Source organism: Lacerta agilis, chromosome 8, assembly GCF_009819535.1.
Source record: "Lacerta agilis isolate rLacAgi1 chromosome 8, rLacAgi1.pri, whole genome shotgun sequence".
In the NCBI taxonomy this organism is placed as follows: Eukaryota; Metazoa; Chordata; class Lepidosauria; order Squamata; family Lacertidae; genus Lacerta; species Lacerta agilis.
Window position 1 is genome coordinate 79,006,704 of NC_046319.1, and position 263,473 is coordinate 79,270,176.

At 45.3% G+C, this 263,473-nt stretch overlaps 5 protein-coding genes and 1 non-coding gene across 10 annotated transcripts; 2 read left to right on the forward strand and 4 right to left on the reverse strand.

The window, feature by feature from the left end:
* Positions 1 to 14,793: 14,793 nt before the first annotated feature.
* Positions 14,794 to 71,466, reverse strand: LOC117051812 (sodium/calcium exchanger 2-like). The gene is made up of 2 exons (XM_033158492.1): positions 71,373 to 71,466; positions 14,794 to 16,631 (listed from the first exon to the last, which is right to left on the reverse strand). The coding sequence occupies exon 2, from the start codon at positions 16,600 to 16,602 to the stop codon at positions 14,794 to 14,796; it is 1,809 nt and encodes a 602-aa protein (XP_033014383.1). The 5' UTR covers positions 16,603 to 16,631; positions 71,373 to 71,466.
* Positions 71,467 to 79,069: 7,603 nt separating this feature from the next.
* On the reverse strand, positions 79,070 to 91,493 carry KPTN (kaptin, actin binding protein). Its single transcript, XM_033158493.1, has 13 exons — positions 91,297 to 91,493; positions 91,039 to 91,152; positions 90,701 to 90,783; positions 89,431 to 89,515; positions 88,052 to 88,106; positions 87,694 to 87,769; positions 87,533 to 87,606; positions 86,735 to 86,844; positions 86,066 to 86,179; positions 84,708 to 84,780; positions 82,628 to 82,763; positions 81,576 to 81,773; positions 79,070 to 79,539 (listed from the first exon to the last, which is right to left on the reverse strand). Exons 1-13 carry the CDS (start codon positions 91,439 to 91,441, stop codon positions 79,399 to 79,401), a joined length of 1,404 nt encoding a protein of 467 aa, XP_033014384.1. The 5' UTR covers positions 91,442 to 91,493; the 3' UTR covers positions 79,070 to 79,398.
* Positions 91,494 to 96,097: 4,604 nt separating this feature from the next.
* Positions 96,098 to 116,586, reverse strand: NAPA (NSF attachment protein alpha). Its single transcript, XM_033158495.1, has 11 exons — positions 116,411 to 116,586; positions 107,840 to 107,922; positions 106,978 to 107,094; positions 103,662 to 103,708; positions 102,830 to 102,907; positions 102,403 to 102,458; positions 101,721 to 101,805; positions 100,043 to 100,147; positions 99,033 to 99,101; positions 98,028 to 98,078; positions 96,098 to 96,548 (listed from the first exon to the last, which is right to left on the reverse strand). Exons 1-11 carry the CDS (start codon positions 116,512 to 116,514, stop codon positions 96,447 to 96,449), a joined length of 897 nt encoding a protein of 298 aa, XP_033014386.1. The 5' UTR covers positions 116,515 to 116,586; the 3' UTR covers positions 96,098 to 96,446.
* Positions 116,587 to 116,643: 57 nt separating this feature from the next.
* Positions 116,644 to 128,927, forward strand: LOC117051815 (zinc finger BED domain-containing protein 1-like). The gene is made up of 3 exons (XM_033158494.1): positions 116,644 to 116,740; positions 125,235 to 125,391; positions 126,313 to 128,927. The coding sequence occupies exons 2-3, from the start codon at positions 125,241 to 125,243 to the stop codon at positions 128,361 to 128,363; spliced, it is 2,202 nt and encodes a 733-aa protein (XP_033014385.1). The 5' UTR covers positions 116,644 to 116,740; positions 125,235 to 125,240; the 3' UTR covers positions 128,364 to 128,927.
* Positions 128,928 to 136,673: 7,746 nt separating this feature from the next.
* ZNF541 (zinc finger protein 541) lies at positions 136,674 to 172,825 on the reverse strand. 5 transcript variants are annotated; one of them, XM_033158497.1, is made up of 18 exons: positions 172,786 to 172,825; positions 170,930 to 171,070; positions 168,949 to 169,289; positions 164,811 to 165,054; positions 160,060 to 161,806; positions 158,839 to 158,897; positions 156,906 to 157,059; positions 154,321 to 154,488; positions 151,009 to 151,339; positions 150,772 to 150,835; positions 145,509 to 145,651; positions 145,252 to 145,355; positions 143,410 to 143,485; positions 142,053 to 142,141; positions 141,522 to 141,662; positions 138,649 to 138,830; positions 138,152 to 138,332; positions 136,674 to 136,869 (listed from the first exon to the last, which is right to left on the reverse strand). In XM_033158497.1, exons 3-17 carry the CDS (start codon positions 169,247 to 169,249, stop codon positions 138,173 to 138,175), a joined length of 3,963 nt encoding a protein of 1,320 aa, XP_033014388.1. In that variant the 5' UTR covers positions 169,250 to 169,289; positions 170,930 to 171,070; positions 172,786 to 172,825; the 3' UTR covers positions 136,674 to 136,869; positions 138,152 to 138,172. The 5 variants fall into 5 exon arrangements, with proteins under 5 accessions (XP_033014388.1, XP_033014387.1, XP_033014390.1 ...); XM_033158496.1 differs by having other exon boundaries at positions 156,906 to 157,062; XM_033158501.1 differs by lacking the exons at positions 136,674 to 136,869; positions 138,649 to 138,830 and having other exon boundaries at positions 138,255 to 138,332; positions 156,906 to 157,062.
* Positions 172,826 to 225,394: 52,569 nt separating this feature from the next.
* Positions 225,395 to 225,550, forward strand: LOC117052517. Its single transcript, XR_004427264.1, has one exon. It is a non-coding gene; the product is annotated as a U1 spliceosomal RNA (small nuclear RNA).
* Positions 225,551 to 263,473: the final 37,923 nt, after the last annotated feature.

A 263,473-nucleotide genomic window follows, 5' to 3' on the forward strand; every position in this document is an offset into this window, starting at 1 on the left:
GGGAAAAGACCTATAATTGCCTGGCCTTTTGTGATGGAGTTAGCATCTTCACACCTGACTTAAGAGACAGCCGAGGCGTCTGGAAACATCTCAGAATTGGGACCTAAGGAAGCTTAGGGATGGCATCCCTTTGTCATCAGGATGCCTGAAGGAAGAACTGCCTTTCTTTGAGATGTAGATGTCAGCTAAGTATTGGATCCTTGCCGTTAAGGGAGAGGGATTGTGTTGTTGTTCAGTCGTTCAGTCGTGTCCGACTCTTCGTGACCCCATGGACCAGAGCACGCCAGGCACGCCTATCCTTCACTGCCTCCCGCAGTTTGGCCAAACTCATGTTAGTAGCTTCGAGAATACTGTCCAACCATCTCATCCTTTGTCGTCCCCTTCTCCTTGTGCCCTCCATCTTTCCCAACATCAGGGTCTTTTCCAGGGAGTCTTCTCTTCTCATGAGGTGGCCAAAGTACTGGAGCCTCAACTTCAGGATCTGTCCTTCTAGTGAGCACTCAGGGCCGATTTCCTTGAGAATGGATAGGTTTGATCTTCTTGCAGTCCATGGGACTCTCAAGAGTCTCCTCCAGCACCATAATTCAAAAGCATCAATTCTTCGGCGATCAGCCTTCTTGATGGTCCAGCTCTCACTTCCGTACATTACTACTGGGAAAACCATAGCTTTAACAATACGGACCTTTGTTGGCAAGGTGATGTCTTTGCTTTTTAAGATGCTGTCTAGGTTTGTCATTGCTTTTCTCCCAAGAAGCAGGCGTCTTCTAATTTCGTGACTGCTGTCACCATCTGCAGTGATCATGGAACCCAAGAAAGTGAAATCTCTCACTGCCTCCATTTCTTCCCCTTCTATTTGCCAGGAGGTGATGGGACCAGTGGCCATGATCTTAGTTTTTTGATGTTGAGCTTCAGACCATATTTTGCGCTTTCCTCTTTCACCCTCATTAAAAGGTTCTTCAATTCCTCCTCACTTTCTGCCATCAAGGTTGTATCATCAGCATATCTGAGGTTGTTGATATTTTTTCCGGCAATCTTAATTCCGGTTTGGGATTCATCCAGCCCAGCCTTTCGCATGATGAATTCTGCATATAAGTTAAATAAGCAGGGAGACAATATACAGCCTTGTCGTACTCCTTTCCCAATTTTGAACCAATCAGTTATTCCATATCCAGTTCTAACTGTAGCTTCTTGTCCCAAATAGAGATTTCTCAGGAGACAGATGAGGTGATCCGGGAGAGGGAGAGGGATTAAGTGAGCTTTAATGCTAGCGTATTAAGAATGTTTTCTTGTTTTCTTTGCATGTAACTTGTTATTGGGAACTATACTTTATGTATCTTTTTAGTAACTTTTGAATAAATGTTTAAAGGAACTGTTGTTCTGGGGTTTTTTGTTCATCTCTGAGTTTTGCCATGTTACTTTAAGGGGACATAATTATTTGTGGCTCTGATTAGATCTTGGGAGGCTGCAAGCCAGCACAGGTGGGACTGCCCTCTTGTCCTGTCCCGGGTTTGCAGCTGGGGTGAAAATCTATAGAGGGTGGTGGCAGCGAAAAGAGCGTTTTTGGCTCAGCTTGGAACGGCTGGGTCAAAGCAGAAAGAGTAACTCATGCTCCCGGGGCGCTAGCAGTGGGAAAACTGTTGGGCAAGCGGGCACATGATTACTACAAATGGCCTGTGAGTGCTCCAATTGCAGAACAGCCTTTACCAAAGGCGTCATGGGCTTTGAAGACGCTCAAACTCAGGAGGAAAGGGAGAAATGTGCTAAGAGGAAGGCACGTTTGGCAAATCCTCTCCGTGATCAGCTCTCGCCCGGTAACCTACAGTATGTCCCCACTGTGGAAGGATGTACGGATCCAGAATTGGTCTCCACAGACACTTGCAGATATACTGTTAAGACCGTATCCATGGGAGACAATCTTACTTGACTACGAGTGATCGCAGAAGAAGAAGAAGAAGAAGAAGAAGAAGAAGAAGAAGAAGAAGAAGAAGGACTCAATGAGAGATGTGCCATCTTCATTTTGGACTCACAGCTGCCAACGGAGGCGCAGGTCAACTCTGCAGTCCAGGGCATCTGTCTACCAGCTCCATCTGATACATATACTAGGGTAATGTTACTTCTACGTCCAGAGGCTTCTCCCCCACAACTGCGACAGGCTGTGGGGCCACACCAGGCTTCCTCAAACTCGGCCCACCAGATATTTTTTGTCCTACAACTCCCATGATCCCCAGCTAGCAGGACCAGTGGTCAGGGATGATGGGAATTGTAGTCTCAAAGCATCTGGAGAGGCGAGTTTGAGGAAGCCTGTGGGACTACACACAGTACAGTACAATTCAGCACAGCCTTTCCCTATAAGCCTGCAAGACCACTGATCTTTGCCATCCCTCATGTCTTGCACCAAGGCGCCAATGCTGTCTGGAGCGGAGAGCCTGTGTCCTGCCTTGCAATCGTGACCTGCCTGATTTACTGAAATGAAATAGATTGGGGTCATTAAAGATCAACAGGCTAGACTCTCATTCATAAATATTTCTCTCTCTCTCTCTCTCTCTCTCTCTCTCTCTTTACGCAAATGCTGGATTCCAGAATCAGAATGTTTTTCTCTGCTTCGATGGGTTGGAACTGATGTCTAGTGATAGGACAGCGGGCAGGTACTTCTGTGCTTTATCGCTATCTGTGTGGAAGATGGGAAGTGAGGGCCAATTAAGGTCTCGGAGCCTCGACTCCTGGGTTCTATTCTTAGGTGTGGGAAAGAAGTGGCCATCTAGTGGTCTAAAAACATGCTGGGAGCTTTGAGCAAAAGCTTATGGGGAGCTTAGCTCTTAAACCTGCATTCCACTTAGGCTGCCATCCAAACCCCACTTGCCTGGGGTTAAACCCCCATGGAACTCGATAGGATTTACCTTTGTGTAGATAACGGTTAGGAGAGCCACTAGCTCTGGAATTTGTGGGAGAACAGCATACCGTGGCTGCGATGCAAAGCAGGGGATGGCGACCTCAATCTCAGGGACTGAATGCATACCACTCGACCGTCCCAATTTAAGCGGGACGTCCCGGAATTGCAGAAGCCATCCGAGCTTCTGAATGCATCCCAGAATGCCCCGATTTTTGGTCCTGCGCTCTGGCATGAGTCAGCTGGCTCCTGCGAGAGCTTGGAACGAAAAAAAACAAGCACCCTGATTTGAATCATCCAGTTGTTGGAGGGGATAATAATAATAATAATAATAATAATAATAATAATAATAATAATAATTTATTACTTATACACTGCCCATCTGCCTGAGCCTCCCCAGCTACTCTGGGCAGCTCCCAACAGAATATTAAAAACACAATAAAACATCACACATTAAAAACTTCCCTAAACAGAGCTGCTTTCAGATGTCTTCTAAAGGACGCTTGTTTATTTCCTTGACATCTGACGGGAGGGCGTTCCGCAGGGCGGGTGCCACCACCGAGAAGGCCCTCTGCCTGGTTCCCTGTAACTTCGCTTCTCAAAGTGAGGGAACTGCCAGAAGGCCCTCGGCGCTGGGCCTCGGTGTCCGGGCTGAGCGATGGGGGTGGAGATGCTCCTTCAGGTATACTGGGCCAAGGCCATTGAGGGCTTTAAAGGTCAGCACCAACACTTTGAATTGTGCCCAGAAACATACTGGGAGCCATTGTAGGTCTTTCAGGACTGGTGTTATGTGGTCTCGGCGGCCAATCCCAGTCACCAGTCTAGATGCCGCATTCTGGATTAGTTGTAGTTTCCAGGTCACCTTCAAAGGTAGCCCCACAGAGAGCGCATTGCAGTAGTCCAAGCAGGAGATAACTAGAGCATGCACCACTCTGGCGAGACAGTCCGCGGGCAGGTAGGGTCTCAGCCAGGTTAGATTTTGCTGAGATAGGAGTGCAGACATGCTGGGAATGTGGACTTGGGAGAGCACATCTTTTGCATGGGATTCTGTCCTGCCATGTGATGCCCCAAATCCTTCGGACAGAGTGCCTGTGGAAGGCATTGTGGGATGTAAAGCACAGGAGCAGTCAAACCCAACATTGCTAGAGTGGACACAGAAGGGGGACTCTAGGCCAGCCAGTCAGAACTTGCTGCTTCTCCTGGGCTGGGCTGGACTTCCTCTGTTTAACTGGAGATGGGTGTGGTCTCACCTGGGCAGGTTCACACAAAACCACAGGGGCGAGACTCCATCTTTCTCTTTTTTGGACCACGCTCTCAAAGAAGTGAGACCGCTAGGATGCTCTCTTGGCTTAGCCAAGAGAACACAAAGGAGCTGTTTTCCCTTATGGAACAGTCTCCTGAGTAAATGTAACTTTTACTAAGTTTAAGTCTGCCGTCTGGGATCCGATTGTGAACAGATGATTTCTCGTGAGTAAACTCTTTTTTATACTTTTATAGAGGACTGTGCAGTGTCTTATTTTGAGAGGGATTAATGGGGGAAATACCAGGACATTTATTACAGAGGTTTTAACGAACCTGAGCAAGATTTCCGCTGCGTGTGTGCTTAAAAAGGGGAATGAGAACTCTGCTAATTTCTGGGACTTGTCAACACAAGTTGGAATAGGATATCTTAAACAATATATCCTCTCCTGCATCCCGAAACATTCCCAAGGGCATTGAGGCGTCGCTCCTGATGGTTCTAAGTTGCCCACTTCCGGAAAGCAGTGGGCTCAACACACGAGTCCGGTTAAACCTTAATCTCCGATACGGATGGCACTATATGAACAACAACAACAACAACTAACAGCTAACAGCCCCTCCCCTTTGGAGTACTCATCCCCATGTGTGATCAAGACCTGGCTCCAACCGAGTCGCGAGCCGCTGCCAAGCTCTTGGCTCAGGAAGCTGGTTAGGTTGTGAGCTCAGCTGCCCTGCAGAGAAAGGCATTTTTCTGTTTCCTCCCACTCTGCAAAGCACAGAACCAATTGGGCATCATCAGAGGGGTCCTCTTGCCTGCAATTGATACAGATGGCTGAGGAGGAGGAGGAGGGAAGCCGCAGCAAAGAGCCCGTCTGGTGTAAAACTGCAGGGACAGTGCGGGCGGCTCCACTGAGGCCTTTTCCCATTCCGCAGCTGAGCCCCCACTTTTAGCGACTTGAGAATCCCAGACAACAAGGAACATAGGAAGGCAGGAGGCAGGCTGGGCGATCGGCCTGCGTAAAAGAGGATGGGGAAGAAGTCACTTCAGTGAGAAGCTCCCCAACTCATACCTCTCGGACCAAAGACACAAGCAGTTTCCCTTAATCTCTGGGTCGTGGGTTCGGGCCCCACTTGGGTAAAAGATCCCTGCACTGCAAGGGAATGGACTAGATGACTCGTGACACCTTCCAACTCTATGATGCTAAGCAGAAGATATTATTGTTATTATTACTGTGCTGAAAAATAAACTATGCAAAGGGGAACTGCAGCAATTTCATAGAATCATAGAATCCTAGAGTTGGAAGAGACCACAAGGGCCATCCAGTCCAACCCCCTGCCAAGCAGGAAACACCATCAAAGCATTCCTGACAGATGGCTGTCAAGCCTCCGCTTAAAGTCCTCCAAAGAAGGAGACTCCACCACACTCCTTGGCTGCAGATTCCACTGTCCAACAGCTCTTACTGTCAGGAAGTTCTTCCTCATGTTTAGGTGGAATCTTCTTTCCTGTAGTTTGAATCCATTGCCCCATGTCCACTTCTCTGGAGCAGCAGAAAACAACCTTTCTCCCTCCTCTATATGACATCCTTTGATATATTTGAACATGGCTATCATATCCCCCCTTAACCTTCTCTTCTCCGGGCTAAACATACCCAGCTCCCTAAGCCGTTCCTCATAAGGCATCGTTTCCAGGCCTTTGACCATTTTGGTTGCCCTCCTCTGGACACGTTCCAGCTTGTCAGTATCCTTCTTGAACTGTGGTGCCCAGGACTGGACACAGTATTTATGACACCTCTCCCTGCTGCCACCTCCGTTTCCATTCCCTTGGTTGAACTTTCGATTGGAAGGCCCTCGAGACAGGGAGGCCTCCCTTCTTGCAATTTAAGCATCATTTATACACACTCCAGCCTTTTTTTGTTTTTTTATAGAGATGGGGGCACACATAGATGTATTTGGGGGGTTTCTTTTAGCACAGAACCCACCCAGTCTTCCTCATACGTCTTTGAGCTGCCATGGCCTAAAAAGCTCTGTGGAACGTCTCCTGTTGAATCACTGATCTGCCGGGCGTAGGGTCACGGAGCGCACATCATGCACCCCTGAAACGGTACCTTCTCCACCTTCCGCCCCCTCCAATGCCCACGCGGATGTCAAACTTGCCAGGCTCTCCGCCAAGCCACGTCGCCGCCAATCACCGCAGTGGCAGCTGGCTTGTCGCTGACTGCCTTTATAAATAAATCAAATATTTTGTTTCAGAAGGAAGGGAAACTTCTCCTACCCCCCTTCAAAAAAAAAAGTATTTGAAATGTATAACCCAGCTGGCTGTTGTAAACAGTACCATAAAATTTCAAAACAATATTGATTCCAGAATGGAAATCAGGGGGAGAAAGCACAAATTTCCCACCTGCTGGCATCACCACTCTCTGCTGCCTCGGAGGTGGCAACAGCCAGAGCTCTTAGCAATTCCTGCCATGTTATCATGATGAGCCAGAGTCCTTCCTTCCGGCGCTTGGACTCCCGGCATGCGTTTTTTAAAAAAATAAGTGTGAGAGAAACCTGGAGACATGACCGAAATGTGCAGAACAGGAAGCCTAAAATTGCAGGTGGCACCTCAGCCGAGAGCAAAACATAGATTTTGAAACCCAATTAAAGCAACACACACAGAGAGAGAAAGAGAGAGAGAGGCACGCAATGTTCCACCGATGGCAAAGTAATTACGATCTCTTCGCTCTCCGGGGAATTGAGAGGCCTTTCGATCTTCCCACTTGCCCCTCCTCCCTTTGAGGATTCCCCAGGGCCTGATTGGCCCCCAGCCCAGCCTTCTAATTGGCTGTGAACTCTTGATAAACACTTCTCAGCCAAGCCAACTCCTCCTCCCACCTATTACGTAAGAATCACACACACACACACACACACACACACACACACACCTTGGACAGGTGAATGGCGCAGCTGCCTATTCCAGGCAGAAGCCAGCTAGGTTCCTCTGGAGGCTGACGACACAGAATCGTAGGATTGTACAGCCGGGAAGGGACCCCAAGAGCCAGCGTGGTGTAGTGGTTAAGAGCGGTGGATTTGTAATCTGGTGAACCGGGTTCGATTCCCCGCTCCTCCCCATGCAGCTGCTGGGTGACCTTGGGCTAGTCACACTTCTCTGAAGTCTCTCAGCCCCACTCACCTCACAGATTGAGTTTGTAGTGGGGGAGGAAGGGAAAGGAGAATGTTAGCCGCTTTGAGACTCCTTCAGGTAGTGATAAAGCGGGGTATCAAATCCAAACTCCTCCTCCTCTTCTTCTTCTTCTTCTTCTTCTTCTTCTTCTTCTTCTTCTTCTTCTTCTTCTTCTTCTTCATTCTGCCCAACCCCTTGCAGCTAAAGAAGCCATCCAACCTTTGTTCAGAAACCTCCAATGAAGGAAGGTCCACTCCAACCTTCCGAAATAGACCATTCCACTGTTGAAAAGCTCATACCACCAGGTATCTCTTCTCCTGCTCTGGAGGCGAGGGCCTGAATCAATGGCTTCCAGTTACAAGAAAAGAGATTCCGACTTTCTGACAGCTGGATCTGTTTGACAGTGGGACGGACTTCCTCTGGAGGCTGTGGACTCTCTCGCCTTCATGGGGGGCTTTAAAGCAGAGGTTAGATGGCCACCTGTAGTGGATGCTTCATTTGAGATTCCTGCATTGCAGGGGGTTGGACTAGATGACCCTTGATGGTCCCTTCCAACTCTATGATTCCATACACATTCGCACCCCTTGCCATCTAGGCAGGGAAAAGGCATTATCAGCATTCAGGGACAGTGAAACACTCGAGAACGGTGCAGAGCAGGGCCAGCCAGAGGTGTGGACTGGACTGCTCCAGATCTTGCGGATGGCTTTTGAGATTTCCCGCTGGAAAGAACGGGGAAGGGGAGGCACAATTCCCAGTGGTGGCAGGTTCCAGAGGCCTCTCGAGCTCCTCTGCCATCCACATGGCAGGCATAGCTCCGTCAGTAGAGACTCTTAATCTCTGGGTCGTGAGTTCGAGCCCCACTTGGGTAAAGGATTTCTGCATTGCAGAGGGTGGACTAGATGACTCTTGTGGTCTCTAGTCCACAGATGAGGGGTCGCTCTTTCCTCATCCCCATTACCTCCCCTTCCCCTCATGGTTGTCTGATGCTATGTCTTCTGCTTATTCTTCCGGCAAAGCGATTTGTGGGAGCTAGGCTAAGGCAGGCAGGCTCGCTGCACTTCTAAACATTTGCAGGCCAAGAAGGGATCAGTCCCCATGAGAGGAGGCTGCCATTTTCTGTGGCATCCCCATGGCAACAGGGACATTGGCTGCGGCCTACCGTCCTCGCCAAACAAAAAGATGGGGGATAAGTGCCATCCTGGAGGACTGTAATAGATTTGCCTCCAATCCTGGGACTGAAATTATTATTTTTTTTACCTTCTAAAAGTTTCTTTCTTTCTTTCTTTCTTTCTTTCTTTCTTTCTTTCTTTCTTTCCTCCCTCTAATCTAGACGCCACCAAAAAGAGAAGATGTGCCCATTTATAAAAACAACCTGTCATCACCACAGTAATACCAGGCATTAAAAATACAGGAGACCTTTCTCCTAGCCGGCTCGGCTGAGGAATGAATAATTCCTGGTCAGGATGCGAAAACAGGGCAGAAGAAATGAAAAGGGGGGAATCTGTCTCTTGGCTCTTATGCCGGGGGGACCTTCTGAGGAACGGGTGATGGGGGGGTTGGCAAAGGAGGTTTGCAAAAGACAGAGAAGGACTCAAAGCAGGGCTGTTAGTGGTTGTATGGATTCTGCCTTCTGACCTCAGGGGGTTAAGCCCTTTCTCTCCATCTTTGGCCTGTGCTCAGACTACAAAATGTGTTACTTTTGACAGCGCGTTCCATGCATTGAGTCTGAACAAGGATGACATGCAGAGGCAGGAGGAGGAAGAAGGAGGAGGAGGAGGAGGAGGAGGAGGAGGAGGAGGAGGAGGAGAAGAAGAAGAAGAAGAAGAAGAAGAAGAAGAAGAAGAAGAAGAAGAAGAAGAAGAAGAAGGAGGAGAGTTTGGATTTCATATCCCGCTTTATCACTACCCGAAGGAGTCTCAAAGCGGCTAACATTCTCCTTTCCTTTTCTCCCCCACAACAAACACTCTGTGGGGTGAGTGGGGCTGAGAGACTTCAGAGAAGTGAGACTAGCCCAAGGTCACCCAGCAGCTGCATGTGGAGGAGCGGAGACGCAAACCCGGTTCACCAGATTACGAGTCCACCACTCTTAACCACTACACCACACTGGCTCTCACAGTGATCAAATCAGAAGCCGGGAAGACTTTCGTAATTCCAGGACTGTCCCTGGAAAATCGGGACACTTGGAGGGTATGCCATTTAGCTCTTTAGGTAAAGGTAAAGGGACCCCTGACCATTAGTTCCAGTCGCGGACGACTCTGGGGTTGCGGCGCTCATCTCGCTTTACTGGCCGAGGGAGCCGGCGTACAGCTTCCGGTTCATGTGGCCAGCATGACAAAGCCACTTCTGGCGAACCAGAGCAGCGCACGGAAACGCCGTTTACCTTCCCGCCAGAGCGGTACCTATTTATCTACTTGCACTTTGATGTGCTTTCGAACTGCTAGGTTGGCAGGAGCAGGGACCGAGCAACGGGAGCAAACCCCGTTGCGGGGATTCGAACCGACAACCTTCTGATCGACAAGCCCTAGACCAGGGGTCAGCAAACTTTTTCAGTAGGGTGCTAGTCCACTGTCCTTCAGACCTTGTGGGGGGGCCAGACTATATTTTGGGGGGGGGGATGAACGAATTCCTATGCCCCACAAATAACCCAGAGATGCATTTTAAATAAAAGGACACATTCTACTCATGTAAAAACACACTGATTCCCGGACCGTCTGAAGGCCGGATTTAGAAGGCGATTGGGCCACATCCAGCCCCTGGGCCTTAGTTTTGGGACCCCTGCGCTAGGCTCTGTGGTTTAACCCACAGTGCCTCCCGCGTCCCTATTCAAAAGGTATTTTTCAGATGCATGGATTTGTGAGTCTGCTCAAGCCCAGAGGGACCAACGGCTCAGCCGCTGTGTGGGTCTGGCTGATGGGATTTGTAGTCCGAAACGGCTGGAGGGCGGCGGGTTGGCGAAGGCCGCCCTGGAACGGCTCGTTCATTTCCCCGCTCCCCTCGCCGGCTTGTCAGCACAGCCAGATTAGCGGATGAACTAGAGGGCTTGAAGCATTGTCAGGAGCGAAAAAATCAATAGCAATTTATGCCTCTTTTGAGGGTGGAGGGAAGCGACACAGCTGAAGTGCAAGCGAGAAGAGATGAGATGTTCCTGCATCAGCTGAGCTCACCTCCTCCCCAAAGTCCTCAACCTACGTTAATCAGCCGGCACAGCCTTGGCTTCGCATGCAGAAGGTTTAAACCCTGGCAAGCAGGTAGGGCTGGGAGTGTCAGGAAATGGCCTCTACTCACAGGTAGAACTCTGGCAGGGACACGTGCCCGGCTGGCATGTTCCCTTCTTCCTGGGCGATCGTTCGGGAGCTCCTTGGCTTCTTCAGCCCCCGGACATCGTAGTGATTGATGTGGGAATACATCAACACACTCTTAGGCATCTGCAGAGGTTTGCGCAGTTGCGTAACAGGCCACAGCAACCAGCATGTTGGCTAACCTACTTTATTACATATATATATACACAGACGGAGCTCTTCAGCATGGCTCCCTCTCTTTCTCTAGCTTCAGACAGCAAAGAGAAAGGACAAAGGACAAAATTCCCACTTCAGGGAACACAGTAAGACAAACATCCTGTCTTCCGTCACTTCCCACTTCCCACTCTGTGGAATCAAAACACATACCCAGTCATGTGGAATACAATAAACCCATGACTGCACACAGGGAATGAATCTTCCAACAGGGAGTGCCCCCTGCCTGAAGTTCTGGAGAGCTGCTGCCTGTCAGTGCTGACAATACTGGAGTTTGATGGAGCAATCTTCAGGCTCCTTATAAGGAAGCTTCCCTTGTCCCTAAGCTGCGTGCGAAATGATGACTGCTGCTTATCAGCAGAGCAGCCTGTTTCTGGGCTGATTCACGCCAGGGAGAGTCCCTGCCAGTCAGAGGTGGCAATACTGAGTCAGATGGGCCATACTAAGGCAGCTTCCAGTCTCCTCTGCTGCTGCTGCTGCTGGCCCACAGTGACCCCCTGTCCTGCTGGTGCAATAATGGCCCACGGTCAGTTTTCAAGACCAAGGAAGGTCGTGCACGGCAGGTGATAGGAAGCGATGGCCACTGTCATCTCAAGCCCAGAATAGCTGACCATCAACAACTCTGGACCACTGAGCCTATTCAGGTTTCTAGACCATGGTAATTAGTTAATTAAACCATAAGGAGAGAAAGAAGGGGAGTCTCAGCTTTCTTACTCAGCTAATTTGGCTCCAGTCCCAGCCTTTAAAACGATCTCTCTCTCTCTCTCTCTCTCTCTCTCTCTCACACACACACACACACACACACACACCCCTAAAATGTTTGGATAGATGCCTAGGAAAAAGGCAGTTCAAAATTATGGCTTTAATTTATGGAGTGCCAGTTTGGAGGAAAGCTTCTCAGACGAAATTTCTCTTAAATGTGTAATGAATAAAATGGCAGCCCTCCTCTCTCTCTCTCGCTTGATCTAATAAAATGTCTATACTGTATTTTTAATTATGTGGCGACGCTTGGGGCGGCGGGGGGGGGGGGGGAGTCTTGGCCAGCCCGGAGAAGGGATCGTTTTTAAATGAAAAATAAATAAATAAAACAAACCAGAGCTCTTGATCGCTTTGATAAGCTGCCCCCAGTTTAGCTTTTAGCATGGGGGGGGGGGGAGTGGAAACTATGGAGAAAGACATTGTGGGACATGTGATTCAGGGGATTCCGCACGTGGTCAATGCATGGGTAGGCAAACTAAGGCCCGGGGCCGGATCCGGCCCAATCGCCTTCTAAATCTGGCCCGCGGACGGTCCGGGAATCAGTGTGTTATTTGAGTTGTAATCTCTGGATTATTTGTGGGGCCTGCCCGGTGTTTTTACATGAGTAGAATGTGTCCTTTTATTTAAAAGGCATCTCTGGGTTATTTTTTTTTAAATAATAATTTATTTACTTTATTACATCTATACAAAAGAAAAAATAACATTGAATAAAGGAACAAAACAAACAATGACCAAAGAATAACAATCTGTTACTTCCCCTGTATCTCTGGGTTATTTGTGGGGCCTGCCTGGTGTTTTTACACAAGTAGAATGTGTGCTTTTATTTAAAATGCATCTCTGGGTTATTTGTGGTGCATAAGAATTCGTTCTTTTTTTTTCGTCAAAATACAGCCCGGCCCCCCACAAGGTGTGAGGGACAGTGGACCAGCCCCCTCCTGGAAAAGTTTGCTGAACCCTGGGTCAATGTATCCTTGTGAGAGCGAGTGGTCCAGCAGGGAAGGTGATTGAGAGGGTTGTGGTACACAAGAATCAAAAGTGCTCTTGGATGAAACTGGTTATCTCAGGCATAGGCAAACTCCGGCCCTCCAGGTGTTTTGGGACTACAACTCCCATCATCCCTGACCACTGGTCCTGTTAGCTAGGGATGATGGGAGTTGTAGTCCCAAAACATCTGGAGGGCCGAGTTTGCCTATGCTTGGGTTATCTTAACCCTTGAGATCTGGATCCAAGCCAAGACCAGCAGAAGGAAGAACACCTCTATTAAAGAAAATGAAGAAGATTGGTAAACTAAACTATTGAACTGTACAGGATAAACTAGTTAACATAGAACCCCAAACAGAAAGAGGACTTTGAATTTTTTAAAAGGGGGGGGGTTTAAAGGTTTAATGCCCATCTTTTACAAATTTTCACGTTACTATAACTTTTCAAAAATCACTTGTATTAAACTGAACAAGGTCTAAAAAAATGGATTAAGGTTTATAAGGTTACAAGGACGTGCGTGAACAAGTACCAAACGATGAAACCAAGAGGGGGAGGGGAGGGAAGTCAAGCAAAAATTACGGTTAAAAATTTTTTATGGTGGTTTTTTTTCCCTTTTTTTGTTTTTCCCATGTCTCCCCACCCCTTTTTTCTTTTTCTTTATATATTGTTGTTTTTATGTTTATTTTTGATATTATTAAATTTTTTGGAAAATTAAGAAATTGTCATTAAGAAAGAGAGAGAGAGAGAGAGATCTGGGTCCAGGATTGGTTGTGGGACTGAATCGGCTTTGGGAGAAGGAAAGCGGGAATGTGACCCTGTTTTCCTCGCTTGACCACTCGGCAGCTTTCGATACCCATTTGGCCACGGTATCCTCTTGAGCCGACTTAGTGGGGTGGGTATAGGCAGGCAAAGTTTCACGGGGATCCAGACCCTATACCCTGGGTTGGCTTCAGAGAACAGTATTGGGAGAAGGCCTTCAGGCCCCTGGAAGATGTGCTGTAGGGTACCACCTCGTCCTCAACGCTGTTTAACACCCCCAGGCATCCTCCCACTTCAGCACGGATCTGCTCCGCATAGGCCCGTGGGGTGCTGGGAAACAGCTAAATACAGTTGTACCTCTGGTTAAGTACTTAATTCGTTCCGGAGGTCCGTTCTTAACCTGAAACTGTTATTGACCTGAAGCACCACTTTAGCTAATGGGACCTCCCGCTGCCGCTGCGCTGCCAGAGCACGATTTCTGTTCTTATCCTGAAGCAAAGCTCTTAACCTGAAGCATTATTTCTGGGTTAGTGGAGTATGTAACCTGAAGCGTATGTAACCCGAGGTACCACTGTACTGTAATTCAGTTCCAACCTATCTGAATCCCAACGTATCTGAAGAAGTGTGCATGCACACCAAAGCTCATACCAAAGAACAAATTTAGTTGGTCTCTAAGGTGCTACTGGAAGGATTTATTTTATTTTATTTTATTGTTTCAATTCCAACCTGTCTGCCTCGCTTTTGCTGACCTAGGAGGAAGGAAGGAAGGAAGGAAGGAAGGAAGGAAGGAAGGAAGAAGAAAGAAAGAAAGAAAGAAGAAAGAAAGAAAGAAAGAAAGAAAAAGAAAGAAAGAAAAGCATTCTGGGGAATGATATATAATGAATTGGTGGAGGGGGATGTTTAAAATAAATTTTTATTAAAAAAACAACACAAAAAACAGAGGCTTTTCTATTAGGAATTGTAGGTGCTGAAATTCTAAGGGAGCAGAAAATACTATTTATGTACGTGACCACGGCTGCGCGGATGTTATTGTCCCAGAGATGGAAAGAAGATAAAGTCCCTACCAGAGAAGAATGGCCAACTAAGTCCATGGACTATGCCGAAATGGCAAAAATGACCAGAAAGGTTAGGAACCAGGAAGACCAAAATTTTAACAAGGAACTGGGGTGGGGGGGTGGGGATTATGACTTATCTTGAAGACGTTGAAAACTTTAGCAGGACGTTAGCAGGACTGCGAGAACACTTGTAATGTAACAAGAAGTATGGACACAATGGAATTATAAAAAAATGGATTATATATATATATATATAAGATGCAATAGAAAAGGTTTAACAACAGAACCCACGGAGGGGAAGGGGGGAAGTCCAGAGATTTGGATCTTGTAACTTGGGATGTGTTGCGATATGATTATAAATTTAAATATGTAAAACCAAATTTATTTATTTAAAAAAAAACACATTGAACAAGCAAGGAAAGAAGCGGCATCGTTTACTTACACTGTTTCGTCGTCTTTGAACTCCAGCTCCCCGCAGGTGTCTTCGTAATCCTCTCCCCCTCCTCGCGCCGTCCCTTCCACCGTCTGGTAGGGGACCATGACCGTCCCGCGGGCCCCCGAGCTGCGGATGACCTTGACCTCCAGGGTCCCTTGGCACTCGCTGACCCTCAATAGTTTATCCTGGAAGGTGAAGATGCCGGCGTGGTCGTCGTCCAAAATGGTCACGGTGGCCACCAGCGGCGCCACGAGCCTCCCCTTGGGGTGGTCGGCCGAATCGGACTCGAACATGCCCTCGGCATCCCCCACCCGCAAGTTGAGCAGCCGGACGAAGAAGTGCTCGTCCTCCTCGAAGATGTCGTCGTCGATGATGCCGATCTTCAGCTCTTTCTGCGTCTCGCCGGGCTTGAAGATCAGCGTCCCCTCGCTGAACTCGTAGTCGGAGCCCGCCTTGGCCGAGCCGTCCTCCGTCTTGTAGTCCACATAGAAGGTGTTGTAGGTGTCGCCGCCCTGCTGGCAAGCCACGGTCAACGTGACCGAGCCGCAGTTCTCCAGGCAGTGGTACATGCACGGCTCGAAGAAGATCTTGCTGTAGTTCTCTTCCGGCTCTGCCTCCGACGGCACCTCCAGCAGGTTCACGGACTTCTTGGAGAACTCGGAGACGTGCTTCTTGAGGATGTTCCCCGCCCCTGTCATCATCCGCGTGGCCTGGATGCGGTAGAAAGCCCGGCTTTTCTGCTGGTGCAACAGGGCGTAATAGTTGGCCATCTCGACCAACTGGTCCAGCTCCTTGTCCGGGTGCTTCTGCTTGAGATCTTTGAGGATCTGGATGACCTCCTTGCGGCTCTCGTCCAGCTCCTTCTCCTCCTGGGTGGTGACGGGGAGCGGGGCCACGGAGGCCGCGCTCCCGTCCACAAAGACGCTCTCCCGGTGGTCGTTGCCCACGAAGCCGCCGTCCATCTCTATCCCCTTGGGGAACTCTCCCTCGGTGCCGATGATAATGCCGCTGCGAGGATCCGCCCGATACCTCTTGTAGACGTACTTGTAGAAGAGCAGGCGCTTGTCTGCCATCCACGCAAAGACCACGCAGACCGGGAAGAAGACGAGGGTCAGCAAGGCCTCCCACACCTGCACGATCCCCGGCGAGAAGACGGCCAGGATCAGGTACAACCAGATGTAGGCAAAGATGCTCCAGGAAGCCGTGACGAAGAACACCCTCAGGTGCTTGATCTTGCGGCTCTCACCGGTGGGGATGACATAGACGCACACGGCAATGACCACAAACATGTTGAATGCCGCGCTGCCCACGATGGTGCCAGGACCCAACTCGCCGGCTTGGAAGTTGTGGCCGCAAACCTCAATCACCGAGAGGAGGATCTCCGGCGCCGACGAACCCAAAGCCATAAGGGTGAGGTTGGAGACCGTCTCGTTCCAGATCCTCACGGTTCCAATGCTGGTCTCGCCGTTGGACTTGGTGATGGTGATCTCCTTCTCCTTCGAGGTGATCACCTCGATGGATGCCATGAAGCGGTCGGCGATGATGGAGACTCCCAGGAACATGTACATCATGGCAACAAAGTAGACAATCGCCCTGGCAGCCTTGTCGCCAAAGGACGGGTTGTCCGGCTGCCAGACGGGGAGCAGCACTCCCGGCTGACATTGGGTGGATCCTTCGCAGCTGCCATTGGCCTTTGTCTCGGCATCGTAGGCTCCGGCCCAGGAGGTGTTCTCAGCAAAGACGGCCGAGGCCACCAAGACTTTGGCAAAAGTGCAAGAGGTCAACCACCACCCCCAATGCGACGGCAACATCCTCCTCAGGAAGTTCAGGCCAACAGGATCTGAAAGACAGAAAGTTATAGTCACTTTTAGATACACCCCATGACAGAACGGGAGGAAAGCCATGACAAACCTAGACAGCATCTTAAAAAGCAGAGACATCACCTTGCCGACAAAGGTCCATATAGTTAAAGCTATGGTTTTCCCAGTAGTGATATATGGAAGTGAGAGCTGGACCATAAAGAAGGCTGGTCGCCGAAGAATTGATCGACGAAGAATTACGGTGCTGGAGGAGACTCTTGAGAGTCCCATGGACTGCAAGAAGATCAAACCTATCCATTCTGAATGATATCAGCCCTGAGTGCTCACTAGAAGGACAGATCCTGAAGTTGAGGCTCCAGTACTTTGGCCACCTCATGAGAAGAGAAGACTCCCTGGAAAAGACCCTGATGTTGGGAAAGATGGAGGGCACAAGGAGAAGGGGACGACAGAGGATGAGATGGTTGGACAGTATTCTCGAAGCGACTAGCATGAGTTTGGCCAAACTGCGGAAGGCAGTGAAAGATAGGCGTGCTCTGGTCCATGGGGTCACGAAGAGTCGGACACGACTGAACGACTGAACAACAACAACATGACAGAATGAAATTCAAGAACACAGACTTTTCATATTGGGAAAAGCTATGGAGGGAGGATTTAAAATTTACAGCGTGCTGTGCGTTGAAGGAGACTTATATGAAGATGATGTATCGGTGTTACTTAACACCTGTAAAATTAGCAAAGATGCCTAGAATCACTTCAAACGTATGTTGGAAATGTGAGGAGAAGGAAGGCACGTTCTACCACATGTGGTGGGTGTGCAAGATAACAAAAGCATTCTGGGAAATGATCTATAACGAGTTGAAAAAAATGTTCAAAATAACATTTGTGGGGGAAACAGAGGCTTTTTCACTAGGCATTTTAGGTGCAGAGACTCCGAAGGAGCAGAAACGACTATTCATTTACGCGACAACAGCAGCACGGAGACTACTGGCCCAGAGATGGAAAGAAGATAAAAATCCTGACCGGAGACGAATGGTTGATGAAGATGATGAACCATGCCGAAATGGCGAAAAATCAGGATATATAATTAGGAAATGAGTTTTGGAAAAATAACAAATATGAGGTAGAGGGGAAATTCAATTTTGTGGAAATGAATTTAAAGTGCGAAATATAGATGTAAGATATAAAGAAGACATAATATGAAAGAAGGGAAGTCTATGATTTAAAGATTTAATTGGTTGTTGTGATATAACTTTGTTTTTACTTTTATTTGTAAAGTCATTGTAAAAAATTTGGGTTTGTAAATGAATAAAACCAATAAAAAATAATTTATATATTAAAAAAAACGAAATGGCGAAAATGACCGGGAAAATCAGAAACTGGGAAGAAAACTACTTTAAGAAGGAATGGGGTGATTTACAATGTATTTAAGAGAACACTAAAAACTTTGGCAGGATTTGAGTAATGCTTGTAATATACAAAGAACTATGGTAAAAATGGATTATTTGTTTTTAAAATAGAGAAAATAAGGGAGTCAGTTGGGGAGGGGAAAGATGGATAGTGGTAGCCATGGAAGGGTGGAGGGGAGTCGAAGGATTCAGAGAATCCTAAATGGCGATGTGGACGTTTAATGTTCGAATTTGTGAAACTTAATTAAAAATATATATTAAAAAAAGAAAAATAAATTCAAGAACACAGGGGGCAGAAGAAGCTGCCTTGTACCAAGTCAGAATCATTGATCCACCTGGATTATTATGGTCTACACTGATTGGCAGCTTTAAATGCAATATGTCACTCCCCGTTTTTGTTGTTGTTGTTATAAAAACAAACAAACAAACAAACAAACAAACAAACTGAGGTCTTGTGGAAAGGGTTAGAAATGACCAGACCTGGACTTTTATCTCTCTCTCCTTCTGTTCAGTGCAGCAACCACACTTCCAAGGGAAACTCAGGGAAGGGACTTTTTTTGCTCAGAGACCACTGCAGGCTTTTGTCCCAATCAACCCCCCCCCTCCCCACACCAGCTTGGAGAACATCGCTTCCCTGCCCCCTCCCCACCCCAGACTGCCTCTTCTCCTGCGTTGGACCCTTCAACAGAACAGACGGATCCTACCAACGGCAGCCCACATACAAGCCTAGTTCCATTCACCAACCTCCTGGGCGAGAAGAAAATTCTATTTCTATTTTTAATTCCCAAACAGAATGAAGGCTGAAAAACACCAGGCGCGGATTGTACAAAAGCAGGAGGGGGTGAGGGGGAGGGGGGAGGCTCCATACAGCAAAGGCTTGTTTCTTCAGCCACAGAGGGCGGGGAGGTCCGAGTTCAAATCCCGCCCTAGACATGAAGTCATTGCGTGGCCTAGACAAAGCTCGCACGCCCTCTCGGCACCTGTGCTCCCCCCCCCTTGCATTTGTGTAAAATAATGGGTCACCTGCCACCTAAAGTAAGTTACAACATGTGAGACTTAATGACACATCACAATAAAATGTGTAGTTTGCAAGTGTCCTCACTATTTTGCACACACACACACACACACACACACACATGTTAATACTGAGCCCGGGCAGAGTAGTTTTCCTCAGGAGTGCAGCACAATTCCCATGGAAGCCTCACACAAACAAACAATGTGCAGCAATTAGCTACACAATTGGGAGGGGTGGTTTCCTGGTGTAAATCACTCCCCCTACTGCCCCTCCGGATGATGCTGAACTGCAACTCCCATTTGCAGCAGCACAACCGGGCGCCTTCCTCTGGCCCCTGGCTGCAACAAAACATGTCTCTCCTGTATCGGTCTCTCCAGCCACAGCAGGAGCTGCAATTCTCCAGCGGTTTGACTTCACCCCCAAAGGCCTACTCCTCCATTATCTCCCAAGACAGACAGATGCAAAACAATATTCTGCTATATTCCACTATATTCTGCTCTGGTCAGACCTCACCTGGAATACTGTGTCCAGTTCTGGGCACCACAGTTCAAGAAGGATAGTGACAAGCTTGGAACGTGTCCAGAAGAGGGCAACCAAAATGGTCAAAGGCCTGGAAATGATGCCTTATGAGGAACAGCTTAGGGAGCTGGGTATGTTTAGCCTGGAGAAGAGAAGGTTAAGGGGTGATCTGATAGCCATGTTCAAATATATAAAAGGATGTCATATAGAGGAGGGAGAAAGGTTGTTTTCTGCTGCTCCAGAGAAGCGGACACGGAGCAATGGATTCAAACTACAAGAAAGAAGATTCCACCTAAACATTAGGAAGAACTTCCTGACAGTAAGAGCTGTTCGACAGTGGACTTTGCTGCCAAGGAGTGTGGTGGAGTCTCCTTCTTTGGAGGTCTTTAAGCGGAGGCTTGACAGCCATCTGTCAGGAATGCTTTGGTGGTGTTTCCTGTTTGGCAGGGGGTTGGACTGGATGGCCCTTGGGGTCTCTTCCAACTCTAGGATTCTATGAACTCCTATCAACCCCTGCAAGCACAGCCAATGACCAGGGATGATGGGTTTTGTAGTTCAGCAACATGCAGAGGACCAAAGTTTTTTTAAAAAATTATTATTCAATGTATCTCCCCTGCCCTCCAACAGAGGGTATTTCCATCAGGCCATCTCAGAGCCCAGGATTTGACAAGGAACAGGATGCTTGCTGAGCAGATGCAACGAGGAGGACCATGAGCTTTTCGACAGACCACCGACGCCACGCCTTCGAACCTTGATGTGGCAACACTAGCGAGCGATCGTCACCCGTGTCACAACAAGTTTCAGGCACTGATCTCTGCTCATCGTTAAAGGCAACAGGGCAGGTCAGCTGGCCACCCTGGAAGCAAAGACCACAGCCACATTATGCATTTAAAGAACATGGCTTCCCGCGCAAAAAAAACAAAAAAAACCCCACCCAAATCTTGGGAACTGTAGTTTACCCACTTGGAGAGCCACAGTTCCAATCACCCTTAGCAAACTATAGTTCCCAGGATTCTTAAGCGGGAGGAGTCATGTGCATTAAATTTATGGTGTGTTTGTGACCAAGCAAGGTGGGCCCCTGCTGAACATTTCTCCCACAAACAAGAGCCACGGTGATCACCACTGCATTTTATTCTTCTAGCTACAAAATGCACAGTTGAAATTATAATCTGGCAATTTAAGATTATAATTTCAACTGTGCATTTTGATTGCTGTGCACTTTGATTGCTCAAAATTGGAAAGGGGAGAAAATCCCAACAATTGAGGATTGGCAGATTAAATTAGTGGAATATATTAATTTAGCAAAGATGACAGCAGCGATTAGAAATGTCCCAAAACAAAAAAATCAAAAGCGAGTGGAAATATGTGGAGGATTACTTGATTAAAGAAGGTATAAAAACGGAATTGGTGATTTGTCTAGAATGAGACACATAAGGGAATATATAGATGGATAGTATATTATATGACAGATTGATGTATTTTGCTAGATGGTGCTATTGTATGGTGAGGAAAAGTAAGAAATGTTAAAACGTAAACGATGTACAAATGACGGGGAGTCATTGTTTTTATTTTTTGTTTTTATTTTTTTAATTTTTGTTGTTTTTTGGGGGGGTTATTGGTTATCTTTTTTGTGATTGTGTTTGTATTGTATGATTTGCATTTTTCTTTGTTGTATATTTGTGTGTGAATGTATTCTTTTAAAATATTTTGAAATAAAGATTATTTAAAAATTGGAAAAAAGAAAAGAAAAAAGAAATTATAATCTGGCGCACAGAAGTGCCCCCTGAAAACCTTAGTGCCTTCACAGACTAGCTGGATTAACTCTCTCTCTGTGTGTGTGTGTGTGTGTGTGTGTGTGTGTGTGTGTGTGTGTCATCTCTGTCCCCTGCTCAATTATGATGTGTGGCTGCCTCTAATTTACTCCATATATTCCACCAGAGCGGGAATGAACGAGGACTTCCAGCAGAGATTCTCCAGCTAACCCGCCGGGGTCAAGTCTCTTTGGATGCCGAAACAGAGGGCAGGTGGCTGATTCAATTATCTCTAGTTGAGCGAGGGGGGAGAGAAGCTTGCTGCGTGTAGCAGGAGCTTCTGCATAATTCTCACAGCTCCAGCCTTTCCGTGGAGGGAGTGGGTTGGAAGTGCAGAAAACGGAGAAAAAAACCTAGGCGCCTTTTCCTCCCAAGGAAAATCGCACTGCATGGACAGGCCGGCGTCAATTGCACAACTCTCAGTTGCCAACGTTTCAATCCGCCTCGGCGCTTGTGCCCTTTGTGGCAGCTTGAAGCGTTGGCAGGCATTCCTGAGGATCTCCATTGCTGTAAAAAGTTCCTGTGCGTATGCAACTCCTTAGCCAAAGAGATAAGTAACTATACAACCTTTAAAATACTTTTGAAGGCAACCCCGTATAGGGAAGTTTTTGGGAAGGTATGCAAAGGGGATGCTGGACTAGATGGGCCGTTGGCTTGATCCGGCAGAGGCTCTTACTGCGTTCTTAATCTTCCACTGCTTGGCCTTCAGCATGCTAGGCTGCTGAAAAAGACACAGGAACAGGATGACGGGCGAGGGGGGTGGGGAGAGAGAGATGGCAACCCTAGATGCAAGGAGCAGCCACACAGAGAGGTCTCTTCCCTCCTGTGGAGTCTCTGCTTGCCACACACATAAACGCACTTCCACTATCACTCCCCCCCCCTCCCCAAGCCTCTTGTCAGGCTCCTGGGCTCCACAAAAGCCGTTCCTGTATTCCTAGCAAGCCTCCGCCGCAGTCTTTGATATTCTCTTCACACGGCACTGTGGGCTGTTTCCGTTCTTGGCCTCCAGACCCCAGAGAGGGTTTTTCCTTGACTCAGCTGCTCTGCCAGCATCAAGGAAAGAAGCCCTGCCTGGGAGAATTACATCTTTCTCCAGCTCCGTTGGCTGCAGGACTTTCCAGCTGCTGGGTTTCTTTCCTTTTTTGAAATGCAATAAGGACTTGTCCTCTACATTTCTAGGCAGAGGTCTGGCCTCTCTCTCTCTCTCTCTCTCTCTATCTCTATCTCTATCTCTAATTTGCTGCTGAACCGGAGCAACGGCTATCTGCGGTAAACCCAAAATGTTGTTTGTTCTGACTCGGGGCTTACCCACCTCTCCTCTTGGGCATGCTAGGCTTGGTGGGGGAAACGGCTCTTTAGCGCTCAATCGGAGCAAACAGCCATTCGGGTTTTGTCCGGATTGCTACCATTTAGAGCTAAAGAGCAGGTTTTCCCTGGGAAAGGAGTGAGGCAAGGGCGGAAACCGCTTGGACCTGAGCCTAGAAATTGCGGATCAAGCAGGAAACAACTTGGACACTTGCTTTCTAGGGATAAGCGGAAGTGTAGACAATTCCCAAGGGTTAAAGAGTTGGGTGTTAAAGAGTGGACTTTCCTGGGGAAGTCAGCTGGGAGGAGAAGGAGGTGGACACAGACCGGGAATCATAGAATCATAGAATCATCGAGTTGGAAGAGACCACAAGGGCCATCCAGTCCAACCCCCTGTCAAGCAGGAAACACCATCAAAGCATTCCTGACAGATGGCTGTCAAGCCTCTGCTTAAAGACCTCCAAAGAAGGAGACTCCACCACACTCCTGGGCAGCAAATTCCACTGTCCAACAGCTCTCACTGTCAGGAAGTTCTTCTGAATGTTTAGGTGGAATCTTCTTTCTTTTAGTTTGAATCCATTGCTCCGCGTCCGCTTCTCTGGAGCAGCAGAAAACAACCTTTCTCCCTCCTCTATATGACATCCTTTTATATATTTGAACATGGCTATCATATCACCCCTTAACCTTCTCTTCTCCAGGCTAAACATACCCAGCTCCCTAAGCCGTTCCTCATAAGGCATCATTTCCAGGCATTTGACCATTTTGGTTGCCCGCCCTGTGCCTAGAAAGTATGGGGCAAAAGGTACCATAAGCTTCTATTACAGGCAGCCCGCAGCACTTTCTGCCCTGCCTTTCTAAGGGGCCTCTGTGGGCATCAGAGTCAAGAGGACCTGGTGCCCTCCAGAAGTTCATCTGATCCAACTCCCAGCAGCCCCAGCAAATACGGCCAACACTCGAAGCTGGCAATAGGTTTGGTCCAGAAACATATTGAAGATCCACAGTTTCCTTGCCTGGATCTGGGTGAACCCAGAAGCCCAGGTTTGATTTAGCAGTGCTGGACATATATGGTAAAGGTAAAGGGACCCCTGACCATTAAGGTCCAGTCACGGACGACTCTAGTGTTGCGGCGCTCATCTTGCTTTACTGGCCGAGGGAGCCGGCGTACAGCTTCCGGGTCATGTGGCCAGCATGACTAAGCCGCTTCTGGCGAACCAGAGCAGCGCACGGGAACAATGTTTACCTTCCCGCTGGAGTGGTACCTATTTTTCTACTTGCACTTTGATGTGCTTTCGAACTGCTAGGTTGGCAGGAGCAGGAACCGAGCAACGGGAGCTCACCCCATTGCAGGGATTTGAACCACCAACCCTCTGATCGGCAAGCCCTAGGCTTTGTGGTTTAACCCACAGCGCCACCCACGTCCCTGGACATATATGGTTGTTGTTGTTGTTGTTGTTGTTCAGTCGTTCAGTCGTGTCTGACTCTTCGTGACCCCATGGACCAGAGTACGCCAGGCACGCCTATCCTTCACTGCCTCTCGCAGTTTGGCCAAACTCAAGACATATATGGTAGTAATTTTCAAATATCTGAAGGGCTGTCACATAGAACTGTAGAGCTGGAAGGGACCACAAGAGAGTCCAACCCTCTGTAATGCAGGAATCTTTTGCCCAATGTGGGGCTCAAACCCACAACCCTGAGATTAAGAGTCTCCTGCTCTACCAACTGAGCTATCCCATCAGTCATGGGAGGTGAGACAAGTTTGTTTTCTGATGCCCCAGAGGGGAGGACCCAAACCGAGGGATCAAAGTTATAAGGAAGGTGATTCTGACTAAACAACGGGAAGGAGTTTTTGAAAGGAAGAGCCTGTTTTTGCATGCAGGGGACGTTCCTAACTCACCGAGGGTTTGAGACCCATCGGCTACCCTCACCTGGTTTAGCCAGCCAATCGAAGCCTTTCCCAGGCTGCTGTCACTTGCTGGCACCTTCCAGGAGTCACAGATGGGATCCAGGAGCAATGGCTCCACAATAGAAGCTTGCCAAGCTGCAGCCCAGCAACCTGACAGGTGACCACAGGAGGCCGAGTCGTGGGGGGGGGGCGTTCTCCCTTAGAAGGCTGGCTGGGGCAGCAAGGGTGGAGCACAGGCTATCCATTAAATGAGCTGTGGTTTTAATATGCAATCTCTCTCCCACCCACACCTTCTCCGAATCCTTGCAGGCATCTTCCTGATACCTTGAACAGGCATCAAGAGACAATGGAGTGCGCCTCTGGGGGTGAAGTCAAACCACTGTGTTAGCAGCACCGAAGTGACCTCCCCATGGCGCAAGCTTGGGCAGAGTGTATGGAGGTCCTCAGAATGAAGGGCCTCCATATGGAGTTATGCAACTCCCAAGTGTCAGGGGCTGGGCTGGATCGGACGACTGGGAAATGCAATTGCGGGGAGATCAGCTCCTAACAGAAGAGGAGGCAGAATATTCTCCCCCCCACACACACTCCAAAACCAGCATTTCCAGAAGCAGAGAGACAGGCAGACACAGAAGCTGCACAGCTGAGAGAGGAGCTACCCAGCTACGAGATAGTAGCTAAGCAACCAGAAGGGAGGGAGCAGCTGGGCGATACGTCAATCGAGAGTGGGGGGGAACCCCTTCCCTCCCCCCGAACTCAGAGGTCTGAGCGTGTCAGAGAACAAAGGAGACGCTGTGGGGGAGGAACTTTCTGCTGGCACGCTTCTTGCTGCGGAAGTGGGGAGAAGTCAGAGCAGGCAACTGATGATATCCTCGCAGAGGGTTGCCTGTTTGTGCTTGTAACGCAATGCTGAATTAAAAGGACTATAAATCCACCAAATGCTCGTTAATTCTTATCGATGAGCCATCAGAAGCGAGAGGGGAACTCCTGTACTTGACACCATGTCAAGGAGATGACAACCTTTAGAAGAAGTTTTTTTGTAATGTTTATTATGCATTTGTATGTGTCGGAAGTTGCCCAGTGTGGCTGCTGGGGCAATCCAGTCAGATGGGCAGGAGATAAATGATAAAATTGTTGTTGTTGAATAGGACATGCCTATTTTCATCAAAGAAATGGTGGAGGGTATGGGACTTGAGACTGTTGGGGCTGTGCCCTATTCACACTTCTGGATGAAAGTCTCCTAGAAGCAACATCCAGGGCTGGTGTGGAGACAGCTGGCTTCACTTCCTAAGCAACATCTCCTTCTTTCCTTCCTTCTTTCTGTGACCTCGAGGGAATCGAGAGGGGGTTTTGGAACACACTTGGTGCAGATGGAGCAACCCTCAGCAGGCAAAGCACCCATGTTTGGAGAAGATAATGTATTCTGCTGTTGTTGTTGTTGTTGTTCAGTCGTTCAGTCGTGTCCGACTCTTCGTGACCCCATGGACCAGAGCACACCAGGCACGCCTATCCTCCACTGCCTCTCGCAGTTTGGCCAAACTCATGTTAGTAGCTTCGAGAACACTGTCCAACCATCTCATCCTCTGTCGTCCCCTTCTCCTTGTGCCCTCCATCTTTCCCAACATCAGGGTCTTTTCCAGGGAGTCTTCCCTTCTCATGAGGTGGCCAAAGTACTGGAGCCTCAACTTCAGGATCTGTCCTTCTAGTGAGCACTCAGGGCTGATTTCCTTCAGAATGGATAGGTTTGATCTTCTTGCAGTCCATGGGACTCTCAAGAGTCTCCTCCAGCACCATAATTCAAAAGCATCAATTCTTCGGCGATCAGCCTTCTTGATGGTCCAGCTCTCACTTCCATACATTACTACTGGGAAAACCATAGCTTTAACTATACGGACCTTTGTCGGCAAGGTGATGTTTCTTGGCAGGGATACTGGAGTGGCTTGCCAGTTCCTACTCCAGGTGGATCACGTTTGGTCCAAACTCTCCACTATGACCTGTCCATCTTGACCTGTCCATAGCTTCCCTGAGTAATTCAAGCCCCTTCGCCATGACAAGGCAGTGATCCATGAAGGGGGTATTCTGCTGACCCCCCCCCCCGTCTAAACGAACTATGGCGTTACCTAAAGAGGTTGTTGCAGCCACAGGGGAAAGTTCTTAAATAGTGAGAGCTGGGAAATCTTGCGGCTGGGTAAACGCAAACACGCACCATGCACTCTCAGCTGATGGGCAAGATGGGATTAGTGGTGAGGGGCTTTGAGTCTAGCCGGGATGGCCGAGGTGGGGCATGGCGGTGGGAAGCAAAGACTCTTAACTGTGATTGTTGCCCTATATAATAGCCGGGATGTTCGCTAAGCTGCTTACACAGTGCCACCGGTGGAGCAATTAGAAAGGTTTCAATTTGTGGGAATGCTCTCATTAGGCTCTCCCAAGACAAAGCGAGGGACATGAGGGTGGTTTGAAGGAGGGGTGCTCCCTTCACATTCTCACGGTGGGCTCTATCACATCAGGAAAATAACCAGGGCACCGTGGTAGCATCCTTGGCTTCGAGTTCTGGAAGACCTGCTCCCTGCCTTGCAGGCCTTTTCCCACCCAGCCTGGGAAGGCGGGGCCTGGACTGACTCCAGCTACAAAAGTCCTTCCTAATGTTTAATTGGAATGTCCTTTATTGTCATTTAAATCCATTGGTTCAGGTCCTACCCTCCAGAGCAGGAGGAAACAAGTTTGCTCCCTCTTCCATGTGACAGCCCTTCAGATATTTGAACATAGAATCATAGAATCATAGAGTTGGAAGAGACCCCAAGGGCCATCCAGTCCAACCCCCTGCCAAGCAGGAAACACCATCAAAGCATTCCTGACAGATGGCTGTCAAGCCTCCGCTTAAAGACCTCCAAAGAAGGAGACTCCACCACACTCCTTGGCAGTAAATTCCACTGTCGAACAGCTCTCACTGTCAGGAAGTTCTTCCTAATGTTTAGGTGGAATCTTCTTTCTTGTAGTTTGAATCCATTGCCCCGTGTCCGCATCTCTGGAGCAGCAGAAAACAACCTTTCTCCCTCCTCTATATGACATCCTTTTATATATTTGAACATGGCTATCCTATCCCCCCTTAACCTTCTCTTCTCCAGGCTAAACATACCCAGCTCCCTAAGCCGTTCCTCATAAGGCATTGTTTGCAGGCCTTTGACCATTTTGGTTGCCCTCCTCTGGACACGTTCCAGCTCTCATATCTCCTCTCCCATGACTGCAGACACGGGGAATGAATCTCCAACATCAGCCTCCTCTTCTCCAGGCTAAACATACCCAACTCCTTCAACCGTTCCTCATATAGCTTGTTTCCCAGACCCTTGATCGTCTCGGTTGCCCTCCTCTGCAAAACCTTCCACCTTTTCAACATCCTTCTTAAACCAAAGTGCATAGGAATGGACACAGGACTCCAGGTGTGGCCTGACCAAGGCAGAATAGAATGGGACCATGGTTTCCCTTGACGTGAACACTATACTTCTGTCGATGCGGCCTAGAATTGCATTAGCTTTTTTTGATGCTGCATCACACTGTTGCACGCTTAAATGCTTATGAGCACACATGCACCCCAAAAGAAAATCTCAAGCCAATGCAGAAACTTGATGAACTGAACTTCAGGCTGGGAAAATGAAAAACAGAGAGAAAGAAACGAAACGGGAAGTTGCACCCACCCCTGCACCTCACCCAGCATCCTATTCTAACCAGATGCCACAAGCACGAGAGCCGAACAGCCCCCTCCTCACTTCTGCTCCCCAGCTTTTCCCATACATTCAGCTCTTTCATTCTGCTTCATGACATCGATGGATCGCTGTGGTTTAATGTTGCCTGCCATGTTGCGAAGTCTAAGCAGTCTGAACATCTCAAGAAATAAGACCATGGACGGTAGCTGAGTGGCAAAGCAGTTTCCTTGCATGCAGAAGGTCCCAACCAGAGCAGTCTTTCCCATAGGGCTTACTGATGCGTCGCGCCAGGGCGCCAGCCTCTCAGGGGCACCCCAGCAAGTGGGGGAGCTGCACGCCTTTGGCAGGGGCCTCCCCTTTCCCTGCATGCCTGCCAGCTGCGCCCCGCCAACCATAAGGCTGGCGGACACGCAGCTTCCCTCCCAAGCCTCTGCGGGGATTGCTCTCCTCCCGAGGAGGCTTGGGAGGGAAGCTGCGCTCTCCTCCTGTGGAGGCTTGGGAGGGGCGCAACTTCCCTCCCAAGCCTCTGCGGGGATTGCTCTCCTCCCGAGGAGGCTTGGGAGGGAAGCTGCGCTCTCCTCCCGTGGAGGCTTGGGAGGGGCGCAACTTCACTCCCAAGCCTCTGCGGGGATTGCTCTCCTGCAGCGGCATGGGGGAGAGTTGCGCCCACCCTGGTGTGGGATGTAAAACACAGGAGCAGTCAAACACAACATTGCTAGAGTGGACATAGAAGGGGAACTCTAGGCCAGCCAGTCGGAACTTGTTGTTTCTCCTGGGCTGGGATGGACTTCCTCTGTGTAACTGGAGATGGGTGTGGTCTCACCTGGGCAGGTAAACACAAAACCACAGGGGCCAGACTCCATCTTCCTCTTTTGGATCGGCTGTTCAACAGAACAACATCTAGTTAGGGCAAAGGGGCTTTCTCCCATATGGAGATAGTTTCCACGTGTATACTATTTTCTAAGCTAAAAGTCTGCCTTCTGGGCTCTTACTGTGAACAGGATGTCTGTAAGTAAACTCTTTTTATGCTTTTATAGAAGACTGTGTGGTGTCTTATTTTGAGAGGGATTAAAAGGGGGAAATACCAGGACATTGTTAAAAGAGACTCTAGCGAGTCTGAGCAAGCTATCCACTGTGTGTGTTTAAAAAGGGGGATGTTAACTCTGCTGATATTGTTGAACTTGTAAACACAAGTTGGAATCTTAAACAATATATCTTCTCCTGCATCCCTAAACATTCCCACACCTGGATGGCTGGCAGTGCACAGCTATGGGCACCCCAACACTACCCGTGGTAATTTGGGGACGCTGGGTGGATATTTGCACCCCGGCACCGCATCTGCTAAAGACAGCCCAGGTCCCAACTTCAATCCCGGGCATCTCCAGGTAGAGAATCCCTGCCAGTCAGTGTGGAGAAGGCTGAGCTGGGCAGACCAAGGGCCTGGTATGGTGTTAAGGCAGCTTCTGATGCTGCCTTCTACCTAAACAGGATCCCATCTGCACTTTGTCCAGCTGCTGCCACTGCCTGCCTGTTACCCTCCAGTCCTGAATCCCACTTTCCTCTCCAGATTGGTGAGAAGTTTGCACTTAGCTCAGCATCTGCAGGCATGGTGGTTTCCCAGCTGCATGAAAGAGCTGACTAAGGGCCTCATTAAATCCGGAGGCCTCATTACTGCAGGCAGGAGGGGAAATCCCTCCGAAGGAAAGGAGGCAAAGTGGGGGAGGCAAGAAGCTGGTTTCCTGGCTCTTCCTCGGGAGCCGGCTGAGATCAGCACCTCACTCAGCTGGGAAGCCAGTCTGGATTTGCAGGAGGGCCGAGGGGGCCAGGCTGTTGACAAGCACCAAAGTGAGCAAAGGAGAGACCTGAGCTCAGTGGCGGAGCGCAGGTCTTGCATGCATCGGGTCCCCAAGATAAATCCCCCACTGGATTGGCCACCTCATGAGAAGAGAAGACTCCCTGGAAAAGACCCTGGTGTTGGGAAAGATGGAGGGCACAAGGAGAAGGGGACGACAGAGGACGAGATGGTTGGACAGTGTTCTCGAAGCTACTAACATGAGTTTGGCCAAACTGCGGGAGGCAGTGGAAGACAGGAGTGCCTGGCGTGCTCTGGTCCATGGGGTCACGGAGAGTCGGACATGACTGAACGACTGAACAACAACAACAACGTCTGGGGAGGATAGTCTTGGGCTACACCCCTTCTGTGATGTATGTGTGATGTTTCTGGGGGTGGTCTTGAATGGCAGCGTGGGCAATTTCAAATTTATTCATAAGGGCAGGCGCTCCTTTGTTCTGGGTCTTTTCCCTGCTCTCCTGTGTGCGGGGAAAAACACCCTGTTGCAACAGCTTTAATAAAGACCAAGCTTACTAGCTGCTTTGCTTCTAAATATTCTCTGGTTGGCCTCTGTTATTTACTCCTACCGATGGAGAACCTGCAAAGGATTCTACAAGGGCTCTTTTGTACCCCATAAGGGAATAAGAGCAGATTTTGTTTACAACACATTGATATGTGGGACATTTCAAACCAACAAGGCATGTTCGCTAGATAGGCACATGGTGGGAGCTGAAGCTCACAGAGTTTCCCTTTAAGTTTGCTAGAGAGAGCTCTGAGAGACCCTCTCCCCCCCGCCACTGTGCGCTGTGGGGAGGGGGGGCGTAGCTACACCTGGCCGGACTTCCTCTCTGCTCTTTTTGACCTCATTCCAGCCATGCGAGAACATCTGCATGTCTGAGATCCATTGTTCAGACACCATTGCCACTTTAAACCTGCCTGAACAAGGATGCTGCGTCTGTTACTCTTCAGCAGGCAACCCAGACCTTCGGCCCTCCAGATGTTTTGGGACTACAACTCCCATGATCCCTAGCTAACAGGACCAGTGGTCAGGGATGGTGGGAATTGTAATCCAAAAACATCTGGAGGGCCGAAGGTTGGGGGTGCCTGCTCTTCAGCAAGTCTTCTGAATGAATATGTGTTGTTGTTGTTGTTGCTTTGCCTTTTTCGAGATTGTTTGCGTGATTGTTGTTTTAAGGGAGAGAAAAGGGGGAAATACCAGGAGAATCTAGTCTGCCTTAAACCATCCTGGATAACTTAAAAGTAAAAGGCTAAAACCTGGCCTCTCTAAGTTGCAAAGGGATGGCGCTGTGCTGAACTCACAAACGTGGGGAAGGAAGGATAATCCCCAATAACGATCTCTTTTCTTCGCATCTATGCACATCCCTACATGATAGACCCATCTTCCCTGAACTTACTTTTTAATTGAATTTCTAGTCTGCCCTTCCTCTCCAAGGAGGCCAGGGTTGCAAACAAGAAGCAATAAACCAATAGAAATGCATCTCTGGGTTATTTGTGGGGCCTGCCTGGTGTTTTTACATGAGTAGAATGTGTGCTTTTATTTAAAATGCATCTCTGGGTTATTTGGGGGCACACGAATTCGTTCATTCCCCCCCCCAAAAAATATATAGTTCAGCACCCCACAAGGTCTGAGGGACAGTGGACCGGCCCATGGCTGAAAAAGTTTGCTGACCCCTGTTTTAAACCATTCAATTTGGTGCCCATCGCTATGGTGTAGTGGTTAAGAGCAGTGGACTCATAATCTGGTGAACCGGGTTTGCGTCCCCGCTCCTCCACATGCAGCTGCTGGGTGACCTTGGGCTAGTCACACTTCTCTGAAGTCTCTCAGCCCCACTCACCTCACAGAGTGTTTGTTGTGGGGGAGGAAGGGAAAAGGAGAATGTCAGCCGCTTTGAGCCTCCTTCGGGTAGTGATAAAGCGGGATATCAAACCCAAACTCTTCTTCTTCTCTTCTTCAGAGAATTCGGTCAAACAAGCAGAAATCTGAGTGCCAGTTTCTCCCACCCAGTGGGCACTCTTTCCACGAGTCAAAACAGCAGCGGCGGTGGCACCTCCGCTTTGCTCCTGTGCCCTGACAACAGCCACCATTTCCCATGGCCCTGGTAATGTACGGCAGGTGGCGGGAGGCACAGCATCAAAGTGTCTGGCTGCCAATTGCGCAGCCATGAAGACGCCCCCCCCCCCCCCCGCCCCGAAGCAGGCAAAGCAGCCAATCTCATCAGCAACGCCCCTTACCCAACCACTGCCCCCCCACCAAGCCACCCGCTGAAAAAGCCATTGGACCAGAGAACCCAATTTTGTACGAAGTCAAAGCGGCAAAGTGCAGCCCATCAGCCACCTTCCAAGCACAGATGCTGTTTGGGAAACAATCTCCGGAGGTAGGCAGCCGATCTCCTTCCCCCCCTCTATCTCCCCCCCCCCACCCAACAATCCCTCCTGCTTCATTAGCAGCTGAGGCACCAGTTCAGCGAGAGCAGATTTCCAAAGAGCAATTTCCACCTCTTCCAGCCAGAGACGGGGTCATCTCGTGCAGAGCGTGCTTGCCTTGCAGCAATAGAGAAGGCTGGCAAGGCATTGCTACTTTCTCTGCAGCAATTTCCCCCCCACAGGAGCCATGTTTGGGGAACACAGTAGAGACCAGGCAGCCAGTGTTGGTTTTGCACAATGAGAGCCCCCCAAAAGACTAGTGTGGGGCTATTTTTTCATGGAACCCTTCTGATGCAATAATCAAGCATCTGGGGGGCATCTGCATATTAAATTTGTTGTTGTTTAGTTGTTTAGTCGTGCCCGACTCTTCGTGACCCCATAGAGCAGAGCACGCCAGGCACTCCTGTCTTCCACTGGCTCCCGCAGTTTGGTCAGACTCATGTTGGTAGCTTCGAGAACACTGTCCACTGTGACCTGGAAACTGCAATTAATCCAGAATGCGGCAGCTAGACTGGTGACTGGGAGCGGCCGCCGGGACCACACAACACCGGTCCTGAGAAATCTACATTGGCTCCCAGTACGTTTCCGAGCACAATTCAAAGTGTTGGTGCTGACCTTGAAAGCCCTAAACGGCCTCGGTCCTGTATACCTGAAGGAGCGTCTCCACCCCCATCGTTCAGCCCAGACACTGAGATCCAGCGCCGAGGGCCTTCTGGCGGTTCCCTCACTGCGAGAAGCAAAGCTACAGGGAACCAGGCAGAGGGCCTTCTCGGTAGTGGCACCCACCCTGTGGAACGCCCTCCCATCAGAGGTCAAAGAGATAAACAACTACCTGACATTTAGAAAATACCTGAAGGCAGCCCTGTTCAGGGAAGTTTTTAATCTGTGACATTTTAATGTATTTTAATATTTGTTGGAAGCCGCCCAGAGTGGCTGGGGAGACCCAGCCAGATGGGCAGTGTACAAATAAATTAGTGTTGTTGTTGTTGTTGTTGTTATCTCGTCCTCTGTCGTCCCCTTCTCCTTGTGCCCTCCATCTTTCCCAACACCAGGGTCTTTTCTAGGGAGTCTTCTCTTCTCATGAGGTGGCCAAAGTACTGGAGCCTCAGCTTCAGGATCTGTCTTTCCAGTGAGCACTCAGGGCTGATTTCCTTCAGAATGGATAGGTTTGATCTTCTTGCAGTCCATGGGACTCTCAAGAGTCTCTTCCAGCACCATAACTGAAAAGCATCAATTCTTCGGTGATTAGCCTTCTGTATGGTCCAGCTCTCACTTCCATACATCACTACTGGGAAAACCATAGCTTTAACTTTACGGACTTTTGTATGTGAATATTAAATTTACCAGTCACTTTTTCTTCGCCACAGCAACTCAAAACAACTTGCACGGCGACCAAAACTACAACAACCCACATATGAGGGCAGGGGGACTGCATTAAAACAGCCCACCTACTCTAAAAGGCCATACAAATGGGACAGAAAATACTTTTTATGTATGCAACAACAGCTGCACAGATGCTAGTAGCCCAGAGATGGAAAAAAGATAAAGTCCCGACCAGAGAGGAATGGCAAATTAAGCAGTTGGACTACGCCGAAATGGCAGAACTGACTGGAAAGAATGGGGGGGGGAATTATAATTTATTTAGGAGACCACTGTAAGCAGATGGAAACATTAGCAGGATTTTAATAACACTTGCAATGTAACAAATACCGTGCACAATATGGAGAGATTCAAAATATGGATTATGAATTAATGTGCAGTTGGAAAATGTTGAAAATAGGGGAAGTTGGGAAGTCTGGAGATACAGAGAAATCCCGAAATATGGATACGTATTTGTTTGTTTTTTTTTTAACAAATAACAAACCCAGTCATATGAGTGGGGTAAAATAAAGTTGTTGTTGTTGTTGTTGTTGTTGTTGTTGTTGTTGTTGTTGTTAAGCAGATTCCATAATTTCACTGGGTGGAAGAGAATTTCCTTAGTCCTAAAGCTTCGAACATTTGGCTTCAGTGAATGGCCTCACTGGGTTCTGGAATCATAGCAGGGAGAAAACCGTTCTCTAGATCCACTTTCTTTGCTTTTATTTATGGTATTTAGTTTTGGGGGGGTGGAATTCTATGCTTCTTACCAGGGCTATTTTTCTAGAAAAAGAGGTGCCAGAACTCACCAGGAACTCTCCTCCCTTGTTCTCTTATAATGGAAATGGCGACCAACTGAGAGGTGCCAGAACTGAGTTCTGGTGAGTTCCAGCTGTGGGGAAAAGCTCTAAGCCATCTTCACAAACCTGGAGTGAGTGGCTGAGGTTAGTGCAGGGGTTAGCAACCTTTTTCAGCCGTGGGCCGGTCTACCGTCCCTCAGACCATGGGGGGGCCGGACTATATTTTGAAGGGGGGAAAGGAACAAATATCTAAGGTAAAGGTAAAGGGACCCCTGACCATTAAGTCCAGTCACGGATGACTCTGGGGTTGTGGTGCTCATCTCGCATTAATGGCCGAGGGAGCCGGCGTACAGCTTCCGGGTCAGGTGGCCAGCATGACTAAGCCGCTTCTGGCGAACCAGAGCTGCGCACGGAATCACCGTTTACCTTCCCACCGGAGCGGTACCTATTTATCTACAGTGGTACCTCTGCTTACGTACTTAATTCGTTCCGGAGGTCTGTTCTTAACTTGAAACTATTCTTAACCTGAAGCACCACTTTAGCTAATGGGGCCTCCCGCTGCCGCTGTGCCTCCAGAGCACGATTTCTGTTCTTATCCTGAAGCAAAGTTCTTAACCTGAAGTGTTATTTCTGGGCTAGCGGAGTCTGTAACCTGAAGCGTATGTAACCCGAGGTACAACTGTACTTGCACTTTGATGTGCTTTCAAATTGCTGGGTTGGCAGGAGCAGGGACCAAGCAATGGGAGCTCACTCTGTCATAGGGATTCAAACCGCTGACCTTCTGATCGGCAAGCCCTAGGCTCTGTGGTTTAAACTGAGGCACCAGGAATGAGGCACCAGATATGTAAGGGCAGAATGGACAAAGAGATAGCCATAAGAAACCCCATTTTAGATACAGCTTCGCTCCGATTCCCTTTTGACCGATTCAACTTTGCCCTAGCCAAAATCCTTACATTGCAGCTTCTTAGGCAAACATAGCAGATCAGCAGTTTGGCAAAACAGCTGACCACAAACTTCCTGTTTTGAACAGACTGTCTAGTTTCGGTAGACTAGTTAACCGTAGAACTGACCCCATCACCGATGTCAGCAATAGCCTTGGCTATTATTGGGATGCAGGTGCAGGCGAAGGTCAACGGCTAGGCAGTTAAATGCTAGAATAAGTATATAGCACCTCCTGATGGCTAAAGCAGTTTGAAACATGTAAGACAGCCAGATGGGTGTATTCCCCAGCCTGATTGGCCAGAAGGAATGCTAGGGGTTGGGTTATTAGCAGTTTGTAAAGAGTATAAAACACCCCTGTATGTGCTTGTGAGGGTGTGCAGACTTTTGGGCACTAGCCAGCTGTACCATTGCTCTGCCATGGCAAATCAATAAAGAATGCTTAGAGAAAAGCTGCTTGGAGTTTTCCTTCTGGTCTATATTGGGTCCCAGGCACAGGTGCAACATTTCCTGGTGCCGTGACTCGGATGAAGGGTTAGCCTTCTTTGACCAGAGGCAGCCCCCTTGCCCTATCGTACAGAGGGAGGGGTTCCTGGGAGCCGCCCTTCTTCTCCTGCGGCCGCCTGGCAGATTTGCCAGAGGAGACTGGGACGTGTCCTTGGCCCCCCCCTTGACCTGTACGAAGACGGCAACGGACCGAGGAACAGAGGGAGACAGGAGCCGGCTGGGTAAGGAATGGCCTTCTCTATTGGGAGAAGATGGGAGACTTGATCACTCTCCAGCGTGCTGCCAGTACTCAGCAGGAAAGAGGTCCGCTGGGGAAAACACGCGCATAGGTAAGTGTGCCACTACTCAATGGTCTGAAAGAGGTCCATTGAAGGCACACATATAGGTTGCGATGTCAGTAATCAGTGGTAAGTGGTCCACTGATGAAAAACATGCATATAGGTAGGAGGAAAAGGGGAAAAGGGAGGTAGCGTTTGGTTTGGTGTGAAAGGACTGAATGATTGGGAAATTTAGCTGTGTGATGAAGTGGTGTGTGATTAATGAAGTGCTGTGTGATGAATGTGGATGACTAAAGAACACTAAAAAAAAAAGGTTGGTGAAAAGCACTACATGGGACATAATGGGTTTGGGGTTGCTCTACAGCAAATACTCCATTTGAAGGTACCGGTACTATTGGAAATAGGTTCCAAAATAATGGCTGAGGTTATCTTTTGAGTTGTTGCAGAGTGCTGTGTTACCCAGAAGCACAGGCCAAATATAGGTGTGTGTGATATTGTGTGGATCTCTTTGTGTTTTCTCTCTGCTTTAACACAACTGTGTAATTGTGTTATGTGTCAAGGCCAGGGCTCTGGGTTCCAGAGGGCTGGGACAGGGGAGAGAATCTTTATTTTGTTAAGTTTTTCCCAGCTATCCTTCTTCAGTTAATTTCTCCTGGGGAAGGAAAGGGGGGGACTTAGCTTTTCTGGTTTCCAGCTTTGAATATTGCTGGGATCGACAGAAGCAATCTGTGTGTGTGTGTAATGGTGAGGGTTGCAGGGTAGCAACCTCCCCCCACCTTCTTGTTGTTTTATGCTGGTCGTTGCACCACAGCGGGGCAACTCCCTTGTACTTCCTTGTATGTTTCTGCATATCTTTGGTTTTCATGCAATGGGTTCTGAGAAGTGTGCCTGCGTAGAGGCAGGGTTTTAGAGGATGTAAGACCTTTAGGGACCCTTAGAGTCAGGGTTTTGAAGGCATAGCTGCACAGTGGCAGCCTACCTGTTTTGTAGGCTCTGGAGGAATTGGTGATGAAAAGGGGTGAGCTTTTCCTCTCTTCCTCTTTAGCAAAAGGGCTGAGAGGAGAGGGGGGGGGCCTGCGTGTGTGGGTGTCTTGCAAACGGTCTTTTCTTTGGTGTGTTTGCATCGAGGCTTGTGTTTTCTCCAACTGGATCGGAGGGGCTGTGGAAAACCACAACTTTCTCTTCCCCTTCTTTGCCTAACTTTGTCATCTGTGGTCTTCAGACTTTTATTCTGTTTCCCTCCAATAAGTAATTCTCCTAGCCTTTTGAAAGTGGGTGATTTAGAGTATTTGCATTTCATGCTGCTCAGCCTGGCAAAAGGGGGGCAAAGGGCAAAGCAAAGGTAGCCCTGAGTCCAGGCATTTGCATTGAAAGGCAATCCTGCTATCCTGAGAGTTAAGGTACGTTGTAAAAGGGTGTGAGTTACAGGTAATTATTGCCAAATACTTCTGTAATTGAATTATGGTGCTGGAGAAGACTCTTGAGAGTCCTATGGACTGCAAGAAGATCAAGCCTGTCCATTATGGGGGAGGTCCGCCTTGGATTGCCCACTGGAGGGACAGATCCTGAGGCTGAGGCTCCAGTGCTTTGGCTACCTCATGAGAGGAGAGGACTCCCTGGAGGAGACCCTGATGTTGGGAAAGATTGAGGGCACAAGAATGAGACGACAGAGGATGAGATGTTGGTCAATGTTCTCGAGGCTGCCAGTATGGGTTTGATTAGGCTGATGGAGGTGGTGGAGGTCATGGGTGCCTGGCGTGCCCTGGTCCATGGCATCGCGAGGAGTTGGAAGGGACTAAACAATAATAACTTCTGTAAGTAGAAATGCTTGCCTTTTGATATGTGCTGGGAAGATTGGTGAAAGGGTTTCAGAAATCTTTTGGGTTGCTCTGTTTCTTGTTAGTTAGGATGAAGCCACAAATTAACTGACTTGGTTCCGGCAATTCATTAATTGTTTGTATCTTAATTGATATTTGTTATGGATATGAGAGAACCCCCCCCCCCCTGTTCCTTTTTTTTTTAAAAGGTCTCTAACAAAAGCTTGCTGGAAGCAGAGAAAAAGGGGAAGTGGAAGAAAATGGAGGAAAGGGAGGGGGAGCGGGGGAACAGAAAAAGCCTCATTTTAAAAGCACAGAAATTTCCTTCGCAGCAGCCTTTCCCCTTTCTCTACCTTGGTAAGGGGGGAAAGAGCTGGAACCGTGTCCCACCAGCTAGGGAAAAGGTATCTTTCAAGCAGACTGATAGGTGACTGGATTAAATTTGCTGGTTTCGTCCTATAACTGGTTTCAATTGGAATTTTACTGGTTTAATGTCACTTTGTTTTGTTAAAGACATGTTTAGGCCTGCACTGATTATTGTTGGTTGGTTGCTTTGCTTTTCCCTCCAATGGACCATAGCTGTCATTCATTGCCAGTTTGTTAACAAAGCAGCATCAAAGAAAAAGGGAGGATTGGGTAATGATCCTCTGGACTGAGTTTATTTTAATATTTGTAGTATCTGAAAATAAATATGTCTTGCTGTATGGCACTTTGAGTTGAGGATGGTGGATGCCAGAATGGGACGAAAATTTAGGTACTCTGTATAATGCAATTGCATACCAAGTCATTTCTGTTATATTAATCTATTCACCTATCTTCTGTCCCCTGTATGGAAGTATAGAAGTTTTAGTGTTATGTGTTGTTCAATATGTTTATGGAAAATGGGGTCAGAAAGGGAGACTGTCTCCCAGTACCAATTCATCATTGAATGAGTAGTTGGGTACAGCAAAAATGTGGGTGTATTGCTTCTTTTCTGTAATTAGGATACCCGATAATGGTCACTGATTACATTAATTTGGCATTCCTTTGATGCAAAATGTTTAGCTCTTGAATCCAGGGCACAGGTTTACCTCATTTATACATATACCCCTAAAATGGGATTTGTGAACAAAGGAATAATGGGAAGCAGCAACGGAAAGTGTTATCTGAGGCTAAATCTGTTGTAGCTGCACAGCCTTTTGAGTTATAAGTGTCTGCAAATGAGGAGATGGCTGCTTGGAGTTTGTGGCAACAGGGAAAAGAGTGCCTCTGCAATTTTGATTCATTGATGGGTCTGCCCGATACCTAAGGAATGAAAGGGTGTGGCTTTCCCAATGGGAGTGAAATGATATTTGTATACAACTGCCCTCAGTGGAGGCAGGATGTACCAACAGTTGCTGCCAATTGTGAATTGTGCTAGCAGCCCAAAAGGAAAAGGGGGTACAGAAGAACTGTTACACTTGTTATGGGAGGCAGGATACAAGCCTCTCAGAGAAAGGCATAAATTGTGTCTGAAGGAAGTCAAGTATTTAGGCTTCAATGTATCATACCACAGAGGAAAGAAGCCATATGTCTCATAAAGAGCCCACCACTAGGAAGCAGTTGTGGGACTTCCTAGGGAAATACAGGGTGGTGCTAAATACCTGGCTTCAGTGTTTTAGCAGAACCCCTGAATGAGAAAACAAGAGGAGTGGAGGAAGACCCCTTTGTGTGGGGACCAGAACAACAAAAGGCCTTTGAGACTATTAAAAGATGCCTAATGGAGGCACCGGCCCCAAGATTGCCAAATCCAGAGAAACCCTTCCAGTTGTATGTCCACAAACAGAATAATGTGGCAGCAGGAGTCCAGACTCGGAAACTGGGAAGCTGGAATCGGCCGGAAGCCTAATTTTCTAAACAATTGGACTCAGTAGTAAAAGGATGACCACCCTGCCAGAGAGCAGTAACGGCTACGCTGTGTGAAAATCCCAGACTACATCTAGGGTAGACCGCGCCATCCTGATGCCCTTGCCTGATGAAGAAGAAATAGAGCACCATGACTGTCTCCAGGTGATGGATGAGGTCTACTCTAGCAGGCCAGATTTGAAGGATGGGCCATTGAAAGATCCCGATATAGTATATTACACAGATGGAAGCAGCTTTGTAACCAACGGACTCAGGAAGGCCGGGTATGTTGTGGTGACCAACGAGGAAGTTGTAGAGGCAGAATCCTTACAACCAGGAACCTCTGCCCAGAAGGCCGAAATAATTGCACTCACCAGAGCCCTGCAACTGGCAGCTGGATGTAAGGCAAATATATACACAGACTCGAAGTATGCCTTCTTAACCCTGCATGCGCATGGAGCTCTATGGAAGGAGAGAGGCTTGATAGGAGCCCATGGAAAAGCCTTGAAGTATGGACAAGAAGTGGAAAGTCTATTAGAGGCGGTGTGGGCTCCCGAGAAGATTGCTGTGATGCACTGCAAAGGACACGGGCGAGGTAGAGATTTGGTCACCAGAGGCAACCATAAGGCAGACAAGGCTGCCCGAGAGGCAGCTCTGAAACCAACACCTACAACCGTGGCTGCTCTTATCCCAGACATAACCCCTGAGGACGTAGAGCCTCACTATGCCCCTGAAGAACAAGAATGGGCACATCAGGAGGGAGCCCGACTGCAAGATGGATGGCTACTCCTCCCAGACAACCGAGTATTTGTGCCCCAACACCTGGCCAGCAAGATTGTGAAAAATTACCATGAGTCCACACACTTGGGAGGCACTGCTGCTAGGGAACATCTCGGGAGAAAACTATATGTGCCAAATCTCTCTCAACTGACTGCTGCTATTTCCCAGAGATGTATCCTGTGTGCAAAAAACGACCCCAAGCAGGGATCTCTACCCCCACCTGGAGTATAACATGTAGGCTACACTCCCATGAAGAGCCTGATTGTGGACTTCACCGAAGTTCCCCCACTAAGATGTTACCATTTGAACTCCTCTACAGGAAACCACGAAAGTAGCAGCTAGAATGGACAGGTGGAAGAGCATATCACCTTCCACGAACAAATAATCTCTCTATCTGTCTGTCTGTCTGTGTCTGTGTGTTGTCATTCCCTCAGCAGGTGGGCCCTCGAGCGAACACTGTGCAGCTTTGCTGAGCCAGTCCATCAGTTCCAGCCTGCTATAGCGTGTGGGTGAAGGAGTGGAAGCGCGACCTTCTTACACGGTCCATACACGGTTCTCCTATCCACCCCAACGGCGGTGAAAGGCCGAGGTGACCCCCTGAAGTCGACACCCTGCTGTGCCTAGCCAGGAGTAGGTACTCAACGCACGGTGCACCAGTCTCCCCTGCTGCGTCTGACCGGCAAGGACGCCCAGCGCACGGGAGACCGAATTGAAGTAGCCCCTGCTGTGACACACCGGACGCTGTCACTCGATGCATGGGCCACCGGAAACTTCCATTTTATGCAACGGAGACCATCTCCAGCTGAACCACATCGGGAAAATTGGTCAGAAGGACATTGTTATTATTGGTTTGTCGACCAGTTGTTAGACAGGGCATAATTCTATAGATTGGGAGTGTTAGAGGTGTGAACAATGTTGGTCTAGGTTGTTGGGATTGGACAGGTAGATGAAAAGGGAAATCCTGTTGACCCCTTGAAATTGACTTTGTTAAGGCAACAATACCTCTTTCTATTCTCTTGCGTGTATATAGTTGGGAACCAAAGGGGAGGGCCTAGTCTTTTATACCTATGGGTGTATTTTCACTGGCAAAGAGAATAGGGAGTCCATTCTACAGCCAAACAGTTCTTACTGTTAGAAAGTTATTCCCGACTATTTGCTACATTGCAACTGCTCTCAAGAAGTCAGAGTAGGTAAATATTCATTGATCCTATTCTTCTCACACTACTTTTATTAGTCCCTTCCAGTCCTCAAGTAAATGTCACCACCCTCCATAAGAAATATGGGCCATATTCAGCTGTAACAGTAAACCAGAATTTAGTCCTCGAGGAATGAACTTGGGGTGAGGCACTGGCTCTTATTCGACTTCCTCCAGTGTAGTCACAAGGAGATTTGAAGCTTTCACACCAGGGACACGCCACCCAGAGTCACCAAAGGGGGGTGGGAAGTCCTTTTATGTATAGCTGAAAGCTCAGTAGGTCAATCTGATGAGGAAGCAGAACAAGCTGCTCCTCTCGATTGAAAGGGGGGAAAATGAGGCACCAGGAATGAGGCACCAGATATGTAAGGGCAGAATGGACAAAGAGATAGCCATAAGAAACCCCATTTTAGATACAGCTTCGCTCCGATTCCCTTTTGACCGATTCAACTTTGCCCTAGCCAAAATCCTTACATTGCAGCTTCTTAGGCAAACATAGCAGATCAGCAGTTTGGCAAAACAGCTGACCACAAACTTCCTGTTTTGAACAGACTGTCTAGTTTCGGTAGACTAGTTAACCGTAGAACTGACCCCATCACCGATGTCAGCAATAGCCTTGGCTATTATTGGGATGCAGGTGCAGGCGAAGGTCAACGGCTAGGCAGTTAAATGCTAGAATAAGTATATAGCACCTCCTGATGGCTAAAGCAGTTTGAAACATGTAAGACAGCCAGATGGGTGTATTCCCCAGCCTGATTGGCCAGAAGGAATGCTAGGGGTTGGGTTATTAGCAGTTTGTAAAGAGTATAAAACACCCCTGTATGTGCTTGTGAGGGTGTGCAGACTTTTGGGCACTAGCCAGCTGTACCATTGCTCTGCCATGGCAAATCAATAAAGAATGCTTAGAGAAAAGCTGCTTGGAGTTTTCCTTCTGGTCTATATTGGGTCCCAGGCACAGGTGCAACAAAACCACAGCTCCACCCGCATCCGAATGAATTCCTATGCCCCACAAATAACCCAGAGATGCATTTTAAATAAAAGGAAACATTCTACTCATGTAAAAACACCAGGCAGGCCCCACAAATAACCCAGTGATGCATTTTAAATAAAAGGACACATTCTACTCATGTGAAAACACTAGGCAGGCCCCACAAATAACCCAGAGATGCATTTTAAATAAAAGGACACATTCTACTCATGTAAAAACACCAGGCAGGCCCCACAAATAACCCAGAGGTGCATTTTAAATAAAAGGACACATTCTACTCGTGTAAAAACACCAGGCAGGCCCCACAAATAACCCAGAGATGCATTTTAAATAAAAGGACACATTCTACCATTCTACTCATGTGAAAACATGCTGATTCCTGAACCACCCGTGGGCCGGGTTGAGAAGGCGATTGGGCCACATCCGGCCCCCATGCCTTAGGTTGCCTACCCCTGGGTTAGTGGGTGGCTACTTCAGTATCATCCACACTGAATTTTCCAGGTTTTTAAATCGGGTCCCTCTCCTGAGGCAGGTGCTGTGTACTTGAGCTAAGCGAGTGGCACTTGTAATGCTCTGTTGACAAATTTTTCCAACATGGCAGTGTATTCATGCAATAAAATGCAACGCTGTTATGGGAGTCATGATGAATACACGGGAGGATGCTTTGGCAGCGGAGGGAGAGAGTGTCCCCTAGAGTCTCTCTCGGTCACACCACGGATGAGTAGGGATTTGAACCTGCCTCTTCTAGGACCAAATCCAACCCCCTCGGATTGCCGAAAAAATCTTGCTCGCTCTTCTGATCCGCCTTGCTTTCCAGTTGCCACGTTTTCTTTCAAGATTTGCGCAACCCTCTGCGAATCGGCCGTGGAATTAATTAACAAGGTGCTGATTGGTTGTGTGTCTAAAAAGGAGAAGGGGGAGAGAGATTGATTCCATCCACACACCCCTTCCTCTGTTACCTACTACTGCTTCGGTTGCTAATCACGCAAAACCTCTCAGCCTTTTGGAAGCTCTTTTAATTTCATCTCCAATCCCCCCTCCCAATTCCAGGAGTCTTATTTCAGAGTTTAATGGGGGGGGGGAGGGAAGAGATCTCAGGGCAGAGGCTTGCAAGGTTTAAAAGCCTGTGGTTCGATTTATCCCCAACACCATCGCCACCCAAAAGCGGCGTGTTTTCGGAGTATCCGCTGTAGTTACTTTTCGTAGGCTTTGCAACAGCTGCGACGAGGCAGCCCACCTCGACAATCTGCCCATTGTTTGGAAGCAGAGAGACTCCAGCCTGTGGCGCAGACAGCTTGACATACTGTATTGATTGACTGACAGCCTGCCTTCCTTCCACGATGGAGCGCAAGATGATCCGGGGCGCCTCCGGACCATCAGTATTTCGCCAGAGGGAGCCAAGAGCTTGGCAGAACTTTAGCTTTGTGCATGTCACAGATTGGCAGAGTTGGGAGGGACACCAGGGGCCATCTAGTCTAGCCCCACTGCACCGCAGGGTGGGGAGGTTTAAAAAGTGGAACGAAAGGCTCTGTCAATCTCCTGCAGCAAAGCCGCTTGAAAAAGCCCCTTCTAGCCAGGCAGAGTCCCATGGACTGCAAAAAGATCGAACTTATCCATCCTGAAAGAAATCAGCCCTGAGTGCTCAACTGGAAGGACAGATCCTGAAGTTGGGGCTCCAGTACTTTGGCCACCTCATGAGAAGAGAAGGCTCCCTGGAAAAGACCCTGATGTTGGGAAAGATGGAGGGCACAAGGAGAAGGGGACGACAGAGGATGAGATGGTTGGATAGTATTCTCGAAGCGACTGGCATGAGTTTGGCCAAACTGCAGGAGGCAGTGGAGGATAGGCATGCCTGGCGTGCTCTGGTCCATGGGGTCACGAAGAGTCGGACACGACTGAACAACAACAACAACAGCCAGGCAGAAGTAGCCAAAAGGGGGTGGAGCAATGCCAGTAACGGGCGTGGCCTGCAGAGAATCCCAAGGGCCAGATAGGGAGCGACGGAGGGCCACCAATATTCTGACTCGCTGTGAGGCAGCTCCCTGCGTTCTACTTTAAAAGGGAAGGAAGGGGGAAAGGACCAGGGTTGTCCTTGGCAACAGTTCTGATGGGGCAATTAACAATGATCCATTTGCTGATAAATTCAATGAAGAGGAAATTGAGCTACAAGAGGCAATTACGCCTGAAGAAGCTCTCTCTCTCTCTCTCTCTCTCTCTGTGTGTGTGTGTGTGTGTGTGTGTGTGTGTGCCCGATCTATAAAGTTAGCACAGAGAGAGGGAGGGAGATCTGGGAAGTGGGACTAGACACACACCTGCTTCCAAAGGCTGGCTCTTGCGAGTGTTGTTGCCACGCTCCTCCGCCCATAGCAACCTCACTGTTCCCGTAGCAACCGGGCTATAAAAAGGATGCTAAACTCGGGGATAGAGAACGGAGGAGCTGTCTGGCTCTGGAGGATGAGCTTGCTGGGAATGGTTTCGGAGCTGAGCGGCCAGTCGCTGCTTCCAGGTGAAAGTTTTGGGCTGCTGCTCCTGGTAGCTTTTCCCTTAGCACCCTGGTTCTCAAACTTTCTCTCTCTGGGCCACAGTTTCAGAATAAAGATTTTTCTCGCACCGCACCCAATTTTATTTTTTTTATCGATAGGAAATGTGTTGGAAAACAAATAGAAGAAACTCCCAGCATTGCTCGATTTATAACATAGAACACAACTACTTTATATTATGATTGCCGGACATCCAGAAAGCATTTTTTTTATAAAAAAAATGCAACTTCCCAGGAACACTAATCATTCCTCACATATACAAATTCAATGAGAGGCGCGAGCTTGCTTTTGCCGAGTAATCTCATTTATATTAGGTCTGATTTGAGACAAACAAACTCTCATCTCCTCGTCAACACAGAAAAGCCTTTCTGTTTCCTGATCTTCCATATTTGTCAAAGATGAAAAGCCCTGTTCACAACAATACGCCATGCAGAACTGCAGAAGAATAGCCAATTCTCTTGAAGAGAGGCCTGGATACTGTTTCTGGTTGTATAGCCAAAAATAGTTATTTTGATGCTATACTAAAAAAGGTAAAGGGACCCCTGACCATTAGGTCCAGTCGTGTCCGACTCTGGGGTTGCGGTGCTCATCTCGCCTTAATGGCCGAGGGAGCCGGCGTACAGCTTCCAGGTCATGTGGCCAGCATGACTAAGCCGTTTCTGGCAAACCAGAGCAGCGCAAGGAAACGCTGTTTACATTCCCGCTGTAGCAGTACCTGTTTATCTACTTGCACTTTGACATGCTTTCGAACTGCTAGGTGGGCAGGAGCTGGGGCAGAGCAACGGGAGCTCACCCCGTCGCAGGGATTCGAACCATCTGATCAGCAAGCCCTAGGCTCTGTGGTTTAACCCACAGCGCCACCTGCGTCCCAATGCTAAACTAGGTAAAGGTAAAAGGTAAAGGACCCCTGGACGGTTAAGTCCATTCAAAGGCAATTATGGGGTTGCGGCGCTCATCTCACTTTCAGGCCGAGGGAGCTGGCGTTTGTCTGCAGACAGCTTTCTGGATCATGTGGCCAGCATGACTAACCTGCTTCTGGCGCAACAGAAAACCATAATGGAAACAAGAGTGCATGGAAACGCTGTTTACCTTCCTGCCACAGCGGTACCTATTTATCTACTTGCACTGGTGTGCTTTCGAACTGCTAGGTTGGCAGGAGCTGGGACAGAGCAACGGGAGCTCGCCCCGTCATGGTGATTTGAACTGCTACCTTTCTGATCAACAAGCCTAAGAGGCTCACTGGTTTAGACCACGCACTACCCACATCCAAACGCTTTAAAATCTATAAAAATTTCAAATGCTGTCCAGTTTTAAGTTGGTGGAGTTTTTCTTTCTTTTTCTTTCTCCTTTTTTCTGGAGCTTGGAATTTTGGGGAGGTAGAATTGAAGGGGGCGACAGAGGACGAGATGGTTGGACAGTGTTCTCAAAGCTACCAATATGAGTCTGACCAAAGTGCGGGAGGCAGTGGAAGACAGGAGTGCCTGGCGTGCTCTGGTCCATGGGGTCACGAAGAGTCGGACACGACTGAACAACAACAGAACTGAAGCCAAGAGGCAAGCCGGAGAGGACTGAGTTGGCGTAGGAGCAGCTTGCAGGCAGGAACTGGAGGAGGAAAGAGGCATATGACCTGTGTCATCCCCAATACACACACACACACACACAAAAAAAAAAACTTTTCTCAGCAGCAATAAGGACTAGAAGCTTGAAAAAGGAAATCTCACAATGAGCCCAGGAAACAAGCAAACAGGAAATAAGGGCTTTGCCCTGCAAGGCGGCGCACAATAGATATTTTAAATAAACAAATAATCAATAACAGAAGTGGGATGGGCCTTCCCTACAAAGCTTTTTTTCTGAAAGTCTCCACAGTGAAATGTTGCTGGAACCGGATCTGGTACCACCTGTTATTGGACTATGAGCGTGTGACTTACAAACAGAGCTGCGCTTGGTGTTTTTCACCAACTTGATATTCCACATAGGCTTCCATTGAGAGAGATGCTCTGGTATTCCCCACCTGGGAATCTTTTCCCCTTTGTAATGTGGGCCCCACATTTGGCTGAAATATCCTTCCTCCACCTCCCTCATTGTTGACATCCGGGAAGAAGTTTAAAACAATCATTTTTACCAGGGCATTTAGTGGCTGAGAAAGGCTATCTGTGCCCAGCAACCCTGGGATATGTTTTTATATATGCTTTCATAGAATTGTATGGTTGGGAGGGACCCCCAAGGGTCATCTAGCCCAACCCCCTGCAATGCAGGGATATTTTGCCCAACATGGGGCTCAAACCCACAGCCCTGAGATTAAGAGTATCATGCTCTACCATCTGAGCTAACCCATCTTTGTTTTATTTATTTTTTTAATTGTATCGTCTTAATGCTTCGTTCTTTGCCGCCCTGGGCTCCTTTGGAAAGGCAGGATGAAAAATTAATTAATAAATCGGCGAAGTGGGAAAGGCAGACCTGAACGAGCCTCAGGATTCCTGCCTGATTCAGGCTGCCCCAGAAATGACTTGCATTCTACAGCTCCAGGAAGGCTTCTGGAGCTGTCCAGCCTTCCAGGACCAAGAAAGAAAAGCAAGTAGGCGGCTGGGATGGCTCAGTTGGTACAGCATGAGATTCTTAATCTCAGGGTCATGGGTTCGAGCCCCACGTTGGGAAAAAGATTCCTGCATTGCAGCGGGTTGGACTAGATGGCCCTTGTGGTCTTTTCCAACTCTACAATTCTGTGATCTCCAGTGCCTGACATGCTCCCATAGAAGAGGGAAACCAGGGCTCTACTTCCAAGGCAAACATTCCTGTAATTAACGTAATAGCCTCATTAACTGTATCTGGGCGAAACACCAATTATTGTATCCGGGAGGCTCATTCTAGCAGAGGACAACAATGGGGCTCCATTAACATCTCTCCCCCTTTTCCGATTGAGGGTTTGGTGCTCCTTAATAGCTGCTTTAAGCTGCCTTTGTGACTAACACACACACATACACACAAAAGCATGGTTTGTTCAGCAGCAGGGACCCAGATGGTTGCGTGGCGCGACTTGGAGAAAGGGGAAGGTCTCTGGGCAACCCGCCAGGCGCCTTTCCATGCCACTGAAGTGGAGGCAGGACAATCGGATGTGGGAAGGGGAGAGCAGCCCGGCCTCCTGCTTCCTCTGAAGGAAAACAAATTGCTCACACCGAGCAGCTGTGCTAAAGTCGGAGGCTTTATAAAGACAGGCATGATCCGATTGGCTCCCCTCTGTCACCTGACAGCTTCGCACCCAAAGCTGCAGTACCACCCACTGGCCAGCTCCACTGGTGGTGCTGTAGTTCAGCAGCGAGCAGGACAGCATCTCCTTCTTCTGGTGGGGGCAGGGAGGAGGGCCACAGCCCAACGACAGTGTGAGATGTGAAACACGAGAGCAGTCAAGTATAACATGGCTAGAGTGGACATGAAGGTTGTCTCAGTCCTTCAGCCGGAGCTTCCTGTTCTCCTGGGCTGAGATGGACTTCCTCTGTGTGGATGGATGGAGATGGGTGTGGACTCACCTGTGCAGGTTACCACAAAACCACAGGGGCCAAACTCCATCTTCCTCTTTTGGACGGCACTCTCAACAGAGCAACATCTAGTTAGGGCAAAGATAGGACAAAGGGGCTTTCTCCCATATGGAGATAGTCTCCACATGTATACTATTTTCTAAGCTAAAAGTCTGCCTTCTGGGATCTTATTGTGAACAGGACGTCTGTAAGTAAACTCTTTTTATGCTTTTGTAGAAGACTGTGTCATGTCTTATTTTAGGAAGGATTAAAAGGGGAAAATACCAGGACAATTATTGTAGAGACTCTAGCGAACCTGAGCAAGCTATCTGCTGTGTGTGTTTAAAAGGGGAATGAAAACGCTGCTAAGTTCTGGGACTTGTTAACTCAAGTTGGAATAGGATATAATAAACAATATATCCTCTCCTGCATCCCTAAACATTCCCACAGACAGGACACCTGCTTGGCATGCAGAAGGTCCAAGGTTGGGAGAGCAACTTGCCCGGTGCTGATCCAGCATGCAGCAGCTCGGGGGGGGGGGGGAGAAGGCAAATTCCATCCTATGGATCATTGGGAAAGGAACTGGGGGGGGGGGGAGTCTCATACCATAATGCCATTATATAGATCTATGGTGCAGCCGCATTTGGAACACAGTTCTGGTTGCCTCGCCTCAAAAGGGAGTTGGAAAAGGGCAACAAAAATGATCAAAGGCAGGGGTCAGTAAACTTTTTCAGCAGGGGGCCGGTCCACTGTCCCTCGGACCTTGTGGGGGGCTGGACTATAGTTTGAAAACAATAATGAATGAATTCCTATGCACCACAAATAACCCAGAGATACATTTTAAATAGAAGCACACATTCTACTCATGTAAAAACACGCTGATTCCCGGACCATGAAGAAGAAGAAGAAGGAGGAGGAGGAGGAGGAGGAGGAGGAGGAGGAGGAGGAGGAGGAGGAGTTTGGATTTGATATCCCGCTTTATCACTACCCGAAGGAGTCTCAAAGCGGCTAACATTCTCCTTTCCCTTCCTCCCCCACAACAAACTCTCTGTGAGGTGAGTGGGGCTGAGAGACTTCAGAGAAGTGTGGCTAGCCCAAGGTCACCCAGCAGCTGCATGTGGAGGAGCGGGGAATCGAACCTAGTTCACCAGATTACAAGTCCACCGCTCTTGGGCCAGCTCTTTGCCTACCCATGATCAAAGGAATGGAGAAACTCCCTTACGAGGAAAAGTTACAGCATTTGGGCCTTTTTAGGTGCCTCGTTTGGTACCTCTGGCCTGAACCTTCAGGCGGTTCTGGGGGACCAATCACACTCCTCTTCCTGCCCTAAGCAAACTCCCCTGGCATGAGGTTCAGCAACTATTCACTGTGGGAAATTCCCGAACTGTTCTAATCTATTTGGTTTTTTTTTAATGGGCTCCTCTTGTCCATCTGCTGCAGCTACCACACGCTACCTTTCCTCATTTTGGCTCTTGTGTTTCGCCGTGCGAGCGAAACAACTTCTGATTTCAGGGGAGGGGGGCGAAACACGGGTGCTTAGCAAGGCCATCTTTTAATATTTTTGAAGCTCATTACAGTAACACACCAGAAGCGAAGTAGCGTTTTTTCCCCCCAGTGTGCCCTAGGTTTAAGTCCCACTTAATGACAACCGGCCGTCACAAACTAATCCACAGTCATCTGGGAAATCTACTGCTGGGAGCTTTGTGTCTTTCCCCAAGTAAAGTCTGCAGATCTAAGGTGATATGCAATGATAGTCATACACTGGAGTAAGTCAACACTATCGGCTTCACTGGGTCTTCTCTGAGTATGGCTTAGCTGGATATCACACATTGTTTTAAGCCGAATGCTTTTAATGTATTATTCTGGGGCTTCACGGTTCACTCAATTAATCTGGGCAATTCAACTGCTTTATTCCAGTTACAGGTAGGTAGCCGTGTTGGTCTGCCATAGTCAAAACAAAATAAAAAAATAAAATTTAAAAATCCTTCCAGTAGCACCTTAGAGACCAACTAAGTTTGTTCTTGGTCTGAAGAAGTGTGCGTGCACATGAAAGCTCATACCAAGAACAAACTTAGTTGGTTTCTAAGGTGCTACTGGAAGGAATTTTTGATTTTATATTTTATTTTGGTTTATTCCAGTGACCCTAAGGGTCTTAGTTCATTGCTGGATTAACACCCCAAACAGTTTTATAGTCTGCTGGTTTGTGGCTGGATCTTATTTTCCATTTTTAACATTTATTTTACATTTTTTAACATGTTCGGTTATAATATGCTTGGGGGGTGACTATAAGCAAGAAAAAGGCACCGTATTGTTTTAAATGAATTAATAGGAAGTGTCTGGTTAGTTGTCCCTGGCAAAGCTGTAGCTCAGTGACAGAACACTAGCTTTACATGTAACTGTTAAGAAAAACTTCCCGCGGGGGCAGGTTGAGAGACTGACCCCCAAGGCGGACGAAGCTTCCGTGCCCTCTGGCTTCTGGAGTCCAGGGGCACAATTGTAATATGCGGTTGTTCCCAGCTTGAAAACAACACACACAAGCCATTTGGCTAAGATCTACTTTATTGTAGAATTAGAGCAGAATATATATATCTGCGTAGCAGCTCATAATTCAGAGCTGTCTGTTAATGCGACCTACATCTCCGATGCAAAAACAGAAAGTAAGGAATACAATAGTAAAATACAATGACATCACATGTGTGGGAGCTGGTATGCCCAGTGTAATTCCCACAGAGAGGAAACATGACTCTTGAGTCTTGTGACCTTGCTGCAGCGTTCGCAGCTTGTCATGTACTGATATCACAACATCCTCCCCCGATATTAGACAATGTAAGAGCGGCGAAAGTTAAGGCATTATTAAGAGAAGTAAACAAACAGTTATCATATACACAGTATGAATCTGATGTCTTTGTTCCACCCTTGGAACTCTCTGAGACTGGTTCTACCAGTTTGAGCCTTTGATAACCAACTCTCCAGGGGACCAGAGCATTTGCTCTGTGTGTGTTGGCAGAAACAGTGTTGAACTTTGCAACCTGTTGTGGTGGCTTTTTCACACCTGTGAAATGAGCCTGAGTGCAAACTACAGCTACATTTGCAACAGCTGAGATTGCAAACTCATTGGAGTAGCGTTTGGGCGCCTGACCCTTTGTCACTCTCTCAGATCTACGCACAAGATGTAGATCTTCTTTGCTGAGTTTCTCCTGAACAGGACTTTTTGGAGAAACTTTACCAATTGTAAACAGTGGCTCTAAAGATCCTAGCACATCATCATCTGTTGATGGCCTGGTACTATCATGAGCTCCTCTCTCAATGACAGTTTCACCTGTGTCGGAACTAGCCGTGGTTGAGCTTGCACTGCTACTGCTGGTGTCAGTATCCTCATATGTATTGACATCAATGGGAAAGCTTTGGAGAACACGTGTCTCCGGCTTTACAGTAGGTTCTACCTCCTGAGTAAGAATTACTGTGTTTGAGGAAGGCAATAGAATTCTGTATTGACCTTTCTCATAGCCCATAAAAATGCCTTGGATGGTTGCACCTTCAAGTGATTCCACCCACATCTGAGAACCAAAAACCTTAAGATGCTTAACAGAAGGCTTTCTGTTAAACAGTATCTCATAAGGTGAGCATTCCATTCCTTTTGGAATACTCCTGACCCATGCATAAGTGAAGGCAGATAGGCTTTCAGCCCAATTCTGTTCAGACAGCTTTGCACTTAGCAATTGCGCCTGCATACCCTCACGTAGTATTGTGTTAATTTTAACACACAAATCTTTGTTCCATGATAATTGGCTGACAGCAACTTTGTGCTGAATGCAATGTTGACTTAGGAACTCCTTGAACTCCTGTGAATCAAACACTGGTAATTGATTAGTATACAAACATTCAATTTTGCCATCATGCATGAAATCTATCTTAGCACAAAATTCAGTGAACTTGGCCAAGACTTGCTGCGGACTTTTCATTGTGTAAATCCAAGAGAATTTAGAGAAATGATCAGACAGCAATAAATAACAGGTAGCTCCGCCTCTAGATTGTGGCAAAAGTCCTATTACATCAGCAGAAACCTGCTGGAAACATCTTGTGACCTTTTCTCTGCGTGGCTGTTTGGTAGTCTCCTTGGACTTAGCAGCACCTGCAAAATAAGAGTCAACAACATCATAACAACAGTCAGTATTTTCAAAAGACAGTAAAAATAGTCCATCTTTGTTCTTCTGAGCTGTAAAGATAACTTCTCCATCTTTATAAATTGTGCACAGTCCTTTGCGCAGCCTGAGCTCGCATCCCTTCTCGGTAAGCTGCGATGCACTTAGCAGGTTGTAGGCAATTTCTGGGACGTATAGCACGTTGCTGATAGACAGCTGGAGACTTTGAAGATAAACAGTTCCAACTCCAGTCGATTTCAGGTGTGTTCCACTCACCTGCGACACGGTGGATTCTTGCTTCTTAAAAGTCTTAAACAAACGTTTGTTTGCGGTCATGTGGTGCGAACAAGCTGAGTCTATAACCCACGCTAAGTCTGTATGCTGCTCCTGCACGCCTTGTGTAAGCAATGCCACTGTGCGCCCTTTGTAGACTTTGGCTTGCGCCTTGCCTGTAGATCCACCGGCTTGTTGGGTAGATCCTTTCTTGGGCTTTGTGCAGGTCTGGAAACTGTGTCCTCTCATTCCACAGTTTATGCAGCGTATGACTTTAAGAGCTTGCACGTGCTCAGTTTGACCACTAGGAGGGGTAGAGGACGCTTCACTCCCCCTTTCATTAGCCTCATTTTGAGCAGCACAACGATCTTGCTCATTTAGCAAAGTTGAGAAGACTCTGGCAACGGTTAAGTTTTGAGCATCCAGGGCACCTAGCTGTGATGCAATAGCACTATAACCGGCATGGAGGCTATTCAAAACCATGACTGGTAATTTTCATCAGTAAGCATTGAACAAAGGGAGCTGCTGCTCTGCTTGCTATCCTTTGCCACAGTGGCGAAAAAGCAGGCTTTTACTCTCTGACTTCAGAAAGCAATTTAAGCAAACAAACCTAGCCTTCTGAGGTTTATTGCCTCATAAATCAGTCCTGGTTACTCACAGTCCAACGATAACGCGTCTTCTTCTCACAGCGGGAAACGGCTCTCTTAAGCACTCCCCCGGAATGAAGAACGTTGTAGAAGGCTGCTTTCTTCGCCGGAGAATAAACATCAGGCAGAAGACTTCAGAGGTCCGATGTTCGGAAACCATCCTCTGCTACCAATGTTAAGAAAAACTTCCCGCGGGGGCAGGTTGAGAGACTGACCCCCAAGGCGGACGAAGCTTCCGTGCCCTCTGGCTTCTGGAGTCCAGGGGCACAATTGTAATATGCGGTTGTTCCCAGCTTGAAAACAACACACACAAGCCATTTGGCTAAGATCTACTTTATTGTAGAATTAGAGCAGAATATATATATCTGCGTAGCAGCTCATAATTCAGAGCTGTCTGTTAATGCGACCTACATCTCCGATGCAAAAACAGAAAGTAAGGAATACAATAGTAAAATACAATGACATCACATGTGTGGGAGCTGGTATGCCCAGTGTAATTCCCACAGAGAGGAAACATGACTCTTGAGTCTTGTGACCTTGCTGCAGCGTTCGCAGCTCGTCATGTACTGATATCACAACAGTAACTGGTCCCAGGTTCATGGGGAGATTGGTGGGTGGGGGGTGTTATGGTGTCTATCAACAGACAGAGGTACCAATGGTCTGATTTCGTATAAGGCAACTTCCCAAGCTCTTAGCTGTACTTGTTGTTGTTGTTGTTGTTGTTGTTGTTATTTAGTTGTTTAGTCCTGTCCGACTCTTCGTGACCCCATGGACCAGAGCACACCAGGCACTCCTGTCTTCCACTGCCTCCCGCAGTTTGGTCAGACTCATGTTAGTAGCTTCGAGAACACTGTCCAACCATCTCGTCCTCTGTCGTCCCCTTCTCCTTGTGCCCTCCATCTTTCCCAACATCAGGGTCTTTTCCAGGGAGTCTTCTCTTCTCACGAGGTGGCCAAAGTACTGGAGCCTCAGCTTCAGGATCTGTCCTTCTAGTGAGCACTCAGGGCTGATTTCCTTCAGAATTTGGTCTTCCTACAGTCCATGGGACTCTCAAGAGTCTCCTCCAGCACCAGAATTCAAAAGCATCCATTCTTCAGCGATCAGCCTTCTTTATGGTCCAGCTCTCACTTCCATGCATCGCTACTGGGAAAACCATAGCTTTAACTATACGGACCTTTGTTGGCAAGGTGTACACTTAAGGGGAAAAGAAAATATTTGTCCGCGCTTAGAAAATTCCAATTTCCCCACCCCCGAGATGTTTTCAAGCTACCTAAAAAGCACTTAATAGATGATAATATAGCCCTAAGACAAATTCTTCGTCATCCCCTCCTGGAGTTGCAAGTAGACATCTTCATTGATGTTTCCCATCATGGACACTTATTTAATTTTAATAACTGATCAATTAAAAGCCAGGCAGTTAATCTATTAAAAGAAAACCGCTGCTTGACAGCCCTGGTTAATTTGTTTTACGCATTGTTTCCCGGCGGAGGCCACCCATCACGGCGTCAGCTCTCAGCTAAGCAGACTCCTGCCTCCAGAAATATGGTTGGTCTTAAAGGCGCCACTGAGCTAAACCGGCCCTAGCAGGAGACAGAATGAGGAAGCCGCCTCAGGGGGGCAGACACTGCCGGGCGGTGTTGCTGCGTGAACAGAACTGGGAGTGCTGCATGGCCTGTCCTGAGCCCCCTAAATTAGCTAGCCGACCTCAGGTGTGGTACAGAATGAGGTCCCATCACCAGCACTCAAGAGAGATTCAGCTGCTACTCAGGTAAGATTCTGTAAGTGAAAATGGGACGCCATTTTGTCTTTCACCTCAGGCAGCAAAATATCTTGGGTTAGCCCTGCGCTAGATTGTAAGGAGAGACCTGGTAAGCTCAACAGCATTCTCACCACCTATGATACACAGGCATACAGTGTCCAAAGGTGGAACATTATTATTATTATTATTATTATTATTATTATTATTATTATTATTATTGAACTGTGTCCAGTTCTGGGCACCACAGTTAAAGAAGGATACTGACAAGCTGGAACGTGTCCAGAGGAGGGCAACCAAAATGGTCCAAGGCCTGGAAACGATGCCTTATGAGGAACGGCTAAGGGAGCTAGGTATGTTTAGCCTGGAGAAGAGAAGGTTAAGGGGTGATATGATAGCCATGTTCAATATATCAAAGGATGTCATATAGAGGAGGGTGAAAGGTTGTTTTCTGCTGCTCCAGAGAAGCGGACACGGAGCAATGGATTCAAACTACAGGAAAGAAGATTCCACCTAAACATTAGGAAGAACTTCCTGACAGTGAGAGCTGTTGGACAGTGGAATTTGCTGCCAAGGAGTGTGGTGGAGTCACCTTCTTTGGAGGTCTTTAAGCGGAGGCTTGACAGCCATCAGTCAGGAATGCTTTGATGGTGTTTCCTGCTTGGCAGGGGGTTGGACTGGATGGCCCTTGTGGTCTCTTCCAACTCTATGATTCTATGATTCTATTATTATTATTAATTGCCTGCGCATCTGACTGGGTTGCCCCAGCCACTCTGGGTGGCTTCCAACGAAAACAAAAATAGAAAGTAAGAAATATCCATCCTGATAGCTTCTTCCATGACTTTGTCTAATCCTCTTTTAAAAACCATCCAAGTTGGTAGCCCTCATGAAATCCTGCAGGAGCGAAGTCCATAGAAAGCTGCCTTAGATGGAGTCAGGCCACTGGTTGATTGAGCTCAGTACTGTCTAGGCTGACTGGCCAATGCACCCATACCCTTTATGTGACCAATCTTGGGTATAAGCAACATTTCATGCCCCCCCCCAAGAATGCATGCTCTGCTTATCTCCCACTTGGACTACTGCAATGCGCTCTACGTGGGGCTACCTTTGAAGTTGACCTGGAAACTACAACTATTCCAGAATGTGGCAGCTAGATTGGGAGCGGCTGCCGAGACCACATAACACCGGTCTGGAAAGACCTACATTGGCTCCCAGTACATTTCCGAGCACAATTCAAAGTGTTGGTGCTGACCTTGAAAGCCCTAAATGGCCTCGGTCCAGTATACCTGAAGGAGCGTCTCCACCCCCATCATTCTGCCAGGACCCTGAGGTCCAGCGGCGGGGGCCTTCTGGCGGTTCCCTCACTGCGAGAAGCAAAGCTACAGGGAACCAGGCAGAGGGCCTTCTTGGTAGTGGCACCCGCCCTGTGGAATGCCCTCCCACCAGATGTCAAAGAGAACAACAACTACCAGTCTTTTAGAAGACACCTGAAGGCAGCCCTGTTTAGGGAAGCTTTTAATGTTTGATGGATTACTGTATTTTCATATTTTGTTGCAAGCCGCCCAGAGTGCCTGAGGAAGCCCAGCCAGATGGGCGGGGTATAAATAAATAAATTATTATTATTATTATTATTATTATTATTATTATTATTATTATTATTATTATAGTTTGTTAAAGGTGCTGAGAGTTATTAAGAGACCCTCTGCTTCACTCACAGAGCTATAGTTCCCAGAGTTCCCTGGGGAGAAGGATAGTTTGTTAAAAGCACCCGGGGAACTGTAGCGCTCTCTAAGGGGGTCTCCGAACAACTCTCAGCACCCTTAACCAACTTCAGTTCCCAGAATTCTTTGGGAGAAGCCGTGGCTGTTTAAAGAGGCGTGATACCGCTTTAAATGCGTAGCGCAGTCCTCTGGTTTGCAAATGTACCCAAAGCAACTGCATATTCTCTCTAGTACACACCAGATATAGATATATATATTGCCACCAGGTGCTCTCCAGCTAAGGGATTTTCATATTAGCACAAAGAAACGGTGCACAATCTGCTGATGTCATGCTTTTAATTTTCCACGAAGAGGGCTTTCCCAGGAGTATACTCTGCTGGCTCCTAAGAAGAGCACAGTTTCAGCCGCAGATGGCCAGATTCCCTCTCCAATGAGGTGAGGAAGGAAACTCTACTTTCCTGCATCCACAGTTTAGAGCTATACTGCTTCGGGACATGGAAGCTTCTCCTTTAGCTGTCATGGCTGTTCTCCATTGACTTGCCTGTTGTTGTTGTTGTTGTTGTTTTAAAAAAACTTTAAGATAGATATACCTTTACGTTTAATTCATTTTTTCTAAAAAGATGCTGATAGGGCTAAAGTAAAAGGTGCGAATTTGCAAAGTGATTGTGCCAGGGCAAAGGAAAGATCCTTCCTTTCTGGTGCGGGCGGGGGCTAGTCATCTTTATCGGAGCTGTGCATTTTTCCATGGCAAAGTGGGATACCCTCCAACATTTCTCCGATGAAAACAGTGACATTCTATTCTATATCAGGAAGCTTCTCCACATTTGATCTCGCCGCACACATAGACATCATATACAAATATATACACCTGCCACCTTGAGCCTACCCTGTCCTATTCCATAATGATAATGATTTCACTGTTTATACCCTGCCCATCTGGACAGTTCCCAACATATATAAAAATATAATAATAAAACTTATTTTAAAAAAAATACTTCTCTAGACAGGGTTCCATTCAGATGGCTTGGGGGTCAGAAAACTCCATACCCTCCAACACCTTGCCATATACCCTCCAATATTTCTCTGATGGAAATAGGGACGTCCTAAGGAAAAGCGGGACATTCCGGGATTGGATCTGTAAATCCGGAGCTGTCCCTGGAAAAAAGGGACACTTGGGAGGGTCTACTAATGCTCCAAATATATGCTAAGCAGTATTATTATTATCACTACTACTACTACTAGTGGCAGTAATAGTACTAGAAGCAGAGTGCCCAATTTGAAATTCAGTCCAAAGTGCCCGGCCCTCCCCACCACAAGCTTGTGTCCCGGTGGCCTTCCTCGGTTGCAGACAGATGCCTCTCCCAAGCCCCTGCCTTTGATAGTGGGATTCCCTGCATCTTCTATTTCTTCTCTATCTTCTGCTGCTGCACAGCCAGCAGGGTGAATCCTCCCCTAATGAACCTGCTCATCACGTATGTAGAAAGAAGCATCGATCTGACAAGAGAATCACTGCTGGCACCGCCAAAAGAGAAGGGCGAGGAACCTGGAAAATCCATCACGATTAGCATCTGCAGGAGAAACGGCTCTGCAGCGGGCGAACCCTGCCTGACCAGGGAATCCTGGCTCAATTAGGGGGACTTGTTCTGGGGGACTCCACAGCACCCTCTGCTTTCCTTTCTCTCTGCCAGTGTGGTGTAGTGGTTAAGAGCGGTAGACTCGTTATCTGGGGAACCGGGTTCGTGTCTCCACTCCTCCACATGCAACTGCTGGGTGACCTTGGGCTAGTCACACTTCTCTGAAGTCTCTCAGCCCCACTCACCTCACAGAGTGTTTGTTGTGGGGGAGGAAGGGAAAGGAGAATGTTAGCCGCTTTGAGACTCCTTCGGGTAGTGAAAAGCGGGATATCAAATCCAAACTCTTCTTCTTCTGCTGCTGCTGCTGCTGCATATACGCCAAGCTTTTACAGCACGCTTTTCCCCCCACCCCAAAAGAATCCTGGGAACTGTAGTTTTTTTTAGGGTGCTGGGGATCGTAGCTGGGTATGTTTAGCCTGGAGAAGAGAAGGTTAAGGGGCGATATGATAGCCATGTTCAAATATATAAAAGGATGTCATATAGAGGAGGGAGAAAAGTTGTTTTCTGCTGCTCCAGAGAAGCGGACACGGGGCTATGGATTCAAACTGCAAGAAAGAAGATTCCACCTAAACATTAGGAAGAACTTCCTGACAGTGAGAGCTGTTGGACAGTGGAATCTGCTGCCAAGGAGTGTGGTGGAGTCTCCTTCTTTGGAGGTCTTGAAGCGGAGGCTTGACAGCCATCTGTCAGGAATGCTTTGATGGTGTTTCCTGCTTGGCAGGGAGTTGGACTGGATGGCCCTTGTGGTCTCTTCCAACTCTAGGATTCTATGATTCTATAAGATGAACTACGGTTCCCAGGATTATTTGAATGTGTAGGTGACAGGGTCCCTTCCATCTGTACAATTATCTGATTCTATGCAGTACTTTGGCCACCTCATGAGAAGAGAAGACTCCCTAGAAAATACCCTGGTGTTGGGAAAGATGGAGGGCACAAGGAGAAGGGGACGGCAGAGGATGAGATGGTTGGACAGTGTTCTCAAAGTGACTAGCATGAGTTTGGCCAAACTGCGAGAGGCAGTGAAGGATAGGGGTGCCTGGCGTGCTCTGGTCCATGGGGTCACGAAGAGTCGGACATGACTGAACAACAATGCAGCCTTGCTTTCATTTCTAAACACAGAAGGATCAGGGTGGCCTTTCAAACATATATCCAGGGGGTGCGAGATCCATCTAGCACCGGCACCAGCCGTGAAATTTTATATACCGTATTTCCTTGCTACTCCCATTTTATTTGTCACCCAATAAACAAATAAAAGATATATATTCTAGGCGACAGGCAAGGATGGCGTGGAACAAAATTAAACACACGATGAAGTCGGCAGCTCAAACAAGGAAACCAATAAAATCCAGCCCAGCAAGAATTCAGCAATAAAATATCTAGCCCAACATGCAACAAACGCCTGGGACTCTCAGCCCATCAGTTCGATTCTGCGAACCCATCAACAGAGCGCAGCCGCACGCAACCCAGAATAGCTGAAAACCCACCGATCACCATCAATGTGCAGAGAACAAAACAGCATCATGCTAAATAAATAACTAAACCGGGTGTTCAAAGATCTTAAAAGGCCTGGGGTAATTTATTTCACCAAGTATTCACTTGGCACTGAGAATGTGTTAAAATAGGCACCAGGAGAACCTCTCTAGGGAGAGCATTCGTCAGGTGGTGGTGGTGATAGTACTCAGAAGAGAGCCTCTGTAGATTATGGGGTGGGGAACCTGTGGCCCACCAGATGCTGTTAGACTACAACTCCCATCATTCATCTCTCCAACGGCCATGCTGGTGTTCTTTAGGCCAGCCTTTCGCCACTTGAGCCCAGTTCTGGACTACAGTTCCCATGAGGCCCCAGCCAGCAGCACAGCTGTAGACCAGCCAGAGACAGGAACCCTTTTCAATGGGGGGGCCACATTCTATTTGCCAAGTCAGAGGTCAAAGTGGGTGGAGAAACTGATGCAAAGTTTACCTAGTTTGCACACACAGAGAAACACTTAACTGTGCAAAAAAAAGAAGCACAATACCGTTGTTGTTGTTATTGTTATTGTTGTTGTTGTTGCTGCTGTTGTTCAGTTGTTCAGTCATGTCCAACTCTTTGTGACCCCATGGACCAGAGCACGCCAGGCACCCCTATCCTACACTGCCTCCCGCAGTTTGGCCAGACTCATGTTAGTCGCTTTGAGAACACTGTCCAACCATCTCGTCCTCTGTCATCCCCTTCTCCTTGTGCCCTCCATCTTTCCCAACATCAGGGTCTTTTCTAGGGAGTCTTCCCTTCTCATGAGGTGGCCAAAGTACTGGAGCCTCAACTTCAGGATCTGTTCTTCCAGTGAGCACTCAGGGCTGATTTCTTTAAGGATGGATAAGTTTGATCTTCTTGCAGTCCATGGGACTCTCAAGAGTCTCCTCCAGCACCATAATTCAAAAGCATCCATTCTTTGGCGATCAGTCTTATTTATGGTCCAGCTCTCACTTCCATACATTACTACTGGGGAAACCATAGCTTTAACTATACGGACCTTTGTATACCCTTAACAGTGTTCACTTCTCGGAGCGACTAGCATGAGTTTGGCCAAACTGCGGGAGGCAGTGAAAGATAGGGATGCCTGGCGTGCTCTGGTCCATGGGGTCACGAAGAGTCGGACATGACTGAACAACAACAACAACTGAGTAACTGAGTAAAAAATGAAGTAAAACTGAGTGGAAAATGAAGAGGCATTCTCAGAGGTCGTGGACAAATTCCAGCCAGGCAAAACCAATTGAGGTGGGTGCAGAGCAGGGCTGGTGGGGGGTGTGGCTAGGGAAGGGGCACCCCAGGGGCCAGATAAGAGTTTGCAGCCACAACCAGCCTACCATTCTAAGGCTCCTCACCCCTGCCACACACTTCTCTTCTTGATGTTTTGGGAGTGGTTGCAAACTTCCAGGGTTGCATCTTCTATCGATATTTGCTCCTACAGCCCAGAAGACACAGCTCCCGGGGCTTATGGATAAAGGAGAATGACCAAGCCCTACAGCATTGTCCAGCAGAAAGACAATGGCTTACCCAGCGAACCGCGTTCAATTTCAGAAAAGGAAGGCAGAGAGAGATTAACGCACATTTGACTCACAACAAAGGGGTGGGGGCGAGGGAGTGGATAAATTAGGCAAAATTAAATGGATCTTTTTCTCGCTAATTCGCAGGCTGGTGTCCAAAGGGGATTGCGAATCAGCAAAGCCTCATTAGAGAGGTGTACAGTGTAATACTTTCTAACTCAGCAGGGTTTTGTTCCACGTTGGGAGAAACAGGCTCATTTTCGCAGCCAAGGACAGGCCCGGGTGTTTTGCCACCCTGTGCCCTGCAAACCCCGAAGATGTGTCCCAGGATCGCTTGCAAAACGGCACAGAGGATGTCAAATTCCAAGGCGCAGGACACATGCTGCTGGTGTCAGCCTCCCTAAAATCCAGAGCTGCTCCTAGCAAAGGCAGGTGGCTTGGGGTCAATTGCTTCGATTTTTGCACCCGCATTCAGAGTTTATCTGCATTCACTCAAGGTTGGCTTTTCATAGAGTCGTGGAATTGTGGGGTTGGGACAACCCAACCTCTGTTTAGCAACCTCCAATGAAGGAGAGTCCACCACCTTCTGAAAGGTAGTCTGATCCACTCTCAAAACAGCTCTTATGCTCAGAAAGTTCTTCCCAAAGTTTAGTTGGAATTTCTTTTCTTGTCCTTTGAAGCCATTGGTTCAGGTACTACTTTCGAGATACCTTCTACCTTCAGGTACACGCTTGCTCCATCTTCCATGAGGCTGGGGAGCCACAGCATCACTGTCATGGTTTACCCAAGTTGGTGGCCATCACTAATGACTCATAGAATCATAGAATCCTAGAGTTGGAAGAGACCCCAAGGGCCATCCAGTCCAACCCCCTGCCAAGCAGGAAACACCATCAAAGCATTCCTGACAGATGGAAGCAAGAACTGTTGGAAGGTTGGTGCTGTGATCCTCTTCATCCTATGTAAGCGCTAGAACCCCCAGAGTCTCCCAGCGCTCAGAAACTGAGGGGACTTCAGAGCCAAAGAACAAGAGACGTTCTATTTTCCACTTCTCTAGCATTGACAGAGGGAGGGAGGGAGTCCAGATTTCCAAGAGGGAAACTTCCCTCTTTCCTTCTTTTTCGCCCGAGCTTCTTAGTCTCTGTTTCCACCGAGCAAGGTGGCAAATTGGATGAGAGACTGCAAGGCAACAGTGGCCATAAACCTTTCTCAGGTTGCGACTGGCCCTGCCAGTTCCAAGGTACTTCATTAGCAGCAACCAGGAGGGAAACTGGGGGCGGGGGCCCCCCCGCAAAAGAATGATTAAGGAAGCCTCAGGCATTGACGCAGGAGGGGAGATTAAGAGAGCACAGTATTTATAGCTTGGGGGAATGGGTGAGAGCCAGATGGGCCTTGGGGTGGCGGAACAAAACATTGCACGGGTGCAAGGTGGATAGAGGATCACCTCTCTCCCTCCCTCCCTCTCTCTCCCCCTCCCCTCCCCCTCTCTCTTCTCTGGTTGCAGGAGAGGGAGGCATGAAAGAGATTTATTTCACGCCTCCTCCGAGGCAACTCTCACACATACGCATCTGCTGTTCAGTAGCAGATTGCGACTTGTTACTAGGACATGCGGTGTATCAGATTTGGGTTTTGGCAGAAAAAAATCTCACACGCAGCATGGGTCTCTCTTCCGCGTTTGGCATGTGCCTGCCATGCAGAGCCAAATGCTCTAGGTGCCTGCCTGCATGTGCATTAACAAGTGCTCTTACCTCTGAGCATGGACAGAGGTGAACACAATCCCCATTAGAATTCCCACCCCCAAACCCAATTCATTGCACACTTATTTCAAGAGCCTCCTGGGAATATTTAAGAAAAGCCACGTGCTGGATCTAGCCCTTTTGCAGCAGACGTCCACCGAGGTGCTCACAAACAGGGTTTCAAAAGGTCGACCTGGTATACTGCTCTTGAATGTGGAGGGTCCATTTTGTGGGATGTAAAATGCAGGAGCAGTCAAACACAACATTGCTAGAGTGGACATAAAAGGGGAACTCTAGGCCAGCCAGTCGGAACTTGCTGTTTCTCCTGGGCTGGGATGGACTTCCTCTGTGTAACTGGAGATGGGTGTGGTCTCACCTGGGCAGGTTAACACAAAACCACAGGGACCAGACTCCATCTTTCTCTCTTTTGGACCAGGCTCTCAAGGAAGGAGCACCACTGAGATGCTCTCTTGGCTTCTAGCCAAGAGACCACAAAGGAATTGTTTTCCCTTATGGAACAGTCTCCTGAGTAAATGTTACTTTTACTAAGTTTAAGTCTGCCGTCTGGGATCCAATTGTGAACAGATGATTTCTCGTGAGTAAACTCTTTTTATACTTTTATAGAAGACTGTGTAGTGTCTTATTTTGAGAGGGATTAACGGGGAAAATACCAGGACGTTTATTACAAAGGTTTTAACAAACCTGAGCAAGCTATCTGCTGCGTGTGTGTTTAAAAGGGGAATGAGTACCCTGCTAATTTCTGGGACTTGTAAACACAAGTTGGAATAGGATATCTTAAACAATATGTCCTCTCCTGCATCCCAAGACATTCCCACACATTTCACTTCCATAGCTGGCAGATGCTTAAACAAATTTGTCCGGTCGTTTTCCAGAGCCACTGCAGCTGATGGTCATAAATATGCTTCGTGGAGTGTTCTCCATAAACTGACAACGCATTTTCCGGCTGATATGACTGGCACTCCTGTCAAAGCCCTTGCTGATCTCTGAACCATCTCATTGGCTAGGGTCGCTGCCCCTGAGTGCCCTCTCCCACTTCATGGTGCCAGTTTGGCTTCCTGATATACTAGTGCTTATGGTGTGGAAACAAGCTGGGAGACAGCTCTGACGCGAGTGGAGGGAAGCTCCAGTGAAATGCAGGTGCACAGTGTTGAGGGCTCATCATCGAGCCTACCTAGTGGCATTGAAGGCAACAAAGGAGGCAAAGAGTGTGTCCTCAATGTGCTGTCCAGCAGAGCTTTTCCAGGTAGTGCGGGGTCTTACTGTCTGGTCCAAAGGAGTTGGTAGAACCAACCAAGAGTAGTTCACTGTGACTCGTTTGCAAAGCATTTTGAGGACAAAATCCTCAACATTTTGAAAGAGGGGGTAGTTCCTGCCTGCTTGAAGGAGGCCATGGCAGAATCACTCCTCAAGAAACCCTCCCTTGATTTGGAAAATCATAGAATCATAGAGTTGGAAGAGACCCCAAGGGCCATCCAGTCCAACCCCCTGCCAAGCAGGAAACACCATCAAAGCATTCCTGACAGATGGCTGTCAAGCCTCTGCTTAAAGACCTCCAAAGAAGGAGACTCCACCACACTCCTTGGCAGCAAATTCCACTGTCCAACAGCTCTTACTGTCAGGAAGCTCTTCCAAATGTTTAGGTGGAATCTTCTTTCTTGTAGTTTGAATCCATTGCTCTGCGTCCGCTTCTCTGGAGCAGCAGAAAACAACCTTTCTCCCTCCTCTATATGACATGCTTTTATATATTTGAACATGGCTATCATTGTTGTTGTTGTTCAGTCGTTCAGTCGTGTCCGACTCTTCGTGACCCCATGGACCAGAGCACGCCAGGCACGCCTATTCTTCACTGCCTCTCGCAGTTTGGCCAAACTCATGTTAGTAGCTTCGAGAACACTGTCCAACCATCTCATCCTCTGCCATCCCCTTCTCCTTGTGCCCTCCATCTTTCCCAACATCAGGGTCTTTCCCAGGAGTCTTCTCTTCTCATGAGGTGGCCAAAGTACTGGAGCCTCAACTTCAGGATCTGTCCTTCTAGTGAGCACTCAGGGCTGATTTCTTTAAGAATGGATAGGTTTGATCTTCTTGCAGTCCATGGGACTCTCAAGAGTCTCCTCCAGCACCATAATTCAAAAGCATCTCAACCTTCTCTTCTCCAGGCTAAACATACCCAGCTCCCTAAGCTGTTCCTCATAAGGCATCATTTCCAGGCCTTGGACCATTTTGGTTGCCCTCAATCAAAGCTGACCATCTTCCCTTCTTGGGCAAGGTTCTTGAGCAGGTGGTCGTGGACCACATCCAGGCACTCTTGGAGGAAACTGGTTTTCTAGATGCATCTCAATCAGGGGTACAGGCCCAATTTGGGCATGGAAACTGCTTTGGTATGATGATCTCTGTCGGGGGGGAGAGAGGTGGAATGTGTTGCTGTTAATTCTCCTTGACCCCTCAGTGGCTTTCGATACCATCAACCATGGTCTCCTGGAGTGGCTGTCTGAGTTGGGGGTGGCAGTGCTTTGCAGTGGTTCTGGTCCTATTCGGATGGTCATTTCCAGAGGGTGATGCTTTGGCCCCACATGTCCTTCACTGTTGGGCTCCACATGGTTCAATTTTATGCCCTATGCTGTTTAACATCTACATGAAACCACTGAGTGGGGTTATCTAAAGGTTTGGAGTCCGTTGTAGGTAATAAGCTGATGACACACAGCTCTGGTTTTCCTTTACATCTGCAGGTTTGGCAGTAGATGTACTGGACTGTTGTTTTGCCTTGATAATGGCCTGGATGAGAGCCAACAAACTGAAGCTCAATCCAGATAAGGCTGAGGCTCTGTTGGTGGGCAGTTCCACAGAACTGGGAGGTTGCCTGCTCTTGATGGGCTTCCACTTCCTCTGAAGGACCTGGCCGCTTGGGGGACACTTCTGAATTTTTCACTGTCACTTGAGTCTGAAGTGGTCTCAGTGGCACAGAGTACCATCCATCAGCTTCGGCTGGTGGTCCAACTGTGCCCCTATCTGGACAGGAATATACCGGCTTCTACCATCTATGTACGACAAGGCTGTATATTGTCTCCCTGCTTATTTAACTTATATGCAGAATTCATCATGCGAAAGGCTGGACTGGATGAATCCCAAACTGGAATTAAGATTGCCGGAAAAAATATCAACAACCTCAGATATGCTGATGATACTACCTTGATGGCAGAAAGTGAGGAGGAATTAAAGAACCTTTTAATGAGGGTGAAAGAGGAGAGTGCAAAATATGGTCTGAAGCTCAACATAAAAAAAACTAAGATCATGGCCACTGGTCCCATCACCTCCTGGCAAATAGAAGGGGAAGAAATGGAGGCAGTGAGAGATTTCACTTTCTTGGGTTCCATGATTACTCTAGTGCTTACTGAACTTTTTGCCCTGACAATTATTTTGAATAAAAGGTAAAGGTACCCCTGACCATTAGGTCCAGTTGCGAATAACTCTGGGGTTGCGCGCTCATCTCACTCTATAGGCCGAGGGAGCCAGCATTTGTCCGCAGACAGTTTTTCCAGGTCATGTGGCCAGCATGACTAAGCCACTTCCGGTGAAACCAGAGCAGTGCACAGAAATGACGTTTACCTTCCCGCCAGAGTGGTACCTATCTATCCACTTGCACTTTGATGTCCTTTCAAACTGCTAGGTTGGCAGGAGCAGGGACCGAGCAACAGGAGCTCACCCCGTTGCAGGGATTCGAACGAACGACCTTCTGATCGGCAAGCCCTAGGCTCTGTGGTTTAGACCACAGCGCCACCCGCGCCCCTTATTATTTTGAATAGTGGAACGCAACTCTGGCTCATGCAGAATTAGAGTTAGAGAGATTGTCCAGAAGCCCGTGTTCCCTGCACTTCAATTCTGCACAGTTGCTAGCCCTGTCTGTCTGCCCTCCCCATCATCGCTGCTGCCTCAAAGCTAGCTTGGTTTTCTCCCAGTTGTGGAATAAAAATGGCACTGCAAGGAACGATGGCAGTTTGACACCTGTCATGGCTGCAAGAGTGAATTGCAGCCCAAATGAATGTTTGCAAGGATGATTGGCAGCTGGAATTAGCAGCGGCCCTCTGATTCATAGTCTATTTCTGACATGGCCCTCAATGCTGAATAAGAGTCATTCCTCTCTCCCCCACCCCAAGAAAACATACACCCTGTCAAAAGTATGCACCCTCAAATGTCTCCTAGGCTTTGAGCAGCATCCCAGGACCCAATGCTCCCACCGGTACAATGATACAACCTCAACATGTGCATTTTAGTTTAGAAAGACAAGCCACAAGTAACTGTCTGCTGTTTAAGAGGGGTGTGGAATGTTGAACAGAAATCCCAGTTAACGCAGATGCTTCTCCTCCCTGTAGCCGCCACCAAAATTATTCCTTTGCCTCCACCAGCAGCGTTACGGGTGCAAATTCAACAGGTGTAGCTTTCCCCCCTTGGCCGATAAAATTCAGGAGCTCTACCTGGTGGATTTTTTGTTCATCCACTGCTATAACCCGCTTGGTATGTGCAGCACACATACACACACATCTCCAGTCAATGCACAGGTTTGAATAAAATATTAACAAATACCTTAAAAGATGAAAAGCATGCTGGCACGTTCTGCCTGCCATCAACGGCTTGCTGGGGAGAGAGATAAAATAGTCTCGCCACACCTCTCGGTGATGTTTTAATAAATTATTTTCACTGATATCCTGCCCTTCCTCAAGACATACCTTCACAACAACCCTGTGAGGGAGCTCTGTACCATCACCCACATACTAGATCTTGCAAGCTGATCTGACTCCTGGTGAGTTTCACAGCAGAGTTAATATTTGAACTGGGAGCAGATGCCCAGAGCCTTCATCGCTCTCTTGTGCTTAACCTGGAGGAGGGAACTTACACCCAAGCTTTTCTGAACCAGCCATCTCAACATCTCGATTCTAGACACAGAGCAAAAACAAGCAGAATCGAGCAAAAGATGGTGGGAGAGGGGATCCTCTCCCTATTGTGCCCATTGTGCAGATGGGGAAACTGAGCAAGGCATGCAGCAGAACATCGTGGGGCTGGGCATTGGCAGAGTCTCCCCCTCTGCCAATAAAACCACCACTCCAACAATAATAACACACACACACTACTGCACAGAGCCCCTCAGAAGGCTAGAGGCTGCAAGAATGAGCCCTCCGGCCACCTTCTCTGACTCTCTCAGATTTAGGGACCTCCTAGTGCAAGCCACTCACTCTGCCAACCCAGATCTTACATCCGGCAACTGAAACCGTGGCACCACCAGACACAATCATTACAAGCACTAATAAGTTCCTTTCAGCGCCCCCCCCTCCCCCAGGGCTCGGTGTATCCTACAAAACAACTCACGAGGCTGGCAAAATGCGGGGGGGGGGCCTGGAATTGGCATGCCAGGGCTATGAGACAAGCCAAGAGATGTGCATTATTATTATTATTATTATTATTATTATTATTATTATTATTATTATTATTATTATTATATCACCCTCTCCGTCTCAAACAAATCTATCCTAGGGAAACAGTCCTTGCCAGGGGACATCCCAGGGTGATGGACTCTTGCTTCCAACAAGTTGCCTCCAAGTTGGGGATGGGGAAAGGTGGGAAATGGACCAGGCAAAAAAATATGTCACATCGGGAGATGCACAGCACAGCACAGCACAGCACAGGAGAGCATCAAATCCGTACCCGCTTTAAGGCACCTACACGTCTCACTTCCATCATTTGGAAAGTCCCCCCCCCCCTTCTTAATGTGGGGAGAAAGTTGAGGAGGAAAAGTCCCCCTGATTTTGGGATCCGGGGCAGATGCATATTTGATGTGAATTGTTTTCTGGGGAGGGGAAATCTCCTCTCGTCTCCCAGGTTTGGAATCTGAAACATATAAACATCTGGTGGTTTTTTAGGGTGTGTTGAGACACTTATGGCTCAATATGGTTGCTGAACCGGGGCGGGGGGGGAGGGGCTTGCTCCACTCGGAACTGCAGGGGCTTCAGGTCCCATGAACTACTTTTGACCAGGCGAAAATTCAGTTTGTTTATGTGCAGGATCAGGCCTCCTCTCCCAACCCGACGCTGGTTTCTCTTAGTCCAGGATGTGGCCATTTCACTGGGAAGAGAGGAGTGGAGCCCAAATCACTCAGACTGAACTAGACTGAACCGGGGAGTGGGAACGCACACGCGCCTATTCCACTCTGTCAGAGTATATTGAACGTCAACCACAAATTATTCTTATTTATCATAATTTTTAAAAAAAAGAATTTAAAAAGTTCGGGGTGGAGGAGAGGGTAAAGCGTGCATGTCTCTGCAAAAGCGAGGTGGTGGCACTGGCAGCGGTGAATTATCTTCTGAGATCCTTCAAAAGGTGGTGTCTATAGCAACTGTCCTAGCTAGAAAGATATGTGAGATGAGGGACGTAAAGAAGGATGGAGGGGGAAAGTGTGGGATGGATATTAAAAATAAAATAAAAAATCTTAATACTATTGAGAATTCGATTGCAGAAAGGAATCTTGGTACAATATTTTTAATTGTTTTTTTTTAAGGTGGATCGGGCTCTTGGCACCATGCTACCCGATTTTTATTTTTTTTAAGTGAGTAGGAATTTTGGAGCTCGGTTTTTTTATTTCTTTTCATATATATTTTTCATAGCGAGTGGAGGAATTAATCACACCTCGACGCTGTATTTTAACTAAGCACGGCTAAAACGGCACACATTTCCCAGGCGAGGCAAAGAGGTCTCTCTCTCTCCATCTCTCTTTTACCCCAATGGTGTCAACACAACCGGATGATCTACAATCGGTAGGTGTTGGGGGATGCCCCTCAGGAGGCCAGAGCCTCGAGGCCCCCACCCGCCCCCCGAGGGTGCTATCATGTGGCATGGCATCGCTCCGCTGGAGTGATCGCTGGCCGGCACCAGGTCGTGGCTCAAATTGGCAAGTGTCTGGCGACCGGTGCACGGAGAGGTGGGAACGGGAACGGACCCGAGAGTCAGCGGCGATGAAGAACGACGGAGAGAGTAAGAAGTAAACGGGAGCAGAGAGGGAGGGACGGCTCAAGACAGCCCGGGGTCCCGATCCTGGTCGACAGCGAATCACCCAGAGACCCAGAAGCTCCCCAACACACACTACTCCCCCGCCATCGGATCAATCCAAGCAGGAAAAGGGGATTTGTGTTGGTGGGTGGCGGGGAGGAAATGAAGGAACAGGCAGTCCACACTCTGTTACCCCGACATACACACACGCACACACGATCCTCTGCCCCGCGTGCGGAAAAGGACCCCCCACGTCGCCCCAGCACCTACCTTCCTCTGCGCCTCCTCTCAGAGAGACCCTTCCCCACAGCTGTGGCTGAGCCAAGCCGGTCAGTTCCTCGCCATGGTCTTTCTCTGTCTCTCTCTCTCTCGCCCCCCCCTCCTCCCCACGTTGTTCTTCAGCAGGGCTGGGCGCCGTGTACGAGGGCTGGGAGCGGTGCCTAACACGAGGGGGTGGCGGTGAAAGCCCGAGAGCCCCCAGATCCTGGTCGTGTCTGAAGGGAAGCTGCCCCCACCAGCCAGAGAGTGTCCCTTCCTCGGAGCCAGAGACAGAGAGAGATGGAGAGCGAGCCCGCCTCTGGTGAAAGGAGGAGGAGAGAAGAGGAGGGGCAGCGCTGGTGCGGGGTGGGGGGAGGTTGTGGGAAGAGAGAAATGAGCTCTCAGGACCCACAGAAAGAAGCTATGGGGCGGGAGGGGCGGTGCAAGGAAACCCCCCCCCCCCGCCACCACCGGGAAAGGGAAGCGGTGCAACTCTACTCAAGCTGGGTGGTGGTTAGCAGAGCCCACATTGCCAGGGAGTGTGGCCGAGGCGTGACAGCTGTATGGAAGAACCCCAAGTCTGCCGCTTTGCCGTGCCCGGATCGGGTCCACGTTTCTGCTCAAGGCAGCCCCAGCCACCCACTCGAGAAGCCGGACAGCTCCCTTCGCTCCGAGCAAATCAGTACCACGGTGAGTCTGGACAGAGAATAGCCATTTCAGCACCAGGAAACGGTGGACAGCTCCCGCAGACCGGACAGCGCATCCGATGTATTTGGGGAGGCGGGTGGGGGGCGTTGGAGAGAGCGAGCGCGAATGGCATTTTTACAGTGCAAAATTTAAGAGAGTTAGTATCTCCGCATCATTGCTTCTAAAGTTGTGTTTAGAAATGAAGGAGAGTCGCATATACTTAAAAATAAAAATAAAAAGATGGTTTGACCGTTGTGGGCAGCTGGATATGAGGCTGAAAACCTTTGGTTTAAGCCCCAGCTCAGGCCCACGAACTAGCTAGCCTTGGGCACCTATCTGCACAGGCACGAATGCACACACTTCTTATTCAGCCTCAGTTATTCTATCTGTAAAATGGGAATAAGGTTCATTGGCCAAGGCTTTTGCAAAGGCAAGAAAGAGGGTTGGGCAACAGAACAATCAGACAGAATTTGTTGGTCCCTGAAGAAAGGGAAAAGTAAGGACTGAGGATTACTCCTACTAGCTCATTGTTTGTAAAAGCGCAGTGCCTTTCTTATAAACTAGCTGCAATGAATGCCTCTGTTTTATTTTGCAGTTTATGTTAATGCACAGGTGTTTTTTTTAATTGACTCGAGATGTATCGTACTGAAAATCTGAAATCAAGAAAAATTATTCAAAAATGGGGAGAACACGCAACTGGAGAAAATAATAACAACATAATAATAATTTATTATTTATACCCCGCCTGCCCATCTGGCTGTGTTTCACCAGCCACTCTGGGCGGCTTCCAACAAAATATTAAAATACAGCATAGTCCATCAAACATTAAAAGCTTCCCTAAACAGGGCTACCTTCAGATGTCTTCTAAAAGTCAGTTAGTTGTTTTTCTCTTTGACATCTGGTGGGAGGGCGTTCCACAGGGCAGGTGCCACTACCGAGAAGGCCCTCTGCCTGGTTCCCTGTAACTTGGCTTCTCGCAGTGAGAGAACCGCCAGAAGGCCCTCGGCGCTGGACCTCAGTGTCTGGGCTGGACGGTGGGGGTGGAGGCGCTCCTTCAGGTATACTGGGCCTTTGAGGCCGTTGAGGGCTTGAAAGGTCAGCACCAACACTTTGAATTGTGCTGGGAAACGTACTGGGAGCCAATGTAGGTCTTTCAAGACCAGTGTTATGTGGTCTCGGCAGCCGCTCCCAAGTAACCAGTCTAGCTGCTGAAAACAAATGCAAGGCCATTTCCAGATAGCGTTGCTTCTTCACTTAAAATATGGCCATCCATCCTGTAAGATCACAAGAAGGAGGCATTGCTCAGAGCCCCACATCTGTGCAGCTGGGGCCTGTTCTAGGTCCACCAAACACCTTAACCAGCTCTTGTCTCTGGCTTGGAGGCAGGGGGCAGGTGGAGAGCAAAAATGAAGGAGGAGAGGAGTTGCCCCCATTTATTTCATTTGGGTGTTCCTTATGCTCAGAATCCAACTCCAAAGAACTGGTTTGACGTATTTATGTCTCCTCCCCAACAAGAAAACTGTGCAGACTGGCTAAGACTGGTGAGAAGTGTCATCCAAAACATCTGGAGGTTGCCTTGTTAGGGAAGGGCTGGCACATCTGAAAGTTACTTAAAAAACATTCCTAAAGATCTGCACCATTTCTTGGGGTGGAGAAAAAGCATTTCATGTGTATCTTGTGCATGATATTTAATTGTCTTTAATCAAGATTGTGAGCACTCTCTGCTGTATACCAATAATGGTATATATGTTTACACACGAACACACACTACATATATACAGTGGTACCTCGGGTTAACAACTTAATTCGTTCCGGAGGTCCGTTCTTAACCTGAAACTGTTCTTAACCTGAAGCACCACTTTAGCTAATGGGACCTCCTGCTGCTGCTGTGCCTCCAGAGCACGATTTCTGTTCTTATCCTGAAGCAAATTTCTTAACCTGAAGTGTTATTTCTGTGTTAGCGGAGTATGTAACCTGAAGTGTATGTAACCTGAGGTACCACTGTAGATATAGATACAGAACATGTAAATTGCCCAAGGCAATCACAATACGGTGCCCTGAAAAATAAGTTTTTGTTACCTGGTATAGCTTATGCACATTGGAGCAAGTTTGCATAATTCATCTGCTTGCTCTCCTGAGATTTTATTCAACCATGCTCCCGGGCTTCTGAGCTGGCAGCCAGCTGTGTCCACATACATTCAGGCACAACTTCATTGGCATGTGGACTAGAAACTTGGCTTTTTTAAAAACAAAAAAGCCAGACAAAAAACAAAACAAAATGCATACACCAGCTTTTATTTCTTTTACCAAAACATTAATATCCTGCCATTTCCTCAAGACCTTTCTCCTCCTCAAGAGGGCTTACAATACAATTTTTGAAAACAGTAGTGTTAAAAAACTAAAAATGGCCACAAACGGTGGAGGGGGGTTAAGCAGCCAAAAGAAAATTCATAACAGCAGCAAATGAAATTTAGTTGGGGGCCAAAAGATCTATTGCAGGGGTCAGCAACCTTTTCCAGCTGTGGGCCAGTCCACCATCCCTCAGACCATGTGGTGGGCCGGACTATATTTTTTTTGGGGGGGGGGGAATGAACAAATTTCTATGCCCCACAAATAACCCAGAGGTGCATTTTAATTAAAACAACCCATTCTACTCATGTAAAAACATGCTGGTTCCCGGACCGTCCACGAGCCGGATTGGGAAGGTGATTGGGCCGCATCCAGCCCCTGGGCCTTAGGTTGCCTACCCCTGATCTATTAGAAAGCTATGTCTTAGCGGCCATTTGCTGAGCAACATAAGAAGCTGTGGATTTTAGTTTAAATATTTAAATATACTTTTGTGTTGCTTCAGTAATTTAAAATTCTCATACTCTTACCTGTAAGTTTGAAACCAATACCTTGTTGGTCAGGTGTAGGGCAGTATTTAACAGAACACAAAAGGCATTATGTTTGATGACCCTATAGGATATATCTCGTATCATACCGTGGTTGACATTTAATTACTTTTCATATTATGTTTTCAGGGTTTATTGTACCGCTACTCGCCCGACAGGAATAAAAATAATCCCATCATAAAATGAGGGGTCTTTAGTGGTTGAAAAAGTATGAAAAGATATTTATCTTGGAAATTTCGTTCCATACTGCCTAGAGTATTTTGGGGGTTCTTTATTCGTGGTGCAAATGAAAAACCAACCAACAGAGGTATAAAAAAACCCCCACAACACAACCCAGTTAAAACTGCAAGATCAAACTTTTATTAAAATGCCTGGATTTTTTTTTAATTAAAAATGTATTCAGAGTAGTGTAACCCACTTAACAAGTTAAGTCTTAAGCAGCATATAAATGGATGAAATAACTAAATAAGCCAACTTAAGAAGGTTATAGCTGCACTGACAGAAATTGATGTTAACATTTGTTGTTCAGAGGCATGCACTGTGGTATGAATTGACAGGAGGTTCTGCGCAGCCATAGGGTGGGATAACCAGCCTCGTATAGCCAACATGCTTAAGTCTAATTAAAGCATGAAAGGGTTAAGACCATAAAGTAAGCTGTCCTGCCTGGATTTGCTCAGTTTGGGAGGAACTAGGTAATCAGTCCTGTTGTTCTCCATCAGTCTATCTGAGAAGCTCAACGTGAGGAGGTCTGAGCTGGTCCTGGGTCCCCTTAAAGGTAAAGGGACCCCTGACCATTAGGTCCAGTCGTGAATGACTCTGGGGTTGTGGCACTCATCTCGCTCTACAGGCCGAGGGAGCCGATGTGCAGCTTCCGGGTCATGTGGCCAGCATGACAAAGCCGCTTCTGGTGAACCAGAGCAGCGCACGGAAACGCCGTTTACCTTCCCGCCAGAGCGGTACCTATTTATCTACTTGCAATTTGACGTGCTTTCGAACTGCTAGGTTGGCAGGAGCACGGACCGAGCAACAGCAGCTCACCCTGTCGCAGGGATTCGAACCGCCGACCTTCTGATCGGCAAGCCCTAGGCTTTGTGGTTTAGACCACAGAGCCACCCGCGTCCCATCTGCTTACCTGTAGTCTTGCAAAATATTTTACTGGGGGCTAAGTAACTTTACTTAGCACTACGTTGGCTACAACACAGTGGGTCTACTCTGAATGAAACCATTACATCCATGTATACCATGCACTTACCTCTTATATATGTAAGGACATAGGGATGAAATAATCTTTTTAAAAGGTTATAGGAAAGTTGCAGGAGAGAAGAAAACAGGGCTTGGTCTACACAAGCCCTGCAGAGAGTCCCAGCTGAGAACAGATGGAAGAAGCCCTCTCTCTTCCCTCCAAAAGGAACCCTTCTTTCCTTACTATAGAAAGCCCAGCTAATATACCAGCAAATATCTGTTCCTCTTCTGGGAAATGAACAACAAAACAAACAAACAAACCCAGTTCTCTTTTCTGAACAATATGGCGCCCTCTTGATTCCTGGATTCCGGCTTCCAAACATAAAATGCCTTGTTTGGAAACACCTGAGAAAGCATAATCAGAATGTCAGTTTATTTTTAAGCATGTACTTCTCACTCAGCAGGAGACCTTGGAGAGGCAGAAAAAGAACTTAAAAGGAGGTGGGAAATTAACCTGCTTTGGACAATGAAGCAGGATACGCTTTCCTGTTCCCTCCTTCCGAGTACTGAGCAGAACCGTCAGCGACAGAACGGGTACCAACGAAACGATGAGCACCGTCTACAAAAGAATCTTCTGAGCACATTTCAGAGGCTATATATATATATCTGCACAAAAGCAGTGCCAAAGAACCTCCCGTTGGTTTGAGGAAATGGTGCCCAGAGCCTCTCTGCTTCAAGCTAGAAGGCTCTGCATTTTACTAAACCAGTTAGCAAGGAAATTGCGGGTGGGGAAGGCAGCAGATCAAAGGCCCACACTCCACACCCTTCAAAACAGCCTACCACCAAGCGCCCCCCCAATTCTCTGTTGTCCTGGAGGAGCCCATGGGATACTTAGGATTGGAGCCAAGCAATGGACATCCTGCTTGGATGGCCAGAGGATCATTCCTGGCGGAGAGTGTGGTGATGTTGTTTATCCAGGCCCGTCTTACCCATAGAGGCTAGTGGCGCGGGGCGCCAGGGTGCCAAGTTCTGGAGGGCACCAGGCGAGAGTCCAGGGAACACTGAATGAGAGTGCTGAGTGAACAAGGGTGCGTGCGCCGCTCCCGCTGAGCGCCGGCTCGGTTTTTTCCCTTTTAGCCTGCAGGTGCCGAATTCTGCGGGGCGCCAGAAGACTAAAAGGGAAAAAACTGAGCTGACGCTCAGCGGGAGTGGCGCACGTGCCCTCACTCACTTGGAGCAGGCCCGTTCGCTCGGTGTGCTGCCTGCCGTGGCCACTGCGACACAAAGCGGCCAGCTGAGGTGGGAGGCACCGCGTCCAGGCTCCATCTCTTCATCTCTTCCCCGCCAGAGGAACTGCCCTCCAGCCACTGGGGGGCGCTGAAGGGATCTTTGCACCACGGCACCGGATATGCTTAAGACGGCCCTGTGTTTACCGTGTCCGAATGGGTTTTTGTTTTGTTTTCTTCCACTGGAGGGAATTGTTTCTTTCTTTTACTTTACTCTACCGGCAAGAATCTCCTTTCATTTCCCAACCACTTCGGGCTCCCACCCACATTGGAACGTGGTTGGTGGAAGGTTGGCCATCTTTGAATTTGGCCATTGGACCAACAAAGGGGTTCCCCATCCCTGTCGGGCAAAACCCCACAGGGAAAGGCATGCCACGTCGCTTCCCGGATCGAGAGAGACGCTGCTGCTGCTTCCCCAGCTGTGCTAAGACTCTGCAAAACACTTCCTAATTATTGCAATTCAAGATTAATCCGTGCCCTCTCTCCTGGGCCATCTGTTCATCCTCACTAACAGAACCTAGTCCCAGAAAAGATACAACACCCGGTGTTTCTCTACATGCCGAGAAGCACGTTACTCTGCTCAAGATGATGAGAAAGTTGCCGGGAATGTATAGGAAGCTTCTGTATACAGAACAAGGCCAGAGGATTAACACATTTTAGAGGCCCCAAGCACTGAGAAAATGTTTGTGCCCCCGTATGCAATTCAAAGCTTTTTAAAAAAATACTAAACTGCAAAATAATTTTTTTAAATAATTAAAAAACACCTAGATTTATTGCAACAAATGACAGGATCCGATTTCCTCGAGTTATTTTGATACATGTTAGTAGGGCGCCCCCCTTGGTTTGGGTAGGGGATTAATAAAGGGAAAACAGGAAAATGGGGAGGGCGTAGTAGCGTGTAACAGTCTTCTGATTTTTCCCATGATAACTGATTTTTCCCAGAGAACCACAGAAGGAACGAGAGGCCTTGTCCAAACTCCTGCAATGCAGGATCCTTTTTGCTCAACACAGGACTCGAACCCACAACCCTGAGATGTAGAGTCTCATGCTGTAGCAGCTGAGCTCTCTCTCAATGACGACTTACTTTTTGAAATATCAAATTCCTTTTTAACAAAACCTCGATTTCTTTGGGCTTTTGCTTAAGTCTGCCTACTGGGTAATCCGGAGTCAGACAACTGGGTCCACCACATTCAGTCTTGTTAGCTCTGACTGGCAGCGGCTTGCCAGGATTTTAAGAGGGGGCTTTTTTCTAGCCATAACTGGAAATGCCAGAGGTGGAGACTGGAAACTTCTGCATGCAAAGCAGACGCTCTACCCCTTCCCGTCCACCTCGCCTGGAGTTTCGAACACCAGCAGACTGCTTAATTGATTACCTGCGCCTAAATTATGTGAAAAGACTTCAATCTTTTTCGGAGGAGAGATTCCCCGCTATGTCTCACACAGAATGGGAACAGACCAAATGCTGGAAGGCTGGCATCGAACGCCTCTTGTCCCAGTATCAATTACAAGATCTTCAGGTGGCCATGAAGATGGATAAGAGGCACTTAAGAGACTGGTCCGATGCAGAAAGGGAACTAACCATGATTGCTTCTACCAAGAGCTCACCATGGTTCCCACTTATCAAAACGGCCTTCACCACAAACACAGAGAGCAGATCTTGCTTAGTGTACAAAATTTATTCCCTATTTATAGAGTTCTTGGTCAGGCTAGCCTCTTTGGGGAGTGGCGGGGCAGGCGGGAGAGAGATGGAATGACAACTGTTCACAAGGGAGCCTCATGCAAGAGGCTTCTTTCCTGAGGCCAAGACGCATCCAAGAAAGGTTGCTTGGGGAGGTCCTGGGTGGACTCCACATCTCCTTGCTCCTGCACCATAACCATCAAATTGGTCCTTGCTTCCTTCTGCGGTGGCCATGGCAGAACTTGGAAGGTCCTGTCCCCGCACTCCTCCCTGGTTTCTGGGCAAAGGGAACAGGCAAGAGGGCGCACCCATCACTCCTTTGGTCCTCTCCCATCACCATCCTCAGGCTTGGCGTCTTGGGGCTGTGCAGGAAGTGCCGTCTGGGCCGTCCGCCCGGCCACTTTCAACCGGAGCCGCTCTAAGAGGCACTCGGCCGTCTGCATCAGGCTGTGCTATTGGGGGCAAGGAAGATGGGGGTGGGGGAAGAAGCAAGAGGACAGGTTTTATTCCGAAGGAATTTGCTCCGTGCTCATGCCTAAGAAGAGTTTGGATTTGATATCCCGCTTTATCACTACCCGAAGGAGTCTCAAAGCGGCTGACATTCTCCTTTTCCCTTCCCCCCCCCCACAACAAACACTCTGTGAGGTGAGTGGGGCTGAGAGACTCCAAAGAAGTGCGACTGGCCCAAGGTCACCCAGCAGCTGCATGTGGAGGAGCGGGGAATCGAACCCAGTTCACCAGATTACGAGTTAACCACTGCACCACACTGGCTCTCAAGTTAAGTTCATCAGGTGCCTCAATAACGGTCCCTCGCAGTGAACACTCAGGACCGCAATACCTCAAGGACCGCCTCTTCCCATATGAACCTACCCAGACCCCGAGATCATCTTCTGAGGCCCTCCTTTGTGTGCCTCCTCCTCGAGAGGTCCAGAGGGTGGCAACACGAGAACGGTGCCTTCTCTGCAGTGGCTCCCCGTCTGTGGAATGCTCTCCCCAGGGAAGTTCACCTGGCGCTTTCATTATACACCTTTAGGTGCCAGGCAAAAACGTTCCTTTTTAACCAGGCCTTTGGTTGATTTACATCCTATGCCATTTTAAAATGTGGGGTTTGGGGGGGCTATTGGGTTGTTGTTTGTATTTTTATTAGGTATTTTGTGGTTTTATATCTTGATTTTATTCTGTGAACCGCCCTGAGACTGCTGGGTATAGGGCGGTATATAAATTCTAATAATAATAATAATAATAATAATTTCATAACGTTTCAGGGGGACACCAAAGGCAATAAACAGGAATAGAGAAGGGAATTGCCGTTGCACGATGCAATATGTGGGAAGGAGGTGAGCAAAGCCTTGAAAGGGCCCCCCGCAATTTGCCAGCCACTTGGCAACAAAAAAGGAGAAAGCTCCCAGAAGGAATCAGTGTGGTATAGTGCTTAGAGTGCTGGACTAGGAGCTGGGTTCGAATCTACACCCCAGCCATGAAGCTCACTGGGTGGCCTTGGAGTCAGTCACTGCCTCTGAGCCCAACTTTCCACACAGGGGTGTTGTAAGGGTAAAATGGGGAGCAGGAGGAGAAACGTGTATATCACCTTGAGCTCCTTGGAAAAGTGGGATATAAATGTAAAAAATAAACAAACAGGAATGATGGGCTGCAACACTTTGAGTCAGACCTACCCAGCATTCTAGAACTGGGAATTTAAAAAATAGGTTTTGTAATGTTAGGCATTGAAGAATGGGGGTGGGGGGGGGGAATATGTCAGCACATGAAGCTAAATTTTAAAATGGAAGTTTTTTTTGGGGGGGGGTGTTTCCCCACCCCACCCCACCCCCCAAAAAAAATGTGTCAGAAGCAAAAGTTCTAAGCAGATCTAACACCTGTTGATCTGGGCTTTCTGCCAACTCATTGCAGTTAAAGAATGCAAATCTGGCTGGAAGTTATTTGGGATAACTTCTCTTTAATTTACTGGGCACTTTCAGATGGTGTTTATTCTCTCTGGTTAGTGGGCAAGGCGGAAGTCATTGCCAGGGGCAGGATGAGTCCTCGGGGATATTGCAGGCCTCTTCACTGAACGTTGCCCTTTCAAATATTCGAAATACCTAACCCTCTTGCTTCCAGGAATACCAAGGGAGAAGGCTGTGCAGTCCTTATTCTGCCTACAGGGGTAGTGAAAACCAGGCCTGGGCGCTTCTTGCAGCAATATGTGAAAACGGCAAAGTGTTTTGGAGAAAAAGGAAATGAAATAAAATTCGAAAACCTGAAATGGATGTGCTACAGCAGCCTCTCTCAAACTTGGGTCTCCAGCTGTTGTTGGGACTACAACTCCCATCATTCCTTGGCACCAGGGCCCATGGTCAGGGATGATGGGAGCTGCAGTTCAAGAACATCTGGGGGACCCAAGATTGAGAAAGGCTGTGCTTAGGGCCTCTGGGGGTTGGGCTTGGTGAAAGTGCCTTGCAAAAACCCCTATGCCACCCCCCAACATACACACCTGAAGGATATGCAGCCCTTTGAGACACACCACAGCCAGTTCGCAGAGGCCGTCACAGGTGAGGTCGACATACTCCATGCACAGGAGGGGGCTGGGGAAAGTGCGCTGCCACAGCAGGTGGAACTCCCCGTCAGACGGGCTGGAGGGCTGGACTCCCGCTGTAGCATTCAGGGGCCGGTACTTGTAGCACAAAAGCTCCTAGAAGACCAAGGAAACTCTAGTTATGTTGCCCGAGATCAACCAATGAGCACTGAAGGATGCTGACAAACTGCTGTGTCCAGTTCTGGGCGCCACAATTTAAGGGGGATGTTGACAAGCTGGAAGGTGTGCAGAGGGGGGCGACCAAGATGATCAAGGGTCTGGAAACCAAGCCTGATGAGGAACGGTTGAAGGAGCTGAGTATGTTTAGCCTAGAAAAGAGGAGACTGAGAGGAGACATGATAGCCATCTTCAAATATCTCAAGGGCCGTCACATGGAAGATGGAGCAAGCTTGATTTCTCCAGCTCTGGAGCGTAGGACTCGAATCAATGGCCTCAAGTTACAAGAAAGGAAATTCCGACTAAACACCCGGAATAATTTTCTGATGGTAACTGCTGTTTGACAGTGAAACAGACTCCTTCAGAAGGTGGTGTATTCTCCTTCACTAGAGGCTTTTAAACCGAGGTTGGAAGGCCATTGGTCAGGGATTCTTTAGTGGAGATTCCTGCACTGCACAGGGTTGGACTAGATGACACTTGGGGGTCCCTTCCAATTTTACATTTTACATTTTTTGTGCAGGGTTTTTAAAGCTGTCAAGAGTCTGGCCTGCAGGTGGCAGTCTTAGCTATCATTTGCTATTTTCATATTTTTGTTTCATGGGTTCCTTTGTAGTAACAGCCCCTGGCGAGGAACGGCGGGGCACGGTTTAGGTTTAAAACACATAAATAAACATAAACAAAAACTTATGGAGGATGCCAGATTGGAGAAGGCTGCCCAGTAAGAGCACCCCACAACCCTAAACCCATCCAGGCCAACATGGTGGGTGAAGGCAGATCTCTCACTCACTGCTGACCTGCCCATAGGTGCCAAGCAGGATCTCTGGTTCACGGTCAAAGTTGACGTCAGTCACGAGGGCACACAGGACGCTGTCGTACTGATCACTCAAGGGAAGGACCAGCTGGTCGTCCAGGCCTCTCTGCAGCACATTCCTGGAAGGGGGGAAGGAATAAACAACAACAACAACAACAACAACAACAACAAATAATAATAATAATAATAATAATAATAATAATAATAATAATAATTTTATTATTTATACCCAGCCCATCTGGCTGGGTTTCCCCATTGGGTGGTATTCAACCAAGTTTTACTTAGATCAGAACACGCTGAAATTCATGACCACAGCCAAGTCAGGTCCATTAACTTCAATAGGCCTACACTGAGTAAAACATAGCTGAATACCACCCACTACCATATATGAATAACGAGGCAACAGATGCCGATGACCTGATCAAGAGAAGTAATAGTAATAGTACAGTTCAATAGTACAATTCAAAGTGTTGGTGCTGAACTTTAAAGCCCTAAACGGCCTCAAAGCCCCAGTAGACATGAAGGAGCGTCTCCAACCCCATTGTCCAGCCCGGACACTGAGGTCCAGCGCCGAGGGCCTTCTGATGGTTCCCTCACTGCAAGAAGCAAAGCTACAGGGAACCAGGCAGAGGGCCTTCTCAGTAGTGGCGCCCGCCCTGTGGAACGCCCTCCCATCAGATGTCAAGGAAATTAGCAGCTGTCCTATTTTTAAAAGACATCTGAAGGCAGCCCTGTTTAGGGAAGTTTTTAATATTTAATGCTGTATTGTTTTTAACACTTGATTGGGAGCCGCCCAGAGTGGCTGGGGAAACTCAGCCAGATGGGCGGGGTATAAATAATAAATTGTTGTTGTTGTTTTTGTTGTTGTTGTTATACCACTCTATTGTGCCTGGGTCAGCCTACATCTGGAGTACTGCTTCCAGTTGTGGGTAGCAGATTTTAAAAAGGATATTGACAAGCAGGAAAGTGTGCAGAGGAGAGTTGATGGAGTTGGGCATGTTTAGCCTGGAAAAGAAAAGACTGAGAAGAGATAGGGTAGCCATCTTCAAAGATCTAAAAAGATGGAACAAGCCTGTTTTCTCCTGCTCTGGAGGGTAGGAACTGAAACAATGGCTTCAAGTTACAAAAAGGAAATTCCAGCTAAAAATGAGGATGAACTTTCTGATGGCAAAAGCTGTTCTGATGGCAAAAGCAGAGGTTGGATGGCCGTCTGTCATGGATGATTAGCTGAGGTTTCTGCATTTCGGGGGGTTGGACTGGATGACCCTCAGGGTCCCTTCCTACTCTACGATTCTATGAACATCAGAAGAGCCTGCTGGATCAGGCCAACGGCCCGTCTAATCCAGCATCCAGTTCTCACAGTGGGCAACCGGATCCCTGTGGGAAGCCCAAAGGCAGGAGCTGGGAACAATTGCAACTGGCATTTAGAAGTGTTACTGCCTCCAATCATGGAAGCAGAGCACAGCCATCGTGCCTGGTATTTCATTTCATTTTTGTTTACTTATTAAGTTTGTACACCGCTGTTCAAGAAGGCTGATCGCCGAAGAGTTGATGCTTTTGAATTATGGTGCTGGAGGAGACTCTTGAGAGTCCCATGGACTGCAAGAAGATCAAACCTATCCATTCTGAAGGAAATCAGCCCTGAGTGCTCACTGGAAGGACAGATTCTGAAGCTGAGGCTCTAATAAATACTTTGGCCACCTCATGAGAAGAGAAGACTCCCTGGAAAAGACCCTGGTGTTGGGAAAGATGGAGGGCACAAGGAGAAGGGGACGACAGGGGACGAGATGGTTGGACAGTGTTCTCGAAGCTACCAACATGAGTCTGACCAAACTGCGGGAGGCAGTGGAAGACAGGAGTGCCTGGCGCGCTGTGGTCCATGGGGTCACGAAGAGTCAGACACGACTAAACAACAACACTGCTATTCATTTGAAGATCTCGGGGCAGTTCGCAGCATAAAAACACAGAATAAAAACACAAAAGCACCGATAGCCTTATCCTCCATGGGGCAAAGGGTGGACTGTGTGACTTGATAAGCCGCCTCCTCTTCCGCCTCCACTCACCTGTAGACAACAGACAGTTCCAGAGTGCTGGTGACTAGGACACTGTAGCTCTGAGCCTGGGGGCCAGCATTACCTGCAGGAGAAGATACAAGGTTTAAGACACACACAGAGAAGAAACCCACACCAGAGAAAGAACAGAACTACCTGCACAGTTCCCAAATGCTGTTGAGCCTCAAGCGAAACAGCCTTTCATCCTACACATCAGCCATGCCATGGGCTGGATACATGCAGAAGAATGCCCTGGAGTTACCAGCTGGGGAACCCCCAGGGGAAGAAGAACTCAGAGCCTGGGGAGCGTTGGTGGGACAACAATGAGTAGTCAGAGGGAGACGACTGGGAGGAGGTGGTGGTGTCGGAAGCTGAAGAGGCAACAGGGTTTAGTGAGCAGGAAGAGGCTGTGGCAGAGAGCAGTTCAGAGGCAGGAGAGGTGGGGGGCCAGGAGACAAGAGATGAGGCAGGCTGCAACCAGGTCCCCTCCCCGCGGGGCTCCCAGAACCAGAAGAGGTATGAAGAGGGCGGAACAGAGGCAGCCACGCCGACAAAGTCTCAGGTTGCTTGGGAAGAACCCGAGCAAGGAAGAAGCTTAGGCAACTGTGGGAAGACAGGGACCTTCAGTCCTCGCAACTGCCTCATTGGGACAAGATCTAATGGGAAGAGTTGCTGTGTTCCCTAGGCCTGGCCTCCTGAGCTGCTTCTTTCTTTGAATAAAGAGTTAACTTCACCGATGCTGTGTGAGTTATTACTGACCTGCTCTTCCAACTATTCAAACACTATTATCGGATAGCAATGATAAAATCACTTCAATAGTGGCCGAATTTTTAAGCTCAGTCCATGCAGAAAGATTAAGCCATCTCAAAGAGGATTAGGGGGTCTTAATTAAATAGTAATGCGGAACTGATATATTTTTATATCATTTAGATCAACTGATGTTTTAACTAAGGTTTGTTATGAGAAATTTGAAGTTATTTTTTATGGATTAGTAGTGAATTTTGGCGCTTTAATTAATTAAGATTTAATTTAACTAAGATTTAATTAATACAAGCCTTACTTTGTTGAGTTTATATCTTATATATATTTATACACAATGTCTGTTGTGAAATCGTCTGGTCTGTTATGCCTAATAAAGGTTATTGAATTGAATACTGACCTGCTCCTGGCACCCGCTCCTGACAGCCATCCACAAGCTGGTGCCCTCCGGATACTGGCAGACGTCAACTCCCATCACCCCGCAGAGGAAATGATCAGGGATGATGGGAGTTGGGACTCCACCATTTGCCCGGAGGGCACCAGCTTGGGAAAGGCTGCCTTATCTCCACCTGAGGTTGCAGAGCGGCCCATGGCCTCCTCTTGTTTCTTACCATTTGAAGCCACGGTTCCTGGGGAGTCACCTGGACGGCAGGAAGTTGGCAGAGCAAACACCAGGACTTTGGAGATTGGACCGTCTTGCTGGATGTTCCAGCTCTGCAGCACCACTTTGGGCAGAGGGAAAGAAGGGGCGGAGGGGACAGTCAGCCAACACCACAATGGCTGAGCCTTCAAGAAGGGTGCTGCTAGGAATATTTATATGCCACTTACCCCCCAAGATGGCGGCTAAGCAGTTTACAAGTATAAAATCAATTATAATATATATACATTTTATTTTTTAAAGTTCCATAGAAACAGCTGTAATTAAAATTTACAATAAAACAAACCAGTGACAAAGCACAGCACTTAAAGACAATTAAATAGATCAGGAAAGTTCACATTCAAGGAAATGCCTGCTTAAACAGAGCCGGTGGAATGCCAATAGTGATAAGGGCTTCTCATATGGGGTCTTTCAATTTCACCCTTTGCCAACCTGGAGCCCTCCAGCTGTTTCGGTCTACAGCTCCCATCAGCTCCTGCATGCTGGCTGTCAAAGGCTGGTCTGCCAAGTGCCGAAGCCTGGGACATTTGCACAGCCAGATCCCTCCCTCCAAAAAGATTCCACAACGAGCAGAGAAACTTGTCAACCTCCTTTTAAAACATCACAAATAAAGGAAACTTACCTCGACTGGCTGGTTCAACTTGGGCGACTCGGATGTAGCCGCTCTGGCAACCAAAGGCCGTGATCCGTTGCCCTGAGTTTGGAATGTTGTACACATCTAACCAGAGGACGCTGCAAGGAAGAGAGAAGGGCAATGATCAATGAAGTGGATGGTCTCCTGGGCAAAACAGAGGTCAGAGAGAATGAAGGATTAATGGGGGGATGCAGAGTCCGCCCCTTGAGGCAAGGAGTGCAACTGATCTCTACTCACAAATAGCCCCACTGAAACTTATGTACTTAATTCCAGTTACAGGTAGGTAGCCGTGTTGGTCTGCCATAGTCGAAACAAAATAAAAAATAAAAAAATTCCTTCCAGTAGCACCTTAGAGACCAACTAAGTTTGTTATTGGTATGAGCTTTCGTGTGCATTCTGAAGAAGTGTGCATGCACACGAAAGCTCATACCAAGAACAAACTTAGTTGGTCTCTAAGGTGCTACTGGAAGGAATTTTTTTATTTTTTATTTTGTTTCGATTATGTACTTAAGTTAGTCATGCCCGTTAATTTCTAAGTGTCTTCTCCAAGTATGACCAAGGTTGGATGCAAGCCTCGGCACCTAAAACCTAGTGCACAGTTTTGCTTTTCCCCTCTTCCCTCCCCATACCTTCTCCTTTTGTGCTGTGTTCTTTAGGTTACAAGGAGGAGAGGCTGGGCCTTAGTCTCAGAGCTTCCGTAAGCCTCCCTCCTGCATGCGCACACATACAGTAGTACCCATACCCCCTCTCCCTCTCTCGTTTTTAATAGCAAACCAGTCTTCCTACTTGCTTGGCAGCTCCTTGAGTTCAGGAAAGAGGTTCTCCACCGGCTGCTCCTCAAACTGGTGCAGCTCTTCATTCTACAGAGGAGAGGAGCAACGCAGTCACATCAGGGCGCCTCCAACTCAACGGGTAAACCAAATCTTGCCTTCATCTGGTGGCCTCACCTCTTTGTATAAGTGGATAGCGGGGTCATTGCCACTCAAAAGGAACACCGTCTCCGGCTGGTCAGCAACCTGGACTCTGCAACGAGAGAAGTAGCGTTTTCTTTTCTTTTTAAAGAGCTTTGTATGAATGTCCCCGAAATATTTATTTTTAAATTTATTTAGAGTATTTGTATCCAGCTCTTCAGCCAAAAGGGCCCCCAGAGGGGCTTGCAAACAAACAGTTAGGATAGGGCAGTCTTTGGCCACAGGTTAGCGGGGGATAGGTGGAAGGACACAAAAGGAAAAAGGAACAGGGAAGAGGGATTTTGTTTTACCGGGCTTTTACAGAGAGATGAGAAAGGGCGAGTGGCATACATACTCTGCATGGTACAGTTGGAATGGGGTAAACTGCAGTTCCAGGTTCAAGCAGCTCTCTGGATAGAAAGAAAAATACTCCCTGAAAACAAGAAAGCACGCCCAGTTTCCATAGCTGGGGAGGGGGGGGAAGATAATATACATCAACCTTCTCTGGATCATGAGCATACCCCAGGGGAAGTGCAGTCGTACCTTGGAAGCCAAACGCCTTGGCTCCCGAACAAATCGGCTCTCCAACGATCGAAATCCGGAAGTGAGTGTTCCTGTTTTGAAATGATTTTCGGAAGCCAAACGTCTGCCGCAGCTTCCAACTGGCTGCAGGACACTCCTGCAGCCAATCCGAAGCCGTGCTTTGGTTTTCGAACGGTTCCGGGAGTCGAATGGACTCCTGGAACGCATTCTGTTTGAAAACCAAGGTGCCACTGTATCATCACCAAAATGAAAAGGAAGTTGTAGCTCTCAAGGGTCTGATATTACCCAATTTGGAATTCTGAGCAATTGCGTTTTTAAGAGCTTAAGGTGCTAGTCCACTGGGTGGTGGCTTCAGGAGTCTTCCCTGTTGAAAATGCGAACACGCCATGTATGCTGGGCTTGGCATAATAATAATAATAATAATAATAATAATAATAATAATAATAATAATAATAATAATAATAATAATTTATTTATACCCCACCCTTCCCCGCCAAACCAGGCTCAAGGCGGCTAACACCAATAAAATCACAACAAAAACATAAAACAATTCATTAAAATACAATTTAAAATTTAATTTAGACTGCAGCCTCATTTTAAGTAGCCCACCAATCACACCAAAAGAATGAAACATCAGGGTTAAACTGAAACCAACCCAAAGGAAAGGTGGAACAGCTCCATCTTGCAGGCCCTGCGGAAAGATGCCAAATCCCGCAGGGCCCTGGTCTCTTGTGATAGACCGTTCCACCAAGTCGGGGCCAGTACTGAGAAGGCCCCGGCCCTAGTTGAAGCGAACCTAGCATCCTTGTGGCTCGGGAACTCCAAAAAAGTTATTATTTGAGGACCTTAAGGTCCTACCCGGCACATACCAGGAGAGGCGATCCCTTAGGTACGAGGGTCCTAAGCCACATAACTAACTAGAATACCTAACGGCTTTTAACTTCCAACTCCCAACACCCTGAACATGGTAGCAGATACTACTGCTTCGCTAGAAAATCCATGTTTCGTGCCAAATTCTGCACTTTGACTCCTACATCTGTGAAGGTTTTCTAAGCAGTTTTGATATATTTTGCTTCCAGGAAATGGGTCTTCAAAGATTAATAGCCAACAGGGAGATAACAGAAGAGACTGGAGGGAACTTGGGGCACCGATTTCAGGGTTAGGTGGCAAAAACAGATACTGAAGGCTTACGTGCGATAGAATCTAAGTTGTACTCAGAGCCTGGTTCATAGTCGCAGTAAATGTTAAGGAAGGGGCTGGCTTTGTCGCCGGAATCCTGCGGAGATGGGAAGAGAAACAGGCAAAGCTGCAAGTTCATTTCACATCAAGAAGACTTTGCAGTACACATAATCACTTAAAGATGAGTTCTACTGGAATAAACCTAAGTTCTATCTGGTCTTCCTTTTTCATGCCAAGGAAGTTTGCCATGGGGCTTAATACAGTAATAAGCTATGTTATGTTCTCATTTACCAACAAACTGCTTTTTGCCCCAGGTGCCCCGAAAGCAGAAAGCAGATACAAAAAATACAAAATACAAAAAATATATAAAATGAAAGTACAATAAATTGTTGTTGTTCAGACGACATAGTGATTTTCAAGCAGCTCTCGTTTATTCTCAGGCTGGAACAGAAGTGAGCTGAAGGGCTCAGCAGCCTGCTTATATAGAACTCAGCTACAAGCAACAGTAACAACTTTCTGTAGTTACCCAATCCCTGAACGTCACTTTCAATCCCTCATTTGCATGTGAGGACCTGAATGAAAACTGCAGCAGAATGAACTATATACACACACCCCTAGTGGCCTAGGGCAGTGTTTTTCAACCTTTTTTGGGCAAAGGCACACTTGTTTCATGAAAAAAATCACGAGGCACACCACCATTAGAAAATGTTAAAAAAATTAACTCTGTGCCTATATTGACTATATATAAAGTAATTCTCTTGAATTTTTCAATTTTTCCCACGGCACACCAGGCAACATCTCGCGGCACACTAGTGTGCCGCGGAACAGTGGTTGAAAAACACTGGCCTAGGGTAAGAACTTCAATACATAACAATAATAATAATAAATTTTATTTATACCCTGCCCTCCCCGGCCAAGACTGGGCTCCGAGCGGCTAACATCAGGTATAAAAACAATTGATTAAAATACAACTTAAAAACAGGATTGAAATACAACTTAAAATGCAGCCTCATTTCAGTGGAAGCCCAGAATCAAAACTGTTTGGGGGGAGAAAAACGTCCAATCTTCACCAGTCCAATCTTCACCAAGGCCAACTATACGGACTGGTCCTACGTGGGCCAGAAAAAAAAGCCAGGGAAGTCCCCAAATAGGGGTTCCATCACAAAAGGAAAAGGAAAGAGGGGGAGGTGACGCAAACCACCTCCGTATACAGTATTAGGTCTCCACCTTTCAAAAGCACTGCTTGTGCATCATTTCACAAAGGGGTGAAAGCCACACATACCTTAATAAAGGTGATCCCCACCACCAAACCCCTTTTGGGAGGTGATTTGTTGAAAGTGTCAATGGAGGCGATCTCGGCATCAACTGAGAAGGAAAGAGACACACAAGGAGACCCCATGGGCTGAGGGAGAGCAGCTCCCTGCAGTTAGCATCCAACAAAGATCACACAAGAAGATAGGGAAATGAAGGAAATGCTGAACTGAGAGATTTCCTCGCGTGGGTGGGTGGGTGTTGGGGGGGATGGCAGCAGAGGAAGAGCAGGAACCTGGCTCACCCGGTCCCTCATTCCAACCCACAGACTGCTCTCCCCCCCCCCACTGAGCACACCTGCCCCATTACCTGGGATATAGGTGAACTGCAGCTCCCTGGCCACGGGGCGCAGCTTCTGCCTCAGGTCTTGGTAGCGGAAATAAATCACTTTCCCCTTGAGGGTGGCAGCCAGGAGCCCCCCAGGGCCGTCCCCGCACCCCCCGGGGGCAGTGGGCACGGGGACCCCCAGGCCCGCCCCAGGCCCAACTTCGGAGCGCCACTGAGCTTTGGAGACCCCCAGGGTCTGCCCTGGACCCTCGGAGACCCCCACCTCCTCCTGCCCCAGCCCCGCCCCCGAGAAATCCTCCTGCCCCTGGCCCCGCCCGCCCCCGCGGGCCGCCCCGGGCAGCGCGGCCAGCCCGTAGATGTTGCTCTGGGAGGAGAAGCGGGTGAAGCTGTCCTCCGAAAACGGGCATTCACGGGAGGGATCCATTCCGGCACAGGCACCGCTACGGGCAGCCCGGTCCTCCCTTCCCCACCATTACTGGAGACGGTATTTAAAAAAGGGGTAGGGGGCCTTCCGAAGGTGACGTCGCCGGGCCGGGAGGCGTCGCGGACGTGTGACGCACGCCCGATTCAAATATGGCCTCTTTAGGCTCCTTCCCGTTGCCGGGCGCCATTATCATTATCATCAACATAGGGCGGTTTGCAACATAAAAAACACAAAATTCAATACTCAATACTGTAATATCCCCATCGCCAACGCGTATGGACGTCGCAGTCTGCAACTTGCGGGGACGACGTTTAAGGGTGGCATTTTAAAATAACAATATACAACTTTTAAAAATTAAATCAAAAGCAAGGAAAAGAGGTGACACCACCAAGCATAGCTTTAACAGGTTAAAAAGAATTTTAGGAGCTTGTCTAGAGTCACCACGCCCCAAGTGAGAGAAAACAAAAATATGTGCTTACCAATAAATATATTTAAAATAAAGTGGGTTGCAGAGTGTTATATTAGATGACCCTTTGGGAATTTTACACAGCCTGACATCTTCATGGGGTTATTGCTAAAGCTGTAATCTGCAAGTGTTTAATTGGCACAATCGCTTCATGCCTTTATTGAAGATTAAATGATTATTATTTATTGAATTTATATACCGCCCTGTACCTGGAGATCTCAGGGCGGTTCACACAATAAAAGGTGCCCTCTAATTATAGTTAAATAGTGGGGCCAAAGGGCACCAGAAAAAAACTAGAGATTGGAAATGACATCTCTTAGTGATTTGCTCCAAATGGTAGTTTTTGAACAGGTGACAAAGCAGGAAAGTAACGCACTTCCATGTGCACCAAGCCTTGACCGTAAGCGCTAGCATTCCTCTTCTTATCACTGCATGAAAAGGAGACTCTTTCTATGAGCTTCTATTAGCAAATGCAAAGCTATAACCAATTGTGTATTGATCCATGCAATTAACCTAATCTCCTTTTCCTTTTTCTTCACATTGTCCATTAGAGGGCATTTTCTTTCTCTGAAGCCCCATCTCCACTATACAGTACATTTAAAGCAGCATTGTGCCACTGTCACCACTTCCTGGAAACTGTCGTTGGTGAAGCGTGCTGAGAGTTGGCATGAGACCCCTGATGCCTTCCCAGAGCTACAATTCCCAGAGTAGAGAGATTGTTAAACCACTCTTGGAATTGTAGGCGCCTGAGGGGAATAGGAGGCTCAGAGCTACTCTAGGCACAAACAGTGCTTAGGATCCTTTTGGAGGAAAGCCACAACTGTTTTAAGTTGTATGGTACTGCTTTTAAATGTATAGAGATGGGGCCCAATATTTTTGTAGCTTTTCTTCCAAAATATAAAATCCACAGACAATGCCTTTCGGCTGAAATGCATGTCCTTTAAACCTATAGCATTGCTGAATCTGGGGCTTGTTTCTTTTTCTCTTTCCTCTCCCCCCCCCCCACACCCCGTGCTTTTATATTGTGATGTGTTACAAGTGCTCCTTGTTGCAATATTCCACATTCCCAGAAATATCCCCAATATTTAAAGAGATGGTCCATTCCTTCTCATAATTAGTCAGATTTATTAAAGACTTAATGCTTGAAGAACTGCATTCTTTCGCCAGGCTACTGAAAACGGCACCTTGGATATTTACAATGCATGATGTTTGCATTTTATTTCCCTCAAAAGCCAGTTAAGCAAGTCATACTGTGTACCTGTATAGTTTAAGCTCATTGACAGAGTCCTAGAAAATATGGGGCTTTGTAAAATTTTACACACACACACACACACACACACACACACACAGGCTTCCAGTCATGTTACCCAGCTGGTATTGTACACAAGTGGGAGGGCAGCATAACAGCAGTAACATGAAAATATAACTAAACTCTAGCCCAAGTGATCATGGAACGTTGCATCACTTAGGAGAGAATGAGATGATCATTTGCTGCAATCTACTGCACAAGTAGAGGCTTCACCATCTCCAGTGGAAAGCAGATCACATCAACTCCCTAAGCGAGGGCTTGGGTACTTGTGCTTCACTCCAGGTCTAACTAGTTCCAACTCCCATGAGTCCCAGCCAGCATGGTCAATGATCAGGGATGTTGGTGAGGGTTGGGCAGCCAAACCACAAATGCATGTTTTGCTCAACAAGCACAGGGCTGGCACACAAGAGCTCTTAAACTTCCTAGTAACTTTGAAGTATTTTTCTGCACACTACTTGGCTGTATTTGCTGTCAGCACTGAAATGTATGTAAACCTTTTTGTTTGTTTCTCTTACAAAAAAAAATTGTGGTTCATTCTCTGCAATGGGGGTGAAGAGGGGGAGGTCAGCAGACCATAAATAAAAAGGAATGAAAAAGCACAACTGCCTAATTCCTAAGCTTTAGTAAACTGCAAAAAACATTTAAGTGTTTTACTCTGCTGAAAGACCTTAGTTACATGGGATAGGTGGTTAAAATATAATCTAGAGATTTAATCCTCAATCCCATCTCCCACATAGTCCAGTATCATCTGGAGGGCCAGATGTTCCCTGTTCCCCAACCCTGCCATAAACAAATGTGCTTCATGTGCGGATATCTGGTACGTTGGCTAAGACCCTACCTGCCTGCACGCTTTCTCACCAGAGTGAGACATTCACCGGTTATCTCCCACTTGCACTACTGCAAGGGGTTACTTTTGAATGTGACTCAGAAAATACAATTAATCCAGAATGTGGCAGCTAAACTGGTGCCTGGGAGCAGCCGCTGAGACCATATAACACCAGTCCTGAAAGACCTACATTGGCTCCCAGTACATGTCCAAGCACAATAATTTCAGCCTTCAGAATGGGACACAGAAATGTGAGAATGAGATTTGCTAACTTTGATGCATATTGACAAGTCTAATGAATTTTTAGGGAAAGTGCAGGGGAAGTACTAGTGAGTAAGGTTCATTGTACTAAAATTATTTCCAGTAGCACCTTAGAGACCAACTGAGTTTGTTCTAGGTATCTGAAGAAGTGTGCATGCACACGAAAGTTCATACCTAGAACAAACTCAGTTGGTCTCTAAGGTGCTACTGGAAAGAATTTTTGATTTTGTTTTGACTATGGCAGACCAACACGGCTACCCACCTGTAACTGGTTCATTGTACTGCATTTTTAAAAAAGCAGAATTATGCAAGCTAACACAAATCAGCACAACTCTGCTTTTACGGGCACTGCGTCTCCGTCTCCCCCATCTTTTAAAGGTGCAGAATACATACCACACTCAAACCTGCAAAGCAGCACTGCTCAAAACAGGGTGAGAAGCTGCAGGTCAAGTTCACCCAAACATACCTGCTCCTGTTCCAAATCCATCACAGGAAAAAAGTTTGAAGACTGAACACACATATGCACAGCCAGATTCAAGCATATAATTGTGTTTTTTTTTTATAGACAGAATCACAGCCAGTGCTCAGAAATAGAAATCACAACTTAGAAGGGTTGACAGGAAGGTTGCAGAATTAGTCCTGAAACACTGATGGGAACGAACAGCATGGAGAGCGTAGGCCTGAAAACATGCACATCACTTAACGAGAAGAAGCAGGAACTTTAGATAGAGAGGCTATTGTTAGACAAAGATTACTATAGTTTGGTTTTCCACCCATGCAGATTTTATTACTCGTCGTTTGCTGTGTGCAAGTTATTTTTCTATAATCAGAGTTACTTGCTGGTGGACATTGTAAAACATGCAGCAGCACTGAATTTCACCCTCTCCCCCCCCCCTTTTGAATAAGAAAAAGTTCAACATGAGAATCCCTCATGAAGATATCAACCCTTTCGTCTCAACTACATGATAAAGTTAGGTGTTTTTTGTTTTTTTTAAAAGCCAACACAAGAGGAAATCCAGAAGTGGAGGGGGGAGGAAAGCTTTAGGACAATTAATACAGAACACAGAATACTTGGCAGAAGAATTGCTCCCTTCAAACTAAGCCTGAAGGAAAACCATGCAAGAGATGGTAGCTATCAAGACAGCCTGCACACACAGAATTACTAGCATTAAATAGGTTTTTGGCTACCTGCAGCATGGCTCAGGATTTGTCTGCCTCTTGCTACGCAGGCAACAGGAGAACAAACACCCTATATCCCCTAGTGACCGGCAAATGGATATGCATTACGACCCCATACTCGTGTAATATTGTATGGGTGACTGGCACCAACTTCTAAGGACAAGGGAAAGAGCAAGGGTAACTCTTTCCTACCTGAATTCAAGGTGGTAAACTGGAAAACACCGTATACACCACGTAAAGTATCTAGAATTTCTAGTTCTCATATGTCTGCCAGGACTTGAAATGGGGGTATGTGTGCCAGCCTCCACTTAAGACCCAGCTCAGACAGCTTCATGTCAATAATTAGAATTAGAAAGCAATGCTACCCTTTTTGGTGGGACAAGTATTTGATATGGGAAAAGGGGCTGCCATCCAATCACTGCCTGAGGGAGGGAGGGAGGGAGGTTGGAACTGCTCTGAAAGATGTGGTTTGAGGTCACGAGGATGGGGGCATCTCCTCTGCTGTACAGAAGAGGCTCCTTTCCACCCCAGGGCGAGCCTCCAACAAGTTCTCTTCTGGGAGAGAGGAAGGAAGCTGGTGCCATCATCTGAACCCACTAGCGAGACTTTCAAACGTTAAGCCATACAAATTATTTTAAAGCCATCGGAAGAAGGTAAAATGCTGGCTCAGAAAGCAACGCGCTCAGATCTGGGGAGGGGCAGCGAGGCAACGGAAATGAGAACTTCATGTTACAGCCTTCATGTCTCTCTCCAGCTGGAGTCAGTCCACGGGCGACACACTCCCTGGTCCTGTTTTCTGCAGTACTAAGAGGCGGCGGCAAGGAGAGAGGTGATGAGAAAGGGAGCAGTAATAAACCATTTGCCATTCAAGTCCAGTTCCTTTGGGCCAAAACCCCTCTCCTCCCCCAGAGCCGATCCACGCAGAGTTCTGCAGATGAGGGGCAGAGGGTCGTGGGGTAGTGGCTTAGCGTAGGTCCTCCTCTTCGCCCTGTATGGTTTTCTTGATGCGAAGGAGCATGGTGGTGAGCCACTGGTCCAAGCGAGAGATGGAGTCATACTCCTTCACCTGGTGGGGGGGCAAGAAGGAACAGAGATGCAATGAATTGTGCCTGTATTAACCAACTGCCACGGTGAGATCCTGCCTATGAAACCACATTCACATATGGAACCACTGGCAATATTCTATATAGCCTCTTCGCTGCCAGTACCATTATCTCTATTTTCTTACCAACACTTCACCATAAGGTCCTGAGGCGGGTTAGTGTTAACCATTTTTTAACTTTTCTGTGTTTTATTTCTTGTACACTGCTTAGAGACAATTGTAGTTAAGCAGCATATACATTGTAAGTTGTTTTAATATTGTTTTCAATGCTGTAACCTGCCCTAGGAAATAATAATAATAATAATAATAATAATAATAATAATAATAATAGTTGTTGCTGAAATATAATAAATATATTTAAAATACAGTATTAAAATCAGCTTAAAACATTAGCCAACCGATGGGGGGGGGGTTGTCCTAAAAATATGTATCTCAGGCACCAGCAAAGTCAAAGTAAAGAAGTATTGTCTTCAGCATATGACAGAAATTATATAATGAAGGTGCCAGGTGCACTTCTAGGGGGACGGAGGTCCACAACCTAGGGGCTGCCACAAAGAATGCCCTTTCCAGGGCTTTTACTACCAAAACCTTTGAGGATGGTGGAACCACCAAGAGGGCCCGCCTCTGCTGATCTTCACACCTAAGGTGAAAGGTGACCTTTCGGATATTTGGAGTCTGAGTCATTAAAAACTGACTTGCCTTCCTGTCATGCTAGGTCTGCTTGATCTGAACGCTTAAAAATGCCTTTCCTTGGATAAACAAATGAGTCTCTGAATCAAGGGTTTTAGCTTGGAAAGTAGACATGTGATTTTAAGTGTATGAAATACATGACAGCAGCTGGCTTTGCAGGAGAACTCGTCCTCCTTGCCACATATGCTAATGCTATCACCACCCCAGAAGCGGTTGTTAGCATCTGCTGCCGGAGATGCTATTTCCCCCCCACACACCCTTTCCCGCAAGGCTGGCACTCAAGGGGACTAAATCTGGCCCAGAGGCATCTAACTGCTGATCCCCATGTACCACCTGTGTTCTTGTGCGCATTGCTGCCTGCCTGCCCCACTTCAGAGCTGGTTGCTCTAAATAAAAACCAAGGTATTCTTACCACCTGAGGTCTGAAGGCAGCGTGTCTCCCAGGCACACAGAGAAGGTAAAAAGCTGGCGGCCCAGGAGAACGTGAGCCAAACTTACAGAAGAAACTAAAGCTCCCCCACCAGGCTAACCTGTTAGATTATAGCAGAGGTGGGGAACCTGTAGCCCTCTGGAGGCTGTTGAACTACAACTCCCATCGTACCCGGCGATGCTCGCTGGGGCTGATGGGAGATGTAGTTCAACCTGACTGAAAGGCCAGGTGTTCCCCACCCTTAGATTCTATGTTAACGGACACTAGATGTCACAGCGACCCTCCATGTTCACACGAGGCCCTTGAGGAAAACACAGCCTTACCGATTCAGTGTAGCTGTCAATGTTCTGTTCTTCATGAGCGTCCAGCAATTTCTGTGAGGGAGACAGAATATTGGTGAACTTATGCATCAGTTCCCAATTACAAGATGGCGAATCAGTGTCCCATTGCGCCCTAACAACTAACAGAAGATGATTTTTTTAAAAAAAGATGCTTTGGGTATAGATTCTTGACTGGCTGAATGTTATTCTGATAACAAGAGTGTATGTAATCATGCAATCTAGGACAGATCCTATTTTAAACGAGTGATGGGATGGGACAAAAAAACATGCTGCAAGATTTGAATGGCTTTGCATCTCCAGTCTTTTCGGTTTGTTTGATCTTCATGCTAAGGAGCACCTGTGTGCCTCCTCAACATCCCCCCATCCCAATCACCAACCTTTTGTTCGCCCATCCTTGCTGACCGCACAGAGAACCTCTCATTTCTTGCTCACTGGCATCTTAACCTTTGTACAAGAACACTGAAGAGCTTCACAAATTCAATCATAAAGTTTAAGTAATCTGATGCTGGAGTTCCCAAACTGTGGTCCACAGACCACCAGGGACTGCAAGCTCAAAGAACAGCAGGTGCAGCATAGTATATATTCATATTTATTTATTATTATATTTTCATTGCTTCTTTTAGTTCTCATATTGTATTTTATTATGTATTAGTACACATTATTTTATAATATATGGAATTCAAATTGGTATGCCATAAAATACACTATAATAAATAAAAGAGGCAATGAAAATACAATTTAAATTCATTTAGCATCTACAAATGCTACAACAGGCTGAAAAATCATTAAGTGGTCTGGCAAGTTTCTCGGCAATTTTTCTGTTGGAGGGGTATGGGAACCACTGAGATAATCCACGGTTTCCTTGTGTAGTTCAAGACTCACAAAACTTATTTTAGCCACCAAAAGGATGCTTTCTGACAGTGACCAGGACAGTAGCTCCTACAGATGTCTACATCAGCCTTTGAAGGCTAGATAAAAACTACTCACTTTAACCAGTTTGCACTCTCTGGAGTCCGAGAAAGCTGGGAACATTTCTTCATATTTCTGTATAGCCAACTGTTGTTTTTTTTTAATAAAGAGGAGAAGATAAAATAAGAAGAGAAATGCAAGCAGTTAGCTGTTGGTTATTCAAAGGCTTGTTAGTAGAGCTACTCAAATTTTAGAGACCAACACACTACAGAAGCCCCAGCTCCTTCCTCCAACATGCTGCAGAGCCCCCCATGACAGCGCTATTACACAAATACATTATCAACCTAGATCCTTGCTCCTATATGGCTTCAGTGACCCATAAGTTAAACACTGGTATTGCATGCTGTCAACATACAGACCGGTCTCACAAACCTCTGCCTCTCTCCTAAGAACAAGCTAAAAGAAGTCCTGTTTGTAGACTTTTGCATCAGGTTTGTGGTGGAAGAAAGCTAGAGAGCTATAGTTGCCCCCCCCCCACCTGCCGCTGTCCATATTCTGCCTTTGCCCATTCTGAACACATCCAGAGGAAACCAGGCCCATTAAATAAAGCAGGGGTTCCCAAACTGTGGTTCTTAGACCAACAGTAAACTACAGGCTCTACCAAGGTAGCCCGTGGCATGTCTGAATTTATGGTTGAAAACAGGAGCCAGCACATCCATTGCATTAGAAATATTGATTTAGAATTGCACTTCTATTGCTTCTTTTATTTCTTATATTGCATGTCACTGCATTACAGTTCAAATTCTATTGAATTCAAATAGCAATACAATAAAATATATGTAAGAAATAAAAACAGCAGTAAAAATGCAAGTAAAAATCTCACAGCATCTAGCACAGGACATTATGATTGCTATAATAGTCAGAAAATTAATTAAGTGGCCCCCACCAAGACCCTCATAAATTTTCAAGTGGTCTGTGGGGGGGAAGTTTGGAAACAGCCTAGACAGGCACTTGGGATGCTGGATCTTGGACACAAAGCTTAGGAATCTCTCTAGGAAGACAAAAAAACAAAAAACAGTTGCCCAGACCTTGGCGTTGAGCATGTCAATGCAGAAGTGGCAGAGTGCTGCCTTGAAGAAGTACTCCTTGGCGCTGTACTTCAGCAGAGGGCTGTCCATGGCGCTGGTGCCCACCTGGAGATGCCAAAGAAGAGCAATTCAAGCAAAGCTACAAGTTTAACTTGGGGCCCTGGAGACTCTGGCATTTGGTTCCCAGGACAGCAACAAGAGAGCAAGTATTTTCTGTGGTGGCTCCCCGTCTGTGGAATGCTCTCCCCAGAGAGGCTTGCCTGGTGCCACCACTACATGCCTTTAGGTGCCAGGCAAAAGCGTTCCTCTTTACCCAGGCCTATGGCTATTAACTAATCTATGGCCTGTGAAAGTATGGGTGGGTGGACTGTTATTATGATGGTTTTTTCACTATTAGGCTGTCTGTCATTATGTTTTTTAGTATGTTTTATCACTGATGTTCTGCACTGTGTTTTTAATGTTGTACACCACCCTGGGAGCTTGTGATAAAGAGTGGTATATACATTGAAATAACAACAACAACCATCATCATCATCACAACTCCTACTGCTCCTATGCCCGACTGGAACCCTTCTCTAAGTAGGACAAAAGCAGCAATATGGCCCTTCTGACCACGTAAGTTCTATGTAGATACAGTATGTTCATCCCTAACCACAAATGAAGAATGAACAGGGGCAGGTTTCAAAAAGGGAGCCTTCCCTTCAACGTTCTTTTTTTATGGAAGCATGCTATAAATTAGTGGCTGGATTCTTTTTTTTCTCAGTTGAGGAATTTTGAAGATGCCACAGAATTTGAGTGAGAATTGCAGGTTTTCTTCGAGGTAAATTGCTTCATCTTATAGCTATGAAGTGGGGATGTCCAAGTACAGAAAGAGGTGCAGGTGGGAGAAGAGGCAGGCTAAGACAGTAGCCCTGATTCCATTAGACAACCACTGTTAACAATCTCCCTGCAAATGATCAACAGCGAAGTGTTCAAACAGTCTACACCTGGCTACACAAGATGCTAACTGTGCTGAACATGATCTCCAGGAGACGTTGCTTGTCTGATTGGCATGAAAAAATTGTTCTGGAAGTTGCAAACTTTTTGAGCGGGCAACAGGAGGGAATAATCGTATGTACAGAACAAGCAGTGATAAGTCTTTCAGCCAAGGTTAAGTCTCAGGAGAAGGTGGTATTTTATAGTTGTAAAGTATCATTTCAGATTAAAAAATGCAATTCACTAGAACCATTATTTATTTTTCCTAGTTCCTGGTTTTCCTCCAGGTATCAGTATCCTGGGAGGTTTAGCTTTCATTTATGAGAAAAACTAAGCTTCTAGCCCTCATGCCTCAACATGCTTAGAAGGGTGAGAGATATCCCTGTAACCTCAATAATCAAGAGCTGAGTAAGCTTTCCAAAGTTTGGAAGGCTTCAGTACCTGCACATCTTACACATACCTGGGCCTACAGTTAGCAAAACCATGTTTATTCAGTTGATGGTATGCAGAAAATATGGACACATCAATATTCAACTAAGGTCAGAATTTGTATTGTCTAGATGTGCTATTTTAACTAAAACATGGGGTTACACCGCCCTGGCAATGGTTTCATTTTCATATGTTGTACGTCTTTTACCTTAAGAATCTGATTTAAACGAAGATTTGTGCTGGGAGGGGGAGAGAAGACGAGTCATAAACATACCTGCTCGTAGATCTCAATAGCTTTCTGGTACTGCTCCAGCTGAGCTGCGTAGGTAGCCACTTTCAGCAAACACTTGTTCGCCGAGCTGCAGGAAGAGAGAAAGAAGGAGCTGTAGGCACCTGGACAGGAGTAGCAACCCACCCATCTATCTGCCCTCCAGGGCTGTACGACCCCAGGAAAGACCAGATGAGAACAACCAGACCAAATCACAGAGGTCTCCAGGGTCAAGGGTGGTGGTGGTGTTTTTTAAAATAAAAAGGTTGCTTCCGCAGGGGAGAAATCAAACCCTGCCCCTTTCCCATGCTCCTATTGCTTAGCAAGGTGTACATTCAAGGACAACACATTTCTTGACTACTGTGTTGACCTCTTAGTGCTAACATCATGGAGGGAGGTGGCTTAACCCTCCACCAGGTGATCGATTCTGCTTGCAAATGACTCTCCTGTCTTCCGCCCACTCAATACAAGAAAAATTTGGGAGACATTTACATAGGTTAAGTGGTGGGCATGTTTATTAAGGCAACTTATACACTGCCCTCCATTAAGAAACATTCTAGGCTGGTTTACATAGAATTAAATGCTAAATTAAAAACCCAAACCTAAAAACAGAAGCCGTTCCAAAGCACCTACCCAACACAACCCTAAGGCAGAGAAGGGTACAAGAATACCAGAGTTCTTCAATTACCTATTAGATTCTTCACCTTTGTAGTAATCTGCAGCTTGCTCATAATGGGCTATTGCCTTGAAAGGAAGAAAATACAAAGAGAAACTGAATAAGAAATTAGACTGGACACATGAATTTGAGTTCAGACCAAAGGTGCAAATAACCAAATATTCCGCCTCCAATAGGCAGACAAGATGCTCCACAGGGAGCTCACAAGCAGGACAGAATGGCAATTATCCATCCCATGTGTTAGGGGAGTTTGTTGAAATCTGGATAGCAGCAGTTAGGAGCAGCAAAATCAAAGCACACTCTTCAAAATGTACCACGGTTCCTACATCTACATTGCTCTGGGAAGGGAATACTAAGGGAGCAGAGCAAGGCATGCCAGAGCAAGACGTACCTCTCTAGCAATTTGTTAGGACAAGGGGAAGTCCCCTTCTCATCATACCTTTTCAATATCCACCAGCTCCGTCTCATAGATCTCTGCTATCGTTATATGGTGCTTGGCTGCAATGGTGAAACGGCCCTAAAGGACAAAATGACAGGTGTGAAAAATGAACTGCCATTTCAGGACATCTGGGTACTTGTGTGCATCCCAATTTCAGGTGGTGAGTAGTCCTCAACCATGTTAAAAATTGGCAAATTCTTTAGAGAGTCCAGACTTCCTGCACTCTTGTGCTACATTTGCAAAACACACATTCATAGCCTTTAGGTACACGTTGGGTATATCAGAGCACACTCCCCGCCTCACAAATGTACAATTGTGAGGGATAGGCAGGTGTCATACACACAGACTTTGTGAAGGTTTATACACTAATTAACTTCTTTTAAGGACGTCTGTGCTAGAGATTACGCTTGCCGGCTTCAATGCATTTCTTGGTTTTGTTTGGCAGAGCAAGCTGCTTTGCACTCTAAGTACTGTCCATACTAGGTTATTTTATCAGTTCAAGGACATGCCTCCACCTCTCAGAAAAATCTTACAAAAGACGTACTGCAAATCCCCTGACAAACAGCACAAGCATCTGGTTCAGCCAGCCGATGCTAGCTCAAGATACCTTTCAACACAGCACGCCAAAAGCCCCATCCAATATGCTAATGTTTACCTGCACCATGGGAGGGCAACTCCCATACACAGAGAAAGTTTGCTGGACATCATGCCCCCCTTTGCAGTTTTAACATTGCCTCTTTAAATCAGACATACAAACATACACAAAACATTCCATTTTTAAAAAACGAACTTGTTTTTGAATTGCACAATACGTATATCAAAACAGGCTTACCATGTCTGTGTAGATCTCAATAGATCTGAGGAGACAGTTAATGGCCTCTGTAAAAACAGAGAAAGAGGTAGCAATTTTAAACATAGCAATCTAAGGAAATAAAACCATCTGGCAATGCGGCTCCTCTGTCCTCCATGAAAGGGACAATGCTGTGAGTATATTTATAGCACACTTCCCACCCTGGGGATCAAAAGCCACTCAAGGAAAGCTGCTGAGGCCCACAGATCTTATGGGAATTGAAAGACGGTAGCAAGCTGGTTTGGAGAATTGATGGGTTCTTATCATCACTGCTTGGGGTTCTGTTCTGTATTCTCCCTTCCGGTAGGATTGGATACAATTAGAATGTCACCACATCCTACTCAGAAGGAAGATGCTACACTTGGTCATTCTGCAAAACACATTCATACCCAGTGTCCAAGGATTAACAGGGTGGATTCCAGTGCTGACCTTGTTCCCTCCCCCCCCCCCCCACCAATATTAAATTCGTTTACTGCTTTTCCAGAAACAATACAAACCAACAGCAAAACATCAAAGTTATCGTAGCTATGCTGCCCTTGTGTAGTCAGCTGAAGAACTTCAGTATTGAATATATTTAAACTAATGTGTGTCCTGACTCATAGCTGTCAACCCTCCCTGCTGTTTCCCAATGCTATAATAAGGCAATTTCCCGCAAAAAAGGGAAAGGTTGACAGCTATGGTCCTGATCACGCACAGAATTGGATACTGTGAACTCCAGCCATTTGCTAAACGGCAGCTTCTAATTTCATTGTTTTAAATTGGCAGTTGTTTCAAGCATAGCAACAAGCCACTCTTGAAAGCTCAGAAACAACAAGAAAAGGATTTGGATGGAAATTTAAATGGCGAGCACAGGATTACTACAGAATTCCCTCCTGCCCCCTCAACACATTTTATTATGTTTGGTTTAACTTTGTGTTTGTATTTTGGACATTTATGTACACCACCCTAGCAGCCAGATCTGGATAAAAACACCATTTTAATGTTTCCAAAATAAAATAAATGGGCAATCCAGTCTTTGGTGGCTGACAAATGAGAATGAGAACAAATAAAAAAATCACAATCAGGCATAAAAGGGGTATTAAAAAGAAGCAAATAATTTAATTAGAAATGGAACAAAGTAAGACTCCTGGGAAAAGGAAATGTGTTTATTCAGTGTTAATATTTATTGAGTGTTAAAATGACATCGAAATAGTTGCCAGGAGTGTCTGGGGAGTGTGTGTCAGTGTGCCAACCTTGAAAAAGTATTTTCAGTCAACTGTCGCACCTTATTGCGTGGGGCCACCCTAGTAGGCCCTCAGAAGACATTAAGGTCCAAGCAAGAGTGTGTGGACACAGGCAATCCCTCAGGATGGATTTAAATGGTCAAAACCAGCCCCTATAAGCAGAATCAGGCTAGTGAAGCCAAGAGGTGCAAATCTGCACAAGTTATCTGGCAAATTTTGGAAGAGTGGGTGAGAACTACATTGTGTGTACAGAGCTCTCATCTAGACTGCATGTTATACCAGGAGCGCATGCAATGCCTCTCCTTTCTGCACTTCTCCCCTGAGAAATCAACTGTTCACGGAAAGCAGAAGATCCAACGCAAGAGGATGTAGGTGCCAAGATGGGATCCCTTTTCATCATATTAACCACCCCACAGACCTGGTGCATCAGCGCAGGCATCCCACACCCCCAGGCTGCTCCACCTCCACCAGGCACAATGACAAGGACGAGGGTGGCTCTTTAGCTCTGCTACTGCAGCCGATAATCAGAATGCAAATCTCCAAAAGATTAAGCAAATCCCTGGGGAGGATTAAATTTGTTTTCTCCTCAGGTTACTTTATCATCTTTTATCCTGAAATTGCTGCCTGAGTCTAGGCAGCTGCAGAGGAGGGCTCTCCCCTCCTCGTTTGTCTGTCTTTTCTGCTAATTGTTGCCAGCAGACATGCACATGAAATCCCAGAAGGGGGATCCTCTTCCCAAACAGGCCTTTGGCCTCAAGACTACAATGGAGCAAAGGCTCCATATAACCCAGTTGCTGTGCAGAGAAAGAAAAAAATTAGTGAGAAGAACATGAAAATGCCCCTCCTCATAACTGCTGCTTTCAAAGGAGTATAAAAAAGACATCTGGACTTGATTCTACCTTGAAGTCACATACTAATGACAAACACACAGGTGGGTGAATTTGAGGAACAGGCACTCTATGCAAGGCTCACAGGCACCTTTATACCAAAAGGGTTGTGCATATATGCAGGTGAAGGGAGACAAAAGATCTCCTGCAAAGGTGGAACCTGAACATTTAAGGCACAATGTACTCATGGACTGATATGGCATGTTTAGTATCTGTGAGGCTTGCACAAGCCTGGCCAGGGGGAGGCCTGTCAACTTGAAGCTCTTATGCAATGCTGCAGGCGACTGAGGATTCAAGCTAAAGCAGGACATCTCAGTGTATAATGCAAGGAAGCCAGCTGGCACAGTAGCTTTTGCCCTTCAGCAACCTACGTGACTTGCAGCTTTAGAGAGAATGTACATATTAGCATTTAGCAGTTAAGCACCACAAGTCCAGAAGTCCAATACAATGGCTGTGTTCAGATGATTGTAGCTTGGCTTAATGAAAAGAGACACATGCAAAGAAAGCAATTTTAACTCCTTCCTTGAAATGTAGTGGCTCTAATTTGCCCCAGTTTCCCATTTCATTTGAACTGGTATACTATGGTTACAAGATTCAAAACAAACCAGGATCTTAAACCAACTCCAAATCTTCACTGAGGTTCTCTACAAAGAAGAGGGCTGCATGGGCAGGCAAGAGACTTGTGTGTATCTCATCTTATTAAACTGGGGGGGGGGGAGGATTCCTTCCAGTAGCACCTTAGAGACCAACTAAGTTTGTTCTTGGTATGAGCTTTTGTTGGTCTCTAAGGTGCTACTGGAAGGAATTTTTTAATTTTATTTTGTTTTGACTATGGCAGACCTACCTGTAACTGTTATTAAACTGAGATATTATCATCTGAATGCAGCAGTTGTCTTCCCTTCTCATTTATGTGAACATAAATATGAATAAGTATATGGATACACAGACTGTGCAATCCATGCAGTTCCACCCAAGGCTTGGTGTACTCTGCATGATAGTGACCCAAATTCTGCAATTTAAACACATTTTGCAATCACGCTTTCTGCATCAAATACACAAGTGTGTAGAATATTTCGGGAGGCATGAATAGGCCTTGTCTCACAGACTACCCTCCCAGCTCCAGCCTGAGGAGCAAATCCCACTACAGTTTTGAGGCTGTATAACTTGCCTAATCCACCTTTTTCTTACCTTGAGGATCAGCTTTCTTGAAGGCATTACCAGCATCCACAAAGCTCATGGCCGCATCATGCTTGTTCTGCAGCTGGAGATGCAACTGAGCAGCCTGGCAGAAAGCATTCCCTGCAGCTAGGTGGAGAGAGAAAGGGCCTGTGAGTATACAAGGCCTGGAATTTGTCCATGCACATAACATCAAAATTCTAAAACCAGAACTGTGAAGCTGCGGAAGAGGCTTCAAGTTAAAAGCAAGAGAAAGGTGGCACAAGTGGTCAAGGCTTACTCCTGCAACCCTTGTGTTGCCATATGTCCATACAGGTAAAACCAAGAGGACTTGACACATACCTGCAGAGCTCTGATTTAATCTTACAGCACCCATTCAACCACCACCTTATCAAACAGTGATGACCTCATGTCAAATCCAGGAAAAGAGGCAGAGATAATTTGCCTTTTACCTTACATAGGCAGTCCAACCCATCAGCTCAAGACCAGTGGTCTATACTGACTGACTGGCTGCTGCTGTCCTCTCTAGTGCTTCAGAGAGGTCTTTTCCAGTCCTACCTGGAGATGCCAAGGATTGATGCTTAAAATGCCAAGCATGTCCTTTACCACTGAGCTATGGCTCTCCCTACTAAGAGAGAATGCCATAAATCTTAGTCTAGGGTTTCACAAGAAACTGGGCCAAGACAGCAGGCTCTCCTCCCACACTTGCTGGGGGATATTATAGGTATATTATATTATAGGTCCATATTATTTTGAAAACCTATGTCTCCTGCTTTTTAGCCCAGGGACTATGCATCTCTATTACAATGAGAATGAGACCTATAATGCAAGGCAAGGTTAATAAAAGCAAAGGGTGAGAGATAATGTTACGTACCACTCCAGTTCTTGGCCATTTTAAACATATTGGCCGCTCTTGCATAAATATCACATGCTTCCTCGACCCTGGAGGAGCCACCCCTAGAGAGGAAAGAAGAGATACCAGTGAATCAACTTGCTGCACTGGCAAACAGAACCATGCCTTACCCACATTAGAATGCTACACAGCTTTAGACTGGGTCTGCACCCACGAATATAAGGACACAGAACGAGAGATATTGAGAGATGCATAATTCACTTCTCCCTTTTTATGATTTCTATCATAGAAAAGTGCCGTAAAGTATACAATTCAAAGAAATAAAAACTAGTGACTTCCCAATACAACACAGGAATATTAATAACAGACCAGGTAAACACCTTGCGTGCTAAAGAACCTATCTAAACAAGAAGGTCTTCACTGAGCACCTGAATGCCCCTAATACAAGGTTCCTCAGTCTTATGTGCTGTATTGTGATGATTAAGGCAAGAAAGAAACCACACTCTTAAAGCCCATTTGAGCCCTACGATTTACACTGCACTTTCTTCTGATCCGAGGAATAGGTGCTCCGTGAGGTATATTCCACAAAGAGGTAAGAGGCAAACAAAAATTTCCATACGAAAAAATGACAGCTTTGCCCTAAACCCCCAACGTTCTTCAAAACAAGATTCCCTGCCCACCACGACACCACATTCTTCTACTGAACAGACATATCCATGTCTTCACTAAATGCCAAGGATTTGGTTCTTCTGAAAATTTATTGCAGATGGCAAGTAACTAGACCTTGCCAGAAGTTTCAGCTTCGGCAAAATGAGTCCTGTGGTTAGAAAGAGAAGCATCATCAGGCCAAGGTTTCTTCTGCCACGAGAAGAGAAGAGGCCCAGAGTAAAGGGCAAGAGCGCACAGAAGAACAAACGTAATACAGATCTTAACAGATGTTCCAAACACACACAACAGTTAAACCGTCAGTCACCTACAAAACAATGTACAGATTCTGGTCTGGGTGATTTCCACACTATAGGGACTGGAAAAGCAGGCTTTGCTTACAGCCTCCAAGCAAAGGCAAGATGTCAATTATGGTTTAGTTCACTGGGACTGTGAGATAGATTCCTGGTCTAGGAGGCATCTGGCCATTGCACAATAAACAGTGGAACAGTACAGTCCTCTGGACATCTCTCCCAGAAGTGGCTCTCAGAAGTCCAGCCCCAGAGCTCCAGGATCCCACCCAGGAAAACTTGGGTTCAAAAACCAGAAAGCTTATGCGTACTAAGACACTGGTAACAAAGAGACTGGGTTACTATGATGCACTCTATGTGGAGCTGATCTTCATCCAAAAGCTCCAGTGGCTAGATTTTTGTGCTTATAAGCTGTTTTAAATTGTGTTTAATGTTGTTACCAACCCTGGGACCCTAGAGTGAAGGGCAGGTGTCTAATCACAATCGTAACTGGAGCAAATGGCATGTGATACCTCTGCTAAAACATCTGTACTAGCTGCACATATGTTACTTGGCCGGGTTCATGGTTATTGTATTAACATACAAAGCCCTGAACAACTTGGGTCTAGAGTATCTTAAAGACCACCTGCGCCCTTATATTCCAGCTTGAACATCAAGATCATTTGGAAAAACCGTGTAAGTTGTCCCCTCCCCTGTGGTTCAGAAGCCCAACTGGCTCCAATGTGAAGTTGAGTATTTAATGTCATTGGTTACACACTGTGTAATAGTCATCCAGCAGAGGTTCAGCAGGCATCCTTGCAGCTAATTTTCAGGTAACTCTTGAAGGCTTTCATGACAGGAAGCCTATCTTTTTCTACATGACAGCCATTTTTTATTATTCTGTATTGTTTTTATGGTGTTTTATGGAACTTCCATTATTTTGTTGAACACCTCCTTGTTATTTTATACGAGGAGGTATTCTATAGTTTCATAAATAAAAATATTTTGGATTCCTAGCGCCAATCTCATTTCCTCAGTCTTGTGTAGCATAGTATTTTATTAAGTGCCTAGCAACTTAATTTCCTAGATGAAGAGTCTCAATTTCTAGCCAGGTATTATTTGCAGTCAATGTCATTCCTCTTTCTCCAAAGTCTTCTGGATCACCCAAACGGGATCTTCCCAGCATAAAGTGAGATGAGACACTGCTGTTTGTCCTTTCCAAAGCCCAGTACAAACTCCACTACAAAGAAAAATGACCCCTTATTTTCTTCCAAGTCCTCTTTAACTCTTCGAAGGGAATTTAAGGGAGGGAATTTGTGTGTCAGGTACTGTGGGGGGGGGGGAATTTGTGTGTCAGGTACCGTGGGGGGGACAATCATCACTGGCAACCCAGTTTATAAAAATCCATCCTAAATGTGCACTCTCTCTTTCACACACACCAAATATACAAAGAGAGAACACTACAGTATTGAAAGGAATTTTTAAAAAGCAACACCGGTGAACACTTTAATCCACAGAATACCCTGACTGAAATCTCCTCTGCTCAAAAACGTTTAATGAGGTATGTATTCTTAAATCCTTTAAAAGCCAACACAGACATTCTCATATATTTGACCTCAATCTCAGCCTCTGGGGAAAAGCACACCCATAACTCGAGATCCATATTATTACAACAGGGCTCCATACACTTCACAAACCTCAAGCAATTTAGCAATCATAGCCGTCAACCCAGGAATTGAAGGTTTGTCAAGACATTGACTAATATCTCACTCTTCTCTTTCTGAGCACTGCAATTCCCAGAACATGAAAGACATATACATGGCTTCTATGACACTTGCAGATTGACCAAGGCATGTTCTTTCAGAAGCAAAGCCCTTCTGAGTTCAATGAAGAGTACTTCTAGTCGCTGAGCCCTAATCTGACCTAGGAATCTATTCCATAACACAGAGACTATTAATCCCCCAACACAAGCACACAAATACTCAAAGTTTTTACCTCTGAATGTTAAATATTCACCATTAAGCTTGGCACCTTTGTGGCTTGCAAAGGAAGAATTCCAGGTGCAGAAACAAATGGCCTTTTCATTTTTAGCACCCTGTTTTGTCATCTCCCCTCCACCTTCCTACTTCATCTCACCAGCCTTCCTAGAAGTGACTGTTTTCCTCCCACGGAAAATCACCAGTCCCCGATACACCAGGCTCTTCCCCCCCCCCCAAGTCTGTGAGAATTCATTATCTACTTCAGCTCCTTGCATCTCAAGGCCCAGATGTGTATTATGTGCAAGAGGAAGCTGGCCTTGAGTCACCAGCTCTGTCATGTGCCCTCCATTCCCTTGCCTGCCCCCCGACTAGGCAGCGGTGGCAATGGCTGCTTCAATAACAGATATTGCCAGCAGGAAAAAAACAAGATGCACAGCCGGAAGAACTGCAAGCGCAGACCAGTTCTCCTCCTTCTTAGCCCACAGGTTATAATGCAACAGCCACCAGCTACGTCAGCCTCCATCGAAGCATTATTTTCAAGAGGGAAGAAGCAAAAACATTTCCCACAAACACCATTACTTTTACCACAAATAACTGAAGGGCAACTAACCCTTCCATTACACACATCCATATCAAAGCAAAATGCATCTCTTGCTGCTGTGCTTTTCCACTTCAAGCAATCATTTAATTCATCCCAAACTACATATTATGCAATAAGAAAGCATAAGGGTCCTCTTGCCTCTTGAATTTGACAGTTAAAGAAAACAGATCCTTTTCTCTGAGGGAAGGCATATTCTATCAGGGACATGTGATACAGTCTGTTTTAAAGTGATGCTGATTTTGCTATGTTTTTAAGTATTACCAAATATTACTGACCTTTTAATCTTAATTGGAATGCTGTTTTAATAACATTTTAGTTAACTGCAATATATCAGCATTTTAAATAAACAAATAAAACACAGCAAGGATTTACTTCACAAAATTCAGAACTGAAAGGCTTAGCAAAGTTTTTATTTTAGGCAAATACAAGATTCCTCAAGGTAGGTCTGTGCATCAGAAGCCAGCCTGTTTGACTCTTACTGCCTTATCATTTATGGCCCTCACCACTCCCGAGTTCATTCAGCCCAGGGACACCCAATCCCTCTTGTGAAATTCCGCTGTCCTTCAGCTTTTTGGAGCATTCAAGTTTGGGGGGAGGAGGAGGTTATTAGCAGTTTCTACCATTTCACTCCAATAAATACGGGGCTGCAGAGAGTGACGGACACATAAAAAAGGGCAGATTCTGTATCCTGTTGTGCCCTTAACTGCTAGCCTGCTGCCATGTATAGCTTATCCAAGATCTCCCTTTACTACCATTCCCCCTTTTTCTCAAGGCTTGACACTGTTATTAAAATTGTATGTGTGTGACTAATGGGTACGCCTAACCCAGACAATGCTACTACTAGTCTGTGGGTGGTGGAAGACATCCATCATGTCACACACTTCAGACTCCCCAGTAAGCCTGGAACCAAGTCCCAGGTTTTAAAATTATTTTTTAGTTCGTGCCAGTCTCAACAACTATTTTCAGACAACTGCAATGTTCCAAGTTAGGCAGACAGCCATGCTGTGTTCTTATTCATGATCCTATCCTCCCTCTTCCTAGGGAGAGGAGAAGAGAAGGTCCATCTTTCTGTAAACCATGCCTTCCAACATTTTTGCTTCCACCTCCTAAAGGCTTTTACCCTTTCAAACAGCACTGTCTCCAAAATGCTACTAGCAAAGTAGATGTAGGCTGGTCTTATTGCAGGCTCATTCAGAAGAGTCTCCATATTGTTAAATAAGCACTGGTGTGTGCAAGAATATAATCTCAGCTACTTAACAGTACTAGCACACATTCAGAAAAAGCATACCGTAGCTAGAATCAGGGCGATTAGTATCAGGGAAACTAACAAAGCTTCCCAGGATGACAAAAGCTCTGACAGATTTGCCAGTCACTATTCATTACCTGTACAGATCCTTAATCCCAGCACAACACTGTATTAGTCTTGCACAACCCCTCCTCTTAAGCATAAGGCAGCTTGCTGTCTTATGAGAAATACACTTGCGCCTTAACCACTCTTCTATCTTGCAGCTGGAAAACTACAACAGTAACAGAAACTAAGCCAAATCACAGGGGCTTCAATAAACTCATCTGCCTCCTGTCAAGGTAGCAGCTCCCACCAGCAGTGTTATCCCAAATCCTAGTTATCTCACCTGGGCTCAGCAAAAGAAGCTATGAAGGGGGAAATTTGGAGAAATAAGAAAGGCTTGGGATTGTTATTCCGTATTCAAACTCACAGCAGTGGGGAGCGGGGGAAGCAGAAGAAAAGAAAAAGTATTAGGACCTTTATTTTTATGGAGCAGCAGCATTTAGGCTACATTGCATCACACATTAGACTATGGTTTAGGCAGTTTCTTCTAAGTTTCTATGCAGGTTATGCATACAAGCATCTTCTGTCATCAGCCAGGTCTCTAGTTACCAAAGTATTGGGAAACAACCACCATCCTAATGTAATTAAAAGTGGGAAATGTACAGGATTAATGTCTTCCGCACAGAAAGGAAGCAAGGCCCACATGATGAAAACCAGGTGAATGGAGTTGCTTTAATTCAGGTGCTTTGTAATGGGTGCTTTGTTTTATATTGTCTATTTTATTGTTCTTACTATGGTCTGCACTCATCTCCTAAGGGAGGAAGGACAGAATATAAATGACTTCAAATATAAAAGTTTACAACTGTTTCAAATTCATAAGCAACACATGTACAGCACTGACAGGAACCCTGCAAGGCACACACTGGTCTGGATCTTAAAACTATTCCATATGGCTGAGGGGGCTTCCACAGATACAGTCAGTGGAGTTGGTCACAGCCTTAATTCAGAGCGCTCTGACTCGCAAGACCGTCACTTTTTGACTATTAGAATTTCACCTGTCCCACCCAACCCGTTCCCAAATAAAGCTGGACCTACAGCCTCTTCAATCACCATAATACCCTTCACTCAAAGAACAAACTAGAGGATTCCCACAGTTTCAACAGCAATCACTTAAGCTCACTGCAATGAAGTTACCCCTCCATAATATTAGAAAATCGCCTCCCAATCAACTCAACAAATTCCTCTTGCTCCCACTTTACCCAACAGCTCCTTCCTTCAAAAAGCTCCCATAACATTGCCCTGAAACACCTCTCTTGCCTGCAATACACCTCAACCAATCCTCAACACATTACTCCAATTAGCAGGATCTCCTGTCATCACACTGTCCTACAATAGCCTATTTTCTTCTCCCTTCTCTTCACCAACTTTCTGGTCTCTTCACCAACTTTCTGATCTTCCAACTCACAGATGTCAGCAGCCCTTCCCCTATGCATTACTTGCACCTTCTCCCAATTTAATCTGCTTCCCAGAACGTTCCCTGACCATTTCAACTTGACAGCCATTCAGTTTATCTCACCCAATCCCTTTCTTTAATTATGCCCCTCCCACCAGCTAGGTTTCTACATTTCCAGCTACCTCCATCCTCATTTTAGTCTCCTTTAGCCAATGTTATTTTTTCTGTAAATAAAACTATAGACAGTTTCAGAACTCCTCAGATTTTCTGCTGAATGTTGGCTCACCTCTTCCCCTGGATATATAACCTTGAACAATGGCTTGTGAGGAGCCACAGACTTGTGTGGTTTAAGGTCTACCTTCTTGAGTCAGAACTCCAGCAGTGATCTGCTTCCAGACCAGCCACACAGCTAGACACACTGTTAACCTCCATCCCAACCTACCTTCCAATATATACTTTCCCACTCACTATTATCCATCCTTAGTGCCACTCTCATATTTGTTTATAGAGACTCCACCATGGGGCTCTTATTTCCTTCTCACATTCGACGAAGGGTGTCCCCCTCATTACCAGTGGGAGCTAGTCCATTTTGGGCAAATGACAACCTAAGCAAACCAGCTCCCACCTGACTGCCTTCTTACTTTGAGTTAGTTAGGGGATGGCATTGCCTGCCGCTGGCTGCAATTACTGTTGATTCTCCTTTCTCCTGCCCTACCAATCTCAATGGACACCAGCCACTAGTATATTATCTCCCGCTCACCCACACTGGCAATTCATCACTCCCACCAAAGAGCTAGGATAGCTCAGTCAGTAGAACATGTGGGTTCGAGCCCCAAGTTGGGGAAATAACAAAAACATTATTATTTATATGCCAACCATCTGACTGGGTTGCCCCAGCCACTTGGGGCAGCTTCCAGCAAAACATAAAAACGCAATAAAATATCAAACATTAAAAACTCCCTTATATAACAATGCCTTTAGAAGTCTTCTAAGGGCTAGATGACCCTTGGTGTCCCTCCCAACTTTACGATTCTATGATTTGTCAAGCTGTCACTCATTCCCTCTCACTGTCTTCACACTTCATTGCCACTTTCCCACAGTGACACCCCTCACAATATATCCCCACACAACCATGTGTGCACTTCCTGCATTTCCACATGACCCAATACCCCCACAGTCTCATTACTAGAGGTAGCTGGTTTTAGGGAGAGCAAAACACTGTCCCACCAACCCAGCTCAGCTGGTGTTTGCCCACTTTGCAAACTGACCACTTGCGACTAAATGAAGATGCCCATCTGGAGGTGCTTATCTGGGGATGTTTGGATCTTTACTGCAACACATCCTGTAGAATTTTATCTGCACAATCAAAATGAATATCAGGAACCAAAAAGCCCCATTGATAACTGTTACTTTCGAGCCACCTGGCCCAAAAATGGCAGTTAGGCATTCTGTTTTGGTGACGGTAACCCTAGTTTAAGGAGCCATTTGGTGCCTAACTTATATGAGTTTTTAACACTGCTCCAAATCATCCCCCACCCAGCTGCCTTCTTTCTTACAGTACATGGTGGTGGTTCTGCCTGCCATTGGCTCTGGCTCCACCTTCTGACAGTCCTCCTGCCTTCCACCCTACCAGTCCCAAAGGGCACCAGCCACCAGAGTTTATTACCACAACTCCAATCCCCAATACACAAGCATGTACATACCAGAGCTTTATCAACCTCACCAGAAATCCATTAACCCGTCAAGGGAAAGTTTTTTTTTAGTGTGCTATGTTGTACTGTGCTATTGCTACTTTTTGTTGGGGAACCGCCCAGAGTGGCTGGGACCAACCCAGTCAGATAAATAGGGCTGCCATATTTTGAAGAGAGAGAGAGAGAAAAGAGGACATTCTGACGGCTCTCACTTTAAATACCCCCATATTATATATAGGCTACAGAAGCTGTAATAGATTGCTGGGGGGGGGGCAGGAGAAAAGAAGGGGGAAATCAAGCCACCACATGTCTATATCCAGAAAGTAGAGCCAGAGACATTTTGGCCAGTTAATAAAAAAAACAAAAAAAACGACCGGGAGAGAAATTTTACCCCTGAAAAGAGGATGCGTCCTGGGAAAAGAGGACACATATCATCCCATTATTACAATTATTATTAGGACCCCGCCGCTCGCTCGCTCCCACTCCGTCCCCTCCCCCGCAGGGACACCCTTCAGAAATGACACCCCCCCAACCGCGCGCGCGCGCACTTCCCGCATTCCCACATGACCTAACGCCCCGCAGTTTCTCTTCCCCGACACCCGGCCCGCCTCTCCCTCGCCGCCTCGCCCTACTCGAGGGCCTCACCCGAACAGCCCCGAGAAGAAGCCTTGGGAGCCGCGCACTTTCTTGTCCGCTTCGGCGAGCAGCTGCAGCGCCTCCTTCTCTTTGCCGCTCGTATCCATCGCCATGGCCGCCTGAGGGAGGGAGGGAGACGACGACGACAGCGGAGGTTGGAGTGAGGAGGGTCCGTGACTCGCCTTCCGCCGACTTCTCCTCACACTGACGGAGAGACCAGACGCCGCCGGGGAGGGGGAGGGGGAGGAGCTGGCGCGAGAAGAGCGTGCGCGCCTACGTCACCGCGCACGGCCCAACCGCCGACGTCGCCCCGTCTCCCTTCCGCCGCCACGTGACCCGGTGAGCTAATGTTGTTGTTGTTGTTGTTGTTGTTGTTGTCGGAAGCGGAGGCAGCTCGGCTACGCCTGCAAACGCTCCGACGCACGCACGCGCATTGCGCCTGCGCACGTCGCAGCCGCTGGCTCGCACCACCGCGCACCCTCCTCCCACCCCTTGCTCACGTGGGCAAGGCTGTGCTGACTCATTCGGAGTCATGTGACGACAGCAGCCGCAAGGTTGCTCGTCGGTTGCGTTACAGGCGATTAGAACGGAGATGGTAGAGTCCACTGAGAGGAGGAGGGGGGGTGTTGAGGTTGGCTCGGCTGTACCACTTCAGAGGGTATAGCTTTATTTACGTGTTTGTTTGTTTTTTTTAAATGACTCCTTTTTAAAAAAGAGAATTCTTAGTTAAACAGAAAACTAGCGGAGCGGGGATTTGTATATATAAAATACTGTTTGTTTTGGTTTTGCAAACAGCCTTAATAATAATAATACATTTAATACTACTACGTCTGCTAAAAATAATAGAAGCTGTCCCGAATATTTAAAGTTTTGCATTAGGAATCTATAAATTAGTACTAAGAAAAGCTTGAACCTGATACTGGAAAAATCCCCACCCTCAGAATGGATGTAAAAATATTTATTCTGTGTCTGAGACATTAGAATTCTCATAGCAGTATGCGGAAAGGATATTAAAATAGGGATTTGTCAGGGAAAAGATAACGGATGCATTTAATTTACAGTAATTATTTCGAATTTTGCACTGACTGTTACGGAAAAACCCCAGGTGAGGCTGCCAAGCCACCTGGCCCTATCTATGAGAGAAGCCTCACCTGGGGTTTTTCCGTAACACGACACATAATAAATTAAAATACGCATTTTTTCCCTTTTTGGTTATGCCTTTCCTCATTTCCCCCCATCTCTTATTTAGTCATGAAATAAGAGAATTTTGTTCCCTGCTGCTGTGACCCATGGAGACCTCTAAAGAGCCCTGAGGAGAGAGAAAACCTTCCATCTTACATGTAGATGGAAATACTTTAAATGCTTAGATACTGAATTCAGCAGGACTTGTTCAGGATTGCACTGTTAATGCTCCAACTCAACAAGCATCGTTTGAAAATGAGCTCACCTTGCTAGCGCCATAACTGCATGAAAACAGAAAGCAGAGGTCAGGGAAACCTTGCCAGAGGAAGCCAGTGTCTAGGCAGGATACAATTTGTGACCAGGGAATCTAGAGGGGAAAAATGAAAAGATTTAACAGCTGCTCTTCATGCCCACACAATAGTATGTTGCAGACATGGGAGTGGATGCAAAATGATGCCATGGGTAGAACATAAAACACAAAATTGCTGCATATTCTCCATTTCGTCTCTCTTTCTCCCAACAGTCAGCATTCTATCACTGCTGGGCATTGCTATAAATGTTTATATATTGGTAATTTGTACTAATGTAAAGTTTTTATATGCAACTGTGTTTCCGTGACGTTTTGATTGCTTCAGTTTGTTGCACACCGCTTATACGTTTAATACGCTAAGAGGTATAGAAGTTAAATAATCAATCAATTCTCACTGCGCTGGTTTTACCTTCACCTTTGTGAATTTATTTGTTTAGTATTTCTTTTATAGCCTTCCTTTCTCCCAGTGCAGAATCCAAGGCAGCTCGAAACTTGGATTTAAAAACCTGTGTTACAAAGAACCACTGATATTTACAAACATTTTATATGTAACTGCATCTCCGTAATTTGTTTATTTATATATAACACATAATGAATATGCTCCTTGTATATTGTCGGTATGCTCCCTTATTGTCTGTATTGTTATGTGTTTGTACATATGTTTATGATAATAAACATAATTAAAGATAACAATACTGTGTGGGAGTATTAGTGTTTTTTTTGTTTGTTACTGTGGTATGTATTTTTGTGTTTACAGTATAAAACCACCCTGTGATCCTTGGATGGAGGGATGGTATAGAAATTTAATTTATAATAATAAATCAACAAACATTGGCTTTTTAAAAAAGAGAGAGAGAGAGAGAGAGAAACCCAATAATAATTAAGCAGCTAATTAAGCACCTAAACCACAGAGCCTAGGGCTTGCCGGTTCAAATCCCCACGACTGGGTGAGCTCCCATTGCTCGGTCCCTGCTCCTGCCAACCTAGCACTACGAAAGCACATCAAGTGCAAGTAGATAAATAGGTACCGCTCCAGCGGGAAGGTAAACGGCGTTTCCATGCGCAGCTCTGGTTTGCCAGAAGCGGCTTAGTCATGCTGGCCACATGACCCGGAAGCTGTACGCCGGCTCCCTCGGCCAGTAACACGAGATGAGCGCCACAACCCCAGAGTCGGACACGACTGGACCTAATGGTCAGGGGTCCCTTTACCTTTACCTAAGGCCCCTGGCAGGGAGGTGAGGCAATGCAGGTGAGATGACTTATCCTTGATGGTTCCAGTATTCCATCCCCATCAATTGGCCAGAAAAGGAGCAGCTATATATAGCATCCTGCCCCCACCAAAAAAGCCCAATTTCTAGTTTCCCCTAGGTTTTTGTCCCATCAGCCAGAAGACTAAGGGCTGCAGGTTTGTGTGCACTGTGTACTCGGCAAGAGGCTCAGGTGAGTTGATACTGATGGCAAAAATAGCAATTTCATAAAACTGCATCATTTCAATGATTCCATTTTCCTCTGAGCCTTTGGCCTACGTGAAAAGGCCTGTGCTGGCCTACCTTTTATATAGAAAGAGAACTCTTGTCAAGAGTCCACAGTGACCACAGTATACATGAAAAGAGAATTGGCTAGGCGTGACAATTTTGCTTAATTTTGAATTGTTTTGTAGATGGATGAAAGAGGATGTCGAGAGACATTCAATGAATAGGTAAATTAGTCAAAGCCTTAAGTAAGGAAGATACTGAAAAATGAGTACCGTATATGTAATCACCTGATATGATGGCTGAGCTAAATGATTTTGATTGGTTTAGTTTGGGTTGCAACGACTAAGATTGCTGCGATGCTTTGAGTGATCAGTAGAAATCACATGTGTAATCTGGGAATGTATACGAAGCATTGCATTGGATATGATTCTCCACAGCCACCTGCTAACTCTTGAGGCTGCCCCTATGTGCATTTCTATTTCAATAAAGGCCTATTTTTTCACTTGGAGCCTGCATCCTTTTCTTTTGGGTTTCTGTGAGAGATACCTTCCGTCTAGGAACTCCTTTTAACTTTCTCCAACAATAGTGCTGAGTTTTTGCAACTTAAAGAACCGACACCTGAAGTCTTGCTTGCTTTCCTCTACCCTCCCCATCCCGGATTCCTTTAGTGAGGTTGTGGACAATGGATGCATTGTCCTTCAGCCTCTCTGCAGTGCAGAGCAAATGTTGTTCTTGTTCAGTCGTTCAGTCGTGTCCGACTCTTTGTGACCCCATAGACCAGAGCACACCAGGCACCCCTATCCTCCACTGCCTCCCGCGGTTTGGCCAAACTCATGCCAGTCGTTTCGAGAACACTGTCCAACCACCTCGTCCTCTGTCGCCCCCTTCTCCTTGTGCCCCCCATCTTTCCCAACATCATGGTCTTTTCCAGGGAGTCTTCTCTTCTCATGAGGTGGCCAATGTACTGAAGCCTCCACTTCAGGATCTGTCCTTCTAGTGAGCACTCAGGGCCGATTTCCTTGAGAATGGATAGGTTTGATCTTCTTGCAGTCCATGGGACTCTCAAGAATCTCCTCCAGCACCATAATTCAAAAGCATCAATTCTTCGGCGATCAGCAAATGTTAGGTACTCTATTAATAATAATAAAACGGGTGCAATCAGGTGCTTCTGTCCAGCTCCCTAAATAAATTTGACATGTGGCGGTTTTTCCCCCCGGTTTGCAGACTTCCTAAAAAAACGCAACATTTTGAAAGGCGTCGGTGGTGCTGCGCCCTTTTGCCTTTTGGGAATAAGGTTGCACCGACCAGGGACGCTTTTCGCCCCGCTGTGAACTTTTCAGAGGAGCCCTAAAGGGATCGCTTCCAGATGAAAGGTTAGGCTGTAATCCCATTTTGCTGCACCAGGAGCGGTGAGGGCTGCAAACAGCCGAAGCTGCGCTATGCTCATGGTAACAAAGGGGTAAGTACAGTACGCATCTCCAGACATCTGTACACCCACGCGTGCATGCATGCAGAGGAGAGTGGAAATTCATTGTGTGTGCCTCCTCGCTCTTTTCTTTTCCTCCCTTCCTTTCTGCCTTCAGCTTCTAGAAAACTTTCCTTCCACCTGTGCGCTCAAAGCAGACACGCTCGCTCTTTAATGTGGGGTTTTAAAGGGAAGGGAGGAAGCGGTTCTAAAGGGGAGAAATCCACCTGCAAAAAGAGGAACGCGCCCTTCCCGGTCCCATCGATTCTCCTTCGCAATGGGTGTCTGTCTGGGTGGCTGGGTTGCAACACGGAGTTTTAAAAGCATTTTATTTCCAGGAGTAGCACGGCATATTGCGCCTCTTCGCTTCCCACCCACGTTAAGCGTGTTACAGTATTTTTACGTGTGTGTGTGTGCGCGCGGGCGCGGACGCTTGGTCTTCTGGATGTCTGCTTGGAAAATTTAGCAAATTGAAATATTTGATGCAGTGGTGTAGAGGTCAAAAGAAACGGAATGGATGAATCGTGAGCAGTCACGAGTTTTAAGCTACAGCATTTGTGTGTGTTTGTGTATTAATAGGATTTTCTTCTCGTGTGGCTGCCTTGGGGGGCTTCCATGTGTCTATGGATGGATTTAAATTGGGGCTGGGGGGGAGCTCCCGCCCTTGGTATATCTAAGGTAGATGATGGGACTTGGCTGTTACACTACATGCAGACCTATTAAATATTAAATCTAAGGCTGCAAGCTTAAAGCTGTGTGATTTAATGGGTTAAATCTTCAAATTCATTTAAAGGGGGGAAGCAAGCGGCTGTGTCAGTTTAATTATAAATGCCACTAATGGTGTGAAACAGCCTTTCAGTATGTGTTGTTTTTTTAATGAGAACAGGGAATGTGGAGCGCTGAGACAAATAAAAATCAATACTTCAAGCCACACCGCCTCCTCGTTGCAAAGGGGTGTTTGCAGCTGCTGATTTTGCAAAAGGAGGAATGCACATCTCTCCCCCCCCTCCCCTTCACCTGGATTTAAAAGCTGGTGTGTTTAATCAGGAATACTGTCTGCCTTCCAAAACAAGTACCCCATAATTCGGCTAGTTCCTGTTCTCTCAGCTGCTTAAAGTTGTCTAGATTAAGAGGGCCTGAGCATCGGCAGAAGGCTCGATTTCATGAAAAGTGGGTATAGGCAGAATTATCACCTTCTGTACCAAGGGGGTGGCAAGAGTCTCCTTCGTTCCAGAATTCTAAACAAACACCTTGCAATATGAACATGTATTCATTGGTTAAACCAAGAACTAAATGCCGTTCAGGTTATCTGCAAAAACATCCGTGCTTGTTTAGTAATAGGAAGATCTTGTTACTCAGAAGCATCCAGGTGGGTAGGCCGGGTAAAATGGGTACCAGCTTCATCCCGCAGGATGACAGCTTCAGTTGGCTAGAGCATAGTGCTAATAACGCCAAGGTTTCAGGTTCGATTCCCGTATGGAACAGCTGCATACTCCTGCTTGCAGCGGGTTGGACTGGATGATCCTCGGGGTCCCTTCCAACTCCGCAGTTCTAAAACCCCGCAGGTGGAACAATGCACAGGCACAGCCTCCGGCCAGCGCAGACTCGTTGCAATGTTGGGGGCAGCTGTAGCTGACCATCGAGTCGAGCCAAAATGCTTTCTGGTAAACAGGGAGCCTTGGATACGTGCCGAATCTCGTGTGTTTGCATCTGGTCTCCCATAGGGCCTCCGGATCTGCTGTTCTGTGCACATATTGTGGAAATGACCTTCCTTTCCAGTTAGTGAAGTGCAGCAGCTCAGCCATGAAATCTCATGGGCAGGGAAGAGGTTTTAGCTGTACACAGAGCAACCCTCCTATGCATTTTTTCTTCAAAAGCCCAGGATGTTCAATCAGGCTTACAGCCTAACTGTGTCTAGGATCATATCCTTAATTTATTTGCCATTCTGCCCTCATCCCCCAAAATGAGTTGGTTTCTAATCCATTTGAAAATGCAAAGGCATGCACTCTGACCTCCCTCCTCAATAGCAAGGGGGCTGGAGAATGGTTCTTCTGCTGGGTACCATGCAAAAAACAAAAAAAATGCAAACGTAATTATCTTTGGTCACATCCACACCATATATTTTCAAAGTGCTCTTGTACCAATTGAACAGTCTGGATGGTCTCTTCCCCCAGAGAATCCTGGGAACCTTGGTTTGTTAAGGGTGCTAAGAGTTGTTTGACCGCTCAACTACAATTCCCAGAACCCTTAACAAAGGATACTTTATGTTAAAGTGGCATAAGAGACGTTTTAAATGCACGATCTGGGTGTTTGTTGGTGGTGCTTCCTTACACAGAGACTGGCTCAGGGCAGTGGTGTAGCGTGGTTTGCCGGTGCCCGGGACGCACACGCTGGGCAAGGTACAGAGGGTGAATGGAGCCCACAGCGCCACCACAGTCCTTACCTCTGATGCTGCCGGAGTGATCGCCTACCAGAGCCGAGCAAGGCTGCTCTGCAAATCCCACTACTAGCCAGGTGGCCATTCAGCGAGGAGGCTGGGGACATGACAGCAAGGCCAGGCTGGGCTTCAGGGCCCGGGACCCCCGAGGTAGACAGGGAAGGACAGGGAGCCAGAGATGGAACCTGGCAGGACAAGGATTCCTGCAGAAACCAGCACTTGACCCACGCTAGCTCCCCCATGCTTCACCTCCCTAGGTGGGCGGCATCTAAGGTACTAACCCCCAAATGAATCCATCCCTTCACCAAATGGTACTTTGGGATTCAAGCACTGTTGTTGACATCCGTCTGCCTCAAGAGACAACAGAGTGCACAAACCACTGTGTTAGCAGCACCGCAGTGACCTCCCCGGGGCGCAAGCCTGGGCAGTGTGTGTGTGGAGGTCCTGGGCTGCCCAGATAACAGGATCCCCTTCTTGGCCTCGCTGATGTGGTCCGAAGGAAAGCAGAGCAATAAAATCTGGGACATTTGAAAGTCATGGGAACTATGCTTCCTTTAAAAGCAGCCGAGCACGTCAGGATGACATGCTGTTCAGCTGAGTCATAAGCTGCTGAAAGATGCTTGCAAGGCAAGTGAAAAAAAAATAGTGGGCATATGGGATTTATATGATTTCCTGCACCACTAACATCTAGTGAATGTTACTGTAAAACACCTCCAGTCATGGGGCAGGTGACCTTCAGGGACTCCCACCCCCTCCAATAAATTATACAGGTGAAACTCGAAAAATTAGAATATCGTGGAAAAGTCCATTTATGTAAGCAATTGTTTTCATTAGCTACTGGAGTTTAATACATGAGATAGACTCACGACATGCAAAGCGAGATATGTCTAGCCTTTGCTTGTTATAATTGTGTTGATTATGGCGTCCAGCTGATGAAAACCCCAAAGTTGAAATTGTTAATTTGGGCTTCTCGTCAGCTGTACGCCACAATCGTCACAATTATAACAAATAAAGGCTTGACATATCTCGCTTTGCATGTCACGAGTCTATCTCATATATTAGTTTCACCTTTTACGTTGAATTACTGAAATAAATGAACCTTTCCACGATATTCTAATTTTTTGAGTTTTACCTGTAGTCACTCTGTTCCTTGTGAGAACAGTGCATCCAGCTGCTTAAAGTTCTCTTTCCCCAAAACTGGCATGGTTGGAAAACCAAGTGCCAAGATTTACAACTTGAATTATTTACATCTGGGGCAGCTTTAATTCTTATTATTATTGGTTGCAGGACACTGGGAGTTCCATCCTTTGGGTCCTTGCAAATGGGGTTTGCTGTAATAATTTGAAGCCAGTAGGCCTCTCCTCTCTAAGCTAGCTTTTGGCGAGTCTTCAGAGCTTCCGCTTTTGTGTTAGTTAATACCGGTGTGTTGTGGTTGCAGTGTGGTTCCAGTGCAAACAAGGATGTGGTCTCTGGTCCAGTTGACATGGATTGAATCAGAGAATCGTAGAGTTGCTGGCGTGCTCTGGTCCATGGGGTCATGACGAGTCGGACACGACTGAACAACAACAACAGAGTTGGATAGGACCCCATGGATCATCCTTGCTGTTGCCATAGCTGTCAACCTTTTCCTTTTTTTGCAGGAAATTCCCTTATTATAGCATTGGGAAACAGCAGGGAGGGTTGACAGCTATGTATATAGCAGTGGGGAACAGCAGGGAGGGCTGACAGTTGACTCCTTATTACTTTCACCTGAAGACCCCGATCTTGCAAAGACTTAACTTTCCACTTCCCTGCGAGGAAGCGGTTTCAATGGAAGTAGGTGTCAAAGTGAAGGTAATTTGCCCATGCAGCTCTTTTTTGTGGGACAGAAGCTGCATGTTTGTGTGGATCTACACTCTTGCGCTGCTTTTTCTCCCAGTGATTCTCTCTCTGTTCCTCTCCCCTCCTCTTCGATTCCCCACAAGACCGAAATGGAAGATGTGAGCTCCAAAAGGGTCAGCGAATTCTTGCAGAAATGCGTCAAGCTGGAGGATAGCGAAGGGGACGCCCAGCCCAAGGAGGAGATCATAGAAGTGCAAACACTCCCTATCATTGCACCATCCTACCCTCAGACAGTACAAGGTATGGAAGTTCCCTTCCTCGCCTCCTCCGTTGCAATCATCCTTACCTGTTTATTTATAGTTACAAGTAGGTAGCCGTGTTGGTCTGCCACAGTCAAAACAATATAAAAAAATAAAAAAATCCTTCCAGTAGCACCTTAGAGACCAACTAAGTTTGTTCTTGGTATGAGCTTTCGTGTGCATGCACACTTCTTCAGATTGCACACGAAAACTCAAACCAAGAACAAACTTAGTTGGTCTCTAAGGTGCTACTGGAAGGATTTTTTAATTTTTCATTTTGTTTTGTTTATTTATATGCCACTTTCCCACAAAATAGTGCCCAAAGGTGTGAACAACCCCCCTCTCCTTTTAAATATAGCAATAAATACAAAAAACTATATCTATATCTATATATATCTATATATATCTATATATATATCTATATATCTATCCATATATATATATGGATAGTTTTTTGTATTTATTGCTATATTAAAAGTATATTATTTGTACCCTGCCCATCTGGCTGGGTTTCCCCAGCCACTCTGGGCGGCTTCCAACAGATATTAGGATACATTAAAATGTCACAGATTAAAAACTTCCCTGAACAGGGCTGCCTTCAGGTGTCTTCTGAATGTAAAGTAGTTGTTTAACTCTTTGAGATGGGAGGGGGTTCCACAGGGCGGGCACCACTACCGAGAAGGCCTTCTGCCTGGTTCCCTGTAGCTTTGCTTAACAAGGCTAAGAATATTCTAACCTCATTTAAACTGAACATTGCATTGTTACAATTTATGATATTAATGCCAGGATAGCTTAGTCAGTAGAGCATGAGATTCTTAATCTCAGGGTCGTGGGTTCGAGCCCTGTGTTGTTAAGCTCAGGGTCGTGGGTTGAAGCCCTGTGTTGGGCAAAAGGTTCCTGACCTCTCCTCTTATTCCCGCAGAGGAAATATCCATGGTCTTCAATACCTGCGCGATGCCAGCCAACCTGGGCCCGTGCACCAGGCGGAGGCGCGAGAAAGGCAGTGGCCACGACGGGACGAGCGCCTCCCTCTACGTCGACCGCCGCAAATCCAAGGTGTGGAACTACTACACGAAGCTGGGGGATGCCTACGTGGAGTGCAACGTCTGCAAGAAGCAGCTCTCCTTCCACAACAGCACCACAACCATGAGGGAGCACCTCGTGAGGAAGCACAGCATCCGTGACACCCTGCTCTCCCAGCTGAAGGACGACCAGGTTTCCGACCCCGACTACGTGGCCCAGGAGACGGCGATAAAAAGGGCCCGCCAGCTCACGCCCGAAAACAGCAACCAGTACCACGCCGTCTCCTGCGCTGAACCCAGGACGGATGTGATTTTGGAGCTAGTGCTGGAAATGATCTTCCGGGACCTGCACCCTCTCTCGGTGGTGAAGGACAAAGGCTTTGGCCTTCTGATTGGCTATCTAGAACCTAGCTTCATTCTCCCGTCTCCGATGCAGCTCTCTAGCATGTTGTGGCACCGGTACAACGTGGTCAAGCAACACCTAGAACACTACCTGCAAACGGCCCAGTCGATTGTGATCTGCGCCGAGTTCTGGCTGTCCCAGCCCAACCAGACCTACTTGACCATCATGACTAACTTTATCGACGGGGAGTGGAGGCGGGCGCGGTGCATCTTGGAGACCCAGCAGGTACACGAGGACAAAGCGGAGAGTAACTTGGGAGACCGGCTGTACTCGGTCCTGACCGACTTCGGGCTGTCCAACAAGTCTGTCTTCTGCGTGATGCACGACAGCCTGCAGGATTTGGGGGCCAACTCCTCGCAACTCAAGTGCGTCTACGGCTGGACCAGCCTGTGCTGTGCCGCCCACCTGCTGCACCTGTGCGTCAAGGCGGGTCTCGAAGTGGAGCAGGTGCAGGAGGCCCTGAGCGCTGCACGCAGCATCGTCTGCTACTTCCAGCAGGACGCGAAGGCCACCTGCTCGCTCAACAGCAAGCTGGAAGCCATCAACAAGACGAAGCTGAAGTTGGTGATGGACACTGGGGCTCGGTGGATAACCACCATTGAGATGTGCGAGTGCCTGCTGGACCTCAAGTGGGCTATCATGTCCGTGTTGGAGGAGCACCCCAAGGGAACGGCGGTGGTCCAGAACTTGGCCGACCACCAGTGGAAGCTCTTGCAGGACCTGGTGCCCGTCATGAGAACGCTCAAGATCGCCACGTCCTTCTTGCGGGAGGAGCAGAACTTCTCCATCTCCTCCTTGATGCCGTGCATCCATGGCATTGTCACAGCCATTGGGCAGCAATCTGAAGAAGCCAGCGGTGTCATCAAGACGGTGGTGAGCAACATCAGGTCGGAGCTCACCCAGCGCTGGGGCATCTTGGATGACGAGAAGTTGCTGGAGAGCCCAGCAGTGGTGGCATCATTCCTGGACCCACGTTTCAAGGAAATGAGGTTCCTGAGCCCCAGTCTGAGGAGCGAGCTGCACAAAAAGATCAAGAGCATGCTCTCCCAGTTCTTCAATCACCAGTCCCCGCTGTCCAACCAGTTCTGGGTGCCGAACACTGACTACAAAGCAGAGGTTGGCGAAACGGCCTGCCAGATCTCTGCCCATAAGGAGAGAGGCCCGAGCGGGCAGTCTCAGAGTATGTACGACATTCTTTTGGGGAAGGACCCCACGGAGAGTATGCCTGAGATCCATCAGCAGCTGGAGAACTACATTGTGGAGCCTCTCTGCAAGCGCAGCACGAACCCCTTGGACTGGTGGAAGAACAATGAACACCGCTTCCCCTCCGTAGCCAGGTTAGCCCGGCAATACCTGGCCATCCCGGCGACGGTCGTGCCACCGGAACAGGCCTTTGCTGCCAGCGAAAGCGCTCTGGAGCATCGGAGAGGTGTGCTTGCTCCCGAGAACCTGGACCAAATCCTCTTCTTGCACCAGAATTTCGATTTTTTAGAATCTATGAGAAATGGCAACGAGAATCTGAGTAAGGCGGTTCACAACCAGTACTGAAAGACAGGTGTGCCGAGACCAGTGTATTACGGTGTGGCCGCTACACTGGGAGATGAGGAGGGATGCAAGGTCTTGGAAGGGGACACCTTGGCCCTCAGCTTACTTTAGGGGAGGCACAGGTCCGGGCCTGATCTTGCCTGCTTAATTTAAAGATGAAAATTTGCCTGCTGTCTAAACTCACCCTTGTTCTTTGGCTGCAGTGGTATCCCAGCCCACAACTCAAGAGTAGTGTTCTTTCTTGAAAGGGTGTGCAGGACTTGGAGCAGAAAACAGAACTTGGAAGGGCCATACCCAACAATAATCTCGAAAGATACAGGTGTGTTTCTGGAAGGCCAATCCTAGTCGGGAGGTCTATAATAAACCTAACCATTTACCTATCTTATCCTGGAAAAGAAGGCGAATAGGGAGAGAATGTAGAAATCGCTCCAGAGCTCATGGGGCTCACTTTAGTTTAGTGCATTATAATGCTCTAGTGTGTGTCTTCAATTTCATTTGCCTTTCAGGTTCCTATGAGGCCCTTCCATTGAGGGAGACCTAAGGTGTTTTGAGCCTCCATCACCCCTTTCCCTGTAAAACTGGAATCCTGTAAAACAGAGGTGGCTAACGCACCACCCGCCAGATGTTGTTGGGATGCAACTTCCGTTGGCCTTGCCGGCTAGGACTTGATGGGACCTGGAGTTCAACATTTAGAGGTCTGCAGGTGAGCCACACCCTGCCTTAGGAGAAAGTTGTGGCTCTTTCTGCACATCGGTTTACCACGTGCTAGTCCCATGTAATGCAAGAGAAGGCCACCACCCACACCTCTTCACCCTACGAGTAAACTAGGTGCTACTGTTTTTAAAAATGAAATAACGCTGCGCTGTTGCAACCCTCCATAACAACCCTTCCTTGTCAAGACGCACGGACCAAGTGGGCTGCAGGAAGCCTACACTTCCACCCAGAACGAAGATGTCTGTGCAGTACAGCTGTACCTTGAGGGTGAGTGCTAATCGTGTCCGACAGACTTTCCCAGTTCCCTTGCCTTGTACTAACCGATGGTGATGGGATTCCAGATGCTCAAAATACACACGTTTCCACCTGCAGAGGGGTACATGCAACTTAGTCTGTGAGTGGGTGGGGCATTTGTTATGTAGGCCCTTCCAGGAAATCCATTCAGATACTCGTAAAGCCAGGCCTCTCTGGGCAGGTCGAAACCTTGTGATGTTAACACAAAGTGACACCTTGATCCGAAGGCAGGATGAACCTCTAAGGCTCGTCCACACTTCACTTGTCTCATGCTTACTAGGCGTGGCTCCAAGTGGGTTTGCCTTTGCCTCACCAGCGTGGTGTAGTGGTTAAGAGCGGTGGACTCGTAATCTGGTGAACCGGGTTCGCTTCCCCGCTCCTCCACATGCAGCTGCTGGGTGACCTTGGGCTAGTCAGACTTCTCTGAAGTCTCTCAGCCTCACTCACCTCAGAGTGTTTGTTGTGGGGGAGGAAGGGAAAAGGAGATTGTGAGCCGCTTGTGAGACTCCTTCGGGTAGTGATAAAGCGGGATATCAAATCCAAATTCTTCTTCTCCTCCTCCTCTGCTTTCTCTTGGAAAACCCAGTCTGCAGCACTGATTTGGAACAAATGACAGAGAATCGTAGAGTTGGAAGGGGCCACTAGGGCCCTCTAAATCCAACCCTCTGCATTCCAGGAATATATCGCCCAACGGAAAGCCTGATTGTTTATTCCAATTCAGCAGCAAACTATAGGTTTTCCTGGGGGGAAGTGGCAGGGCAAATGGAAATGTGGATGAACCCCCTAGGCTGAACTGCTAGCAATGTTTTTTTTTTTTTCAGATGATGCTTCAGAGTTGCATCTGAATTTGGACCATTGCAAGGGTAGGGAACGGAAAGGATAAGGGTGGGGGTTAAGAACGATGAAGTATGCCTTGAAAAGGATTTGCACCGTAGTGCCCTTTTATAACAAAGCAGACAGCACTCTAGGCACATCTCTTTAAGACTATTTTCGAAGTCTTGCTGACTGAGCCTTTCTCCTTCATAGAAAACCTTTGATGTCGTTGATTAGTTGCACTAAATGTTTAAATGCTTGTCCTTGAAGCCGCTTTCTTTTGAGTTGATTAGCAGTGGCAAGATAGAGCGGATATCGCGGTGTCAGGATTCCTTTTTAAAAACGCACTTGCCGATTTTAAGTGAGATGCGGGACTCGGAGTTATGCTTGCAGGTCGCGTTCTGCAAGTAGCCACACAGCATTTTCACGTGGGTAAAATACCCCTTGGCTGGGGTCTGTGTTTGTAACCCAACCTCTGCAGCATCCTGGAAGTGTCAAGGAAGAACAGCAACGGTTTAAAAAGAAAGTGTGCCACTCCAGATAGCAGACATGAGATGAGCATGACCCTGTGAGAAGTACTTGCGAGTTCTGGAGTAGCAATCTCCCATCGAGGGTGACCGAGGGTAGGAGCGTGAACAATAAAACCATTATAATCAACACAAAAATACAGAAGCTGAAGATATTATTGGCATAGCCGCCAGAGGCTTGGAAAAACAGCAACGTCTTTATGCTGCAGTGAAATTCCGTAAGTGTCAAGGCCTTCAGTGTCCCTAAGGGGAGGGAGTTACACAGCTGGGGCGCGACTCCAGTTCAACAAAACGCTCCCAGGTGGCTTCCAATTTTGAGCCCTATCATAAAAATGCTTCTCTCCCCCACCCCCCAAACATCTTTCATTGGTTCAACGACTCTTCAGAGAAATTGTCATTATAAAAGAGCTGATAATGAGGTTTCCTCGGCAATTGGCAAGCTCTTCTGACTTGCAAAGTTTCGGCTTTTCCTCCTCCATCTCTTCCAGGTTCTGTAACTCTTCTTCATTAATCTTTATGGCTTCAGAGGTTTGCTTGTCATCCTTGTAAGCTGCTCCCGTTTCTTTTGTGGCCATTTCGGTCTGTCCCGCAAAAAGTGGCAGCTCTTTTGCCAAAATCATCCTTGCTGGCAGTTAAGGTCTTTCTTGACTGGAGAATTGGAGATTCCCCAAGGATCTTCTTTCAAAGGCAAATAAATTCGTCGTCATCACCTATTTTCCAACATCCCATCTGGTATGTGTCCAATTTATTACCCCATCTGATTTTCGCCCCTTGGCTTAAAAATACTCTTCCAGTCTTTCCTCCTTCACTTTCAATTCTTCCAACGCGGAGCAACTTGTAACACTGTCGGTATGTAGGATAGCATAATGCAAAGCTCTGTACAGCACAGAGTGTCTGGTTATCTCGCTGCGGCTGCTTTAGCAAACTTGTTTTTAATACTGTTTTTAATGGTGCAATCCACCCTGGGACTATAGAGTAATGGGTGGGTAATAAATTTATTAACTTTTTTGGTCTCTCTTTCTTTAAAGCACCTTTTTATATAAAAAAAGCCAGACAAAAGCCAGAGTGAAGGATGGATAAACCATAACCAACCTGTTTTGGGGGGGCAGGTTCTTGATGCCTTGCTGGCTTCCAAAAGGGCATCAACCAATTGTGTATACGGCATGACCATGTCCCGGCATTCCCAATCTGGGGTAGATTCCCCTCTCGCAACATCCATGATTTTTTAAAGTTTCTTCAGGAACATATAAATAAATAGCTTGGAGCTAGCACCATCAAGAGAACAGGGTTTTGTTTTTTTTTTGCCTGGGTGAGGATCTGATCTTTAAACATTTCCTCAAGGCGATTGTGCTGTCCTACATCCCGGTCACAGATTCCTTTCTTGGGATTTAAATTGGGTTCTCACAATCCATAGCTACCTTGCGGTCTGAAGCTTCTACTTCAGCTCACAGGTTTCAGAGTCGGAGGGACAGCTTGAGTTCATGAATGAATGAATGAATGAATGAAACTATTTGCGTCAGCCGTCGGCCACAGCAACAAAAGAACATTGCAATATACACAGAACAACATAAAGTGGATGATAGAAAACACAGTTTAGGGTCCACAGCTTCAGTTCATATCTGACCATATTCAACGGCGTCTTCTGCATTTCAGTGCCATTTTCATTTTTTTTTACTTTCAAATTACTTTCTTCATCATTTCATTCAACAGTCTAGGTGTGTGCACTTTTGCTGGCTGCATCCGGCTGCAGTTCTTTCTGATATAAAATGAAATGGGTAAGTCACGTAAATCCCACTGGCTTTCCAAGAACTTGGACCGGACTATTCACTAGCGAGGCCGAAAACTCGCTTTCCCTCACCGCCTTCGCCATCTTAAATAAAAACAAAGCCATCTGGAGAAAAGAAACAGCAGCTGAAGAATTCCAAATGAAATCCGCCACCGACACCACTGCCAAGTTACACAAGTTTGTGTTTGTGATTTTTCTTTTCATCGCTATGCTGCTTATGCAAAATAATGGTGCAATAATAACCTGCTTCAAGGTGCGGTACTTTAAAAGGGTAACACTGGGTCTAACTGGAAAGATGAGCATTTTCAATGGACAAAATAAAAATTTAAAAAAATAGTTCAGTTTTGTTGTCCATGGGCTCTGCTGATGTTTATATAACTGCTAAGTTTTGTTCTGAAATACACAAACTGATAAGCCTGTCCAGTAGTAGCCAAATTTCAGCTGCCCTAGGGGCTAGCTGCAAAAGGGCAAGCAAGGTGGCTAGTCGCCCGAGATGTCCGGCAAATGGCTCTAGAAGCAAAATGAACCCGTGTTGCAGCTCAACCGAGAACCAACAAACAAGGCAACACGAGACCCAGAGCGAAAGCAACATATCAGTTCTAGAAAAACTCTATTATACCAATGATATACAATAGCAACAAATGCAAAATGGCAAAGTGTGAAAAAGTCTCTGTGCCATCAAATACAACTGAGCAGAACAGCAAAGTTTGAAAAAGTCTCTGTAGCATATAAAATATACTAACATGAATATACTACCATGTTAGTATATTTTATATATTTGTACAGGGGTGCCCTGCTAGACGAATGCCTCGCTAGACAAAGGCATTCGTCTAGCGGAAGGCTGCCCCGCAAGACGAAATTGTCTATGTGGCTGCCTCGCAAGACGAAAAAAACTTTTTTTTTCGTCTAGTGAAAACCGCGGTTTGCATTGCCGCTTCGCTAGACGAAAAAACCGCTAGATGAAAAATTCGCAGAACGAATTATTTTCGTCTAGCGGGGCACCACTGTATCTATTTTCCAGTCTAAAATTTCAGTTACCTATGATTTTGCTAAAGAAGTAACATCGAAACAGTGCACCTTATCCAGAATCACTGTCCAGTCTCTCTCTACTTCAGCCTCATTGGAACATTACATGACCCACTGTTTCATCTATGCTACAGAGACTATAAAGCCTGAATCATGGGGTTGCCAAAGATGGAGCTAGGATTCAGGCAAAAGCTTTAAAATATGCAATAGGTTAAGCTCAAATAACGGGAAAATACATTATTCCGTTTCACATTAGGCCATAGAGGGCTTAGGAACTTTAATCGAAAGCTGAAAACCATAGAACCTACGGGGCTTATCGACATGGGAGTTTGATGTTGATTTGAAGCTGCTTCTCTGTTATTGTTGGGTCTTTCAAGTGCAGTCCCGGCAGCCTGCACTTTCCCACTAGTAAATTCAGATTCCTCTGAGCTGCAGATAATCCAATAAGGGTAGAAAATCCAATACAGAAAGGCACATTACCTGGCTGAGGATGCACTGAACATCATTGCATGGGTGGGTTTTTTGTTTTGTTTTAGAACATGTGAAATTGCTGTCTGTTGCACCACACCCTCCTTCCATGAGCCCAAAGCAAAAGATGTAGGACTGCCCTTTTCCATTGTACTTACTTTTCAAAGGGACTCCCTTGCACAAAACTGCTCTTCCAAGAATCGGCTGCGTTAAAAATAAGTTTGCCCTTGCAGGTACAGAAGGTGGGAAAGGAAAAGGGATGCATCAGCCTTTCATACTTTTAATTTAGTTTGAGATTCCTGCATTGCAGGGGGTTGGGCTAGATGACTCTTGTGGTCCCTTTCCAACTCCACAATTCTATGTGACCAACTCCAAATCCTTAGAACAAGCACATATAAATATTGATTTATTTTGAACTGATCTTTTGTGCAAATCTGGTATCTCAGAAAATTTGTATTTCAAAAAATATCTTTTTTTTAAAAGAGTATGTGCTACAGGTAAAAATACATATACGTATGCCACAACGGACCTCAGATTTCCAAAACTTAGGGTGGGTGGGGAAGTCCTAATTGTGGGGAGGAGACAATGCACAGTGAAACTGTATCACAGGAAACATTTAGATTCAGAGGTATACAATTGGAAAGTGCTCATGTGTAGATTCACACCCACATATGCATGAATACACTAGTGCAGACCATAGCTGTCAACTTTTTCCTTTTCTTGCAAGGAATCCTATTCGGAATAAGGGAATTTCTCTTTTAAAAAAGGGAAAAGTTAGAATCATAGAATCATAGAGTTGGAAGAGACCACAAGGGCCATCCCATCACAGGTCAGGGAAATAAACAACTACCTGACATTCAGAAAAAACCTGAAGGCAGCCCTTTTTAGGGAAGTTTTTAATGTTTGATATTTTTGTATTTGATTTCTGTTGGAAGCCGCCCAGAGTGGCTGGGGAAATCCAGCCAGATGGGCGGGGTACAAATAATAAATATTATTATTATTATTATCCAGTCCAACCCCCTGCCAAGCAGGAAACACCATCCAAGCATTCCAGACAGATGGCTGTCAAGCCTCCACTTAAAAGACCTCCAAAGAAGGAGACTCCACCACACTCCTTGGCAGTAAATTCCACTGTCCAACAGCTCTTACTGTCAGGAAGTTCTTCCTAATGTTTAGGTGGAATCTTTTCTTGTAGTGAATCCATTGCTCCGTGTCCGCTTCTCTGGAGCAGCAGAAAACAACCTTTCTCCCTCCTCTATATGACATCCTTTTATATATTTGAACATGGCTATCATCTCACCCCTTAACCTTCTCTTCTCCAGGCTAAGTTGACAGCTATGGTGCAGACATATGCACACTAAACCGCTTTGTGGTTTCTTTCTACAGTCAAGCGGTATATAAAATAAATAAATAAATCTCTAGTGTGGGGAACCTTTGACCCTCCAGCTGCTGTCGAACTATAGCTCATCAATCCCAGAAAGCACAGTGAATGGCCAGGCATCAGGGGAACTGTAGTTTCAACACCATTTGGAAGCAAAAGGTTTCCCACACCTGGCCCTAAGTGACTACAACTGTGACTTATAGGTAGGTTATCTTCTAGCTGCTAAGTTTTAACATCTTTTACACAAGTATGTCAAGTACTTGATAACTGCAGCATCAAGTTAGAATATGCAGTTGCAGAAGAGACTATCACTGCTGAAACCCTATGGGTGAGTGTGCAGCAGCTGATGCAAAACTCCTTGCATGTTTTAACTATAACTTGTATTGAACCCAGATCTGGATTCACCTCTGCCCAGCTCGTTTCCTACCGCAGCACAGGATGTGTGTGAGGGGAACTAGCAAGGAAACATCCTGCCTCTCCTATAGTGGTTTGGATTTTTTATGGGAAACTCACATAAAGGAATTTGTTTTCTGCAGTACACCCTCTCTTCCTAATTTGAACTGTGTAGCTGGAGGTGGTGGGGGTGGTGGATGTGTATTGCCCCACTGCAGTCTGAGGTTAAACTCGATGGCAATTTAGTCTCATCAGACTCCATAAAAGGTAGGTTGTATCTTCCTCTTGCACCTTCTCTAGGGAAGAAGCAACACTCACGTTGGGCCTGCATGGACCCCCATCGCAAGAAAGTGCTTTTCATGTAACACGAATCGGGCCCGATAAGCAGTGATTAGTTACAGGTCACTGCCAAAAAACTGACTGCCGCTCACTGAAGGGGTATTGTGTCTTTCTGCAGAGACTGGGTGAAGCATGAAACTTGAGGGCTGGGCAAAATGTTTCTGGACTACAACTCCCATTATCCTTAGCTAGCAGGACCAGTGGTCAGGGATGGTGGGAACTGTAGTTCAAAAACAGCTGGAGACCCACGTTTGGGAAACACTGAGCTAGATGCACAAATTCTTTCTTGAACACGCTGCTAGTTACTGACAAAAGGGAAATATACAAGAAATGCTAACCCAATAAGTTTTCCCAGAGTTGAATAAGGGAAAGTGCTATTCCAATTACTTGGGCCCAAGTAAATCTATGGTTTCCAAAGAGCTGGAGTGGTTCAGTATACCGCAATCCAGCACAGCTCCTAGAAGGCCTGTAGTTTGAGTCCCACCAGCGACTGTGATGGCTGTTGCCCCCTTCCCTCCCCACATGTCTGGATGTTTATCCTCTGGTGTAAGAATCCGGAACGACTTTACAACTTCAGTTGTGGAACCCAATTTAATTAAGCAACACTGTGAGTGCATACAAAATAACAATAACGCAGATCAATGTGGTACTACAGCGTGAATCAAAAAGCAGTTGTGTGAACATCAATCACAAAAAAGATACTAAATACAATGGTGATTTCTCATTGATTGTCCTACTCCGTCTGTCCTCCAAAAAAATAACAGAACCCTGGAAGAGATGGGAGTGGGAGAACGGGGTTACTCATAACATTTCAGCAGAACCACGCAGGCTTTCATTCTGTAATTGAACGAAAGCATGAACATGCATCCCTGTAATTGAGCAAAAGCTATTTTACAGTTATTGGCAGCTGTATAGGACCCTTACAACTGTGGATAATTGGAATTTAATGCAGACTCAATTAACTCACACACCTCCTTCTCTATGGTAAATTTAAGCATGAGCCAACTGAATGCCATAATCCTTTTTTATTTTCATCAAACCCGACCCCAGCCGAAGTTTTAATGGTGCTCAAGTCAACACCTAGCACACCCTGCCTTTCACTAGATGTCATGGCTGGCACAGGGCTGCTCCCGAAAATGGAATCAAGGGTTGTATCCTACGAGCCCATCCTACACAAGGATTATCATTGCCGCAACAAGGCTCCCCCCGCGTGTTCTCATTCTCTGCCCCATCTTGTGAAACGCATCACATGATGTGATACCAACACTCAGGATTTCCCTGCTCCCTCCCTCTCGCCACTGGCTGCCTCCACAGGCGTTGAGGAGACACACAGTGCGATGTCCAATCACATGCTGAATTTTGCTACCAGACTTTATGGAAGGTCAGAAAAGCAGGTGGGCTGTTTTTGGATAGCAGCCCTGTGCCATCCATACTATCAAATTCTGCCCCACAATAGCCACAAATGGATGCCCATTTGAAAGTACTTCCAGTTCAGCTGAGTTCAAGCTAGAAGCTATTTATGAGTATTTTTATTTTCTTAAAAATATCAGTTCCTATGCTCCCAGTAGCATAAAGGGGCTATTGTGTAGAGTGCATGAACCTAATTTCAACCCGCTCAAGTGAATGAACAGATGCTATAGCAGGGGTCCCCAAACTAAGGTCTGCGGGCCGGATAAGGCCTGAGGGACTTGTTATAAAGCCCGCATCGACACACACCCCGCCTGCTCTTACTGATGCTGCGCTGCGCGACTGCCCACTTCCGGGTTGGAGGAGTCCCAGAAATAGCTTGTGTGCATGTGTTATTTCCAGTGCACATCCAGGTCGGAGGCGGCCCGTGCACATGCGCACAAGCTATTTCCTGTGCTCCTCCGACCCGGAAGTGCGTCGGAAATAGCATGCACTCCCCCACCCTCCATGCGATCGGCGCTTGAGACACCAGCCTGAGGCGCGGCAAGTTTGCTGACCCCTGTGCTATAGGGTTAAAACACACACCAAAAACTCAAATCTTGGCTGGTTTCACTGGCACTTTCTAGTTGACTGGCATTCTCACCCTGAAACTGCGCCTTCCCAGTTACCACTGGAGGAAATCAACATCCGAGTTCCTTTCTTGCTTCTCTGGCTCATTTTTCAGATGCTTCATGGGCCACTTAATCTTTATCATTGGTTCCATCTGGTCCTGCAGCCGATGGCGCTTCATGTGAGCATTCCGGCTTTTTATCTTGTCAAACACTCTAGATGTAAACGGGAGACAAAGGCCAGGGTTTTTCAGTACTCAGGTGAGATGCTACAGCAATGCGTGCGTGGCGCACACATAATCCCAGTTTCGGTGCAATAGGAAGAATATGATCTCCCCCTTGGCAAAGGGTGGGGTTTTCTTTCTCGCTTAGTGATTGGCACAAAGGGTGACAATCGGCATGAACCCTTCCCAAAGTGCCATAGTGAGTCAATTATAAAGGGGGGGGGCTGGGAACAAATTTATGGCTAAGCACCAAGTGGACTTATTTTTTAAAAAAAATGGCACAAGAAACCAAAACGTTGAATTGTTACCTTGTACATTCTTTACATGGGAACACACCCTGACTGCCTGTGCTTCTGGGCCTATCTAAAGTTTCTTTCTGGCTGCTGGCTGGACTGAAAGTGCTCTGTGCTGATTTTTTGTAATTCCTTGGTTTTAGCTTATTCTCCTGTTTAGGCAGGTGGCAGTGCCGTTTCTTTGGGCTGCACGCTATCTGCAAGTCATGAAACATTTGTGTTTTACACAGAAGCACTTTTCCTTCTCACACTATTATTAAGTTTCTGGCAAAGCCCAATAAAGAATTCGAAGATAAATTCATTATCTTTCCAATGTAGCTGGAGACGCTGGTGGCACCTTAGCATTTTGAGATGGTATCAAATCTGAACCACACTGAAAGGAATGTAGTATTCAGGAGATGCAGAACATTCAGAGGCAAGATGTGGATCTGAACTCCATTCGCTCCCATCCTTGCTCCCAAAGCAAGCTAGACGAAGGGTTAAAGGGAGGGGCATGAAGTTAATCAAATAATGGCTGCCAAGTGCTTGTTTTTATTGAAACAAATAGCAGCAGCATGGGGAATGGAGATCTTTAACTCTTTGCCCTGGTTAAGGTCCTCATCTGAATCAGCTCCAGCTCCGACACGGACCACAGCCAAGGGCAAAATGTTAAAGGCATCAACTCCCTCAACACTGCTATTTACTAAAGAAAATGAATGATGTCATGTGGTTGACATCTTCTGCTTTGCCCCTTCATCCAGTTTATTTTGGGGGCAAGGATTCAAATGTGTTTCATTTCTTTATCGAAAGTTAAGAATCATTTTTTACATATCCTGTGGTACAATGAATTCTCACCAGGGCTTCAAGTAGGCACCTTTCATAATTTCGCCTATACCCAATTCTATATGGAATGTGGAACTGGCGCAGGATTCGGATTCCTGAGAACCTCAGCTGCTGTTTTAAGGATAAAATCAAATTCTCAGCCCTTCTGAGAAAATGCACAAGCTGCATCTACAAAGAGGTTGCAGCATCCAGTTTAAACCAACACAGCAGTTCTTGGGCTCCTTCCGGAAAGGATGGGCCAGCCTAGAGCGGCCTCCAGGTGGGTGGCTCCTAGTGATATCCAATCGCTGCTTTTCCGATGAAAGCCACAAGCAGAACTGCAATGCACCTCCCACACTATTGGGGATACTACGCCTTCTTCTGTATGTACATCCCATTTTGTTCTGTCCACAACAGGGGGCAGGACATAAATGCAATGGGCAGGGAATGAGAAGGTGCAATTTAACCCAGCAGTTGCTTGAAGCTCAGTGCACCTTCACCATTAATTAACCTTTACAATAGGTGCCATTTTAATCAGTCTTTTCCAGCAATATTTTGATATATATATATTACTGAAATACCACTTAAATGAAAGAGCGTTACTTATTTTCAGGTATTTCTAACTTGCCTTTCTTCACAAAGGGATCCCAGGGCAAGACACAAAAATAAGAAACTGAAATGAAGGGGGGGGGGTTGAATTCTAATTCCCCTATAGTGTACTGGTATTTCCAAGGGTCTGGTGACTTCTATTTCAGTGTATCTGAAGAAGTGTGCATGCACACGAAAGCTCATACCAAGAACAAACTTAGTTGGTCTCTAAGGTGCTACTGGAAGGAATTTTTTATTTTGTTTTGACTATGGCAGACCAACATGGCTACCTACCTGTAAATGGTATTTCCAAGTTAGAAGTAACCTGATTTAAACATCACAGAGAAGGAAACTATCAATATGGACTACACAGTATTTGAAAAACTTAACGTCAAGGAAGTAGTATTTCAAAATCAGTGTCAAAAATATCAGATATTGCTCTCCAAAGAAGGTAGCAAAGGTAATGAATTTAAAATGAAATGTCGAAATGATCCTTCAAGTAGAGATTACAGACGTCCTAACTTATCTGTATCTCCATCAATTAAGTATAAATGAAAAATTATTGCAAGATGGCTTACTGCTGATACCCAACTCCAAAGTGTTTAGCAAAATCATGCCTAATCTGGCAGAGATTGTGTTAATTTTATTGATTTGTAAACTGCTCTGGGAGCTTTTCCACCTGAAGAGCAAGGTATAAATGCTTGAATGAATGCACAATAATGCATAAAGAACCCTTTCTAGTCATTGCCATGTTAACAAGTTTCAGTTTTCCATTTTGTTAAAGTGTATTCTTTTAAAAAAGGTTATCTGTGCTGTAACAGCAAAGCTGTTAATAAAACAGCGATTCAAAACAAAACACCTTTCTGGTCGCTCCTGTGACAATGGCACAAGAGATTTCAGTTTTTCAGCACTGTTTTAAACATAGCGTCATAATGCTAAAACGCTATTTCATTTAAGAGGCATTTCACTTCTTTTTAAATTATAGCAAAGAGAGTGTGATGGTGCTGATCAAAAGACTGATTTTAAAAGATACACAAAGATGATCAAATGGCAGTCATTGCAAGGGATGCAGGAATTCTGTGCTGAGCTGTGGTAAGTTCACCTGCCCGATATATGTCACTGCCCTCATCAGAACTCCACCCCCACCGTTTACAAAAAGAAAAGGGCACATGAATGATACCGAGGGCATCTACAGCTATGGAAACCGAGCTTCTCCTCCACGCCCTAAAAAAGAGCCAGACACGTTAGTCTTTCGTAGTAAAAACAAGAGAGTCCCAGGACACCTTAAATACCAATACATTTATTGCTGCATGAGCTTTCGTAGACAAGCATCTGTTTCAACAGACGCGTGAGGAAGCTGGTAAGGAAAAGCCGTTGTCCCCAGGAGAGTTTGCTGCGGTGAATGTTACCTTTCCTAAAGCAGGGAGGGAAAGGTAAAGGGCACAGCTTTAAATCAGTCAGTTAAACCTCTGCCAGATCCCCATCAATCTCTTATATACCTTTTCTTCATCCATTTCTACCTCATCCTGCTCTCTCTTGGGCCTCTTTTCTACTAATTGTGCTCGACTGCAGTCAAATTTTAGTATTTTTTTCCAGCTATAGTAGTATTCAACACACTGGGAAACAGTCTTAGTTTGTATCTATTAAAAAGGATGGGGGGGAGGGGGAAAGAGGGAGAAAAAATCAAAGTGAACAAAGGAGCAACTAATACAACGTTAAATATACAGCATATATATATTGTTTCCGTTTTCTCTTCATGCTGTTCCTGTGGATCTGGGGTTAGATTCAGCTGCAGGTAATTTGTGAGCAGGGAACTTCTTTGCACAAAATAATCCCAAAATGCTATAATACACATGACCACATAATCATGGGCTTTAAATGCCAACAAAAGATCCTAAAACAGGGTTTAAAAAAAACTCAAACCCAAACACTACTGGATAACCTTCAGATTAAATATTGGAGGGGAGACACTTTGTTTAGTGAGATGAAGCAGCCTGAAAGATGGCTCCACTGCCAACTGAAGGCCCTACCTTCTTCTGTATGAGGTAAAAATCCTTTTTGTGCAAGCCAAAAGCCTTCTTGAACAACTGCTTCTCTGCAGGAGTCCACAGATGTGAACCTGGAGGTGCAACAAGAAACAGGAGACAGGCAATCTGCTTAATGGTCCGTTGCTCTCACAAAATAAAAATCTTTTATTGCCCCTCTTCTGCCTACTATCCCTGCACTGGGAAACCTGCATGATAATGGGTTTATCGATGTGTTTGGAAAAGTCTTCAGGACCTCTGGTTTGTTTATAATCAGCATTTAAAATTCATTGCAGAGATTAATACAGCTCACATTATTTTCATAATAATAAAAACCAAGGGTGTGAGAGCATGTTGACAATATTTCTCATCCAGCAATGGACAAATAATGCTCAATTCTCTAATTCTGATGTTAGCGCCAACATTTTTCGAACCTAAACTATGAAATCATAAAGCTTTGGAGGGGATGCATTTGGCCATACTTAATTTTGCTGCATGTTTACTGTTAAGGTTAAGATCACAACCTTCAATTTTCCTCCTTCATTGGAAAAAAAAATTACTAGAATTTTTGGCAGTCCAGAACCTCTGATGTCCTTAATTTTACACCTTTAGTTTGCTAAGAAGTTTCAATATGGGGGCCCATCACCACCACACAAAACTATTTTAAGAATGTGCTGACATAATGTGAACTGCTCAGAGAGAACAGTGCTCCAACACTGGGAGGCAGAATGCACACAGTAGTGAGTGTTATTTTCTTCCACATGCTAGAATGCTTCTCCCACTGCATGCCACTATGTGGCCCCACATGCAAAGAGTCACTGTGAGGAGAGGTCAGCCGATAGCACTTGAATGATGTTCTGCACCATTTTGGGGGCAATGAACATGCATTTGCATTTCATTAGGCACTTATATTCTTCTTTCCCAAAGGACAAATGGAGCAGTACTCTGCTTGAGAACGAGGTTCAGAATTGCATTAAATGCAACCCAAACGTTTTAAAATCCTCTGTGCAGAATTCTTTGTTGTTGTTCAGTCATTCAGTCGTGTCCGACTCTTCATGACCCCATGCACCAGAGCACGCCAGGCACGCCTATCCTTCACTGCCTCTCGCAGTTTGGCCAAACTCGTGTTAGTAGCTTCGAGAACACTGTCCACAGAATTCTTAGGCAATGCTAAACCAGGGATCGTGGTTTGTTTCCCCCCCCCCCCAGCGCTACTGAAGAGAAGCAAAGTGGGCACAATCAACTCATGCATGCTAAGCCACAAACCATGCCGCGTGAACATAGCCACTATGGCAACTTGATAAATACTTATGGGTTTCATGAAAGCAATGGCTATATCCTAATGTAGGCAGTTTGCTTTTACCTGAGTAATGATAATTAGCAAGAGGATGAAAGGGAGGCTTCTGTGGTCCTTGGAGTAACAGCATCTCCAGTGCGTCCTGTAATTGTTTTAGAGAAAGCTGTCATAACTCCCTCCAAGTAGAAACAAGTAAGGGAACCGGTGGAAATCCACGAGGGAGAGAAAGAGACTGACTCCTATTAACTGCAATTAGTGAGTCCAGTCTCCCTATCAGTTGACATCTGGCAGCTGCCCAAGGCGGCGCTGTTTCTGCACAAACACTTGGAAAATATTTTTTCCTAGTGTTGCCTGAGTGCATCTGTTTCCACTGCTACAAGGCTGCACAATACAGAGAGGGAGAGCCATTCTGTGCTGGTTTTCTCCGCCACCCCCCATGTCAATGAGTCTGCAGTATGGATTCTGCAGTTTGTGCATCAATATACAGCGGATGTGTGTTGGCCAGTAGCATGCTGCGCATGGCATCAAGTGACCACACAGTGGCTCATCACCAATATTAAACCAGCATACAGTTTCACAGAGGCAAAGCAAACTAGGCCTGTCAATGGACTACATTTTAGTCCATTAACGGATTACTCCACTGAAGTGCATTTGCATGCCACTGCTCTCCCTGCACCCAAAAACCCCCAGATTTAATAGACTCTTTCAATATCCCTTAACATACTACTGCAATGCGCTCTACGTGGGGTTACCTTTAAAGGTGACCCGGAAACTACAATTAATCCAGAATGCGGCAGCTACACTGGTGACTGGGAGCAGCTGCCGAGACCACATAACACCGGTCTTGAAAGACCTACATTGGCTCCCATTACGTTTCCAAGCACAATTCAAAGTGTTGGTGCTGACCTTTAAAGCCCTAAACGGCCTCGGCCCAGTATACCTGACGGAGCGTCTCCACCCCTATCGTTCTGCCTGGACACTGAGGTCCAGCACCGAGGGCCTTCTGGCGGTTCCCTCACTGCGAGAAGCAAAGCTACAGGGAACCAGGCAGAGGGCCTTCTTGGTCGTGGCACCCGCCCTGTGGAACGCCCTCCCATCTCATGTCAAAGAGATAAACATTACATTCAAAAGACATCTGAAGGCATCCCTGTTCAGGGACGTTTTTAATGTGTGATATTTTCATGTATTTTAATCTCTGTTGGAAGCCGCCACATGGGCAGGGTACAAATAAATAAATAATAATAATAATAATAATTTTTATTAATATAGGGAGCTGCTTTTACCAGGTCCAGCGATTTGTTCCTCCACCCAGGTTAGTCTTGCCTATGCTGACCATCACTGGCTCTCTGAGGTCTTTCACACCACCAGCTACTTGAAACTTTTAACTGGAGACGCTAGGCATTGAGCGTGGAACCGTCCGCACACAAAACATGCATCGTTCCATTCAGCTATGGGCACTCCCAATATAAATTAAACCGATCATTTGGCCAAAGCCTACGACCCCAAAATACGAAAGCCTTCAAAACAACGAACCCGAGATTCTCAACAGTCCAATAAAGCAGCTCTCACAAGACGTAGTGACAGCCACACGCTTAGGCTGCTTTAAAAGATGAGACCAAGTCATGGAGGGTAAGGCTATCAATGGCCACGTTCTACCTCCGTTGCTGGAGGTAGTATGGTAATGATTTTATGAATGAACTGAACGTTGGCTGCTGGGAATCAGATGCGAGCAGAGTGCTGTTGTGTTCAGGTCCTTCTTGTGGGCTTTCCACAGGGGCACCTGGTTGGGTCACTGTGAGAAAGGGATGCTGGACTAGATGAGCCACTGGCCTGAACCAGCAGGGGAATTTATGCTTATGTTCTTAAGACCCGGTGTGTTTTGCCTAGTGTGAATTTATTGCATCTTACCAGAATGTTTCCTTGGGCTTCATGCAGGCAATGCACGGCTAGTTCTAGGTTGGTCCCTCCCCCTGGCATCGCACTGGAGCAGGCCAATTTTAACAGATCTGTTACTGCAAGTGAGATTTTTTTTTTTTTAAAGCATGAACAAATGTCTGCACAAGAGTAATTAAAATGCAACGGAACGGAAGAAAAGAAAAACGAAGTATAATTGGGGAGGGTTAGCCTTAGGTGGGAAAACTCCCCCCCCCCCCATTTCTGCACACCTCTTTTCTGTGTTTCTTTGTTGGTTGTGATATCTCCCCATGGCTTCCACACTAGTGAGGCTGGATGCTCACAATTTTCTAAGGATGATCCGTCTTGAAGATCAGGTATCTCTGCCTGGAAACGACTTCCAATGTTAATGTGCCTGAAATGACGGGTGAGGTAAAGAAAGAAAAAAGGGGGGGGGGGAGAATGTGAAGGCTTATGAGGGAAGAGAAACAATAAACAAGCAAGAGATGGTAAAATTAAAATTTAAACATGGAAGATAAAAAGAGGAAGTTTCCAAGTTGTTATTTCCACACGAATAGATGGTCCATGAGGCTTAAAAGTACACAATCTCTCGGGAACAGCAACAGAAACAAAAGCACTTCTGCACTTACCCCCAAGTTCGTTGGGACAATTTTATTACTGTTATTCAACACTTTACAAGTGATGGACAGAAGGGACAAAGTCCATGTCCAAATGTCTTACAGCTTAGACCCTAGGAGGACAAGGCAAAGGTGAAGAGTGGGTGATAAAAGAGTTCTAGTTACAGGTAGATAGCTGTGTTGGTCTGCCGCTGTTGAAACAAAACAAAAAATTCCTTCCAGTAGCACCAACTAAGTTTGTTATTGGTATGAGCTTTCGTGTGCATGCACACTTCAAGTGTGCATGCACACGAAAGCTCATACCAATAACAAACTTAGTTGGTGGTACTGGAAGGAATTTTTTAATTTTGATATAAAAGAGTGAGAGGGACAGTGGAACCTTACCTGGACACATGATATAAATGAAGTCTGGGCACATAAACAGTTTTGTAGGGAGGAGTTGGTTGAATGGAGGGGAAAGAAGGGAAGGGTGGCAGTGTAGGAATCTAGAACAGCCGGCACAAGGACTGGAAGGGAACAAAGGAGATGAATTTGCAGAAGTGAGAAGTGTAAGGGAAGAAATAAGAAGAAACACAAATGATGAGGCAGAGCAGTTTCTAGGGGTTTCCTCCCAGCTTTTCAAAAATGTAGTATGTTAAAAGGGAAGGTACACCGTTATCTACACAAGCGTTCGTTGAGACAGCTGCCTCTGATGCCAGGCAGAGGGAACCTGCCGTTTTCCATACTTGCTCCAGCAAGACCTACACAAAACTCACTTTGACTAATCAGAGGCTAATCCTGTTACAGATTTATCTTGTTACTGGGTACATTTAACCCATCGGCAAGTTAACCCAATCTTGTTAACAGTACTCCAGCATGGCAAGCTACTTGGCATTCAGACTCATCTACTGCTGAGCTTTCCTTTGCTCCCCTTACTCCACGATGCCTCTTGCACCAGAAACTGCCTCCCTGTTCTCTCTACCACCCCATTCACCAACTCCAACTTTAATCCAAAACCCTGCTTCTATTTCTGTCAAAGCCACTCTTGCTACATAAGCCTTACCTCTTCTGTGCTATCAGCTTACCAATTAACCTCATTCAATCCCACCCTAGGTTCTCTGAGAGGAAACCTGTCATGACCATATTCTATACAGCATTTTGCACGGTGAATGTGGCAACAAAAACAAACATGAACCAGTAAACCTTGCTATGCTGGAGTAAAACAACCCTTCGGTGTAATGAGTGTTGTGGGGGCCAGGGTGCAGCAGAAACCCTCCACCTGGCGTAGGTGCTTTGAGACATGATTTTTACGAAAAATGCTGAATAACGTATAACAAATAAAAGACTGCATGCATCCAAACGTCAAGTAAACCTGCTAAAGGACTTAAAAGAACATCAGGATAAAAGTTAAGACAAAGGTAAACAGAAGAACTAATGATGAAAAGGCCAAAACCCATTTTATTTTATTTTAAAAAAGAATGATTAGGGCTTTAGATTCAGGTAGATTATCTGAAGAAGTGGGCATGCACACGCAAGCTTATACCAAGAACAAAGTTAGTTGGTCTCTAAGGTGCTACTGGAAGGATTTTTTAATATATTTTGATTAGGGCTTTGTTAATCTCAATCTTTATAAGGCATGAAGAGGCAGGCATATTAAAGTCTACCTTCCAGCAGAGACAAAAACCTACAGCACTTTCCACCCTGAGAAGTTACAAGCAGCTGTTTATAAAGTATTTTTATTTGCTCAAGGCCTTTGTTTGAGAAGCTTCTCTGGGTTCATAAAACTGAACCTTGGTCTTAGGGCACTAGCAAAACATGAACCGCTTGGATTACTTGGGGGGGGGGGTTCTTGGGTTTTGCTTTTTTTTTTTTTTGCTGCATGGCTGGAAGGTCATTCGAACCGCCTTTAGTCAGAAGATGCTCCATGTTCAAAAGTTATTCTACTTCAGTTCTGTGTTTAGAGAAGTTTTTAATCTGTGATATTTTAATGTATTTGTTGGAAGCCGCCCAGAGTGGCTGGGGAGACCCAGCCAGATGGGTGGGGTACAAATAAATTACTATTATTATTATTATTATTATTTATTATTATTATCACACCTCTCACCAATGTCAGTTTATTGCAAAGCAACAAACTCATGGGGAACCCCTAGCCAATCTTAACAGAATTACCTCTTTGCCCTTGGACCTGCAATAAATTGTATGTCTCAATGGCTAAAACTGCTGGTGGGTCCCCTTTCTAAAGCACTTCAAATAAAGGAGTGGTATTTTTACAAGTTTACAGAACACATCTATGCGGGACATCAAATGCACACATAGCTGGAAAAGAGAGAAGGGTTGTTTACAAGTCTGGCCTTATACAGAACAAAGCCAGCAAAAAGGTGTCAGGGTAGTGTGTGAGCCTCTCGCGAGAAAATCCACTTGCTAGGCTGCTTGCTTTAACGTAGTATTTATTATATACATATTTACAAAGCAGAGCTCATTTCTCAAGCATCCCATCCCTCACTGTCAGTTGGCCAGCACTGCCCGCTTGTGGGACCACCCCCAGCAGAGAAGTTTGGGCAAACTCCTCTTTCACTGCTCCTCTCCTTCCTTCCCTGACCCTCCGCAACATCCTCCTCCACCTGTTTCCGCTTAACACTTTCTCCTCCCTCTCCTCTTGTTCATCTCTACTGCTCTCCACAGCCTCTGTCTCATTCCTTTCTCCCCCCCCCCTCTGCTCACAACCTTCCTCTGACTGTCCTGTGATGACTGTCCCGTGACAAAAGGTATCTGCACTTTGGCCTACATCTGCCATTGTCCGGCAAAATCATGACACGCATCCAAACAGTAATGCAAAATGACTAAAATGCTTAATCTCCTACAGGTTAAGCCTAAAAATACTAACAGAAAACAAACAATTAACATATTGGATTTCACCGAGGGCCAGGCTAGATGAGTCATTAAGTACATGCATGCATGCATGCAGGCCCGTCTTAGAGGGATCTGCCGCCCTGGCGCAGCGATCCCTCGGCGCCCCCAGCCTGCCGCCTCTCCGCCCGCCTCCCTCCCGCGCTGGCCGCCCCTCGGGAGGGGGGGTGGGCGAGCGGGGGATGAGAGGCGTGGCGTTGGAGCGGGCGCCCGCGCTCCGGCGGGCGGAGGATGAGGGGCGGGCGGACGGGCGCTCGCGCACCGGCGGGAGGGCGGGCTGCAAGCCGGCGGGGGGGCGGGCTGCAAGCCGGTCGCCCTCGCCTCCCAGAGCCCCAGCTGGAGTGCTGGAAGGCCGCGCAAAGCCCCGCGCCGCTTCAGCGCTCCAGCTGGGGCTCCGGGAGGCGAGGGCGGGCGGCTTACAGCCCGCCCGCCCGCCGGCGCGCGAGTGCCTGCCTGCCCATGGGGGCGGGGGCGGGTTGGGGGGGGAGCCCGGTATGCCGGCGGGCTCACGGGGGCGCCCCTGGGGTGCCCTGCGCCCTGGCGCGCCGCGCCACCGGCCTCTATGCATGAGACGGCTCTGCATGCATGCATATTTACTTTAGAAAAGAATACAGAGGTAGGGCCTGATCAGAATTGGGATCATAGCATACAGGGAGGGTTAAACCCTTTCCTCTGTGTCATGACGTGGTAAAAATCTGCACCCCCCACTTCCACCAAGTTCCAGTTACAGGTGGGTAGCCGTGTTGGTCTGCCATAGTCGAAACAAAATAGAAAATTCTTTCCAGTAGCACCTTAGAGACCAACTGAGTTTGTTCTTGGTATGAGCTTTCTGTGCATGCACACGAAAGCTCATACCAAGAACAAACTCAATTGGTCTCTAAGGTGCTACTGGAAAGAATTTTCTATTTTGTTTCCACCAAGTTATTATCCCACCACCAGATACTGCCACTCTGAGCCCAAAAGCCTCCTCCACATGGCTCTTTTAAAAGTAAAAACAAGACAATTTACACAGACACAAATTTAACATATTGTCTAGTTCGGTCCTGAATAGAGCGGGGAGGTAAAGTTTAAAGAAAGCAGTGAATATACTGGTTTCAATCTGTTCTGATTCTAATTTTGTCAAAGACGTTGGCAGTGTTCTTCCCATCCTGTCTATTTAATTATAAAGGATTTAGTTCATGTGAGCTTTATGAGACTTCAGCGGATGAAATATTTGTTTTGTCATATAGATGAAGTAGCATTGAACAACTACAGAAAAACCTGACAGCACCACAATTTTAAGGGCCTGCTTAACTTTTAAACGAAGAGGAAGTCTTCCTAAATTTAAAATGGATCTGAAGGATGTTCTCATGACTTACCGTAGTGCCTGTACAGCAAAACGACCTGGCCTAGCATTTCATTCCTCTGCTCCAAAGGTCAGTTCACATCTTAAGACTTGGAAAGGCTTCTGTGAGGGATCCCTGTACTTGGGTTCTCCTGGAACTGGAGCTGTTTATAGATTGCTCTTTTTGGGGGGCAAATTTAACAACCCCCTTAATATCCATGTGTTTTACAGGCTGCAGTGACTTAATTCTGGACATTATCTGCTGGAACTTTTTGTGGTTTTTCTGCTAAGGGTATTAATTGCTTGTTTAGAACAGGCCAAGAGATAACCAGAGTGCTGATTACTTTAATGACACAAGAACACCCTCCTCCATCCTGTAAGGGAGTAATTGCTTTTCAGTGTCAAAATATAAACAAAGCACAAGTAATGCAAGCAGATGGTAACCACCTAACAGCGGCACAGAAAGCAGTCTGAGATGCAGGGATTGGTGTGTTTGTGTTCTTAAATTAAAGTGAATGAGATCTGAAATGGCCAAGCAGCGATGATGTGGGTAGAAAACATAGGGTGTAAGAATTTTAGAATGACTCACAACATTCTTACATGTGCCCAGCTACAAATCTATGAGAAAGAACATAGTAAAAGATATTAATGGATTTGTTTACCATTTGTCATCATTCCCTCACTTACGGTTCTATGCTGATCTTGGTGGTATCTTTCACAAGAGAGAACAAAAGGGCTCCATCCATTCCATCTAAAATTGCAAAGTATGAATAATGATAATGATGTTAACAACAAACACAGTGAAGACTGCAGGAAGCTGCTGCCAGTCAGATTAGACAGCATTAGGCCAGATTAATGAGCGGCCTCACTCAGTACAATACTGCTTTGTATATTCAGTCATAGAAAGATGGTTGTTTTAAATACCTAGAACAGAGGTGTACATCTTGGCAGAAGCAGCATTTGTAGAGGAAGAACAGAGTGTGTTGAAATACAGCCCTGACCCCTCACGAATGGGAGAGAGCATTGGAGGTGGCGTATAAGGGGAGCACTGGACTAAGCCTTGGATGAGGTGGTCCATGAGGAAGACAGGTGAACGGAGGTTACTCTGAAAGCATCCTCCAGCGCCAGGCTGTATCCCAATGAGAACAGGTGGAGGAGGTGGGATGAAAAGAGATTTCGGACGAGATCGCCTCTTCCTCTTCTTTTGCATGCCTTCTTGGAAATCCTTATCATCCTGGCTTTCCTTCTCCTCAACCTAAGACGAAATATACAGCCCATGTAATTTGATATTACTACCTGGAAAAAAACCTCATGCCCTGTGTGGCCCTGGATCCTTAAGTGTGCAGCACTGGGTGTTTCCCAGAAGAACCCTGTCCTACCTAATAAGCTGCCTCCTCCCCTATGGCCCACTAATTTGAGACCACCCGCTTGAGGTTATCCTACCAAGTAAAGTATCTACAATACAGACTCATATTAGCTTTTACAACGTTGTTACGATGTCCCCCAGAGAATCCTGGAAATTGTAGTTTGTAGTGGGCATTTAAAATATCTGTAGCCCCACCACATTGGGGATTTCCCCAAAATGTCACATATCTGTATGTGTGTTATTTGGTCAATAGCTATACAGAAAAGAACCACTGCTGTAGCTGTTAATAGCTCCCATTACTTTTAAGTATTTTTCAGGCAGCTCAAAACTGCAATCCTGGAGCCTGAAAATGCACCCTTGTTGGCGGATAATAAGGATTATGACATCACTGTTGCTCCTCCAGTTACTGATTACGAGTCTTTAGCTAGTGAGCTGGGTTTTCATCCTCATTCCAGGTGATAATGGCAAGTCCCAAAATCTTGTCAGGCCTAGGAAAGTGCTGTCTTTACATGGATGGAAGATGAGGGGCTCATCCTTTTGAGTGTACCTATGTGAGAGAGCAAATAAAAGAAACCACCTTCTTCCCCTACCTCCATTCATCAGGACTTCTTGGGTTGTTGGTGAACTGGACAGCAAATCCGAGAGACCATTTAATGTGTGCAGTCTGATGTCTTTGGGGTCTTAATGGTCTCTTGTTGCAGCTAGAGAGGGGATCAGGAGTGTTGTTTCTGAACGGTGGGGTGGAGGGTGGTGGTAAGTGAACTGAAGCTCATTTTACTTGCTGGCTCAAACCCGACATAGATGGGGGGGGGTGATGTTCATCCTAGGGTGCTTCAGTTAGGCACAAAAGAGGCAAGAAACAGACTTGGGTGGTGCTTGAATTTTGGAGGAGGGCCATTTCTGTGTTGCAGTGTACATTAAAAGTCCCAAATTCAATCCCTGGCATTTCCAGGTAGAGCTCGGAATGTTCTAGGTCTGAAACCCTGCCAGATGGCCCAATGGCCTGACTCTGTACGAGGCGGACTCCCATGGCCGCAGATAATAATTTCTCCCTCTCTCCCACTTTTGTATAGGAGGCATCATCTGCCTTGGAATCCTTGCTCATTAAGGCCAAGGTATGTGGGGACAGGTTGCAGTTGTCTGGAGATGACCTCCCATCTGTGCGCAGCTAGGTAAGCTGCCTGACTTCCTCTCCTCTTCCTTTCCCACCCCCACGCTTCTCCACCTTCTTCCTTTCCTTCCAGTTGGGCTGGAAGCAGAGGAAGAGGTAGACCATGCTCTAGTGGCACACACAGTTGACAGTTCGCATCTGCCGGCCTCGGGAGACAATGGAGGAGTGCCTGACAAGATTTTGGGGTCTGCCAGGATTCAAGACGCGAGAACGCAGCTCGGGATGAATAAGTAATCGCTGAGGGAACAGTGATGTCACAATCATGTTGGCCAAATGGCAGCATTTTCAGCCTCAACTGTTGCCGGGCAAACTTTCAAGTACATTTTCTCGAACAGCCACACAGCAACCATTTCTTTCCCCTACCTATTATGTAATTGCTGCCAATTACAGGACTAATACTGATAATGGAGCATTAGGAGGGAATCTCAATTTTCAGAGCCCTGGTGTGGTTATAGGAGCAAAGAGATTGAACTATAAATCAGCATGTTGCTGGCAACTCTGTTTTGGGCAAGTCACACTCTTTCAGCCTCAACCCCAACACCTAAAATCTGCAAATACAGGGATAGTTAATAATACTGACCTGCCTTGCAGGTGGCTTTAAGGGCTTATACCAAGGTACTTTCCAGTTACGAGGTAGAAACAACCAAGTCTTGTGGCACCTTAAAGACTATGTATTATTCCACACACTTTTGTGAACTACTGTCTACTTCAGCAGATGCACAGAGTATTATCCAGAGTTCAAAATTGGGGCAAAGTATCTCTTTTTTTATTGCAACGTTTTTTAATGCCAGGATGTATGCATTATCAACAGCATTTTTTGTGAATGGCCACTGTTCATCATGTAATATTCTCTGTACGTTTCTGCATTTCATTTCATTGTGGCCTCGCTGTTTCTAATTCTCCCCTCAAGCCATGTGTATATGAAACACTTCATGCATCTGATGAAATGGGACTACGATCCATGAAAGCATATGCCTTAATAAATGAGTGACGTCTTTATGGTGCCATAACTTTGTTTTTTTTTTAAACAAAGTAACGTTAGTAAAGAGCTTTAAACACTCTAAAAGCACTATATAAATGGTTCCAGAGCTATGGTCTAAAGGTGCATGGGTACCATGACCGAGTGAAGAAATGCCTAGAAACACTACTGGTGCTGTCTTTTGAGTTTCCTCATGGAAGAAATATGGAATATAAACAAAATAAGTATTAGAAGGAAATGGCTATTAAGATGGTTTAATATATGCTCAAAGAAAGATGCCTGCTATCTAAAACTATGGAGCTCTGCAGGGAGGGGTGCAGGAACCTGGTGCCTTCAAGTTCTAGTGGACTCCAGCTCCCATGAGCCCCAGCCACCAACTGTCAAGGATGATGTGAGCTATAATCCAACAGCATCTGGAGGGCAACAGATTCCCCATCCCTGCCCTGAAGAGTCAATGAAGTCCAAATGTCCATCGCAAACACTGAAAAACATTTTAAATTACTTTGGCTAGTTATGAAATAAAAATTATTTTAAATTTCTTGTTCTAGGTTTCCAGCAGTGCAGATCCCTTTCCTGTCACCCTGCATAGGGTGGATCTTTGCACAAACTGCTGGGCTAAGTATGAAACCCCACCGGAACTCTCTATTAGTTAAGATCCCAAACAATTGGCATTGTCTTCTCTGTATTGATCTGAAGTTAACACTGCAAATCACCACCCACTTTGCTCTCTTGCTGAAGGTTTGCAGCCGTTACAGGTACCGAAACAGGGATTACAAGAGGTGCTACTGCTACATCTTCCGAAGGCCTTTTGGTTTCAGGAGGAGTATCTCCATCCCCTGATGCCTTGAAGGACAATTTCTGAGGTTGTAAATGCTCTGCCTCATATGCCTTAAGGGAAAGGAAATATAAAAACAAATGTGCATTCTAGCAACAAGTATACAGAACATAATAGTGCGGCTAGCTTTTGGTTTTGTTTTATTTCAGCTTCTACCCTTTTGAAAGCCCTTGCAGCAGACACTAACAACTTTCAAGTTTGTTTGTTTTTTTTAAAAAAATGATATAGAAACAAGAGTACCTAATGAGATATATATATATATATATCCATTCCTTTTTTAAGCTTCTAAAGTTGCAAACCTTTACCTATTGCTAGGTAGTGATATCCTATGAAAGTCAGGGAGACTTACTTCTTTTCTGAGCAGACATGTACAGGATTGCACTAAAATGATACAATCCTATGCACACTTTCCTGAGTAAACACGCACAGAATTGTGCTGTGTATTAACAAGAATGGTTGCTAGCATTTATGTAGTGCTTTTCAGCATTCAAAACAGTACACATACATTATTTTGGTAATCCTTATAACTGCCCTTTAAGGTAAGTCAGCATTATTATCACGACTAGCAAAATCCCCATCATTATTAATGTTACAGATTGCCTTTTTCCATTTACCTATACTCGAGTATAAGCTGACCCGAATATAAGCCGAGGCACCTAATTTCACCACAAAAAAACTGGGGAAACCTATTGACTCGAGTATAAGCCGAGGGTGGGGAAATGCCAACAGCGGCAAAGGCGGAGGAGGAGGAAGGAGCAGCCCGAAATGAGATTAGACAAATTAATATACGTTTTTGCACCATTGCGGTCCCATGAAACAGTGGATGCGTGACTTTTTGGTGCAGGCTGTAGCCATGGACATGCTATGTGATCTGATGGAGAATTTGGGGTGACCCAATGCAAAAGTCCTGAGGATTCATGTGCTTTTACCTCCCCTTGCCCCGCCCAGGCAGCCTCCTTTATTGCTAGCCCCTTATCTCCCTCCTATCTCTTGCAATCAGCTGATGAGCAGGAAGCAGCCCCTCTCTCTCTCTCTCTCTCTCTCTCTCTCTCTCTCTCTCTCTCTCGGCTCACCCAGCTGCACAGCAGCAGCAGCAGCAGTGAGGAAAGCACGGAAGGTGGAAAGGGCAACTTCTGCCGCTGCTTCTCTGCCTCCGCAGCACCCCTCTCAACCGCACTCCAATCCCTACCCTTGCGAGAGGCAGGCGGCGGCGGTGGGATCAGCGGCCTGAAACAGGCTGTTCCTCCCCCCGCCCCACTCGAGTACAAGCCGAGGGCGGCTTTTTCAGCACAAAAAATGTGCTGAAAAACTCGGCTTATACTCGAGTATATATGGTATATTGTTAAGCACCCTGGACACCCATAGGTGGAAAGGTGGGGTACACATTTTCTAAATAAATGCAAAGTTATGATGGGCAGACGATGCAAGGCCTATATATTCCAAGGATCAGGGGCGTAGATGTGTATGCAGAGACACTTTGCATCCCTTCAGGACATCTGTCAAGACACACAAACTCCAAAGTGGAGCTGAGAATTATCTTATTACCGAATGGAAAAAGGAAAACCAGAAACCAAATAACATCAACACAAGAGAGCAGAAGACCACTGCGTATATATACAGCTGGTTTAATGAACAAAAAGCATGTATTTGTAGGTGGGAAAGGAATTCAAATGCACCTAGATGCTGCCAACTGGACCGTCTATCATATCACAACAACCTCTGTGGTTGTGGGAACATTCTCATTTATCAGCCCAGACCTACATTAAACCATGATTTCTAATCCTAATGAAACAAAAACCTTATTGGTTATCACAGTTAAAGTTGGTGCCAATGGCCATTAAATCTAAGCTTAGTAAGTCAGCATATGAACAGTCTCTGCGCACCTACACATAACCTGTTAACTCCAGAGTTTCCAGTTCACACCTTGTTAGGGAGCTGTGGATAGCTGCAGCTTCATGGTTTGCTTTCCCAGTCGCAAAAATAAAAAATAAAAAATGGGTGTGTGTGCATGAGCACACATAAAGGTCACGAGTATTCTGGCTTATTAAGTCAACATTTCAACATGCAAAGTGGTCCACTATGTCCCTTAGCCGCAGTAAAGCCAGGGGTGCACTATTTATTAACTTGAAACCCCTGTCATTGGTTGTTTGTAATTTTTGAAAAAAGAAAAGCCATTAAAAATTGGGGGGGGGGGGGTTGAAGATGCAATGTGCAACGATCTCCTAGTCATACAGCTATGCTATTCCTCCCTGCACAGCTACTAGTAAGCTAGGATTACATCTACAATGGCCCCTTGTAAAATGGGTTAGGCTGAAAGATGAGAAATTTCCCAATGCCACCTCATGAGCTTTATGGCTGCTGCCAAGAATTCAAACAATTCATCCACAGTATTAAACCTGTGCTTGTTTTATAAGTGACTAATATTAGTAGTGACAAATATTCATTTACCAGAGTTCAATTTCTCTTTTACCTGTTGTTTTTCCTTCCCTGGAGACGGCCATTGTTCACTATAGAAACACATATGGCTGTTCAGGCCTCTCTCCGTATAAAACAGCTGACTGCAGGTTGTACAAACAAAGCCATTTCCATGCTCACTCCTGTCCCCAGGATCTCCCCCAGTCTTACTACTGATGGCAGAAATTGAAGCAAAAAGGGATGAAAAAACGTAATATTATGAAGCCTGAATTTCCAGATTGTAATTTACCCCCATAACTGAATTACATTCATATTTACATTTCCTGCTTCAGAACCTGTTTTATGTGTTTCTGGAAAAAGTGTTTCTACAGTTCATTTAGCAGCAAACTGTGCTAACTAGTGAAGTAAATTCCACTGGGATATCATACATAAGTAACAATTTCTAGTGCCACCGCAGAGATAATGGCTGGAATCCAGAGAGCTGCTTAGGGACTTACAGCAGCCCAGCCAAATTTTGCACTTACTTTCTTTGAACCACCAGAGCCTTGGGACATTATCACAAACTGACTTTGAAACATCCCTCCGAGGAAGTGTTTGGTTAATGTGAAATTTGCCAACCTGGTGCCCTCCATATGTTTTGGACAACCTCCAAAACCTCCAGAGGTAGCCAGGTTGGCAAAGGCTGATTTAATGACTTTCAGCTCGCCTCTAGGTCAAGGGGGGGGGGGCTTTTTCACCCTGAGGGCCATGTTCCCTCGTGAAAAACCAATCAAAAGGCCAGTCCTGTGGTAAGCAGGTGCAGAGGGAAAAGCGTGCAGGGCACAGAATGTAAATGTTACCTTTATACAGCATAAGCTTCCCCAATTCGCTTTCCCAAAATCAAACCCATTTCTGGATACTCCTCTATGTCAAGTTTATTTTTTCCATTTTTCACTCAGCTTTCCTCGAAGAAGCTCAAGGTGACGTACAGAGTTCTCCACCGCCTCATTTTATCCTCACAACCCTATGATGTAGGTCAGGCTGAGAAACTGCAACTCACCCTATGAGATTCATGACTAAGGGCTCATCCAAACTTCCGCTTGTACTGCTGCTTCCCCCCAGAGCAACCCACTCTTTATTGCTGAACAGGAGCAAACGTCAATCGGGTTTTCTGCGGACTGACGTTTGTTCTGATTCAGCAGTAAAGAGTGGGTTTTCCTAGAGAAAGCAGAGGGCCAAATGGAAAATGTCTTGGACCCATTCTTCCTAGGCATGAGACAAGCGGAAATGTGGAAAAGCCCTGAGTGGGGATTTGAACTCTGGTCTCTGGTACTGTATGTAGCAAATGTTTGTTCCAGAACACTGAAAAGAACAAACTGTTAGAATGCATGGCCGCCACTGCATGCATTTAAAGAGAACCAGCTAGGCATGGCAATTGTGATTAATATTGAATTGTTTTGTAGATAGATGAAAGAGGATCTTGGGATACATTTAATGAATAGGAAAAGTAGTCAAAGTAGGATAAAGACAGAGGATGAGATGGTTGGACAGTGTTCTCGAAGTTACTAACATGAGTTTGGCCAAACTGTGAGAGGCAGTGAAGGATAGGCGTGCCTGGCGTGCTCTGGTCCATGGGGTCACGAAGAGTCGGACACGACTGAACGACAACAACAACCACATGATACTATGATGAGGGCAGATCTGACAAGCTAAAAGATTTTGATTGGTTCAGGATGACGACACTGAGTTGCAACTACTAAGACTGCTGTGATCCTTTTAGTAGTGAATAGAAATCATGTGTGTAATCTGCAAGTGTATAAGAAACATTACTTTGGATGTGGTTCTTTTCAGCCTCCTTATTTTTGAGGCTGTCCCTATGCGCATTATAACTTCAATCAAGGTCTCTTTTTACTTTTAGCCTGTATCCCCTTCTTTTGGGCTTCTGGGAGGGATACTGCCTATCTAGGAACCCCTTTGAAATTTCTCCAACATCACCATGCCCTACTTACCAACCAAAGGGAAATTGTTCTTCCCTCGCTGCATTAGTAAAGCTGTAGATATTTCCACCCTGTGTTAAAAAAAGTTAAATACATTTATTTATTTTTAAAGATAAAACATCTCCAGATCATAGAGAGTTCTTACATTACCCAGATGTCCTCAGGCTTCTGGAAACATAAACCTTTCTTGTCTACTTTTTTCTCTCCTCTTCTTTACTAAGGGCCTAACTACATGTTGCACAAAATGCACCACTGCAAATTGCATCAGGGTTTTAAAATTTGTTAGCATCCCCCACCCCTCATTTTGATCCGAACCAAAGTACATAGGGAGGTTTTACCCCTCTCTTTGGAGCCAGGATCTCTTTGAAAATAGCCCCACTGCACTACAATTAACAGTGGGGGAGGGAGGATGATCACACCAGCCTCAATGAGAACTTCTTCCTCTTGCTAACATGTCATGCAGGGAGAGTGGGCAATTTTCAGATATCGTAGCTGGGGAGGAAAGGGGTAACACAGACATGGGGAGCTAGCAGTCTGAAAGCCCAACAGTGCCCAGAGGCATCACTTTTTCCTAACCTCAGCCATCTCCTCCCAAACTGGCCATAGGAAAAGGGCTGTTTAACCCACTTCTTGCCAGGAAGAACAGCAGCTTTGGCAGAATTTTCCACTTATGTACTCACCAACTCACTCCCATGCACACATCAACTTAAGGCCAGTGGGAATGAGCAGCTGAGACATATACAGGGACAAGTCTGCTTCTGCTTGTCACTCATACTGGAGAAAAGAGGATCAAAGGCCTCTTTGCCAGTGCCTTGGCACTTTTACAGGGTTCACTCTGTGAGCAAAGCCTATTAGACCTTGCTTAATTCCAACAATGGTTTCTGCTAAAATAAATAAAATCAGTTACTGGCTAACAGCTCACACTATCTGAAGAGTTCTGTTAAGTTCCCTCCAAGTTCCCAGAAGCTAGAGACCAGTATTTCCCAAACTTGGGTCTGCAGCTGTTTTTGGACTACAATTCCCATCATCCCTGTCCTGCTAGCTAGGGACGATGGGAGTTGTATTCCAAAAACAGCTGGAGACTCAAATTTGGGAAACACGGCTATAGGCACACTAACAGCTGCCTTGACATGAACTTTAGAGAAAGGTGCTATCTTCCCCCACCCTGACCCCACCAATACTGTAAACACTTAAAAAGAAATAAAACATGAACATGTTATGGTTTGAACATGCCTGGATCCTGTTGAAAATGGTTAGCTTTGGTTTCACTCTGGCCCCACTATCAAATGAGGTGCTAGGCAAAGAAAAGGAAGCCATGGCCACTTGACTGGGAGAAGCTATGGGAGTCGTGTCAAACTTCAGCTTCTCTTTCCGGCGAGGTCTGCCACTGCGAGAATGCCCTTTGCAACCTGGTTCTTTGACGCAAGCCTTACTCTTCTTTCTCAATACGGGAGAGCCATTCTCCAGCTGCCTCGGTTTCCCGTATGTGTGGTTTCCTGGGGTGTTTTCGTACGTTACAGACTGGCTAGGGCTAGAGAAGTCTTTGAGCTCCAGGCATCCTTTCAAGGTCCTGGTGTGCTTGGGATGAGAAACGCTGCCTGTGCTTGCAGAAGGCACAGCAAGTAGCTGAAAGGACTGTGGAGGAGAAGCTGGCTGTTGCCCTTCTTTCTCACTGCCCAACGAGAAGTCCTTCTGAAACTGGGACAAGGCCTTTTTTACGCGCAAGGGGGACCCTTCGCTTTCAGCGGGCTCGGGAACTGGATGAACCAAACCTGCTTGCTGCGGAAACGCACTCTGAAGTGGTTTCGCTACCACCTGCTCAGTCTCTGCAGCTGCCAGTTGCAACGGAGCCAACAGCTGTGCGTGGGACACAATGTGCTGAGATTTGGTGATCCTTTGGAACAGGCGACCCTGGACTTGAGGCTGATCCTGAATCACAGAGGATTCCTGGGATTTCATCAAGAGCTGCCTGAAGAGCGGTGTGGCCTCACCCTTCTGCAGCACACCATGCTTCAGAGGATCTGGAAGCCTTGTTGCTGGCCTGAAAGACTCTTCAAAGCCACTGAGATTCGGCTCTGCAGGGATCTCCCCCTGTGACTTTAAGAGGGCTGGAGTGAATGATAAAACATCTGGGCGCTCAAAGTTCTGCGCCAGAGAGTCAAAAGCATGGGAGGATCCCACGAGGCCTTGTGAAGCATCCTGACCTGCAGCAGGTGGCATCTGAGCAAGATAAACACCATTTCCTTTGCTTTGGGTGCAGGTTGGTGGCACATTTCTGATCCACTGGAAGTTGCTACTTGACTGGTGAGAGGTGGCAGGAATTTTCTGGCCTCTGAATAACGGAAAACGAGGCACACCACTGTTCGACCAATACTCCAGGGCTGTGGTTTCTAATGGAAACTGAGGTTCTGAATGTGGCTGCCTGCTTTCTGCTGGTCCAAGTACAGATAAACTCCCAGGGTTTATGATGGTGTACACACTGGAAGAGGTGGCGTTCTTTTGACAAGGGTAAAGCTCCTTCGTCACTTTATCGCCGGTGGCTTCTGTGAGCACTGCAGTACTTGTTGGCACACAAGAAATCTGACCGCAGACAGAGGCGCAAGGCTGCTGGGATCCCCTAGAATCAGACTCGGGCTGTCCCACAGAGGTTGAAGAAGCAGATGGGAGCTTCTGGCTGACTAAGCTACTTACAAGACACCTCAATAGGTCTCTGTGGGGCAGGAGGGAATTATTAGGGGCCTGGGATTCAGGGTGAACAGCCAGCCTCTCTGCAGTTCTCATGCCACTAGATCCCACCTGGACACGTGAATCGTGGAGGGGTGGGGAGGCCTCACAAGCTTCTTCATCCTTTAACAACCTCAAACCATGGTGCATTTCATAATGCCGGCGCAGCGACCGATGGTCTGAGTAACTCTTATTGCAACCTTGCTCTATGCAAATAAACGGCTTCGTTTTTTGGTGTGTCAGCATGTGGCCACTCCTGAGATTAAAGGTTAAAAAAAAATATTTTTTTTAACAAGATCAGAACATAGAAGTGTAAGCTAATCTTATTATCACAATCAACCACTAAAATGACTTCCCATATTGTCAAATTAAACATTTTCCCCTCAGCTTTTGTCAAGGGCAGATATTTAAACATCCCCAGAAACAATAGACATTGCGGGTGTTTTTGAATGTGCCCGACACAGAACATATTCTTTTCTACTGTCCATTGTACAACCAGCTACACAAACGCGTGCTATCCCCTTTTCTGGGTAGTCTAGCGCAGTGTTTTTCAACCACTGTTCCGCAGCACACTAGTGTGCCGCGAGATGCTGCCTGGTGTGCCGTGGGAAAAATTGAAAAATTCAAGAGAATTACTTTATATATAGTCAATATAGGCACAGAGTTAATTTTTTTAACATTTTCTAATGGTGGTGTGCCTCATGATTTTTTTCATGAAACAAGTGTGCCTTTGCCCAAAAAAGGTTGAAAAACACTGGTCTAACGGCGCAGCACAATGAAAATATCTGACATTAACCTGCAGGTAACTGCAAGGGTGGTTGAGTTTTCATCAAGGGTATCTCTTAGAATGGTGAATGGCACTATTTAGTGGGAAGAAACCCCAATGAAAATCCTCGTTATTACATATTTTTACTTGGCTGTTTATTTGTATATATGTTAAATTTTTATATATGGATGTTTTATGATGGCCTATATTTGTAACGCCTAATAAAGGTTTGGCAAAGTAAGGCAAATTAAATCCTCACTTTTATCAACTATATTGTTATATTAGGGTAAAGCAGGGGTTCGCAAACTGTGGTTAATGGACTACCAGTGGTGCATGAAGAAGAAGAAGAGTTTGGATTTGATATCCCGCTTTTCACTACCCGAAGGAGTCTCAAAGCGGCTAACATTCTCCTTTCCCTTCCTCCCCCACAACAAACACTCTGTGAGGTGAGTGGGGCTGAGAGACTTCAAAGAAGTGTGACTAGCCCAAGGTCACCCAGCAGCTGCATGTGGAGGAGTGCAGACACGAACCCGGTTCCCCAGATTACGAGTCTGCCGCTCTTAACCACTACACCAAACTGAGCTTCATTCAGGTGGTCAGTGGCATACCCGCAATAAACATCCATATTAAATTTTAACTGTATATTTGTTAGTAATTTTGTTTTTTATATTGTGTTAAAATCTGAATTCTATGAAATGCAAATTACAATACAGGCAACTCCCATTTTGCTTGTGTTCGAGGCACATGTGACCGCTGATGGGCACGCCCTTTTCGGCCCTGGAAGGGGGCAGGGTGGGGCGGGCTTACATGCATCCTGTCGACATTTGTGATGACCCAAAACGCACCCCCTGCGCAAATGGGGAGTTGCCTGTACTATAAAATACAATATATGAAATAACACAAGCAATAAAAATACAGTTAAAAATCACACAGTATCTAACACAGTGCATTACATTTTTTTTTTTTTACAACAGGCAGAAAAATCATTAAATGGGTCCACCAAGACGACCAGTAATTTCCAAGTGATCTGTCAAGGAAAAAATGGGAACCACTACACTGAATGATTTTCAGTGGTGGTGGTAAAGACTCTGCTAGTAATTACTTCAGCTGCTTTTCCTATCAGAGATGGACTCGGCAGTTAGGAGCACCTCTCTGGCCACCACTGGCTGAGCTGCTCTGCTCCTTGAGAAGGGCAGAGCAGACAGCATCTCATGGAAACAACAGTTTGAAGAAGCATGGACCTAGGTATGCAGTTAGGAAAGAGAGGGGTACAAAAGAAAGCGGGTGAGAGAAAGAGAGTGAGCAAACAGAGGTGTATATGACCAAGAGCTGCAGAAGCAAGGGAGGCTGAACCTGACATATGGATTGGAAATCCAGAATAGCTAAAGAGGCGATAAACCTTTATTTGGGCTGTGCGTCAGGAGCTGCCATGGCTACCCATGACTCTGTGCACAGTTACCCTGGATGGTGTCACCAGAGCTGTAAGTTATAGCATTTCCCTAAGCAGTAAAGGCTCCTATCTCCACCCACCCAGGTGGTCTATTTGGCTGTCTTTACTAGGAAAGGCTATAAGGACTTCCTAGTCACACTAGAACTTTGCCAGAAAGTAATAATCTTTAACTAGTTTTGATTCCTATAGCTGAACTCCCAACACTATCACTTCAGACTGCAGACGGCGGCTCACATGACGGAGTGCTCCTACATACACACACATGCACACACCACCTTCCATATATAAAACTAGATGTCAGAGGAAAGGATTCTAGCCTAGCCTTCTCCTTGATATTCTATATTTCTAACTGCAGTTTTCTGGTACTGTACTGAGAAATATTCCATCATAAAAGCTGCCATGTCCAGTCTGAAATGCTAACAGTCCAGGGTGCACGTTTACCATATCAGTGAGAACTAGCCACAGATCTCTGGCTACAAGTCTCTAGTTTTCACACAAATTTCTATTACAATTCCTCTGCTCTGGAGCATAGGACTGTGGTTAATGTAAAGGGAGGCATACTTTTGTCCTGTGCTCAAAGGGAAAGGGGGGCTCAAATATCTCTCACACAATTCCACTTCTTTTTGCTTAAGATACTTTTCCCGTGGTATCGCTGCAACCACATCCCACCAAGTAAGTGCTCACACCCAACTGCTCTGGTTTTCTGAGGGTCAAATTATTTCATGCATCACAGTGTAAATTAGAAAGATTCTCTCTCCTCAATACTAGGAGCCTCTTCCATCACTGGAATCCTGCCTGAATGATGGAACTTGAAAACCTCACTGTTTTACTATGCTGTCTGCTCACACAGTAGATCCAAAGCAACTCCCTGGGTAGTTTCACCATTTTCTTAAGTGGAGGCAGATTATGTCTTGCATTACTAAGGAATACTAGGTCCATGTGCATTTGTACCAGGCCCTAGCCAAACTAGTTCAAGCCAAATTTCTACAGTAGCAGAAACTTTCTATACATTTAAATCAGTTTTACTGGCAAACAGATACATACAGGTGGTCCTGGCGCTTAAATGCTTTGCTGCAGATCTTACAGACATGTTTCCGTTCCTGGCTGTGAGTCACGTAGTGTTTGCTGAGAGAGCTGGTGCTACTGAAAACCTTTCCACAGAGGCTGCAATCCAGGAAAGGGGCTTGAGGGGAGTTTTGCTGGTGCTTTCCTCTCCTTCCACTGCCAGAACTGGATCTGCCTCCTTGCTCCACTTCTTTCGGTGCTGAAGGGGCAGGAAGTCCCAATTCTATGAGCAAAGACAACTTTTAGTTCATAGCATCTAGCTTTGTACAGTCAATGACAGTGTGAGCAATTAAGTATCTGGTTCAAATCTCATGGTCACAAACTCACTAGGCAGCATTTGACAAACCGGGTATCGCTCAATCTCCACATTTTACGCCATCTGCACTATGGGATAATAATACTGACCTACCTTATAAGGTTGCTTTAAAAAAAATAGTGAGACAATGAACACGACACTCACGAAAAATGCTATATAAATGCCAAGTATGGCTCCTTGCATTTTCAAGGTGAGAACAAAATCAAGGGGACATTGGGGGGGGGCATAAATAACAGAGGTTCTGAAGAACCTCCCCTCCCCAAATTATTTCTGGGGACTTCACACGTGTAGCTCCCTCAGTTACTGGTGAACGTTCCTGGCAGCAAAACACCCCTATTATTAAACCAACTACACAAGATGCTAAAGCTTTTTTAAACCACCAATGTTTAAAAAGTCTTCTTGTTAAAAAAAAAAAAGCAATGTTTATAATGATGGTGATAAACTGTTGTTGTTTAAATTTCCTTCCCCAATGCAATAACGTTCTTCCAGTGATGATCTAGCAATATTGAACTGCTTAGAGGTTTTACTATGATCAACTGGTATGGAAATTTCATAAAATGAACATAATGTCAAGTTAAATGAGCATAATACAAGGGGGGGGGGGAATAGGTATAAAAGGAGAATTCCCTGGATGCCAAGATCCAGGTCTGGGGCAATTCCTCTTTGGTGAGAGGAACCACAGAAGAGATTTAAAACCACAAAATATGAAGCAAAGTAAAGCAAGGAAATACAGGCTGTTAGACCTTTAAAATATTCCCTTCTAAGTTCCTTCCAAAGTTTAATTATACTTAACCATACTGGTTATCCCACATATTTTATGAAGCTTTGTATCCTATCCACCCAGCAGTCTCAGGGCACGTTAAGAGTGCATAGCAAAGCAAATACAGTGGTGCCCCGCTAGACGAATGCCTCGCTAGACGAAAAACTCGCTAGACGAAGGCATTCGTCTAGCAGAAGGCTGCCCCGCAAGACGAAATTGTCTATGGGGCCGCCTCGCAAGAGGGAAAAAAAATTCTTTTTTTTTTTTGTCTAGCGAAAACCGCGGTTTGCATTGCCGCTTCACTAGACGAAAAAACTGCGAGACGAAAAGATTCGCAGAACGAATTATTTTCGTCTAGCGGGGCACCACTGTACAGTATAAAAACAGCAAGCCCAAGTTACATGATGCCATCCCATCCCATTTTTAATAGTAACTGTACTACCAGCAGCAAATGTCTTAGAGCACATCACACAAACACTTAATTCTATACTTTTGTGCGTGAGTGTATGTCAAATATCCTAAACACCCCAATCCATTCAGAGAGCTGGAAAATTACCCAGAATACCCACATCTCTAGTATAAACACACAGGATATACAATTTTGCTGCTGGGTGGAATGAAGAACAAAAACTGCACATAAATGAAGTACTGTACATATACAACTCAAGAGAACATGGGTAGATCCTGCTGAATTTTAAAGTATTATTTTGCTTCTTATACAAGCAGCCTTCCTGCACTGCTAAAGTAGACATATCACAAACAAACAGGTGTGGGAACTTCTGGCCTTCTAGAAACATGCACCCTCCTCCTCTCTAGTAACTATTTAAACCAGTACTGAACTTTTTAATATAGTTAACCTCTTATTGCCAAACTGCTTGCTCATGAAGCAGACCCACTGATTTCACAGCTAATTAGTTCTGAGGTTCTATTTTATCTGTTTTTAAGATTCTGGCACTAAATTGAGTGCGTAGTTAAGAAATTCATTCAGCTAATTAAGTTAAATTTATGAAGGTAGCGTAGCATTCCCTTCCTCTAAAATGGAGGCCTTGCACTTGTTCAGCATTACTGCACCTGATCAACAAAGCTCATTCCTGACAACCAAAATTATTTCATTGTTCTTACTAGAGCACTATTGCACTGTCTGCCAATTTTGTTCCATTATCTAAGCTACTCTCCATTCACATATCTCCATTACTGCCGATCTCTTTTAAGAACTGATTTCAACCAACACAGCTATGGTATGATATGTGTATATTTAATTGCATATAAGATGGAGCTTAAATAAAAGCATTTCAACCCAAGCCTGGCAGCATGGAAAATTCAGCCAACTTCATCTAATGCAGGTATAATTCCAAGGAGAAATAATCTTCTGAAGTGCTGTGCTGTCAACTAAATGATTCAAATGATGGAAGCACCTAATCCCAATAATGATCACAGTGGCTGTTGTTTTGCCCAGTGAACTTAGACCTGAAAATTTCATGTCTTAAATTTTCATTGCAGATTTTAGAGTAAACCAATTCAACTGAAAACTTAATTGTGGGGGAAATATCAAAAGCTACAAAGGTTCAACAGGAAATTAATTCTTTGATTTAAAAGGAAGCTAAGATGTTCGGTCCTAACAGTTAGAATTGCCATGTTTCTTCAGTGTAGCTTTTTTCCCAGCTGCAGCTGGAGTGGGCGCTGCAAAGACTCCACAGAGAGCATTTCCTTTATACTGGATGTAATTGAAAAGAAACTAGACAGAAGGGGAACATATTCTTATCATATTGTAGTGTAGTCATCTTTATCTATTATTTTTTCCAAGGAGCAATAAATGTCTCATGGCATTTTACAGAAAAATTAAGTCTACGTCATTATCCCAAGAAAGTGATCCAAGAGATGAGTTCTGTTTCTCAGTTGCTCCACTGAAAAATTAGGCTGGTATTTATATTGCTTCTGGCAATTTTGTATATTTTTACCTTGCCAAAAGTGCTGTTTTCCCCTACCCTTAAGAAAAATGCCCTCATTTCAAAATCTCAAAGTCTACACACACTGTGATTACGCAATAGCGCCACATCGCCATACTGAAAGAAACAGGCAATACTCGTGAAGACAACATCGCGTTCTATCAAATCTGAATGGCTAATACAGCATATGTGCTTTTCCAGTGCAAATTACCCTAATATCTTAATATATTCATTTATTTAATATTCCTTCACATCATAAAACATCAGAGCAGTGTAGAGCAATTATAAAATGATTAAAAAATATTAAAAGCATACAGAACAGTAATGAAAATGACAGGCTAGTCAACAAAACTTTAAACAACTGCATAGACCTGTTTGCATTAAAAAGTCAAGAGATGCCTGAACAGTCACGTGAGGATGCGAAAAGTCCCCTCCCCAGAAAAAGGGGACAATAAATGCAAATTTCTCCTTACAAACCTGCACACCTATTATCTTTATTACTGCTTACAAAATGTTTTGGGATCCGTAACTTCCACAAAACAAGCCATGGGCTGCAGGTGCCTAGCACATGCCCACTGTACATCTAAAGACATGCAACTCCCATTCATACTTCATAATCCTTGTTGTGCAGAAACACCAGTGTACACATGGCACTGAAGTGTGAAATGGAACAATCACTACGCATTCCCATTTCAGAGGAGTGCCTTGACCAGAAAAGGAACCCCGAAGCTGAATGAAAAAACAGAAAGCTTTCCAGGTTCTATTTAGGCAGGCTTCCTCAAACTCAGCCCTCCAGATGTTTTTGGCCTACAACTCCCATGATCCCTAGCTAGCACGAACAGTGGTCAGGGAGGATGGGAACTGTAGTCTCAAAACATCTGGAGGGTCGAGTCTGAGGAAGCCTGTATTTAGGCAAAGATGGGGAACCTGGGACTCTCCAGATGTGGTTGGATAACTGTTCTCATAACCTCCGACCAGTGGCCATCCTGGCTGAGTCTGATAGTTGTAGTCCAACATCTGAAAGCCAGTTTTCACATTCCTGCCTTACACATTTTGCCACGTTGGCTATTTACCACTGTAACCGGGGTTACTCACCATGCAAGAGTGGCCGCGAGTCTGGGTCACTATCATCAAGGAGTTTAGAAGAATCACAGTCCTTCACCGAGTACAAAGATGTGTCAAGATTGTCCTCCAAGGAGTCATTATTCATATTTGTGGCTGAAAGGCTGGGGTCCACATCCAAGTTGTTCAATCCTGAATAAATCATGTCTCTCATATCTGGACACCGATCGTGGCCGAAATTATCACTGTAGTCCAAAGCCTGATTCCCTGAAAACTCATGAAACTGCATCTCAGAGTGGAGTGAACTTTCATCATTGAGGTGGTACTGCTCCATATTCAATCACCTTCTGTGTTTGTAATTTGGGTCAAGGTCCCTAAACAAAAGATCGAAATGGGAATGGGAAAGAGCCAAGGGGCTTTGAGTCAGAGTCACAAGTGTTGAACAGTTTTGAAGAATCATAGGAATGCACAAGTCAGAGCAATACCAGGACTCGTGCCAATTTTACACCTAAAGAAATATTCCGTATAGATTCTAAAGCAATTTGCCATTGTTTAGTTGTATAGTACGGTACACTCTTAATTCCCTGTTCCATTCTTCTCTAACTTGCTGGTCGTCTACTTTACGAGCTTCCAATAGCAATAATAAATAATAGTAATTTATTATTTCTATGTTGCCCATCTGACTGGGTTGTTCTAGCCACACTGGAGCTCAAACAAATGATAAAACCACAGTAAAACATCAAGCATTAAAAAAATCCCATATATGCATTTATACAAACTGGTAGCTGGTTTTATATTTTGCAATCAACCAATTATTCCATCCAGCAGTTTAGGCGATGATAAAGCACTCAAAGTTGATGGACCATAAATAGACACCAAAGTGTGCTGTTACTGAAAATATTATTTAATATTATAAATTTATTTCCTAAAAAGCATACATCGCTTGACTGTAAAAAATACTGAAAAGTTGTTTACAAAAAGCTAAGATAATAATATCAAGAAAAATTTACAACCCTATTTTAAAACATACAAAAGTTAAAATAATGAAACAGATTAAAATTGCCATTTAATGCTCATTGGTATAGTATCTAACCCTCAATGAAGAATCACTGTAAAAATTTGCCATCTATTCTTATCATCTGATCTATTATCCCACACTCTACCCACTCCATAAAAAGGGTTGTCTCCATATCTTCAAATGAGGGTTAGCTCATGATTAAATCAAGCATGATCATATGGATCAAACTGATGTTTGTGGTCTTATTACAACCAAGCAGTATACAAATATTGTGAAATGAATGGCGTATCTAGGGATTTTGGTTCCTACGGTTATTTCTCAAATGATCAAATTTAATTTAAATAGGTTAATAACAAAAATCTCTACTGAAATTTAGTGTTTGGGATGAGGGTCGCATACAGGTATAAGATGAATGTACTGCCACAAATAATAGATGTACTGCAATATAGGTCTACAAATTCCCCATGAGCATTTTCAAAAGCTTAATGTATTATTTTGGCTTAGTGTTACATGTGAAGCTGTCCATAATAACTCACTGCCCCAAGAGATTAGATTGCGTACCTCATTATTTATGTTCCACCAATGGCTAAAAACTTACCACCACTACCCAGGAAAAAAGGTTATTTTACGTGGCTCTCTGGATTCTTTTTGCAGTTTTGCTGTTTGAATACACAACTGTTTATTATTCTAGGTTTCTACAGGATTTTTATTCTTTTTAATGTATTGTGTTGTCTTGCTGCATTGCAAGCAGAGGCCTTAAAAGGTGGGCATAAACATCCTCATATATAAATAAAAAGTGGCGAATTCTTTTTTTTTTTTAATCTACATACATGTTTAGAACACTACAATATGTGACTACTATCTCTGGGCTTAACAGAAATGTAAACATGATAAATTTTGCAAAAAGGGACAACAGTTTACATATACAAAGCTATGCACGGAGACTCCTATTTTGCAAATGCTTCTATTTAAAAATAGCTTACAGGTGTTATTTACCACGGATTAAGAAAAGTTCATCAGCACTTCTTTTTGTCTTCACAATGATAACTGGATATTAGCAGCTGCCATTCAAAATCCTCCAAGTCCAGTATTATTAGGCCATAGCAGATTTTGGGAGAACTCTTGGAAAGATGTGCTCTAAGGATAGAATGAGCAGAGAATAGTTTAAATTCATATCCAGTAAGAATGACATTCAGTATTTAAGGCTCCTCCTTTCTATCAACAGAATTAACTCAACCTCTCTTTGTAAGACAGGGTGTGTATACAAATATATTTAAAATCTTTCTTCCCACTAGATCTAACAGACAAGGGTACACAATTTTTAACTGCACATTGGGAGAAAATATTTGTTGCTGGAATACTGAGGAGCAGTAATACTCTCTTAATTTGGGATTGAGAGAGAAAAGGGAAATATTGTTTGCTGGGTGTGGGCATATTATTAAATGGAATTTTATGAATATATAATGTTCTGTATCCAGGCATTGTAGACATAATGCCATTTACAACCTATCCATATCAGTGCACCCAACGTTTCAGAGCAAGGGACCAAGGTACGCAAACCACTGATGCTTGTAGTACAAGCTTATAAAAGCAAAAAGGTGTTAGGGAGATATATTAATTTCACAGGATAAAAATAAGGAATTTTTTTAAAAATCCTGCTCATAGCAGTAGGGAATAACAACTACATTCAAATATGACCATCAGAATTTTATCATGCAGATATTTTTAGGTCATGCTTTCAAATGATAATGATTAAAAGATTATTTATTTCCTAGCTACACTTAAGTGGGTCGGGATTCGTTATCCCATTCATGTACCATGTGCAAATACCAAATAAATTTACTTCTCGTTAGCTGTTGCACAATTATGAAGTGCTCCCCTCAAAAAAGTTCCAAAGCTTCAGCATCTTTTGGAAGTTTTGCAGTACTTTATTGGTTTGGGTTTCCTTTGATGAGAGAAACCCAGGAAAGCTAACTTTTAACAAAGGAATGGCATAGGCTGCAAATATTACAAATGGATTACCCCCCTCTCCATACCAGCTTTTCTTGAACTATACATTATTTTGCACTTCCTTCAATATATAAAGTGGGAACCTATGTTTAAGTTTTAGCATAGGCAAACATATTTACTAGATTGCTTAAGTGGCAGCTTAACTGAAACCTTTCCACCAGCTGACACTCATGGTCTTTAGCTGTTCCCTTGCATTTCACTGCTTTCCTCTTCCATCACAAAATTCTACTGAAAAGCAATGAAACGTAACGCAAGGTTTCCCTTCCTAAGAGTGCAATCCTTTGCACGACTACTCCAAAGCAGTAACTAACCCCGGGATAAATGGGGCTATATAAAAGCATTGCAGCCTTAACCTCTTCATCCCATCCGGAGCCTTCATTAAAAAAAAAAAAAAAAAAAAAAACAAGTGCAGAGAAAACCCTAAAACCTGCTGTAGCACTTGAAATGCTGTTGTGTATTTTTAGCGCTGGCGAAGGGCAGGATCCGAATTAAGATTCTCTTTCCCAACGGTGCCAGGGCTCCATATTCTTCTCTCGGGGGGGGGGGGGACACAGCAACGGGAAACTTTCCCAGGAAGCCCTAGAAACTGGCTGCCCCCACAGTTCTGAGCAGTTAAAAGTGGGGTGGGGAGCCTCCTTCGCCAGCAGCCCCCTTCCCCCTAACAAAACGGGAGGGTTGCAGGCAGCGACCCCCCATATAAGTATTTGCAACCGAACCCACCCCGCCTCCTTTGTGCCTACAGGGGAGCAACTGCCACAGGGCGCGAATACGGGAAAGGGGGAGGTAGGGGGCGCATTTGCACAAGCCCCCCTCAGTCGTTGTGAGGAGGGAGAGCCCCTTACCACAGATGGAAAAGCTCTCTTTGTTGCTCCTGTGACACACTTGGTGGGGCGAGGTGGACTTAAAAGCGGGGCGTGTTGGGTTGGGGAGAAGAAGCCTTAGCCTTGCTCCTTTTTCCCCCTACTGCGTGGCTTTGAATGGGGCCTGGTGGTGGTGGAGCGGCCTTGGGGCGAGGGACGGTTGCAACCTGCACCTGACGGGGTTGAGGGAGAGAAGAAAGGAGCCTTCTCTGAGGAAGGGGAGAGATAGAGAGAGGAGGACGCGGGCGCGCACGCGAGCAGGGAGAAGCGGGCCGCTGCTTTACCCGTCGTCGCGCGCCCCGCTCTCCTCCCCCTCCCTCCCTCGCTATTTATTTATTTAGTCCCCTCCCCCTCCTCCTCCTCCTCTTCTTCTGCACGCGCCAGCCACGCCCAGCCGCCGACTAGGGGCCCGCCCACGCGCGCCTGGCGCCCGAACGGGCTCGAGGCTGGAAGGGGAGGGGGAGGAGGGAGGGCGACAATAACGCGGCGCTTCGCTCGTTCTGCGCGGGGAGGGTGTAAACGGGCGTGGGGGGGGGAGTGAGTACGTGCGTGCGTTTTGGCGGGAAGGAAAGGGGAGTAGCCGGTGGCCCGGCGCCGCCATTTTGTGAGGAGGTTGGCAAGGCGCGAACAACCTCCCCCGACTTACCTAGTAGCTACGTGAGGGGAGGATAAGGAGGGGATGGAGTCGTGGAGGGGAAGATGTGAGGGAATGAGGTACGGGGGCAGGGACGATGCGGCCCGCGGTATGGCGTGTCAAATCGTCGCGCACCGTTTGTGTGAGGGGATATTTTGCGTTTTGGGGTGTTCCCCCCTCCACATTTGTATACCGCCACAGGACTCGGGGCGGTTGCCACATAAAAATGACTAGATGAAAAAAAACACGTAATGATATACATAATGAAAAAAACCCCAATTATTTTTATGGGCGGTTACCACATAAAAGCACAAGATCAAAATACATAATAAAAACAAATAACCCGGTTATTTATATGGGCGGTTACCACATAAAACCACAAGATCAAAATACATAATAAAAACAAAAAACAACAGAGTTTTAAATATATTTTGATTCCTTCATTGGAGGATAACAGGGATATACTGTATGTGTGAGAGAGTGTGTGTGTGGTATTTACACATGCATATGTATAGTGCATAACTGAAGGGATAGCAAGTGTCCTTTATTGCTGTTTATCCAGCATATTTGTATAATATATATTAATAATAATAATAAATTATTTTTATCAAGCCACTCTGGGCGGCTCCCAAAGCCCTCTGCCTGGTTCCCTGTAACCTTACCTCTCGCAGAAAGGGAACTGCCAGAAGGCTCTCGGCACTGGACCTCAGTGTCCAGGCTAAATGATGGAGGTGGAGATGTTCCTTCAGGTATACAGGACCGAGGCCGTTGAGGGCTTTAAATGTCAGCACCAACACTTTGAATTGTGCTCGGAAACGTACTGGGAGTGTTGCATTGGGCCAATGCAACAGGAGCCAATGTAGATCTCCCAGGACCGGTGTTATGTGGTCTCGGCGCCGCTCCCAATCACCAGTCTAGAAGCCGCATTCTGGATTAATTGCAGTTTCCGGGTCACCTTCAAAGGTAGCCCCACATAGAGCACATTGCAGTAGTCCAAGCAGGAGATAACCAGAGCATGCACCACTCTGGCGAGACAGTCTGCGGGCAGGTAGGGTCTCATCCTGCATACCAGATGGAGCTGGTAGACAGCCGCCCTGGACACAGAATTAACCTGCGCCTCCATGGACAGCTGTGAGTCCAAAATGATTCCTAGGCTGTGCTCCTGGTCCTTCAGGGGCACAGTTACCCCATTCAGGACCAGGGAGTCCCCCACACCCACCCGCCCCCTACCCCCAAAAAACAGTACTTCTGTCTTGTCAGGATTCAACCTCAATCCGTTAACCGCCATCCATCCTCCAACCGCCTCCAGGCACTCACACAGGACCTTCACCGCCTTCACTGGTTCTGATTTGAAAGAGAGGTAGAGCTGGGTATCATCCGCATACTGATGAACACCCAGCCCAAAGACCTGGTCCTTCAGGGGCACAGTTACGGTTACAGGGGCACATTCAGGACCACACATGCCCCCCGTCCCCCCAAAACAGTTTTGTCAGGATTCAACCTCAATCTGTTAGCCGCCATCCATCCTCCAACCGCCTCCAGGCACTCAACACAGGACATTCACTGCCTTCACTGGTTCTGAGAGCTAGAGCTGGGTGTCATCTGCATACTGATGAACACCCAGCCCAAACCCCCTGATGATCTCTCCCAGCGGCTTCATATAGATATTAAAAAGCATGGGGGAGAGGACGGAACCCTGAGGCTCCCCACAAGTGAGAGTCCAGGGGTCTGAACACTCAACCCCAAACACCACTTTCTGGACACGGTCCAGGAGAAAGGAGCGGAACCACTGTATAACAGTGCCCCCAGCTCCCAGCCCCTCTAGACGGTCCAGAAGGATGTTATGGTCGATGGTGTCAAAGGCCGCTGAGAGATCAGGCAGAACTAGGAAACAGCTCTCACCTTTGTCCCTAGCCCACCAGAGATCATCGACCAGCGCGACCAAGGCAGTTTCAGTCCCATGATGAGGCCTGAATCCCAATTGGCCCCTGCTCTTCAGCCAAAAAAGGTTCCCAGTGCGCCATAGGTGAAATCAAAACAAGGCACTCCCAGCAGGCTTGCCTATAAATAAATAAAAAGATATAGCACGCAAGGGGAAAGGGCCAAGGAGGGAAGAGGAAAATAAAACTCCAAACTCGGGCACCAATTTCTAAATCAATTTATGAAATAGTCAGTGCTGGAATCCGCCTGCCTTGAGAGATGGTGGACTGTATAAACAAAAAATAGGCCCTGATAATCTAGATGGCCTGCTTATAAAGTAAAAAAATATATTAAAAGTGTGAAACAAAAAATTGCTGGGGTGGGGTGGGACTTGAGACAAAACACAAAGTTAGAAGAGCAACAGGAGGGCAAGGGCATGGTTGGAGACCCTTAAGAGTTTAATGTCAATTGAGAGGAAGATGAAGTGAAGAAGTGAGATTTTGTCCAGATATTTACCATACATGTGCCAATATCGGGAATGAAAACAATGCTAGGAAGTAAAGCATTCCATTAGTAGAGAGCAAGGAAAAAAACTTTGCTAAAATACTGTTTTAAAATGGTCCCATGCACTTAAGTCTCACATTACTGCTTCAATCCAAATTGGTTTTGTTGTATGTATTAAGTTTCATTTAAGTCATCGGAGCAACTAACCTCTCAGTCCTTTAGATGCATCTAATTCCAGTGGCGTCAGTGGGTTTAGAGGCCGACTATGCATAGGATCAGGCTCTTATTCTACAGGATAATACACAGTGAACCTGGGAATAAACCCCAGAGTTTAACAGGGCTTACTATTTGGAATATACGTATGGGATTGCACAGTCAATTACAGCTAAATTAAGTCCATTGATTTCAATGACACTTGAGCACAACTGGCTTTATTTGGACTATATATGGTTTGCCAACTCCTTTTTCTGGTAATGCTTCTGAACGGCAAATAAAAACTCAGAAAGCGGATTGCCAGAAAAGGAAGCTGGCAGCTGCAATATACAGTATCCTCAGTGAAGCTGTAGGTGATGGTAGGACAAGGGTCTGACCTCATCCCATACACAGCAGGGGATGAGGACCCAATTTTTAGTGCAAAAGGTCCGCATGGGGTGGATGTGGAAAATATACTCTGCCCCAAGGGTGAAACTAGGCTTTATTTGACCCGGGTCCAAGACCCAGTTTGGTGCCCCTACACACATGCAGCCTGTCCAGTGTATACAGGCGAAGTAGTGCTATTGAATCTTTTCAGTGCTTTTGTACCTTTAATTGAAAGCTTCCTGGTTGCAGGTTTTAGCCATTTTAGTTTTTCATGTTAATTGTGCCTGGTGTATTAGTGATGAAATCCTTTTAATTCCTCCAGTGTAAATAAATTTAATTCCTGATTTTTTTCTCTCATGTTGTTGATGTGAAATAGTGGTATTTACTTTATTTATATATTTTCTTACTTTCTTTAAGAAATAGTATAAATTATGAGTGGTAGCTAGTAATTAAAAACCTCTGCTGGACAGAAATTGACATTGCTGTACTTAACAGAGGGTGTCCAAATGGCAATTAAGTATGTGTTCTCAAAATGGCTTACAACAACAACAACAACAACAACAACAACAACAACAAATACAAAATAGGATGCAGCATAAGAACTAACAGCAAAATGTAAGCAGTAAAACAAAAATATTCTGCATAAGCATTATTAATGATACCAAGTATATTTTGATTACAAGTCCTGCTTTATTATTATTTATCATTATTATTGTTGTTCAGTCGTTCAGTCGTGTCCGACTCTTCGTGACCCCATGGACCAGAGCACACCAGGCACCCCTATCCTCCACTGCCTCCCGCAGTTTCGCCAAACTCATGCCAGTTGCTTCGAGAACACTGTCCAACCATCTCATCCTCGGTCATCCCCTTCTCCTTGTGCCCTCCATCTTTCCTCTTCTTATGAGGTTAGTAAATTCATATGATTAAGCTATAAACAGTTGATCTAATTTTAATCCAGAAGAAATATTGTTCTGTTTCAGAATATTTATTCATTGTTAGACAACTCATAAAGTGAGTTCTCTGGCATTGTTGTTGTTTAGTCGTGTCCAACTCTTTGTGACCCCATGGACCAGAGCACGCCAGGCACTCCTGTCTTCCACTGCCTCCCGCAGTTTGGTCAAACTCATGCTTCGAGAACACTGTCCAACCATCTCGCCCTATGTCGTCCCCTTCTTGTGCCCTCCATCTTTCCCAACATCTGGGTCTTTTCCAGGGAGTCTTCTCTTCTCATGAGGTGGCCAAAGTATTGGAGCCTCAGCTTCAGGATCTGTCCTTCCAGTGAACACTCAGGGCTGATTTCCTTCAGAATGGATAGGTTTGATCTTGCAGTCCATGGGACTCTCAAGAGTCTCCTCCAGCACCATAATTCAAAAGCATCAATTCTTCAGCGATCAGTCTTCTTTATGGTCCAGCGCTCACTTCCTTACATCACTACTGGGAAAACCATAGCTTTAACCATATGGACATTGTATAAAACCAATTAAAAACATCACAATGAACCCCCACAATAAATCTTAAAAATCTCATCCACTAAAAATTCCAGTACAAAAAGTCCAAAACAATTAAATACAATGCAGGTCACAGGTGGTAAAAAGAGCCAGCAACATGGGAGCTAAAACCACCATCCATACCACAGGAACTAAAATAGCAAAAACCTAAGCAGTCTGGGAGAATAAAATGTCTTTAAAAGGTAAGGGGACCCCAAACCGTTAAGTCCAGTTGCGGACAACTCTGGGGTTGCAGTGCTCATCTCACTTTACTAGCCTAGGAAGCCGGCGTTTGTCTGCATACAGCTTCCGGGTCATGTGGCCAGCATGACTAAGCCACTTCTGGGAAACCAGAACAGCGCACGGAAACGCTGTTTAGCTTCCCGTTGGAGCGGTACCTATTTATCTACTTGCACTTGACGTGCTTTTGAACTGCTAGGTTGGCAGGAGCAGGGACCGAGCAATGGGAGCTCACCCTGTCACAGGGATTCAAACTGCCGACCTTCTGATAGGCAAGCCCTAGGCTCTGTGGTTTAGAGCACATCGCCACTCACATCCCTTAAAATGTCTTAGTCTGGCCTTAAAGGATAATAGGGGTGTTGGGTGAGATTCACTACAAAGAGTGTTTCATAGCGAGGGAGGCACCACCAACAAGGCCCTTTCACTTCAAATTGCAGGGACACATGATATATGTTCTAATGCAAATGGCAATTGTTCCCCTGCCAGTAATAATGGTCATTCTAACCCATACCAATGGGTGAAGGGCGGGCAGGATTGCATTACAGTGCTGTTACTCTATTCCTGCTGGGAAAACAAAAATCTGGAGTCATCTGTATCATCTTTAAAAAAAAACACCAGAGAAAGGAAGAGGATAAAAAAGGGATCACCAATACAACAAAGTAAGTGTCCAGCTCTAGTTGTAAATTTGTTATCTTCTGCCTATCTGCTCCTTTTTACTGTATAATAGCGGTTAGAGGACTACAGCCATTCCTGGACAAGGGATAGCCTGACCACTGCAGTCTATGCATTAATCATCTCGAGGCTGGATGACTGCAATGTGCTCTATGTGGGGCTGCCCTTGGGTTTGGTTCGGAAGCTGCAGCTGATGCAGACTGCTGATGGGAGCTTTTGGCCAAGGACACATGGCACTATTGTTAAAGCAGCTACACTGGCTGCTCATGTACTTCTGAGCCAAGTTCCTTGTATAAATTTACAAAGACCCAAACAACTTAGTTCGAGGGTACCTCCATTAATGGAATCATCTGCAGGAGCATCGTTAATCATTCCCCGAACTGGTAAGGCTATTTTGACAACAATGACAAACCAAGCCTTTAGTGTCATCGGCCCAGTCCTGTGGAATACTCTGCCAATAGAGATTCAGTGAGTTCCTTTTGTCCCAACTTTTAAATGCATGCCGAAAAATATTTTATTCCACTAGGCCTCCACAGGCAATTCAGAATACAGTGGTACCTCTGGTTACGTACTTAATTCATTCCGGAGGTCTGTTCTTAACCTGAAACTGTTCTTAACGTGAAGCACCACTTTAGCTAATGGGACCTCCCGCTGCCGCTGCGCCACCAGAGCACGATTTCTGTTCTAATCCTGAAGCAAAGCTCTTAACCTGAAGCATTATTTCTGGGTTAGCGGAGTATGTAACCTGAAGCGTATGTAACCCGAGGTACCACTGTACATATGCCACAATGGTTTATTAATGCTTGCTTTAAACTTTTGCTTTTTAATTGCTTTTAGTTTTTATGGTTTTAATCTTTTTAATGTTGTAAACTATTCTGACATGTTTTGTGATTTAGCAGTACATGAATACGTCTATAAATAAAAATAAGTAAACAAGTGTGCGGACTATTGCCAGTTTAGCGTTTTTCAAATTTTTAAGCACCAAATTCTTGAGTAAATAGGAAAGACTTCTCCGGCTGATATTATCTGGAAGAGAGCTTTAACCTTTATTGCACAACCAGCAGAAAAAGGGTCCTCTCTGAAGGCAGAAGTACTTCCTACAAGCTTAGCTGCTGGATAGGTTCATATGAGAAAATGCGGTCTCTCAGGTACACTTGTCCCAGATCGCTTAGGACTTTATAACTCAAAACCAGCTTTAAGTTGTTATAATTATGTCTGTGCCCAGAAACAAACTGGGACCCAATCAAGATTGCATGTGAGGTTCATAATTTGCCCGGGTAAGCAAGGATGTGGCAACTGAAAAAAAGAGCAATCTCAACGGACTGTTTTCAGAAGAGATGTCAGTATAGGTGTAATAAGCTTGTTATGCTGTGTCCCAGAAGAATCTAGCCTCTTTGTACTAAACAGAAGTTTTCAAAGGCTTTAAAAACTGCTCCACATATAAACACATTGTACTAGTCTAGCCTGGATGTTACTAGTTACAGCATAACCATTGCAGTACAGGTACAGCTGTTGCTCGTGTTGTATGGAATCCATCCAGATGTCTTTCAAGGTAGTGCCTCTGTTGAGAATAGATCTCATCCAAATCACTTGTGTCTATGGGGTGTGATTTTCCTTGTTTTCCCTATCAGTGTGGTGTGGAACAAGGCTTGACAAGCATATGCCTACAGCATATCTAGAGATAAGCAGCCCCACTCCCCCTCCCCACCTACCCAGCATGCCCTGGGAGCATAGGAAGTTGCTTTACACCAAGTCAAGCCATTGACCTCCCTGGCACAACGCTTTTTGCACTACTATATTGGCAACAACTCGTTTCAGATAAGGGGCATTTGGAGATAAGAGGACTGAAAACTGGAACCTTCTGCGTGCAATGCATATATGCTCCACCACTGAGCTTCAGGTACTCCCCCCAATCCATACAAATTCGTTGTTGTTTTTACAAGTTTAATTTTCGAAACGTGTTCAGAATGAATGTCTTCCCACTGTCTTGCTCAGACGCGAGTGTATCTGTGCACATTTGTTTAAAAAAAAAGCTTAAAAACGAACATTAGCCAAATAACTCCCACTGTAAAACCCTGCCGTATTGTGAACTGCATAGACTTTACGGCTGCAATGGCTCTTGCTTCCGAGATACATCCCCAGGCGCAATCGGGAGTACTGTACAGTATTATCCCAAGCTACAATCCGTGATCGAGTCCAAAGTTAAACGATTTCTGATTCGTCATTAATGTATTGCATTTAAGTTCACTGGCAGTAGTGGACCGGCACGTTTGTTTTGTTTTATGAAACTGCAAATGGCCATGCAGAGCAGAAAACCCTCTTCAATGTCTTCCTTTCTCAGCTTGCTTAAAAAACAACAACAACAAACAAACAAACAAACAACTCCCAATCGGATACTGTATGTATGTGGAAAACGGGGTTTTTCTGCTCCATTGAAATGTTCCGGGAGAGCAAAATTGATCAAATCCTGCCTTCTTTTAAAACTCTCACCGTACCCGTTTGCCTCCACGCTCGCTGCTCTGCCTTTTATAGAGCACCAAAGCGAGTCCCACCCAAGTTTAAACAGAATGTAAGAGATAATTCAAATCCAGCCAATCGCAGGGTATAAACATAGCAGAAAGCCCTACCCCCTTATTAATTACCCACGCTAGTCAATCATATTTAACCTGTCTAATCAGGGTGACGGGTGCTGCCTTTAGCCCATCCCATTACTTTCTGATCTGCTCCACTTTTGGCCAATCAGGAGAACTCTCTCTCCGGCAAAACCAGTTTTTAATTAGTACGCCGAGGACCCTTTCCTGAGCTGTGCTTTCAGCTGCCTGATCTCACAGCCCGTTTAAGACGGTGCCTGTCGGGCTGTTAGTTTGGAATTGGGAACATCTGCATATAGTACTGTACTCAGAAAGCCTTGGCTTGTTTCAGTGTATGTGTTGGCCGTGTGTCTTGCTGGATAAACCATCCAAAACAGTAATTAAGAGTTGCCCTGATTACATTTACTTATGTGACAGGCTTTAGAAAAGTAATATTGAGGGAGTGGAGCACTGCACAGTAATGACTTGGGTTTGTTTTTGTTTTGCTTTGATACTAACGAAATCTAGCAGGAAGCTGCTTGATAGAGGAACAGCTAAATACTTTCTAGAAGTGCATGAGTTGTGAGCTATATGAATGTATATATGTATAGTCCAATTATTGTCTACTATATGTTTATTTCACTACAAACTGCACCAGATTCAGCCTCCTCTCTCTTTTGGTACTGTTTCGTAGCTGCACTGAATATAGGGCATTAACAATATTTTTTTTCTATAACAGGCTCAATTAGTATTTATGGTTTTATAAGTCATAGCCAGTTTGTGGTGTTGTTGTTTTGTTGTATTATTTCCACCACAGTTGATACTTGTGTATATTATTTATGATATAAGGTACATTTATTTTGATTAGTACCGTAAACCATAACCAGAAAGTATGCATTGAATACTCCATTCTAGAGCAGCTAAGCAAAATCTCCAGAAGTAATTATAAACATGCTTATCTTTAAGTTCTACTGAACTAACTAAACTTTTTTATTATTCAGTTTCTTAGCTGGAATCCTGTGCACATTTACTAAAGAATAAATCCTCGTGGATACAGTAGGATACATACAAAGATAGCCCATATGATGCCATTCAGATGTCGAATTACAGCTCCCACAATCCCCAAGTACTGTTCATACTGGCTGAAGCTAAGGCTTATGGGAATTGTAGTCCAAGAACATATGGAGGGCACCACATTGGCTACCCTTGCAGTATAACCTGCTACCAATTTTATATTATAATTATTTTCAGTCTGCAAAAGGTATTAGAAGTGGTTGATTTGAATATCCCTCTGTGTTTTATGCATTATAGCTAGAATGTTGTATATTAAAAATTGTTTTATTGCTATTAACACATACTTATTTCGTTATTAGTTTTGTTTCTGTGGTGTTTTGACTGTGCAGTGCAGTCTTGTGTCTTCTGGGAAGCAAGCCTCAATGAGTTCCAAAGACTTATTCACGTGTACAGAATTGCACCTTAAATTCCCAGATACCGAAAAGAAAGGCTGGGTGTAGCCAGTAGATCAAATATGGGCAATATCCATTACAAGTACTCATTCATACAAATGAACACGTGTGCCCATTCAAACAAAGCAAGACGTGTAATCCACTATACATTTCTAAACATTTATCTACTGTTTAGCAGAACGAAAGAAAGAACATGGCCACAACAGTTCATGAACTATTTATAGACAGAGAAACTTTCTGGGTCTGTTATTATCACTGCTCTATGCTCACTTTGAGGGCCAAAGCTCAGGGGTATGACATCTTTTTTGCATGCAGAAGGTCCCAGGTTCAATGGGGGGGGGGCATCTGGAAATCCTGGTCAGTGCTGACAATACTGAACTAGGTGAACCTGGTATCAGGCAGCTTCCTATGTTCCTGTACTAATGTCATGATTACTGTAGAACTTCAGAAGTTGCAGGGTTTCCCCCAGTCCTCAAGATGCATGCATTAGTTGTAGAATGGCAGGAATGGAGAACCTGTGCTCTCCCCCGCTCGCATTGTGCCTAATGAAGCAGTGGTACCAATATGGTTTGCTCTACATTCTACAAAAAAAATCCATGAGCACCTGCCATTCTAATCTGGTCCCACCAAGTCCCGTATGTGCCTGCATGGAGCAGTTTTTGTTGTTCTTGTTGTTTAGTCATTTAGTTGTGTCCGACTCTTCGTGACCCCGTGGACCAGAGCACGCCAGGCACTCCTGTCTTCCACCGCCTCCCAGTTTGGTCAGACTCACGTTACTAGCTTTGAGAACGCTGTCCAACCATCTCGTCCTCTGTCGTCCCCTTCTCCTTGTGCCCTCCATCTTTCCCAACATCAGGGTCTTTTCCAGGGAGTCTTCTCTTCTCATGAGGTGGCCAAAGTATTGGAGCCTCAGCTTCAGGATCTGTCCTTCCAGTGAACACTCAGGGCTGATTTCCTTCAGAATGGATAGGTTTGATCTTGCAGTCCATGGGACTCTCAAGAGTCTCCTCCAGCACTATAATTCAAAAGCATCAATTCTTCGGCGATCAGCCTTCTTTATGGTCCAGCTCTCACTTCCGTACATCACTACTGGGAAAACCATAGCTTTAACTATAATGCTGCACTTAGCATTTGACAGATGATGGTAAACATAATGCAACCTGGCAAAAGTTGCATTAGTTCTTGAGGCTTCATCTGAATAGCTGACAGGAGCAGGCTAGGTTAAGAGTAGTTAAATGAGGAATAAGGGAGAATGAATAGCTGGTAGGGTAAACTTGGCCTGCCACGGATGGCAGAGTAGGTGATGTGACGGTGATTTTGAAGAGACATGCATATATGAAAGGGATATGAAGATGAGGGGGTGAAGAGAAGACAGGTCATACTGCAACGGTGCCCAACTACAACTCCCATCAGGCATGTCCATGACCAGAGATGATAGGAGTTGTAGTTCAGCAACATCCGGAGGACCAAAGGTTTCCCACACCTGAATTAGTGTTCTGGCTTTTGTAAAGTGTGCGTTACAATTATATTTGCAGGAAGTATGACTCTCAAACACTTGGCCTTTTCTAATAGACTTGGTTCCCTTGCCTAGCTTTGTGATATGCTCAGTGACCTTAAGTGTGCTTATTGAGTTACAGGTAGGTAGCCTGTGTTTTTCTGCCATAGTCGAAACAAAATAAAAAAATTCCTTCCAGGAGCACCTTAAAGACCAACTAAGTTTGTTCTTGGTATGAGCTTTCGTGTGCATGCACACTTCTTCAGATACAGTGGTGCCTCGCAAGACGAAATTAATTCGTTCTGCGAGTGCTGTCGTATAGCGAAAATTTTGTCTTGCGAAGCACCAACGGGGGTAGAGCAGTTTGACGAGGAAAAAAAATCGCGAAAAATTTTCGTCTTGCAAGGCAAGCCCATTGGAAAATTTGTCTTGCGAGACAGCCTTTCGCTAGCGAATGCCTTTCGTCTAGCGAGTTTTTTGTCTAGCGAGGCATTCGTCTAGCGAGGTACCACTGTACACTGAAACAGAAGCCACAAGACCCTTATATATAGTGAGAGGGTGAGGAGGGGTATTACTCAGAAGTGCTTATTGAGATGCAAGTCCTACAGATACAGGTGGGTAGCCGTGTTGGTCTGCCATAGTCAAAACAAAATCGAAAATTCTTTCTAGTAGCACCTTAGAGACCAACTGAGTTTGTTCCTGGTATGAGCTTTCGTGTGCATGCACACTTCTTCAGATACACTGAAACAGAAGTCACCAGATCCTTAAATATAGTGGGGGAGTGGGGAGGGGTATTACTCAGAAGGGTGGTGGGAATGGGTGATAGGCTGATAAGTGTGGAAAACCTGTTGACGACTCTTTCCCTGCAAGACTAATTGCAGCCATTTAGAGTCGTCAACAGGTTTTCCACACTTATCAGCCTATCACCCATTCCCACCACCCTTCTGAGTAATACCCCTCCCCACTCCCCCACTATATTTAAGGATCTGGTGTGCATGCACACGAAAGCTCATACCAGGAACAAACTCAGTTGGTCTCTAAGTCCTACAGAGTTCAGCAGAGCTTACTCCCTTGTATGCTTGAGAATACAGTTGCTGGAATTAGTTCACTTGGAGCTGTAGTTGCTTAAATGAGTGGATGGCTCTCATATAAAAATGTCATTTTTAACCTTTGGTGGGGATGTTAGCAGAACTTTCAGCCAAAAGCCCTCTGATGCGAGCCTTGCTCTCAATCATTCACGTTTCATAGAAATGACAAGTGCTCCTTCTCTCTTTGTTCAATACAAGTTGAGCTTTTTCTTCTTTTAAGTTGAAATTGGTTGTTATTAAGAAGCTCGCTTCGAATGAAGATCCCACCCATTCTTTCCACCCGCGTAAGGTCTGAAAACGCTCCCACCCACCCACCCCCTCCGCCTGCTTGCGCCCAGCTCTTCCCTCCTGTGGCTGCGCGAAGCTCAGCTTCAAACGCACGTCAATCACCAAGGTCGCTTAGTGTGCCTGTACCTTTAATTCACCCCGCGCTTGACAGCCCCGTGGTAATAATGTCTTCGTCGGAGGCTCTCCTTTGAGCGTGCGCGCGCGTGTGGCTATTTTGAAAGAGAGAGGGGGGTGGGGCAACACAAATGCAAATTAAGTGAAAGGGGTGGAGGGAAGTGGCTTTTTATTTTTTTTTCATCGTTTCTCTTAAAACGTAAAATAAAAATTTAGCTGTATGTTACCTTCCCCCCCCCTAAACCCCTGCCTCCCGTCCTTTTATTTTATTTTATTTTATCTTTTGCCTACCCCTCCTTTTTTCATTTAGACGCCTTGCTCCATTGCAATCAGGCACTTGGCTGACCCTCTATGAGTCTGTGCCTGCTGGGGTCCTGCCTCCGGAGCCCGTGCGGGGATGTCTCGGAGACCCCGCGCTGACTGCTGCTCAAACATCACGGTGAGTTTGTTACAATGTAGCAATTTCTCTTTAAATCTCTTAACTCTCTCTACCTGCAACTCAGGGCTGTGACAGGGCGAAAAAAACCTGGGGGGAAAGGGAACCGTGTCCCCCCCTCCTTGGGTAGCAGCCCTGATCTCTTTCCATTGCTCCCCCAATCCAGTTCTCCCCCCAAACAGCCTCATATTACTGCGTCTGCAGGGCACGTCTACAGAATACAATGTAGCTTTATAAAATGATACACAACGTTCTGGTCGTTGTTGCCGAAGAGGGGGCGCTGGGAGGTTCTCTCCCCACCCCCACCTCTTTATTTCGCATATCCCCACAGCCTTCTAGAATAGGTTTTCCTCCACCACCAGATTTTTTTTGGGGGGGGGCGCTTTGGGGGAAAGGGGGAAAAGAGAAGAGATGATAATTCGCAGCGTCGGATGGTTATGTGTCGGGTTTTGATTTCCCGGTTTGCAAAAGGCATCGTCTTATTTCGCTTTCCCCACCCCCACTCCACCTCCAAAATAAAAGCAAAGGATGCCCCTAGCAGATGGGTCTCATCGCTTGGTTTTTGATTGCTTGGCTGGTGGGATGCTGTAAAAGGGGGGGGGAGGGAAAGGATGGTTTATTTTCCTTGGTGTCAAATTTGGAAAGGGAAACCCAGTGTTACAGTATAGGTATTTGCTTTTTAAGGCATATCCAAACACTATAGTAAAAATTAATTCTTGAGCTCTGTAAAACAAGGAGGACCTGCCAAATACGGGTTATCCTCTATTAACCTTCTCTCCACCTCTTTATGAAATCTCAAACTTGAGCCTCTGGCCTTGTCTTGTAAACCGCTGCTTGTTTGTTTTGTGCTGATTTGGTTTTAAAAAAAAAGCAACAATACAACTCAGTGAAAATACATTGGATAGAAATTTTCAATAGGGTTTTTGGTTTTTGTTTTTTGTTTTTTTGGTAGTCAAGTGGTATATTGTGCTCCTGCGATCCATTTCTTGTGTTGTCCTGTGCGTATATATTTCTGGGAACTAGAAACATATTTTTTGCTTTTCAGATGTGTATTTTTTGTGTGAATCATGGCTGCCCCCCCCCCCCTTTAGCACAGTTAAGTTTAGGTTTTGCTTTTTATATGCTTATGTACTACACATTTGCAATACATTACAAACTTTGGTTCTCTGGCCTGTCCTGTTGTTCTATATGTCCCAGTTAGTTGTCCAATCTCTTCTGGAGTTTATCCAAAGAATTGCATACCCCTGAGTTCAGAATAATAAACATGAGAGGTGATTCTGTATATGTTTTGCAAATCCAGTGTTTTTCAAAAGTGTTTCCTAAAACAGCTCTTCTTCACCATGATCAGATTCCTATTCTATGGACATCTGTGTAGTGACTATATCAGGAGTATTGATACTATATATATATCAAAACGTTATACAGTAAAGCTGAGTGTTCACTGAAAGGAGTTGAAGTATTGTAGTGGGTTTGCCCAAGATCATACACTTGATTGTTTGGGGTATCTGAATATATTCAATATAAGGAGAGGTTTTCCTTTTTATTTGGTTGTTTATAAAAGTAACAACACTGATCTAAAATGAAAAGTCACGGTGATATGATCTGGGGTTTATTTTGCTTGTAATTCAGGTTTACTTACTTGCTAGATTCCTGAGTTTTTACTTAAGTGCTCAACCAGTCAACTGTTTCACTGAAATTACCTGGCTAAAAATGTGTACAGGTGACATTACTTACACTATGAACCTAAACACATTTGTTTTAAAGAATGTCCCATAGAAATCACCCAGACAGCCAAGTAAGTGTGGATAAGATCAAAGTCTTAGAATCAGAATTCTAGGACAAGATTTGAATTCTATATTGAGTGATCCAATTATTGCCATGTCTTTTTAAAAAAAAAATCAACTGGAACAATAGCACCTAGAGACCAACTAAGTTTGTTTGCTACTGGAGACCAACTAAGTGTGTTTGCTACTGGAAGGAATTTTTTTATTTTTTATTTTATTGGAATAATTCTGAATAACTTCCCACCTCTGCTTTTCAAAATAAGGAGAACTAAGGGTTGTGGTTTTTGCTTGCTTGTTTTTAAAGAACATATGGTATGTTTTCCACAACTGTGCCTTAGAAGTTGTTCTGCCTTTTTGTTGTGCCAAATTACCATGTGCCCATTGATGCTGATATCAAATCAAGTATGAGCTGAACTTTCATTATTCATATTTCTCTCCCACCAAATAGTAAATGTATTTCTAATACTTGACAAGTAGAAAATAATGATAGCCGCGGGGTCCCATAAGAAAATTCCAAAATCCTTATTACGGCAATAACTGTATCAGGCCAACCAAAATATCAGAAAATAGTGTGCAAGCTTTCACGTTCTCTAGAACTGTTCATCACTTGAAAACACTAATAGGTTCAATCCTTGCTGTTTTGTTTGGAACACTCTTACTATAGTGTCCCTTTAAATGCCAAATATTTCAGGATATTAATACAGTACATGAACTGAATTTCTTAATTACAAAATGCAAAAAACAACAACCTGGAATGCATCTTTTATTTGTATGACAGGATGCTTGAGAGGTTTATTGACACCCTCTCCCTTCAAGTTGGTTTTTTTTTTTTACAAAACCAACAGTATCTGATCTTCCACTAGGAGTTCCCCCACCCCGTTATATGCATAAAGAGATCAAGAGGAGGTTTTCAGATAATGCTCATTTGTAGGCAGTTTTTGGTGATGATCTGAAAAAGAAGTTCACAATTGGGGAGTACACTTAGACCTTGCTTTGCCCCTAAGATGCAAGGGTAGCAGCTGGGGTTTGGAGTGATTTGCCCAGGCTGGTGTTTTAGATGCATCCATCCGTGGGAAGTTCTATCCTAGCTATGGTGACGCATGCTTTAGTACCTTCCAGACTTGATGACTGCAGTGCACTCTACATGGGGCTGCCTTTGAAGAATCTTCAGTTGGTCCAGAATGTAACCACAAGTCTCTTGATGGGCACTCAGCCTTTGGAGCACATTATACTGATTTACTGCACGGGCTTCCAGCTTGTTTCTCGGCACAGTTCAAAGTCCTGGTTATGACCTTTAAAGCCCTGAGTGATTTGGTCTAGATATCTTTCTCTTCTTATACAACTTTTCCTGTTAGTTTAAAATCTGCAAGGGAGGCTCTTCTCGATATCCCAATGATGTTAAAGCAGGCATAGGCAAACTCAGCCCTCCAGATGTTTTGGGACTACAATTCCCATCATCCCTGACCACTGGTCCTGTTAGCTAGGGATCATAGGAGTCGAATTCCCAAAACATCTGGAGGGCCGAGTTTGCCTATGCCTATGCCTGTGTTAGAGATATGGTTGGTTGAGGGTTAGGAGAGAAACATTTCTGTGGCTATGCCCAACTGTGAAACTTGCTGTCTTGAGGTTTGGTCCATTCTCTTTTGATCTCTCTTGGTGCATATTGAAGGCTTTTTTATTCTATTGGGTGACAGCCTACTGAGTTGAGGTACTTTAATGGTGTTTATTGGACACGGGTGGCGCTGTGGTCCAAACCACAGAGCCTAGGGCTTGCCGATCAGAAGGTCGGCGGTTCGAATCCCCGCGACGGGGTGAGCTCACGTTGCTCGGTCCCTGCTCCTGCCAACCTAGCAGTTCGAAAGCACATCAGGTGCAAGTAGATAAATAGGTACCGCTCTGGCGGGAAGGTAAACGGCGTTTCCGTGTGCTGCTCTGGTTCACCAGAAGCGGCTTAGTCACGCTGGCCACATGACCCAGAAGCTGTCTGCGGACAAATGTTGGCTCCCTCGGCCAGTAAAGCGAGATGAGCGCTACAACCCCAGAGTTGTCCGCAACTGGACCTAACGGCCAGGGGTCCCTTTACCTTTAATGGTGTTTTAGTGGACAAATCTATTGGACATGCAATGCTATGTTTTACTGATTTGTTATTTAATGTTTGCAAACCACCTTGATTGCAATAGGAGGAGGGTGTATAACCTTAATAAACAAAATGGGGGGAAACTTTATACCATAATCCAGAAACTGGCTCTGTACTAGCTACAGAGAGAGAGATTTGTTGACCATTCAGGCAATTCATATATCTGCAGTAAGGATACCACCCTGCTTAGGTTTGCAGGACTGCTGTATCTCAGCATCATTTTCTGTATCAGAAAACATACTGTTTTCAAAATAATTTCTTAGACCAGGACCCAGGATTAGGAGGGGTTTGAAGAGACAGACACAACAGCAACTTCCTTTTAGGAGAATTCACAGAATGCTTGTGCATATACTATCAGATGAGGGTGCTTAAGTTTGGGTAGAGCAGGGGTAGGCAGCCTAAGGCCCGGGGGCCAGATGCAGCACAATCGCCTTCTCAATCCGGCCCACAGACAGTCCAGGAATCAGCGTGTTTTTACGTGAGTAGAATGTGTGCTTTTATTTAAAAGGCATCTCTGGGTTATTTGTGGGGCATAGGAATTCATTCATTTCCCCCCCTTCAAAATATAGTCCGGCCTCCAACATGGTCTGAGGGACGGTGGAATGGCCCATGGCTGGAAAAGGTTGCTGACCCCTGGGGTAGAGGCATGGTTACGCTGTTGCTCCAAGAGTCCAGCTTGGAGCACAAGCCTGGGGAGAGGATGCCAGCAACCTAGTCAACAGAAGTTTACATGCATGTTCTGTGCACCTTAGGAGCTACAATGTGTGCTTTGTCAATAAAAAATTAAACTATCAACCATTTGTCCTCTTTGGGCTGGGTGTCCTCGGGACAATAGCGCCAATAAAAATCCATTAATTTCACGTTCCCCCCTACCTCCTTTCTTATTTTTTTTAATTTATGAATTGTTATACTTCTTACTTGCCCAGACAGCTTCTGAGTGGCTTAGCATGCATAATTTTGTAGTTCAAAGGCTGTTTTGGCTTGGAAGGTCTTGGATTATGCTTCTGGGTAGCATAAAGGCTTTATTTACTTCTGATCCAATACAATTTAATACTTACAGCAATCAACTGGTATATACTCTTGTTCTGGAAATACATGAATTTAAAATTGGAAATGATGTAAATTGCCAAGAACAGATGATTTTAAATTATACTAATCTACAAAAATCCATTGGTGAATTTTTTAGTAGGCAGTTGTTGTTGTTGTTTAGTCGTTTAGTCGTGTCCGACTCTTCGTGACCCCCATGGACCAGAGCAAGCCAGGCACTCCTGTCTTCCACTGCCTCCCACAGTTTGGTCAGATTCACGTTGGTAGCTTCGAGAACACTGTCCAACCATCTCGTCCTCTGTCGTCCCCTTGTTTAGTCGTGTCCGACTCTTTGTGATCCCACAGTTTGGTTAAGCTCATGTTAGTAGCTTCGAGAACACTGTCCAACCATCTCGTCCTCTGTCGTCCCCTTCTCCTTGTGCCCTCCATCTTTCCCAACCTCAGGGTCTTTTCCAGGGAGTCTTCTCTTCTCATGAGGTGGCCAAATTATTGGAGCCTCAGCTTCAGGATCTGTCCTTCCAGTGAGTACTCAGGACTGGTTTCCTTCAGAATGGATAGGTTTGATCTTCTTGCAGTCCATGGGACTCTCAAGAGTCTCCTCCAGCACCAGAATTCAGAAGCATCAGTTCTTTGCCGATCAGTCTTCTTTATGGTAGAGTTCTCACTTCCACACATCACTACTGGGGAAACCACAGCTTTAACTATACGGACCTTTGTCGGCAAGGTGATGTCTCTGCTTTTTAAGATACTGTCTAGGTTCGCCATTGCTTTTCTCCCAAGAAGCAGGCGTCTTTTAATTTCGTGTCTGCTGTCACCATCTGCAGTGATCATGGAGCCCAAGAAAGTAAAATCTCTCACTGTAGGCAGTTGTGGAACCTCTTATTTAAAGCACGTAGATATGTGATGTAATGTCATGTTCCTTCAGGGTCTTGCCAGGTTTTTGAGTGGCCCACAACTTAGACAGATAGTAGAAGGGGTACATGCTTAAGTTAAATGAGGCTTTTACTGATACAAATTGCCAAAGGTTTATACATGTTGAGTTTTGTTTACTAAGTCATCTGCTTTCAGTGGTTAATTGATTTTAGCTTTAGTTTGCATGTGATCCAAATCTCAATAGATGTCTTTTTGAGATACTGGAGAGCAAATCTGCTTGCAATTAAATAAATATTACCAGAAAAAGAACATTCTTCATGTTTTATTTCTACCCTACAACAATAACATACCAGAGCCAAAATGGACACAACACATGAACAAGTGTGCCTTCGACTTTTAACCCTGCCCAATATATACTTTTATCCCAAACCCACAGCCTTAGTTTTAAAGACTAAGCTATTGTTTTGAAAGAAATTCATAAATGAAAGTAATAAATTACATGAGGGGAAATAGGGTGAAAGAAAAACAAGGTTTGTTAAACTGTCATGTGACCATTTAGGTCTCTTAGTCAAACTTCCTGATTGCAAGTGTATGTGTGTAAATATTCAGGCACCAATATGTATGTATTGTATTATCTCAAGGGTATCCAGTTTTTGTCAGAGTGAGTCTTTTAAAAATAAAATGGAAACAGAGTATCCCCGACTGAAATAAAAAAATCAAAGCAAAAAAACAAAAAAGATGGCAGAAGGCGATTGCTCATGGCCACAAACTGGATTGGCAACTGGATTTGCAAAATGTGCCGTATTTTCCGGCGTATAAGACGACTGGGTGTATAAGATGACCCCCAACTTTTCCAGTTAAAATATAGAGTTTGAGATATACTCGACCGCAGATTCTCCACCCGGCGTATAAGACGACCCCCGACTTTTGAGAAGATTTTCCTGGATTAAAAAGTAGTTTTATACGCCAGAATATACAGTATTTATTTATTTTTTAAAACTGTCACACCTTTCTTCCTGCAGTGTAGGGGAAGTCGAAAGAAGCTAACAACATAGACTTTTTTGGGGGGGGGAGGGAATCCAGCCAATATTAAAGCATAAAGAAACACTTTGGTAATCAAATCTGTGATTACAACAGATTATTGGTTCAGCCTGTCCCAAAGGTCTCCCTTTACCGGACACAAGAAGGCATATACTGTAGTGATATGAGACTGTGCAGAGGGCATTCCATTGTGTCAGTGCTACAACTGAATAAGTTGAGGGAGAAAATCCACATGCATTAGGGTGGAGGTAGCAAAAAGGTAACCAAAATATGATTGTCACAAGGAGTGGAAACATGTACGCTCTTTGTATCACTCAGACAGAGAAGGGTCAGGTGGAGTGCAAGTCCGTTTTTTTTGTTTACCTTGTCAAATAAACACTTTGGTTGGGAAGGAGATTGAGTCTTCCAAGGAAGTCTTGCTTCACACTTTGAGAATGTTGACTTAGTTGAAATCATAGTTAGTGTACTTTTTGTGAATGAAACTCTAAATGATGGTCAACAGTCAGCAGCCACTGGGCCAAATCTGGCTTCCTGTGCTATTAAGCTCTCAGTAACTAATTCAGAAACAAAGAGAAATGCGAAGGGAGCAGAAAATGTGGCAGTGGGACTTCTTGGCATACCTATGGGAAATGAGTTCTTCAATTATTATTTAGGTTTTTATATTTACATACAATATCCTATATACAAGCATATTTCATACATAACATCTGCAGAGTCACCAGTTCATCTGTTCTATACTGATTCCAATTACAAAATAAATGGTGGCCAGTTTTGTTGAAAAGTGTAACTTAGACTGAGTGGGAAAAGTTTTATTCAGGATCTTCGGAAGACGTTGATTCAGGTCACATTTAACACTGAGCCAAACCATGGCTTAGCACAAACGTGGGCTCTTAGAAAGGAGATTGTGGCCACTTTGCTCCTCCAGTCCTGCTGTTGTGAGCTAAGCCATGGTTTGACTTAGTGTGTTGTCTCCTCAGGGATCATGATTTGTCTCCTTCAGATAAACCACAAGCCATAAGCCCAAGAAGAAATTTGCTTATAGTTTGTTGCTTTGTTCGGAGCAGGACAAACTATGAGCCCAGGTTCAGATGATTCACAAAGCTAAACCGTGGCTTGGCTCACAGCAACATAGGAGGAGGAGGAGGAGAATAAAAAGCTACCAAAAAGCTACCAAAAGCTACCAATGCAAGCACATGTCTACAGTTGCAGTTACAAGAGCCATTGTTGGGAATCCCCGCATTTATCTACTTCTATGAAGTCCCTCTTCCTATTTCCTTAGTTAATAATGTTTGCTTCCTGTTCCCATCCTATACCTATTTTGTTCTGTCCAGTTACTATTTTGTTTAAAAGGGAGGGGAAGCCAGTTGATTTCTAACTAATCAGCATGCATATTTTTATTTTTATTTATTTTTTGCCATGCTGCAGAGGTAAAAGTTACAGCTTGAGAACATTGTCCTTCATTATGATTGTAGTGAGATGGATTCTAAGGCCTTCACAGAGTAAACCTGTTGAAATCAGTTGTCATTACTAACTTCAGTCCAATTATTTCCATGGGTCTCCTCTAACCAGGACTTAGTTTGATGCAACGTGTTATTTACAAATAAGTTCTCCATTGGTTTTTCAAATCTCTAAACTAGCCAAGTGTAGATTTTCTGTATCCAATTTGGGGAACTCATTCCATTTATGTATTCATAACACTTGAGAGGCTAGTTGAGACTAGCCATCACCCTGCACCAAGCTCAAAGAGCATCCTTGCACATCCCCAATACTCCCCTGCAGCTATGCATCGAGTTCTTTGTGACACCCCTGCTAGTTCTGGTTTTAAATGTAAATGCACTCACCAGATTTTCTTTCCTTAAAAGTAATAGGCCTTTAAACTAAATAAATCCTTATGAATTCATTTGCACACAAAAGTGGCTTGAAATTTGCAAAAAAGTTTCAGTTTGTGGTTTAGTAGGACTTTCATCTTGGTCCAGTGTGGTGTAGTGGTTAAGAGCGGTAATCTGGTGAACCGGGTTCGCTTCCCCGCTCCGCCACATGCAGCTGCTGGGTGACCTTGGGTTAGTCACACTTCTTTGAAGTCTCTCAGCCCCACTCACCTCACAGAGTGTTTGTTGTCGGGGAGGAAGGGAAAGGAGAATGTTAGCCGCTTTGAGACTCCTTCGGGTAGTGATAAAGCGGGATATCAAATCCAAACTCTTCTTCTTCTTCTTCTTCCTAAACTGTAGTACTTAAATTTTATTCTATTTCATCCTGTTCAGACAAAGCTGGCCTTAGAGGGAAATAGAGCTAGGAGGAAGTGAATATTCTTTGACTGAGGGTCAGTTGCCCAAACCCTCAGCCCAGTTATCTGTAGTTCAAACAGGCAGTGGTGTGGTTTGTATCACCTAATCACTAGCAAGGAAGCAATGACCCACACTCAATAAATACAGTCTGATTCTCTCTGTTTTATGGGTTGAGGAAAAGGTGGCTTCCCCCCTGGCCCTCACCCAAGGAATGTGGCAAAATAGAAGCACACCTGATGTGTTTCTACACTCTGGAGTCAGCAAGAAAGAAAGAAAAAACCTTTCCCTCCCCAGTAAGCAGAACACATTAGATTTCAGGACACTGAGGAATAAGACTTCATAAGAAGTCCTTCGTCTTCTGTAATTCTTTGCAACTTTAACAAGGGAGAAGAGGCCCCAGCTCCCAAAGCAGGATTCCCTGTACATTGTGGAGAATGAAGAAATAGTGAGGCGAAATAATGAGAAGAATCAATTCACTTTTTTCATACTACTGTACTTTATAGATTTGGAGTTGTATTTCTCTTTCCACCCCTCCATTTAAATTCAATTGTGAATCAAGCTGTTTAACCTCTAGGGTTCAAATGCAGGAATGCCACAAAAGCAACAGTAATAATAACTATTATTATTATTATTAATAAAATAATTGCTGTTGGGTTCAAATGCAGGAATGCCACAAAAGCAACAGTAATAATAACTATTATTATTATTATTATTAATAAAATAATTGCTGACTTTGACTACCCCACCCTTCAAAAAATCCACATCTTTGGGTTTACAGTTTTTGAAGCTGACAATCTTGTGTATGCACATCCACAAATGAATTACTGTGGGATAATTTACTCCTGGGCATTACGATAATTGGGGAGGGTAACTACATACTTCTAAATGCAATTAAACGGGAAACTTAATAAACTAGTTACATTTGGGACTTTCCTCTCTCAGGGATTCTCTTAACTGTGTATCATTTAATCTTCTGGAAACACTTTGTAATCATCACACTGGAAGGCAGAATTCGTTCCACCAAGGTAGAATTCAGTGCACAAAAATTCATAATAATTAATAATTTCTCGGATTAAGGCGTATTGCTGGAAAACAGGAGGAGCAGACAGATTGTTCAGTAGACGTCACTGGTTTAGGTCATCAGTAGCCAGACAGCAGATTACTTTACACCCTCTGCTTCTTGCTCCTTTATTCTTCAGGCAGCATTTTGTGTTGCCTACCTCATCTGTTAGCCATCTAGTTCAGTTAGCTTTTAAGCTGCGCTGCATTTTACCTCTCTCTCCCCCCCCCCCTTTTCTTTTTGCAATTGGATCCCACAAGCTATTGCTTTCTTGAAATGTATTTGAGAAGCTGGGGACTGCACACCCATTTAACACCTTGTGTCTTTTGATAGTCTTAACACAGCTGCCTTCTGCACATATCACAGCAGGCAATATACCTTCTTCACAGTCTTTCCCTTAAAGACCTTTGTACCTTGGCCTGCTGCTTATCATAGTTTCTGTACCTATTACAGTATATACCGTATACAAATATATAAATCAGCACAGGGCAACACTGCTAGTCCTTCCAGTGGGCAGCAATGATCACTATACTTCCCCTTCCCTGAATACATCTTGGTGGTTCTGTTTTTGTGAGTGTTTTCTTCTGGATGTTAGCTGCTCTCTGCTTGTAATGCTACGGTTGTGTAATTGTGAAATGTTTGTAAGGAATGCAAACACAGGATGGTGAGTGTATTGCATCATCCCAATCTTTACATAAAAAAAAGTTCTACGCCACCACAATTGGCAACCTGCACTTCCTCCAGTGAGTTCAGGATTACATTAGCTGCAACATTTTTTCCCTTAAAACTACCCTGTACCGTATAGAAAGAGAATCCAGCGAGCTTAATGGATGTGCAAGAATTTAAACCTCAGGTCTCCCCAGGCCACAACGAGCTCTTCTTCAGCGCAGCTCAGTGAGTTTATAACTGTTCGTGCTCACATCTTTCCACTGCTCTGGCAGTGTTTGCCTATTTTCTGTTTCAGTTGCCCAACATCGAAAGTAATTACAATATTTCATCATCATCAACCTTTTATTGGCATCAAACAAACAAACATACATACAAACAGAAGCGGATTAATACTTTCACAGTGGCACAAACTATGTTTGAAGAGAAAAGAGACAAGACTCCGCTGTCCACGATCACATCTCTGGGACTCCTGATGACTCAGACGACTGCAGAATATTACGCCGAGAAAAGAGCAAATATAGGTATTGAGCTACCAATTTGGTAAGCTCCTGGTCAGTCCCCGTTAGTACCGGAAATGTAAGACTTCCCGCTCTGGTCTCCTTCTAGGGATACAGAGCTGGTCCAGGAATTGCTGGCGGAGATCGCCGTAAAGTTTGCAGTGAAAAACCATATGAACAAGGCTTTCCACCTGGTGGTCATCGCATGGACAGATCCTCTCACCCTCCACCCTGCCTGAGAACCTTCCCCATAGGGAATATTTCAGCCAATGAAAACATTATTTATTGGAAGCCTTTGTACCCTGCCTTTCCATTTTTAAAATTCCCAAGGTAGCTTACAACACCTAAATTGAAGACAACAGAATTTTAACTAACCTGTAAGCTGCTCTGGGGGCCTTTTCAGGGTAAACACCAAGAAAAAAAAAGTTTTTATTAACAACGACAATAAAAATACAGTGGTACCTCGGGTTAAGAACTTAATTTGTTCCAGGGGATTCGTTCTTAACCTGAAACTGTTCTTAACCTGAAGCACCACTTTAGCTAATGGGGCCTCCCGCTGCTGCTGCACCGCCAGAGCACAATTTCTGTTCTCATCCTGAAGCAAAGTTCTTAACCCGAGGTACTATTTCTGGGTTAGCGGAGTCTGTAATCTGATGCGTCTGTAACCTGAAGCGTCTGTAACCTGAGGTACCACTGTACTACAAATTTAGCAGTTACAGGTGGGTAGCCGTGTTGGTCTGCCATAGTCAAAACAAAATCGAAAATTCTTTCTGAAGAAGTGTGCATGCACACGAAAGCTCATACCAGGAACAAACTCAGTTGGTCTCTAAGGTGCTACTAGAAAGAATTTTCGATTTTGTTTTTACAAATTTAGCAGTTAAGAGAAAGGGATTTGTTGTTGTTCAGTCGTTCAGTCGTGTCCGACTCTTCGTGACCCCATGGACCAGAGCACGCCAGGCACGCCTATCCTTCACTGCCTCCCGCAGTTTGGCCAAACTCATGTTAGTAGCTTCGAGAATACTGTCCAACCATCTCATCCTCTGTCGTCCCCTTCTCTTTGTGCCCTCAATCTTTCCCAACATCAGGGTCTTTTCCAGGGAGTCTTCTCTTCTCATGAGGTGGCCAAAGTACTGGAGCCTCAACTTCAGGATCTGTCCTTCTAGTGAGCACTCAGGGCCGATTTCCTTGAGAATGGATAGGTTTGATCTTCTTGCAGTCCATGGGACTCTCAAGAGTCTCCTCCAGCACCATAATTCAAAAGCATCCATTCTTCGGCGATCAGCCTTCTTGATGGTCCAGCTCTCACTTCCGTACATTACTACTGGGAAAACCATAGCTTTAACTATACGGACCTTTGTCGGCAAGGATATGTCTTTGCTTTTTAAGATGCTGTCTAGGTTTGTCATTGCTTTTCTCCCAAGAAGCAGGCGTCTTCTAATTTCGTGACTGCTGTCACCATCTGCAGTGATCATGGAACCCAAGAAAGTGAAATCTCTCACTGCCTCCATTTCTTCCCCTTCTATTTGCCAGGAGGTGATGGGACCAGTGGCCATGATCTTAGTTTTTTTGATGTTGAGCTTCAGACCATATTTTGCGCTTTCCTCTTTCACCCTCATTAAAAGGTTCTTCAATTCCTCCTCACTTTCTGCCATCAAGGTTGTATCATCAGCATATCTGAGGTTGTTGATATTTTTTCCGGCAATCTTAATTCCGGTTTGGGATTCATCCAGCCCAGCCTTTCGCATGATGAATTCTGCATATAAGTTAAATAAGCAGGGGGACAATATACAGCCTTGTCGTACTCCTTTCCCAATTTTGAACCAATCAGTTATTCCATATCCAGTTCTAACTGTAGCTTCTTGTCCCACATACAGATTTCTCAGGAGACGGATGAGGTGATCAGGCACTCCCATTTCTTTAAGAACTTGCCATAGTTTGCTGTGGTCGACACAGTCAAATGCTTTTGCGTAGTCAATGAAGCAGAAGTAGATGTTTTTCTGGAACTCTCTAGCTTTCTCCATAATCCAGCGCATGTTTGCAATTTGGTCTCTGGTTCCTCTGCCCCTTCGAAATCCAGCTTGCACTTCTGGGAGTTCTCGGTCCACGTACTGCTTAAGAGAAAGGGATAGAAGAACTCTAAAATCAAAGATTTAAGGGAGCATTAAAACAATTAACAGTTTGACAGGTTAAAATGAAAAGGCACGAGACAGTAAGAAACCATCAGGGAAGGAGTGAGGAACTCATTTGGGGGGGGGCAGTTCCACGATGATAGGCCTGCCCTCTTGCCACCTGAGGGCCTCTGGATGTTTTGAATTACAGCTCCCAGCAGTGCAGTCAGCATGGGCAATGGTCAAGAATGACTAGGAATTATAGTCCAAAACATCTGGAAGGGACCAGGTGAGGGAAGGCTGGGCTAAGCGCAGCCAAGAGAAAGCCCTTTCCTGCATCCCAGCCCATTCCATATATTAAAAAGATGTGGAGGAGAACCCCTCTGGAGCGTCTTAATGAGCAGGCAAGCTTCTGTGGAAAGAGGTGCTCCTTTTGATATCCTGGTACTAACTGTTAGGCTTCAAAGGTAACTCTCAGAAACAGATAGGGAGCCAGCACAGGTTTTATGTTGTCTTGTGGTTTTGTTGTAATGTGCCCTAGAACTTTATGGTAATCATATAAATCATATAAATAAATAAAATAGACTGGATAAGGCCATTCCTGAATTAGGCAGCCGGTATTAAAGCAAACTCCAGGAATATGCCTAGGCTGCAGACCTGGGACTTCAAGGGAACTGCAGTCCCATCCGAAACAGGTTAAGCTCCCACTCCCAGATTATCTGACAGTTCTACTAACAAGGGCTGTTTTTGTATTTTCTGGATTAAGCTTCACTTGGTTTGCTACCAATATATTAATGACTTCAAGTAACTATTTAGGACCTCGGCAAGCTCCCTGGCATGTGATGGAGAGGAAAGATAGATTGGGTGTCATCATCTGTACATGTCATTCCTTATTAGCAGCATTTGTCTGTGATGGACCACCCTACAGTTGGAGGCTGCAATATACCCTCTATTGCAGGAATGGAGAACCTCAGGCCAGGGGTGCAGCCCTCCAGCCTTCTATTTGGCCCTCAGAACTCACTTCAACCTGCGTTCCTCACTGACCTTGCTTCATACCTTCCTGTTTTTGTCTTTCTGGAATGTTTCCTTGAACTCTGATTTTCTGGATGCAGGACGTGTGTGTGTGTTTGTGTGTGTGTGTGTGTAGTAAGGCAACCTACTGGACAAAAGTAAAACTAACATTTATTGTTAAACCCACTTCTGCCTCTGACATGTGGCTCTCTGGAGGTTGCCCAGAAGGGAATGTGGCCTTTGGGCTGAAAATAGCTCCCCATTGCTGGTCAGACACCATCCATACCACATTGTGATATCAGGATTGGGGAATTATACATCATTGGAGGGGCTTGTCATCCTAGTAGGTGGGGCTGCATATAGATATTAATTTCAGCTGCAAAGCTGTTCAGTAGATCAATATGTTTATACTGTATTGGCTAAAGAAAAATATACCCCAAGCTTAGTTACATGTCTACGGCCCAGTGCCATCTTTATTCTTCTTCTGTCCCCACACCATTGTCCACTTTGAGCCAATCAAGGATCGTTGTAACATCTTTAAGCACAACTTTGCCACTGTTTGCAGACCTGGTTCACACATAACTCCTAAGCCACAGCACAAATTCTACCCAGCAGTTTGCTTTCCACCCCAGATACATGCCACGCAAAACGAAAACATGAGGCAGAGTGGATGTAAAACAAAACAAACTTCAGGAGAACAAGGCATGAGGTCTTTTTGCTTGTATTTGGGACAATTTGTAGTTTGTTAAACCAACTGACACTAGGGACGCGGGTGGCGATGTGGTCTAAACCACAGAGCCTAGGGCTTGCCGATCAGAAGGCCGTCGGTTCGAATCCCCACGATGGGGTGAGCTCCCGTTGTTCGGTCCCAGCTCCTGCCAACCTAGCAGTTCGAAAGCACGTCAAAGTGCAAGTAGATAAATAGGTACCACTTCGGCAGGAAGGTAAAAAGTGTTTCCATGCACTGCTCTGGTTCACCAGAAGTGGCTTAGTCATGCTGGCCACATAGCTGTCTGCGGACAAACGCCCGCTCCCTCAGCCTATAGAGTGAGATGAGCGCGCAACCCAGAGTCGTCCACGACTGGACTTAACGGTCAGGGGTCCCTTTACCTTTACCTTTGAACAATCTGACTTCACATTATGTGTGAACCAAGCTATAATGTATTCTGATAAGTGTAAAAATTCTCCATTGTATTTAAGGCACAGACAAAGCAAGCCAAACTATAGGAAGCTGGCATAATTTATGCCAGGGTAGTAGTGCTAGTGCGATATCCCCCTATTCAGAACTCCAGTCAGGAGCAAGACTGAGATGGGCTGAGGGAAAACAAGCCTTTAAAATAGAGTTTGACTTGTGCCATCCTTTTTGCCAATGTAACGTTTTCTGAGTTGCTAGGTCATGTGACCAGGCTGAACAGAATATGAGATCTGGGTAAGCCCCCTCCCTGCACCCATAATGCACCTTTGTCAGGACTTTCCCCCAAGTGAGCCAGGACGGAGGACTTGCACCAGTGTATCTCCATTCCTCCGTAAACAATTGTTATTGTTATTGTTATTGTAATATGTATACCAACCTTACCACCTGAAGAGCACAGAGCAGTTCGCAACATAAAAATACAAAGTGAGTACCCAAAACACATAATAAAACAAGAACAAAAAGAAACCAATAACCTCCATCCCACAAACACATTTGAAAGGACAAAGAATGTTAATCAGCCACAGGCATGGTTTTAGAGAAACGTTTTCGCCTGGTGCCTAAAGATATGTAAGGACGGAGCCACAAAAACACAAACATACGTAACATAGTAACCATAAAGGTAAAGGTAAAAGGACCCCTGACCATTAGGTCCAGTCGCGAACGACTCTGGGGTTGCGGCGCTCATCTCGCTTTACTGGCCGAGGGAGCCGGCGTACAGCTTCCGGGTCATGTGGCCAGCAGGACTAAGCCGCTTCTGGCGAAACCAGAGCAGTGCGCAGAAATGCCGTTTACCTTCCCGCCGGAGTGGTACCTATTTATCTACTTGCACTTTGATGTGCTTTCGAACTGCTAGGTTGGCAGGAACTGGGACCGAGCAACGGGAGCTCATCCCGTCTCAGGGATTCAAACCGCCGACCTTCTGATCGGCAAGCCCAAGAGGCTCAGTGGTTTAGACCACAGCGCCACCCACGTCCCTACACAGTTTAAAAGGCCATAGATGGTTTAATTAGCCAGTTTTAGTGTATGCCTCAAATGCGATTTAGGAGAACCACCACATTTTGTTGCTGATTTCTGTTGTGATTTTGGATGTGATAATTGTGTTCTTTTAAGTATTCCTTAGTTCTCCACCTATAGCACAAGAATAACATTTCCTTTTTTCAAAATGAATAAATATGTGCTAGAACTGAACGTGCTGAAGTAAGTGCAGTAATGAATCTATTGGAAGTTACTTTCAATGTTTGTATTAAAATAATTTGAAAGGCTGAAACTAGTGGCCAGATATTTCTTATCAGGCCTGGATAGCTAAGTTAGGTGGAGCATGGTGCTGCCAAGGCTGCAGGTTCGATCCCCTTGTGGGACAGCTGCATATTCCTGCATTGCAGGGGTTTGGACTAGATGATCCTCAGGATCCCTTCCAACTCTACAATTCTATGATTCTATTAATTGAGAAAGTACAGGCGAAACTCGAAAAATTAGAATATCATGGAAAATTCCATTTATGTAAGCAATTGTTTTCATTAGCTACTGGAGTTTAATATATGAGATAAACTCATGACATGCAAAGCAAGATATTTCAAGCCTTTGCTTGTTATAATTGTGATGATTATGCCATGCAGCTGATGGAAACCCCAAGGTTGAAATTGTTAATTTGGGGTTCTCATCAGCTGTACGCCATAATCATCACAATTATAACAAATAAAGGCTTGACATATCTCGATTTGCATGTCACTATCTCATATATTAGTTTCACCTTTTAAGTTGAATTACTGAAAGAAATGAACCTTTCCACAATATTCTAATTTTTCAAGTTTCACCTGTAGGTGAAACAGAATCTTGACCCCTGACCCTGGGAAATCCTACCAATACATTTCCCAGTGTGTTTCAAGCTGGGGCTTTTACTTCAACAAAACAACAGCCAAAAGCTGTAATCCAAAATTCTGTAATAACCAAAGGAAATTATTTAACAGGTCTAGTCTATGTGATCCACAAAAGAATGTGTTCTCATAAGCCTTTAAATGAAGATGCTTGCACGAATTTAAATCCCTGGTTGCTTTTCAGTTTTCAATACAAAGTTTAATACAGATACAAAAACAATACAAAAACTAAACATCCCCAAGGAGGTACGTCAAAAAAAACCTACAGTGGTACCTTCGGTTGCGGATGGGATCCATTCTGGAGGTCCGGCTGGATCCTGAGGTTTTTGCAACTGGAGCGACTGCTTTTGCGCATGCACGTGCGGTGGTAGAGTGCTTCTGCGCATGTGCGCATGGCAAAAAACCTAGAAATATATTCTGGGTTTGCTGCTTACATATTCCAAAGTTTACGTAAGCGGAGGTACAACTGTACTGCAGAAGCTTCAGAGAATCCTTCCTCAGTCTGCGGAGGAGCTCCAGGATAAGATTATATAATATATATTATAAACAAAACATACAGAGATCAAGAACATGGAAGTATTGCAGTACCTAACAAACCTCAAATACTTGCATTTAAACCTCAGGTCTTCTACATTTATCACACTGGATTGGGAGAGTACACACACACACACACACACACACACAAACATATACATACACTGCACAAGTTACCGGTAGCCTTTACCAAATAATGAGTTCCACCGTGCTGTGCTACCTGAAGTACTGATACATTCATCTTGTAACATAACGTCCACTGTTTTCCTCTTGTTTTATAGTTTGTTATATGTTATGCTGAAATAACACAAATTAACAGTATGTGCTGAACGGAGATGAAATCACCACGCTAGACTTTCGAAGGCTTGACTCCTACTCCATGATCTTGTACCAGATGGCAGCTCCTAGTCTACCCATTAACGGTGGACCCTTTTGAGTGTTGCTTGTGCAAGCCAAAAGCAATCAGATGTAGAACTGACATCTACATTCCCTTGTGTCCTGTTGGCACACCTTGAACCGAGCCAGTCAGTTGAGCTCAGGATGAGTTTTGACATGACAGTTGCCAAATAGTACATGTCCATCTGCTCAAATGGTCTAGTGTCATTAGAATGCCAGGTGAAGACTAATTTAAGCAGTCAATACTGGCAAAATTCTCTAAATATCTCTTTGCCAATCCCATTCAGCAGCCACACTTATGGCAATTCTCTGGCCGCTATTGCCATTCCCCCCCATCTTGTCTTCAGGCTATGCGTGCTTTTTAGCAGCAGATTGCGGGGCATGTCTTTCCAAAATAATTTTATATCCCTTTTCACTTCCTCCAATCTTCAGTTCTTTCTTCTGAATATTTTACACTGGGTCTCATCATATTTTTATGTCTTTCCTCCACCCACCTATTCAACAACACATTTCTCTTTAATTAGCTGTTCCCTGCGTTTGATACCAGTAAAAAATTTTTTGGCATGCACCTCAATGTAACATATACTCTTCCTTCTCTGGCTTTACTGTGTTTGCACATGCTAAAATCTACACTTCCTGTTATAGAGTAACTTTTACTTCTGTGGGTGGGTGGGTGTGGGTGGGTGTATATATGTATGTATGTATGTATGTATGTATGTAAGCCTATAGATGCCTTAAGCCACACTTTAATTTTCTTTGTGTTTCTTAAACATTTGTACAAGCCCTTACAAGGCCCAGTCACCTCAGCTTTGGGCCTGGTGCATTAATGGACACATTAGTTCATGGGTAAGCAAACTTTTTCAGCAGGGGGCCAGTCCACAGTCCCTCAGACCTTGTGGGGGGCTAGACCAGTGTTTTTCAACCTTTTTTGGGCAAGGGCACACTTGTTTCATGAAAAAAATCACGAGGCACACCACCATTAGAAAATGTTAAAAAATTTAACTCTGTGCCTATATTGACTATATATAAAGTAATTCTCTTGAATAGGAATCAAATAAACACAATTTTTCCCACGGCACACCAGGCAACATCTCGCGGCACACTAGTGTGCCGCGGAACAGTGGTTGAAAAACACTGGGCTAGACTATATATTGTTGTTGTTTAGTCGTTCAGTCGTGTCCGACTCTTCGTGACCCCATGGACCAGAGCACGCCAGGCACTCCTGTCTTCCACTGCCTCCCACAGTTTGGCCAAACTCATGCCAGTCACTTCGAGAACACTGTCCAACCATCTCGTCCTCTGTTGCCCCCTTCTCCTTGTGCCCTCCATCTTCCCCAACATCAGGGTCTTTTCCAGGGAGTCTTCTCTTCTCATGAGGTGGCCAAAGTACTTCATGGATCACTGCCTTGTCGTGGCGAAGGGGCTTGAATAACTCAGGGAAGCTATGAGCTATGCCATGCAGGGCCACCCAAGATGGACAGGTCATAGTGGAGAGTTTAGACTAAATGTGATCCACCTGGAGGAGGAACTGGCAAGCCACTCCAGTATCCCTGCCAAGAAAACTCCATGGACAAAGGGAATGAACGAATTCCTATGCCCCACAAATAACCCAGAGATGCATTTTAAATAAAAGCACACATTCTACTCATGTAAAAACACGCGATGGTCCGGATTTAGAAGGCGATTGGGCCGGATCTGGTCCCCGGGCCTTAGTTTGCCTACCCATGCATTAGTTGCTCTCTGGTTTGTTGATTTCAGTTCAGTACTTTGGCTATATACTCTGTGACTAGATTTAGCAGTTTCCACCAGAGAACCACTGTTATGATCTTGATTACTTGCTAACACCATAGTGCGGCGCCTATGTCTTTTTAAAGGCTGCTGTGTGCAACATTAGCCAGGTGTCCAATCTGTGCTCCAAACTACCCTCAGGAGGGTGCATTTTATATGGAGAAGCAGCAGGGGGGTTGCTTAAACCCCTTCCCACACTCACTGCTTCCCCCCCTGCTGAGGTTTCAGACTTATGCTTGCCTTGCAAACAAGACTGTGAAACCCAGAGAGGAACAAAGTGGCTGAGCAAAGGGTACGGTATTTCAATTTAGTTTAATTTATTAAATTTGATGATTGCTTCACATAACAAAAAGGAGTCCCAAAGCAATTTGCAAGAAAAGTAAAACACGCCATTATTTTTTTAAAAATGTCCAGAAAAAGCAACAGAGAACTAATAAAAGAGGTCATCCAAAATCATCTAAAACAAATATATGTGTTTACACACTGTAAATCAATAAAATTTCTTACAGCAAAACGAAACAAAAAAAATGAAATAAACTTACTTGAGTAACATAGACATCTCAGCAGAGGCTTTCTGTGTTGATAAGTTAGTTGATATTTTATTCTGTCTTGCTTTCTTTTGTTCCTTTTTGTTTTGATATTTCTTGTAAGGGATTGGGGAGTGATAATTGTTCACATGCAAAATTCAATTTAAAAAGGGAAGGAGAAATATTAACCCCCCCCCCAACACAAGATCAAGCAGGCAAAACAGCCCCTAAAAGTCAGACTATTTAATACTGTCCAAATGCCAGGGAATTTCTTTTTTGATTGTTTGGTGGTGAAGAAGGTCGGAGCTAGGCCAGCTTCCCTAGGTGCAGTGCTTGCTAACCTAACATCAAACAGGGCCTTCTTGGTGGCTGCTCTGCAGTAATGGGCCAGTTATTGGCTCATTCTGGTATTCAAGAAGGCCTTTGAAATAATCCGCTTTTACCTTTTCTTAAGATCATTTTGGGGATCAAATTCCATATCTCTCATACATTTTTTTTTAGTTTCTGTAAGTGATTTGTATTCTGCTTGTGGTTCTGTAGTTTTTATTGATTTCTGTACACCACTTTGTGAGGGCTTGGCCTTTGAAAGCAGCTAATACATAAGTGGAATAAATAAACAACCTGTCTTGCTGCTGACGACAAAAGCATGATGGGCAGCAAAACTGCTTCCATCAGCTACCCAAACCAGCCACTCGTGGTCACCTATTTGCAAGGCTGCCCTTCCTTATGATCCTAGTAGAAGTTCCTGTTTCATATCTAGCTGTTTGTTCCTATTGACATAGATTTGTGTTCCTCAAGTGCAGGATACTGCGACGAACCTCCACTTTAAACTCTCCCCTTGTTACTAAGTGAATTTCTAATCAGGTGTTCTGGGTCAAATTTCAGTTCACCCCACCTGTCCCTCTGAGGTCCGTCTGTTATGTCAATCCCCTTTTATTTATAATCTGGGGATCCCTTAGTAACGGGAGTTTTCCTGTCCAGTGGCCGTGGCCGGTTATATCCTCTGCTCTGGGCTTCAGGGGTTAACCTCTCCTTTGCCTACAGTTCGGGGTCTCTCTTTCATTAGATCCCTCACTATATCAGTTAGCTAAGCCCTCTTAGCAACTCTGTGGCAATACCAGGGTTTCCGCCCGCTAGCCCCTCCTGAGGGAACTCCAAGACACAAACTATCACCCTGCAGGTCAGTTTTGTCCTTTCCCTGAGTTCACCTCCTCATGAGCATACATAGCTCGCTGGACCAAATGAACGACGATATTTTCTTAGCTCAACAATAAGAAGTCTTTATTTCTTTCAGAACATAACGGTTTCAGTAATGGTTTATAAGCTTAGTTTCTTAACAGAGTAAACTCTTTCTTTCAGCATCATATACACATCTTCAACGTATCCTAACCTACCCACCACTATCCTGGCCCCACGCCCTCCTTCTTCCAGTCACCATTCCCCTCCCACTAACGGCTGCTCCCTCCTTTTTAAAGAGCGGGATGTCCCGCCTCCCAAGGGGTATCTGCCACTCAAACTGGGGTGCCCATTAACTCCTAAAACACCGTGGGTTTCTGAAAATCCCTTAACTTAGATCCGATTCGTTACAGATACCATCTGAGGGCACAAGCAATGTTAGGTGCTTTATTAGTAATAGGTCCACTATTGAGCAAAGCCCAAGGCTTCCCAAATGTGAAATGTGACCCTGCTGAATTCACAGATCGTGAAAGATGCAAATCCATTTAACTCAGAATGGAGCAGTGGTGTGTAGATATTGTTCAGGTGTGTGAGTAGCAAGCACAGTGGGGTTGCCAGATCTCTGACAGTTTTAGTCTCTAGCATCAGATGGGGTAGAACTTAGGAGGCACTCGCTGGTAAAAAGTCACTTGTGGGGATGAAGCCTACAGAGGCCTAGTGGATGAAGTGGTTTAGAAAACAGTAAAGAATAAAGGGGTTGTTTCATTGTTGAGAGAGGAGGAGAAAAACGGGGGCTGATCCTTAGGAAAATAATCTGTCACTCTTCAGCCTAAGATCAAACTCAGTACTAGAGATGTAAAATTTCCGGAAATTTTGAAGCTCGGAAAAAACCCATTTTTCCAGAAAAAAACGGAAATTTTCAGAAAAATTGAAAAAAATGCTCCATTAGCACTTCTTTTTTCTTTTTCAGATGCAAAGTCATTCTGTTACTTTAGAAACATAAAATATAACTATGGACAATTTTAATGGGTGTAAAATTATCACAGCTAGCATATTAAAATATAGTGTATCCAAACAATTACCCGGTATTACAAACAGAATTTACTTTAAAAATAATATTTATTTGTATTTGTAACAAATGGAGCAACCATCACCTGAACTGTTTACTAGTTTATGTGGAACAAAAATAAACTCCACAAAACAATTTTTAAAAATCCAGAAGTAACAATTATTCATATTTCCTCTCCACAGTATTAAAAAAAAACATTCTCATAAAAAGAACTGAAGAAGGAAGTGGGACTAAGTTTCAATGAATGGGCATGAAATTTAATCAGAATCATTTTCTGAGCTGCAATTAAGTATATGGTACTTTCAGGCCCTTTTTGTTGCTCTATATTTTCTTCCAGCGCTTTGAGGCCTAGTGAAGAGGAACAGAACCAATGCATACCACACGCATGCAAAAACAAAACTGAAACCTTTTTCTTTTCTGGTGACAACAGCACCTCCTAAAGGAAGAAATGTATCTTGTTCTTGCATTGGAGAGTTCAGTTTGTAACCTAGGACTTGCTTGTCCTCACAGAAATTAGAAAAATCTGATATAACATACATATGTTTTATAAATGATTTATAAAATATTTGAACCCCTTATCTTAAAATATTTTATTCATCATGTTAAAAGAAAACATTCCATAATCTTTTTTTCATTTTTTTCAATTTTTTGAAAACAAAAAAAGGCTTCAGGAAATAAACAGGGGGAAACCGTTTTTTTCCGAATGTTTCCGGGGTTTTTCCAGGCCTTCACGTCTCTACTCAGTACCCTGAGAAGTAGACAGAGACCCTAAGACAGGCAGCCTTACATAGGAATAGGGGGAACGTTCTGCAGGGAGCGTAGGAGCTGGGTAGGAGGAATGAAAAATCACTGTAGGGAGGGAATAGCAGCTGAGCCAATACCGTGGGGCTGAGACTCTTGCATATACTCTGGGCAAACCTGATAATTCAATTGGCTACTAGTGCCCTCTCTGCCCCAGGTTTCAGCAACAGAATATGAATATGAGAGGCTGTTTGAAAAGACCTTGTTGCCTCTTGTCATTCACGGGGGCCCAAGGTCTTTGGTCTTTCTGAAACAATCAACCTGACAGATTTTTACAAGCTTAGAATTGACATGAAATAATGTGCAGCTAAAACATTTTTTTAAAGGCTTTTTGCGAGGATTGGTTTCTTTAAAAAACTTTCTTTTTAAGAGCCATTTCTGAATACCTTGTTGTTTAGGCAAGTGTGGAAGTGTGCCTGGTTTACAGAGATTGAGGTAATATCTGCAATATAGCAAAGAACGCGGCACACTCCCGTCTCTCCCCACCACCACCACCCCTACAAAAGAGAACACTTTGCATCCTATTGTACTCCTCCTGCTGCTGTGGTTCACGGAATGCAAGTCTGGAAATAATTTCAAGCAAAATGCTAGAAATAAATACAGTATGTTGGGGTGGGGTGGGGGGAGGAAAGGAAGGGCAGAGGGCAGAGGGCAACCAGGCATGGAGTTCTGTTGCAAAAAAGGAAGGTCCCTTGACCTGGAGATGAAACATTTCAGCCATCACCTACGATCACAGCAGCACCAGCTTGACTAGAACTGGAAATCTTCCAAACATTGTTGCTCAGCCACTATTTCCTTTTTAAAGTTTAGACTGCAAGCTCCATTAAAGAATAAGTAAATTCTGTTCTGCTCTTTTATGATATGCAAAAGCCTCTTCAGAATAGTGTTTCATTTTTTATAATTTTTCTGTATTTCCTTTCATCTGCTACCTCAATTTTAATAAATATGAATGGTTTACTTAGAGAAGATAAAATTGCTCCATCTTTCCCTACTTTTTATTTTAGCCAGTTCACAATGGGTGAATATTATTTTCTGTGGATGAACCTCTTTGAAATAAATGGTTGTTGCACAGAAACATTGCATGGCATATTCTCCTCTTGAGTCTGAAGATTAGGTTTTGACCCGGTTTCTGTTTATGGATTGCTAAGAGAATTTGAGAGCATTGGTCGGTTTTGTCTTCACTGTATCAGTTTTCACCTTTCGTTACCTGGGACAATGTTATTAAAAGATAAATCATACTGTTGGTCTTACAAGGATAATTGCTGAAGAATAGGGCTTGTTAGTCATTATTTATTGTTGTTGTTTATTAAATTTGTATACGGCCCTTCATCCAAAGATCACAGCGTGGTTTACAACATAATAATACAAAATGAGAGCCCAAAGTCCGTAATAAAAACAAAAACGAACTAATAGCCCCCTTCCCACAAACACATTTAAAATAACATAGATCATTAACATTTTTACCTGGCACCTAAAGATATGTAATGAAGGTGCCAGGTGAGCCTACTTGGGGAGAGCATTCCACAAATGGGGAGCCACCTCAAAAAAAAGCCTGCTCTTGTGTTGCCAGGCTTCGGGCCTCACATGGAGGAGGCAAATCAAGAAGGGCCTCAGATGTTGGTTGCAGGGTCCATGTTGGTTCATATGAGGTATTGCGGTTCTGAGCTCTTAAGGCTTTACAGCGGTACCTTTGCGAATGCGTCGGGCTACGCATGTGGCAAAACCAGAAAGGTTTCCGCCACCTGCGCAGAAGTGGGCTACCGCCACCCGCGCCTGCACAGGGCAGCGCACCTCTGGATACGAATGTTTCGGGGGTAAGAACGGACCCTTGGAATGAATCAAGTTCATATCCAGAGGTACCACTGTATAGGTCAAAGCCAGCACTTAGAAATGTGCTTGGAAACTAATCGGCAGCCAGTGCAGTCAGGCCAGAATCAGTGTAATATGCTCAAACTGCCTTGCTCTGGTGAGGGGCTGGCCACTGAATTCTGCACCAGCTGAAGTTTCTGAACAGTCTTCAGAGGCAGCTGTGTGCAGTGGCGGAGGAAGCCTCTGCGCCACCCAGAGCGGCGGTGCAGAGGTGGTGTGACACACACTGGGGGGGGCGGGCTGTGCATGCATGGAAATGCCGGGCATGCGCAGTCCATCCAGCCCAGCGCCGCTGTGACCGGGCAACCCGCTGAGTGGGCGGCGGGGCGTGGGGCTGCCCTGTCGGGGCAGCCCTGCTTGGCAGGTCGCTGTGGGAGCAGCGTCGCCAACTCGGATGCACTGCACATGCCCGGAATTTCGGGGCATGCGCAGTGCCTCCAGCCCGGCGCTGCTGCTTCCGCAATGACCGGGCGGGCCGCCGGGTGTGCGGCGGCTTGTGGGCTGCCCCGTCTGTGCTGCTTTACAGACGGGGCAGCCCCATGAGCCGCCGCTCACTCAGCAGTTCGCTCAAATGCCACAGGAGCAGCACGGACAGGGTGCCGGGCAGCGGGGAGTGGTGAGAGGGGCTGGGGAGTGTCACCCCCCCTCCCCTGGAAACCGGGGCAAACCGCCCCCTACGCCCCTCCCTTGCTACGCCACTGGCTGTATGTATGTTTTGCAGTAATGAAGAGCAGGGCTCAGGGGTGATTTCACATCCTAAAATCATGTATACAATTTATTCCTGCTCATATTAACTAACATTTTTATCATACTCAAATCCTGTGTGTGCCCTCACTATTAACTCAGCAAACAGTTTTCAAGAGTTAAAAGTGGTCTGAGATTTGTCTTCCATGGTGTTCATACTCACTCACTTTGTCTGCTAACACCTGTGGTCATACAGGTTTCAAAACAATACAAACCTGCCAAACCTGTTTATCAGAGGGGTAAACTGGAATGAGTATGCTCACTGTTAGCTGTGATTTCTCCCTTAAGCTATGTTTCTCCAGCCATAGATATCCACCTTGTACATACAAAAAGGAAGCAAATTATCTTAATGTATAGAATTTGTTCTGACTGCAACCTTTTGAATTTGTAAACAAGTTCTGTGACAGCATATGAGGAACAGGGCTGGGCGATATATCAATATATCACCCAAAACCGGTTTGAAGTCCATATTGTGATATTGGTTTCATAATTTTTGACATAGCGATATTCTGCGAATAACGCTGTGTATGTATGTGTGCTATGCAAACATCCCAATGTGGAAAAAACCGTGAAGCCAGCAAATGCCCCTACACATTTCCATCCTTATTTCAGACATTGTCATATATTGGTAGATTGTGATGTTTAACTGGTGATATTGTGATGTTGGAAACCACATATCGCCCAGCCCTAATCAGGAAAGGAATACCTGTGCTGGCGCTAATGGTGTCTCCCTCCAGACTTTTTACACAGCACCATCAAGTTACACAGCGCTTTACTGTATAGAAAGAGACAGGTTCCTACCCCAAGGAGTTTACAATCTACAGCTTGGTCATCCTCAAGAACAGAGAGACAGAAGGAATGGCACTGCAGTCTTGCATAATTTAATTATTATTATTTTTATAACAGATGTATACTAGATTGCATGACATGTTTTATTGGTGTGGCTTACTCGGACAGGGTAGACAAGCTTCGGAATTATACAGAGCTTCTAATCAGTTTCCTTAATTTGTTGTTGTTGTTCAGTCGTTCAGTCGTGTCCGACTCTTCGTGACCCCATGGACCAGAGCACGCCAGGCACGCCTATCCTTCACTGCCTCTCGCAGTTTGGCCAAACTCATGCCAGTCGCTTCGAGAACACTGTCCAACCATCTCATCCTCTGTCGTCCCCTTCTCCTTCTGCCCTCCATCTTTCCCAGCATCAGGGTCTTTTCCAGGGAGTCTTCTCTTCTCATGAGGTGGCCAAAGTACTGGAGCCTCAACTTCAGGATCTCCCCTTCCATTGAGCACTCAGGGCTGATTTCTTTAAGAATGGATAGGTTTGATCTTCTTGCAGTCCATGGGACTCTCAAGAGTCTCCTCCAGCACCATAATTCAAAAGCATCCATTCTTCGGCGATCAGCCTTCTTTATCGTCCAGCTCTCACTTCCGTACATTACTACTGGGAAAACCATAGCTTTAACTATACGGACCTTTGTCGGCAAGGTGATGTCTTTGCTTTTTAAGATGCTGTCTAGGTTTGTCTTAATGATGCAGCTTATATACGTTGCTCTCCACAAAATCATTTTATATTGCCCATACCTGTTGAAAACTTGGAAAATGTTCAAATGCAGGGTTTGAGAAATTTCAGCCTCCCCTCCCCCCACCTGATAACTCAGATGTCTAGGTAATTTATGCCAGTTCTTTTGAATTTTGACGTGTTTATTTAGTTCTGTGCAGGAGAGTGTTCACTCCTAGCAGAGTCTGATGCTGAGAACGAGGACTCTTTTCCTTACTTTAGTTTACACAATAAACAGAAGGAAGACAAGTGAAGAGTCATGATGTGTTGTGTGTTTCTTTACCAGCAGAAATGAATCCTCGTGTATGGATACCTACCTGTATATGCTTGAACATCCCAAGAATTAAGAACTTACTCTTGAAACAACCCTAACAAGTGCTGGTCGCAGTTTGCTTGTACAAGCACAATTGAGCATTTATGAGTTTTGTAGTGGATAAGTGCTTGGAAAACACAAAGGGAACACGAGCACCCCCAAACTGCATGGCAGATTAATAGTGCACATTTGCTGCAGTTTTCTGATAGACTTGGCAGATAGAGTCTGAATTGGTCCATGAGATCAAAGTTCCCTACCTTTTGCTTAAGCATCCTAATATTCTTCATGAATCTCTGACAGTCCCGAATGGTTTGTGAATTAATTCTTACCCATTTCATAGACGAAATCAGTTGTATGTACCTGATACGCAGTTGTATCATCCTGTGGGCACAAGGAATGTTTGTGTGGCGCACAACCACCTCTAATGTGGTTAAGTAGTTTTGCTAGAATGCAAATGCCTGCAGCATGGAGCTATTTGTAGTAGTAGTAGTAGTAGTAGTAGTAGTAGTAATAATAGCTGTAAGGACGTTCAGTGGTTGATCATGAGTAAAGTGCCAAATGCAGAACTTCTAAAAACTAAGTTCTTTATTGTGCAAAGCTATATACAGTGGAGCAAAAGTTCAAACGTCCATCTCATCCCTCCGCAGAATCCAGGAATGAACCCTTCTGGTTCTTTGTCCAGCAAAAAAGGTGCGGGATTCTGAACCCCCGCCTCCCCCTTCCACGTCCTTCCTGCCTGCTCCCTTGGAGCGTGGGAACCTGACCCCGTTCCCCGCTTTTTCCTCGGCGCTGAGGCTCTGCGATCCTGTCAGAGCCCCTGCACCGCCTTCCTGCCTCCAACTCCCCCTCCCCACTGGAAGAATGGTCGCTTCCGGTGGAGGAGGGGGAGGACAAGCTGGTAAACAACACAGGAGGATCTCTGTACTCCAAACGATCCCGGGATGCTACCTGCCGTGGGGAGGGGGGTTTCCTGACAATAATAATAACAATAATAATAAAGTTTTATTTATACCCCACCCTTCCCCGCCAAACCGGGCTCAGGGTGGCTAACACCAATAAAATCACAACAAAAACATAAAACAATTCATTAAAATACAATTTAAAATACAAATTAAAATTTAATTTAGGCTTCAGCCTCATTTTTAAGTAGCCCACCAATCACACGAAAAGAATGAAACATCAGGGTTAAACTGAAACCAACCCAAAGGCCAGGTGGAACAGCTCCGTCTTGCAGGCCCTGCGGAAAGATGCCAAATCCCGCAGGGCCCTGGTGTCTTGTGACAGACTGTTCCACCAAGTCGGGGCCAGTACCGAGAAGGCCCTGGCCCTAGTTGAGGCCAGCCTAGCATCCTTGTGGCTCAGGACCTCCAAAAAGTTATTATTTGAGGACCTCAAGGTCCTACCCGGGACATACCAGGAGAGGCGGTCCTTTAGGTATGAGGGTCCTAAGCCGCATACCAGACAACAGTATGGTGTGTTGGCATGGACAGACAACAGTATTAGATGTAAGCAAGCCCTGCTAAGGATGAGCTTGGTCACTGTGTCTCAGCTTAGCCTAGCTCACAAGGTTGTTCATGAAACTACAAGTATTCTTGCTGGAGCTGCTTGGGTGTGATACAAATATTTAAATGTAAGCACAAGCAAGGTGCAGCAAGTGATTTGGGCTGCATTTGTATGATTTACTTCCATGACAGTGAATATAGGTTGCAGTTTCTCTCTTGTGATGGAATCTAATGTGAATATTCACGAAGCATTGAGTAGAATTGCCTACTATAGACTTAAGGATGTACATTGCTTAATGCCGACTGGGAAGCATGTCCTCGTTAAAAAGCTTTAAGAAGCAACCTTTTGTACTCCTTTAAGTCAGGCCACTGGCCTTCAGGGCTGGCTCAGACATTTCTGAAATTGGTGTGCAGAATAAGTCTGCAGCTGCATACAGCAAGTTATATCTGGGACTGTTTCTTCAATTAAGAATCAAAATACATGATCTTTTTTATATGATCTACCTTAAATTGTGTAGTGAAATAATAATTAGAAATTGGCAAGAACTAGAAAGCGATAAACCCCCTTTTTGCCTTCAAAGTTCACTGCTCCTTTGAGAGTTACCACTAAATATCTGAATCTAAAATAATAATAATAAAAAGATTCATTTTCAAGCTGGTCATGAGAAGCAGAGAAAGTTCGTACTAATACTTTGACGCAAAACCCACAATTTCAAATGCAAAAAAAAATAAAAATCTGTATTTTGGAATGACAGTAACCACTAACAACCCCTATGGCGGGGGGAAATGCAGACACTACCACAAGTATAACATAGAAACCACCGAGGAGCCACAAAGTTAGAAGTTTCTCCAGGTCTAGGAGTGGAGGGACTTTGAGGATAGACAGATCCTGAAGGATTCCTGACTTATCTGGGAGAGTTCCCTTTTGCTGTAGTGAGTAGCTCTGCTGAAAACCTGGTCAACCTCTGGAACAGGAAAATAGTGCAAGTAGGGGATATGTTCTGCCCTAAATATCTGCTTGCTAAAACCCACACTGTGTGGCCTTCTGAGGAGCTGAGGGGCATGAAACAGCAAAAAAATAAAAATGACTATGGCAATGGTGGAGGAAATATGGCTGAACAAGCCCAAGCCCATTTGGGAACCTTTCTGTGGCATTGATGATGGTGAATAAATGGTACTTAGAATCCTTGAGTTGGAAGAGACGACAAGGGCCATCCAGTCCAACCCCCTGCCAAGCAGGAAACACCATCAAAGCATTCCTGACAGATGGCTGTCAAGCCTCCGCTTAAAGACCTCCAAAGAAGGAGACTCCACCACACTCCTTGGCAGCAAATTCCACTGCCGAACAGCTCTCACTGTCAGGAAGTTCTTCCTAATGTTTAGGTGGAATCTTCTTTCTTGTAGTTTGAATCCATTGCTCCGTGTCCGCTTCTCTAGAGCAGCAGAAAACAACCTTTCTCCCTCCTCTTTATGACATCCTTTTATATATTTGAACATGGCTATCATATCACCCCTTAACCTTCTCTTCTCCAGGCTAAACATACCCAGCTCCCTAAGCCGTTCCTCATAAGGCATCGTTTCCAGGCCTTTGACCATTTTGGTTGCCCTCCTCTGGACACGTTCCAGCTTGTCAGTATCCCTTTTGCATTGACACAATCATATCCAGCAGATCTGTTCTGACAGGTGGTGAAAGGCTTACTATTGCTTGGCTCTCAACGTGTGGGGAGAAATCATTTAGTGGTCTGCTGTGACCAGTTGGCAAGACTCTCTGCTGATACAGTTGCTTGGATCCATTGTTACACAGACCACATTTTTAGGGGCAGTTTCTCTTAATAGGACCTTGGTTTCTGCTTGTCCTGCGATATTCCACCTGAAGGAGGAAAGGCAGGATACAAATGCAACAATAAATGATGAATTGTGATTTCGGCTTGTTCAGCCTCAAGAGCACTAGATGAGGAGGGCAATGGAATGGCACTGTCCTAATGTGCCACCTACCACTTCCACCCTGAGGATGTAGACAGGATACTTGGATGTACAGGGACGATCCCTTGTCTTCTTACACCTGACACTTCCTGATAAAAGTGGCCAAAGTAGGACTGACAAGTTGGGTGTTGGAGCTCTTGGATGTTTTATTGAGAGTGAAGTACAAAGTGTATTAAAGGAAGTGGTGGTAAAGACCTTTGTTTAAATAACCTCCTTGGTTCCGAACAGTTTTTCCCATAGCCTGTTATCCTCATGTCTTCAAAGAGAAAGAAATAAGTGCAATGGTTGGGGGAAAGCACAGAGAGAGTCCAAGTCTTTTACATGCTTGAGGCAGAAAATCAAACGGTGCCCCATTCCCCCCAAAAATGTTATGTGAGACAACTTGCTGCCCCATCCACACTAATGGTTGGGCTTTCTCCACCTTAGCAGCTGTGAGAAGGTTCCATGGTAATATTCTAAGTTTGGCTTGCTTATCTCCCCTCTCCCCAGTTAAATTGCACCTCTTGTGGCCCAAGGTGTGACAGTATTTGTTGTTTGGAAGAGAGATTTGCCTTTTGTAGCCTAAAGCTCATACCAAGAACAAACTAAGGTGCTACTGGAAGGATTTTTTGTTGTTGTTGTTAATTTATTGTAAAAGCTAATAATCCTAATGTGGGCTATCGCTACAATGGAGGGGAGGCCCAGTTCCGTTCTTAACTGGGCAGCTACGGAGCCCTTGGGGAGACCTAGTATCTTTTGCGCAAAGGAGTTTTGCAGGATCTCCAGTCGTTGTAGTATTTTTAGGTTAAAAAAGGGTTAAATATGGGAGAATGAAGTGATGGAGCTGACAATTCTGGCTTACCCCATGGTTAATTTAATAGGAGTCTTTATACAGGGCGAGTCCTTTAAAAGAGGCCCCGTGGATACAGAGTACACATGTTCCACGGGGCCTCTTTTAAAAGACTCACCCTGTACTTACTTCACATAAATGATCCAGCAGGGGAATGTCTGATTTTATTCTGTGTGAATTATTAATATTGGAATAATTTATCATCATCATCATCATCAAATGCATTTGTTTTCCACTTTTGCATTCTTGTACATATAAAAGCTGATCTAAATTTTAATATATGCTTAAATCCCTGCCCAGAAAGTGTGCTGTTTAGTAAATGACCTTCCCATGTTTATTGCAGCTAGTTAAAGGTAAAGGGACCCCTGACCGTTAGGTCCACTCGCGGATGACTCTGGGGTTGTGGCGCTCATCTCACTTTATTGGCCGAGGGAGCTGGCATACAGCTTCCAGGTCATGTGGCCAGCATGACTAAGCCGCTTCTGGCGAACCAGAGCAGCGCACGGAAACGCCATTTACCTTCCCACCAGAGCGGTACCTATTTATCTACTTGCACTTTGACGTGCTTTTGAACTGCTAGGTGGGCAGGAGCTGGGACAGAGCAACGGGAGCTCACCCCGTCGTGGGGATTCGAACCGCGAATTCGAACCGTGGGGATTCTGACTATGGCAGACCAACACGGCTACCTACCTGTAAATAAATTAACAGATGTTCCAAATTCCCTATTAGCCAAGCCGGCTTTTTTAACTTGTTCTCGCAGCAACACATGGTCCAAGGGCTAGGAGACCATCCTTACACGTTACTCCCTGCCGGAATTTGTCGCGCTGTCATCCTGGGATCAAGAAAAACCCAGGACTGGATCCTTGCCAAAGGCGAAGCTATGGACCTGGCACGGTGCAAGACAGCCCGCCTTTCTATGTGGTTCCTTAAAGTGAAGGTTGTAGAATCACTCGCTAACTATTTGAGCGATCTGACGTAGCCTGAATTAAGAAGAGCTTTCTCTGTGGCCCGATTCCATACCATACCTACGGCCTTCCTTCAGGGCACATACCGTACTCTAAGATCCTGATTGTTGAGCGTCTTTGTCCATGCAAAATGAAAGAGATAGGGGATTTCCTACATTTCTTTTTCTACTGCCCCCCCCATACGAGCCAATAAGACCTAAGCTCCTCCTTCTGATTCCATCCACCATTATATCCAAGGAAGACTGTCTAAAATCTCGACTTGTGGATGCAAATCCTCAAATTTCACGTGGGGTGTCCGTTTCCATCTTGCAGGCATTGGAACTCAGGGTTCCCTTGACAGGGTAGTGTGTCCCAGCCCTGGACCTGCTTCACTCCCCCTATTCTGTCTCTAGCTTAATCCTTAGAGGCTACCCCAGGTTCTTCTATGCTACACACCCATTTGTATTCTTAGATACCTGGTTTTAGCATCTAAATCTTAGCATTATTTATTTCTGTGTAACTCAAATTTTATTACGCTAGGGCTGGTATGCAATATTGATTGTAATATGTTTCCTGCTGTATGTATTTGGTATTTTTGTATGGGTTTTACCCTGCTGGGCTATGGCTAATTGCTAATGCAATAAAGAATTGGTGGATTGAACCCTTTTTTGGTAGACATTGTAACAGAAGCATCATTAATGTTGGGACAATAATTAGTCTCATATGATAGGTGGAATATAAATGGTGAGACTTGATACTTGGTGTAGGATGAAGTTATAATCCCTTAGTGTAACTCCTTTGAACAGTAGGGACGTAAAGACAAGTAAGGAGAAATAGGGCAAGTAAGGGAAGGGAATAGTATGCACAGTGCACATTCTCTATCCTCCATGGGTTAGAGAGCCATCTGAATTTGATTCCATTAGGGCTTGTGCATGTGTGTTCTGGGTATGCCGGCAACAGATTTGCAAGAGCATCTTGCCCTCTCTGCTTGGTGGTTCCCTATTACAATTTTGTTGTGCTTTATTTTAGAATATATCAATGCTCATTATAATATTAGAAGGAAATTACTGGATACAGAATTATTGCAAGGAATTTTTTAATTGCGTTAACAAAGAGAAAACATCATAGGATTGTTTTGGGGTGTTTTTGTCTTTCTTTGCAATACCAATTCTTCGCTTTTAAGCATCTTTTTCTGCATTTGGGATGTTACTTGGAAATATGGCTACACAGGCGTATTTCTGCAGGAATCCCTTTTCATAAATCCTGTCCATTGTTATCCTTCCACCCCAACACGCATACACACAGTATCTCTGCTGGTCATGCATCGAAACGGAGATTTCCTGGATTCCCAGTAGAACTCTTGCAGCCTTCACAAATGCATTCTTGCAGGGAACTGTGATTTTCAGTTATCTCTACTACAGTATGTTTTCTTGGTGGTGTTCTTCACATACGTACAGTCTTTATTTATTTATTTTTTGCTTAAGAGAATCTGTGTATTGTGTTGTACGTAGAAGACACTTCAGATAGAAGGGGGCTGTTTCTTTTCAGAGGCGCATGTGTGTGATAACTGCCTGTTGTGGCTTTATACATGTGCCTTGTAGAAAGCTAAGCTTTGTAAAGGACTCTGGCCTTCCCTCCCGCCGCGTTCTGCAGCAATCTCCTACTTCACAGACCTGCTTTTGCTCCCACTGGGCTTCCATGTTCACTAGAATTGCCAAAACTGGTAAAGAAAGCAAGATGTCTAAACAGAAACTATTCCTAAAAAAAAACCTCTTAATAGTTAAAAATGTCTATAAATAATTCTCTTCTCTCCTGCATATACCCTCAGACGCTCACCCCAACCACAAGTATTGCTGTATTTCTACCCAATATTCTCATGTAAACCAGTGTTTCTCCTTGTCTCTGTAACTCAGACCTTGGCAGAAGTTGCTACTGCAGTCACTGACTATTATTATAGAGGTTTTCCAGGGGTCGTGGCGATAATTTGACCATCAATTCTGGAGGCTAACAAAGAGAGAGAGAGAATATTTTTCAGCATTGTGGTTTGGATTATTTCCCCCAGATGCTTTTGTTTACTGCAGTCTCAAGAGTCTGGTGATAGAATTACGACTAATATCAACAGACAGAATCAAGCACTCTCTAGCAGTGCCAGAAACTCAAATATATAATCTAATTGCCAAATGGCACCTTAAACCTGAGCTACTAGTCGCCACAATGGAATGTCTAGGCGCCGTTTTTGTTTCCTGCTGGACTTTATTATTATTTTCATTTCTATACCACTTCGTATTTCAAAGAACTAATCTCAAAGTGGTTTGCAACACATCAAAACACCCAGAATAAAACAGATTCAAGCGTCAGTATTTTAGATCCTTCTCTAAGTGATATTTTGCTTCCGCCAGTCGCCAGCCTGGCGCCCAGAGGCATCCACATGGTTACAATTGGACCTGCGCCAGTCGTGAAACGTGCCTGGCACTTGGCTAATTTCAAACAAGTCATTTCTTTCAAGTTAGAAGATGATTCTGGAAGGTTCAGACAAGCTAAGGTTTGAGAAGGACAGAAGTAGTGGTTCATATTCCTAAAATCATAGTCCCTTTTCATTAGCAAAAAGCCCATCGTTGTAATGGTTTGTGAACTGAGGAAAACTGGGTTCGGGGGGGGGCATTACAATGGGAGGGCAGGTTTTACCTCCACTTAAGGAGTAAAGTGTTGTTGTTGTTGTTCAGTCGTTCAGTCGTGTCCGACTCTTCGTGACCCCCTGGACCAGAGCACGCCAGGCACGCCTATCTTTCACTGCCTCCCACAGTTTGGCCAAACTCATGTTAGTAGCTTCGAGAACACTGCCCAACCATCTCATCCTCTGTCGTCCCCTTCTCCTTGTGCCCTCCATCTTTCCCAACATCAGGGTCTTTTCTAGGGAGTCTTCTCTTCTCATGAGGTGGCCAAAGTACTGGAGTAAAGTACAAGGGTACAGAACCTCGTTTCAGCCCACTTTCCGGAGGCCACATGCCAATGGTGGACCGGGCCAGGGGCTAAAAATAGGCATGGCCCAGGGCAAAAACTTGGCACTATAGGCTACATTTCAGCTGCACAAGAGTCAGAAGTTGCTACACATATACTGTACACAGCTCTTCATCCAGGCAAGCAAACGGTGTTTTTGCAGCTCAGGGACACATTCCATGCAGGCAGAAGTGCTTGAATAATGCCTGGAGCAGGGCTTGGGAGCAGTGAGGCCCGGAGAACAGTCATGAGGGCTGGACAGAGATGCTTTGAAGGCTGCAGTCAGCCATGAGTGGCTTGCCCCTCTTTTGCTTTCTCCCATATTACTACTGTCATTCACCTCTGTGAGAAGGAGTGCTACAAAGGAGGTGAACGGACCTCAAGCCCAGGGATAAAATGCTGAAGTAGCTCACCTGGTGGGACGGAGGTGCTACAATATCCTCCCAGCTGCAGCATTGCTACTGCATACTGGGAGGGGCACGGTTAGGGCTGTTGGTGCTCCACTGGCTGGATCACTGGATTGACTCCACCCGTTTGTTAGCCCAGCCCTGGCCTTGTCACTACCTAGCCCAGGAGTCGGCAATGTGTGGCCCATGGGCCGGATGCAGCCCACAAAGACTGTTTTACCGGCCCACAAGTGACCCCTGAACAGAGCCGCCCACTCCGCGAGTCCCCCCCCCTGCGCTGTTCTGTTTGTTGCCGTTCCTCTTCCAACACAGTTTCCGCAGGAGTTGTAGTTTGCGTGGCCTGATCTTATATCCTCCAACATGCTGTGGAGGAAAATTGGGATGTGTGTATTTTGGGGCCGTGCTCTCGTGGAAGCCAAAACAAGACATCCTGGGATCCAGTCAGAAGCTGAGGTGGCTTCTGTAATCAGGGGCGGAGCAAGGGGCGGGGGGCGGGCTGTCCCGGGTACCACACTGGGGGGGTGACACTTGGGGCGGCGCCCCGCCCCCGCGAACGACGCCACCAGCTCACAGCAACTTTTAAGGCTGCAGCGCGTGAACAGCAGCACAGCCTCTGTGCTGCTGTTCGCGCACTGCAGCTTTAAAACTTGCCCTGCCGCCGCACGGTCAGAAGGGGTGCCGCCCGCTCGCGCCCACCCAAGATGCACAGTCCACCCGGGATGCTGCGCGCATGTGCTAGGGGGCGGTGCCCCGCCCCGGGCGGCAAAGCGGCTCACCACGCCCCTGTTGTAATTCCAGGAAGTCCCGCTTCAATTGGGGCAGTTGAGGGGTATGTGATCTCCTTGCAGGAACAGAGAATGGTGTCCTCAGTCAACTGTTGCAGATAAATTGATTTGGTGTCTAAAACAGCAGACTGACATGTTGCTACAAAGTTCCCACATGAAAGGCTTGCCTTGGCAAATTAACATGGGATCCAGGTGTTTGGCTAGGAAGCTAAACAGTCTAGAAGTAGTCATCTGATGGTGTTTATGTGTGTGCGGTTTTGAATGGTATTTAAGTAGCCACCAGTAAAGTTGCTGTTTCTGATACTAACATTACTTTATAAAATTGGTTGTTTATTCACTGAGCAAAGCTGTATTTTAACACATGTTGCAGAAAGCCTCATATGGCCCCCAACACTTTATTTCTTAGAAGAGATTCAAGGGTTTAGAGGGTTGTAAGAGAAACCGCACATACCAAGAGACACACTTGTTATTTCTAGTACTTAAAAATAATTGCATCGTGTAGTAAAAAGTCTATTTGTATAGGGTTGAGACAGATTGTCTAAACCAAAGATACCTGGAGTTTTCCAGATACAATTAACTGGAGGCTGTGATGGGACCTCTCCTTCTGCTGTCAGTTTTGTATGGTTTTTTGAGACTTAAAGCATGCTCGCAAGTATGTTTACATGTTCTCACTTATTTTAGCGGAGCTTAACTTGCATTTCCATCCAGAATGCTTAAGAGTGCAGTCTGAGTTGGTAATTGGCTGTAATGTTTTTTATCTGAACATCAGTTGTTGCAGGAATGAGTTATTGGTAAATTGTTGTGTTTTCATTTGTTTCCAAAGCTCATTGTTCAGAATTCACAATTTTATTTCCTTATATGCATTGCCCGATAATCTCCTATATAGATTATTACAATGTGCTCTCCATCAAATTGCTCTTAAAAAGCATATGGCTGGGGTAGAATGTGGCAGCTTAGCTTTTGAGCAGAGTGACCAGAGGAGAACATATCACTCCCAAGATGAAAGCACTGCTCTGGCTGCTTTTGAGCTTCCAGGCCCAATTCAAGGTACTAGTATACTAGCGCTAGGGACACGGGTGGCGCTGTGGGTTAAACCACAGAGCTTAGGGCTTGCCGATCAGAAGGTTGGCGGTTCGAATCCCCGCGACGGAGTGAGCTCCCGTTGCTTGGTCCCTGCTCCTGCCAACCTAGCAATTCGAAAGCACGTCAAAGTGCAAGTAGATAAATAGGTACCGCTCCGGCGGGAAGGTAAACGGCGTTTCCGTGCGCTGCTCTGGTTCGCCAGAAGTGGCTTAGTCATACTTACCTGGCAGGGGAGACACCTTGATCATGAAGGAGGTTTTCCCAGGGTGAGGCTCATCCATTGCACTGCTGACCCCTACGATTTCCCCAAATGTGGGAAACTTGACTGCATAATTTGTGGTAGTGGGGGACTGCGTTCACGCTTTCCCCTGGTGACTCATGTGCAAAAAAACAGAAATAAAGATTCTGATCTCTTAATAAAGAAAAAAAAAAAGAAAAGAAATGGCTTAGTCATGCTACCTACATGACCTGGAAGCTGTACGCCTGCTCCCTTGACCAGTAAAGTGAGATGAGTGCCACAACCCCAGAGTCGTCCGCGACTGGACCTAATGGTCAGGGGTCCCTTCACCTTTATACTAGCACTAGTATACAAAGCCCTAAAATGATTTGAGACCCAAGTGCCTGAAAGAGGACCTTCCTCCTTGTCTCCCAAAACACAGTTTACAATCGGAGGTAAAAGCTCTTCTTCCAGTACTACTACTCCAGATGGCCAGGTGGGTGCAGATGCAAGGGGGGGGGCTTGTATCTGTGGCAGCTCTCCCTCTGGAACTCCCTTCCTGGGGAGATTAGGCAATCCCTTCCACCTTCAGGTGGTATTCAAAGACATTTTTATTTGTCCCGGTCTTTAGAAGGGGATAAGAACGTGCCTGAATGTTCTTATTTTATATGTTCTTACCAGATTTTATAACAAAATAAAAAATAAAGAAAATCCTTCCAGTAGCACCTTAGAGACCAACTAAGTTTGTTCTTGGTATGAGCTTTCGTGTGCATGCACACTTCTTCAGCTACACTGAAACAGAAGTCACCAGACCCTTATATAGAGTGAGAGAGTGGGGAGGGGTATTACTGCAAGTTTCTTGGTGAGGTTGATGGACTTCCATTTCATGCGGCTCAATGTGGTGCCTTCCATAGTTCCAGTTACAGGTAGGTAGGCGTGTTGGTCTGCCACAGTCAAAACAATATAAAAGATAAAAAAATTCCTTCCAGTAGCACCTTAGAGACCAACTAAGTTTGTTCTTGGTAGGAGCTTCCATGTGCATGCACACTTCTTCACGAAAACTCATACCAAGAACCAACTTAGTTGGTCTCTAAGGTGCTACTGGAAGGATTTTCTTTATTTTATGGCAGACCAACACGGCTACCTACCTGTTACCAGATTTTAGGTTGTTAACCACCCTGAGCATGCTTTAATAAGTTGTTCCCAGTATCTCTGGAGTCCCACCCACAATGTTTCTCCAGCTTGCACCCTCTGAGATGGTTTAGGACCATTCACAACCCTATAGTGGGATTCTGTAATTGTATATATATTTTTCTCCTGTAGTGGCTAGTGCCAGAATCCAGATGTTTAAAGAATGGTGAACAGGGAAATAATAGACCATATTGCTTAGCGTTGTTCTTTTGAATTTTCAGAAAGTCTCGTAGGGCAATAGGCTTCAGGAGGCTATCTGCAAATGAGGAAAGGGTTTATTTATCACCTTGTACTTAAATGTCTCTTCTGCTCTAAAATGTTTTTGGAAGACAATGTCTTGCATGAACAAATACTAAGTTCTCCAGTCCATCTCTTTAATTTACAAAGTAGAATAACTTCCACCAAGCATTGCTGTTAGTTCTGCCATTTAAAAATACTACTGCACAAGGCATTAACTTTTAGGGAGAATCGTAAAGTGAAATCCTTTGTTGTTGTTGGTTTGTCGACTGTCATGTTTCACATTAAATATGGTAGGAAAGTCTTGAAGGATCATAAAGGTGCCAGAGCGAGGCCCATATATATATAATCTTTTAAAAAAACAGAGCCGTACTAAACATTGTATTCAGGGCAAATGAAACTTGTTCATGCTTTTGAATACCTTGGGAATTGTCCATGGTTGAAACAGTTCAGATTGATGGGTTTTATAGTTGTCAAGTGTCCTGATTTTTATTGGCAAATCAAGCAGGTTGGCTGCCATTAGAGTTCCCTTGCTTTATTCCTGTGCAATGTATTAAGTTGAGAAACCAATAACAATATGCAACTTTTCAACTGAATTTTATAAAAGGGCTGAGGAAATCAGATACTTACTATGAAAAATTTGTCATCACAAATGGGCTTTATACTATATATATTTTATTGTGGTGTTCCGCTGTTTGTTGAATGTCTTGTTATCTCCTCCCCTTTCTTGGAACATTTCCTTTACTCTTTTCATAGAATCATAGAGTCTTCGAGTTGGAAGGGACCTGAAGGGTCATCTAGTCCAACCCCCTGCAATGCAGGAATCTCAGCTAAAACATCCATGGCAGATGGCTATCCAACCTCTATAAGATGATAACTAGAATAGGCACTTCCATTGCCAAATGTGTACAATGCGTACAGGGAATTAGGTTAGCATTTGAAATCCTCATCTGTATACTCCTTCCTGTGACATGTACATGAAGCATGTGGAGTGCTGAGTAGAGACATTGATATAAATACTAATAGAAATAGTATTTATTAATGAAATCTTATCCAGACAAATGCAGTTGCTTTTGTACTAATTGTTGTGCTGTGCCAAATCAACAAATATAAGACAAGTTGACCCTGGTGGGGCGGGAATACATTGCTAAGGTTTCATTCTTTTCAGGGAACCTCTCTTAAGATTGACATCAACATCTACCGCTGTGTGTGCTGTTATTTTTAAAACTTTCTTTTGCCTGCTTGGCACCAAGAAACCCTGTGTTTGGAGATCAGATAGTTTTGTAATGCATGAATCTAGTCATCAAGGAAATAGCAGATGCTCCTATTGCTTAAATTGTGGAGCTTTAAATGGGCTCCCTAGCTTGACTTAATAAAATAACAGATGTATGCAGTATCTGGTGAGTTTTTTTAAAAATTATTATTACTTTCCAAAAAGCAATGGCACAGCAGCAAAAAGAAGAAAAGAAAGAAAGAAAGTGAACACTTGCAGAAAGAGAAAAGTGGGGAATCGGCTTCAGTTTCACCAGCTTCAAAAGAATACAAGTTATATTTACCTCAACACAGCACAGTTCCTTGAACCAACTTAACATAAATGAAATATTCTAGGCAAGCCTTTTCATAACCCCTGCAAATGAACTGCTGTATAACCCAGTTAAGAAACTTTTATTTCTCTTTAAGTACTGACACTGGGATACTTCATCAACTCAGATTCGTTTGTTCATTACATCAGAAACAGAGAGACAGTAATTTCAAAACATAAAAGCAATTCTGCTTTCACATTTACACCATGATGTAAATAGCAAGCGTTTTTTTTTTTTTTATAAGAATTTATTGACCTTTTTCTTATAACAGCATATACCCACACCCACACCTACAATTAAACAAATACAAAACAGATACACTGATAAAACAAATACAAACAGTGTCAAGTTTTCTTGTTGCATCTTTTCTTTAAAAAGAAAATTTCTATTTCCATATCTTGACCATTGACTTCCCCTGCCCTTTCTCCTTCGAGTTCATATTCTTAATCTATTTTATAACCATTTCTCCTGAAATTCAAATTCAATTATATAGTTACACACAATTATATATTCAACATTTAACTAACAATGCATCATCGTAGTAATATCTCATCATAATTCTTCTTCCATTAAAATCTTCACCAATCATTTATATCATATCTATCTCTTCTATCCTTTAAACTGCTGCTAATAACATAGTAACTCAAAATATCTCCTTTCATATTCAAACAAAAAATAAAACAGAAAGATTGTTGACAGTATTCACCCTCCGATTTCAAAATTCCATGACAGGCTACTTCAAATTTTACTTAGTGTTTCACCCCACACCCCCTCTGTCCATTATTCTTCTCCTGGTGGCATCAACACTGAATTTCCCTGTAGCTTCCCTCTCCAAGCGTCCACAGATCCAGGCACAGTCCAAAACTCTCCTTGCCACGAGCTCCAGGATGTCCATCTCGTCGTCTCTCAGCTTCTCCGGTTCTTTGTAGCATTCCTTTTCTTCTTGTAAAAACCATAATTCTCTGTCCCTGGCCCCCGAGCTCACACCTCGGGGACTGGATATAACAAATCTTACCGTCGCCTTGGGACTGCCACCCCCAAAAGGCGAGTTTCTTCTCCGAAGTAGCTCACTCATTTCTCTCCATCTTCCCAGACACCCTCTCAGCTCTTTGGCAAGACTTTCTTCCAAAGTATTAAAAGTTTTAAAAGCCTCCTCTGTGGGCAATTGGTTCTCTTTCAGACCCCCACACAAGACTTTGACTTTCCTGTACAGCAGTTCCACCTTCAAAGCAGTGAGCCTCTGTTCGTCCGTTAGTCCAGAGTTCAGTACCAGTTCAAGGACGAAGCCCAGCATACTGGTAGAGGGGGAAGAAGTGGGTATCAGATTTCTACTCCTGCCTCTCTGTTCGTCGCCATTTTCCTAAACTGGAGCGCAGATACCGCAACTTTAAATGGAGATATTTTCCACTAATTTACTTCCCAAGAAAAAAGTTTGCCAGTCTCATGTATCAATTTTAAGTACATTGAAACAGTTCTGTAGCAGCAGTTACTCAAATTGGTTAGCTTCTTTAACTCGAAGGGAAGAAGGCAGGCTGCCTTTCTCCTTCCCCCCGGATCGTTCCAAAAGCTCAGTTTCTGGTCAAATTAATTACTCACGACCACCGGGTTCCTTTGGCTCCATTCTTCAAAGGTAGAACTAAGACGCTCACCGCGGGCTTTGTCGCCGCATTTGCATCCCGGTTGGGGCATATCCCCGTAAGCCCGGCTCCGTTGTCCCTTCACCCCCACTCCCCCTTTACAGGGGGGGCAAGGGAAGGGTTCGGAGCCTCCGTGGGCGCAGCCGGGGAGCCCAGGGTGCGGGACGCTCTTCCCGCACCCCAACCGGAGCCCCGCTTTGCGGTTGCGGGGCTCCTAACCCCCGGGATGGATCGGGCGCCTCGCAGCCGAAGCAGCCCCGACCACCCGCTATGGCGTCGCCAGCCGGAAGTCGTAAATAGCAAGCGTTTTTTTGGGGGGGGGGAGTGGGGCGGGAGATCTCTTTTATAAATCAGATGGTACAGTAGCTCTCAAATTACACCGTAATTTAGTCTGGCAATTGAGATGCAACTTTTGTTTTCATATTTTTGCTGCCATGCTGCAAATGTGGATTTCTCACATAGCCTGAGGTCTTCAGTTGTGTAACTTGCTATATATCCATTCCTTCTAATTCCTACCCCATCTTCATCATACTGGAGCTACCGCTCCAGCCTTAGTCCTGCTCCTTTGCCTTTTTACACAACCTTGTAAATATAAATTACTACTGTGCGATTTTATTTTATTTTTACTAGCTTCCTGAGGGTTGGCAGAGGAGGGATGGAGAATTCCACACCATTTCTATGCTGGGTGCAGTGGAGAGCAGGAATACCTCCGTCCTTCCTTCATCTCTCCCCAGTTGCCTATGTGGAATTTCATGTGCCCCCCTGCATGTAGTTCCTGGTCACCAGTGACTTCCAGGCTAGCGCTTCAATACAAGACTTCTTTAGGAGCAGCCTAACATGAAAAATGTGGCAGGTAAACATAGAGGTTACAAATGGGAAAAGCATTGCTGGCTGAATTTCTGCATGCCAAGCTGCTAGTAAAAGCAGCAATAGCAAATGTATAACCCAAATTAGAAACATTCTGTTCTGTTAATTGCAGAATGCTATCTTATTTACTATCTTACACTGCCAAACTGCGGGAGGCAGTGAAAGATAGGCGTGCCTGGCGTGCTCTGGTTCATGGGGTCACAAAGAGTCGGACACGACTGAATGACTGAACAACAACAACATCTTAGTAACGTAGTAATAGGAAAATTGCATCTAAAATAAACCACTGAGCCTCTTGGGCTTGCCGATCAGAAGGTCAGCAGTTCGAATCCCCGCAACGGGGTGAGCTCCCGTTGCTGGGTCCCAGCTCCTGCCTACCTAGCAGTTTGAAAGCGCGCCAGCGCAAGTAGATAAATAGGTATTGCTCCGGCGGGAAGGTAAATGGCGTTACCGTGCGCTGATCTGGTTTCGGTGTTCTGTTGCGCCAGAAGCGGCTTAGTCATGCTGGCCCCATGACCCGGAAAAACTGTCTGCAGACAAAGGTCGGCTCCAACAGCCTGTAAAGCAAGAGCGCTGAACCCCAGAGTCGTCCGCAACTGGACTTAATGGTCAGGGGTCCCTTTACCTTTTTATCCATCAAGAAAACATTAGATCAGGGCTTGGAAACCTTTAGCCCTCCAGATATTACTGGACAGCAACTCCCATCATCCTCAACCACTGGCCCCACTGGCTGGAACAGATTGCTGGAGCTGATAGGTTCCCCATGTTGAGTTACATTTGTTTGTTCTATTAATTTCCATTTTGCAGAGAAAGTCAAGGCATATTAGAAAAAGTAAAAAGAAAAAAAATGATGCTGACCATCAAAACAGAAGCACCACCACCAGCACTTTTGTTGCTGTCTACTGTTCTTGCAGGGACGCGGGTGGTGCTGTGGTCTAAACCACCGAGCCTCTTGGGCTTGTGGATCGGAAGGTCAGCAGTTTGAATCCCCACGACGGGGTGAGCTCCCGTTGCTCTGTCCCAGCTCCTGCCAACCTGGCTGTTTGAAAGCACGCCAGTGCAAGTAGATAAATAGGTACCACTGCAGCAGGAAAGTAAACAGCATTTCTGTGCACCACACCCCATGGTCACCTTTGACTTGACTTAACCATCCAGGGGTCCTTTACCTTACCTTACTGTCCCTGTGTGTGGGACTAAGGGATGCTTAAGGAGAACTACTTTTTATAGCTGCACCTGGTAAAGAGGGGAGCAGGTCCTCCCCAACTTTTTCTTGACTAGTCTTCTGGCTTTGTCACTTATGCCTTGAAAGGCTGGGTAGCTTGAGGGTCTAGAAAAGGTTTGGGCTCTGAAGCTTACATGGTGTACTTAAATTTTTAAAAGAAGCAAAAGAAAGAGAGAAATTCCTGTGGTACACCAGTGTGTTTTAAAAATTACAGTGTGTACATACACTGAATCTCTGAGGCATAACTAATATATGTCCATTGTTCCTAGCTTAGGAACACAAGAAATAGCTCAGAGAAACTTCTGGCTAGCCCAGCATTATTTATAAGAATATCATCAATTTGTGGAGATCATTCGAGATCTTTTAACCCTATGCTGTGCTCTGTGATGTACCTTGGGCCAATAGTAGTACTACTTCAGACATACGGTAATACATGAAGACTTGGGGTTGCTTCTGTCACCTCTGTCTCGGTCTCACACAAAGCCTCACACTTGCAAGTATCGGTTGGTCAAAGTGATTGTGTGTGAGCATTTGGGGGGTGGCTGCTACCACCATAGGATCCACAACTGAAGTGGCAAAACCACAACTCTCAACCGTGTATATCATTTGGTGTCAACCAGTAGGGTGATGCCAATTAAATGGCTTTAAAGGAGGATTAGGCAAACTCATAGTTTGTTAATGGCTATGTTGTGGCACCTCCTTGCTTGTTGTTGTTGTCGTCGTCATTCAGTCGTGTCCGACTCTTCGTGACCCCATGGACCAGAGCACGCCAGGCACCCCTATCCTCCACTCCCTCCCGCAGTTTGGCCAAACTCATGCCAGTCGCTTCGAGAACACTGTCCAGCCATCTCATCCTATGTCGTCCCCTTCTTGTGCCCTCCATCTTTCCCAACATCAGGGTCTTTTCCAGGGAGTCTTCTCTTCTCATGAGGTGGCCAAAGTATTGGAGCCTCAGCTTCAGGATCTGTCCTTCCAGTGAACACTCAGGGCTGATTTCCTTCGGAATGGATAGGTTTGATCCTGCAGTCCATGGGACTCTCAAGAGTCTCCTCCAGTACCATAATTCAAAAGCATCAATTCTTCGGTGATCAGTCTTCTTTATGGTCCAGCTCTCACTTCCACACATTACTACTGGGGAAACCATAGCTTTAACTATACGGACCTTTGTCGGCAGGGTGATATCTCTGCTTTTTAAGATGCTGTCTAGGTTTGTCATTGCTTTCCTCCCAAGAAGCAGGCGTCTTTTAATTTCATGACTGCTGTCACCATCTGCAGTGATCATGGAGCCCAAGAAAGTAAAACCTCCTTGCTTACCACTTCTAAAAGTTGCAACAGAACAGTCACCTTTTCTTGCTTGTAGGTTTTCCAGAAGGTACAGGTAGCCTCAGTGGGGAAACAGGTTGCTAGAATAGGCATACTTTTTGGTCTGATCCAGCAGGGCGCTTCTTTTACTTTCTCCTTTCCTGTTGTCACCTTCCCCAGTGGCTGCTGGTCTTCCTTGAAGGATAACCAGCTGCTTCTGTTTCCATGTTGGGCAGATTCAGAAAGGGCAACTTTGTGATGTGTACAAATGCCCATTATGTGCTCGTGTATAAGACCAAGATCAGCTTTACCCCTGGATAACCATTAGAGGGGTAGTATTCCACAGCATTGGACTACTAGGTGTGATTCTGTTCAGAAAGAAAAGGGAGCCAAGCAAAGGCAGCAGATTGGCTGCTCTATGGAGGAAAGAATGGTCAGGCTACAACCAAGAAATTCGTGTGGAAACATGACATCGAGGTTTTCAGTAAAGTTTGAATGGGAGAGCAGCAACAACATTCAGGATGCAGGGTTGTATCTCTTGTGCTAGCCGACAGGTGAGTTTTAATGTCTAACAAAAGAATCCAGTATGACAATAGCACTAGTGGGAACTCATGCAACAGGTTGTGCAGTCTATCGCAGAACCAAGTATACTGCTAAGTGACTTTAACTTATTACTGCATTGGCTACAACCCACAACGACCAAGTTCCAATTAGCTGCAAAAGGGGTGTGGGTGTGGGAGTACGCTTGCTAGGGCCTTCTTGCCCATAGGCGCTAGGGGTGCGGGGCACTCGGGTGCCAGGCCGAGAGTCCAGGGCCTGAGAGTTGAGTCCGGGGAAGAGCCCGCCCATCGGTTGGAGCTCCGCGACAGGCTCTGCTGTGGGGGGCTCTGCACCGCAAGTTTGGGGGAGACCGAACCAGCGAGACGCTGAGGCAGCCGGCCGGCTTCACCCTCCTGCACACCTGGGACTGGGCAACCTGGGGGGGGCGGATCTTTGCACCCCAGCGCCGCATATGCTTAAGACACCCCTGATGCCCACGCAGTGGAATTTTTGTCTTTCCCCTGCCCTTCCCACCTTTCAACTGCAGGTCCACATGCCACACCACAAGCTGTTTTTCAAGCTGTCCTCCATTTCAGATATTGCCTATCATGTTATATGTGAGTCTGGTGTTTTCAGAAATAGAATTCAGAAACATACAGTATTTAGTGGGTGGATCTAGCTGTATAATTCTTCTGGATAATTGTTGAAACTCATACAGTGTCTTGGAGGGAAGTGCAGAGAGGGCCGTAGAAAAGGGTGGTGAATTGAATGTCTCCGTTTGTGTGTAGGTAAGGCTGGCTCACATATATTCTTCTGAAAAGTGTGTTGAGGGGAGGGGCAACAGTGCCGCCAGGAATAGCAAAGCGATAGGGCCAGATTGGAGGCACAGTCTTCACCACTATCAAAAGTTTGCAGCTTGAATAAAGTAAATACATCCTTTGGGTTGACATAGTAAGCTCCTAGTAGTGATACTGAAGGGTTAATACCTGCAGGAAGTGCTGCATTCCTGTTACACACACTGCTCTTGATCTGATTTTCTGCTATCCAGGAGCCATAAACATAAGCCAGCTTTCCCCCCTTTTGGAGCCAGTGGGGCTAAGCCTTCTCTAGTATGCCAGGCTGCAAATTCTGTAGATTTCAGCCTCGGTCACAAAATATGTTTTCCTCCTGGCTTCCAGAGTTGCCTCACAGTTCTGTGCTAATTACACCGCCTCCTGTTGGCAATCGTAGGTGACATTTACCTACCTAACAAGCTGTTAGCTTTCAAGAGATGACACTCTTGGGCTTACTATCTGCATGAAAAGCCATGCCTGAGAAGTATCCTTACGTGCCTAAGTATCCAATAGATTGTATGTTAGCACAGAATTCCCCCCCGCCCCCGTAAGGCGATGTACTCTAATTGCAACCTCTAATTATGTTGATATGGAATACTCAGAGGATTAACTTCCTCTATTATTCAAAATAAGGAAGAACAAAAAGTGACTTGCATGCTTTCTAAGACGTATGGAAACGTTAATTCTGTAGTGAAATTTGCCAACACACTTTCACGTGGTATGGCAGCCACTCGGTCCCACAGGTGCAGGTTCTCTACAATTGCGCTTCCTCTCTTTTGCGAAGGACCATAGCTCAAGTAGTAGTAGCGCATGTTTTTCATGCAGAAAGCCCAATGTTCAGTCCTTGGTATCTCCACTTGAAAGGATCAGGTAGCAGATGATGGGGAAGACATTTGCCAGGGAAACAGGAGAGTCACTTACAGGTGGGTAGCCGTGTTGGTCTGCCATAGTCAAAACAAAACAAAAAATTCTTTCCAGTAGCACCTTAGAGACCAACTAAGTTTGTTCTTGGTATGAGCTTTCGTGTGCATGCACACTTCTTCAGATACACTGAAACAGAAGTCACCGGATCCTTAAATATAGTGAGGGAGTGGGGAGGGGTATTACTCAGAAGGGTGGTGGGAATGGGTGATCAGGGGTGAGATGGCTAAAGATAGCTTTGTTATGTATAATGAGATAAGAATCCAATGTCTTTGTTCAGACCAGGTCTCTCCATGGTTTTAAGTTTGGTGATTAGTTGCAATTCAGCCACTTCTCTTTCCAGTCTATTTCTGAAATTTCTTTGTATTAAGAGTCACTGTCAGTCAGGAGTAGGCAATACCTGGCTACCTGGACAAATCATTTGGCCTCATACAAACCAGTTTCCCCTGTTCCTCTAGACTGCTATGAGAAAGTATGAGAGATGGCCCTAGCCAGGGGTGCCAACTTGAATAAGATATTTGGGGGGGGGAGCAGGTAAGCCCTGTCCCGCATAATTGATCACACAACATGGTACATGCACACCATTTGGATGGTAATGCCCATAAACTGGGGGGGGGGGAACCAGTCCCCTCAAATACTTTATTGGGGGAGCCAAAGGGACCTCGGCCACTAAGAACGGGCTCCTATGGCGCTGGCCAGAGCCTTGGGGCTTCTTCTGATTTTCCATGTTGTTGATAATGCTGCTTCACTTACCACTTTTACTTACTCTAAGTTCAGAATCTTCAAAATGTGTTAGAAAGGCATGGCATACATGCTTTTAATAATAATAATAAATAAATAAATAAAATAAAATAAAATAAAATAAAATAAAATAAAATAAAATAAAAATAATCAGTTACTGGTAGGTTGCCGTGTTGATCTGCCATAGTCAAAACAAAATAAAAGATAAAAAAAATTCCTTCCAGTAGCACCTTAGAGCAGTGTTCCCCAACCTTGGGCCTCCAGCTGTTTTTGGACTACAGCTCCCATCATCCCTAGCTAGCAAGGCCAGTGGTCAGGGATGATGGGAGTTGTAGGCCAAAAACAGCTGGAGGCCCAAGGTTGGGGAACACTGCCTTAGAGACCAACTAAGTTTGTTCTTGGTGTGAGCTTTCGTGTGCATGCACACTTCTTCAGAAAGCTCATGCCAAAAACAAACTTAGTGGGTCTCTAAGGTGCTACTGGAAGGAATTTTTTTTTATCTTTTATTTTGTTTTGAATAATAATAATGTCTCTTCCAGGGAGCTTACACTAAAGCTGCACCACGTGCCTCAGACCATTCTCTGCGCCACGATTTAGCTATTGCTATTGTTTAGTGGCGGAAGCCTAGTAAGCAAGAGAGTTTCGAACATCTGGGAGTACTTGTTTGTTTTTTTGTCACTGTGTTGCAGATGGAGGCTTCAGTATCACCTCCACTGCAGATTGTGTCACTGGAAGGTTCCCCCCCCTTTCTCCCCCCTTGCTTTGTTGCCTCTTCCTGGTTTCACAAGTGTGTGGCGCACGCGCATGTGAGTTCTAAAAATAGACTTAACATCAAGTGTTATCGCATAATAAATCGAGTTGGAACTACTGTTGGCAGTAAGCTTCTCCCTGCTTTGAACAGAATGAGAAGCTGCAAAAGAAACTGTAGCTCGGCTCCTAATATTATTACAGTCAATTCAGTATGCATTTGCACAGCTGTTACCGAAACATTTAAACATTCCTGCTGCCAAAAATATGTTCTCCTCTGTTCTGATAAATAAAAACGAGAAAAAAACATTTGATGCAGAAAGAACGTAAGGGCATAGGAACATTTTTCTTTCTTAGAATCTGGGCTACACTACAATAAACATATTTTTGTCTCTTTTTTAAAAAAAGTCTAATTCCTTCCAAATTTAGCAAACCATCATTTGGAAAATAAGAGCCCCATTCTTGGCTCTGATCTTTTTTTTCCAATTCAGGAGTTTGGCTGCTCTCCTGAAACCACTTACTCACAAGTAGTCCCAGGATTGTGCTGCCTCATCACGGTTTCTTAGCCATCATAATATTTTAAAATGAAAAAATAGTTAACCTGAACATTGAGAAATATAATGGAAGCAACTCCCCTTCTCTCCCCCCCTTCTGTTTAATAACCCTTTAATCGAAAAAGTGTTTTGATGGATTTCATTTTCCCGTCTTGCGTGCCTGTGGAAGTGCTTTGTGGAAGTGTCTCCCAGCTCTCCCAGATGCTTATATTCAAGAATATTTACAAAGCATGAGTAAGCACAGTTGTACTTTTTGCTCTGTGTGAGTAATGCAACAAATCCTCCAGGGGAGATATCAGAAATATTTGCTTGTGACAGCAAGACAGGATCAGATGTATGAAACCTCATAGTGGTGGCGGGGGTGTATGTGGATGAACTGCAACCAGACTAGTGTCAGTAAAAACATGTGTTCTAGATGTGGGCGAAGGGGAGCAAAATGAAAACAATTAACTGTATAAATAATACAAATCCTTCCTCCAGTTCTTTAATCCATTAACAGAAAGTGGTTTGTCACAATTAAAACGAGATTTAAGCATTGCATAAGCACCTTATCAGAACGCAACAGAACGGAGGGAGAAAAAATATGCTTCTTGCCTGCTCAGCTCAGTACAGCTGAGCTGATTTAACTTGTATGCTCTTCTGTACAGTGGAACCTCGGGTTGCGTACCGTCCTCCTTACAAACGGAAGTAAATGTGGGGATTCTTTGCTGACGCCTCCCGTGTGCAGGACGAAGTTGGCCTCACACGGGGCGCCAGTTGTGGGGATAGGCAGCCTGCGGACAGGACGGCCGGTAATTCCGGAGCCTGCTCCCACCGCGCCGTGGACGAAAAGAACCGCTGGCTGCAATCTGAAGGTTTCGAGTTCTGTGAGTCCGTGAAGATTGCCTCGTAGATGATTGAGAGCGTCTGTCTGGTCCAAAAACTCCGAAGAGGTGGGCAAAACTGAACGGCCAAATAAAAGACTTTAAAAGCAAAAGTGAAAATAAAACTACGGAGACTGCAGTCTGGAGGGGAACGGCTTTAGCTGCCCTGCGTGGATGGTTTCACTTTCGCTTTGCCTAGGCTTGTCACGCAACGTTCTTCTCACTGGGCTTTTCCGCGCGTTCTCCACACCACAAACAGGGAGCCGCAGCTTTTTATTGAATGAACAACCAACGTCATAATCGATACATAAACCAATCACAACTCTGTTGCTGCCCTAAATTGGGCGGGAAGCAGATTAACTGACCGTTGTCTACTTTAAAGTTTGGAGCCACTAAAACCCCGTGGAGGGATCCCAGCAGCAAATCGCCTGCCGGATCCTGCTATTACCTTTCCTTCCAGGTGGAAGGATACAGTAAAATTAAGCACAAATAATTACAAACAAACACAAATAACCACAGGAAGTTGGGCGGCAGCAGCGGGAGGCCCCATTAGCGAAAGCGTGCTTCATGTTAAGAACGGTTTCGAGTTAAGAACGGACCTCCGGAACGAATTAAGTTTCTAACCGGAGGTACCACTGTAAATATATTTGTGTGTAAGCGTTTCGGTCATTTTCGGATTGCCGCCCTATTTAAAAGCCACTTCACTGCTTTCTTCAGAGGGGAGAGCCTTGTATCTCCAGGCAAGGAACTCCATGAAAAGGTGAACTTACTTGGTGAGCATAGCTATGTGCTATGCAAAATGCTGAAAACAGAAAACCGGCAGCCAGGTCCCAGATTCAGGGTTTAGATGAATCTTAGCCTCTGAGGAGGGATCATCTGCACCTGTAAGAATAGATAAAACCTGGGAGAACTCTTGCCTCTCTGACATTGGTAATAGTTGCATTTGCACATTTCAACCGTAGTTTAGCATTAGATGCATAAGCCTCTGGCTCCTGCAAATATTTCTCTTAAGTCCATAGGAGAAAATCAGAAGCTTTTACTCCTATTTTCAACTAATGTCATTTACTTGTTAATGTCTGAACAAGGGAAAGCTTGTTAGTGTAAGTCATCTAGGGCAGAAACATTTTAAGCCCCCCCCCCCCGAAAATGTTCTGTCTCATAAATTTATGAACCGATCCAAACTCTGCGCTTGTCACCCAAGGCCCTTCTTTATGTCCCCCCCCCCTCCCCGAGGGATTTGGAGGGTGGCAACACAACAAGAGGCCTTTTTGGTGGTGGCACCCTGTCAGTGGAATGCTCTCGTTAGAGAGACTTGCCTGGCACCATCATTACATGTCTTTAGATGCTAGGCAAAACGTTTCTCTTTACTCAGGCCTTTGGCCATTAAATGGTTTATGTTAAAGCTGATTGGAGGGACTGTTACTATGATCATTATGTTATTATACTGTCTATTATTATGATTTTTATTATATTTTATTATTATGCTCCATAAAATGTGTTCTTAGTGTTGTGCACCGCCCTGGGATCTTTTGTTAAATGGTGGTATATAAATTGAATAAATAACAGTAACAACAACAATGGATGAATGCCAATTGCAAATACTGTACGATTTTAGTCAAACTTGGCAGTGTCAACATTTTTAGTTTTGTTTACTAAATGCAAGTAAAATATGGCAAATTAAATCACTCTCTACGAAAATTTTGCCAGTAAAATTGTCCTATGTAAATTAGCTTAATTGCCCTATGCAAATTACACTATGTAAATTAGTAAAAGAGTCAGAAATTGGTTGGTGGATGTCACAGGGAGTGGAAGAAACAGCTTTTTTGTAAGATTAGACTTGTTGTTGTTGTTCAGTCGTTCAGTCGTGTCCGACTCTTCGTGACCCCAGGGACCAGAGCACGCCAGGCACGCCTATCCTTCACTGCCTCTCGCAGTTTGGTCAGACTCATGTTGGTAGCTTCGAGAACACTGTCCAACCATCTCATCCTCTGTCGTCCCCTTCTCCTTGTGCCCTCCATCTTTCCCAACATCAGGGTCTTTTCCAGAAAGTCTTCTCTTCTCATGAGGTGACTGAGTATAGAAATTATGGCATAATTTCTGAGGGGAAATAGAATAATCTTTGCCTATTTACACCAAAATAACAAAAGGAAAGCATATGTATAGTACATAAAGAATAATAGCTAACTTCATAGGATTCAAGTTGCCTGTGAGCAGATTTCGGGCAACATATATCATTCACCCAACTTTAAAAATGTGGTGTTTCTTTTAAAGTAAAATGTTTACCTCAGACATCTTTTTCTGGCTACCAGAGAATACAGTAAATCTTCAAACAGGAAGGAAAAATAGTGAAGGGGTGAGAAGCAGTCCAGGCTTGGTGGTTGTATATAAAAAGCAGACCAGGCTTGGTGGTGGATTCATTAGTGTTTATAAGCCTCAAATATAAAGAACATTAAGCCAAGAGATGGTTAAACAGCAAAGTAATTAGTAGCTATGAAGGTGATCATATATGAAGTTACATGTTTATACTGTTCTTGCTCTCTTGAGAGCTTTTGCACTCTGCAAAGAGAACTCGGAAACATGCAAACAACAGTTGGTTTGTACAATATTGTTGATGTAAAGTACTTGGAAGCTGGTCCTTTCTGAAAAATCTGCTGACATGAAACGGGAAGTACAGTAGCATGAGTCAGTTGTTTCTCATGCTGTGCTTCTTTCTCTTCACTCGTTTGACTTCTGAAAGAATGAAACTGTAATCAGGAATCTTGTAATTAATTGTCAGTGGTGTGGTAAGGTAAGGTAAGGTAAAGGAGTTGGAAAAACAAAAGGACCCCTGGCCGGTTAAGTCCGGTCAAAGGTGGCTGTGGGGTGCGGCCGTCATCTCGCTTCAGGCCAAGGGAGCTGGCGTTTGTCCACAAGCAGCTTTCCAGGTCATGTGACCAGCATGACTAAACAGCTTCTAGTGCAATGGAACACCGTGACAGAAACCAGAGTGCACGGAAACGCCATTTACCTTTACCTATACCTAGTCATCTACTTGTGCTTGCATGCTTTTGAACTGCTAGGTTGGCAGAAGTTGGGACAGTAACAGGAGCTCACGCCACCAGGTGGATTCGAACTGCCAACCTTCTGATTGGCAAGCCCAAGAGGCTCAGTGGTTTAGACCACAGCATCACTCATGTCCCTTTCTCCTAAAAATTGGCACATCCATGATATAGCTTGACTGTTGGTTAAATGGTAAAGTTACCAGGGGAACTACATCCCACAATAGTATTTACGCTTGCCCAGGACTTTACTATCCCTTTGATTTCCATGGCATAGCAAATACAAGCCACACTTCATCCCACTGAATTCATTGGTTTCATGTATACCTAATTCCTTGCTGGTTCCCAGCCTTAGTTAAGCAACATATTCCTCAAGTCAAAACAAAACAAAAAATAAAATAAATTCCTTCCAGTAGCACCTCAGAGACAAACTAAGTTTGTTCTTGGTATGAGCTTTCGTGTGCAAACAAAATAAAAAAATAAATAAATAAATCCTTCCAGTACCACCTTAGAGACCAACTATGTTTGTTCTTGGTATGAGCTTTCGTATGCATGCAAACAAAATAAAGCAAAATAAAATAAAAAATAAATAAATCCTTCCAGTAGCACCCAGAGACCAACTAAGTTTGTTCTTGGTATGAGCTTTCATGTGCATGCACACTTCTTCAGACGAAAGCTAATACCAAGAACAAACTTAGTTGGTCTCTAAGGTGCTACTGGAATGAATTTTTTATTTTTTATTTTGTTTTGACTATGGCAGACCAACACGGCTACCTACCTGTAACATATTCCTCAAGTGCTAGTTATGCTCTTGCTCCTCCCCTACAGAGGTCAGGTAGTTGTTCCTCTTTAAGCAGGTTTTTGCTCTAAACTATAAAAGAGCACAGAGCCGATCTGCTTCTGCTGCATGGTTTCAGAAATGCTTTCAGAATTTGGAATACATGTCAAATGGCTGCAGTTTTTTAAATCTAAGGTTATTACGTTTTTCTTGTGTTGTAGAATTTTAAAATGGAAACTATCGTGCTAAGAATACCTGATTTCTACATATAAGATTTAATCCCAAGAGGCTTCTAGGTTCCCTTTTAGTCATTAATTAGTCAAGCTTCGCAGCTCTCCTGGGAGGCTGTCAAGTATATTCTGATTGGTAAACAGAGTCATGGAGAGGTGAAGTGGCTTCTCTAAGGACACAAAAGCTTAACACAAGAGCCAGGAGTATGACCCAAGGGTGCTTGTACCCCATCCTCCTATCCTGGTAGGACATATTTCCCCCAGATCTGGAATCTGAGCTCAAAGCACCTCCTTCTCCTCTTTTAATTAAGAAGTATTCAGATAACAGAACAAACTGCCCTGAAAGATTCAGCGACCCATCCTGTTGGGCATGTTCAGATGATGGGTTAAGATGCTTCTTTGAAAGTCTGTTTTGTGGTATGGCTTACTAGTCCTGATTTCTTCATTATTTGGTGCTGTGTAGCTTGGGGTGGGTTGCTGTTGCTGTTCGATTATTTATTTACTGTGATGGTGGTTTCTATATCTGTTTTCTGCCCCCCCAAGGCCCCCAAAGCAGTGAACAGCACATTAATACATCAAAATATGCAGTAAAGTACAATGAAATGATGTCAATCAGTTACCAGTTAAAATACTATGAAATAGCAATACCCTAACAGGAGAACTAGAAAAAACCTTCCCAAACTATAGGATTAAGTGCTCTCACCAATCCTACATTCCATGCAGTTAGGGGCTAGAAATTTGAACAACGAGAAACAAAACAGACCAACAAACCTTATCCCAAGTAGAAGAAGGGTACTCTCACCAGCCACTCACCATTCTACCTATTCAGGGTATATCAGGACAGTTATATCATTTTATAATATTGGTTGGATACTGCCTTGTTTATTTCGTTGAAAAGTATAGACAGTAAATATTTCTTTAAATAAACCCTGACCTTATGCATACCTGATTCGATAGGGGCAGTTGTTACTGTATTCTGTGTTGGTCTGAGAGAATAAGAGATGGAAAAACATCACTATAAGCAGCCACCCCTTTGCATTATTGAATCTGACCCATAATTGAAATCTGTGTTGACAACTTTAAAAGATGTTCCTATATATTAAAAAAAAAAAAATCCATGCCACTCTTGCACACGGATTTTCGATGCACTAAACGTTTTGTGATGGGTCCAGTTTCTGAAAGGAATGAAATGTTTGCTTTCTATTTATACCTAAGATCTAGCCTCCATTTCATTCTAACCCCTGGTGAATGTGTAACTATGAAAACCTTAATATTCCAGCAGCAAGAAACGGGCCAAATACAAACAATCACATCTCAAGTTTTATGTCTCTTCTTTACTTGATTTGAGGCAATCTGTCTGAATTTTACACTTGAACCTGCGCCGAATTTCCTTCTGTAAACAGCTGGGCACTCCCGAGATGCTGTCCGGTCTAAATGCATTTCTCTTTCTCGGAATGGCCATCAATAGCCTGTTGTATCCGTCCCTTCTGTAGCCAAAGACCCCCCTCTGCAACAATCCTTTGTGGTTATAGTGGCATTTCAGGCCCTCCCTCACCCCCTGCTGCAGCTCGGCAGGCAGCCTTGCCGCTTTATAGAGGTCTGCGGTGATTCAAGCCTAGTGCCATTGGTCAGGACATGAATCCCAGCCAAGCTGGGGAGGGCGGAGGAGGGGGAACAAGAGCGACACACACCATGTGTTGGCACACAACACCAGATGCTGGTTTTCATAATGGGGAAGCCTTTTTTTTTGCCTCAGGCACCATTCATTGTTCAGCAGCCCCTGCAGAAGAGCTGTAAGAGTAAAATCCTTGGTAGGTGGATGAAAGTGTAAACTGGGTGGTGGTCTGAATATTCTTTTGGTGGACTGTACAGCACTTCTGTAAACGAGAAGGCAATACTCCAGGAAGATATCATCACATCATTGCTGGTTCTTTTGCCTCTTTGTAGATATTTTCTGCAGTTTTGCTGTTGTAATAAATGGGTTGCCATCTGTGAAGCTTTATTGCTCCCCCCCCCCCAGTTTTACATTTGTGTTTGGTTTCGTGTGATCGTTGAAGATGAGAGCTTGAAAAAAAGCCTGTGCTGCTTCTCTCTCCACCCCTACAGCTGTAAAGAAATAAGTCTTCCGCTGTGCCTTCAACTTGTTCTCTTTTTCCCCCCCAGTACCTGTATTTGTGTAAGTGTTGGGCAGACAGAACTGATATTTTTTTTACTCACAGAGAGAATGCATGCTCAGTCTGAAAAAACCACTTAGCAGGGATAAGCCTTGCAGAAATGAATCTCAATTGCAGAATGTAAGAAGGATCAAAGGGTTTTCAAATGCTGCATGTACAGACACAAGTATGCATGCACGCAGCTCCCGCAGTATTTACAAGGTTGCATAGTTATGTGTTTGTCTGAAATAATTCTTCTTGCATAACACAAATGGCTTACTGGAGTCAAGGGTCTTCTAATTTGGCTAGCTTACTAACTAGCCTTAATATGTGGTTGCCCCCATTTCTCTTCCATGTAATTTCTTGAACATGGGGAGAGGGCTCTGAAAGGGGGGGAAAGGAGTTGTTTTCTTCCTTTTTACTGGTAGCTGCTTCTGCATCTCCAGAGTGCCAGTATGAAGTATGAGCTTGGTTTCAGCCCCTCAACGGAGTTCCCTGGATCAGAAGCCTTGGGGGAGAGGAACACCTTCCACCTGACACAGTGAAAAATATCTAAATAATAATAATAATAATAATAATAATAATAATAATAATAATTAGTATTATTATTAGTATTATTATTATTATTTATTTGTACCCCGCCCATCTCTGGGCAGCTTCCAACAAATATTAAAATACATTAAATTCTCTGCAGTTCAAAGGACATCCATGGCAGAGGCAGTTGCCCGAAAGACAGAAGTGGGCTACCACTGAGTATTTGGCAACTGGATTTGTGGACTTGTGGTATGGGAACACTGCTGTAGACCAGGGGTGAGCAAACTTTTTCAGCCATGGGCTGGTCCACTGCCCCTCAGACCTTGTGGAAGAGCCGGACTATATTTTGAAAAAAAATATGAACGAATTCCTATGCCCCACAAATAACCCAGTGATGCATTTTAAATAAAAGGACACATTCTAGTAATGTAAAAACACGCTGATTCCCAGACCATCTGCGGGCCGCATTTAGAAGGCGATTGGGCCGCATCCGGCCCCCGGGCCTTAGTTTGGGGACCCCTGCTGTAGACTATCTGATTTTTGAGCTCTGGGCAGAAACTTCACAGCAATGAGGTTTACAAACCTGAAGTATTTATTTCAGAGCATTTTTAACCCACCCATCGTCCAAACATCTCAAGGCAGGTTAAAGAATTCAATGTAACAGTAATATATCCGCATTGCGGTGGAGAGTGGGGGGAGTAGATTTTTAATTTTTAAAATTTTGACAGGACCAGTATTCTATAACTGCCTGGGCATATACATGGGAAATGTCCAAAGTGTCAGCACCTGATATACTTGTAGGAAACAGTCTCCTAACTATATAAGAGGCTACCCTTCCTGAATCCCAAAATGGTTTTCGACCTTCTAGGTCTAGCAGTGATTCTTCAACATCAACTTTGTTGGACTGGTCGTGTTGTTCGGATGCCTGATTATCGTCTTCCAAAGCAACTACTCTATTCCAAACTTAAAAACGAAAAGCGTGATGCCAGTGGTCAGCAAAAGAGGTTTAAAGACTCTCTCAAGGCAAATCTAAAAAAAATATGTAGTATAAACGCCGACAGCTGGGAATCACTGGCCTGTGAGTGCTCCAATTGGGGAACAGCCTTTACCAAAGGTGTTGTGGACTTTGAAGACGCTCGAGCTCAGGACAAAAGGGAGAAACATGCTAAGAGGAAGGCACAGTTTGGCAAACCCCTCACCGTGATCAACTCCTACGTCCCTACTGTGGAAGGATGTGTGGATCCAGAATTGGCCTCCACAGTCACCTATGGACACTCCATTAAGACCGTGTTCCTGGAAGACAACCTTACTCGGCTACGAGTGATCGCCAAAGGAAGAAGACGATACTTGTAGGGAGAGGTCATTCCATAGCTGGGGTGCCACCATGAAGAATGCCGTATCCCATACTACCTTCCAATGTGTCAACCCATTAGTGGGTTAACAGGAAGGGCCATCTCCCTCATCCAGTCTGTTTCTGCCTCCAGGCACAGAATAACACTTGTTTGGTGTGGAGTCTACTGACATGTAGCCCTAATCAAATGCAACATATTATGGATTTTTTTGGTGCCAAGTGAGGACCATTTTATTCTTCAAGGCCTTTAAGTTTTAAAAAAGTGTTAGTGCGCTGTTTTTGTCCTCTGGTGTTGGTTTTATTCTTGTTCTACTTTGTGACTGTTTTAATTCATTTTTAAGATCATATGTTTTTTAATATCTGTTTTACAGTTTTTTTAATTTTAATCTTTATTTTGTAAACTGCCCCCAGAACTTTGGGCAATATGGAATCATACTTAATAAATATATATAATCCAGCATATTGACTTCAGGGCAGGAAAATGCAATCCAGATTTCCTACCAAACATTTCCGCTTTGCAATAATTCTTTCCACGTCAACTTGTTGGAATTCCTGCTGGTCTGCCCAATATCATAGAATAATGTGTGTGTTGCAGGGAATTCTGGGTGATTTTTCTGGGGTGCATGTTTTAATTCACATGGAGCCCTGGTCAGGGCCACTGGACTTCACTTTCATTCTCCATGACCTGAGAATGCACCCTGGGACATAGAAATGGATGGGCAAACTGGTGTGTTTGAAACTCAGACTTGGTTAATATAGCAATAGCAGCCATTATTTCTATGTCTTTCATACAGTCTCATGCAGGGCCGGCCCACTTATGAGGCAAGCGCCTCAGGCAGCAGGATCCACAGGGGCAGCAGATCTGGCCTCCAAGGAATGCATCCAGAGGAGGGCAACCAAAATGGTCAAAGGCCTGGAAACGATGCCTTATGAGGAACGGCTTAGGGAGCTGGGTATGTTTAGCCTGCAGAAGAGAAGGTTAAGGGGTGACATGATAGCCATGTTCAAATATATAAAAGGATGTCATATAGAGGAGGGTGAAAGGTTGTTTTCTGCTGCTCCAGAGAAGCGGACACGGGGCAATGGATTCAAACTACAAGAAAGAAGATTCCACGTAAACATTAGGAAGAACTTCCTGACAGTAAGAGCTATTGGACAGTGGGATTTGCTGCCAAGGAGTGTGGTGGAGTCTCCTTCTTTGGAGGTCTTTAAGCGGAGGCTTGACAGCCATCTGTCAGGAATGCTTTGATGGTGTTTCCTGCTTGGCAGGGGGTTGGACTGGATGGCCCTTGGGGTCTCTTCCAACTCTAGGATTCTATGCATCGCCTCCCCAGCAGCCGCACCAAATGCCACCTCGATAGTGGCCCCCTCAGAGAATAGGAGGCACTGCTGCTCTCCATCCACCCTTGTCCCCAATGTAATCTTTATTCCCCCACTTGTTCCAGATGTGGATCTTCAGTGGCCCCATCCCTGGTTGGCGGGGGGGGGCATCATTTTGTGGTTTGCCTCAGGTGCCAAAATGTCTTGGTCTTACATTTGCAAATACAGTAATTTTAAGTGAGAGTGGAATTTGGATAGTGTCCCCATATGAAGTCACTTTTGGGTCTAGAAATCTGTTCCTGGACATTGAAACATCTTTCCAGCCTTGAACATTATAAGAATAATTTCCTAGCCTGCAGTGCCATAGTCACTGGTGTGAGCGGCATTTCCTCAGTAAGAAAACATGGTTTCTGTCTCCACCTCTGCCCTCCCCTTCCCCATTTCCCTGAGGAATTAATGTGAAGTGGGCTATATCACACTAACATAAGGAGGCATCTGCTATTACTAGGGCCCTATTATGAAATTCACTTTCCGGTTCTTCAGGAAAATTGTACCTTTTTAAAGAATTCTATCTTATGCAGTGCAAGAAATAGGAGCACATTGCCTCTTCAGTTTCCAATGATCAAAGCTCCCCACCCCACCTCACCCCAGTAACTCAGGATTATAGAAAGGAGGGTATTGCAAATGATGCAAAAATTGCAGTGAAGTTAGTTTGTAATAAGCAAAATCGGTACACTTTTGTAAGGACGGGAGAAAGCAAGCAACAGTGGACAAAGAAACATAATTCTGGGTGGAAAAGGTAGACTGTGCCATGTCTCACCTGAAAATAACCTAACTTACTCAAATAAGGCAGGGGATGTGCTGCCAATTAGACCACAGACTCTCTGCTCCCAGAGCTTTCTGTGGGAACTGGGTTTGAAAGGAAATATTTGGCAGAGAGCAGCTAAGCCAGCAAGAGCCAACTTCCTTTCTCTGGTAGTAATTATTAATGCTTTCCCCACTCTTGAGTTATTGAAGGCTTAAACATTTTGGCCTAATGTATTCGGGCTCTGATATAGCCGCAGGTACAGTTGGCTTGTTTCAGGAATGTAGAAGCTGTTACTAAAGTACATGGGACAGCATTGAAGAAGTGTTGGCGCACAATATTGCAGAAGAGTTTCAATATACAGAGGTACCTTGGTTTGCAACCGCTTTGGATTACAACCGTTTTGGATTACAGTGGTACCTTGGGTTATGTACTTAATTCGTTTTGGAGGTCCGTTCTTAACCTGAAACTGTTCTTAACCTGAGGTACCACTTTAGCTAATGGGGCCTCCCGCTGCCATCGCCATGCAATTTCTGTTCTCATCCTGAGGTAAAGTTCTTAACCTGGGGTACTATTTCTGGGTTAGCGGAGTCTGTAACCTGAAGCGTCTGTAACCCGAGGTACCACTGTACACCCACGTCAAACCCAGAAGCGCGTGTCCCTTTTTTTATTATTACAAGCCATTTTTTTAAAATTACAACCCATTTTGGGGGGGAGGCCCTATTGGCGAAAGCGCGCCCTGGGTTAAACCTGTTTTGGTTTACAAACGGACCTCCAGAACGGATTATGGTTGTAAACCAAGGTACCACTGTAAAGCAGTGAAGGATAGTTCAGCATGGGATATTGAGTGTGCTGTCATCTAGCCTTGTTGTTGTTGTTGTTGTTGTTCAGTCGTGTCCGACTCTTCGTGACCCCATGGACCAGAGCACGCCAGGCACCCCTATCCTTCACTGCCTCTTGCAGTTTGGCCAAACTCATGTTGGTAGCTTCGAGAACACTGTCCAACCATCTCATCCTCTGTCGTCCCCTTCTCCTTGTGCCCTCCATCTTTCCCAACATCAGGGTCTTTTCCAGAGAGTCTTCTCTTCTCATGAGGTGGCCAAAGTACTGGAGCCTCAACCTCAGGATCTGCCCTTCCAGTGAGCACTCAGGGCTGATTTCTTTAAGGATGGATGAGTTTGATCTTTTTGCAGTCCATGGGACTCTCAAGAGTCTCCTCCAGCGCCATAATTCAAAAGCATCAATTCTTCGGCGATCAGTCTAGTCTTGTTCGGAACACTTCAAATAAGTGAGGGACTATCTTCTGCAGAACCTCCCAGGTGTCAGTCCCAAGCTGCTGTAGTCTTTCTAAAACAGTTCCCTGTTGTGATTGCTTTTCATATTACATTTTAAGGCAGCAGTTGACTCTGCATGTATTTTGACAGGAAAATGAGCACAAACATACTTTTGAAATTACAGTGCACCAAACTAGCTCTGAGAGAAGACTCATGAGCTACAGAACTGCTCCTTGAGTCTTGTCGCGAAGAGGTATTTCTTGTGAGCTAGTTTCATGCATAACATGATGATTCTTTCAAACAGAGCAAGAGAAGAGCAATCTGCCAGTTCCCATGAAACAGTGTCCTGGATGATAGCAACAGTTCAGCCAGCAGCTCCATAATGAACATTGGCACTAACTGATTAAAAGGTTTTTCAAGAAAGTCTGAAAATATGGTCTGAAGCTCAACATCAAAAAAACTAAGATCATGGCCACTGGTCCCATCACCTCCTGGCAAATAGAAGGGGAAGAAATGGAGGCAGTGAGAGATTTCACTTTCTTGGGTTCCATGATCACTGCAGATGGTGACAGCAGTCACGAAATCAGAAGACGCCTGCTTCTTGGGAGAAAAGCAATGACAAACCTAGACAGCATCTTAAAAAGCAAAGACATCACCTTGCCGACAAAGGTCCGTATAGTTAAAGCTATGGTTTTCCCAGTAGTAATGTACGGAAGTGAGAGCTGGACCATCAAGAAGGCTGATCGCCGTAGAATTGATGCTTTTGAATTATGGTGCTGGAGGAGACTCTTGAGAGTCCCATGGACTGCAAGAAGATCAAACCTATCCATTCTCAAAGAAATCAGCCCTGAGTACTCACTAGAAGGACAGATCCTGAAGTTGAGGCTCCAGTACTTTGGCCACCTCATGAGAAGAGAAGACTCCCTAGAAAAGACCCTGATGTTGGGAAAGATGGAGGGCACAAGGAGAAGGGGACGACAGAGGATGAGATGGTTGGACAGTGTTCTTGAAGCTACTAACATGAGTTTGGCCAAACTGCGAGAGGCAGTGAAGGATAGGCGTGCCTGGCGTACTCTGGTCCATGGGGTCACGAAGAGTCGGACACGACTGAACGACTGAACAACAACAACAACAAGAAAGTCCATTATATTGTCTCAAAGGCCAGCCCACAAGCACCATCATGCTGTTTGCTTTGGCAGTTACTGGGTTTAGGTGATATGCAACTAATTCATACATGCATGGTCATCATTTGATAACTGCAGCACCATGGTGCTTGCCTGCATGAATGGGCCATCACAGTTCTTTTTTTATGTGCATGTTTATTTATTTTTGTTTAAATAATACAGGAAAAACAACAACAACAACAACAAAATGGAATTTTTTTAAAAAAACAATCCAAAAACATTGAAAACAAATATTTCATACTTATCATATAATACCACCCACAGCTTCGCTCCACCACAGTTCGACTTCTTTAAATCTCTATTTCCACATTTATCTTTGCATTCTCTAAATGTATCATGTTTTGTATTTTTTACCTCTTCTCTTTTCCAATTCATAGATATACTTTACATTTTTATTCTAGACATACTAGCATATCTTTCTTAGAACAATATTTTAACATAATCTTCGAAACATTTCCGTTCCTTTTTTAATTTTTGATTTGACTGATATCTTATGTTTGAGGTTAGCTTTGCCAATTCTAAATATTCATTTAATTTGCAAATCCACTCCTCCTTTGAAGGCAAGATTTGAGATTTCCATTTAGAAGCAATCACTACCTTAGCCGCCGTACTGTAGTTGCATATAGAAAAATTGCGGTATATCTTTCCCTATCAAGCCTAGGAGATATGCCTCTGTTTTTTTTACAGTTGGGATTTTCAACATTTTCTTTAATTCCTCATGTATTACTCCCCCAAATTTCTTAATCTCCTCACAACTCCACCACATGTGTATTGTTGTTCCTGCTTCTTTGCCACATTTCCAACAGAGGTTGGATTTCAATTTATAGATTTTGGCCAGCTTAACTGGTGTTAAATACCACCTGTGGAACATTATAACAAAATTTTCTTTAATCGTATAAGAGGCGGTAAATCGTATATCTTCTCGCCAGAATTTCTCCCAATTGCTCTAAGTATATCGTGTGTCCGACATCTTTGACCATCCTGTGGTACCTCTGGTTACGTACTTAATTTGTTCTGGAGGTCCATTCTTAACCTGAAGCACCACTTTAGCTAATGGGACCTCCTGCCAGAGCATAATTTCTGTTCTTATCCTGAAGCAAAGTTCTTAACCTGAAGCGTTATTACTTCTTAATTGCAGGTATTGGCCATCTGTCTGTCACAAATTGTCATATCTCCTCAAAGGGTTTTATTCTGAGTTTTTGTTGATCTTCTTCCAGTAGTTGTCTATATGATGCCCAGTTCGTTCTCATATTAAGTTTTTTCACAGCATGTGCCTCTAGCGGTGAAAGCCACCAAGGGGTCTATGGTTCCAGTTGTGGGGGAAAGGCCTGCAAGGCAGGGAGCATGTCTCCCAGAACTCACAGCCAAGATGGCCTCTGGGTCTTCAGCAGCCTCAGCTTTTGTAGCTGGAGTCAGTCAGGGCCCTGCCCTCCCAGGCCAGGCGGAAAAAGGCCTGCAAGGCAGGGAACAGGTCTTTCAGAATACAGCTAAGAAGCATTAACACATGGCTCTATATACATGGATAGGTATCTCTGTAATACAAATATGTCATCCAGGTCCCAATGAATGATCTCTTTACAGACAGCTAGTCTTGCTTTCGTAGGTGAGCATGACACAGAAACTGCATTTTTTGAACAACTGACTTGCCACTGCAGAGTCGTCCGAGGTTTGGCTAAACAAGAGCGTTTTGACATAAATACGGTTTCCATTATTTAACATACGATAGCATAGTATACAAACCTCCAGTGATTCAGGCATCGCTATGGAGGGGGCTCTTGCCTCCACACTGATGGGTTCTCTTGGCCTAGCCTAGACATATTTCAGACCATGGGTAGGCAAACTAGGGCCTGGATCCGGCCCAGTCGCCTTCTAAATCCGGCCCATGGACAGTCCAGGAATCAGCGTGTTTTTACATTAGTAGAATGTGCCCTTTTATTTAAAATGCATCTCTGGGTTATTTGTGGGACATAGGAATTTGTTCATCCCCCCCCCAAAAAAAATATAGTCCGGCCCCCCAAAAGGTATGAGGAACAGTGGACCAGCCCCCTGCTGAAAAAGTTTGCTGACCCCTGTTTCAGACTATCCCCTTCCCTATCCAATTGATGATTCTTTTCTATGGCTTTTGATTCACTTTGTTTTGATGTAAATTCTGATCCATTGCTCTGTGCAGTATTTATTTTTTTAATACTGAAGATGATGTAAACAACTTCTATGCTTCACGTCATCACAGTTATCCTTTTTATTTTCCTTTTATTCATTTGTACATTCTATTGACTTTTTGCAGTGGTAGTCATAAAAATTAGCAGACATATATTTAACAAGAGAGAGAAGTTTCTGCTCCCGTTGCCCACTTCTCTTAATGGTTGTATCTGCTTCTCTGTATGTAAACACGGCCGACTGAGCGAGCTGTGCACCAGCAGTATCTTCTGCCGAAGGTACCTCACACAGCTTGCCTTTGTTCCTGTGAACATGAGACATATAAGTGACCATTATGTGGTGGAATGGCTTTGTGAAGAAGAAAGAGGATGTGGCAGCTGATTTGACTGCTGTTTGGAATTGCTAGCTCTGTAAGATATAGGTCTGTGTGAACCAAGATGGGTTTGACTGCCAAGGTTTTGATTGGCTTGGAGTGAATCCATGAGAAATCTGTTGGGGTGGGGGGGGGGAGGCAGTGGTGGAGGGCCAACCACTGCCTTGCAAAGAGCTGTCTCACAAGGGAGCTTTAACAAGTATTAAGAAAAGCCAGAGCTGTGCCTTGGCAAACAGAGAGAATCAGCGGGGGCGGGGATGTCTTGCATTTCCAGTAATGGGTATACGGCCTCGATCTTCCTTTTTATCTTCCTCAACTCATTTATTTCAAAATGCTGTATGATGATTATGCCAACTCTACTCAATCCCAGGCATCTCAAAAGTGTTGTTTCGTTTTAAGGGAAAGGCAATTCCTCTAGGAATTCTTGGAGGCCTTCCTGTGCTTGTTTGAATTACACCTCCGATACAATCTGGGCCATTCCTGAACTCTGAAGCAGCATGTCCTATGTCTAAATCATAGAATCATAGAGTTGGAAGGGGACCCCAAAGATCATCTTGTCCAACCTCCTGCAATGCAGGAATGTCAACTAAAGCCACCCACTGGATGATTCCTGACAAATTGAAAACCTCTAGTGGAGTGGGGGGGGGCAGCCTTTTCTGGCAAGTGTGTCATAAAATCCAAGATGGTGGCATACACTATAACTTAGATGCAGCCCCATGGGGATATGTAGGGTTTTGCTTGTGAGTGAAGCAGTGAGGTAGACCCTCGTGGAAGGAGATGCAAAAAAATCCATGTAGGTGGGACTTGCTTCTCCTCACCAGCTTAGACATGAGTAACTTGAATATTTTCTTGCAAAGTTGTCTCTGATTCACATTAGATTTGTGTGATGATAGCCCTCCCCCAACCTGCCCCTTTGACCCAACCTGATTTAGGAAGACTTGCTGCTTTGCCTCATTTCCCTGTATGTAGTTTTAGGAGGAGTCACAGATAAATTCTCTGATATCTCTTTCTCATGCCAGTGTTGTATTAGTCCCTCTGCCATATATAATTGCACACTGCAGCAGAGCTGCTTGCACAGAAATGTGTGCAGTGATCTCTGGACACTTAGCTTGGGTTCCAGGGAGCAAGAAGGCAAAATAAGTTTTAAAGAGGGGTTCAAGCTGAAAAGGTTAGAGAAGCATTGCTCTCAGTCTGCTGTGCCAAGAACCAAGCTGTCCTGCGATGGTGCCACATATCTCAAGTTTCTGTGGCGCCTGTGACTCAAGGTGGCCAGTCATATTTGTGGAGAGGGGTACTTGCTCACTTGCAGAGTACATGCTTTATATGCGTAAGACCTCAGGTTCAGTCTTTGCTACCTGCAGTTAGAAAGGATCTTTGGTAGCAGGACTGAAGAAATGCCTTTGCTTGAGACCTTAGAGAGCGGAGCTTCTTCCACTCAGGTAGACAGACTTCACTGGCCTAGATGGGATGAGTGATCATCTGACTCAGTATAAAACAACTTCATGTTACGTGGAAAGGAGATTTTGGAGGTACCCTAAAGTGTCCCAGTCTAGCTCTGCAGGTTTAAAAACCCATTGTGGTGCCTTCTTCAATGAATATGATAGTGAGTGTTTCCTTTCTTCTTTTTGACGTCCTTTTAAATATTTAAAAGCTTTTTGAAAGATTCCTTTTAATCTTTTTTTCTTTTGGTTAAACAATGTCCATTCTTTCTCCTTGTGTCATGTTGCCATGTACAGCACTAATTTACAACCCCTTACCATTTTTGTTCTGTTTCATGAACGGCCAAAAGAAAAATGTTTGAGGAACTTTATGCACCCACCAAAGTCTCTATCCCTGAGTGCTTTACTTCATGCCCTGCATGATATCTACTTACTTCATTACCTGAATGCGGAGCAATGTAGGCCTTTTGCTTTCTTGGATGAAATAAGTGTTAAGGGTTCTCAGGCACAGTGGAGTAATATTCTTCCTTTTAGGGTTTTTTCTCATTCCCTGGCCTCAGCTGGAACTGTTGCAGTTTGCCTTGTGCTATAATAATACATTGGTAAATTCATGGATCGTTTTTTTTTTCACTGGCTGCATGTCACAGTGCCTTTATACTATCCAGCACTCGCACCATCTTTGAGGGGCCTAGGACGTTTGGGCACATACAAAATTTCTACTGTGGGAGCCCAGCCGTCACGTCATGCATGTGCTGCTCAGCCTCCACCTACCGCTACCACCTGGTGCCTTATCGCTGGTTGCACCCATGCTTTGCTGCCCAACCCCCGATGCCTGCTGTTAGAATCATAGAATCATAGAGTTGGAAGAGACCCCAAGGGCCATCCAGTCCAACCCCCTGCCAAGCAGGAAACACCATCAAAGCATTCCTGACAGGTGGCTGTCAAGCCTCTGCTTAAAGACCTCCAAAGAAGGAGACTCCACCACACTCCTTGGTAGCAAATTCCACTGTCAAACAGCTCTCACTGTCAGGAAGTTCTTCCTAATGTTTAGGTGGAATCTTCTTTCTTGTAGTTTGAATCCATTGCCCCGTGTCCGCTTCTCTGGAGCAGCAGAAAACAACCTTTCTCCCTCCTCTATATGACATCCTTTTATATATTTGAACATGGCTATCATATCACCCCTTAACCTTCTCTTCTCCAGGCTAAACATACCCAGCTCCCAAAGCCGTTCCTCATAAGGCATTGTTTCCAGGCCTTTGACCATTTTGGTTGCCCTCTTCTGCACACATTCCAGCTTGTCAGTATCCTTCTTGAACTGTGATGCCCAGAACTGGACACAGTATTCCAGGTGAGGTCTGACCAGAGCAGAATATAGTGGTACTATTACCTCCCTTGATCTAGACGCTATACTCCTATTGATGCAGCCCAGAATTGCATTGGATTTTTTAGCTGCTGCATCACACTGTTGACTCATGTCAAGTTTGTGGTCTACCAAGACTCCTAGATCCTTTTCACATGTACTGCTCTCAAGCCAGGTGTCACCCATCCTGTATTTGTGCCTTTCATTTTTTTTGCCCAAGTGTAGTACTTTACATTGCTCCTTGTTAAAATTCATCCTGTTTGCTTTGGCCCAGTTGTCTAATCTGTTAAAGTCATTTTGAAGTGTGATCCTGTCCTCTGGGGTATTAGCCAGCCCTCCCAATTTGGTGTCTTCTGCAAACTTGATCAGGATGCCCTCAAGCCCATCATCCAAGTCATTGATGAAGATGTTGAATAAGACTGGGCCCTAGACAGAACCCTGTGGCACCCCACTAGTCACTTATCTCCAGGATGAAGAGGAGCCATTGATGAGCACCCTTTGGGTTCGGTTAGTCAGCCAGTTACAAATCCACTGAATGGTAGCATTGTCTAGCCCACATTCTACCAGCTTCTTTACAAGAATATCATGGGGCACCTTGTCAAAGGCCTTGCTGAAATCAAGATAGGCTATATCCACATCATTCCCTTCATCTACCAGGCTTGTAATTCTGTCAAAAAACGAGATCAGGTTAGTCTGACATGACTTCTTTTTCAGAAACCCATGCTGACTTTTAGTTATCACACCGTTCCTTTCTAGGTGCTCACAGACCGTTTGCTTAATGATCTGCTCTAGAATCTTTCCTGGTATTGATGTCAGGCTGACTGGGCGGTAATTGTTTGGGTCCTCTCTTTCCCCCTTTTTGAAAATAGGGACATTTGCCCTCCTCCAGTCTGCTGGCACTTTGCCTGTTCTCCAGGAATTCTCAAATATTACTGCCAGTGGTTCTGAAATCACCTCTGCCAGTTCTTTTAATATTCTTGGGTGTAGTTCATCTGGCCCTGGAGACTTGAATACATCTAAATTAGCCAAGTATTCCTGTACTACCTCCTTACTTATTCTGGGCTGTGTTTCCCCTGCTGAATCATCTGCTCCATATTCTTCAGGTCGGGCATTATTTTCTTTCTTGGAGAAGACTGAGGCAAAGAAGGCATTGAGGAGTTCTGCCCTTTCTCTGTCTCCTGTTCGCATTTCACCATCTCCTCCTCCTCCCTTTTTCCAGTGGCGTAGGAAGGGCGGGGCGTAGGGGGGAGTGCGGCCCGTGTTCCAGGGGAGGGGGGGTGACATTCCCCGGCCCCTCCCCCGCCGCCCAGCACCCCGTCCGTGCTTCTTTACGGATGGCAGGGGCAGCCCCATGAGCTGCCAGCTCGCCACGGGAGCAGCAACAACGGCCCAGATGCACTATGCATGCCCGGAAATTCCGGGCATGCGCAGTGCATCCAACGTGTGTCATTACGCTCTGCCCCCAGGGGGTGCCTCCGCTCCGCTGCCCCGGGCAGCGGAGAGGCTTCCTCCGCCACTGCCTTTTTCTCTCCTATGGTGCTGGGGTGGGGGCATGGAGGAAGAGGTAAGAGACAGGGTTTTTTTCACTCAAGCAGCAAAACATCCTGGGGCAGCCCTGATACTACATCTATGAGTACCATGCTGCCTCTGAACAGCATCAGCGCATAAGCATCAAGAGGGTGCAAACACCAGAAGTTACAAGGAAGGAGATTCCAACTAAGCATACAGAAAAACTTTCTGATAGCAAAAGCATATTGACAGTGGAAAGAATGGTCTCCCTTTGGAGGTTGTGGACTCTCATTCCTTAGAGGTCTTTAAGCAGAGGCCGGATGGCCACCTGTCATGGATGCTTTAGCTGTGATTCCTGTATTGCAGGGCATTGGACTGGAGGACCCTTGGTCATCTACAATTCTGTGATTCTATGGGTACAATTTACTGGGGCACAGATATCTGGGGGTGGGGGACCAGCTAAGAAGACAACCCCATTACCATGAGGAGAAACGCTGCAGCTAAATTGTAGGTCATGCCTGAGGATATTTATATACAGTGGGTGCTCGGGTTGTGAACGTGATCCGTGCGGGAGGCATGTTTGCAAATCGCAGCATTCGCAACCTGCAGCGCTGTGTCTGCACACGCACGGGTCACGATTTGGTTTTGCGCATGCGCAAGCGCCGAAACCCAGAAGTAACCCATTCCGGTACTTCCGGGTTCAGCGCAGTGCGCAACCTGAAAATGCGCAACCCAAAGCGTCTGTAACCCAAGGTATGACTAAACTTATTTTCCTATGGATCTGTTTTCCAATCAGTGTTAGAGCAGAACAAGACACCTTCTGAACAGTGTGTGTTTTTGCAGTTAAACTAGAACTTTTAGTATGAGAGACAAATAAGCACGGATCTCTCTCTGTGACATGCTCTCTCAAAAATTACGTGTGCCCTGCCTCTGAATATCTGTTCCTGGGAAGCAACAACAGGAGAGGACTATTGCTTTCACGTCTTGGAGACAGTTGGCTGTTTACTGTGGGAAATGGGATGCTGGACTAGATACGTAGGTTTTTGGTTTGATCCAGCAGAACTCTTTCTATGTTGCTACTTTTGCTTTAAGGTAGGGGCCGAAATGCTTCCACTTTCATTGCATTTAAACTTCAAATTAACATTTCCTAGCGATCTATTCCCTTACCACTCCCCCATGTGAACAATCTTGTTTGTTCCATTTGTATCTCATCCTTTCCCGAAGGAGCTCAGGGCAGCATATATGAAATCCTTTCCCCAAGGAGCCCAGGGCAGCATATATGAAATTTCCTTACTTTTTATCTTTGTAACTTCCCCATGAGGTTGGCTGAACTGAGAGAGTGATTTGCCCAAGGCTATCCATTGAGATTTCTTCTGTTCTATAAGCTGGTCATAGAGCTTGTTCTATTTCTAGCAGGAGTGACTAATCTATGCCCTACTCCCAGATGTTGTTGGACCAGCTCCCATAATTTCTGATTTATTGGCCATGCTGGCTTGGGCTGATGGGAATTGGGAGTCCAACAATATCTGGTGGAACCACAAACTAGCCACCCCAATTTGCATAATGTGTTTTATGTATATAGTTTGCTACCATCCTTTTCAGATTATGTGACCTTTCGATTCGTTCCTTGGTTCAGATTTCTATTAAAGTGGTTTGTGGGAGTTTGAGCTGAGGCCTGACAGTTAACCTGGAAAGTGTTTGTGATGTTCTATGAGAACATTTCACGAGAGGAAGATGATAATACTAGATTAATGACTTTTGAGCCTTGCAATTATTTTATGTTATCGGAATAGTGCAGCACAAGCCAACAATAGCACTGACTTAGTTCCACTGCTCCATTAACACGAAATCTCTGCTTAGGTGGGATTCCCCACTTGATGGGAGAGACAAAATAAAAAATAAAAAAATCATTCCAGTAGCACCTTAGAGACCAACTAATTTTGTACTTGGTATGAGCTTTCGTGTGCATGCACACTTCTTCAGATACAGATGTTGATGGGAGAAGGGAGCTTGGCTTCAGTGGACCATGTAGGTCATGGATTCCTCAGCAAAATCTCTCTCCCTTTTACATAGCAGCTCCGCCAGTCACCTTGTTTTATTTTGACTGCTTGACCGCTGTGGGTTGTAGTGGCCAGAAGCAGTGGCATTTCAGAGGGGAGAGAGCACCTTCCAAAAGGCTATGCAGGGCAGAGATGGAACACAACAGGCTAGCAGTGTAGGAAGCCTGAGGCAAATTAGTTGTGGCAGCAGGCGCAAAGGCGCTATTGCAATCAGTTACTTGGAGAGGAGGGGTAGAGAGAAGGCAGTATGTGGATCTGTTTGGTGCAGCCTGGAAGGATAACAGGAAAGCTTTCCTGTGCATTGTGGGGACCAGTATGCAGTGTGGCTGTCTGTTGCATGGATTTTTACGCAAAGCAGCTCTGGCGATGCACTTTTATTCTGTTTTTTTATAACTTCTGTATTTTACCACTGGGGAAAAGCTTGTAAAAGTTCTTTTCTGTTTGCAAGAGGGCGTGTGGTGTATGTGATACGCTAGCGCTGTCCGAGTACTTTAGGATTTGAAAGAGCTTTTTGCAGTCTTCCAGTTCGTGAAACAGAGAATCCACAAATTTGGGCTACTTTAATAGCCAGCCAGAATGTGTGGTCACCCTAACCCTGTCATTCTCCCAGCTTGAGGAGGCGCTGGATCTTTACTCTGATATTGCACTGAGCTTTGCAAAGGATTCTCTCTGAGCTCAGAGGGAAAGTGGGAGTTTGTCTCTGTTACGCTGCACTTCACAGGTTCTCATGCTGTAGTGACAATCCTGTGCTCTCCTCACTAACTCCTAGCTTAGAAGGGCAGGGCTTTTCATGCTCACCACGGGGTGGAGAGACACTTTCTCCATGGCAAGCAAATATGTGGACTCCAGAGTAAAACCGTTTCTTAAGTTTCTTTCTGCAGCATCCAGGGGAAGAAGGAAAAAAGGAGCTGTGATCAGTTGATTTACAAGTGGACATCTCTCTCCATGCCTTTTGAGAAGCTCATGAATAAATGCAACCTAAAAAGCTGTCATTTTTATAGATTTTCCTTTTTTGCAAATAAGTCTCTTTCAGAAACAAGAAAGTTAATATTCCTCCAGGGATGGCCTGGATTCTTTGACCTTGCAAAGCTTTGAAAATCCAGGCTACAGAATTTGGAGGAATTTTTCTCTCCACCTTCCAACTATGAAATACCTGTGGCCTTCTGATAATGTTACTCATTCACTAGAGATTGCAGGGAGGGAAGATATAGCTAGCTCCCTGTCATATTTCTCAATAATAGTACCTGGGATTTTCAAAATCTTTGTCAAAATGATCCTTGTAACAAAGGGTTGTGTATAGTTTAAAGGAAGTACAATAGGTATGGAACATATTTGCTGTTTGTGTGCTTATAAAGTAAAGCAAAAATCTATGCTGTGAGGCAGGCCCCCTTAGCTAGCTTAGCCCTCTGAGGCCCACAGCAAGTGTACCCATCTGCTCCCCTCCCTGCATGAGCCTGCCCAAGGGCCACAAACACCCCTCCCCAGCCATGCACCCCGTCAGTGTTTTTGCCTGGCTGGAATGTGTACTTAAGGCTCTGATAATGACTTATGGATTCCTGGATAGAGAGGTGTGTGTGTAGAAACTAGTCTATGGTTAAATTTACACTAATTACTGCAGCCACTTTTGCCTCTAGCCACACCCACCACTGGCATGTGGCTCCCAGAAGGTTGCCCAGAGGGGAATGTGGCCCTTGAGCTGCAAATATTTCTGACCTCATTCCAACATCCCAGAAAACCTCAGCTGCCCATGATGCCCCATGGCACATGTCCTGCAAGCCCAGAATGTCTTGCCTGCACACTGTTAAATGTGTTCCAGTAGACATCACTGCCAAATGCAGTGTTGGTTTAGTAATCTAATTGGTGTGAACCAATTAGATTACTAAATAGGTCCTGCTGGTAAGATTTTTGACTTAAAACCAACACTCCAAGGCACAGAGCTGTCAATGAAATGTGAATGTTTCATTTAGAACATGCACATAGCATTGATGGTCATCTGGTTATATCTCTGTGTCCAAATGCAAACAGTGGGAAAGGGTTCTCGAAGGAGATTTGCCTTTTTGAATTTGGGTCCATTCCCATGGGGGCATCCCACTGCTGCCTGCCTTTGTTTGTCACTTGCAGAACAGCCTATATGGCAAAGCCTGACTTTGGTTGTACAGTCTTGAGTAGCTCAAGCTAGCAAGTTGTTGCACTCACAACATTTTGTTGCTAGGAAACCTGATGTCTCAGAACCTGAAGACCCACTGAGAGAGTTGAGCAGTTCCTTCTGTATATGGTCAGACAGTAATTTATGGGGAGTAATTAAGCACATTCAATAGAAGTGTGTTTAACTGAATGCTCTAGGTTTTTTTTTTCCTCTTGCACTTTCACCGAACGAAAAATCCGTCTTTCAGCTCTGCTGAAACACAGGGATTTGTTTTCTGTTGCTTTCCTGGCCTGCATCCAGCCAGTGTTGTTCAAATTCAGAGACGTCCCAGTAATGCTGTTATGTGTTTACAGCCGTCTCCATTGGGGAACTACCATGCGGTCACCATGCATGCTGGAGAGCATGTTTGCTATGCTATATGCTTAGATAACTGCCGCTCTTGTGCTCTGCTAGTCAGCTCACTCAGCGCTAAAAGGATATTGGATCCAGTGATCAGACTTGGATGGGCATGTTGCATAGTTGCATTGATTCTCTGCAGAGCTCTGAGTGGTTGGGAATTCACAAGGAAACCCGGGGGGGGGGGGGTCCTTTCTGGAATTGACAGAAAGGATGCTCACCAAACAGGAAAACCCACTTGATCTGTGACCTTTCTCTCTCTCTCTCTCTCTCTCACACACACACACACACACACCTTTTACTCTTTTTGAATGCAGAAGTTGTCTTTCCACTTACAAGAAGAGAGTTGTGTTTATATGCAAGGGGTTTCTTTTCCCCTGTCCCTAGTCCTGTTTCACTTGGATGGGCAAAGCTGGCAGTAGCAAATGATTCAGGCTTCTCAAATTATTGAAACTTGCAGCAGAAATACCCCCACCCCACACCCCCAGGAAAGAATCAAAAGGAATCATTTGAAGAAAGGATCACTAAGCCTCTTCTGGGATATACAGTGGACGCTCGGGTTGCGAGCGTGATCCGTGCGGGAGGCACGTTCACAACCTGCAGTGTTCGCAACCTGCAGCGGCGCATCTGCGCACATTTGGGTCGCGATTCGGCGCTTTTGCGCATGCGCAAAGAGCGATTTAGCGGTTCTGCACATGTGCGAGCGCCGAAACCCAGAAGTAACCTGTTCCG

What these genes read in the sequence shown, in the direction of transcription:
- LOC117051812 (XM_033158492.1), bottom strand. Translation starts at nt 16,602, where the DNA reads ATGTTGCCGTCGCATTGGGGGTGGTGGTTGACCTCTTGCACTTTTGCC.
- KPTN (XM_033158493.1), bottom strand. Translation starts at nt 91,441, where the DNA reads ATGGATCCCTCCCGTGAATGCCCGTTTTCGGAGGACAGCTTCACCCGC. An exon ending in CTCAAGGAGCTGCCAAGCAA is followed by an intron (nt 86,845 to 87,532) that starts GTAGGAAGACTG and finishes TCTTCCTTGCAG; the next exon opens with CGTCCTCTGGTTAGATGTGT. An exon ending in AAGGGCTGCATATCCTTCAG is followed by an intron (nt 79,540 to 81,575) that starts GTGTGTATGTTG and finishes TGCCCCCAATAG; the next exon opens with CACAGCCTGATGCAGACGGC.
- NAPA (XM_033158495.1), bottom strand. Translation starts at nt 116,514, where the DNA reads ATGGCGATGGATACGAGCGGCAAAGAGAAGGAGGCGCTGCAGCTGCTC. An exon ending in TTGACATGCTCAACGCCAAG is followed by an intron (nt 99,102 to 100,042) that starts GTCTGGGCAACT and finishes AAAAAACAACAG; the next exon opens with TTGGCTATACAGAAATATGA. An exon ending in TTGACAGCTACACTGAATCG is followed by an intron (nt 96,549 to 98,027) that starts GTAAGGCTGTGT and finishes CCCCCCCACCAG; the next exon opens with GTGAAGGAGTATGACTCCAT.
- LOC117051815 (XM_033158494.1), top strand. Translation starts at nt 125,241, where the DNA reads ATGGAAGATGTGAGCTCCAAAAGGGTCAGCGAATTCTTGCAGAAATGC. An exon ending in CTACCCTCAGACAGTACAAG is followed by an intron (nt 125,392 to 126,312) that starts GTATGGAAGTTC and finishes TTATTCCCGCAG; the next exon opens with AGGAAATATCCATGGTCTTC.
- ZNF541 (XM_033158496.1), bottom strand. Translation starts at nt 169,249, where the DNA reads ATGGAGCAGTACCACCTCAATGATGAAAGTTCACTCCACTCTGAGATG. An exon ending in CAAAGAAACACAGAAAAGAG is followed by an intron (nt 145,356 to 145,508) that starts GTGTGCAGAAAT and finishes TCTCACTTGCAG; the next exon opens with TAACAGATCTGTTAAAATTG. An exon ending in AAGCCCAAGGAAACATTCTG is followed by an intron (nt 143,486 to 145,251) that starts GTAAGATGCAAT and finishes AAACAATTACAG; the next exon opens with GACGCACTGGAGATGCTGTT.